At 38.5% G+C, this 288,358-nt stretch overlaps 9 protein-coding genes and 1 long non-coding RNA gene across 23 annotated transcripts in view; 5 read left to right on the top strand and 5 right to left on the bottom strand.

Annotated features, from left to right (window-relative positions):
* Nucleotides 1-45,944, top strand: part of dlgap4a (discs, large (Drosophila) homolog-associated protein 4a) — a 110,169-nt gene extending 64,225 nt beyond the window's left edge. Inside the window, exons 1-13 of one of the 4 annotated variants that reach the window (XM_026920928.3) lie at nt 10,300-11,554; nt 11,760-12,115; nt 12,902-13,753; nt 14,241-14,482; nt 15,931-16,017; nt 17,539-17,689; nt 20,713-20,908; nt 31,848-32,233; nt 33,656-33,744; nt 36,300-36,691; nt 39,386-39,477; nt 40,941-41,093; nt 42,141-45,944. In XM_026920928.3, the coding sequence (XP_026776729.3) occupies nt 11,822-12,115; nt 12,902-13,753; nt 14,241-14,482; nt 15,931-16,017; nt 17,539-17,689; nt 20,713-20,908; nt 31,848-32,233; nt 33,656-33,744; nt 36,300-36,691; nt 39,386-39,477; nt 40,941-41,093; nt 42,141-42,368 (3,162 nt within the window). In that variant the 5' untranslated portion in view covers nt 10,300-11,554; nt 11,760-11,821 and the 3' untranslated portion in view covers nt 42,369-45,944. Of the gene's footprint in view, nt 1-10,299; nt 11,555-11,759; nt 12,116-12,901; nt 13,754-14,240; nt 14,483-15,930; nt 16,018-17,538; nt 17,690-20,712; nt 20,909-31,847; nt 32,234-33,655; nt 33,745-36,299; nt 36,692-39,385; nt 39,478-40,940; nt 41,094-42,140 lie in introns of those variants that run through there. The other 3 variants (XM_053240572.1, XM_026920930.3, XM_053240573.1) reach the window with 3 other exon arrangements.
* Nucleotides 45,945-51,658: 5,714 nt separating this feature from the next.
* On the bottom strand, nt 51,659-56,568 carry myl9a (myosin, light chain 9a, regulatory). Its single transcript, XM_026920419.3, has 4 exons — nt 56,415-56,568; nt 53,027-53,233; nt 52,761-52,922; nt 51,659-52,270 (listed from the first exon to the last, which is right to left on the bottom strand). The coding sequence occupies exons 2-4, from the start codon at nt 53,211-53,213 to the stop codon at nt 52,095-52,097; spliced, it is 525 nt and encodes a 174-aa protein (XP_026776220.1). The 5' UTR covers nt 53,214-53,233; nt 56,415-56,568; the 3' UTR covers nt 51,659-52,094.
* Nucleotides 56,569-58,572: 2,004 nt separating this feature from the next.
* pfkfb2a (6-phosphofructo-2-kinase/fructose-2,6-biphosphatase 2a) lies at nt 58,573-77,845 on the top strand. Of its 2 annotated transcripts, none has more exons than XM_053240671.1 (16): nt 58,573-58,659; nt 60,155-60,292; nt 61,246-61,371; nt 61,489-61,585; nt 62,314-62,380; nt 62,842-62,916; nt 63,896-63,952; nt 65,006-65,130; nt 66,144-66,351; nt 67,404-67,550; nt 69,031-69,135; nt 69,437-69,566; nt 69,875-69,937; nt 70,835-70,899; nt 74,760-74,942; nt 75,915-77,845. In XM_053240671.1, exons 2-16 carry the CDS (start codon nt 60,160-60,162, stop codon nt 75,945-75,947), a joined length of 1,614 nt encoding a protein of 537 aa, XP_053096646.1. In that variant the 5' UTR covers nt 58,573-58,659; nt 60,155-60,159; the 3' UTR covers nt 75,948-77,845. The 2 variants fall into 2 exon arrangements, with proteins under 2 accessions (XP_053096646.1, XP_034168141.2); XM_034312250.2 differs by having other exon boundaries at nt 58,579-58,775.
* A 4,243-nt stretch (nt 77,846-82,088) lies between these two features.
* Nucleotides 82,089-101,512, top strand: si:ch73-217n20.1 (complement receptor type 1). Its single transcript, XM_053240712.1, has 23 exons — nt 82,089-82,249; nt 82,398-82,598; nt 83,802-83,898; nt 85,950-86,023; nt 87,770-87,982; nt 88,427-88,600; nt 88,677-88,874; nt 88,987-89,166; nt 89,766-89,862; nt 90,209-90,282; nt 91,229-91,408; nt 91,883-92,066; nt 92,204-92,209; nt 92,375-92,415; nt 95,339-95,533; nt 96,203-96,376; nt 96,453-96,650; nt 96,763-96,942; nt 97,647-97,743; nt 98,136-98,209; nt 99,024-99,203; nt 100,215-100,398; nt 100,832-101,512. Coding segments are annotated over exons 1-23 (3,057 nt in total). The 5' UTR covers nt 82,089-82,194; the 3' UTR covers nt 100,833-101,512.
* Nucleotides 101,513-110,747: 9,235 nt separating this feature from the next.
* On the bottom strand, nt 110,748-203,180 carry scube3 (signal peptide, CUB domain, EGF-like 3). 3 transcript variants are annotated; one of them, XM_026920077.3, is made up of 23 exons: nt 202,729-203,179; nt 174,381-174,503; nt 170,535-170,660; nt 159,338-159,472; nt 149,875-150,021; nt 148,194-148,310; nt 142,264-142,314; nt 134,961-135,077; nt 133,797-133,919; nt 127,546-127,662; nt 120,420-120,542; nt 119,822-119,938; nt 119,334-119,420; nt 117,517-117,633; nt 117,175-117,333; nt 116,290-116,493; nt 115,749-115,910; nt 115,179-115,346; nt 113,732-113,893; nt 113,382-113,579; nt 112,915-113,067; nt 112,443-112,522; nt 110,748-112,226 (listed from the first exon to the last, which is right to left on the bottom strand). In XM_026920077.3, exons 1-23 carry the CDS (start codon nt 202,832-202,834, stop codon nt 112,074-112,076), a joined length of 3,045 nt encoding a protein of 1,014 aa, XP_026775878.2. In that variant the 5' UTR covers nt 202,835-203,179; the 3' UTR covers nt 110,748-112,073. The 3 variants fall into 3 exon arrangements, with proteins under 3 accessions (XP_026775878.2, XP_053096714.1, XP_026775879.2); XM_053240739.1 differs by lacking the exon at nt 115,749-115,910 and having other exon boundaries at nt 202,729-203,180; XM_026920078.3 differs by lacking the exon at nt 142,264-142,314.
* A 7,653-nt stretch (nt 203,181-210,833) lies between these two features.
* Nucleotides 210,834-225,679, bottom strand: LOC113530963 (specifically androgen-regulated gene protein). Of its 8 annotated transcripts, none has more exons than XM_026921401.3 (5): nt 225,525-225,664; nt 224,055-224,157; nt 216,829-216,990; nt 213,811-213,997; nt 210,834-213,419 (listed from the first exon to the last, which is right to left on the bottom strand). In XM_026921401.3, exons 3-5 carry the CDS (start codon nt 216,931-216,933, stop codon nt 211,735-211,737), a joined length of 1,977 nt encoding a protein of 658 aa, XP_026777202.3. In that variant the 5' UTR covers nt 216,934-216,990; nt 224,055-224,157; nt 225,525-225,664; the 3' UTR covers nt 210,834-211,734. The 8 variants fall into 8 exon arrangements, with proteins under 8 accessions (XP_026777202.3, XP_026777203.3, XP_034168070.2 ...); XM_026921402.3 differs by having other exon boundaries at nt 224,099-224,157; XM_034312179.2 differs by lacking the exon at nt 225,525-225,664 and adding an exon at nt 224,279-224,538 and having other exon boundaries at nt 224,099-224,157.
* A 1,054-nt stretch (nt 225,680-226,733) lies between these two features.
* On the bottom strand, nt 226,734-267,933 carry LOC128320695 (uncharacterized). Its single transcript, XR_008304268.1, has 3 exons — nt 267,859-267,933; nt 265,522-265,756; nt 226,734-227,193 (listed from the first exon to the last, which is right to left on the bottom strand). It is a non-coding gene; the product is annotated as an uncharacterized LOC128320695 (long non-coding RNA).
* Nucleotides 237,938-247,509, top strand: LOC113530928 (peptidase inhibitor 16). The gene is made up of 7 exons (XM_026921336.3): nt 237,938-238,107; nt 242,470-242,643; nt 244,564-244,709; nt 244,820-244,895; nt 245,260-245,369; nt 245,892-245,983; nt 246,588-247,509. The coding sequence occupies exons 2-7, from the start codon at nt 242,488-242,490 to the stop codon at nt 246,749-246,751; spliced, it is 744 nt and encodes a 247-aa protein (XP_026777137.1). The 5' UTR covers nt 237,938-238,107; nt 242,470-242,487; the 3' UTR covers nt 246,752-247,509.
* LOC113530929 (peptidase inhibitor 16) lies at nt 250,318-259,647 on the top strand. Its single transcript, XM_053240898.1, has 6 exons — nt 250,318-251,414; nt 254,801-254,946; nt 255,089-255,161; nt 256,176-256,285; nt 256,710-256,801; nt 257,857-259,647. The coding sequence occupies exons 1-6, from the start codon at nt 251,259-251,261 to the stop codon at nt 258,003-258,005; spliced, it is 726 nt and encodes a 241-aa protein (XP_053096873.1). The 5' UTR covers nt 250,318-251,258; the 3' UTR covers nt 258,006-259,647.
* Nucleotides 267,934-274,201: 6,268 nt separating the features above from the next.
* Nucleotides 274,202-285,913, bottom strand: stk35 (serine/threonine kinase 35). Its single transcript, XM_026921253.3, has 3 exons — nt 285,157-285,913; nt 281,621-282,369; nt 274,202-278,353 (listed from the first exon to the last, which is right to left on the bottom strand). The coding sequence occupies exons 1-2, from the start codon at nt 285,665-285,667 to the stop codon at nt 281,654-281,656; spliced, it is 1,227 nt and encodes a 408-aa protein (XP_026777054.3). The 5' UTR covers nt 285,668-285,913; the 3' UTR covers nt 274,202-278,353; nt 281,621-281,653.
* Between the last annotated feature and the right edge of the window lie 2,445 nt (nt 285,914-288,358).

Here is a 288,358-nt window from a genome sequence, read left to right as displayed (position 1 = left end):
GTAAAAACATCTAAAACCAGCCGGAATAATGTGAAATTTGATTTATAATTGTCTCATGATGAAAAACATTACATATTACATTAAATATTCAAGATATTTTCATGTGCTAAGACATTATTTTTGCAGTGTAACATTTCCAAATCATGTTGGTAAAAATATATTTATGTTTTCTATAAAGTAAAGTTGTCATGATTGTTCTAGTGACTTCCGATGGCTCACGCTGTTGGTGTAATCGCTGGCAATAAAACACCTCAGGACATTTTATTGGAAAATAATCAACTTTGGGGTGGAAACAGTCTCTCTGCTTCATCTCACCACCTCATTGTTGATTATTTTCTTATAACAGCACAACATGGAGTGTTTTATTCCTTATGGAAATGTCTACCTAACCACATAATTCAGCATTCACACTGTGACTGCAGTGCTATACGCCATTTCCTGGTAAAGCTGTGAGTAAACACCATGATCCAGGCCTTATGGAAAGTGTAATATTGGGTTGTAGGTGTATGTGTGTGTTTTCAAACCCGTCATTGATGTTCTTGAAATCAACAGATGAACAAAAAACTGAATCGAAGCTGTATAAGAGCCCAAGTGGTGGTGGATTGCTGCTCTGAAAAGCAGTTGATGCTTTTACAGAAAGCTAATTTACGGCTAAAGAGAGCCACTTGCCAAAGGTAATTTTTTGTCAAAGGTAATTTTTTTTTCTCAGCGAGATGATAAAAAGCCTGCTTGGCTCGGTGACTAATGATGGACGCAGCACTTGTCTGTGTGAGCACTATGGCCCAGGAATATCATCAAAGGCTGCGGCGTGCTTAAATTTCCATTTCTCAGCCCTATGTGTTATAGTCATTAGACAGGAAGATGCTGCTTTAATCAACAGAGGACTTCAAAGGTACACATTTCCATGACTAATGTTAGCCTTGTGCTTTTTAGTGAGCTTTAGAAGGCGTGTGATAACAGAGTACACCACAAAGGACACTACTGCACTTTTTCACAAGCTTCATAGACCTCCTGCTTAGTTCTGGTACGTTTATAATAAGTGTGATTATTACTGTCCCTACACAGCTTTTTGAAGAAAAAAACCTGTGTGTAACTTTGCATTATATAAGAAATAAAACACTTGGGGACATTCCGTTATTGAAAAATAATTAATGACGGTGTGGTGTGATGGAGCAGAGTAACTCTTACCACCACAAAGTTGATTATTTTCTAGAACAGCACATCATGAAGTGATTTATTCCTCTTATACCACAGCAATTTCCTAACTCTAAAAAGGTTTCATTTATTAAAAAATGACGCATTGCACTTTTTATCCATTTACAGTTACATTTAATGTTGTGGAATGTCTGCAAAACAAGTTAGTTCCTGTTCTCATGTACGTTATAGCAGCTATAAACAGTCTTTCCCTCACCAGCCTCATAGCTTGCCATGTAAGCAAGAAACAGTAAAGTGTAAAATCCTCTGTCCTGACGATTTTGTCAGAAAAATTAACGTTACAGCTTTACTCTGACACTGGAGACTCATTCCATGAATACTATTGAGAATTCAACAGTGCTCTGGTTTTTTTTGCACTGGGTTCTCTGTTAAGTGGTAGTTTCATTTATTACGTTAATGAATTACAGGTAATTACAGTGACAGTGTTCATAGAAATAAGTAACTTGGGAATGTACCACTTGTGCATCGGTACTGCTAATTAAGCTAATGATCCTCTAATTAAGCTAATGGTCTACATTTTTGCTCCACTGTGCAAATCTTGAGCCCATCATCACATATAAAGCTGTCTTGCAGTTCGAAATGTAGACACACATTAATGTAACAACAAAGTTTGTACTTGATAGTAACTAAGGCTGCAGGAATAACATGAGTTATGGGTAAATAACTAGTGTAATGAATAAGCACAATGTGACTCTTCCTCTGAAAAAAATCTCATGTTTGTTAAAAATAATTCTGCTTCTGCTGTTTTCAGACCCGGAGCCTAGAATCACACTGTAGAGAACAATCGTGCAGAAAACCTGCAATGACAAGCACAAAGTTTCAGCATTTCGCTCCCAGTGCAACACTTTCTTACCCATAAACAACCACTTCTCACACATCCTGTGCATAAACATGCACACACACACACACACACACAGACAACACAACACCTCGAGTCATCACTCTGTGGGGACGTGTGACATAACTTTTTCACACTCTTCGTCGTCCCCCTCCTTGGTTCCCCTGCTGTGAACAGGCGTGTGTGTGTGTGTGTGTGTGTGTGTGTGTGTGTGTGTGTGTGTATGTGGAGGCAGAGCTGCTATCGCTCTTTAAACCTCCTCTGAGGCCGAGGAGCAGGACCGAGCCACAGCAACAACAAAGCCAACATGGCACCACGTCTCCGTTTGCTCTCTGGAGATTTCACGCCACAGTAAAAGTAATTATAACTACAGGGAAGTTTCATATTCACCAGATCTGTAGTTTTCAGTGGAACTGTGTGTCAGTTTTTCCAAGATGAAATCCTGAGCCTCTTGATTCAACAAATTTAGGAAAAATACATTTTTAAAGCATTTTAATGTGATACAATTTAGAGCTGTTTAGATGCATTGTGCATTGTGACACCTCCTTCACTAGGACTGACAGACAGAGGCCACACCTCTTTCTCTAAAACAAACAGGTATTAAGGCTACACTTCCTTGACAGGGACTGAAAGGTACAGAAACCACACCTCCTTATGAGAGGCACAATGGCCACTCCTACTTTATTTGAAATGAAAAATAAAAGTCTAGAGTCTAGCCAGCATCCTTTATTAGAATAGGTACAGTGACCACGCCTCCTTTATTTAGATTGATAGGCACAAAAGCCATGCCTTGTTTATTGTGACTAACAGACACAGAGGCCATGCCTTCTTCACTGAGACTGCCACGCCTCCACTATATCAAACAGTCATAAAGGCCACGCCTCCTTCACTGAGACTGACAGATACAGAGGCCACGCCTCCTTCACTGAGACTGACAGATACAGAGGACACGCCTCCTTCACTGTGACTGAACAAGGCATCACGAAAACCATAAAATTCCTTTTCACTAATGCTGAACCTGGAACATCCAGAGAGATTTATAAGCCATTTTATTAAAACATCACTAAATTGAGGTATCACAATATGATGTGTCACTGCAGGATACTTTGTCTCCATCGACAGCCAGCTGCCTTCATAACCTTTATTTCAGTTCAGTGTTGCTGAGACAGAGAGGTGTTATTACGCTGGGTGATAAATGAGCACGTCTCCTGCTTATGCCATCTCGTCCTTGAGGCCACCAACAGTTCATGACACTCATAACTCTGGTTAAGTGGCTCAGCACGGTACATGGCTGGTTCTGAAAGGCCTAAACTGCAGGACAGAGGATGACTGACCCTGAGTTTCATTTCAGGAGTTGAGCCACTGGTTAATCCTGTAATCAGCAGGTTGTCAAGTACCTAATTTAGGAGTATGAGAACCTGCAGTCTGGTGTTTGATATTTCTTTTCTGCAAGGCAAATAAATTTATTTGCGGAAATAATCGAGGAAGAGCTGTAGGCACTCGTCGAGTCTCGTCGAGGGTGAGTTGTGGATGTGTTCCGGCAGCCAGCTTGCTATAAATTCACAGATGTTACCGTTGTGGATTACGTGTGGGTCAGACAGTGTGGTCCATCGCTCCTTTACTCACGCCTAAAGATCTATCTCCAGTCCTGTAGCTCAATCCTCAGCTTGGGCAAGAAGCTCCAGGTGGGAAGGAAGTGTGAGCAAATGCCTTGATATACAAAGTTTAAGGTCCCTTGTAGCATATGGTGATGTTTTCTCCGCTCTCCAGACATTTTTGCCTGAGGCTTTGCTGCAGGGTGGCAGCGGTGTCCAAATACCCAGAATCCTGTTGGCCTGCAGCTCTTGTTTTGTGAAGCAGTGATTATAAAGATCAGTCTATTACTGCAAGATCTCTAGTCACAGAGGAATTTAGTGCTCCCTGTAAAGGTTCTCACAAATGTGATGGGAATGATGAAGAGAGAACAATAAGGAGGGTTGGATATGATGGTGGAGAAAGAAAAGATTGTCTAGTCAATATCAGATTATGTCCCAAAACCTTGATGTGTGTCCAGCTATGGCCTGAATACTCCTCCTTATGTGCCTATTTTTAACCCCTTAGACTTTGGGTTATGATTCCCAAACTGTCCTAAAGCCAGGGGTATACTTCAAATGGCAAAGATGTTTTGAAGCAAAAAGAAAAAACAGTGGTTTGAGATCATTTCAAACAGTCTTCAAACAGAATTCCTAATCACTACAGCCCTCGCATAAAAAACAGCCATAAGAGACAACCTGTTACCACAAATCGTCTTAAAATCATGCTGTCATGAATTCTCACTCTCATGTCACAGTTCCCAACATAAAAAGCGCTACTTGCTGTTGTTCTCAGTCCTCGCCATGTTTTTTTGTTTGTTTGTTTGTTTGTTTGTTTGTTTTGTGCCTTTGTTTTGGTTTTGGTCCTGTCTCTGCCCCTGTCCTGTCACTGGTTAATTACCCCATTTTGTTCACCTGTTCTGTGTTTCACCTGTGCTGACTAGATTGGTTATTTATTCCCTGTCGTTTGCGAAGTCTTGCCACTAATATCATGCAGTTCTGAGAGTTTCTCATTCCTGTGTTATGATTTTTGAATATGGATGTCCCTATGATGATATTGCCAGTATGTGTATTAACTCCTGCGACAGACATTGACGATGATTCTTGGATTTTCTAAAATAAATGCCAGTAAAATAACATGAGATAACATGAATGCAGACATCGACTCCACCTAGAGAACACCCGAAATAAAATATCCTTTTATGTGGGACACAACCACAGATGAGCAGGAAGAGCAGGAAGAAAAAAATCTTTTGTAAATGAAATGCATAATATGCTATTGATGACATCCAAAAACAACTTTATTTATTCATTCAGTCATTCTCACTTATGTAACACCGTCATGACTCTACGTCTCGCCAGGAAAAGGGGGTGTGCCCTAGCATACTGGCGCAAAAAAAAAGTTCATACACACACTTTTCAGTCGTCTGTGTATGTATGAAACAATTTCATGACAGTTTCAGGCTTTGTAAATCATGATTTGCACATCACTTAACGTTAGAAATAAATGCCGTCTTGCGAATGAACATCTTGCGAATGTTTTACAAATGAGGCCTCACATCTTTTATTCTGACCCCTCCCCCCGACTCTGATTGGTCCAAATATTACATAGTTGTTTCCATCACTATATGCAGCAGCAGATCAGTTTCTCTGTCCTTTCTTGGCTTGTTTTCACCCAGATGTTGACGCTGCTTCATGGTTTGAGGGAAGACATCAAAGTGTCTCGTTCGCCACTTTGTATTTTACAAAATAATCCAAAACTATAGCCAACTCTTTTCTCCATTTCGTCTCTGTTTGGTGTCATGATGCGGGTTTAGCTCATAGCTGTAGCGGTGTGGAGCGTGTTCAGCATTTTAAAAAGGCTTTGCAATTACATCCAGTTGCCTCTGGCATGTCAAGAGCCTTGCCTGAAATTAAGTTTATGGCTTACTGACTTAGTTAATCCTTAATTTGCAAAGGATTTCAACCCATGTGCTAATCATGACGGTTTTATTTGTCAGGTAGGTCTGATACGGATCCGATGCAGAGAACTGAGACTGATATTGTGCTAATACAACAGCTGCGTATCAGATTACTTTTGATATTTTTTGATCTGATCTACTGACAGCACATTTGTTATACACGGTTCTTACCACAAAAAGGTGCATCTTTCATCTATGGTTATGTTGATTTCTCCAACTGCTTATGATCCAGTTGATCTTTAACTAAACTCCTCCCCTAAACAACGATTGACAAATCGTAGCTTAGCAGTTGTAACTAGGCTATTGTAAATACGCTGTGCTGTGTGTGTGGGGTATTTGTACATCGAAAGGCTGCTATCCCAAAGGTTTAGAGTTAGGAGTGAAATTTTATCTGTTTTCCAAAATAGAAGTGTAGGATCTGGAACGCCAGGCCTGTTAAAAATAGCAGTATAAGTCCAGTGAATGAAACCCTTCTTCATTATTGTTAACACACTGAATTAAGCAAAATTTAAGAAGAACCAATAGTGTGATCCTTAATTTGCATACCCTAAAAAGGCATTATTCTTTTATTTCCATGTGATCTACATAGAGCTGATAGAACTGCTGACATTCTGACAGGGAGTTTGTCACTGGCAATAAACAAAGACATATCTTTAATATCTTTGTACTAAGCTTTGAGAATTAACATTTGGGTTTTGATGTTAGGTTTGGTGAAGGGGATATTCAGAACGAGTTGAATATTTGCTGTGAGAAAAGGTTATGAATCTGACGTCTCCTTCTTGCTGGTGTGCTGAGGGGATTAAATCCGACCGTGTCAGCATGAAAGTTGAGCATTTAATAAGACTACTTGAAGTCTGATCAGGGCCATGAGCAGAAGCTGTGTGTGTAAGAATGGCAGTGTGGATAAAGATCTCACTATTAGAGAGGAAGTTTTGGAGTCTTTTCAGTGACTCGATTCATTTGAGTCTGTTAATTGATTCGTTGAGCTGAATGGTTTGTTCAAATGTGCAGCCTGATCTGATCACACAGCAGCCTAAGGCAGACAACAAACAGCTTTTAGTAAAATAGCTAATAATCAATGCAATTTTGTGTTATTTTGTAATATGCTTGTATGTCTGTGTTTAGAAGAATTATTTTCACACCCAGCTAAACACACACTGCTAATGTATGCACTGAAACACTGGAATCTCCAACTCAGACAGAATGAGCCTGAATGGGATTCATTTAACACACGGAGTGAACTGATTCTCTGAATGAGACTGGGGTTTGGCACACACATGCAGTTGCGAATATGACTTATTTTAAATATTCATGAATTATATAACACAGACAGATAAAACAAACAACTTTTAAAAAGTAACAACCTGAAAGATTTGCTGATTCACACACTGACGTGTCTCGCTGAATGAGAAAGGAGCGAATCTCTGTCATGACTGAAAGATTCATTGACTCATACATTGAATCCCTGAACAAGAAAGATATGAATCTTAGTCTTGTCCGAAATATTCACTGACTCAATAACCGACTCGCTGAATGAGAGAGGAACGAATCTCTGTCATGGTTGAAAGGTTCAGTGACTCAAACACTGTCCTGGGGAAAGAGCGAGGCGCACATTTCAGCCATGACCAAAAGATTCACTGACTCAATAACTGACTCGCTGAATGAGAGAGGAACGAAATTCAGTCTTGACCAAAAGGATTCACTGATTCAATAACTGACTCATTCTATGAGAGGAGTGAATCTTAGTCATGACAGATAAATGTATAACGTAAATCTATTTTAAATTTGTATTTTATGGATATTTATAGAAATGTAGTGCTTTGGTGTTAACATTTCGATTTTTTGCAGTTGTGAAGCCCATCAGAACGAAAAGAATGACTCAGTAGTGACTGATACCGATTCATTCACCCTGCTGACTCGTTCAGAAAGACTGAATCATTTGCAAATGACTCATGTCTACTCAGTATGAATGACTTATAAAAGAGATCAATACTAGAGCTATTTTTTGTTTGCGTAATTGTGTATTCTTACTGTCAATGCTCAACCCTCTATTATCTCCTTCCTCTCCTTTATGAGAAGTGCTGATCATGACTCTTAATCCTCATTACGATAAGCTAAAGATCCCCGCTCATCCAAAACCAGCTATTAATGAACCGATTTGACTCAGTGCCCTATTTGGATGCATATTTGTGTTAAACTGCATCATGCCATGAAAGCTTTGTAGTTAAAATGTAAAATACTGCAAGTACCTACTAGTTATGTCATGGCAGTGTGTTATTAACAGAAGGTTATGAGCTGCAAGTGTACACTCTGTGAGGCTGTGCAATTTACAGCACCACCAAATGCTAATTTGCTCTCGCCCTCCCTTATATTTGCTTAGTTAAACAGAGGCCTCGGACTCATCTTAATGACTTTTTAAGTCAGTTACGTTCATGTGGAGATTTTTAGGTTCCTCCAGGGAGGGATAGGATCTGTATAAAGCGGCGCTGCAGATGGTGCGCTTCGCTTCTTGCTGCTTTCATTTGCTGTCATAGCCGTGGTGTTTTAATGAGCTGTGGTACAGTTAAGACCATCATTCTGGGGTGGTTGAGGCATTAATCCCGCTTAGTGATGACCTTGGTAAATGGTTTGTGATTGGATCTTCCAAGAAGGTGATAGACAGCTAGCATTGCGTGTCTGATCTCAAGGACTTAAGAGGCTGCCAGATGTGGCATTCCTGACACTACGTTTACACTAGCAAGCGACACAGAGCTGCGATTTCAGCGACAGTTTGACGAGCTTGACATTCACATTGAAATTTTCTCCATTCTATGCAAATTATGTATATCACAATACAGTGACAAATCCGAATGTTCTATATAGTTGCTCAAATGATTCCTCAGCACATAATATGAAAATCAAACAACCAATTTTCACACTGATTAGCACATTGTGTAATTTCTGTTTAACTAGTTAGAGTTAGAAATTTGATTTCATTTAAGCTACTATTGTTTCTCATTGGCCACACCCACAAAGATAGCAGAAACAAACTTCAAGTTCAATGAGCAACTTGTCAATTAGTAGTGTGAATTAGTGTGAAGATTTGGCAACCCATTTCCTGAGATTATTTACCTAAATGGCTTACCTGTACATGTTTCGCCAGTAGAAGTATGGCGAATTTGTGAACTTGGGTCTCAATTTAAGATTTCATTTAAGGTTTCATTTAACTATGACTGTTCACTATGACCTCCTCAGTTTCAACAATAGTTTTGGTTTTTTTTTCACAAAATCCCTAGGCAGGATTTTTTTTTGTAGCAAGTAATTATCTCTTTTCAGAGTCATTTGCATGATTACAAAATGATTAGATGGAAGCTGCTTGTTCAAGTATCACCTTTTGGTAATTTTTAGGTATAAATAAAGGTTAAAGTGAATTTGAATTTAAAACTAATCAAAGCATTGTTCTGGATTGGGCAGGGCTTTTCCAAAAAGTAGGTTTGATGAAAGTTAGGAAGGAAACATATTCCATCCACTGGATGCAAACGTTGTGAAGCATTAAGAGTTAGCTGGCTGTAGATAAGTGAAAAGAAGCTGGAATTTTCTGCTATTTTATGTTATGATCATAAACTTCTTTAAAAAAGCATTGTGTCGCAGGCTTATAATCAAGTATGAAGATTCAGAGTGAAACATCTCCATGATCTGAGCAGTAATAAACACAAGTGTTGAGACAATGCAGGTTTACTGCAATGTGACTCAGAGCTTCATTCTCAGTTGTGTCTAGTTTAACTGAGAGAATAATAAAGAGGGGGTTTTATATAAGTGTTCCCCGTGTTGTCTGGACCAATAAAGCTTGGTTTAATACCTGCTTTTAAGGGAACTTTCACACCTATTAGTCTGTTTGTCGAGTCCAAATCTGAGCAAATTGATATTTTAGGTTTGTTTGCTTTTTGGTTTGGTTTAGAACATAATTATTAAAACCATAAAGCAATAAATTGGTCTGAGTGGCATGTAGGAATTAAAATGCCCTTTCTCTTTCATTCATTGGTCACCAATGATAAACAAACCTTGGGTTAAGCTTAGTAACCCTAGTGAAAATCAAGTGAACGTAGAAACAACAAGAATGGAGAACACAAGAGCCGTTCTAATTAATGGTTAGATAATTATATAAATAATCCGATTAAAACAATTTATGTGTCACATCCAGTGTTTATTTCTCTTTCTGTCTTTCCACTGGATCAAATCTCCACTTGGAACACTTGGCAATTCTGCAGCGCTAAGTTTTGCGTCTCACAGCTCAGTTTAGCAGCTAGCATCGACAGAACAAATGCTGCAACCCAAAACACATGGCATGTTTGATTCATTTTCTGCAGTCGAGGTGATTCGAGTTCGCTTGATGGCTTCTCAAGAACCACACCAAGGATGGAAAACACACCAGGGTTCCGTTCAAACACATTAAACACTGGGTATTTGAAAGCACCCTAAATAAATGTAATTGTCTGCAGTCTGCAGTCATCCATCTTTACTGTCATGAAAGTGTTGGTGTGTTTACAGGCCATTTTCTCTCTCTCTCTCTCTCTCTGGCTCCTTCTCCCTCTCTCTCCCTGGTTTATGTTTTCATCCTCTCATCCTTTAATGGTAGAATGCTGTCTATTCCTGATAAACAGGAGAAGGTTTGGAGGTTTTGCTCGTACCCCACACAAAGCGTCATGGAAAAAATCATGGCTATGAATTAAAAGTAGTGCAACTGGTAAGCAGTATAACTATTTTTACAAGTATAATCAGGCTGCCAAGTCATCAACGTAAAGAGGCTCTTCTGAAAGGCAAATTGGACAGCTAGCAGTTGTGAGATTCTTCTGCATGTGAACAATTTGCCACGGCTTCCATTAATTTCAATTAAACTAAACACTCTATTCTGTTCAAGCAGCTTTATTTGTCATTATCATTCAGCAATGGTGTGGAAATCTTTAGGTATTACTGGAGTGTTCAGATTGTTGGTGAGATAGAATTTCATTCCACAAGTTGTTACTTGTTACGTGTACATTTGCTTTGTAATCATAATTCAAAACTAAACAAGAAAACGTTTGAATATGTCATAGCTTATCGACTGGAAAACTGGAAAATATTGTATAAATTTCATTTTGATTTCGTTTCATTTGATTTTATAGTAAGAGGTAAAGAATTGGATACTGATTACTGAGAATACAATCTTTTATAGTGTTGTTATGTTGCACAGAAATGTTTGATTTTTTTATAAGCTGAATTTTATTGAATGTTAGATTAATATATTTGCATTGAAATAGCCACTGAAACCGATATGGCAATAAACTGAAATACATATATCAATTAACAAATTTACGACTAGTCAGTGTTCTGGTGCAGAGCTCATTTTATCCTCCATTATCCAAGGTCACACTGACCTAACTTAAATCTTGCTGTTTCCTTCATGCCGTGAGGCCTTGACACATTTTAAATGAGCGTTGGTATCAGTCAGCACTCAGATAGCCTGCTTGATGTCACGTGCTAAGCTGTGGTGTTTGTGGAGATTGATCTGGAGGTTAGGCAGATGCTAGCTGAATGTTAACGAGTCTCTGAGCCTCTTTGACGGCCTTGTGAGTCATCTGGATTGTGAAGCTGCACCGCTCCAGCCCCATTGAGGCAGCACAGTGCAGCCACGGCTGAGCGCTAGCTGTGCTTGGCATGCTAATGGGGTGCTTTGTGACTAGCTCTGATGGTGTGAGAGAGAATGCCACTGATTTTGTGAATGGGGCTTTGCGAGACTGCAGCTGGGAACGGGTGTTGATGATTCTGTCAGCGTCACCGGCAATTCAGGCTTCAAGATAAACGTCCCTTGTGCATGAATTACAGCTGGCTGAATGGGTAGCAAAAGATGGAGGAGGGGAGGAAGCGAGGCAAGCTGTGAATGACATTCGGAAATATTGTAGGCCGAGACGGCACACTGAGGGAACTGTGCGATGCCAGTATGAAAGTGTAATGTAAGTATTAAGAGTCTCTGACTGGTTGAAGAACATCGCATGCAGCAAACACGCTCACTTTTAGTGTGTCAAAAGCTTGCTTAGTCACAGAATCTTTTCTGCTCTAGCATACAGATCATCAAAATATGGTTCACATTTCCTTCTGTGCTTCCCAAATGTTCTGGAAATACCACTCTAAGAAATAGTTTGTTTGTTTCTCCACCAGGTGGCGCCCTCAAGGCCTGTAGACTCACTCGAGCAGGGATCATGTTTTAAAGCGGACCAACCATGAAAAGCTTAGGGGCCAGCCACGCTCGTCACTTGTCAGACTCCTGCATGCCTGTGGCAGGTCCCCAGGAGCCGATATGCCCCTTGACCCCAGACCCCCATGCAACATACCTCCTAAACCCCACCATCAGCCATTATGGCACTCTGGATCCCCACATGCACCACTTCCCTCCAGCAAGCCCCATTGCGCTGCAGTCCGACTGCCTGCTGCCGCTCAACAACCAGCTGACCACCAGCAACACCTTCCCTCGCTTCCAGTTCCCCTCCCAGGTCGATCAGACTGAGTACACTCAGGTAGGAAATTAAAGAGACTGGAATTGTGATATAAACTTTTCTTACCTGCAAATACTTCCTCTAACTTTGTTAATAAACATACACATATCTATATATATCTATATCTATATCTACATCTATATATATATATATATATATATATATATATATATATATATATATATATATATGTATATATATGTAACACACACACACACACACACACACACAGTGGATATGCACAGGAAGCTTATGGTAGTTAAATATGAGTAGTTAAAATTGAAGGTGCCCTATGAACCTTTCTGGCAAGCTTTTAAAAAAAAAAAACTAGTGTACCTTCTATTCATATCTGTATTTTCATCTGTTTAGAACATATCTATTTGTTCATTCTGAATATTGTTTTCATATTCGGTTCCATCACTAGAATATAAAGTTTAACAGACGTTTAAATAGAGCATGTATACAGTGAAAATATGGTTGATGATTACCATGAATGAAGTATTCACAGGTAGGACTCACAAAGGAAATAAAATATATATAATGTCTTTATCTTGACCTTAATTCTAATACAGTATGCATATACAGTAAAGAAGCTGTTCCTAGCCCAGTCATGTGGGACTACACATTCTGTGTTTATTTCCTTCTCCCACTACATTTGACCAGGTTAATTTGCAGTTTATTACCTGGCTCGGAAGCAGAAATAGAACAGAAATGTGGACTTGCAGTTCCCCAAAGACTGGGTTAAGATCATCTGAAATAGTGTGTATTGCTGAATCCAGCAGGTCTAAAATTTCTGCCTCATTGCAGCAGGGTTGCGTGTCTCAGACGGCTTCTCGCACAGGCACCCTCACCACCTCCGCATCTATGGGAATGGGCTTAGGTCTTGGACTCACGGTTCCACCGATGATCAGCAGCGGCACGGCAACGATCTCCTCAGCCGCAGCAGCCAAGATGAACCGCATCCCGACTGGCTTGCTGGACCAGCTAGAGCACCACGTCCCACTACAACGTGACGGCTTCAGCACGCTTCAATTCCATAGGCGGAGTCGTGGTGCCAAGCAGCGCAGTGAGAGCCCTGGTCGCATCCGCAACCTGGTGCACTCTGTCCAAAAACTTTTCTCCAAGACTCAGTCTGTGGAGGGCTCGGGTGTTAAGGGGACTGTGCAGGGAGCCGATGGCACCAAGGCCACACGCCGGTCCAAGAGTAAGGACCGTGCCAAGACAGAGGGTGCCAAGAGACGGGGACGGCCCAACCTCTCCGGGTTCTGGAGCTCAGATGATGCTCTGGAGGATGAAGCAACGACTCAAGAAGCAACTGGTCCAGTGGCCGTAGCTTACCGTAACCCACTGAGCATGATGACACTGGGCAGGGCAGTGTCAGACAGCCAGGCACCTCCCAGAACCCACGCACAGGGCTACAATACCATCGCTGCTCACCGTTCTCTCAAACCCTCCAAGAGCAGTGGAGAGCTGAAAACCCAGACAGTGTCCTCGACTATTGGACCAGCAGGAGATGGCACACTGGCAAAAAGAGGTTCATGGTCAACGCTAACTCTTAGCCAGGCTCGGCAGGTGCTGCAGAAAGGCACAGCCACAGTGAACCGGACACTGCTCAAGTCTAAGTCCTACCACCAGGAGCTGACCTCCAACTTCCTACAGGTAAAACAGGATTTGGGGTGGGAAATCCTTCCAGCTGTTTCGAATTTGTGGCAGAAAAAAACTGAATGAGCATGGCAGAAATGAAAATATTAAGCTTAAAATGGTAAAGTTGACATATTGATGCAGAGGAGATGCGTTAAAGTGATGTAATCATGTTCTGTACCTAAAGGTTTGCTAACTTTTCAGAAATTCACAACTTTGCAAAACATCTTAATACTTCAAACATGCTTTGTGCCACAAAATGTTGAACCAAAAGAGGTTTAAAGGAAATCATTTGGAAAATGTCCTGTCTGAATCCCAGTCGGTAATCACATTTCATACAGAGTTAAACGTTCACCCACAGAATTAAATTGCACTCAGTTGCACTCAGATCTGCAGGAATTCATTGAACATTGAACATTAGCTATTTTAATCTGAAGCCCTTTGGGGATTGGAGCAATACTGAGGTGAGCGGCTTGGATGTTACTCTGTTCTCTAATTATCCCAGGTTCCTGTTGGGGATTGGAGCGGGACACTAGGTAAGGGAACAGGAGCAGGAGGGGAGATCCCATGCAGGAGAATGCGCAGTGGCAGCTATGTCAAAGCCATGGGCGATCCCGAGGACAGCGACCAGTCTGACAGCCCTCCCTCACCAAAACCCTCGCCAAAAACAGCCGCTCGGCGCCAGAGCTACCTAAAGGCCACACAACAGTCACTCAGCGAACAACAACCGCCTCTGCCACCTCGCAAGTGAGTGAGATGCACACACACATTCATTTTTAAAAAAAGCTACATGATCTTTGCGGGATATATATGGTGTTTCTTTATAAAGACAGTAAAGAAAGACACAGAAAGAAATCTTTTTGCACTAAACAACCAGAAAAACTTTTTTTTCTGTTTCTGAGCTCCAGGATGTTGAAGTGCTGCTTCATATCATATTCATATTCATATCTTCTTCTAGCTAATGTATGAACACTGAAGTTCCAGTGCTTAATTAGATTTAAAAAAAATAATAAAAAATCTAGCCAATGACTCTTATACTAGTCAACTTTTTAAATTTGCAAAATTACATTCTGTCTTAATTTTTAACTTGTCACAGAGCAAACGATTTGCAGAGATGTTTATCTTCTAATTCAGCATCCGAAGCAAAGTTAGCTGCTAGTCAGGCTCACTGTATGCTAACACTATTGGCAAGAAACACATGGTAACAGCAGATGGCACTATCTTAGTGTAAAAGCATCGGAATGCTTTCTTCCTTCTTTTGGCATTGCTGTAGTGAGATTTTAGAGCAGCTATTCCTTTATTTTCACTTGGGGCCAACTACTAGAAGATTGCAAAAAAAAAATCTCCCTTTAGGATTTTTTGATCATGTTATGAAACCTGGATTGGATACTTCTAAACTTTGTTAAAAAGAAACAAAAAATACAAGGGCTTAGAATTATACATTTGATTTTCCCACTTCACCGAACATCATCTAGCAGTACCGTGGTACAAAAATGAGACCAAGTCATCCTCAATATCCTCTTATACCCTCATGCTGTAAGTGTTGATAGTGATGATAGTGATGATAGTTTTATCCACCACATGAGTACATGAGAATGCTTTAACAGAGTCGAACTGACTGGAAAATGGAAAAGGGGAAGTGACTGAATTGAGAAAAGCAGCAGGAAGAACAAACCAAGCAAAATTCAAATAGGAAACCAGCATCTTTGAGCCAGAACCTCAGAGAGGATTTAGTTAGAGCTCTGCAATTTTCAGTCCTTGGTCTCTTTTTGAAATATTAATGTGATTTGGTCATTCTGGATATTATAGTGCATCTAATATATATATATAAGAATTTTATTTTGTATTTTTGCTACTCCATGGGCCTTCCATGACCAAATTCTGGGTCAAAAATTCCAGTCTCCTCTAAAACCAAGTATGCTCTCAATTTATTTATAAAAAGTTACATAGAGAACATTTTTGGTCATGCTGCTGGCATTATTTTCAGCCCTCAATCTTACGGGTCAAAATTCCAACAGTCCTCAACTTGTTTATCACAGCAACCAGAGAAGTATTTAAAAGTTAGGACCAGGTCCAAAGCACGGTACCTTAATCAAAGCTCTAAGCAGTATACATCTCTATGAACGTGGAAGTGTTGTTTTCTATAATGCTCCACCTCCCCCTTCCAACGCCATCCCCACCCGACTCGCTGACAGACACCGCTCATGCCCATTCATGTGGGAGCAGTACAGGGTGGCATGGGCTCCTCTACAGAACGCCTACTCCATGCAGCATCTGGCAAGGTCAGTGGCACAGAACCACCCGAGAACCACCCGAGCACCACCTGAGCAAGACCATAGATCCTCCCTGATTCCACCTAACCACTCTAGAGGCCATGGCTTTATCCTGATTCCCCACAATACTCACTTGCTTCATCATCGAACTCTTCTTTTCCTTCAGCCACTCTACGTGGAATGAAATAGAAGAAAATGGCTGCACTAATATGTGGTCACCAATCAGTGTTTGGATTTTTTTTAAAGGAAGTGACCATTTAGTTAAAATTCCCAAGTACACTGAGATGCTCATAATTGTTAATATCTTCATTTAGCTCCTCTATATTGGTCAAAGTTCAGTATTGAGAAAAAAGGAGAGAATCAGAATGACTTAGGTCAGTGTTTAGCAACCCTGGTCCAGGAAACCCCACTATTATATCTACACTAGCCCACCTGATCCAGCTAATCTGAGTCCTTTCTGAGTTGACTTGGGTTTTAGACTCTACAATTTCATGTTTAATACTTGTGACACTGTGATCCTAATAAAATCTTGGATGAATTTACAGCTATATGATTCTATAACTGGTTATTAACAGCTATATATTTTCTGTCATAAAAATGCACTTCTAGGGCTTGCAGAAGTAAAGCCACCTTTAGAAGATCTTACTGTCCTTCTTATCACAGCACACCCCACCAAATTCCTGACCAATCACATGCAAATAGTACATTGCAATGTAAAACTTTCTGCACAAATTGGCTCAAAAAAATGTTCTGGTCCTCACATTAGTAAAGCAAACTAGGCATGGAAATGACGAGATGTAAAAGCAGAGGTACTGTTGGACCAGTGTTGGGAACCACTGACTATTATCACACTTTAATCACAACTATATGCCTTTTTCCTCTCAATAAATGTGCACACCTTGCTAACCAACTGGTTTCCTGAGACCTTCCTTTCCAACCCAGAGCAGACACGGTTTGGTCCACTTACTTCCTGACTTCACTCCTGAAACACAGCTATTAATCACTCACCCCATGCACAGGGCAGAGGAAACATCGCGCGTGACCAAGAATGGACTAATGCTAAAACCTAGAACCCTGTAGAATTTACTTGGTCAGACAGATAGCGAAGATCTCCTCTGTGCTGTGGCTCTTACTCATTTGTGCATGTGTATCAGAGTAAAAGCCCAATCAGGAATTGCTGCCTGTGGTCCACCTCTGTGGTAGTCAGGTATATTTTGGCAATTCCTGGTCAAGGCTTTAATTAATCCAGCTGAACATTTATGACCTGATTTCTTTCTCTGTTCCTGTTTGGTAAAGCTGGACCAAATCTCTTTGTACAATTCTCACTGTCCTTCTTCTCTTTCTCCTGGCCTCTCTATCTATCGTCATCCCTCTTCCTCTTCTCCACCTGCCTTCCTTCCCCCTTCCATCCTATCCATCTCTCTTATCTTTTCATGTCCTGCTTTATCCTCTCTTTGTCATCTTTCCTCTTCTTCATCTCTGCTTGGCTCTATTCCTTCTTATTTCCTGTCCCAATTTCTTGTCTCTCAGCTGCTTGCCATCTCTGCGAGAACTCACCACCAACCGCAGCCTGGATAACCTGGACTGTCTGGTGGGGCAGAGTGATTCTCAGCACTGGGACAGAGAAGGGAACTTCAGTCACGGCTCGTCCACACTCGGACGGGGTTCTGGCATTAGCCAGGTCAGCTCTCTTAATCTTTCTCCCTCCCTAGTTTGCTTTTTTCACACACTGCCTTGCCTGCTTGACTTCACAGTCCTTCCTTGGTTATGATGTTCCTGTCATATTTGAGTTTAATGATTGAAATTTAACTGAATTTCAGATTGTCTGAAATATTTTTTTAAATATCCTTAACTTCCCTAAGCTGTTAGCTTTAACATATACATGAATAAATATGAAGACAGCATGACTTGAAGGTTGCAAGGGCTATTTTCCAGCTTATGATACTGCAATGGCAGACAGATGGCAGATCCTCAAGAATATAGTATATACATCTGGATCCTCTCAAGATAGAGGAGAATGAACAGAAAGAAGGGCTCAAATTCTTAGCTCATCTTATATCTTATCACATACTTCAGGGATTTTTTCAGGAGAAGCAACTGGTGATTAAGTTTTGGAAGCCCTTGATCTGTTTTATCTATGTATTTATGTATCCATCCATTTTCTGTACTGCTTATCCTACACAGGGTTGCAGGGAGCCTGGAGCCTATCCCAGGGGACTTGTGGCACAAGGCAGGGTTCACCCTGGGCAGCACAGTCTCACACACACACACACACACACACACACACACACACACACAAAATGGACAATTTAGGCCCCCTATAGCTGCCTGTATATTTTCCTTATCCTTAGGAATAGAAGGACATGCTTAACAGCATGCTTAGACAATGTGAAATTCGAATGCATTTTTCATCGTATTTCTGAGTGAAATGTCCCGTGACTTCGGTGTTAACCAATCAGGTTTGATCGGCTCGTCAAGTGGGCATTCCAAAGCAAACATGGAGTCAGATGTAGATCTTTAAAGCATCTCTGCTTCTCTGTACTTTGAGTGTGAAAGATAGAAACATCAGGTTAACAAGTAAATGTCAGTGTGGGTGTTTTTATTTCTGTCAACAAACTGCCATACAAATTTAATATAAATTTATATTTTAAAAAAATGGTCTGTCTTGCTGCCTGGTGTATTGCTCTCACAACGCGTTGGTATATAGATCAGTCTTTGTCCACCATCTTTGCTAGTGATATAGATAAGTTCAGGTACACGTATGTCACATTACACCCAATCAGAGAGTCTTGTTAGGAAGCATGAAAACCGAAGCTGTGTATTAATACTCTTCAGACCATTCCTGTGACCATTGCGGTGTTTTAGCTTTATGGTAGCCGGGAGTGGTGGAGGTGGAGATGCAGGTGAAATATGACATGAAATGATTGGTTAAAATTTTTTTTGTCCCAGCCATGGTTCTACAGTGACGTAGCCGAAAGTCAGAAGGCACTTAGACTTAAAAACCTGCTGCACCGTAGTGGATGAATGCATACGAGGAAGTATTTTTGTCTTTTGAAGTGTCTCTAAATAAACACTGCCATACGAGTTTTGCATCGTTTTAGATCTGTGATGGCTTCATGTCTTTTATGTGGGTTATTGATGTGGTCTGTAGTATACTCATTTTGAGTGGAGTATCCTGGTTTGCATACAATTGATGGAAAGATTTCTTTCTTCCTTTGTATTCGTTTCTATGTTTACCTTTAATAACATCCCTTCACACACAGAGCAGCATTCCCATCTTCTCTCAGTGCAGTGGGAAATGTCACCTGCTGGTTGGACAAACAGAAACGTCTCTCTCTTTTCCCACATCAGAAAGGTTGAATCATTTCTGCAGAGCAGCTGCTGTACCCGTTCTCGCAGCAGGCTGCATGGCTGAGTGAATAGCACGGTTGCCTTTTGTGCTCAGGTAGAGACAGGAATGGGTGAAGATGAGCTCGATTCACTGATGAGCAGTGCTCTGAATTGGCCTTAATTAGATTTGATTTTTCGTTTCCACCTTCTTTAACAGTTTTTTTAGGTTCATCGTGTGATTTCTGAAATGACGACCTTGACACTGAAATGTTTTGTGACCTCTGTTTAGGCTTCAGTGGAAAGATCAGAGTCATTTTTGTGTCCGTCAAAGACACAGCTGTGTGACCGTTCTTCGTCAGTTGCACCAAACCATTAAAAAGACAGTTGCGAAATGTTTTATTCCTCTTATACCACAGCAATACGCCAATATTTTTTAATACTATTTTTTTTATTTATCAGAGACTGATACATTGTACTTTTTATCTATTTTTGGTTACATTTAATTATAGTAATTATACTAGAGTAGTAATTATCATTATATTTAACGTTGTGGAACATCTGTGAAACAAGTTCATTCCTGTCATCGCTTACTTTATAGCAGCTATAAACAGTTATTCCCTCACCAGCCTCTCTTTTTTCTCTTAAGACAATTAGACAAAAATAAGACCAAAAAAATGCTCTGTCCTAGAGTCGATGAACTTAAAATACAGCTTTGCTTCTGATTGTTACAAAGTGCTGACACTGGAGTCTCCTTCCTTAAATGTTTAATAAACATCTCCTAACAGAAAACTTCACCATTTCAATGATTCAGCGATTACACACATCCATTAAAGCCGTTTATGTGGAGCGTTTGCTGTACAAGTCCCTGTGAATGAGCTGTGACTGTAGAAACAATAACACATTAGAACCAGCATGTTAATATAAACCTGTGATTTGCAGCTGAGCTACTGTCAGAGCTGCTGTTATAAAAAATTAATAAACACCTTCTGACCAATCAGATTTCAGAATTTAACAATGCTGTGGTATAATAATTAACTCCTTACATTTTAATGATGCTACATATTTTATAGGTAGCTAAATGGAAGTATTTCAAGCCCCTTATGCAAAAAAAGACAAGTCAGGGAGTTATATATATCAGTAGTTTTTATATCATGGAGAATTTAATGTCCTATTCTTTTTTCTCACCAAGCAATTAAAAAAAGAATCAGATTACTGATTACGTAGACCCAAGTTCAGTGCATGTAAATGTATTTTTATAAATGATTGCCCGAAAACCTTTTTTTTTTTTTTTTCTCATGGGGAAATTCCCCCACCTGGTGTCCACCTCAGATTCTCCTCGGATTTTTCATCTCATCCTGCTTTTTTCCCCTCCAGATGGATCAGAGCTGTCTGTGCTCAGCGGCTTACGGCCACATGGACTCGCAGGCGGTGGAGGCTCTGGATCTGACGGCACCGACCTGCTTCCGCTCGCGCAGCCACAGCTACCTGCGTGCCATCCAGGCCGGCTGCTCTCAGGATGACGACTCGGACTCAGACGAGCCTCCGCTGAACACCAGCAGCAACATGAGCAGTGAGTCTCACAACCTCATTCTCCTAATGTATACAGAACTCTCCAAAAGTCTTAGACACATGTAGAGAAATGCCGTAAAGCAAAGATGGCTTGAAAACTAATCCAATATCCAATGTTTTCTATATTAATAAACATTGATAAAGAGCAGTATAGAGTAATCAACTAAACAAAGTCTATATTTGGTGTGACAACCTTTTGCCTTTAAAAACACATCAGTAGTCTCATTTTATACAATTTTCTGAGAATACTGGCTGGTAGGTTTTTCTGAGTTTCGTGCAGAATCTGCTGCAGTTCTTCTGGAGACTTTGACTGTCACACTCGCTTCTAATTTTTCAGCTAATCATGTGACACTTTATCTATAAAACTATGTGAACGTCTGATCCTTGGGTGTTAAGTCCAGAATAAAGTTAGCTGAAAAAATGCTAAAAAATACACATTATTGCATATTTAACGATCTGTTGCCTCATCTGCATATTGTAATAAACAAAACGTTTTATTGAGATAAGAGTAAAAGGAAAGAAATATGCGTGTTACGCTGTGTGGAGACGTCTGTTACTGAGCCGAGGAAAATGTGCTATATTTAACTGTCGAGAACAAACAAGTGCCTGCTGAGTGACACCAGATGTTTGCTGGAAGACAATTTAAATAAATCACGCAGGACGTTTTAATCCTGTCGCTGTCTCATCACCACTGATTATTATCCTCATTAAACTGTTAAATAAGAATAACTGTCACTAAAAAAATGCTGAATTACCTGAGAATGTGTAGAAAATCTTCTGTACTACTCTAACATGTTGTGCAATTACCATCAATATTTATTTTCATTGCTAATTAAAGCTACTGTTCTCTTCTACCGAGCCTTGCATAACTACTCACCCCGTCGAAGTTTCTTCACATGTTGTTCTGGGACAGATTATAAATCACGAATCTACACAAAATAGCTTGTAATATTGAAGCGAACTGTAAAAACTTTTACAGTTTGCAAAATTCTTTAAACCTTAAAATTGTGACTGTATAAATAGTCATGCTTGTTTCTCTGAAACCCCTTAATTAGTCCAGAAGTCACATAATTAGTTGAACGGAGTTGTTCTGATCTCGATGTTACTACAGGGTTTGGTTATTTAAAAAATCCCAAATTTTGAATATCATGCAGAGTGACACTAAATCTGTTAGTAAAAAGTGAAAAGAGAATGACACAACAGAGACTCGGCCTACAGGCGGCTGTCCACTGACCTGTACAGAGGACATTATCCAGAGAAGCAACCAAGAGTCCAAGTGTAACTCTTAAGCAGCTGGAGACATTTTACATTACATTTACGGCATTTGACAGACACCCTTATCCAGAGCAACTTACATTTTATCTCATTTATGCAACTGAGCAGTTGAGAGTTAAGGGCTCAAAGGCCCAGCAGTGGCAGCTTGGCAGGGATTGACCTCTTGACCTTCCGATCAGTAGTCCACCGTCTTAACCGCTGAGCTGCCACTGCCGCTGGCTGGAGAGATCACTGGATCAGACTTTACCGTCAGACACCATAGCTTAGCCGCTCTGAGTTTGCCAAAACGCATGTCGGAGATTCAGCAAACATGTGGAAAAGGTTCTCTGGTTTCATAAGAACCAGAACTTTTGGGCCTTGGCACAAAGCTCTACATTGTGCTGAAACCCAGCACTGCTCATCACCCTGAGGATCCCCATTCCAGCTGTGAAGCATGGTGGTGGTAGTATCATGGAGAGGGTTACCTGTGGCATGTTGGTTGCTTCTCTACTTAATCCCCCCTTTACCCAGCATCCTCTAGGCAGAGTCATGGTTGTGTCCTTTATATTCTTTTAAATAATGGATTTAATGTTGCAAGGTTTGGGATATTTTTTTTATAACCAAATCCTGACTGAAACTTTTCCAGATCTTTGTCCTGGACTTTGGATAACTGCCTGGGTTTCATTATGCTGTTTGTTTAAGTATGTTCTCTAATAAACTCTGGGTTCTTCCGGTAACATGTGTATGAATACTGAGATCTTGTGACACTCTACTTGCACACAGGTCAACTCCATTCAACTAATCATGTGACTTCTGAACTACTTTATGGGTTTCACAGCAATCTGAGGTTATTTGTAAATAATTTTGCAAACACTATTGCTTTTTTAATGTAAATTCATGACCTATAGTTCCAATGTGGAAGAGTTCAAGGGGTGAATACTTATGCACAGCACTGTATCTTGATGCTGTTATATCAACTGCTTATTTGATCTTAGCCGCTTATGTTTATGCGACCTTTACACGTTGGCCAGGCTGCAGTTTTTACAACCAAAGCAACCTCATGATAAGTAGTTCAGACGTCCTGCTTCCTGCGCTGATCCCTCTACCCTGGTGAGGCCTGTTTGGCCAGCCTTTCTAAAACCAGATTAGAGTAACACACACATCACCGTTCTTTACACACTCCAGCGGTGCTGTCAGAGAGAAATGTACAGTCGTATATGATGTAAATGTAAAGCTATAAGGTGCAGATGAAGCTGAATTGAAAAGACAGCTCTATTTATCTGCATTAATATGTTTGCCATCTGTAATATTTCTTCGTGGAGTGTCTCTCTCGCTCTCTCTCGCTCTCTCTCTCTCTCTCTCTCTCACACACACACACACACACACACACGCTGGCCTACATTCTTGGGGACAGTGACAAGCTGAGATGGGACTCTCTTGGAGCTTAAAGGCTAATGTTTCCAAATCACACTCTCTCTGTCTCTGTCTCTCTCTGTAGCCTAGCAGCAAGCTTGGATCTTTACATAGCTGAGTTTAATACAAACTAAATAACATCAGAATCAGAATCGTTTATGAGCCAAGTACGTTTTCACATCTGTTGTGAACTAATGAACAGATACACAAAATGTAATATAAGTATTAAATGAACTAGCTAACCAAATAAAGAGGGGGTGCAAACTTTTGCATGCAATTAAAACTCTCTCACTCTCTTTTTCTCGCTTTTTCTATTAATCAATCAACTGATTAATTAATTAATTGACAGAAAGAAAGGGAATGAACCGAGTGCAAAAGTTTGCACACCCCTAGGGAAAAATGCAGACAAAGAATGTATTTTACACAAAAAAATATCTAAAGGGTTTGATTTCACGGATATTCAAAAAATAATTACTGGAGATTACTGGAGGCTGGGAGGGTTATGGCAGAACTTTGTAGATAAATTGTAATATACGGTTACATTTTCTTTTTTTCACCCAGACACTATACTTCTATATGCAGGGGATGATTCAATAACAGCTGGCCCGAGAGTAAAATATGCACAAAATACAGCTATAAAATGATTAAAATAATCCATTGAAATTATTTGCAGTGTTTCTATGTAGTTATTTATGAGCGAGTGCAATTTTAACATTATTTAAAATTGACCTGAAACATTTGAAACTTGTGGTATTACTGAAACGACGATTCCAAGGCCCCTGAAGATAGAAAGATTTATTTTTATTTTTTTAAATCTTGCGCTAGTGTTAGTGTTCATTCAGCTACAAGAGCATTAGTGAGATCAGGTACTGATGTTGGTGAGGAGGTCTGGGGTGCAGTCGGTGTTCCAGTTCATCCCAGAGGTGTTCAGTGGGGTTGAGGTCAGGGCTCTGTGCAGGACACTCGAGTTCTTCCACTCCAACCTTCACACACCATGTCTTCATGGAGCTCGCTTTGTGCACAGGGGCATTGTCGTGCTGGAACAGGTTTGGGCCTCTTAGTTCCAGTGAAGGGAAACTGTAATGCTACAGCACACAGAGACTCAATATACAATTCTGTGTTTGGGGAAGAACCACATATGAGTCAGGGGTGCACATAGTTTTGACCATATAGTGTAGCTGAGTTGTTAATATATCACCTGAGCTATATCACCTGCAGATACAAAAAAAAAAAAAAAAACGTTAAGATTAAATAGTTGGCAAAACAAATTTAAAATATTAAAATCTGGCATGAACAAATAGTATGGGTCAAACATATGACAAATTTTACACTCCAGTTAACCTTCTGTAATAATAATAATAACAATAATAATAATAATAATAATAATAATATGTTCTGTTAATTCAGTATTAACAATAACAACAACAACAATAATAATAATAATAATAATAATAATAATAATATATTCTATTCTTCTTCTTCTTCTTCTTCTTCTTCTTCTTATTATTATTATTAATTATGCCAGCGTGGCGTGTTTTATCCATTTATGCCCTTTTACTGCTCCCTTCCCATCCGCTCGCTTCCCTATCACGTGACCAAACCACGTGTCCATTTCCATGCGTTTCTATTGGCGGAGACGAACAGACCGAAAACGGGCGAGACTCTGTGGCCGAATTCCAAATGTGCTCCTCCCCCCTGTCCTGAGTGCACTACATAGCGCGCGACGTAATGGCTCACCCACTAGACCTAGTGCACTTACGAGTTGAACAGGGCGCGATTTGTAGTTCCGCCCTGTGTGATTGTGTCGCAGGTCCGAAAGCGTGAAGAATCCGCTTTGTTTTTAATTGTGCTCCAGCGCGGTGCTCGGGGAAGCTTCAGTGATGGTGTGGAAGTGTGTGAATGTGGAGAAAGCGGCGTGTTGCGACTCGGACTGTGGTGAAATGAGTGACTCTAAGAGAGGCGTTTTCTTCTGGTGAGCGACGTGGACGCGGTGAACAGAGCGGCTCTCGGGTCGCCTTGAACAATAACAACACAACAGACAAACGGGTTTTTACGGTAAAGTTCAGTGTTTGGGATGTTTGTGCTACAACATGATGGAGTTTCTTCTTCGACATTAATCTCAGATAAATAAGAAGAGGAATCTTTTCACGGTAAAATCCTAACTGCTGGAAAGTCTTCCACTTATGCAGTGTGTTGTGGTGCCTTAATAATAATTGTAATTATAATTATAATAATAACAATAATAATAATAATAATAATAATAATAATACACATTTCCTTGTTATAATGTGTAATAAATAACAGCAGAAAGATGCTATCTTTCATTATTGGGTTTCTTCCTGTAAGTTAACCTTAGGAACATGGTTGCCAGATTGTTAAGAAACTCCGTCTAAAATTTGACTTTTTCAAAAATTAAACTAAACAATCCGGACAAATAGACGCACTGAAGTCGGATATGTATATATGTGTAACTCCTGTAGTGTTTATTATTTATTTATCTTATTTCGTGTATGAATTAGTAAAGCGGGAAAGCGTTAAAATGAGAAACAACCTGTTTTGCGGACTTGAACCCAACCTGGCAACCTTGTCTGTGGTCACTGGTTGTTAGCCGCTCCGTTGCTAGACAGCTAACAATACATTAAAAAAGAGTCATACATTATAACAGACTTGTTGGCATTTAAGCATTGTTTCTTAACAAAATAAATAATTAAAATGTTCTCAAAGACATGTGACTAGCTATCTAAGAAGTTTAAAGGATGTTATTAGCTGAAATTGCTAGCTAACTTCCTGTGTTTTCTGAATGAGTCACTATAACAACACAATCTGTTGATGTGTAGCTAATTTAACTTTAATTTAACTGTGTGTGTGTGTGTGTGTGTGTGTGTGTGCTTTATTTTTCTCTCCTTATTAACTTTGATTTGAATCAAAACCTGTCAAAGCTTTAGGTCCAGCAGTGTTCAGTAAGAAATAAAACACTTCAGGGCATGCTGTTATAGGAAAATAATCAGTGACGGGTGGTGTGATGAAGTGATCACCCTGAACATGACTGTTTTTCTGATCAAGTGAAGTGTTTTATTCCTCTTACACCACAGCAATTTGACACAATAACGATTTCTAATTTATTTAAGAAAGCCATGTGCTTTTTAACCGTTTATAGTTACATCTAATGTTGTAGAACGTCTGCAAAAGCAAGTTAGTCTCTGTTCTTACTTACATTAAACAGTCGTTCCCTCACCAGCCTTTATTTTTCTCTCTCTTGAAGTTAATAAAGTTACTAAAGTTAGTAAGTTAATAAAAAAAAAATAACACAGCTTGTGACGTTACATAGACACCTGCACCGAGTAAAATAAATGTTTAAATATATGACATGTTTATTAGTAGATTAGTAAATTAGTTATCTGTTGTGTGTGGCTGCTCATTGGTGGATTGGTGAAGAGTGTGTGTGTGTGTGTGTGTGTGTGTGTTTAAGTGATGGCGTTGTGAGTATTGTTCTCACATGAAGGGCTTAATGAAGCAGAAGGGAGCTAGTGGGATTAGTTTTCAACAAACGTATGAACACTCATTGACTTCTCTTAAAAATGCAGGTAAGTGACTCAGAGAAGGGTTTTTTAGTTGCGAGTGCACGTCGTGTGAATCTGTGAGTCGAGCAAACGCTGATTTGTTAAACAGGGAAGGGCATTGGGAGTTTGGCGTGAGACACATAACTTCATGATATTACAAAAGACAGTGAAATGATGATGAATTGTTGGAGGTGTGTGTGTGTGTGTGTGTGTGTGTGGAGGGGGGACCTTGAGTGGACCTCCAGAGATGAGCGTGGAAAGGAAGAAGAGACGCCATTGAAGTACAGAATAGCTCTTTCTGCACAGGACTGAATGGACATGGGGTCCTGGGGACATTTCCTGTTTTACTGGAGCTACTCTGTTATTTTATTACTGTGTGGATCGGCCATGTCTCCTCTGAGAAAATTACAGGCTGAATTATCTTCTGTTGTTCTCCAAACTCGGCAGATGCAGATGTCACCTCGCGCTGAATAAAAACGTTGTTTGACTGCTGCTGCTTGCCGTATTCAGTCTCGTAGCACGCGTAAGATTGTCTCTTCCGCAGATATTAAACCCTTCCCAAAATCTCAAAACGAAAAATGCATGCTTTAGACCAGGCACTTAACCGTATTACTCGGTCTGAGTGTTAAAACCTCGACTCTTCTCTACTCCAGTGCCTCTTCAACCACTTGGACGCCATGTTGTGAATGGAGCGTGACCACATGACCACGTGACGCAAACGTCCGGGTTCGTAGACAATACAACCCGCTGGAACCTCGCTCCTCCTGTGGTCTTTTTATTGCTGTCCGGATGCGAGAGTTTTAGCACTGAGGAGACGTGTGAAAAAATGTATTACAGACGTCCCGCTGATAAGCTAATCCGATCCGAATAAAGCCACAGACAAGAAGATGACGAGGATGAAGAAGGCGAAGAAAAAAAACGACAGCGAAGAAGGCAAAGAAGAGAAAGAAGACGATGACCATGACAAAGAAGACAACAGCCAGAAGAAAAAACAGCCACGGAGAAGAAGGAAGCCACGAAGACGACGATGACGGACGCGAAGAAGACAGCGACTGATACGAAGACGACGACGGACCACAGAGAAGACGACACGAAGAATAAGACTAGATGGAACACCACAATTATGACAACGACCACGAAGATGACGATGATGACTACTAAGAAAATCTTATATATGTTTATATATAAGAAATATTTTGGCAACATTACCCTGAAACATATCTCACACTTCTGCCTCCTAGAGAGTGCTCAGTGTAGAACTAGTGAACGAGTGAGTCAATAGACTGTCAATAAAAAAATCACAAAACCAAAATGTCTGACAAAATTCGAGTTTATCAGGCTTGATTTATTTATTTTTGTTCACCTTAATCTTTGTATGTATTGCTCTAGCATTGATATTAACCAGTATGATGATTATTATTATTATTAGTTATTCTGTGTTGGTTTTTTTTTTCATCATGCTCCGTCTCCGCCTTTTTCTTATGTCGCTTCCGTGTTGTTGCTGTCTCTCCAACCACCATGTGGTTTCTGTCTCTCGCTCTCCCTCTCTCTCTCTCTCGCTCTCTCTCTCTCCCTCTCTCCCTCTGGGCTCAATCTCTCGCTCGTTGTCCCTGCACTGACTTCCTGTTGGCCTTTTTAGCACACAATCCTCTGGCCTTGACACAGCAGGGGAGCAACCACACTGTTTCTCTCTCTCTCACTCTCTCTCTCTCTCTCTCTCTCTCTCTCTCTCTCTCTCTCTCTCTCTCTCTCTCTCTCTCTCTGACTGTCCAACACACACACACACAGAGCAGGCTGATCATAATCCAGTAGGAGGCTTTATCAGTCCTCACAGCGATAGCCTATGGAGATGAAATTGCACTTTTCTCCTGCTGTAACTGTGGAGCTTCTTAGCTGAGGGTTTTTTTTTTTTTTTTTTAAACCCACAGACGTTTTCAGTAAACCACCTCCTGACGTGTGCCTGAAATTTCTCATACTGAGCTCTGTGCAATTTTATTCAGGTTAATTACGGCGCCGTGGCTCTGAGACTCCGGCCTAAACGAGTTTCTTAATTAAATCGTTTAAGTTCCCCCAGAAGCGAAAGTGGAGGCAGAGGAACTGAACGTGGAGGTTTCTCATTAGCATGTCTCTTCCATCCATTCATGCAAATCTCCACCTGACTCGGACTTCCTGTTTTAATTCTGACTTTAATTCTGACTCTCGCCTAGAGGCGGGGCTTCACCAATCCGGTACGTCTCCTCAGTTTGGATATCGGGGGAATTATTTATAACGGCACTATCCGGTGTCCCCCAGATGAAGATGGGTTCCCTTTAGAGTCTGGTTCCTCTCAAGGTTTCTTCCTCATGTTCTCTCAGGGAGTTTTCCTCACCACCGTCGCCTCTGGCTCGCTCATTAGGGATAAATTCATAGATTTAGAATTTATTTTGAGTTAATTTAATTTGAATCTATTTATTTCTGTAAAGCTGCTTTGTGATAATATCCATTGTTAAAAGTGCTATAGAAATAAAATTGAATTGAATTGAATATCACACACCTGGAATATTTTCTATATGTGATTCAGTGAACAGCTAAATGTTAGCTACCAAACCAACATGTAAGAAAATACTTAATACTTAATTAAGGAATAGTAATTAACAATTCCTCTTGTTTTCTTTCGAAACAAATAAACCACAGGGCTGCCTTCCTGATTTTTATTTTATTTTATTTTTATGTGTGGAAACAAGCTACTTGTTCACATTCCCTCGTAGGGGCGAGGCGAAAACTATCATCTTTCTACGATACACGATATCAGTCACAGTAGCAAAGTGCTGCAAAGAATACGTTTAGTTTTTATATTAAAAAAAATTTAAGAAATATTGAAAACGATTAAAAACATATACAGATTAACTTTTGAAAAATTTTAAAGATTTAGTTAAAAAATTTTAAAGTCATATCAGTTGCTTCCAGACAGTGTGTGTTTAGTTAAAATATATATTTTAACTTTTTATATTTAAAAAATATTTTAATCATAATGAACAGATAACACTGAAAAGGCAAACGGTATAAAAAAAGTACATAAAACATTTTCAGCATTTTTCAGTTTCAAACATAAAGTACAATTTTTAAAAATAATAATAAAAATACAAAAATTACATCAAAAAGGTGTATCTCCAAGCCCTATTCTCGTGTCCTTTCCTGTTTAAGCTTTTTTTAATTTCGTTTTAATTATTGTTTTATTTTATTTTTAAAGACAGGATGCTGAAAACTTTTTTTCCTCTTCAGTGATTACATCTTTTATCTCTGAAGTTCATTATGTCACATCCAAAAGTTTGATTTCCTGTTGGAAATGAGGACACGTGAAGTGCCGAGAACCAGACTGAAGATTCTGAAGCTTGTTGCCAGAAAAGTGTACAAAAGAAAAGTTGCCTAAAGGGAGAGACTCTACAGCATGAAAGATGTGTGTAAATAATCTGAAGCACATTATAAGATGGAAGAAAACCAGAACTCAGCTTTAAGCAGCTTTTCTGATTATTATTAATAGTAATTTTTTTTTTTTTTGTGCTGGTAATGATTTTTAAAACATGCAGGAATGACACGTTTGAGTAATGAAGCAGGCGTGTCTAAGATTGTGTGTTGTGGCATGAAGATTTCATCATCGCTTCACGGTTTTTTCATCTTGATGTGTCACAAATTTCACGTCCAGAGGGTTTGCCAACAAGAACTACAAATCCCAACTAGCATGCTAATAATCCATTCATCAACATCATTAGCATCGTAAAGCATTAACTCCGTGATCCGCGACCAGCCGAGTCACGCTCATCCACTTTCCCATAACGCATCTGCACCAGGCGTGCGAGCTGTTCTGAGGCTCACACGGGGTTTAAAGGGCCGCTTTTGTTCCCACATTGGCCTCGAGCCTGAGTGTCTCCACTGTAGCACTGTGTGTGTGTGTGTGTGTGTGTGTGTGTGTGTGTGTGTGTGTGTGTCTCCATATGCTGTTAATGATGTGCGGTCTCGTAGTAGTGAGTCAGATAATAGACTTTTATATAAAAAAAAAAAAAAGTTTATTTATATTGGAAATTAAATAGAAATGGAAAAAAATCATTAAAATATTAATAAAGTTGGGGAAAGCATGGAATTGTAACTTAAAAAAAACATTAAATATTTAACATAAATACTACTAATAATATTAAACGTTCATTTATATTCAATTATAATAGAAAAATGTAATTGAAATTCTGAAAGTAATAATAAACAAAGTATAAAGTAAATAAGTAATTAAGATAAAATGGCAGTTGTAAATTGGATACAGCAGGAAACTGTAGCTCAAAAAAATTAATATTAATAATTTGTATACAGAATAATGCAATAGCAATTTAGAAATATTCCTTGCTGCTCAGGAAAAAATAAATAAATAAAATAAATAGTTAATACAAATAATAAGAACAGCAAAAATGTAATTAAAACAATATGTAATTAAGATAAAATAGTAATAGAACTTTGGGTAAAGCAGGAGCTTGTAGCCTACAAATTAAAATAAATAATAAATAATACTTTATAAAAATTTTAAATATTCTTTCGCCTTAATTTTTGTCTAGTTTTATATTTTATAAACTACTATTTATTATTATTTATTTTAATTTGTAGGATACAAGCCTCTGCTTTACCCAAAGTTTAATTATTAAAAACTGGCATGATTTTAATGGCTGATAAAACGTCTTATTTCTTCCCCAGCCCGTAATAAGACTCCGCCCCCGGTTCCTCCCCGCTCCGCCTCCAAGCCCTTCATCTCGGTGACGGTGCAGAGCAGCACGGAGTCGGCGCAGGACACCTACCTGGAGCAGCGCAGCGAGGCCAACAGCCAATCGGGACGCAGCAACTCCTCGGACAGCGCCACCAGCTCGAGGACGGGCAGCCTGGCCAAAGCTCCTCTCCCCCTGATACCCCACATCCCCATACCCGTCCCCCTGGTGCCCCCCATCCCCGTCCCGGTGCCCAGCGCCCGTGTGAGCAGCCCTCCTCCTCCTCCTGCCCGGGAAACCCAAACCGTGAGCGTCGGCTTCACGCAGGACGAACTGCGGGGCGCCGCCAGGAGGAAACTCTCCTCCATCGGCATCCAGGTGCGTCTGCCGGAGTGGCTTTCATTTACCGAATATATACACGATAGAGTTAACATGCAGGAAAGTAACGACAGAAAACAGAAGCACGGGGCAGTTTGGCAGTTTAGTCAGTTTTGATTTGGCGTAATTTTTTTTTTTTAAATCATATTTTGTACACATGAAGTTTTCATGTGCAAGGTGATTAAGTTTTAATCCTTTGAAAAATACAAAATCGCTACTCCTTTATATACACACACTGTCCACTTTATTAGGAACACCTGCACATTTATGTAGTTATGTAATCAGCCAATCATGTGGCAGCAGCACAATGCATAAAATCATGCAGATGCAGGTCAAGCGCTTCAGTTCATGTTCACATCAAACATCAGAATGAAGAAGAAGTGTGATCTCTGTGATTTTAACCGTGGCGTGAATGTTAGTGCCGGATGTGCGGGTTAGAGTGTTTCAGAAACTGCTGATCTCCTGGGATTTTCACACACAGCAGTCTCTAGAGTTTACACAGAAATGGTTTGAAAGGGGACAGTCCTGTGGGTTGATGAGAGGACTGAGGAAAATACTTCAAGCAGACAGGCAGTCTATAGTAACTCATATAATCACTCTTTACAACCGTGGTGAGCAGAAAAGCATGTCAACATGCACAAAATATTGAACCTTTAGGTGGATGGGCTACAACAGCAGAAGACCACATCAGGTTCCACTCCTGTCAGCCAAGAACAAGAATCTGAGGCTATCGTGGGCACAGACTCTCTAAAACTAGACAGCTGAAGAGGAGAAAAAATAATCGCCTGGTCTTTTTCCAGTCTTCAGCTGTCCAGTTTTTGCGAGTCTGTGCCCATGATAGCCGCAGATTCTTGCTCTTGGCTGACAGGAATCACGTATAATTTTGTAAGTCCAGGAAAATCTCAGTTTGTTCCTTTTTTAAAAAATTATTTTCATTAAATCCAGAGTTCACTTTGTGTTTGAAGATTTGTATTAATTGGGCGTAAGTTATCTGGAAGTCGTGGTGTGTGACTTCATGCATTAAAGTCCATCAGTAATGAGTTCCTGCTGCTCGGCTTCAGCTTTCAGACATGAAGTCAGTGCCGGTAACACTGACTGTGTGTGTGTGTGTGTGTGTGTGTGTGTGTGTGTGTGTGTGTGTGTGTGTAGTTCATTCCCTGGAGAAAAGGAGTACATCCTTAAAAAGGACAAAGTGTCAGGCGAGTTCGCTCAGCCGGTTTATTAGTGCTGTTAGTGTTGCATGAATATGGAAAATTAACTAAAAAAAAGCCTGATAGCGTTATTTTTGTACTCTGGACTGAATTATCGTTAGTGAGCCATGCCACATTCTAGTTGTGTGTGTGTGTGTGTGTGTGTGTGTGTGTGTGTGTGTGTGTGTGTGTGTGTGAGTTATTGACCGTATGGTACCGGTGTGTTGGACAGGTGGACTGCGTTCAGCCCGTGCTCCGAGAGGAACACACTCCCACCACGAAGTTCCAGTCCATCGGAGTTCAGGTGGAGGACGGCAGGCCGTGAGTTCACACTCCCTACTCCATTTCCACTTCATTTCCATTTCAACTGACACTTTTGTACAGAGATGGTACAGAGATCGTTGGGGTGTGGGGTGTGGCTGGGGATTTGAAACGGTTTTTAAAGTGACTTCCTCATGAGGACAATAGCATCAGCCATCATTTATTTCCTTTTTTTATCCAAAGCAGAATAATGATTCCTTTTCAGAATTGTTTGCACATTGTCAACTTCAGAAATCAGGATATCCACTATGTAATGGTGTCATTTAACAAAGAGTGCATTTTATTTATTTTATATATATGCAGTGACAAAAAAACATCAAATCCATCACTGTGGAAAAATTCAGAATGTAATTAAAAATGTAATTTTTTTTTTTTTTTTTTTTAAATCATGCACCATTTTGAGTACACGTGGCTGTGAGTTAACATCTAAACACATATTTGACGAACGTTCTGCTACCTTAAATGCAACTATAAACAGATAAAAAGTACTATGGGTATTTCTTTATAAATAAAACAGTGTATTTCTTGGTAATTTGCTGTGGTATAAAAAGAATAAAACACTTCAGGACGTGCTGTTATGGGAAAATAATCAGCTTAGGTGTGGTAAGAGTAGCTCAGCTCGATCACCACGTCGTTGATTATTTTCCTATGACAGCATGACGCAGAGTGTTTTATTCCTTATTAATCATTACCCTGTTTATCTCATTGTTCACATTCACAACTTTTCATAATCAGTGTTTTTGCAGCCCAACAATCGTTATGTTTGTTATTTATTTATTTATTTATTTAATACTGATGCATGAACAGAGCAGTCAGTACTCAGGGACTGAAGGGATTTTGTGCAGGATTTTTCTCCGACATCGTGTACAGACTCATTTATCACGCAGTGTGTATGCTGATGAATAGACAGTGTGTCCACACACCGCTCTGCGCTGACAGGAGGAAGAGCCGAGTGTAATGGAGATAATCAAATTCCGCAGGTCACATCATCCGCTCCTCATTCCCACCGTCACTCCGAATTTCCATACCTGTCCCTCTCTCACACATTTGCATTTATCCTCCTGACACACACTCCTGTTCTCTCACTCGCATATTCTCAAAGATAACAATTCATCTGCTCTGTGTGTGTGTGTGTGTGTGTGTGTGTGTGCGTGTTATTGGCTCTTCGTGTCGGACAAACACGATCGCTGTCAGCTTCGTTCTGTGTGCTGCTTTAAAATTCCCGACTGCTGAAACTGACAAATGAAAAGTGGGTCGTGAAACGATTAGGGACGATAGTGTTTTAACATAAACCTTCAAACCTTCACTCATTTTGCGTAGGAGCTCTGTGCTTTCTTATGTTAGTACCAATCAGTCAAAAATACACCAAAAGAGCAGTCTCCTTACTTTCCCCCCAAAAAAAGAGCAGATTGACCTGCAAATCTGGAATGACTGAAATACTACAGAGGTGTTTTAAACTCTAATAAAGACTTATTAATAATAACTAATTAATAAACTGATATTAATGCTGAAAGAAAAAAGAAAACACCCCTCAACTTGGAATTCCATCTCGGAGAGTCGGGAAGCTCTCCTCAACCCCGAGTTCAGCACAACATGGCCGCTCACACCATCACACTCAGTCGCTGCTGTAAATAAACTTATAGCAGTATTTACTTTCGATCAGTCAACACTGACACTCGAGCTGGTTAAATGTATAACACTTACTGTACAGTTCGCTGTTTAGAGAAAGTAAATACATCATAAACTCATGATTGCTAAACACACTTTCATGGAGGTGTCCATGTTTTTTTTTCTCCTCTGATGGAAATTGCATAATTTCGAGTTCCCACTTCTGCGTTATGACAGATACAGCATTACTGACGCCCTGTAAGCTCCGCCCCCTTCCCTCCATCTCACATTAGTAATGTTTAGATCCTCTCGATTTTGTCTCGTTAAGTCATGTTAAGACAGTTTAAGTCGTGGCCTTAGCAAAAGTGTTGGTCTTAGCAAAACCCATTTGGAAAACACACTTCTGGTCCAGAATGCTTGTTTGTGTTGGGATGCGCCTCCTGTCTATACGGCTATACAGACTATACGTGATACCGTAAAGCCTGGGGGCGGAGCTTCGCGAACATGGGCGGGAATCATTTCAATGTAGATCCTGCCTAACCGTTAGAAACCTAATCTTAAAAAAAAAACCAAAACATAGCACTAATCTTACATAGTGCACCTTTAAACATAGAATGTTTTGATTTATTTTTAATTTTAGTGAAAAGGAACCATTATGCAGTTTTTTAAAATTAGTATTGCTGATCATTTTCATGTCAGCCCCTTACATCGTTTTTTCCCATCATATTTTCATTAACAATTTATTGCAAATGATGTAATTGTTAATTATTTCTAACATGGCTTGAATTATTGTTGAGGAAATTTTAAAATCTTGTGATTAGTAGTTTATTGTTTGTGAACAGAGCTAGAAATTACAGTCAGCTCTTGATTTTACTTCTAAATTCCTTCATGCCGTGTGCGTGTCTGTGTGTGTGTGTGTCTGTGTGCGTGTGTGTGTGTGTCTCCAGGCTGAGCCGCTTCAGCAGCATGGCGTCCAGACAGGAGACGGCCGACGCCGAGACTCAGGACCGGACGGACAGTAAAGCTTTGGAGACCAGCTGCAGCGCTTGCAGCACTCAGACGCTCGACTCTCCCGGCAGCGCAGAGAGAGCGCAGAAATCCTCTTCCACCATGCCGGAGAGCGTCGAGGCGGCTCTGGACCCGTCCTCTCTACCGCCTCCTCCTCCGTCTCTGCAGAGCGTGAGCGTGAACGGAGCGTCAGAGCAGCCCGGTGCCCCGGCGGCGTGCCTCAGGGACGGACACTGCTTCCTCCGACTCCTACAGGCCGAGACGGGGCGCATGGACGCCTGGTGCCAGCAGATGGAGCAGGAAAGCAAAGATAAGCAGCTCTCAGAAGAAGGTGAGAAGAAATATTAGGCATGGGGTAGTGGGCGGGACAGGGGGCGTGTCTTAAAGCATTAATTAACCTGTTGGTTTTGTTCCTGCTAACGTTTTTTTTTTTTTTTTTTGAGGACCGTATGCACAGGGTTGCCCTGTGATGTACTCAGAATAACCGTTCTGATCCTGAAAATTTTTTTTTTTTTTTTGTGCTGCTGCATCAATTTCTCTGTATTTGTTATTTCTAACATTAACAAGTAGCATAAAAGTCAGCGAATCCAGCAGCACAAAACGCACGTTTCGTCATCAGTGAAAATGAGAGCTTGCTGGAGGATTTTCAGCAAATCAGGTTACCAGACTGAACACACTGTTTCCATGTAAACCACCTTTAAAAGGATTTTTAATAAATCACAACTCCCAGTGTCAAGCTGATTTAAAAATAGTGCACTTATGGGGGAATCCTGATTCATCTGGCAACCATAAATGGAATCACTACTTGGCAGCGTTGGAGTGCGTCAGAGGCGAGCTGTGTATGAGCACTGAGGAGTTCTCTACTCATGAACAGAGGGAATCCTAATAGATGTGATTTGTAAAGCATTTCACTTTGATGCATTTTGTGGTCAACATTTTTTTTTTTTTTTTTTAATTCTTAAATTCAAGATCTTTCAGAGGAGGAGAGCAGGGCTTAATTTCTCAAAACTCAAAGCTGTAAATGTACAACTCGGTGCTTTTGCAGCAGTGTCAGTTCCAATACCGAGCTAGAAAACTGATTCCGTAACTCTGGATTGTTTGAATGTTAGCTAGTTAGAAGTGACAGGCTAGTTTCTAGCTATAAACATTATAACATATCATAACAGACTGAAGGTTTTGTGGTGTGACGTGACGTGACGTTCTTTTACAACCTGTCCACAGTCGAAGGCTGCGTTCACACTTGGCATTTTCTACTTTTCGTGTTGGTGGGTTTTTTCGCTTTGTTGTTTGTTTTTAGATAATTCGAGTGCTCAAGCAGCACACGGACTGTAACCATAACAACGCTCTTATCATTCCTAGCTAGTATTCGCTAACCACATGGCCTAGCCTGTGGTGTAGATTAGATTTATTATTCTCAGTAAATAAACTTTGGTGTAACTCTGGTGATTAGGAGCTTGTTTGTCTTGGCTGTAGATTTTGAGGAAGAAAATCAAGACATTTTGAGCTGCTTGTGCGACTTCAATGAGACGTCACATCGTGTACGTCCGGTCAACATCCAAAAGATACACACTTTTATTTTCAGTCACACTGGAATATCGGAAATGTTTTCTATTTTGAAACATGACTTCTTTTTGTTCACCGCCACTTTGTCCTCCATGTTTTTTTTGTTTTTGTTTTTTTTTCTCACTTGTCCCCTGAGCTGCTTCCTGATTGGTCACGAGGTTATAAAGTGCTTTATGTCACCCAGTAAACTTTTTTCCAAACTTTTAAAGCTCTGCTGTGAGCAAAAAAAAATAATGCTGACAGAAGCACTTTTGAAAAGCGGCCACATTCCGCCCACCTTGCGGCCGCTTCCTGTCGGATTACGTGTCAAACGTGCTTAAGAGAAACGTGTGAAAGCAGCCTTAATGGGAACCTTAGGGTCGCCTCGGGATTGTTAGAACTGCTCTCAATGAAAATTTCACTCTATTTCATCACCGCTTCTAATCCGTGCTGGACTTAACACGATAAACACCAGATATTTCACAAATCCTCCAACATTTCACGATGTCACAAGTCCTTTCCCGTCTTCCTGCCTGCACACGGTGCTGAGTTTCATCAGCGGATCATCGCCACCTTCGGTTTTCCAGACAGAGCTGCTCTTTAACATTTCTTATTGATTTCTTATTGTTTTTATTTATTTATTTCTGTACATTCTCCCTCTTATCAGCTTTTATCCTCCTAAAGGAGCTACATGTGAGATTTTATGTTATTTTCTTTCAAGCATTTTCTTTACAATCCTCATGAATCACTCGCAAGACATTAACGATCACTCATGGCTCATCTAGTGTCTGGCCAAATTTGGTGTCCGATTGTGATGGATGGGAGCGGACAGGCCAGACGGGGAGGAACATCTGGAAAAGAACGCCTTCATCTTACATTTAGCTCCTTTAACGGATGTCACAGCTAAGACAGATGTGAAAGCTCTTTCTTTAATAACTGTACGAATTGATAGCAATTCCGGACGAGGCTTTCCTAGTTATTTCAGTAATGATGGCACGAAATTAAAGATATTAACTCCTCACAGAGACGTGTTTAATGAAACGGCGGCCCTTAACGATGAGCGATGGCCACCAGTCCGGAAGCCGTGGCGTGTGTGTGTATATACCTAGGCTATTCCGGTCGTTTCAGGGTGGAGGTTTAATCATGGCATGATAAACCAGGAATAAAGGATGAGATCTAACTCTGGCTTTAATTAGAACTGTCTCATTTTAAGCTGATATTTTTGGCTTTTAATTACACACAGTGTGGATTTTAGGGTTGAACCGGACATAACATCCCACTGGAAGAATATTAGTGTAGTTATGTGAGGAAAATTAGATTAAAATTAACACTGGGACATTTAGGATTTCCCATGAGGAGGATTAATATAGGACGTGGCAACCGGACGAGTGCAGTATCTCTTCCATAAAAGGCTAGTGTTTAAGCTTAAGTTTCTCTCATCCTGCGTGTGTGTGTGTGTGTGTGTGTGCGTGCGTGTGTGTAGTGCTGGGGAAGATCCGCAGTGCGGTAGGCAGCGCTCAGTTGCTCATGTCTCAGAAGTTCCAGCAGTTTCGAGGCCTGTGTGAGCAGAACCTGGTGAGTCCCAGAGCCTCGGCTTTTAACGCGGCTTCGCTCCGCGCTTCTTAAAGGAGCTACATGTGAGATCGTGCGCACTTTCAGTTTCTTTTACGCATCAAATCATCCTCATGAACCACTCACACACATGAGCGTGTCCACGTGAATCAGCCAGCTGCTTCTAAAGATCCTGTTTCTCTCCGATTGTTTACACCGATCGCGATGGATGAGCTTGTTCACGCCTGATGGGAAAGCAATGTATTTTAAAATCTATGGGAAAGCATTGACGTGTTTGTTTGTTTGTTTGTTTGTTTGTTTTGGAAAATTTATTGTATTTAAGCATGTATTGGAGTGTAAATGAAAGCAGTAAGCCGCTCAAGGGCCTACTGCTTTTCTAAAACGGCGACAAACGCAATAAAATATAGCCTTCAGTAATTAATTTAGCTTATTGTTAATAACATTCGTAATAAAGCAATTCTCCACCAAGCAATGTAGTCTGATAACAGTAAGCGTTGGTTGCTAAGCAACCTAACAGAAGATTAGAGCAATGAAGAACGATGGTTTAAGTGTAGTGGCTTTATTGTTTTGTTTATTAATCTGATGCATGAAGACAGAATTCAGTCGTGACGCACTCATAAGTGTGTGTCGAGGACTTTACAACGTCTTCCATCAGATTTTGGAACCGAAAAGATCCGTTTTATGAAATGTACTGGATTATGATCGACATATGTTTTACAGTGAAGGAAATAGATCACAATCATAACCGAATATATTATAATATATGCGTATGTGTTCAAAGAAAATAAAATATCCTTGAGTATGATTGACGTATATTTTACTATAAGGCAAATATATATATTCACAATCATAACTGAACTATTATTATTATATATTATTACATTATTATATATTTGCAAATATCCTAAATATATATATATTTTGAAATATATTGCTTTTCCATATGGGATTCGAATATTAAACCTACTAAAAGGTTTTAATTTGCATCAAGTGGCTCTAATTTTACATTTAGCTCCTTTAACAGCTAATGCAGACGTCTGAACATCCGCAAAACAAGTTAGTTCCAGTTCTCACTTACGTTATAGCAGCTACAAACCGTCGTTCCCTCACCAGCCTCTCTTTTATTCTTTCTCTTGAAGTTAATACGGGAAAAAAAGGCAGCTTGTCAAACCGCAAAGCGTAAACCCCCTCTGTCCTGAAGACTAACGTAAGAGATAACAGGAACTAACTTGTTTCACGGGCATTGCACAGCGTTAAATGTAACTATAAATGAATAAGAAGTATGATGAGTCAATTTGCCGTGGTGTAAGAGGAATAAAACGCTCCGTGACGTGCTGCAGGGTGGTAACCATGGTAACTCGCTGAATATTTTCCCGTAACAGCACGCACCCGAGTATTTTATTCCTCACACAACACTCTCCGTGTGTGTGCACACTACACAACCTGTGCATTCTTGTGCACACCAGGACGTGAACGCTCATCCGCGGCCCACTGCTCAGGACCTGGCGGGTTTCTGGGATCTTCTGCAGCTCTCCATCGAGGACATCAGCATGAAGTTCGACGAGCTCCACCTGCTCAAGGCCAACGACTGGAAACTGCCAGAGAGCAGCAGCAAAAAGGTGCCACGCTTCAGACGTTTCTCTGAAAACGTTTCTAAAGACTGTGTGTGTGTGTGTGTGTGTGTGTGTGTGTGTGTGTGTGTGTGTGTGTGTCTGTCATTATCTGACGTGTACATGATGTTCATATGACAGCATGTAATAGTTAGATAGTTAGTGACAGGACACCAGATGGATGTTAAACTCAGTGAAAAATGCTACGTTCACATTACAAGGTTCAGTGTTTAAGCAAGGATTAAATCACTTCAGGGCATGCTGTTATCGGAAAATAATCCACAACAGGGTGGTGTGATGTGGCCAGAGGCGAAGTGGAGTAACTCTTACAACCTCTCCGTCAATTATTTTCAAATAACAGCACATCTGGAAATGTTTTTTCCTTCTTATGCCACAGCAATTTGCCAACATTTATTAATGAGCAGCATTTGTGATTATTATCCATTTATAGTTACAGTTAATGTTATGGAACGTCCGCAAGACAAGTTAGAGCCGTTCTCACTTATGTTATAGCAGCTATAAACAGACTTTCCCTCACCAGCATCTCTTTTTTTTCTCTCTCTTGAAGTTAAAAAGACTAAGTTAAAAGTAGCAGCTTGTTGGTTTTTGTTAACGAGAAACCAGAAAGCGTAAGCTCGTCTCTCCTGAAGATTTCGGAAAAGTTGTGAACGGCTTTTTTTTCTGACTATTACAAAGCGCTGACGCTGGAGACTCCTTCCATAAACGTCTCCTCACAGAAATCTTCACATCGGTTTATATGAATAAGTCGTACGAGTCCCTGTGAATGAGCTGTTACTATAGAAACCATAACGTATCAGAACAAGCGCATTACTATAACCCTAATATAAACCTAATATAAACCTACACCACTGTCAGAGCTGCTGTTATAGAAAATCAGTCACCTCCTTCTGACCAATCGCAATCTAGAGTTCAACAGCACTGTGGTATAACGATGATATTTCCACTTAATCCAAAAAAAAAAAAAAAGAGTGGATTTTTTTTCACTCTGTTTTATTTTTAAAGTCCAGCTGTTCACACACCTGTCTGTTCCTACAGGAGGAGAGGAAGCCGGTGAGCGTAACGACGCCGAAGAAAGCACCGAAGCCCAAAGCGGCAGGGCCGAAGGAGAAGAGCAGCGGAGACTCGGCCGCTGATAAACAGAGACAGGAAGCGCGGAAGCGGCTGATGGCTGCCAAACGAGCCGCATCCGAGCGCCAGAACTCTGCCACAGAGAGCGCTGACAGCATCGAGATCTACGTCCCTGAGGCTCAGACTCGTCTCTGAGAGAAACCTCACACACTCACACACACACACACACACACACACACACACTCACATGCTTCTGAAGCGTATGGAGACACAGAACTACGAACAACACGAACTTGGGAAATAAATAAATAAATAAACTGTGTGTCAGCGCGGAGATTCGCGGTGCTGCTGAAGAAGTTTATTACTGTTCTTCTTGTTATAATAAGAATTATTATACAGAGCTGTAATTATCTCACGGAATATATCAAACACCCGCCTGTAAATTGTCCTCATATCGCAGACGCAACGTCGCGTGTGTTCATGTGGGAGTGTGTTCTAAAGAATCCTACGCCCTTCGGTCACTCCGCCCACCCCGAGCCAAGCTGACACGCCCCCAAGCACGCACTCAGGATTCTGCACGTGTGCACTTGTTTTACAGCAATGTGGTCTTCCTCTCCTCGCCTTCATCATCATCACTATTATTATTATTATTATTATTATTATTATTATTACTGTCAATGGTTTATCATCTTTTAGGGCATTTGAATCATACGAATGTGAGATATGTAGGTTTTTTTTTTTTTTTTTTTTTTGGGTGCTAATCCGCTTCAACCTTCACACATTTGAAAATTCATTAATTAGACTTCACAACAGTGGCGTTCACCCTGCGTTCACACTAGCAAGCAACACACGAGATCCATTTCCTGTTAATCTTCCCATTTCATTTGATTTTCTCCATTTTGTAACTTGCCATATTAGGAATAAAAAACTTCAGGGCATGCAGTAATAGGAAAATAGTCAACAATAAAGTGTCCTGTTTCAGCAGTTTGCCAACGATTACAATTATTTATTTATTAAAGAATGACGCATACTTGTTATCCGTTTATAGTTATGCGTAACATCCATGAAACAGGTTCGTTTCTGTTACGGCGTTAGCTGTAAACCGTCATTCCGTCACCAGTCTCTCTTTTTTCCTTCTATTCAGTTTAATAAAACAAAAACGCAGCTTGTCACGTTACAAGCGTAAAGTCCTCTGTCCTGAAAACATGGCAGAAAACTTACTGACTGTTACAAAGCGCTGACACTGGAGACTCCTTCCAAATATATTAAATAAAAGTCTCCTTACAGGAAACGTCACCATATCAAATAACAACACATTTTAAAAATATTATTATTGTTATTATTATTTTTGGGCTTAGATGACGTGGAGCGTCCACATACACGTCCCAGTGTAAGTTGTTATTGATGATAGAAACGATAGCGTGTTAGAGCGAGCGCATTAATATAAACCTGTGATTTGCACAGATCTGCTGTTAGAAAATGAATCAGCCAATCAGATGTGAGAATTCAGCAGCGCTGTGGTGTAAAGGGTTCCACATCAAACGAAAGGTTTTAGACTGAGCTTTTTTTTTTTTTTTCTTTCTGATTCTAGATAGAGGTTAGGTTGAAAAAGTTCTACTCGTGTTTTCCATCATATGTGTGATGTGTTACATTTTTGGACACAGTTAAAAATTTTGGCTCGCGGATCTAAAAAGCACTCGGACAGAACACACACACACACACACACGCACGTGACAAACCAGCAGGTGTGAACTCAGGGTCAGGATGCAGATCACAAAAAAATAAGAGCGAGAGAACCTTTAATTCCTCCATATTTATTGTTTATTATTCGGATTTGCTGGAGATCAGCATTTCAGCTGCAAAATGTCCGACTAATAGTTTATTAATCCTGCATTTGACTGAATTTACCCACCATCCGTGTTTTGCAATTCCTGTTTGTAATCGTTTTTTTATATTTAAGTAACTTTGTCTTTGTGATCGTTGTCATTCCATGTGTAATATGAGCTCTGAGTTTTAAATCTTCTGCTTTATGAATGTAGAGGGGAATCACTCTTCAGCTGTGTGTTTTCACACACTTTGACTCATTTGAAGCACTCACAGATTGGAAGATTTCATCAAGGGTTGTTTCATTGCTTAAGGCTTATTAGCTTCCTGAAGTTCATCCACCATCTACAGATTCATTTTTTCCCTGCGAATGTAAGGATGTCTGATACTGACTATCAGATTTGCTGGTTTTTTTTCCTGCGTATAATATTTTCCGTCACAATCCTTTGCCATACTTCTTTTTTTTCTTTTTTTTTTAATGCAATGCAGCTCATTGAGTGTCATTATTTCCATCTCGCACACGTCATTAGCTGAAGAATATTAACATTCCCCACAGCAGCACTTTAAATTAAAAAAAAAAATTAAAGTCAGTGCCAGATCAACGATCAATAATCAATAATTGGAGCACGGATATTGCCGTGGCAACAGGACCGTGCTTAGCTCACACTGAAATAGTCTTCTTCTCTTGTTCCTCTGTCGTGTGTGCATCTCACGAAGAGTGTTTGAAAATCTGTCCAGAAATAGTGTGTTCACTCTATTAAAAAAAAAAATCAAGGGTTACAGGATACTAGAGAATATATTGCTTTTTTTTAGAAAATTTAGAACACTTGGGTTCTTTAGTTGGATGAGATCTTTATTTCATTAGAAGTCATTTCCAGAGTATCTATGCATCACTTTAGTGTACAACCATTATCTTGGGAACAGACTCCAGCTTCGGGGCAAATCCTGTGAAATAGTCACGTAGAGTTCACGATTCTGAGTCACATGATTGAATATAGCCGTTTAGGACCAATTTTGCCCTTCATAATGTATCTGTCACCGCTTTCCTCACCACACCTCACCCCACGTTCACACAAGCGAGCGGCAAGCGGCCGTTTATTTTCTACATACGTGCTCGACACAGAGCCACGATTTCAGCAACACTTGAAATTTGAATTGAAATTTTCTCAATTCTATGCAAATTAGGCGTGACGCTGTAAAATCCATTCATGATTCCTGGCTCGAATGATTCCTCGGACCAATCTTTTAGTGCATGTGGACCGACATTTCATTAGTTCCCCACTCACAACTTTAACTGAAATTATTTCCAAAGATGGACGTGTATAGAGACATCAGGAAGAAGAATGAAGCTTGGAAGGAAGTAGTAAATCAAACAACTAATTTTCACACTGGTTAGTGTTTTTCTAGTTAGCTTTAGAAGATGTTTATAGCTTAAAAAAAAAAAAAAAAAAAAAAAAACGCTGTAGAAGCCACGCCCACAAGTGAAACAAGATACTTGTCACTCGCTAGTATGAACGTAGATTGATCCAACCCATACACAGAGCTCGTGGAAACACAACATGGCTGTCCATCCCCGAATACCACCAAGATACCAGTCTCTCAAACGCTGCTTAATGAGTGTGTGTGTGTGTGTGTGAGAGATATACGGCATATCTGTGAGCTCCATCGTGCAACACACTCCGATGTCACACTGTGTTTTGAACCTTGCTAGCAAACATCACATAACCCATAAAACACACACAATATGAGCGTTCAAGGTCCATGTACATTTCATGATTTCATGACGCCGCTACAATCCCGCCTTCTTTTTTCCTGTACCGTAGACTGAAATGTACGCTAGCGTTAGCTTTAGAATCCGCGGAATGTGCATATTTTGCATTATTTTTGAGAGAAGCTGTACATTTTCATTGTCCAGAGAAATATTAAACTTCCTTTTCTTCTTTTTTAGACACCGTGTTTGTTATCATTCATCTCTCAGCTTCCTTTTTTGTTTAATCCGCACGACAATAGCATCACATGATCCCAATGCAACACCATTTCATATTTTGCAAAAAAAAAAACAATTTTTTTAATTTACTTTTTACTTTCATGTTTTAATATAATTTTAACGTTATGTGCGGCAGTGAGGTGTGTGTCAGCGTGTAGGGATCCTGCTCACTGTCTTGTTTGGAGGTTTTTATTGATTTTTGTGAATAATGAAGCTGAAATGTGTCATAACCTTTCATTTAACTGTCAGGTGTGAACTCTGTTTTATGAACCACCCACTGATCTCTGCAATAAGATGAGGGTTTATTAAAGCGTGGTCCCACTCGGCTTTATCTCACCCTCCGTTCTTAAATTTCTGGTTTCAGGTAGAAAGCATGAACTTCAGTGCATAATATTTTCATCATCATTAAGTTGTAATGGCTGAATTATGGGGAAAATGGGGTTGTTTTGTCTTCAGGCCAAAGCATCAACATTCCTACAGTCATAACAGATATATTATGTAGTCATAACACATAACACCATTTCCTGTAAACAGTAGCTGTTAAATTTGAGAGTTTGAATTCGTTCAGTAGTGTCCACGAGTCACGGTTTGGACTCTTAAAGCTAAACTCCACCCTGAGCGACCTGCATATATAGACTAAAACATGATCTTCAGCAGCATCCAACATTTATTTTACAATCAAATTCTATATATATATGTATATTTTTTAACTTTGTTCATCGACATGGTTTATTTTCACTTCCTATATTACCCACAATGCCTTTGGACTACCTGTTGATAACGGTGCAGTGGGATATAGCCCTCGCTTCATCTCTTCCTAAAGAGAGTGATGCAGCGGTGCTTTAATCTTTCAGTCTGTCCAGCTAATCAGTACACTCTTCTCGAACAGATCAGCTTCCAAAGTTAAAATCATCTGTTTGAAATGAGATTAATAATCTTATCCTACACTAAAAGCGTAATCTCAGATATTAGAAATATTATATATAATATTCGGCTGTATTCAAGATATTTTCTTACCATTTTGATATTTTTTGCAGTCATTTTTCCGTACTTTTTTGCACTGGAGTTACGCAGCTAATGTACAGTTGCTACAGGTAATGAGTAAGGTTATAGCTACCAGTTTATCGTTGTACCTCCTTAAAAGCATCTGTTGGCTCAGTGATTCCATGTGTACATGATTTTTTTTTTTAAATATATATAAAGAATAAGAACAAACCCACTTTATCATCACTTGTACAATCGCACCTTCAAGCCACGCCCCCTTTCTGAGTCTGTAATGTGGATCGACACCAAACTGCGTGCTGAGGAAGAAAGTGACCGAGCCACGACGGTTTTTAGCCTCTGTGACGTCCTTTTGTCCATTTGTATAGATAACCATGTGTGTTAGAAACCACATCAACACTTCTGATTGAGGAGCGTGTGATGACTTGCACAACGCTGAACTGGTAGCTATTAGCTTGCCTTACTCTTTTGCCTACTTACATTAGCCTGGTAGCCCTCATCCTGGCTGATCATCTACATTTAATTCACGTTTAATTTTTTTTTTTTTTTTTGGCCAAAGTGTTGCTTTGATAAAAGCCAACCTGTAAATTTGTAGGAAGTAACAAGGATGACACTTCATTTTTATTTAACAATCATAAATAGCTTCTTTTTTTTACCCGTATGTTTCCATCTTTACTTGCAAGAGGATGTCACGTCCGTGTGAATACAGATTTCTGTCATAAAAGCTAGCCTTGGGTTACTGAGAATTCATTTTGATATCAACACTGTGGGGTTGAAATTGTTCATTTTATCTTAGTTTCAATGACTTTGTGTCCTTTACTCTGTTTGGTTTTTTTTTTTTAATACTTTCACCTTGTATAAGGTGTGTGTTTATGTGTGTTATATTGTGTCTAATACTGTTCTGGAGATAACCAACAGGTTTTATATTTTAACCCAAACCTAGCACAAAAGTTTAAAGATCTCTGCATGGTATAGCAATATCTCCCGGTCTTTTTCAGTCCCTTTCTGTGGATTATTTGCCTCAACCTGGTTCATGATGGAGCGTCCGCCATCGGCTCATCAAACGTTAATAGGGCTACAGCTTGCGTCGACTCAGTGATGGAGGAACGACTCCAGCAGACTTTCAGCAGACAATTGAGGCTGCTTTTTATAGCTCCTTCCCTCTGTTTTAGAGGAACGATGTAGAGGACCTTGTACATTCGAAATACTGTTGGACAAAGGACAATATCAAATACGTCTTGTGTAAATCTTAACTGGACATTAAGTATTAACAATATTTCCAATGTAGGCTCGCAAGAGTCTGATGATTTTTAGCACTGGAGCGTCACTTTGGGACTTCTGGTTTGTATTCTGCTTTAATTATCAGACACTCATGCCATCAACTGACCTTATGTCCACTGTAATCTGCACCGCCACACCACTTTCAAAATCAGTAGTACATCTCAAATGCTAGAAGAGTTCTTAGTAGAATTCACTGGACAAGTCATAGTCGATGAGAAAAATATCCAAATTTAGTAGCACGCTAATACCCTGCTATTAGGCTGACAAGCTAGCAAGATATCACTTCTTATAAAGCAAAACAATGACTTTAAGTCTGACCAAAGGCACAGGAACCAGCAACAAATATGACGTCTAGCTATGTTAGCTATGACAACTTCGAAAATCCTGTTTCATTACACAAACGTCTAAATCAAGAGCTCAGTCTGAAATCATAACCTCGCTCACTCATTCACTATTTACTATAAATAGTGTGAAGGTGTCGTAAAGGTAACATTGTGACCTGCCGTCACGCACAAAAATAAACAAGCAACATTAACAGTGCTGAGAAGGTTAGCAGTACTATCTTGAGTAATATCAAAGAATGATGGTGCTCTTATGTTCTGTAGTGATTTTTAATAGTCGATATGGCCACAGCTAATGGTTTAGTCTTAAACAACATTTTCCTTTCGGTTTATATCCAGAGTTGGCTGTTCCGATGCTGTCTATTTGTCAAGCTAAAAAAATTCATTATGAATTGTGGTACTTTAGTGCAGAAGTTTTCTGGATTTCTGGTGCACTCTGGGTAATATAATAATGTAGTGAACTATCCAGGGTACTATGATTTTCCACTGCGAAGTCAGACAGCGCTACACTACAAAGTGGCTAGTGCACTGTATGTATGTACATGTAAATAGGGAATGATTTCAGACACGGCTCATGGTTCCCACGTCCCTGCTTTCACAACAGGTTCTTTTGCGTTAATGAGTTGATGCTAAAACATGAAGGTCAGGACTACTCCAGGACCAGCGCTGGGACTACATGTTCCAAATGTACATTTGTTAACGCTCGTTAAAATTTGACAATGTTAAAACGTACGCATGATCACAGTTCATTAGAGGCTCCTCGGCCATTGAGAGTACACCGTATGAGTACTCCATATCCTTCGGAAATAACGATTATAAACAAAATTCTATGCGTTCTAGCATTGTTTCTACAAATGTCAAATGATGTTTTAGTAAAGACTCTTCAGTAACTTGACATGAATTCTGGCATTTGAGATGAGTGTAAAAAAAAAAAAGACTGGTGCGTTGTTCCTCCGGAAATGGAAACCGCAAAACATCACAGCTAGTGCTGAATTCAAGTCAGAAACTGGGAAGTACCAAATTTCATGCTTGAAAATTTCACTTGAACAACTGATAAAGTTGTATTTACAAGTGGGAAATTTGGGATAAACACAAGTTTATTATGAGAAAATTACCAAATTTGCAGGTATGTGGATATGATAATAGAGTCAAAACGAAGTCTAAACATGAAAAATATATACCTTGTGCATTTCAGTTCTTGCTCCTACATAATGCAAACACTTTCTCCTTCCCTTCTTTTCAGTTTTTTTTTTAAATCTTTGGTGTATTTTCCAACATATCTGAATGGAGCCTTGGATCTCTAGTATGTTTGACTTTCTGATGAGCACCTGAATGCAGCATTTGTTATACAAAATGTGCATCCTCAGAGGTGTCTGGTCCGAGATCAGGTCTTTATTACCCCCTGAATCAGAACCCATGCTACTCTCATTGTCATGTTTCACTCAAGAAAGGGCAACATTGTTATTGTAAATGGTTATTTTACACATAAAGTAAATGAGGAATAGGTGATGAAATGTTATACTGTGTAGACTATAGGGGTGTTGTGGGAATATTTCTTTTACAACAGCAAAAAATAAAGTTTTATTTAAGATGTAATGAGATACATTTAAAAAAAAAAAAAAAAGTGTTTATTCCTTATCAGAGGAGTGGCTGGTCCACCGCTGGCATGGGGTGAATTACTCATATTGAGCCGGTCTCATTCTTTCCCAAACAGGGTGGTACAGGAAGGCATGCGCTGCTTATCTTGGCCAACATCATAGATTTGTTTGCTTTAAGAGTCCTAGCTGAGTATCGGAAAGCAGCAGAGGAGGGCCAGAGGTCTACGAAACGGTAATTAAAGTAGGCTCATATACACAGACTTAAAGGGAGAATGGATTGTCCTGAATGGGGAGTTATGCAGGACAGAAAAATATCGAGCTACATTTTCAAGTAATGCTTTAAGAATTTATGAAATGTACAAACCACAGCTAGCATTGAGACTCCTTCTCATGACAAGCGATAGCATTCTCAGGGCTTGGTTTACCTTATCATATGCCAAGGTTGTTTTTTTTTTAATGTTATGCATATTCAATAACTTAACCTGTGAAACTTGAAAAGAGATATAGTCTGGTTAAACATGATTGATTTCTTGGTTTACAGTTGAACATATTTTATTGTGAATTTTGGGCTTCCTGATCTCATTAAAAAGAAAAACACTTTACAGAAAAATTACCCCAAATTATACCAGTCAAGAGGTGACCATCAAATACAACAGCATGTAGGATATTGTACTTATATAGAGAGCAGTGGTGCACTCTTAGGGAAAAAAAGGGTTCCACCCATCTGACAGAGAACATTATTAGAACGTTGAGTATTTGACAGGCTCTAAGAAAGTTAGGGGGTGACGTTCCAAAAATAACAACGTTCCTTAAACAACTGCCGTAATAATGGTTTGCTACAAGATGTTATTTGAGCATGGCTCACACACAGTTCCCCAACAATAAGGAGTGATAATGTTCCTCTGAGTGATAATGTTCCTAGAGTTCGAAATGTTACAGTGACTTTTTAGGAGTGTTTGTAAAGTTGAAACATTGGACATTTTTGGAAACGTACTATGTTAGCTGGTATTATTAGCTGGTATTCTTAAGATTTGTTTTGACTCTATGCAAGAACTCTATAACAAATGTCTAACCTTTCAGAAAGGAGTGTAGTGTAGTGTAGTTGTTTTCATTTTCTGTACTAATTGACCTGAGGTTTGTGAATTGAAATCCTTGGATTTCTAGAGAGCTATGTCAGGCCCTTGAGCGAGGCCCTAAACCCTCAACTGCTCAGCTCTATTCTTGGATTAGATTCTGCCTCACTTTGGATAAAAGAGTCTGCCAATTAATTTCTCTACCATTATCCTAGATGGACCATCACCATTGGTAACCAACATTCTCTGTAAATCACCGGGTTGATCAGAAACCTGATCTCCATCCTACTAGCCAAATCTTGCCAAGTCTTGTGGTGCTTTTGATAAAATTCCATATCAGTCACAAGATGTTTATCTTATTCTCAACAACAATGGGAGATTGTGGAAACCAAAACAATGTTATTTTATTCGGCATTAATCTTTGTTATGCTGTTCAACAAAGAGAGAGACTTAGAAAGAGATTGGTTTCATGGCCAAATTTAAAACAATACTTATTCCACAGCTGTTGGTGGATCAATTTTTGCCTTTAGGCACATAATGATATCGATATACAGTAAAAATGATGAAATGAAGCTGGTCAGGGGATGGTTTTGCAGACAGACATTAAGCCTGACTAAATAGACTAAATGATGTTGTGAATAAGATTCTTCTATGTAAATGTCTCTCTAGTCCAGCATTAGGCTTAATCCATGTGTGCAAAAGAATCCCCAGAGTACTTATTCAGACACAGTAAGGTCATCAGCATATAATCAGCATTTTGAGAATAGTCCTGATTTCAGATGAATGCTCAATAAATCTTGTTTCCTGGTTTTTTTTTATATGTCATCCTTGTCTTTGGCACCATGTTTGAGGATGCGAGTGAACTCTGTGTAATTGAAGTTTCCTTTTTTGTCAATCGGTGCCTCGCGGAAAAGCTCGTCAACCTCCTCGTCTGTGAAACGGTCGCCCATGGTGGTCAGGAGCTCGCGAAGATGGTCCTCATGGATAAAGCCTTCAGGATGAGACAGGTAAGATCAGGAGACTATAACAGACAATTTGAGTGATTGGAGTTTATACTGGGTGGAAAACTCAGGTGGGGATTTAGGATTGAACCATAAATAACCCAGGAACCATTTTTGACGAAAAGATGGCAGTTTTAGACAGAAGTTCACTCCAAAATAATGGGTTTCTACAATCTACTTAAGGCACTATATGTTCAGTGGGAAGCCATTTGGGATTGGACCATTGTTCGTCCCATTTTCAGTTAGACATTATCTAAATGAAGCTTTGAAACAACTAGTGGATATATGTGGTAAAGAATGATGGGAAGACATCTTGATGGAAAATAACCATTCACATTCACTAACTTTCTGCTTGGTATCTGAGAAATAATTGGTTGGAAATGTACCTAGTGTAAGTCATGCTGGATGATGCCATGAATGGTTACACCATGGTTGTATCACAATGGTATCAGTGTACATCATAAAAAACCTGAAAACTACCTGAGCCATCCTCATCGAAGCAGGTGAAGGCGTTCCTTATGACGTCCTCGGGATCAGTGCCATTGAGTCGCTCTCCAAACATGGTGAGGAACATGGTGAAGTTGATCGGACCTGGAGCCTCGCTCATCATGCCCTCCAAGTACTCATCTGAGGGGTTCTTTCCTGAAAAACAGGAAGACAGGATGAAGCAGTATGGCACACGTTTAAAGCTCTGGTTTGGTGATATTATCTCACATCCTGCATGTACTGCTTTTCTGAACAATTACCAAGAGAAGCGAGCATGTCGTGAAGATCCTCCTTATCAATGAAGCCATCACGGTTCTGGTCGATCATGTTGAATGCCTCTTTGAACTCTTGGATCTGGGACTGGTCGAACATGGCAAAGACGTTGGAAGTCGCCCTCTGGGGGCGCTTCTTCGTCGTCTTCCCCTTGGCACGCTTGGCAGCAGACATTTTGGCTGAAGAGTTTTGACCTTTAAAGGAAAGTTGTGGTTCATAAATGTCTAGTACACTCTAAAAGATGTTCCTCAAGAGTTTTTTGGATGGTTAAAAGGATTCTAGATACAACCTTAACCGAAAGAATGCCCTCCAATACCCAGTGATGAATCCTACTGAATTCACTGAAGATCTACAGACTAACTGAAGATCGCTTTGGGATGTTTAATAGTGCCTTTTGTTCTAAGATTGCAGGAATAAGTCCAGGGAGCTGGATTCATGTGGATTTTGAATACATTTGCACACATCTGATAAGCTTCTTCAGGTCTATTGTTGTTGAGGATTGGTGCCGATTTACTATCTGGCTGGGTTTGTATGCTTTTGGGTCAAATCTTGCTGTCGCAGACTAAAGAATTCTTTGATTGTGCATAGACCTCAGTGGTCTTGAGCATTGCTACGACACACATCTAAAAGCCACCAATATGAGGATGGCATTGGATGAGGATGGCCAAACTACAAATATGTTAGTGGCGATGGCAATTCATAAGCGAAACATGCGAATGGACAGAAAAAAAATTCTCATTACACAAAGTTCACGTTGAAGACATTTTGTGTTTACGTAAGCCTGTTTTTTGAGCTGATTTCTGGATCATGCTGATTGATGACATAAAGAGATAATCACAGGTCTATCATTAGAGGATTTTCACGGATATGATTCTGACATGGAGAAAGTTATCACTTAGTCTGCTATTGAATTGAGCCGAGATTTTATTGGGATCATGTTGTACAGTGCAAAAAGTAATAATCTTAAAAGACAGCTGTAATTGCACAGTCCAAAACTGACTTAAAGGAGGGAAGCATGTACACTAATGCAATCTCCAGTTACTGGAACATTTGCAACATTTTTGTCAGCTGATAACAAGATAACAAAGTCAAGTGGCTTAAAATTCCTTGCTTGTTAATTATTTATCCAGTACTGAACAGCACCAAACCTCAAAAATTGGGAAGTGGAAAGATTAAATAAGAATATCGGATTATTGGATTTGGCTGAATTCCGAAAGGCTCCATATGAAAGATTGGTTTCTACGTCCCACATAATGTGCTCTAACAGGAAGCCACTTGGGATTGAACTTTAGACATTACCAGGAAGGGCTGTAGGAAGGACTAGAGACATTTTCTGTATTGACTTGGACTTGTCTCAGAGTTACTGCCATTTGTACTTGGATTGTCTTGGAATTATTGATGTTTTTGCTTGGACTTGTCTCATACTTTAGCATTGGTCTTACTAAATATGGACTTGGCCTTGTTGTAAAAATAGCATTCATGCTGTCTTTTCTTTCCTCATGCACAAAGTTTGACAGGAAGTAATTCCTTCTTCTGTACGGCGTCGTAATAATTTATGCAATTCACGAGAAAAAGCCAACTAGCTACAGATTTGATTGTTTTTGGTCTTGATCTTGACTAGGTCTCACTTTTATCTGGACTTGATCTTGAATCTCCTTGACTCCCTTAAGACTCACTAAAATTCACTAAAAACAGCCCTGACTGAGACACTTATACCAAGACGCTTGATAAGTCGATAACATTCTGAAAAACCTCAGTGAGGGAATCACCTAATTGCCAAACGTCAAACAAGTTATGGCATTCATACAGTGCATTCAGAGCATTCAGCCGTCTACGACACACCCCGATTGCAAATGAATGATGGCCCATACTAACCACTTACATCTGGCCCACATCCCTCTGTGGAATGACAGCAATGAAGTCATCTGTGTCTGACTGCTGGAACGCAGCCACAACTCAAGCTCATATCGAAAATACACTATCTTAGATGCGATATGGACGGGAAATAAAATGGAAATAGAGTACAAGAGTATTAGCATAGCTCCATGATTGTCAAAGTGGGGTTTGTGAAGGGATTTCCTCCAGTGTACATTTTGTTACAATGTTGGAAATCGTTATCAACCTTTTTAATATTGAGTTCTTATAGATATTAGCTTGTCTGACTGGCCGATTCACAATAACTCCAATAAATATTCAAAATATCATTGTAAACATTTAAATAATAGGCCTAATATGTGAATTGTTTGATTGTGTGCATAAATTCAGCCTGTACTGAGCGTATCTATGACATTATTTACAGTTAAAGATCCCTGGCTGCAAAAAAGTTTGCTATGACTGACTCTTATTGGCTAAACCTCAACCACATTTGTCCCGAAATTGCATTGCTGCTATGTCCGAGTATCACCACTGTCTGTCATTTGTGACCATTACTGTTTATTTCACTGTGAAGCTGAAGTCCCCCCCTCCCATGTCACCTCGCATAACCCTAGAGGAAAGTAGAAGAATGTTATCAGATGTTTATTTCTGCTTCAATTACTTCATAGCCACATTCTTCTGAGTTACAACCTGTGCAGATCAGTAGTGCAGGAAAAACTTAAAAATAGACATGCTTTTTTGTGTGCATTTGAAATAGACATGCTTTTTGTGTATTTGAACACCACACTAGTTATAACATGTTATAGTGTTTAATAGTGGTATTAAATACATTATTATACAAGTCAATATTGTGATCTGTGTTACTTGCACTGTTCATTTGTTTAGCATTTGTGCTTGTCGCAAAAAATGTGTCTAGCTGCACAGCCAAATTCCTGATAAGTGAGGTCTTAGAAAAGTAAATCAGATTCTGTGTGCTCTCATGCTCTTTTTTGGACAATGTTTCTTGTTTATTGAAAAAGCTTTAGTGTAGAAATAAGAGAAAACACAAGTAAATAAAATTATGGTACGAATACATACAGACCCAAAAAGATTAAATTAGCTGCACAGAAAATAGAAAGGTACGTATAAAGTTGCAGTGTAACCACACATTGAAGATCAGAGAAATAAATGTAAAGAAGTGAAGAAAAAATAGTAAAGAAATTGTCAGTAGACCCTTGCAGTATAAACGTAATTTTCTCCAGGAAACATATTGTACTTGTTTTTTGTTTTTCCAGTGCAGGACGTTTAAACATCTGGCAAGCACTCATGTTTTAATAACGGTCTTCAGCTCACGAATGCATCCGAACACACAGCTGAGACACTTTTCTTAATCATGATGCATTACTACTATATTACATACTACTTTATTCCAGAAAAATAACACAAACGAAGCACTTTCAGAGACTGAGAGCAACATAAACAGCATTGCTATGAACGCTGAGTGTGATGTGTTAAGCTCACCTCGGTGTTGAGTGGCAGCAGGTTCAGCGTGAGCCTCGGTCTCGCTCCTGCTTCTCCCACAGCATGGGCCGTTTGTTTAACGTTTCAGCGTTTTCACCACACCTCCCCGTTCGTGACTCAGCCAATAAGGTCAACATCGTGCCTCAGGCAGCCACACAGGCCTTTAGCCTTACAAGGCAAAGGAATCTGGGAGCTCCTGCCGTCCCACATCCTGATGTTTTCTCGCAAAAGAAACACTCTCTGATGCCTGGAGGAGTCGCAAGGCTGAGGCCTTATTTAGCAAGCAAATGAATACTTATGCTACAGCAGGGCGATGTTTCCTTTACAACAGTGTCATGGAAAACAAAGAACAGAGGTCTGGTTGAGTTTGTGTGACTCTGATTACAATTCCTTATAGAGATTATAGGGGAGTGGAGCTCACCATCAGGGTTAGTTCCACATTTCTCTCCAGAACATGAAAATAATGGCTGCATTAATAATAGTGAAGTTTACATAATGTATTCTCTGCAATGTACAGTGCTGTGCATAAGTATTCACCCCCTTGAACTTTTCCACACTATATAGAGCTACAACCTTTGGGATTAATTCGAATCATAGGTTATGAATATACACATAATATTTAATAACAAGTGAGGAGGAAAATCTACATACCTGCCAAAATTAGCATTTTACAAATAGAAAAGTTGTGATTGCATAACTCGTGATAGAGGCATATTCCAGAAGATTTGAAGCTATAATTGCAACCAGAGGTGGTTCTACAAAGTATTGACCCAGGGAGTGAATATTAATGCATCCAACATGTGTCTATTTTTTTGTTGTTGTTGTTTATTTAAATGTGTGTCACACTGAAAATGTTTTGCACCTTCAAATAATGAACATATTGTGTAAATCATATAGTAAACATTAGTGCATTTGAGCTCCAGGTTGTAACACTACAAAATGTGGAAAAGTTAAAGGGGGTGAATACTTATGCAATTCACCATAAATAACGCATCTTGTGGCTCCCAAGTGACTCAACAGAAAAGTGTTCGCCCTATCGTCCATATCGCCCTATCGTCATGGGACTCCATGAGAGCGAAACTGAGTGGGCGGGGCATACTCTCACTCCCTGTCAATCACAGTGACACTAGCCAATCGTGGGTGTCTGTGAGCTCATGTATGTGGAAGAGGGCAGATAGTGCTTTCCTCCGAGTGTGTTACGCTGCCCTGTGTGCAGCATGAGCAGCAGTCTCTTGGGGGAAAAATTCAAAATAAAATAAAATAATAACATGTATGCTGTGTATCAGGGAGCTATATTAACGGATGGGCCATGCAACTTTACGACTAATTCAGCTGATTAAAATCAGGAGGGTCCTGATAACGAGCTGTTCCATAAGTTCATTAGAAAAGTGTAAACTGTTATAAAGGGCAAAGTTAAAAATATCCAGCATTAAAGCATTAAAAGAATATTTTGACACTCATTCAGTTGTGGAGAATTACCCTGTGATCTAAAGTAGTATTTTAAAGAATAATTCAATCAAAATGATCATCAATCTGTAGAAATGTGCTAAAGAAACAAACTTCAGCCAAATTAAAAATAGATTTAATTCTTCTTAAGAATAGATTTGTTCAAATCTATTAAATCGATTTCATTTTAATCTAAACTTTAAAAAATAACCACATAACAATTTAATTGGTTAATTATTGTTAATTGGTTAATTATTGTTCATTTTTATTTGAATATTTAAATATATTCAATAGTATGAAGTATACGTATAAATAAAAGTATAAATGAACACTGTTATAAAGATTACAATAAATTAAATTTTGATATCATGATTTTTTAAAATTATATTTAATATTTTTTAAATGAAAGCAGCCCAGAAAATAACAATATTTAATTAAATAAATAACACAAAATAAGCGGGAAGCAGTACAGCCTGTACTAAGAAAGGCACCAAAAAAAAAAAAAAAAAAAAAAAAAAAAAAAAGATTTGATTGACGTCCTTGACAGCCAATCATCAGAGCTCGCATAAGCACGCGCGTAAACTCTCCAGTCCTAGAGCGCGAGGTGGGGTATTACAATGGTTACCATGGCGATGTGAGCACCTTCCCCACTGTCCAGCCAATCATAGCGCAGGAGGCGGGACTTGTCAGAGGCATGCATGAATTCCTTGAGGTACTTCCTGAAACAAAAACGACAAGCTGTAGCGAAGTCGCGCGCATCTCAACACGCCTTAGCTTTGCTTATAGTGAAGTTAAGAAAGTGAGAGCACACTGACCCGCCTGTGTGTGTGTGTGTGTGTGTGTGTGTGTGTGTGTGTGTTTTATTCGGAATAAAGTTACGGAGATAATTCGGTTTATTTCTTTCCTGCATGCAGGGTAAGTCAGTATTTTTAATGTAATCATATGGGACATCCGTTAGACATGGAGGCAAACCGGCAGGATATAAAATGTCCTCTGTTTGACCCAGCAGTGTGGAAGGGTGTTATTTTATTATAGTGTTTATTAGTGCACCTATACAGGGAGTGAAGGGGTGATTGAGATTGAGCCAGGAGTGTGTCATCACTCATTATTTATAGCAATATGTATAATTATAGGAGATACAGCTGCAGGATATTTTCTTTTTATGGAGATATCAGTTCTTAATTAATAATAATAATAATAATAATAATAATAATAATAATAATGTGTGGTCACGACTAACAGCAGGGAACGAGATAAAGTCATGATGACTTTGTAACATGAGGGGCGAGATAATAAAGCCATGGCCATGACTTAATAACACGAGTAAACGAGATAGTCAAGTCATGGCCACGAGTTAATAACAGTAAATGAAATAGTTTAGTCATGGGCACAACTTAATAACACGAGTAAAAGAGGTAATTAAGTCATGGCCATGACACAGTAACGCGTTGCAACGAGATAATTAAGTGGTGATGATTTAATAATGTGCGGGTACGAGATAATTAATTCATGGTGATGATTTAATAATGCGTGGGTACGAGATAATTAAGTCATGGTGCTGATTTAATAATGTGTAGGTATGAGATATTTAAGTCATGGTGATGATTTAATAACACACGAGTATGAGATATTTAAGTCATGGTGATGATTTAATAATGCACACGTATGAGATAATTAAGTCATGGTGCTGATTTAATAATGTGTAGGTACGAGATAATTAAGTCATGGCTGCAACTTAATAACATGTGGGAACGAGATAATTAAGTCGTGGTGATGATTTAATAATGCACAAGTATGAGATAATTAAGTCATGGTGATGATTTAACAATGTGCTGGAATGAGATAATTAAGTCATGGCTGCAACTTAGTAACATGCGGGAACGAGATAATTAAGTCATGGTGATGATTTAATAACACACAGGTACGAGATAATTAAGTCATGGTGCTGATTTAACAGTGTGCTGGAATGAGATAATTAAGTCATGGCTGCAACTTAGTAACATGTGGGAACGAGATAATTAAATAAATATTGCGTTAAGAATGAACTGGCTTCACTCTCTGTAGTTTCAATGCTGTGTAGTTCCTAATGCTGATTGTGAATCAGGTTTTTGGTGAAACCACCTACAGCACTACAGTGATGTAAATCAGCGTGAGCTGGATTCTGTGTGCTTCATCGATTCTGCATGAACTTAGTGACACAGGAGTAATAAACCAGACAGATGTGATTTGAGGTCAAATTCAGGAGTGACCCATGTGACTACACCCCTGAATTCAGCTGCTGTAACTGTTCTCAGGGTGAATGACTTCACGGAGTGCCGGAGTCGCCTCGGGACGCGAGGACACGCCCCACGGCGGCGCAGCAGGAACTATGCAAAGAGCCATGGAGAGGAACAACCTGAAGAGCGAGCCAAGAACCAGCGAGAAGAAATGCTGTAAGTGATGTATAGTGGACGCTCCACATAGACGGATTAAAAACGTGTGGAATTGGTGATATGGTAAAGCTTTCTGTGAGGACACGTTTGTTTAACATTTATGGAAGGAGTCTCCAGTGTCAGCCCTTTGATAAACCTTTACCACAGTTGTTATACAGCTGTCATAGCACCGTTTAGCCATATGCAGTACTATTTCTGTGGATTCCAGTGTTGGTAAAATACCTCTTTTCGTTTCTTCGGTTAAAGATGCAGCAGCGAAGTTAAGAAAATTAAGGAGGAAGGAACTCTGTATTGTACACTTGTGTTATAAAAGCGTTTTGCCGTGCGCAGGGCCTCCAGCTTGAAAAGACCTTGCTGTAAGCTGATAGCTGCATGAGAGGAAGTCAGACAGTGAGGAAATATTGTGAAACAGAAGACCTTCAGAACCTTCAGAAGAATTTGCTTTCACCATTTAATTACTCCCAAACCTCACATTTCAATCGAATAAGCCGTCTAAGCAATCTAATTTGAAAGCAAACACGGATGCCTCGTTGCTGGGTAGCAGCATAGTGGACTTTTGTCACGCGCATATTGAGTGTGTGGGATGGAAAAACACACTTTCCGCTTTCATGCCTCAGAATGAAACATTAACACTGATAGGAAAGCTGAATGCTCAGTGACCCTGACTTTAAGGAGATGATTAAGCATTTTGTAGTAAAAGATTTGATTTTTGAACCAGTTTTAAGAGAGAACAGGAAACGATGACCATATAAGGAAGGTGGCTATAGAAAGTATACAGACACAGGATGGACTGTTAGACGAATGAAACCAAAGTTCTGCCCACAGAAATATCCGTTTAAGGCAGAAATATGTCACGTTGCGGAAAATACATGCGAATTTCCATTTCGTGACTTAAAGAAAAGAGAAAGATTACGTGTGTGTGTGTGTGTGTGTTTATGGCTTATTTTCTTCAGCGTGGGCGTCCTACATGACCAACTCGTCCACTCTGATCGTCATGATCGGCCTCCCCGCCAGAGGCAAGACCTACATGTCCAAGAAGCTGACTCGCTACCTCAACTGGATCGGAGTGCCCACGAAAGGTGCTTGAAAAAAATTATTTATAAAATGTTCAAGTTAAATAAATCAATCGTAGTGTTGCATTTGCATGAGCTTCTGACCGCTGTGTGTGTGTGTGTGTGTGTGTGTGTTCTGTGCAGTGTTTAACCTGGGCGAGTACAGGCGTGAGGCCGTCCGCTCGTATAAATCCTACGACTTCTTCAGACACGACAACACCGAGGCCATGAGGATCAGGAAGTGAGGGAGTGATCTTTTAATATTCCACATTATAACTGTACGTCTGATAGCAATAGTATTGGCACCCGCATTAAGAGATCACATCCATCCATGCTTATAAACGTCTATAAAGCAAACTCGAATTATTATGTGTTGTGCTGTTTTAGGAAAATAACGAACTACAGAGTGGTGCAATGAAACAGTGTTTGTGTTACCATCCTGAAGTTGATTATTTTCCAACCAAAACATGTCCTGAAGTGTTTTATTCCTCTTATACTACAGCAGTTTACCAACGATTAGAAATTTTTTTTATTTATGAAAGAACGACACGTCATACTTTTTATCTGTTTATAGTTGCAATTAATGTTGTGAAACGAGTTAGTTCATGTTATTACTGGCATTATAGCAGGTATAAACAGTCGTTCTGTCACCAGCAACTCTTTTTTTCTCTGTTTTGAAGTTAATGAGACCAAAAATACACAGCTTTTCATGTCACAGAGAAACCGTAAAGTGTAAGCGCTTCTGTCCTGAAGATGTCGGAACACCTGAAGTGCACTGGACAAGTCTCTGTGAATGAGTTGTTACTCGTATAGTAACGATAACATACTGTATCAGAGTGAGTGTAGCTTTTGAGTCCTGACTGTGCTGCAGGTGTGTGTGTGTGTGTGTGTGTGATAGAGAAAAGGCAGTATTGATTATTTTAGTGTAAAGGCTACATGCTGACCGTGTCTCCTGACGTTTCTCCTCAGACAGTGCGCTCTCGAGGCTCTGCAGGACGTGAAGAGTTACCTAAACGAGGAGGGAGGACAGATCGCTGTGAGCTTCCCTTTTACTTTCACCTTCTCTTTCACTACTAGTTCTGGTTATTATCTCTCCATATCACATCTGTCAAACATATAAACATGTAAACATAATGAAAATGATAACTGATTACAGGATATTAAATACTTTTGCTCCTTTAGAGTTCAAATGAGTATCTGTTCATTAACTTTTATAGACATTTGGATAATAAAATTGAGTAGAAGGAACAGCCCTGTAATATTGCTTCACTTGTTCATATTATTAATCTCTCAATTCAACAAAATCTCTGAACATAATCTCAGAAATAAATGAGTTTTGCTATTTTTTTTAAAAACTTTATTTAAGAGTTAACCAGAGCAAAAATAATATTTAGTCTTGTTCCTCTTTTATTTGTATCCAAATGCATCAGATCTCCACTGAGGTTTTTTTTTTTTTAAACAGCATTTTGAAGTGATCTCTTGTGTTTAAACCTCAAGGTGTTTGATGCCACGAACACGACTCGAGAGAGGCGAGATCTCATCCTGGATTTCGCCCAGGAGAACGCGTACAAGGTCAGAGTCTTGCTGTGTGTTTTTACAGTCAGCTTCAAAATTATTAGCGCCCTTGGTTTAAAAAAAAAAAAAAGTTACAGAAGAAATGTCTTTGTGGTTAATTAGCAAAAAATTGATTTAAAAACTTCAATTTAGATCAATTCTTTCTAAGACAAAAAAAAACTTATGAAAAAATATTCTTTATTAGCAGCAAGCAAAAGAAAATGGCTACAGCTCGAATCACTGAAACTCAAGGAGTTTTTGGAGGCGGTTAAGACAATATGTGGCATGGAAAGAATGACATTTTCCCTAAAATTACAAGCAGAAAGATTTCAATGATATTTGCGCAAATTGGATTGAGTTCGCAACTCAAATTTGGTCATAATTAGATCGCATGTGTCACAATTATTGGCACCCCCTGCATTTAGTAATCTGAGACCACTTCTTAATTCAGAATCACTCCAGATCCTCCAGGGGTGCCAATAATTCTGGAGCTGTGAATTCATAACTAATAAGAATGCTTCCTAATACAGCATTTTAAATACAAGCCTAATGATTACAACTTAAAATGACGATATGATATAAAGTAATTGATTTGATAGATTTTATGTTTAGTTAAAAATGCATGTATTACAATAATGCAAAGAACCTCCACATTCCCTGCTGTTATATACTATAGATTATAATGTATAATAATACGTTATTGTTTTTTACACCTTATAATGTATAATTATATGTATATAACACATGCACTTATTATGTTGTGGTTGTTTCTATAGAGAATCAGTAAGTACAAAAAAATAAACTGACTTTTAACATGCATGTGATTGTGTTAAGTGCTTAAAAAGGATTTACTGTGATATAGGAATTACTACGTTAATATGGTGGTTTATTGCTTGAGAATGGTGTCAAGAAAGCAGGGAATTATGAAAGAACAGGCAGTGAAATGACAACATCAAACTGTTATTTGTGTTCTTGGTATGAAAATCTTGCTTTCCAGGTGTTTTTCGTGGAGTCGATCTGCGACGATCCAGATGTCATCGCTGAAAATATAATGGTATGTTTACTGCAACTGAGCAAGTAGATAGATAGATAGATAGATAGATAGATAGATATTAAAGCTGCTCTGAATATTCATCCTCAAATACACCCTTAGAAACAATGTTTACGTTTCATAATTATACATAATTAAAAATATATTCATTACTGCAGTTCAGAAGATATCCAGTAGGTGGCGATGAATGAATAGTCTATACTGATGAAGCCACAAATAAACTGAAATCAGATATGCATATGAAACAACATATAAAACATTTTTAAAAATGTTATTTTTGTTAGCATGCAAACAGAAAAAAACAGATTTATGTTTATATTTATTTTATTTTATTTATATTATTTATTTATGTACATATATATAGAGTTAAAAAAAACATATTTGCCTTAAAAAATTGAAAGTCTGAACTGTTTCAGTAGCTGTTAAAACAGTAACAGAAGTACAGTAAAGTAAAAATTATTTAAAAATGTAACAATTTCTAAAGGATTGTAGGTGTTTACCTTGTGTGTCCTACTTCAGTGCTCCCACTTTATCTATCTATCTATCTATCTATCTATCTATCTATCTATCTATCTATCTATCTATCAGTCTGTCTAGTTTAGTTGGTTAGTTAGTAGTAAGCAATAATACATTTGATATTTTTGTAAAAATATTTCATACAGTGTATTTTATTTTGTATCAGATTGATAAAGATTCAGGGATCCATATTGGCAGAGTCATATATGATGATGTCTTTGATTAATTGATGTCGTTATAAAGTAGCTTTGGTCACGTGACTGTGTCTGTATTTGGATGACTCCCAAATGACTCACAGGTTGAACAAATAGTGCACTAGATAGGGTGGAGAAGCCGTTATTTCATTGCCTTGTATGGGGAGAAAGACGGTAAAGACTAAGCATCAGAATACTAAATAGAGAAATGAATACCAGTGAAGCAAATGATGGCTGGATGGATGGATGAAAGGAAGTAATATGTTGTTAACAAATAGAATTTATAGTAAGTTCTGTAAAAAAAGATCATGTAATAAACAATAAAATCTACTTTACTGTGCACCAGGACGTGAAGGTGTCGAGTCCGGACTATCCCGAGAGAGACCGCGAGAGCGTCATGGAGGACTTTCTGAAGAGAATCGAGTGCTACAAAGTCACATATCAACCATTAGACCCAGACAACCATGACAAGTAAGAATGTCTGTTTGTTGTGTTACGCTGAGATTTGACCAGCAGGTGGAGATGAAGATCGCGTGTCCACGTGTACAAGATGCGATTCGTGTTTTAGTGTCAGGACTCAGGCCAGTGTGTTTTTCAAGTCAGATCTGGTTACTGACAAACACACGCTCTGCTATGTAACAGTTGGTTCATCCAGTTCTACTCATTTTCCTGAATATTTATTTGTGGGAATAGGGATGATTCTTCACCATGTGTCACTCCTCTTCTCAAAACTAAATTCAGGAACAGGAAACAGGCAGATATGATCAGAATTCCAGAGAAGAGATTCCTGTGCCTTTGGCGACATATTTTTATTTTTATGGGCTTTGATTTATCACACAACCATACACACACACACACACACACACAGTGATAACCACATGCACAGACAAGCCAGATTCATTACACTATTATATATTAATATTCAAATTGATTGAAATTTGTAACTTTCAGCTCAACCACTAATAAAACTGTGTTTATCCTCTTCGGAGATGATACTCTGTGCATCTTCATACATGGTCCAGCAATTAGTTTAATATGATATGATATGTTATGGAGGGGGGCACGGTGGCTTAATAGTTAGCACTGTTGCCTCTCACCACCAGGGCTGGGGGTTTGATTCCTGCCTCCGCCCTCTGTGCGCAGAGTTTGCATGTTTTCCCCGTGCTTCGGGGGTTTCCTCTGGGTTCTCAGGTTTCCTCTCCAGTCCGAAGACATGCATTGTAGGCTGATTGGCATTTCCAAATTGTCCGTAGTGTGTGAATGGGTGTGTGTGTGCGTGTGTGTGTGATTGTGCCCTGCAGTGGGTTGGCACCCCGTCCAGGGTGTCGCCTTGTGCCCCGAGTCTCCTGGGATACGCTCCAGGCTCCCCGTGACCCTGTGTAGGATAAACAGTATGGAAAATGAATGGATGGATATGTAATGGAAAATATTGAAAAGAAATCAATGGTGTGTGTGTGTGTGTGTCTGTGTGTGCTTGTTCGCAGAGAGCGCTCCTTCATCCAGGTGATCAACGTAGGCCAGCGTTTCCTGGTGAACCGCGTGCAGGATTACATCCAGAGCAAGATCGTGTACTACCTAATGAACATCCACATGCACAAACACACCATCTACCTCTGCCGTCACGGAGAGAGCGAACACAACGTGCAGGGTCTGATCGGGGGCGACGCGGGCCTGTCCGCTCACGGGAAAGAGGTGGACGTTTGCGTTCAAAAAAAACACACACCATCATAGTGTTCTTCAACACACTGCTAGTGTTGTATTTATTATTATTACTATTTTATAATTTTATAAGGAGCTAAATGGGCCACAGTTTTCATTTTTCTGAGTGGCTGAAGTACAGAGTGAGAGTGTTAGCAGGAAAAGTTTTGAGCAAGAAAAGGACTTCCTGCAACTTGACAAAAACAAAAATAAGATCAGGAATAATTACACAACATAATTCTTATCATGCTACCAATGATATAATCATGTAATGCAGTTCAGTGGTAATAATAGTTTCGTTGTTGTGCTTTTGGTAGATATTTTTGATAGATTTTAGTCCTCACGTTTAATATTGCCACCAGCTGTCACTGGTATTACCTCACCTCCGCTTGCAAAGATAATCTCATCAGAATAAGGCTTGAATCATCAGCAAAACAAATTAAAATCCTTCTAGTTCAGTCAGATCCACAGTAAAGCAGGATTACATCCTTCCTTCATAGTCAGAGTGACATCAGCTAATCCCTACAGTGCAACTACCAAAGCCTGACATTGTTACTCAACTCAGCGAGGCTTAGGAAACTGTGCCGCATGTATAATAAGACTTCTCGTGCGACATTTCAGATGTACTGTGAATCACTTTTACTGCTGAGATAAGGAATTTAAACACATGATGTCTGCATTTTGTGTATATTACTGCGTATATGCAAGTCATTTACACGTCAAACAGATATCATTTATATCACTGAATAAGCAGAAATGGATACAACATCACAGTTTTTGTGTCAATCCTGAATTCAGGACATCAGGAAGTGATGTCATCGTATTTGGCATTCATGTTACTACACAGATTTGAGTCGTCTGCGGCTGAACATTCCAGTTTAACCGCAGTGTTTTTACTCCACTAATAAGCTTAATGCGAGCACAGATGTGGGCGTAGTGTGTAGCTGTTGTGTCTGAACAGAATCCAAGCATCTGGGTGTGTTGGTGTGTGTGTTTAGTGTGCTTATTGTGTGTGTGTGTGTGTGTGTGTGTGTGTGTGTGTGCAGTTTGCTATGGCGTTGCGGGATTTCATAGTGGACCACCGGCTGGTGGATCTGAAGGTGTGGACGAGCCAGCTGAAGCGCACCATCCAGACGGCCGAGGCTCTGGGCGTACCGTATGAGCAGTGGAAAATCCTCAATGAGATTGACGCTGTGAGCCAAAACGCCTCCGCATGCCACCTGCTACAGCCATTACACACCCTCTGCAGGGCGAGGGCTCTTTAACAATGCCTCTGTGTTTAACAAAAGTTTAACAAGCGTTCTAGCTTTACCAAAAGTTCTGTGTTAATAAGGATATTACATTTATTATGTGTGAACCAGGGTTTTATTCTCTCCAGGAGTTTACTAAAACTTTAAAAAGGGTTTTAAGTTTAAAAGTGGATAGCTAAGATTTTTGCATTTACTAAAGTTTTTTTAAAGGTTTTGCTAAGAGTTTTACATTTATCATTACAGCAGGTTTACAGCGAGTTTGCATCGAGTTTGCAGTGAGTTTGCATCGAGTTTGCAGCGAGTTTGCAGCGAGTTTGCAGCGAGTTTGCATCGAGTTTGCGGCGAGTTTGCAGAGTTTGCATCGAGTTTGCGTCGAGTTTGCAGCGAGTTTGCAGCGAGTTTGCAGAGTTTGCATCGAGTTTGCAGAGTTTGCATCGAGTTTGCAGAGTTTGCATCGAGTTTGCAGCGAGTTTGCATCGAGTTTGCATCGAGTTTGCATCGAGTTTGCATCGAGTTTGCAGAGTTTGCATCGAGTTTGCAGCGAGTTTGCAGCGAGTTTGCAGCGAGTTTGCAGCGAGTTGACAGCAGGTTTATAGTGCGTTTATGGTGAGTTTACAGCTGGTTTACAGTGACTTTAAAGTGAGTTTACAGCACGTCTACAGCGGGTTTATAGTGTGTTTGGTGCACGTTTATAGCGGGTTTATAATGTGTTTATAGTGAGTTTACAGCAGGTTTATAGTGGGTTTATAGTGAGTTTCCAGTGAGTTTACACTGACTTTACAGTGAGTTACAACAGGTTTATATTGAGTTTACAGTGAGTTTATCAGTGAGTTTACAGCAAGTTACTTCACAGTGAGTTACAGCAGGTTTAAAGTGAGTTTATCAGCGAGTTTACAGCACGTTTAACGTGACTTTACAGTGACTTTAAAGTGAGTTTACAGCACGTCTGCAGCAGGTTTATAGTGAGTTTGGTGCACGTTTCCAATGAGTTTACACCGAGTTTACAGTAAGTTACAGCAGGTTTAAAGTGAGTTTATCAGCGAGTTTACAGCACGTTTAACGTGACTTTACAGTGACTTTAAAGTGAGTTTACAGCACGTTTAACGTGACTTTACAGTGACTTTAAAGTGAGTTTACAGCACGTCTGCAGCAGGTTTATAGTGAGTTTGGTGCACGTTTATAGCGGTTTTCCAATGAGTTTACACCGAGTTTACAGTAAGTTGCAGCAGTTTACAGTAAGTTTACAGTGGGTCTATAACATGTTTATAGCAGATTTATAGTACAATTTCACTTTATCACTTCCTGTTTAGAATAACAGCATCAATACATATTTTATTTTTCTGAAAAATTGTCAATTTCAGAATTTAAGAATATCAAACTTTCAGATCAAAAAAAAAAACGTGGTCTTGTTTGTTGCTTTAAGGGCATCTGTGAGGAAATGTCCTATGACATGATCAAGGAGAAGTATCCTGATGAATTCGCTATGAGGGATCAGGACAAATATCATTACCGGTACCCAGGAGGGGAGGTGAGCATCACCAGCACTGTGCTCCCGCTTTATTACTGCAGACACAGAAATAAACACGTTTTCAGCTCGGGGTGTTAAGGAAAGAGCTGAGGAATTTTCTTTGAAGGACAAGGACAGTTCTGCTCCTGTTATGTCTAAAACATATCTGTACAGGAGACACAGTTATCTTTTGTTCACACTAGGCTTACACAATGTTATATAGATAATATAAATACATTTTTAGATAAACAGAAAAATGTTCAACAATCTTACTGTTTGTTAAGAGGCTGATGGCTGCTTTTTCTCCACACGGTTGCTGTAGTCATACCAGGATCTGGTGCAGAGACTCGAGCCGGTGATAATGGAGCTGGAGAGGCAGGGCAGTGTGCTGGTTATCAGTCACCAGGCCGTCATGAGATGCCTGCTCGCATACTTCTTGGACGTTAGCGCTGGTCAGGATCTGTCTTAATAATAAACACACAAAACTGATTATTATTATTATTGTTATTATTCACAGTTATTCACACTCATGTATGCGCATTCACCTCTCTGTTTTACGACATTTGCATAGACGTTTGCCATGAGGGCTCTTCAGCAAGGGTTCTGTGTTTACTAACAGTTTCTTTGAGAAAAGCTCTGAGCCATCAGAGACCTTCAGGAGGATGGTAGCTGATATTTGCCATGTGGCCGTGTCCTTCCTGCACCCCACTGTCTCTGCCTCCTGTTGGGGTTCTAATGTAGACTGTGGTATGTGTTACAGATGACTTGACTTATCTGAGGTGTCCCCTCCATGTGGTGCTGAAACTCACGCCTGTGGCTTACGGTAAATCATTTTTGTTATTTTAGGAAGGCTGAATCACTTGCTGTTTAATGCATTCCCTGCAGATTCACCATCCGTGAATAACGCTTTTGGATATTTGTAAAGAATAATTAAGTATGGAATAAAGTCAGGGATAAAAAAACAACAACAGTGTGATAAAGAAAATATTGCATTTTTAACCACACTGGAAAAAGAGAGATGTTTTAAAATCTTTCTTAAGAGAGAATCATTTTATTATCTGATTTTGTTATTAGTTGTAATAATAAAAAAGAATAAGAATAAGAATCAGACAAAGCATTTGTATCTAACCTTTCATTTGGATTGCAGCCACTTTCACTTCCACATTTCAGTCGCTCTGAGATGTTTGCTTCCATCAGCAGGATGTCTTGCGTTCTGTTCCATAAATACATCAGATAGCTGGACAGTGGGTCAGGTGCAGTGACGACCTGAGATGGTTGAGACAGTGTTGTGGTTCATTTAACCTTTGCTCTTCGTGCTCTTTTGTCTTTGCAATATCTGGGATTTACGTCGTTTGTGGTGTACGTTCTCTTGCAATCATTTCACAATCACAATCACAGTTTTTGTTGTTCCAGTGTAGGGAAATTGTAATTCTTAGTTCCAGTGAAGGGAAATTGTAATGTTACAGCATACAAAGAAATTCTATACAATTGTCTGATTCCAACTTTGTGGTAACAGTTTGGGGAAGAACCACATGTGGGTGTGATGGTCAGGGGTGCACATACTTTTGGCCATGCACTGTAATTTTCAGAATAGACCATGTTCAAATGCTGACCCACTTCATAAAAAAATACATAATGAAATGTACTGCCTCTGCTGCCTGTGAGTGTTCATCATATTATGTTTATTAGCACTGAATGTAATCTTCATTAATATTTGCAGGTTGTAAAGTGGACATGTTCGACCTGAATGTTGAAGCCGTGAACACACACCGAAACAGACCACTCGTAAGAACTGTTTTTTTTTTTTTGAGCTTTTTTTAAGAGGTTGATGAAAGAATGGATGTTTATAGCTGCTTGTTTCCTGGATGTTCCACAACTTTAACTGTAACTATAACCAGATAAAAAGTAGTCATTGTGTAATAAATATAATCTTGGTGTTGGAAAATTGTTAGAAGACGTATAAAACATTTCAGGACATGCTGGTAACAGAACCTCCGCTTTGTCACATTGATTATTTTCCTATAACAGCATGACACAGAGTGTTTTATTCCATACACATGTAAACTGTATATGTGCTTTTATATTGGCAGTGAATTAGAGATACAAAGTTCTCTCCGCTTTAACGAGGAATCTGAGTGTCCTGTCATGCAGATAGCAATGATTCAGCTGATTGTTGTGTTTAGGAAATTCCTGTTTGCGTGCCATTCCAAGAATAATTCGATGCTATAATTCGATAGGAAGTGGGTGTGTTAGCTAATTACAGCATTTTTTACATTATAACTGTCCAAAGTACACTTAGTCCTGTCAGGTGTTTACGCTACTTATCATCATGATCTTATATGATTAATTTTAGAATCATACAATATTATATGATAACATTTTGATACAATAATATCATAATTATATGAGATCCTTGTATAAGATCTGTGTTTTTGTATAATGATGTCATGTTTTAAGCATACCAGAGTAATCCCTGGTCTAATTTAGAGCTGAAGTGGAAGGCTTAGAACAAATCCTGTAACAATCAAAATGAAAAACAGTTTGTATCTGCCTGCTGTACTGCATGTACTAGTTACCTCAGAGATTCCCAAACTATACTTTTAAATAAAAACAGGCAAAATGTGTGAATCTTACCTAGCTAGCCAGGGAACAGCAATGCAGAGTGCACACTACATGACTTTCAAAGTCTTGGAATTGCTGACTTTTTGACACTACCCAGCTTTAATTGCTTGCGATCAGATGTGTTGTGGTGTTGTGTTGTGTTGTGAGGATATGCACAGTACATCATCGCTTGCAGACGAGTCTTACACACTACACCATCTTTCATCTGGAGAGATCCTTGCTGAAGTGCACCTCATCCCCAAATTCTGCTGTATAACATTATCACAATTTTCTAACGAAACAAGAAGTAAGAGAAAAGGTGGATGGAATGTGTGTGAAGAGAATTGACTGTTCTGCAAAGAGAACTGGAGGTGTAGTGAAAAGAAACGCAGCTATTTTTTAATAATGTGGGCCTCCAGGAATCATGTCATGTTTGTTTTTATTTTTTCTGTGCTACAACATGCCAAATAATTTCTAATAGAAGCATTATTATTGTGCTTCCATTTTGTACGCACCCTCCCACACACAGAGATGAACAGTAAACTAGATTCAGGGATCTGCTGCGCATTACAGCATATGGATTTGGTTTCCTCTTGGGCTGTCACTGGCTGTTTCTCAGCATTGTTCTTGCAACTAGTCGCAAAGGGATTCACATTACGCATTCGAAAAAATCATATGCTTGAAAATATTGGAACCTCAGTAAATCGCCCTGAGAGCACCAAAATTATTCAGCGACTGGGAAATCGGGGGCAAGAACTGTGTAGCGTGCACTAAGCTTAAGTTAACTAACGTCTCTTGAGGACGTTGTGAAATTGCTGTTTTAAACCTTGTGTTCTGTTTGAGTCGAACTTAAAGTTGAAGCATGCTAAAAAAATTTCAACTTGAAACCTGCTCTTTTTCTCTATTTAGGAATTGTAGAGTCATTTTCTGTATTTAGGAGTGTGTGTGTGTGTGTGTGTGTGTGTGTTAGCTTGTTCAACAGGTTTTTTTTTTTTTTTTTTGGTTAACACATTCCTCATATTTTTACCAATCACATAATGAGATGTTCTGGCCAGGATATGGCTCTGAGTCATTTACCGAGTCATGATGAATACTTCGCTCGAATAGTGCTTTCCCACTGGACGGTGGTTTGGCAGATTATCCATAATCCTCCACACTGTTGCTATTTCCAAATTGTCTAGTTAGGGAAAATCTCAAATGGCATCCTGTTCACTCTGCTTACAACCTAAATAGGAAGTAACAAAGGTTTTAGCCAGTTTCTCTTAGCGTTTGTTGTTTTTGCAGTGTGGGCATATAGGCTTGAGGACCACAGTGACTTTTAAAGGCACACGACACTCGTTTGTGAGTAAGCTCCCACAGTGACCCCTTAAAAACACAAACCACAAAAAACAAAGTGATAGCCACAGAAACTGGAGGTTTAAACAGCTGATGTTCATCAGTGCAACTTAAATAACACACATAAAACTCTCTCTCCTCTCTCTCACTTCTCCAGTGTAGAGTGGTTCAGCACTAGATTTATTAGCTAACCCGGAAAATTCACTGTAATAAAGGTGGCTGTGTTAATGTAATAACGAGACGAGACGAGAAAGCTAGCTAGTTAAGTCCATTAATACAGACTCAATAAAAAAAATCCAGCAAGTCGTTGGTCAACGTCTCAGCTACGTTTCAGATGTAGTATTCTGTCCTCGCACTGTAAACTATCGTAAAAGATACTCAAATCTGGCTAGCGTTGTAGTTTTCTCTTGATATGTTGCTTCTTACACATTTTATTTGGCTCGTAATCGTCAGTGTTTCACCCAACATGACTTTTCCCTCAGACAGTTGCTTTAGACATCAAGGTCCTTTAAATAGAGCTGTTGCAATTTCTAACCGCTGTTGTGTCTTCTGTGCTAAAACAAAGGGCACACAGACAACTGTTAACTGTACAGATGTAACCTTCATGAATCATGTGCTCTGTGCCTCTAAACACTTCGTTTCAGACTCGTTTAATGTAGTAAAACTGATGCCACATTGAAAAACCAATGTGAAAGCTAAAGCTTCTTGTAGACAACTAGAACGTAAAACAAAAAAATGGCTTAAGGATACTCCAAAAGCATCAGTCATGGATAAAGCCAACAGTGCAAAAGCATCCAGTAGGTATTTAGTTATTTTTTTTCCCAGAGTAACTTCAATTATAATAAAATTTTAATTATAATAAAACTAGAGATAGCACCAATGCGATACCCAGGATGGATATTGTGCCATATAATATCGATATATGATCAATTTTGTTATAATACTCTTTTCTGAGATCTCATGTATATTGTGCTATTTATAATTCATTTAAATTCATATATTTTCTTCACTGAATAAAAAAAGCAGTGGTTTTGTGTAAGTTGTGTTTTTAGCTATGCATTTTTTCTCCTGTTTTTTAAGTGCTTCAGTTAAAAAGATAATTTTAAAGCTTAGCAGTTTTAAAAGAAAATATATCAAATGGGTATCGATATCATCTGATAGTCAAGGATTCGCTATCAGTCATCTCTAAATAAAATTAATAAAAGATGTATCAGTCTGAATAACCTATAGTAACTTTAATAAAATAAGGTAATAAAAGTAATAGTAAAAACTGAATAAAGAATGAATGTAAGTCTGGAAAAGTACAACACAAGAGAGTTCAGATGGATGGATGGATGGATGGATAGATAGGATCTTAAATATATAATAGTACTAATACTACTACTAATAATATAAATCAAGAAACATGAGAAAAAGTAAATAAGTAAATATAAATGAAGTAAAAACAGAATAAATCGTGTAATCATGTAAAAGAAAAACAAGATTGAGAACGGCCTCTTTTATGTTTTCTCATGTAGTTGTAATGTTGATACTGGTGTCCTGCCAACGCTTCTTTCTGCCAAGTTTTCTTTCAGTCCTTTTTTTCTCTGTTTGTTCCAGACATAGAGAACATTGTTTTGTTGCCAACATGTGCTGTTGACGTTTTCCTTGCGTATGTCACTGAGCATCGGCGTCTCCTTCTCCTCACCCTGGCTGTTCTCTGTGTGCAGGCCAACAGCAAACACGAAGCTGTGATGAGGAGGAACAGCTTCACTCCCATGTCCAGTCAGGACCAGGTGAAGCGGCCGCGAGTCTTCAGCGTCGGAAACCCACCCTGCACCCCTCTGCCTCCATCGCTGAGCTCCACAGATGTCCCTGAGGCGCAGGAGGCCGATGAACTCGACGAGAAACAAGTTTGATTTCTTACTCTGTATACCTACACCTAGATGTGTATACATGACAGAATGACGAACACACGCAGACAGAACATCATTTTTAAAAAAAGCATCAAAAGAAAGCATTAAAGCACATCTTGCTGCTTTGTTAAATTGTATTTTTACTCCATTTTCTCCCAATTTGGAAACATTTTAATTACTCACCTTGACACGTCCAGTGGTTAAGTCTATAAACAACTTGGAAAAAGACTTGGCGATGTTTTGGGCGAGCCGATGTTTTGAGAGCAGATGCTTTTCTGCTCACCACCATTGCAAAGAGTGGTTATTTGAGTTACCATATCCTTCCTGTCAGCTCAAACCAGTCTGGCCTTTCAGCTCTGACCTCTTTCTTTGTGTGTGTAGAGCTCCTGGACCTGCTATCTGCACTGGTCAGCTTCAAGAAAACATCTGCATCTGATATACATCTAATACTTTCATCCAAACTGTTCAGCCAAAAATGAAGTGTACACAATTTTTCCCCTCTGTATCCCAAATGTAAACAGTCTTGTGTCTAGAGTTAGTCTGTTAGTTTTGCATTTAACCTGCAAGGCTAATCTTGCTAATAAGTAAAGGAAGCTGACAGTTAAGCATCGTACTATCTGCCTGAATCATTACACAATTGATTCGTGATTCGTTTGAGTTATTCAGTGTTTCAACCAGACTTGCTGATGTGGTTTCTGACTCTGTATGACACGCTTCTATCTACACAATGCACAAAAAGACATCACAGACGTAACGTAGCTCCATCACTTTGCGTCTCAGCACAGTTCGGTGATGATCCAAAGGGAAGATGGAAATTTTTGTTGGAAGTGACTCAGATGATAATACATTTCCACTCTTTCAACATGGACTTATTGAGATATATTTTGACACTGTTTATGTTCTGATAGTGCTTGTTGAGCGAGATATGGTCTTTGAAGGTGAGAGTGAACTTTCTGTTGTGGTTCACAGGAAGCACCGAACTGCTGGAGTCCTGGAGTTTGAGACAATGGACAGAAGTGAAGACACTCAAGCACTTAAATCTCCACCTGGATGAGTCAGACTCACACCTTCTTGCGTCCACAGCCAAGCCCAGAAACTCTGTGTGTGTGTATGTGTGTGTTGTGCGTGTGTCTGTCTGTCTGTCTGCCTTTATGGTTGGCTCATTTAAAGAAATAGTTCAGCAAAACAATCAAATGTACGCACTGCTCTCATTAGCATAAATGTAGTCAGTCAGCTGACGCATGTTTGGTGTCTGAGGTTTGCTACGAGGCTAACATAGCTAACAATTCATGGACGACTATGAGACATAAATACGTCCACAAATCTTCATATTCTTGCTTCAAACAACGATGTAAGGTACGTAATCTTGTTACAATAGCTGAGGAAGTCCACATTTACAAATTTAAGTTTAAATTTGAGCTAATATATCCCAATTATTTGATATTATCTTACAGTGCTCTTGAAATATCGCTTGTGATTGGTCGTTTATAGTCTCCAGTGTCAGTGCTTTGTAAAAGTCAGAAGTAAAGCCATAAATTTTCCAAAGTGCTTTACAGTTTCTCGGTAACATGACAAGCTGCGTTTTTGTCTTATTAAGTTCAAGCAATCCTGAGTGATAACAGGAGCTAACTTGTTTTGTGAATGTTTCACACCATTAATGTGACTATAAACGGATAAAAAGTATGACGTGTAGTTCTTTAATAAATAATTTTAATCGTTGGCAAATTGCTGAGAATAAAATACTTCAGTATGTGCTGTCATAGGAAAAGAATCAACTTTTATCCATATCAGCTCCATATCATTACACTTCCCCTGTGTTGATTATTTTCCTACAACAGCATGCTCCAGAAAGTGCTTTATTCTTTACTTAGGCTCCACCCCTATGGTGAAAAGTGGAAGTGATGTATTATTGAATATTGTTCCATTTTAAACTTACGTTTGTTAATATGCACTTATTAATATCTGAAGAAAGAATATGAAAGTTTTGGCTTGTATTCAGCTCCAGTGCAAATCTGAAGATGGACACCAGACTTGGATAATCGATTATTTTTGGGGTAACAGTTAGCCTTTTCATTCGTAAGTCTCTTTGGAAAAGTATTTGCCAAGAAATTACACCTAAATGTCGCCTTTCTGCCCAGCGCCAAGTGGATTGTGTGGCATTGCTTGCTTTATGAAGTTATTTAATTCCCAAATTGAATGATTTATGTGTCATTAGGTCATCTAAGAGCTACTCCACCCCACTATTGAATCCTCAGTCTGCAACTGTGCGTGTTCACTTGATGCTGTAGTGGGATAATGAGTCAATCAGGAAGCATGTGAGCTGCATTACCAGGCGTGTAATCCTTTTGGCCACTAATCCCAGAAACTCAGACAAGATTGTGTCTTACACAAGCAGAATGACACAACAGAGATGCAGATGTACCTTCCTTCCCTTTCCTTTAAACGGAAACACCATGGTCTCCATGCCTGTAATGCTTCATCTAACTTACTTCGGAAAGCAGAAATCCAGCTAACTGTGATGGCTGATGTGTATGTTCCTCCTCCTCAGCATAAATCTCAGTAAAAGGGGTGTGGCCTCTGTGCCTCATTGTCAATTAAAGTAATAATATTTATGGGATAAAGTTAGCATAAAAACTGCTGGGATTCACATGTTCTGTTATAGTCCGAGATCTCCTCGAAGGGCTAATCAGGGTAGCGCTACAGGAGTTATTTGTACACTTTGTTTTTCGTGCCACAGCTGCTGATTACCTCGCACAGAATACCAATGGCTGGTATCACCAGTCGAGTATTTAGTAAAGATCTTGAGAAAACTTCTGAACGTTTTAAGGAATGTCATGAGTAAAATAAGAAGGCAATACGTACAAGCAACGAGCAAAAAATACGCAAAATGAGCTTTTAAAGTGTGAAAAAAAAACTAAAAAGGGAATGGAAATCTTTTATGATCGCAATTACTGACTCTTTGGACACAGTGAAAATAATTAACACCCTCACCACTGTATTTTTGAGGCACTTTTTTTCAATTTCCATTCATCAATCTCTTGTTCACCAGTTTCTCCATTCTTTTCTTCGTCGTCTGTTAGGCTTGTGCGATACTGATGTAATAACTGGTGTCTGGTAATATAATATAAAGTGCGATAAGCGTCGCTGGATATCGTGGCAATGTAATATCGTGTAGGGGCGATAATAAGGTTGTATCGCCCAAGCCTATTGTCTGTGTGGTGATGGGACATTGAGGTAACATTATATCATGACATATTTTACTTTCCCAGTTCTGTTCTGATCTCTATAAACAATGGATTTTGTATATCAGTCATTTACAACCACCAGTAACACCGTCCTCACTCAGGGGAAGTGTAGATGTCAGTGGGAATTAACTTTTTCTTTCCATCTTGTTAATTTAAATGCCTTACTGAAAGACCAACCAGAAACACCTCACGCCGTAATTTTATTGAATATTTTAATTTTATTGTTTTTATTTGAAATGTTTTTATTTTACAGGTTGACTGTAATTTCTTTATCAGTTGTTTTGCTGCTTGATCTTTCCATTCAGTGAATTCAGTGTTTAAGTGGTGATGGTTCTGTCTTGTGTTATTTATAGCTATAAATGTGATTAAATTCTTGGGATTTAAAATCAGTGTGCTTTTTTATACAACACAGTTTATGTTTAATGCTTATTTGAAGATGTAATATAACTTTAATATAACAAACTTAATTACACCCTGTATAATAGTTTCTTTTTAAAAGAAAATCAAGTTATATGATTTTTAATGGGTATTAAAAATCATAAATCACAAATTATAAAGCGTAAACTCCTGAAAAGAAACTGTCCTGAAAATGTCAAAAAAAAAAAAAAAAAAAAAAAAAAAAAAAAAAAAAAAAACATCAAGTGATGGGTTTATTTCAGACTGTTACAAAGCTCTGACACTGGAGACTCCTTCCATAAATGTTAAATAAACGTCTCCTCACAGAAAACTTCACCATATCAACAACAAAAAAGTTACTATAGAAGTGATAACATTAGAACAAGCACTTTATAAACCTGTGATTTGCAGCTGCACTATTGTCAGAGCTGCTTGTGAAACAAAATCAAACCAGACGAAGCAAAAATGTCCATTTCTCACTGATTTGGACTAATGAAGGGACTAATGGGAGTGAAGGTGTCCACAATCACAGGGTTTCCAGAGAGTCACTCCACCAAATGGAATACATGTAATGTACACCACTAACGCCACACACAAGAAATTTGAGATTTTTTCAAGCTTTAGGACGATGATTAACACTTACGTTTTCACGTATGATAAACTCAGCACTTTACCATGGTGCTAGTATGTTTTAATCACTATGCTAGATTGGCTCAAATGACCAATAAAGTCCAGCAAACATTTCCATCATTTATAAACCTTTCATAAGAGAAGGTCAAGACAGGGTCAAAACCAGGTCTGTTTGTGAAAAGCTGAAGAAAACAACTACAGTTGCTCACACATAGCTACTGGAGCCAGTAGAAGCAAACAAGGTCTGGCTCTGAACTGTGCTTTTCCATCTTGAAGCCAACTTCCTTTCAGTGTCAAAACAACACAGCCTAATTATTTAGGACCTTGTTTTCTTCAGACAGACAGACACGTGGGCATTGGGCAGACAGAGTCCGTCATGAGCTCAGGAGTGGCTTCTGAGGCCCATTTCCTGCCATCTTAGTCCCAGCCTATTTTCTCATGAACTTCTTTAAAATGAAAACAGGCTGGAAGTCAACAAGGCCACTGAGGCACAAAGCAGCATGTGTTTTGGTGTCAAACATAGCATTCACTGATATTTATGATGGTCAACCACAACATTTACATGAAGCAGAAAGAAAAACAGGAACATGCAGGCGCAGGAAATATGTGGTACCTGTTAATGTGTTCGGTTTTGTGATGTATTCCAACAGCACAACATGAATGATATTCAATTTAATAGTGTGTAGGCTAAAAAGTGACAGTATGTGCATTCAAATGGGCGTTACAGTAATTACCACATGAAGGTGGAGCGTGATGTGATTTTTTTTTTACTGGGCACAGAATGAGTCATTTTATTGTGCTGGCTATCTTCCTAATGCACTTGGGCATTTTTTGTGCCCAAACAGGATAATCTTGATGTTATAAAAATTACAGTGAAAATGAAGCTTATCCAGTCAGACAGGAAACCCTACAAGTAAGAACATTCTAGTAAATTGAAGTGTGAATATATTTATATTTCCATACAGGCAACTGCCACACAGAGCCGAGGATCTTTATCATACAAGACTAAGCATGCTCCAGAAAAACACTCTTAACCTATAATTTTTGAGTATATAATGACAGAGCAGTGTTTCAACTTACGCTGCTGAGAGTCATCTGGAATCACTGTTTCCAGCATCTGTAGTGTTTTTTCCATTTACAGCCATATTATTATGCTGGGAGGTATCATAAGACCTTTATATTATGAGTACATTGCCTTTGTATGGCAGTCTGGGAAGACCCATTGTATGTGGCTGCAGAAGAATTCAGCCACATACAATGAAATTTTGAGTTTTGACCAAAATTTTGTCCCTAAAACATGCCTTGACATCTCAAATTTAAGAACGTCTAAATATATTTCACCAAAATGATGTTGAAATATTTTTATAAACTCTCATTGGTCAGTAGGTGTTGATAAATTTTCCATAACAGCATGGCCTGGTCCCATGCAAATGTTATATCAAAGTGCTCATTCTAACAGATTATATATACTGTTTATGAGGAATTGTAACAGATTATACAAAAGGGTAATTATTGAAAATAATTAGGTTTTCTGTGAGGAGATATTTGTGTAATATTTATGGAAGGAGTCTCCAGTTTCAGTACTTCGTAATACTCAGAGGTAAAGCTGTAACTTTAACTTTCTTTAAGGCCTCTTAACTTTGCAGTTTTTCAGTAACATGACAATCTGCGCTTTTTTTTTTTACGATGATGTATCAGCTCGCATCTACCCAGTCCATTAGTGAACAGAGGTGACCACCAGACCACCACTGAGGACATAATATTTAGGTCATGGTCCATTCTTAGTACAGCTGTAACACTGACATGGGAGTGATTAAGTGCTAGATGATGATTAATGACAATTTTGTATGGAAAAATATGAGCTCCAGTCTCCAAATAACCACCAGCATTTAGCCAGTAAGTGTATACCACAAGTGTTATCCTCCTCCCAGTTTAATGCAGTGTTTTCGCTTTTCCCAAGATTACACACTTGTGGTATGAGATTGATGATATCATTCCTGGCATCCTGGAATGGAGACACACTTCCACAGCTCCATGTGCTTATGTCACCAACACGCCAATCTCTCTCTTTCTGCTTTCACTCCCTGCTATTTCTCTAGCTTCCATTTTGTATGAATGTTATCGTTACTTATAATAGGCAACTCTGTTTTCTCCTCCTTATTTATCACCAGGATGTCTGTTTGTTTTGCTGTTACTTTTTTAAGCGTATCTGTCCATATAAGCATACAAATCAGGATCTCCTGTCTGTTTTTTGTTTTTTTCCACTACTGCAGCATTGGTTTGGCCTCTCAGTCTATGCTTTTCCTGCTTGTTATGATTAGTGCCTGTGTTTTGTCCTTCAGTATGATTTTCCCTTTCCATCAGCTTACAGTATGCAGAAGGTCCCATTACCAGAAACTCTTTTCATTAATTTTATTGTAATATTTATCCAAGACTAGTACAAATTACTACAAAGTTGATTGATACAGAAGCTTCAGAATTAAACTCAGTGACTGTGTGCGGAACCTGATGAATTATTATTATCATTATTTTTTGAGATTTATGTATTTGAGATAAGCTAATCACCTGAAGCTTTACAAATGTTTGTTTAATTTGTGTTTTTGTGGTGGTTCATGTCTTTAAAAGGAGTATTAATTTTGAATATACAGTATTATACGTGAATTAGAAAACAGTGTGGGTAGGTTCACTGAACATGACTAAAAGATGTAGAAATAAAAAAAATTTCAACATGTTTTCCAGAGAAAGGGGATATTTTGACAGAAAATGTCGATAAAAAATGATGAAACTATCTGATTCAGTAAGCGGTGAAACCGTTATCACCATGGCGACGTTAACGGATCACCTGAGGGCTATAGTATAATAAGCGCGTGCCTCTATTTAATCTAGTGTGTGGGTGTGTGTAAAACGGAGGCATGTACTTTGTGTTACTTCTCAAATTTCTTTAACGGGCTCCAAAGTGCTCAGTTAGAGCTCTGGATATGGCGGTTATGTTGTGGACCTGGGTGTTTTTGGCGTTCTCTGCGCACTTAGTGGGTGAGTAAAAGCGTTAGCATGGATGCTAAAATAAAAAAAAGGGGGCGCGCGACCTTCCTCAAGCCCTGAGGTGATTTTTTAAATCGCGTCTCCTCGGGATTTGATTGTTTACTTCATGTTTGTTCGCTTGTCTGTTTGTTTGTTTCAGTTTCGTATACAGGTAGGAAGTGTGGCTCTCCGACTGTGTATCCGGGTAAACAGCTGGAGGAAAGGTATGAAGGGAAGCAGGAGTTTAGTAACAGAGACAGAGTGGTGTATAAATGCGCGCTCGGCTACACATACAGCTACGGCTCGCGCTTCTCCTTCTGCCAGAACGGACAGTGGAGTCTTCTGGGGATGGAGTGCAGGAGTAAGTGTTTATTTTGTAAACAACAACAACAACAATCTACCTTAGACTGCTAAATATATAAACACCAACTCTGTACCTTTATCATAACTGTACCTAGTCTTCTCCTCAAATCACAGTGCACTGTACGAGTCCAAATACAAGGCTATTTGTGGTAACCATGGTAACAGTAGGCGCCATGCATGTTATCTTGACATAACCAACTATTTTGGCTTTACAAAGAGGTCACAAAGATCATCATTGCATTTCTAGAGATTAAATATTTCCCCTATACATCAGAGGAACCCTTTTAACTCAGGACAGTTTTATTTCATTAACGCTATTGAAATGTGCACAGTAGTGTTTTTTCTATTTATTGGAGCTTTTTATTTCTGAACTTTCCAGTTTTTTTTTTTTTTAGATTCAATTTCTCAAAGATTTACTTATTTTTAAGTTATTAACATTTGTGTTAAACCCAAGTGACCAGTCAAACAGGATACAATCTATAAAACTCAATAATGAACATAATAATTAAAAAATTACCACTTTTAGAACTACTAAATCCTACTTCAGGAATAACAAATGAGTGAAAAGTGCTGTTTTACTGAATGCTAAGACTCATAATCAGCATCTTATCTATTCAACTTGACACAAATAAACACTGCTTAAATGGTTATTCAGCACTGCAGGTGGTAAAGCAGTGATGTGGGGAAGCGGACATTCATTCAGTCGTCTTCAGTAAGAGCTTTATCCTAGTCGGGGTTGAACTGATTGGACGCCGGTACTACCCAGGGCACCACACACACACACACACACACACACACACACACATTCACACCTGGGGCAAGTTAGAGTTACCAAATCACTCTCTACAAAAGTGTGTATTTGGACACGTGTTGCTGTGTTTGCGTGTCACAGAAAGCTTGTTTTACTTGATGGACTAACTTGCATGACTAATGAAATGTTGTATATTTTCTGTTAGTATGCGACAGTCCTTCCCTTTTGTTCCAATGTTTCCTGATTACATTGCTGAGAATCTGCAGCTCTTTTGAACATAAATATTAGTACAAATATTGTTAGAAACAACTCTGACATGAATTGAGCATGCAGTTTGCGGGATAATGGTCCTAAACATCTGTTACTTGTTAGCTAGAACTGCCAGGTAGCTCCAGTGCCAAAACAAAGAAGGAAATACTCACCTCACAATACTTTTACTCCCTTTGTCAGGGAAAAGGTGCGGTTCTGCTGGAGAGATACCGAACGGGCGATTCAGACAGATGGGCAACGCCTTCGGGGACAAAGCCTATGCATTCTGCAATGAAGGGTAATGGAAAGAGCTAGCTTACATAAATTAATCAGGGAAATTATATCATGCAGGTCTGCAGTTAAATTATGCAGTGAAATTCTACAAGGCCTCTGACAGACAACTTCTGGGTACTCAGATTTGCAGACTTGTCAGACATTCACTGATTTCTCTTCTTCCCGTCCAACCCGGCTGATAGATAAAGTTATCAGAATGTTATCAGAATTTGACTGACTCTGCGAAGGTTAGGTCGTATTGTTCTTGAAAACATGTAGAGTGATCATTTCTTTAATGCCGTCCTGACATTGTGCCTCATTCATCAGTCATTTAGTAAAGTTGTGTGTAAATGTTTCATAGGCTAAACTGAACAAAAAAGTGCTCCCACATTTACAAAAGTTTCTCTAATGTTCGTTGTCCTTATGTGCGTATGATGATAAATGTCAATTAGCTGTAAATTACCAGCACAGCTGATTTACATTTAGTGACGCCCACAAAACTCCAATAAAGGCAAAACTCACAAAGACTAAACGGTGAAAAAGTGCCTCCTAAGCACGGCATGATATCTAAACAAATTTTCCACTAATGGAGCTCAGCCATTTTAATACGTCGGCTACCATATTTTTATAGTGCGCAATTACGTTTGTCCTAAATGATTGGCTAGGTTTATTATGGATTTGTTTATATTTCATGATAAGTCAAATTATAAAACAACTAAGTTTCACAAAATGTTAATTAAAATGGAGTGTATTTGAAATAAATAACTGACTTAAACCTAACAGCGTAATCCATTTATAAAAATCGCAGAAGCTCATTGTCAGTCACATGATTCGAATCCGATCAGTCGAGGTTCACGTTAGTTACAAATTTATTTACAATTACATTTTTTTGTATCTAGCTGGAGAAATGAGGCATCTTGTTTCCAGGTCGACAAAAACTAACATTGTCCACACAGCAGCTTTCGACAAAAGCTAAGATTGTTCATACAACAAAAATATACTGATCAGCCATTACATTAAAACCACCTGCCTAATATTGTGTAGGTCCCATTTAGTCCCATCCTGGTGCCATCTCTTCCCCAGGTAAGTGACGCACACGCACTCGGCCATCCACATGATGTAAAAGAAAGCGTGATTCATCAGACCAGGCCACCTTCTGGTCCAGTTCTGATGCTCATGTGTCCATTTTAGGTGCTTTCGGTGGTGGACAAGGTCAGCATGGGCGCTCTGATTGGTCTGTGGCTACGCAGCTCCATAAGCAGCAAGCTGCGATGCACTGTGTGTTCTGACACCTTTCTATCAGAACCAGCATTAACTTTTTCAGCAGTTTGTGCTACAGTAGCTCTTCTGACCAGACGGGATCGGACCTTCACTCCCCATGTGCATCAGTGAGCCTTGGGCTCCAATGACCCTGTCTTTGGTTCACTAGTTGTCCTTCCTTGGACCACGTTTGGTAGGTACTAACCACTGCATACCGGGAACACCCCACAAGACCTGCCGTTTTGGAGATGCTCTGACCCAGTCGTCTAGCCATCACAATCTGGCCCTTTATCAAAGTCTCTCAGATCCTTATGCTTGCCCATTTTTCCTGCTTCCAAAACATCAACTTCAAGAACTGACTGTTCACTTGCTGCCTAATGTATCCCACCCCTTGACAGGTGCCATTGTAATGAGATAATCAATATTATTCTCTTCACCTGTCACCTTTAATGTTATGGCTGATCGGTGTATATCGCAGCAGTATTGCAGCATCATTTATAAAGCATTACACAAATGGTTCTTCAACCACACAGAAAACTTAGGAATGTTAAATTTGTAGTGTTCAGAAAATATTCCCTCCTGCGGCTTTCTAAAGCAAGCTGGCTAAGACAACTCTTACTGACAGAGTGCGCACTTCCCAGTTCCATTCTACAATCTAATGCACTTCTTTAGCAGTTAAAACCTAGTACAAGTAGTGTATTTTCTAACTCTCCTCAAGATCTGAGTTTTAATCTCTCTGATTAATGCTCATGCCATTTTTAATCTGAAATATGTTTGCTTACAACTTTTCGAAACTGTTCAATGTTATTTTTTTAGCTACGTTCTACAAGGAGAGCCCGTTAGGGAATGCCTGGTTAACGGATGGCGTGGAACGGTTCCTACTTGTGTAGGTAAGAATCACTTTTAATACTCAATTAAGATTTTTAGACTACTTTTATACTCTTTCATCCATCATATATACAACATGCAGAGACCAAGGATTAGGTAATCTCTAAATTCTTTTATCGTTAGGTAATCTCTAAGTTATTTTATCATTCTTAGTTTTTCTAAATTTCAGTTGTTTAATAAAGTTAACTATGAAGTGCTGTTTCAGTATTTATGTTAATTTAAACATTTGATATTAAAATTGTAATGTGGACCATGTTATCATTTTTATCTTTCCTCTAAACAGCGAGGTAAGAGTTGATTTCTATATTGTGAATATGCATCATATTCATCTTATGATATGATTGATGACGCCATTAAATGCAAAAAAAGAGCCTTTGTATCTTTGACCCACATTCCATAACAACAATATCTTTAACAGTATGTTTATATTAATGTAAATCTCATATATTTATGTTTTCTGGAAAGATCTTTGTGTTTTTGTAGTTTACCCAAAAATCTCTCCAAGAGATGCACATCCATAACGCTGATAAACTGTAACGTATAGAGTATGTATATAGTAGTCAGTATGATTTCAAACATCACATCCACAGTGCATTTTGAATTACTAAGCTCACTCCATTTAGGCCATTTGAGGCTTTTTATTTCAGGATATCATCCACTGAAAGAATACAAAAACTAATTTCATTATCTGACTGAATAGCCAAGAAATGTTTATGGAACATCCACATCAGCACATTTTTTGTATGAATAATGAGAAATAAATTCTTGTATCTAATGTGTTCAGTAGCTGGTAAATGCTTTCATCCAAAAAAAAATTACAGGAACTGGAACTGTGCCAAAGGAGATTTCCCACTGGCCACTCGTTCAGTAAGGTTACTGCTGCATGATTTTTCCAGCAAGACCACCAGCTGGATTTAGGATTAGGGCCATTAACACTGTGTTTATAACTGTGTACAGTACATTCCTGGGCAAAAAAAATTTTTGGTAAAGAAGAAAGACAGGCACAGAGATTTTATTTTATTGTATTTTATTTTTTATATATTCCCCCATTTTCTAATACATTAGGAAGTGTCAACTGTTTTTTTAATCAGCTATTTTGTGCAGCTAATTTAATTATTCAGATGGTTCAGACAAAAGAACTATTTTATTTTATCATTTCTCATGTTTAATTATCACCAATTCCCACCAGTTTTCCTATTTGGGAGGTTTCAAAGACCCGTGTCTTTCTCGAACTGTTGCGCCACACTTGGAGGAGAGCACTGCCCTTTGCTGAATACATGACCTAACAAATGGCTAGTGTCAGTGCACTTGAAAAGAGGCATGTTGGCATCGTTGCTGAGTGCTGTAATGGTGATGCAGTTGCTTTTACTGTGTCGAAACGTAAACTTGACCTAAAACAACTTCCGTTGAATTCTGCATTGGCCAATTCTTGTTTTTTTAATGTGCGGTGAATAAAACACTTAAAGAGTACAGAACTGAGTCATCCATGTGTGATCTTGTGAATTCCCGAATTCCACGGAAAACCGTGATAGACCTTTTGCCAATTACAAATAGTCACTTGGTCCAGTTCTTAGTGACTGTCAGGAAAAAACAGGGACAAAGTGTCATTTCCCAGAATCACTCAGCACTAAAAGGGTTCAGTAACATGGAGATCTTTATTTTCTTCAAAAGAAAATGCTTATGGGATGAAGTTCTCAGTCATTCACAGTATGAATATTTGTGTCTCTCTTTCCCTCCTTCTTGCTCAGCTCTTGTGGCTGATTCTGCCTCTGACAGACCAGTAACATGTCCACTACTCCACAAAAATAAAAATGCTACGTTTCATGGAACAAAGGCCACATACGAACCCAGAGAGATCTTATCCTACTCCTGCAATGCCGGATTCCGGCAGATTGGCAATAAGAACTATCTGCTGTGTGAGGGAACTGGAAAGTGGAACCCTAGTCATGCAAATTGTGAAAGTAAGTCAAGAGGAATCCTCAGATGAATTCAATATTGGAGTAACATCTGGTTAAATATACTCTGTATGTAGGATGCATGGAATATTTAGTGTGATGACCGTGTGTCCATCTGAAAGATGCTCCTAGGTTGCTTGTAGCATGGGGATTGATCATTACCACAGAAGTCCTCCCACAGCATTAGTTAACAGATATACTGCATGTCTGAAAATCCAGTCCTGTCTGAATAGTACTTTAGTTTTATCCAGTCTAAACTAAAAACAGATCCCCAGAAGCCCTTCGCATGCCTGGAGTTCATCCTCATTGGAGTATGAAAGAGATGGAGGAATTTAGCTTAGGACTAACAGTTGAATTTTCTAGTATTTTTCCAATTTTTATTCTTCAAAATTAATTGGATTGACTCAGAAAGAGGTTACAAAATGTCTTACTGTATGTTTCTGTTCCTAGTGATCAAATGTGAGAATTTTACCATAGCCAATGGTAAACTACAATTTGGTAATCTAACCTTTAACACGAAAGTAAACATCAGCTGCAAAGATGGGTTCCGCCTCAGAGGGCCGAGTGTCGTCACCTGTGGAGCAGACAGCTCCTGGACTCCAGATCTTCCCACCTGTGAAGAGGGTAAGACTCCTTCACATTCACTGTATAATAATTGTACAGTCCAGTATTATGATTTTCCTTTTGTTCTGTGTGCTAGTGTTACCTGTACAGGTCACATGCCCGCCCCCCGCCGTGCCTAACAGCAGCGGACAGGACGGATACAAGATGGAGTATGAAGTTGGAGAACATGCCACTATCTCCTGTCAGGAAGACTTCGAGCTGATTGGCTCATCACAGGTCACATGTGGAGCAGACGGCCAATGGCAGGAAATGCCAGAATGTCGTCTTGCTAGAGGTAATTCTGCTCATCAAGACCATTTAGAGTTGATTTTAACTCAAGTGGTAATTTATGAAATGTAAAAACAGTGGAATGTGTATGTGAGAAGTCCATTGGAATTGTCCTCCAGGAAATTGCCAGCCTCTGCCGTACTTCCCTAATGCCCACACCGAGCACCGTGACCAGAGACACTATGAGCCCAATACTGCCGTGCGTTTCAAATGTAATCATGGCTACCGCATGGTCCGAGGACCGAGCACCATATACTGCAGGAACGGCCAGTGGACTGCCTTGCGTTTGAAATGTGACAGTATGTGGCATTTTTCCTCTATTTTCCTTGTTCTTGTAATTTTGCAATTTATTTATTTGGTGTACGTTTGTAATTCTGTCATTTCAGGGTTTCATAAAGGCACTTGATACTACAAAGTTGATTATTTGCCACTAACAGCATGTCCCAAAGTGTTTTATTCCTTTTATACTACAGCAGTTTTGTGTTAACTAACGAATTACACATCATCCTTTTTTTCAGTTTATAGATGTATTTAATGTTATAAAGCTATAAAAAGTCGTTCCCTCACCAGCCTCTTTTTTTTTTCTCTCTTGACGTTAAAACAAACATCTGTTTGAAGATTTTCCACTCCTTCTATATATGTTGAAAAAACAAGTTAGAACAAGTGCATTAATATAAACCTGTGTTTAGCAGCTGCACTATTGTCAGAGCTGCTGTTATAGGAAATTAATCAACACCTACTGACCAATCAGAATCGAGAAGTTGTAAACTTTACGGTCATATGAGGGATTACAGGTACAGCATGCTGTATTACCAGAGCGATATTACAAACAGGAAGTAGTTGTGTAACATATTTATGTTTATGGTTTAACACATCACTATGTCTTTCTGTTTTAAAGAGAAGAAATGCGGCTCGGCCGGGGAGATTGAAAACGGACGTTATCAGTACACAGGCTCTTTGTTCGGGGACACAGCTACAGCCACGTGCAACGAAGGGTAAGACTTGATGCACGATGACACGTTATTTTATGACTAAAAACACTTTTTAAACATCTCAATCTAATAAAAGTAATAGTAGCTGTACTTATATTTTTCAGCTCAGGATTAAACTAAACATTTGTTTATACAGAACAAGCATTTCTGTAGTCTTTTGACTTTTAGCAGTTTTTTTATTGGACTGTTCATATGTTGCCTCTAACATATTTTTTTCGTTGGTTCTTTAACATGCTGGCTTTTAATTGCCATAATTTGTACCATGTACTAACATTGTCATCACATGCCCTGTCTCAATCTCAGTCCCCATCTCACAGTGAATTTTGTTGACGTGTGTGTGTGTGTGTAGCTACCACCTGGTCGGCGTGGGTGTGAGACACTGCAGAGCACATGGATGGGAAGGCAGAGTACCAGTGTGTGAGGGTAGGCATGTCGTTTTCTATCTTAATTCTAATTATGGTTCTCAGTGATCATCGATTTCCACTTCCAATCCACCGGCTAGTGTTTTCTCGCATCAGAAAGCAATAAGACATCCTCCAGGGAAAGCATTGTTCTGCTATATGGTGTTTTGATATAAATGGTAAGAAATTGAAGTAGCCAATATGTAAAGGCTGTGGTGTCATTTTGAAATGTTACCATATTGTATGTAAGGGATAATCCACGCCTAGGTGTACATTACATGATTTTAATGCATGGCGTGGAGGCAAAGTGGCCCACGGAGTGCATTAAAATCACTCGGTGTAATGCACACTTAGCTGTGGATTATTAAGCTAAAGCTGTCACTGATGTTTGCAGTGCAATATTTGACTGAAAGGATAAAAATAACGCTTAATTTTGGTTAGTTATTTTATATATGGGTCGTTAGATCTATAATACTGCCTGCTTTAAATCATACACAGAGATAAAGTGGTGCAATAAGATTACATTTATTTGAACAAATTATAATAAATAGTTATTAGAGAGAGAGAGAGAGAATGTGCGTGTGTGAATTACCTGCGTCTGTGCCACGTCTCTACTAATAATGAAGCTGTGAGTTTAACTACTGTAACTTGTTTATAGGCAGCGCATTAATTTAGAGCGGTGATTAAACTACCTGTACATTCAACGGTGTGAACCACACCTTCCAGCCAATCAGAATCAAGCATTCAGACAGACCATGGTATAATTTAATATTTTCGTACATTTCTGTTACCGTGTCGTGAACAATCTGTCTATTTATACAGGAACCACCATAAATGTAAAAGTGCTTTTCTGCAGCAGTAGTCATATCCAGGGTTATATCTACTCAGGAGTACATTTCAAGGTTAATAAACTAAATGTTCAGTGAGTGTATTTACTGCTGAAATACTTGTGTGTGTATCTTTTACAGCTATCCAGTGCCCTGAGCCTCCACTGGTGCCAGATGCAGACTTGTTTTTCGACACAAGTGGAATAATAAAACATGGTTTCGTGGCATCATACAGATGTCGATACGGCACATTGATCGGCGCTTCAGACATCTTCTGCACTGAAGATGGCACATGGAGCGCTCCGGCTCCTCGGTGTGAAGGTCAGCACAAGGCCAAACGCATCACGCTTCCACTGCTCTACCATGAGACAGACCTTTACAGTCCGCTGTATTTGTTTTTTTTGTTTGTTTGTTTGTTTTGTTTTATATTTTGAGCTTTTGCTTTTGAGCTTTTGCTGTTTAATGTCCCAACTCATAATGAATTTAGATTTTTTTATATGCTGTATATGTCTGATTCAGGTTGCTAAAGAGTACATGCTAAAGATTTTATATAGACATAACAGGTTTGTTAATGTAATTACAGTTTCATCGTAATTTACACACCATAAGCAGTATTTTTTTACAACACTAAACTGAGTTAGAAAGCATAAAAGGGTTATATTGCAAGTCATTTAGCTCTAGATTAATAAGTAATAGATGATAATGGCTCTTTTATGTTTTTATATTTAGCATTGTTTAAGAGTACTTTTAGATTTGGCCTGTCCTATAAAATATCTTTTTCCTGATGCCTTTCAGTTGTTACCTGCCCTACCCCCAGTGTGAAGCATGGGGTAATAGTTTCTGGCACGAGGCCTCGATACCAATCTGGGAGCTCGGTGATATTCAGGTGCAGCCCAGGAAAAAGATTATTGGGCCCTGATATCATCATATGTGGGGGAGATGGATCCTGGATGCCAAGACTCCCTCAATGTGTATTCTGGTATGCTGTCATCTTATTACTGACATAATAATTAAATTAAGAGTAATCAATTTTTACAATCACTTACTCTGCTTCTGTGAGAGGACACTTTGTCTGTCTCGTGTGAGAAATATCCTCCATTTTATTTTCTCCTCTAGCCTAATGTATATTCAACCCCTTCTTTTGCCATATCTTCATCTCTAAACTGTTTTACTTAAATCTAATTAAATTTAATTCTTAAATTTAAATCTAATTATATTTACCCTCAAGGTTTAAATATCTTTCATTTCATTTTTTTCATTGTTTTGTCTTTTACGCATATTTTCCAGATATCCTTCGCTGAGGGAGTTGGCTGAACAAGAACACAGCTGTAACTAAACATTTGGGATACATAATTCATAAGTGTTCTCCATGAATTTTCTGTGATACTTTGCTAAGAAGCACTTGTCATATAGTGATACCATTAAATCTAATATTTAATCAAATGATTTTAATATTATAATAATGAGCAGTTAAACTGCTGTCTTGCTGCACTTTTCCTACTCGTCTTTAAAAAATTTTACTAAATATATTCAGTTCTGTGTATGAACGTGTGATATACTCTTTCTGAAACCATATTACATTTTCATTTATCGATCTCTTATACCTGTTTTTAAATTGCTAAAATGACTGTGTGTTGCACTTGTACCTGGAGCAGGATTTCTTTCGTTCCTGAAAATCTTATTTTGGAAAACAGTTTTAAAGGATGTTTAAAAATTACACATTCCACCTTCAAATGGGTCCAAAACTATGGACAGAAGACAGCATCCTTATGCTTATGTACATTGGGATTTATGGTGTAACCAATTGTCACATTTTTCCTACATATAAGTAACATAAGTGTCTCAATGTTGTCACTTTGAATGTTAATCCAAATTTTAATGTTTTAATCTGTTATCTTACATTATACGTCACTGTATTGGTGTCTGTTTTATTTTTGAGGGCAAGCAAGTCTGCTGTTTGCATGAACACAAATTCCTTTCATTTAAAAAGAAAATTCAAAATCCAGACACTTTTCTGAACATTCAATAAAGTTCAATAATTTGCCATAACATTATTCATGTGTTTTTAGCTTATTTTTATTTTATTTTTGGAAAAAAAAAATCCAATGTTACTACAGATCCAGCTGCATTGTGACAAAATGCAGGACACCTTTAGCAGGAAGGCTATAAAACTGATCTAACTAAAGAAAAAGCCTACAACTGTTTTTAAAAGGAGGGCAAAACACAATGAAAATATTTCTGGGGTCCAAAGTTTTACCCTAATGTTGGGTGGTCATGAGGGTAAAAATGGTTTATACAGTACCTTCCTTCACAAATAAAGACATTATACACTGAATTACTAGCTTATTCAATACAACAATCTAGTAACTGAGAGCAAACTGTATATTATATATAACTGGTGTTTTTTTTTAAATTCTGTACACTCAGACGTGTTAGTTTGCGTTTTACATCGAACGTTTTAATCATTATCATGATTTTACCTTTGCATACAAGAAGACTATATAAGTGAATTTCCCTGTTTCTAGCTTTTCCCCAAACATAAACGAGCAAATGGAGGCACAGGAGCTCTCACGAGTGCATTTGTTTAATTCTTGCTCATTTCCTGACCAATGATTTGTTGTTAAGAGCATTAAAAGCTTAATATTTTAATATTTTGCCGTTTTGGGCTTGCCCCATTTTTTTGTGTTTAAGCATGTGTATATAAAGTACATTCTCAAAAAGAACAAATGTTTATTTTATTTGTGTTTTTGTGGTGGTGTTTAAATTAAATGGAGTATTAATATATTGTAGTGGATAGGAATTATTAAACAGTGCAGGTTACTTCACTGAAAATAACTAAAAGATGTAGAAATAATAATACAAAAAAATGCACCATGTTTTCCAGAGAAACAGGATATTTTCTTTGACAAAAACTGTTGTGAAAATAATTGTGAAACTAACTGATTCAGTAAGGCGGTTAATTGCTATCAAAATGGCGGCGGTAACGGATCATCTGAGCACTATAGTATAATAATAATAATAATAAGCGCCTCTCTCTCGCCCTCTGTGTGTGTGTGTGTGTGTGTGTGTGTAACAGAGGGTTGGACTTTGTGTTAACGCCTCCGTCCAACTTCACCGCCTCAAGTCTCTTTAATGGGCTCCAAACCCGACTTTCGCAGTTAAAACTCTGAATATGGCGGTTATGTTGTGGACGTTGGTGTTTGTGGCGTTCTCTGCGCACTTAGTGGGTGAGTAAAAACATTAGCATGGATGCTAAAGAAAAAGCGCGCGCGACCTTCCTCAAGCCCTGAGGTGATTTTTGAAATCGAGTCTCCTCAGGTTTTGGTGTCTTTTCTGTTTATTTTGACATTATAAATTTTTGTCTGTGGATAAATCTACTTTTATTTGAGTAAGATTTTTATATTATATTATCTGTACATTCACGTAATCCTCGTTAAGACTTTTGTTAACAGCAAATAATGTGATGTTGATGCCAAAAAAAATTTGATATTTCATTTTGACTGTAAACATCTAACATCACCTAAATTCACCCTGAAACAAATAAACGCGCCTTTAAGAAGTTATTTTACAGTGTGGGTGTTGATTTACTTGAATAAGTACACACTTCTTCAGTGTCCTCTAATGCTGTATGATGGGGGTATATTTGCTCCTCAGTCTTATTAATCAGGGCAACAGAGGGGTATCTTCCTGGGGCTATACACAGCTTTACTGTCTTAGTATCTAGTGTTAAGCAATCCAGTTTAAAGTCAAGTAGCACTCTCTGCTGGTCTGTTTGAAAAATAAGCCATAAATAGCCCATATTCAATAATCTCAGCATGAGAAGACCATTTGACACCTTTCATTCTTCCATGTTCTTGGATAGATCTACTGACTGATTCGATTGGATCTACTGACTGATACGATTGGATCTACTGACTGATATGATTGGATAGATCTACTGCCAATTACAAATAGAAACGTCACTTAGTCCAGTTCTTAGTAAAAACAGAGATTGCTTAACGTTGGAGCAAAGTGTCATTTTTCCAGAATCACTCAGACCTGAATGTTTTTCCTTATGCTGCCTTCAGTAACACAGACATCTTCATTTTTTGACTTGTGCGACAATGCTGTGATCCTTTGTGTCTCTCTCTTTCACTGGCAGATTCTGCATCTTCAGTCTCTCGCTCTCTCTGTCTCTTGACTCTTTCTCTACAGTCTCATAACCTTTAACTCCAACCTCTCATTTTGCCTTCTCTCGCTCTACCTCTGCAGCCCCTAGCAGAGGAGAAACATGTCCACTACTCAAGAATAATAACAAAGCTACGTTTCACGGAACAAAGGACACATATAACCCCAGAGAGACCTTATCCTACTCCTGCAATGTTGGATTCCGGCTAAAGGGCAGTAGCAGCATACTCCGGTGTGAGAAAACTGGAAAGTGGAAACCTTCTAATGCGACTTGCCAAAGTAAATCAAGAAGAATCCTCAACTAAATTCTGTTTTAAAGTAATATCCGCTTAAATATACTGGCAACTCCTCATCATTTCAGAGTACTATTATTACTGACCCACTCATTTTAGAGCAGTACAGTAATGACATTCATTTCAAAATACCCAATGCATCATCTCACTTATGTTACGCCCTATTCAAACTGGATTAGTTTCACATGTGGAGGTGGGGTAATTATTATTGATGTAATTATTACCTCAGGGATTTTAGTCTTGTCTGAATCCGTCATGTCAGTAATTATTTACTGATGCGTGTGTGTACACATTTGAAAATATTACGCCATATTTTAGCTTCTATAAAATATGTAGAAATAAGAGTAGAAAGTAGAAATAAGCCCCAGTAATGTATACTCTGTCTGAATCGAGATCATTACTACAGATGTCATTACAACATTAACAGCTATACTATATTTCCAGTAATCCAGTCCTATCTGAAAAATCCTTTAGTTCTATTCAGTATAAACAACATTTACCAAAACATTGGAGTATACAGTCTAAGAGATGAAGAAATTTAGCTGAGAACTAACAGTTGAATTTTCTTATATTGTTCCACTTTTTAATCTTTGAAATTAATTAGTTTGAAAGAGGTTACAACATGTCTTACTGTATGTTTCTTAACTGTTTGTAGTGATCAAATGTGAGAATTTTACCATAGCCAATGGTAAAGTAAAATTTGGTCATCTAAAGTTCAACACAAAAGTAAACATCAGATGCAAAGATGGGTTCCGCCTCAGAGGGCCGAGTGTCGTCACCTGTGGAGCAGACAGCTCCTGGACTCCAGATCTTCCCACCTGTGAAGAGGGTAAGACTCCTTCACATTCACTGTATAATAATTGTACAGTCCAGTATTATGATTTTCCTTTTGTTCTGTGTGCTAGTGTTACCTGTACAGGTCACATGCCCGCCCCCCGCCGTGCCTAACAGCAGCGGACAGGACGGATACAAGATGGAGTATGAAGTCGGAGAACACGCCACTATCTCCTGTCAGGAAGACTTCGAGCTGATTGGCTCATCACAGGTCACATGTGGAGCAGACGGCCAATGGCAGGAAATGCCAGAATGTCGTCTTGCTAGAGGTAATTCTGCTCATCAAGACCATTTAGAGTTGATTTTAACTCAAGTGGTAATTTATGAAATGTAAAAACAGTGGAATGTGTATGTGAGAAGTCCATTGGAATTGTCCTCCAGGAAATTGCCAGCCTCCGCCGTACTTCCCTAATGCCCACACCGAGCACCGTGACCAGAGACACTATGAGCCCAATACTGCCGTGCGTTTCAAATGTAATCATGGCTACCGCATGGTCCGAGGACCGAGCACCATATACTGCAGGAACGGCCAGTGGACTGCCTTAGATATGATATGTGAAAGTATGTGGCATTTTTTCCTCTATTTTCCTTGTTCTTGTAATTTTGCGATTTATTTATTTGGTGTACGTTTGTAATTCTGTCATTTCAGGGTTTCATAAAGGCACTTGATACTACAAAGTTGATTATTTGCCACTAACAGCATGTCCCAAAGTGTTTTATTCCTTTTATACTACAGCAGTTTTGTGTTAATTAATGAATTACACATCATCCTTTTTTTCAGTTTATAGTTACTTTTAATGTTGGAAGGTCCGATATAAGTTAGTTCCTATAATCACTTACATTACAGCAGGTATATTAAAAAAAACCTCTGTCTTGAAGACTTTCCATTGTTGGAAAACTTAAAGTTATAGTTACCTCTGACTGTTACAAAGTTCTGACACTGGAGGCTCGTTCCATAAATGTTACATTAACACCTCTTTAAAGAATAGAAACTATAGTGTATTTGAATAAGCACATTAATGTAAACCTGTGATTAGCAGCTGCATGACCAATCAGAATTGAGAATTCAACAGTGCGACTGTACTGTGTAATAAGTTGTAAACTATATGACCATATGACGGATTACAGATACAGCATACTGTGTTACCAGAGTAATATTACAAACAGCAAGTAGTTGTGTTCCATATTTATGTATATGGTCTCAAGGGGTTTATCCTAAAGAATAAACTTGCATCAACACATCACTATGTCTTTCGGTTTTAAAGAGAAGAAATGCGGCTCGGCCGGGGAGATTCAAAACGGACGTTATCAATACACAGGCTCTTTGTTCGGAGACACAGCTACAGCCATTTGCAACGAAGGGTAAGACTTGATGCACGATGACACGTTATTTTATGACTAAAAACACTTTTTAAACATGTTAATAATAACAATAAAATATGTTATTATATTATTAACTTCTTAATCTAATAATAATAAATATAGCTATGTATAACATTTTTGCAAGGGAGATGGTGGGTTTCTTTGTTAGGGGGCGTGTCTTTTGCTTTAACTGTAGCTGTACTTACTGTACGTTTGTTTGTACTTGACTTTTGTTGCCTTGTTATATTATTTTTAGCTGGTTCTTAAGCATACTTGCTTTTAATTGATATATATATATTTTTGTACCCTGTACTAAAACTGCCATTACACGCATCAATTTTTTTTTTCTTGATCTCACAGTGAATTTCGTTGACGTGTTTGTGTGTGTGTAGCTATCACCTGGTCGGCGTGGGTGTGAGACACTGCAGAGCACATGGATGGGAAGGCAGAGTACCTGTGTGTGAGGGTAGGCATGTCGTTTTCTGTCTTAATTCTAATTATGGTTCTCAGTGATCATCGATTTCCAATTCCAATCCACCATCTAGTGTTTTCTCTTGCATCAGAAAGTGAAAGACTGCGCCTAGGGATTGCACTTTTTGGGGTTTTGATTTTTAAAAAATGGTAAGAAATGAGAGAAGCCAAAATGTAAAGGCTGTGGTATCATTTTAAAATGTTACCGTATTATTATAATTTAATATTTTCTTACATTTCTGTTACTGAGTAGGAGAATTCGGTCTATTTATACAGGAACCACCATAAATGTTACAGTGGTACATCCCAGCAATGTAGGTGCTGTGCTGTAGATCTAATTAATCAGTCTCATTAGATAAACAGTCTCATAAACTCTACCCCTTTTATAATTAGTCATTTCTATCATTAGCAATGTATTGATTGTTGCTTTATTGATTAAAAATAGACGTGTGTAAATTAGTGAAAATCTCAGCTCACTGGTTGTTTGTCACTTTTTCACGTGCTTGTGTGATTGTAGGATAATGGCCCAAGCTGCAAGCTCCAAATGACAGAAAAGTAAACTATAAGTAAACTTGTATTGTATGTGTGCATCCAGAAGTTGCACTTGTGCAGTTTATTATTTTTCTCAAAACTAAAAATGTTAGTATTCAATATTAATACTTAATAATTCTAAATATTGAATGTGTTTTCTGGAGCAGTAGTTATATCCAGGGTTATATCTACTCAGGGGTAATAAACTAAATGTTCATCTCCTCCATGTGTGTGTGTTTCATTTACTGCTGAAATACTTGTGTGTGTATCTTTTACAGCTATCCAGTGCCCTGAGCCTCCACTGGTGCCAGATGCAGACTTGTTTTTCGACACAGATGGAATAATAAAACATGGTAGCATGGCGTCATACAGATGTCGATACGGCACATTGATCGGCGCTTCAGACATCTTCTGCACTGAAGATGGCACATGGAGCGCTCCGGCTCCTCGGTGTGAAGGTCAGCACAAGGCCAAACGCATCACGCTTCCACTGCTCTACCATGAGACAGACCTTTACAGTCCGCCGTATTTGTGTTTTTTTTTTTTTTTTTTAGTTAAAGTTTTCTATTTTGAGCTTTTGTGTTTTATTTTGCTAATGTCCCAACTCCTTATGAATGTAGATGTTTTTATATGCTGTATATGTTAAGATTACATATACACATGACATGTCTTTCAATGTAATTACAGTTTAATACAATTTACACACGACAGTATGAATTAGAAAGCATAAGCAGGTCATACTGCAGCTCATATAGTTCTAGATTAATAAAAATAGACAATAATGAATCTTTACTGTTTATTCAACGTTAACATTATTATGTTTATTAAACACATTTATATATTATGCATTTTAAAATGCTCACACTCATATTTTACCAATATTTAAAAGATTTTTTTATTTGACGATTTAGTAAACATTTTGGTAGATTGTATTGGAAACTATATATTTGATCAGTTATACTGTAAAAAAGTACATTTTATATGCCTTTTTGTTACTTGATAAGTTATCTATCTATCTATCTATCTATCTATCTATCTATCTATCTAGTCATTCATTCATTTATTTATTTATGGTTCGTAACCCAAAATATCACTGATTAAGAAATACTGAAATATGATTTCAGGAATATCATTCACAGTTTAAATCAATCTTTAAAGATTTGGTGTTGTTATAGTGGTTTAAAAAAAAAAAGAAAGAAATTAGAGTATAGAGGAGATTTTTGAAATGAGTTCTTTAAATGAGTAATGCCACTGACACCAAAAAAAAGACATATAAAACTGTAAGGTTGCTAAATTTAAGAAGGTTACCTTATTGCACAGCAGCAAGCCTTGTTTTATGAAGAACAGTATTGATGTCATTCATAATTGCACAGTCCCACATGTGTTCAAATGCTTACATGTATTCTTCTAAAAGCAATACTTTCAGATTTGTATGTCATATAAAATCTCTTGTCCTTTGTGTCTTTCAGCTGCTACCTGCCCTGCCCCCAGGGTGAAGTCTGGGGTAATAGTTTCTGGTAAAAGGCCTCGATACCAATCTGGGAACCCGGTGATGTTCAAGTGCAGACCAAGATGGAGATTATTGGGCCCTGATGTCATCACATGTGGGACAGATGGACACTGGAATCCAAGACTCCCTCAATGTGTACTCTGGTACGCGTTCATTTTATTACAGAAGTAATTATTACATTTAGGAGTAATCAGTTTTATTCATCAGTATATCAGTGGTGTCATACACATGGTCCGTGATGAAGGTCGACCCAACACACGAATTTAGAATCCATGTTATAAATTAAATTGATCTTGTGAACTGTAACTGAGTTAAATTTGTTTGTAAATACTTCTACAGGAATATTCTAAATGCAGCAACACACAGGTATTGGTGTAGGACTGTTTAATAAGAAACAGGACCTGTATTTTTGTGTCTTTTATTCTATACTCTGGAGTAATATCCTCCGTTTTATTTTCCCCACTAGTCTAACTCATACTCAATCGCTTCTTCAACTCTGATTCATTTAGCTTATCTTTTGAGTTTTAAATACCTTTCATTTCATTTTTATTGTTTCACTTTTTATGTAATTTTCAGATTCCCTTCACAGAGGGGCTGAGAACAAGACCACAGCAGTAACTTCTCATCTGGGATACGTAATACATAAACTTTCTTCATCAATTTTCTGTGACACTTTGCTAAGAAGCTCATGTAATATGGTGATACCATTAAATACAATATCTGATATAGTAATTTTAATATTGATTAAACTGCCATCTTGCTGCACTTTTATTACTTTAAACATATAATATTGCTAAATATATTCAGTTGTGTGTAAGTACATGAGATTTCTTGGTTCAGGAAACCATATTACATTTTCCTATCTCTTATATCTGTTTTTAAATTGTTAAAATGACTGTGTGTTGCACTTGTACCTGGAGCAGGATTTCTTTCATTGATGGAAATCTTATTCTGGAAAGCAGATTTAATGGATGTTCAAAAATTACACATTCCACTTTCAAATTTGTCCAAAACTATGGACAGAAGCCAGCATACTTATGCTTATGTACATTGGGATTTAATGGACTTACCCATTGCTGGATTTTCCCTATACATAAGTAACATAAGTGTCTGAATTTTATTACTTTGAATGTTAATCTGAATGTTATTTTTTTAATGGATTCGCTTACATTATATGTTGACTGTTGTTTGTACTGTTGTGAGCACAAATTATTTTCATTTAAAAAGAAAAATACAATATCCAGATTTTTTTTTTTACATTTACAGTTTGCTAATTTGCCATAACACATTTCATGTTTCAGCTTATTTATTTAGGTAATTATTTAGTTAGTTAGTTACTTAGTTTACAAATAACCCTTTTGAAAGAAAAAAAATCCCTTTTCCTCCAGATCTAGCTGCACTGTGATGAAAATGGTGACAAAGAAAAGCCTATGCCTCTCTAACATGGAGGGCAAAACTTGTTAGATTTCTGGGGTCCTAGGTGGTGCAAGTGTGCAAAGTTTCACCCTAATGTTGGGTGGTCATGAGGGAAGAAAATGGTTTATACAGTACCTTCCTTCACAAACAAATACAATATATAATGAATATAATCTAGTAACTGATAAAATACTTTAATTTACTTTAATTACCTTTTTAATGTTTAACATTTAAGAATGTGTATATATTCATAGCCACTTTAATAGGAACAAATGTTTATTTTTATTTGTGTTTTTGTGGTGGTCTTTAAATGGAGTATTGGTGTACAGGAATTAATACACAGTGCAGGTTACTTTTCCTTGATAACAAGAAAAGATGTAGAATTTTTTTTTTTTTTTTTTTAGAGAAATGGGGTGTTTTTTTTGACAAAAATTGTGGATAAAATAATTGTGAAACTAACTGAGTCAGTAAGGGGGTAATCTGATAAAAATGGTGGCGGTAACGGATCACCTGAGGCCTGTAGAATAATAATAAGCGCGCACGGGCAAGTGTGTAACTTGCTGGCTTTTCTTCGCCAAATTTTACCACCTCAGATCACTGTAATTTGGAATAAATAATTTCCAAAATGTACAAATAACCTTGAAAATATGCAGAACATTATAAAAAAATTGTTTAAGCCTTGGCCTCAGCATAAGTGTATTATGTGGCTGAAAATATTTTTTGAAAGACTGGAATTGAACTCCACTCTGGACTGTAATTGTTTGGATGGTCCTTGTGTCAGTCATTTTATAGACACTGCCCAACGCCCCTTCAGGCCGCCCCCAATCCCCCTCAGGAATGATGGAAAAGAAACATGGCTGAATCCTGTAAGCTCCCAGTGCTGCCAGATAATTCGTGTTAACGAAAGTCATGCTGTTCTTCTGAAAAAAAAAAAAAAAAAAGCATGAAACAGCATGAAATACAATAACACCAGGAAAAATACTGGCAGTACTTTTTTCAGAAGCTGAAAAAGCACTGCGCATACTCCAGAGAGACAAAGTGTGAGAAACAACATGGCAGCTCTCTGCTGCTAGTTTTCCAGCCATAACAACAATACCAAGCAACAGAAAATACACACTTTACTGTACATCGTCAAAAGGCTGACCTGTCCTCTCTGACAACCTGGAATCACTGGAGGAATACATCAACCACTATTACTTCACCTACGTCAATATGAACAAAGAAAAAGTGGATGACAAAGCCAAAGGCAAACACGCCACAACACCTACCTACAAGCGTCTACGTCCATCCATCTCACTGAGAGAAACCAAAGATCATCAAATTTCACCATGCTGCACAGAGGTTAGTGACATTTTACGCTCCACCAACAGTAAACTCTGAAGACTTGATGCAAGACTTTCTCTAGTCGAAGCAAAGAGAATTCCAGGCAATACACGAAAGCCTGGAGTGGTACTATAACTTGTAGGGCTGAATGGCAGAGAGGGCGAAAGCTAAATGCTTTAATGCTAACGGCAGCCACCCGGCACACCGGCGACACAGAGCTCTGATTAGAGCTGCTAGAGTACCTGTGGAACATAAGTCATCCAGGATATGGAAATCTAATCGTCATTAATAGTAATGAGCCAAATGTACATCAGAGTTCTCTCCTACAATAAGATACGATCAGATGTAAGATATATACAATCTAGTACCCTGACTTAGCAGTTTAAACCTGAGATTAGTAGCTGCTCAAGATGTGAGTTTTAATCTCTCTGATTAATGCTTTTGGGTTTTTTAATTTGAAATATGTTTGCTTACGACTTCTCAAAACTGTTTAGTGTCATTTTTTGAGCTATTTTCTACAAGGAGAGCCTGTTAGGGAATGCCTGGTTAATGAATGTAGGTAAGAATGAGGTTCAATACTCAATAAAGAATTTGTAAGAATTTCAGTTCTTTCACACAGTTAACCATGCAGTCGCCTGTGAAATGCTGTTTCAGGCATGTCACATCAAAAACCCTAGATTTTGTTTAATACCTTTCCTTCTTTCATGTTGGATAATAGCATCGTTGCAGAGCACTTTAATGGCGATGCAGTTGCTTTTACTGTTGTCTTTCAGTGTGCTGGAAAATGAACTAGAACTAAAAGTTCTAAAAGGTTCTGCATTAGCCACTACTTACTTTTGAGTATGCAGTGAATAAAACACTCATCCATGAATTCCCCAAATCCTCTGTTTTTTTTCTACCTCTCCTCCAAATTTTGTCCAATCTTCACCAAATTTGGGTCACATCATCTTTACACCTGACTAAACAATGCTGCAGCAATGCCACCCTGCTGCCCATTTGTTCATCTAGACCTTTCCTCCTACAGTCAGAGAATTCCACCACTGTCCGTGGTCACAACATAAACATCATGAGCGAAACACAAATCACTCTGGAATTCCTTTGCCTAAAGTTATGGCTCTGCTTTCCTGTGATTGCTTAGGCAACGATTGTAGCGTGTCTGTGAATGTGTTGAAAATTGGTAGGCGTCTTCTTTGGTGAACCTCAAAGCAGCTAGTAACGTCAAATCAAATTGTCCGACTCTTACAAAAATTGACACGATCGTACACACTGTCAAAACGAGGCTGTGTACCAAATCTTTTAAGAATCGGCCACAAGGTGGCACTATAATAAGAAAATATGCATTTTTGCTAATAACTCTGCATCTGTGCATGCTAGCATACAATTCTTGCTTCCTATGAATCCTTGCATCAAGCGCTACAAAATATGTATCTCGTTTTTATTTTTATATATAAAATGTATCTGCGATTCTAATTTTCTGAAAAACCTACTTTTTTGAACTCTTTTTTTGTCTGATTCACATAAAATGAGGTATGCACCATCTCGAGATACTCAAAAGTTAACAAAGGAGCTTTGATTCATATAATCGTTGTGGAGGTGTAGGCCCATACATTTGTGGGTATGGCAAATAATAACTAATTGGCTTATAACTTGTGAACACAATGTCCAAACTTCATGAAATTTGGTACACCTGGACAACAGGACAGTCTGAGAAAACCTGCCAAATTTCATGAATTTCTGATGTTTGGGGGACTAACAGCAAATTCTAAATGATCAGCCATTTACCTCAATGTGAGTGAAGGACGTTGGCTGTAATACTAATGTTGCCCACAAGAGGGAGCCACAGGATAATAAATCTTTTTAAGTCTAATCTTTTTCCATCTGTTTCCATCAATTTGAATGGCTGAATAATTCAACATATAATAGAAAAATGCATAGAAATTAGATTAAATGCATAGAACCATATATCGAACAATATCTCCTGAGTTTTATAAAATAAGTTAGCAGTCATGATTAAATAAAAGTAGGCATCAAGACAGTATTGAAAAGACAATATTATTGTACCTTTAATATAATATATAGATAAATATTTGTGTAGACACATTTATTTATTGTGTTAATAGCAATAATAAAATGAACACTTATGTGCTGAGGTACAAGCATAAAAGTGTTCATACAGAGACACCATTTTCACATAACCCATGTAATTCTTGTCACACCTCCACCAGACCTTCAGCATCCTCCCACTTTCTGCTCCCTCTCTCTGGACTACTAACCATACACACCTGCCATCAGTTATCCTGTTCATCAAGACCTCCAAAAATAATCACCTCGCACTCACCTCTTTGTCTAGTTGTTATTATTGTTATTGTTATTATTATTAGTTATAGTAGTAGTAGTAGTAGTATTCTGCCCTAAAAACTGACATGACCACATCACCCCTTATCACATCTCTGTCAGGTTAGTGCATAAAGGGCGCTGAACTACAGTACCCATCAGCCACTGCATGTCACATGACCACACCACATGGTCCACTCTTCATTCACACTTGTTTCTTGTTTCACCCAAATGAGCACCACTATTTAAGATCAAGTTGTTCTGCGTCTGTTTGTCAAGCTTCTGTTGCTGTTGTGACCTTGCCTGCATTAGTCTTGCTCACAGTCTATATGTTTTGTTGTTTTGTTGTTTTGTGTTTGCTCACCACTGTAGTTGCTTATTTTACACTGTGCACAATAAAATCTGCACTTGCATCCACCTTTGCCTCCTTTACATGGCAAGAAGCAACAAACAGAAAAGATGAAAATACTTATTTTAAAACAAACTAATACCACTCCACACACAGTTGCCTGCTGTCACTATTTTTATTATAATTAATTTATGATGTATGATGACTTTTAACCATTTTACAATATATTCAAATGGTTTTTAACAATTTTTAATAATTTCCCTGCAAGAAAATCCAACTAAAAAAACTAATAGGGAGACCTTATAAGTAGGCCTACACTAGTGAGCCATGCATGCACAGGATATAACTATCTCAAAGCTTTGTCAACCAGTGGCATGACTTTGGGGCAGGACTACCTGTAATAAACTGAGATTTTAGTGGTGTGCAATAAAGACTATATAGTAAATGTTACATATTTAATTATATAAGTAATTATATAAATAATTATATAAATAAAAATAATATATATTTGTAATTATATAAGAAATTTATCTATCTATCTATCCCGCGTGAACATTTACTGAACAGCGACCGATGATCCGGTGAAATCACAACAGAAATGCAAACAAATGCTGATACACATCCACTGTCGTACAGCTCTAATTGTGCTTTAATTTAAAAAAAAAAAAACACTGAGAAGAACATAAAATTACGGATGTTATTAAAGCAAGATATGTAATTAGATATATAGTTATATAGTATATAAATTAAAACACAGAGGTACTATGACCAGGGATTTGGTGGCTCTGTGGTAAACGCCTTGACTTTTGGCTTGCAGTTGCTGGTTTGAATCCAGCTCATGCCTGCACTTGATACGTTGAGTTGAAATTATAGGCTTTTGTGACGCAAAACATAGAAACCAAGATGGTGTGTGACATCACTCTTTCAATTCTGTGCCATTTACTTAGTTATATAAAGGTGAAAAGGTCTATAAAAGAGGCTGTGTGTATGAGTTCCTGTGGCTCATGTGGATGTGCGTCACCTCTGGGTGGAGAGGTTGCTGGTTCGAATCCCAGCCAGGACTCCAGGATTTGAATGTGACTGGTTCAGGAATCAGTAGAAGGTGCAGGATGGCTGGAGGGTGTGTACTGGTGGTGGTAACATCCGGGCAGCTGCCCCCCCCTAGGTCAAGGCTGGAGTAGGAAGGGGTTATACCGCTTGCAGAGTGAGTGTCAACTTAGTTTTTACAGGGATCCTAGATTATGCAAAACTAAGTCGACACTCACTCTGCAAGCGGTATAACCCCTTCCTACTCCAGCCTTGACCTAGGGGGGGCAGCTGCCCGGATGTTACCCCCCCACCAGTACACACCCTGCACCTGCTCCATCTCTCATCCTGCCATTGATTCCCGAACCATTTACATTCACATCCTGGAGTCCTGGCTGGGATTCGAACCAGCAACCTCCCCACCCAGAGGTGATGCTCATCCACATGAGCCACAGGATCTCACACACCCAGCCTCTTTTATAGACCTTTTCACCTTCATATAAGTCACCGTCAAATAGCTAAGTAAACGGCACAAAAAACTGCCCATTTAACTCCACCCAGCAAACCAAGAAGAGGGACAAGTGGGATTTGAACTAGAAATCTTTAATACCTAAGGCAAGGTTTTTACCACAAAGCCACCAAATCCCAACACAGACACAGTGGTGTCATAGCGCCTTTATGTTTTAAAAATGACACACATGAAAAACCCCACAAAACATTTTTGTCTCTTGCTTCATCCATATATCCATTGTATATACAATATATATGTTCATCTCCATCAGTAAACAGCTGATAACAAAATAGACTTCATGCATAAACTGTAATGAATTTCCTAGTTACACAATCGCACTATTTGACCATGTAATGAACAGTCATAGAAGGGATTTATTTATAATGGCACTATCCGGTGTCACTCAGATGAGGATGGGTTCCCTTTTGAGACTGGTTCCTCTCAAGGTTTCTTCCTCATGTCTTCTCAGCGAGTTTTTCCTCACCACTGTCACCTCTGGTTCGCTCATTAGGGATAAATTCACATATTTAAAATTTATATCCTGAGTTTATATATTTCTGTAAAGCTGCTTTGTGACAATGTCCACTGTTAAATGCACTATACAGATTGAACTGAATTGAACTGAATATATATAGTGTTTGTTTTATATTTTAAATAAAAGTCTTATGTGAGTATTATGTGTATTATCTAAATAAGGCCTAGAAACAAAGATGCTACAGAAGAAAGATGCTATAAAAATGACAGAAAAATTGAAAATTAAGTTTTGAGTTTTGTTTCATACTTATTTATTTTTAAATTAAGCATTACGTTGGTAGCTGAAGGATTACAGTAATTGTAAAATGGCAGCTATGAGATCAGCCTTATAAACTCTGCAGTTTGACTGGAGCAAAGAGAAGCATATTTTAATTTTGTGAAATATTATTACTTTATGTTATTATCAGGTATCAAACAACTTCTGTATCATTTTCAACAGAATCATGGACCTAGTTCACTTATAAATGTTAAATGTCATAACCATTTATGATTGCACCAAGTTACTGAACTTTATCAGAATAGAAATGTAGCGACACCATGAACAGTCACCTGTAATATCTTCTCCTTCTCTCCTTTTTTTTGGAAATTCCTGCTCTGGAAGATTAAATTCCCATATCTCACAAGTCTGAGTTTAATGATTGACCTGAGTGTAGGTTGTGTTTAATAAGCAGAGAGAATGTCCAGGTAAAGCTGGGGTTATTTAATGACTGATGTATAGGAAAGAATGTCAGGGATCTCAGCAGTAAAGATGGAGAGAACCGTGTTGTGCTTGCTCGTCATGCTTCTGCTGAGCTTGTAACCCACACACAGGTCCTGTAATTAACACACACCTGCAGATCATTACAACTAACACTCAGTTAATAGCCTATTAATTATAAGATTTCACAGCTTACATTTTGTATACATCTATTCTCTTTGTATTTTGAGTGCTACACAAATAGGTTTCTCATTATCAGGGGACCAAGCACCAAAGTTGCATAGGTACCCTATTCTTCTTCTTCTTCTGGCTAGGGTGTCTATGGCAGGCCATAGAACTGTCTGCTAAAAAGTTGTGAAATTTGGCACACTGATTGGGGAGGATCTAAGCGACATTCTGACCAAATTTGGGCCAAGTGCTATCAACACTCTAGCGCCACCATCGGGTCAAATTTGGGCCTAATTTGGAAGTACATTTATGGTCATAACTTTTGAAACATGTGTCCAAAATTTAAAAGCCAGGCATCCCGGGAACTTTGCTTTTTATCATCATCTTTCAATGTTTTAGCTTTTACACTTTTTTCTTAAGATATCCTTCACAGAGGAAGTTGGCTGAAAGAGACCACAGCAGTAAGGACTCATCTGGGAAACAACTTTAAACAAAAATAATATTACTAAAATACTTATTCAACTATTCGAGAATTACTTATTCACGTCTTTGCAGGAACGTAAGATTTCTTGTTTCTGAAATCATATTTTCATATCAAATCTCTTATCCCTGTTTTTATATTGTTACAGTAACTGCGTGTTGGACTCGGAGCAGCACAACCTTATTTGGTAAATAGGCTTGGAGGATTTCCATGTTCAAAAACAGCGTCCTCATGCTTGGGTATTATGACATAACCAATTATCAGAGTCACGTAAGTGCACTTTTAAGATATTCGTTTACATTATACATTCTTATAATTGTGTCCGTTTTATTTCTGAGGTTATTTGCCAAAAGAAGACAAAGACTGTTTGTACGAACACCAATTCCTTTCATTTAAAAAGACAATACAAAATCCAGACATTTTTACATGAGCATAAACAATTTCAAGTGCAAATACCATTACCCACTCCATGCAACACCGTGGCCAAGTCGTTTCTCAAAGGAAATTAACCAAAAATAAAATAAAATAAAAATAATTCTTCAGAAAGCCAGTAAAAAAAAGAAAATTCTCACAGAGGGTAAATTATAATAATGACAGTTTTGCATTTACTTTTCTGAACATTCAATAAAGCTGGCTAATTTGCCATAACATTTTTTCATTTTTATTTATTTTAACAAATGACCTTTTTCCCTTTTCCTCCAGATCCAGCTGCACTGAGACGAACCTTTCGCAGGAAGGCTATATAAACACATCTAACTTTACATTTTGTACCAGGGAGAAGAATAAGAAGCCTACACCTGCTTTAAAAAGGTGAGCACAACAAAAAAGATTTCTGGGTTCCTAAGTGGTGCGTCTAACATTTCACTCTAATATTGGGTAGTTATGAGGGGGGGAAAAAGGTTTTGTTATATACCTTCCTTCTCAAATAAAGGCTCGAGAAAGATACACTGAATTGGTAGTTTATTTGGTATAATGAATAAACTGCAAACTCGGTGCAATTTTTTTTAAAACTAATTTTGGCAGAATTAATGTATTAAGTAATAATTCATTGCACGTCTGGGCTGGTCTTTGGAAGAGAAACTGGGGCAAAAAATAATTTTCTTTGTAATATAAACATTATAAAAAAGTATTTTATAAAAACAAACAAAAAATTCTAAAATCTTTTCTCTTTACACACCAGTTCAAACTAAAAGATCAATCCTTTTGGAGGTTTTTAACGGCTGGATCGAGTTTCTATTCAGGAGGGCGCAATAAAAGATTCATCCCTTAACACATTAAGGGATGTTATTAATACAAGACTGTTATTTGGGATCGGCTTTAGCTCTTAGACTTGACATTAGTCTACGTTCATTTAATATTTACAATATACATTAAAACAAACTAAAAAAAATCCTACCATGGAGAGACGTGACCTGGTGTTATCAAGTGTGTTCGGCTTTCTTTCCCCCTCTCTCCATTTAACCGACGGGAACATTACACATTCGTAAGGCACACACAATGTGTTTGGAGTTTGTGTATGATAAGTGTAGGCAGCCACAGGCATACACTAAACTGCGTCATACATTATGATGATGTGTATGTGTCATAACCACACTGTGAGTATTGAGCATTTGAGTGGGCAATCTGACACACAAGCTTTGTGTTTATATTGTAAAAAAAAAAAAAAAAAAGTAGTGTGCACTACATCTTCACAGTGGAGCTTTTCAGATTCGGAAATCAACAAGCATGACTATGCCCTACTCCCTGTGAAGGCCACACCCTCCAGTGAGAACTCTTAAGGGGTCAAAAGTAACGGCCAGCGAGAATGCACTTCCAATCATCTGTAGCCTAATGGTAGCTAAATTATGTACAGGTCTGTGGAAAAAAAAAAATTTACAGGTGGAATTTCCCTTTGAGGGCTTTCGGGGAGGAAAGGTCGAAAGGCTTGAATTTAGTGTAGCAGGTTTAAAGTGACTTTTTTTTTAATCGAAGAAGCAGCAATCGCATGTCCTGCAAAAAAAAAAAAAAAAAAAAAAAAAAAAAACGCATCTCAGCCTCGTTCTCTGCAGAACTGCTCACTAAACACTGTTTCTCACCGCAACTCTTCCGTTTCAGTCTCGTAATAATGCACTACGTGTTCTACGCCTCGTTAAATTAACTCCAATATATGGTCGTAAACGAATATGAAACCGAAAACTAGTAATACAACGTCGACAGACAGGAATGTACTGTTTTAACAGCGTGGCAGGAAGACTAAAGATGCTCTAAGAGCTGAACTATGATGACACGGAACGTATGATATGAAGTAAAGGGGGATGAGAGCATGGAAAAGACAGAAATACAATGGATATACAAACGCTATAGCGAGGTGCTACAGAAAACTGCGAAGTAAATCAGAAGCTCACATCTTGCTTATTGACAAAATGACGCACCTTCTGTCAACTTTGCAACTCTACCCAAATGTGCGATATCCCAGTGAGCGCACAGATGCTTAAACTGCATGAGACAGACATTCAGAATGCATTTTAGGGATTGTTCTGGTCACATACAAGATGTCAAACTTCATGTGGACCAAAAAAAAGGCCTTATTTAGGGGCCAGATCAAGGCATGACACTTAAAATCAGCCCACAGGAAAAAAAACTGTCCCAATAATTATGGTGCTCACTGGAATATTACACCTTCTACATTGTATATTCTGATATATTCCAGACAAACATCAACACAATACAGAATGGTGATGAAGACAGGACCTAAAAGCGCAAAAAACCCTCATATGCTGCAAATGTATGATGCAATTATTCACCTAATCGCCCTCTTCTTATCAGAAAGGATTGATAAAAATAAACAGCACAGAAATTCAAAACCAAATGTGCATAGTGAAGCGAGTAAAAGTCAAAAGCCTGGTTGGATTTTTTTAAACAAAGCGTGTGCTGAATCCTTTAGACTGAAGCCTGCTGTCAGAGTCGGCCGGAGTGCGTAAAGCCTCTGAGCGTTAGCGGCTACTTGTACGGTCGAAGGAAGGCCGAGACTTTGCTGCTGATAAGCCGGATGAAGGAGCGCGGCAGCATCTCGTTGGAATCCCGAGCCGTGTACTTGTAGTAGTTATTCGGGTGCGCCAGGACGTCAAAGAGCGTCTTGATTAATTTTTTGTCCTGATGAGAGACACAGTGTGGAGATGATTTAATGTATAAAAAGTTAGGCCACGTGAACCATGTGATCCGTTAGGACAAGAATAAAATACCAATAATCTTCATTGTAACTATGTTGTTTGCAAATGCGAATTACATCATGAGCTATTCAAACTATGGACAATGAAATCTGGATATAATGCTACTTAAAGTTACTGTTTTTGTTTATCTTTATCTAACCTTCAGGATTTCTTGATGGTTTTCTGAAGCGTAAAGTCTTCCGTCTCTCACGATGTCTTCCACCAGCTGCTCATAGTCCTCTGAAAAACACAATATCTCTAATTAGAAAATGAGAAATTTCAGAATAACACATTTTTAGCACATTATTATTTAAATAATTTTGGAAAAAATGTGATCTAATGCACTAAGCATTATTATACTTATATATATATATATAAAATTACACAACCTGCAAAAAAAAAACACCCCATAAAAGCCAAGTTCTTATCCAAGTAATGTAAAGGTTAAATTAATTTAATAAGTAATTATAATAATAAAAACACAACATACATAATAGTTAAAGTTACTACAGCCAACAAACCCTCGAAAAAACATTTACTTTGTACAAAACAATAAACAATATGGAAGAGGATACAATAAGGCCCCAAAAGCTAAAGTTGAACAGTATTAGTAATACAATCAGATTGTTTACCATCATATGTGACGTAAGGGATGTGGAAGCCGCGTGCACTGTTCACGTCGTTGGATTTGAAATTGATCCAGAGGCGCCGTGATCGAGCCGTGAAGGCGATGGGCCGCTCGTATGTCTGACACGTCTCATACGTGGTTATGGAGGTCACTGACCCTGTGGTGGGGGAGAGTTATATACAAAAATTATATACTTAATAATTATATACAGTACAGTCTTATGCACCCTATTTTTTTTTTGTTAGTCCTGCACTAACAATACTACAAACTTGTTTCATAGATAACATTAAATGTAAGTATAAATGGATAAAAAGTATGATGTATTGCTCCTTGATAAATAAAACATTTCACTGTTGGCAAATTGCTGTGCTATAAGTGGGATAAAATATTTCAGGATGTGTCTCCTGAGTTATCTCTGTTATTGTTGATGTTGATTCAGTTTCACTTTTCTAGCCATGCTTTGCCACTTACAGTTCTTTCTCATCACCAGCACGTCTCCACAGTCATCTTCAGAAGGGAGGAAGATCTCTGGAACGACGATGAGGATTTTGCGCTTGCTGGGGGGGTTGATGGTCCAGGTGCAGTCCACGTTAGCAGGATAATCTCCTGGGTAGTTCGGAGACTCAATGTAGCCAATATATTCTCCGATTTCACCGCCGCATTCCCTGTCTGTACAAACACACATGCAGAAGATCCAGTCAGGGGCTTAAATGACCAGCCATTAGCTTGGTTATTAACCTATTACTTTTAACAGTTTAACAGCTCAGATGAGGGTTGGAACTAAACTCCCTGGTGGAGAGGATAAGACAGAATCTGCTCACTCTTGCACTGAGACACACTGGTTGCACCATCAAAGTCTGTGGTGGTGTTTCCAGGACATGAGATGCAGTAATTCTGTTTGAAGTCTGTTTGATATGTTCCCACGGGACAGCGGATACACCGATGCACGGAGGTGTTGTAGTAATGGCCTGGAGGACAAGACACTGCAGAAAACAGACACAGATCACGTTGTTAGAAAGATAACAGTGAAATAGCCACAATATGACCTGAGCTTTCTAACACAGTGCATGGAAAACGTAGATTATGTACATTCTAACACAGATATTATTACAAGATAAAGACAGACATCATTGTGCAAATCAGTGTTATAAAATAGTAACGGTAAGCAAAGATATTGTTAAATATTATTACTGTATAGTTGGAATTGTTACATGCTGTTACAAGGCACATGTAAGTATTGTTACATAGCTACGTGTTACTTACATGGTAAGTGAAGATGTTGCTTATTGTTACAGTGTAGAGGTTACACTGCTACATACTAGGGCTGCACAATATATCAAAATTATCAAAATATCGCAATAAGCATATCGCAAGGGTATATCTTAGCACTTAGATCTTAACACTTCAAAAAGTTATGAAATGTCAAAGTTATAAAGGGAGGCAGATAGCAGAGAATGCTTTCTTTTCCTCAAAAGAACATGTTATGTCATTTTCAGTTTTTAAACAGAAATATATGAATATAATTTAAATTGATTTTACATACTTATAGCATTATCGTAACACGTATCGCATTATTTATCACATTCTTCTTCAATATCGTGCAGCCCTTCTACATACTGTTACATGGTAAGTGTAGGGATTGTTACATACCGTAAACATAAGTGTAGTTATTGTTACATATGTACATTGTAATGAGTTTTTTAATCTTATATTGTAAGTGTAGTTATTATTATATATCTACAATATGTTATATCGTTACACTGTAAGTGTAGTTATTGTTACATATCTACACTTTTATAAGTTGTACTGTTACATGGTAAGTGTAGTCATGGTTATATATTGTTACATGGCAAATGTTGATGTAGATATTGTTGTATATTGTTACATGGTAAGTATAAATATTAAATATCTACATTGTTACATGGTATGTGATTCACATGGTAAGTGCAGATGTTACATATTTTTACAGTGTAGACAGGGTTGTTAATTTTTATATGGTAAATATAGACATATGTTTTGCTGTGTTTTGTTGCATATGGTTAAAAGGTAAGTGTAGATATTGTTACATTATTACAGGCATGCATATTATCAAAAATTGTTGCAGTGCTTAAACTGATCTGAGATGTATGCACTTTTTGACTGGACGCATTACTGCATTACACATACTGGAAGCTACAGCAACTCAAATACACTAACTCTGGACTCTTTTTGTGTCATTTTCCAAGGTGCAGCTTTAAATGTGCAACAAACTCAAAAGTCAAGGCTGACCTTTGACCTCACAGTCATGGAAGGAGCTGGATCCCTCTCTCTTTGTTTCGAGGCCACCTCCACAAGGGAAGCAAAGTGTTCTTCCGTGGTCAGGCTGGTATGTGCCCCGAGGGCACAGTTGGCACGGTTTAAAGCCGTCACTGGAGTAATATCCTGGTGCACACTGACCTTAAATCACAACAGCACAAGAATGAGCCTGAGTTTTAGCTTAGTTTTAGCAATTTTATAATGACCCATGTGTGGTTGCCTGTTAGACTGTAGCTCATGTCTTATGCTGTATTGTAGAACTAACACTAGAACTATTCCGGCTCAGATCCCACAGGGAGCCTTCACAGTTTTCACATCTGGCCCAAATAATACTGGACGTAAAAACCCATACACATATTAACACTTCGTTGGAACTCATGACTAACTCTTAAATTGATTACTTATTTAATGTAAGTAATATGTAGGATATGACTGATGTTGCTTTAAAATGAAGGATATGGAACATTACTTGGAAAAAAAAAATTTAACACACCTTAACAGGCTCCTCAAGCTTTTGACTGCTGATTGGTTGACCATGCTTACCTGAGCAGGAAGTGATGTTACGGGCGCCTGGCAAGCCATGGCGATCTTCTCCAGGGCAAAGGTCACAGGCCAGTTGACCCTCACGCTCCTGGAAGGTTCCGGGTGGACACTGCACACAGCGCTCCATCTCGCCGTGATAATAAGAACCAGGCAAACATCTGACTGAGAGAGCAGTCAGGAGGGGGAGACAGTGAGACTACGACATCATTGATTACATCACTCATTATTATACGAATGCTTTTTTCTGTTTTTAATGTAAAGCTTCTGAAATGGATTACATAGAGTTTCACCGTCTCCCCGTTTTGACTGCTCAGTGTGTGTGTATATTTCACCTCTGACAGCTTTGCTTGCACAGATGCAAAATGTCTTTTGTCCAATGCATCCTGTTTCCTTGAAAGCTGTGTATACACACACACTGAGTTGCCAGTTTATTAGACACACCTACCTTGTACATACAGTATATTGTAGCCCCTTTGTCCTCCGTATATTATTTTCACCAGTTAAAGTTATTCATAATCCAACTTCAGGTTGATGCTCTTACCACATCGGCCACTGTCCCTCTCTCTCCCGGGGCCGCAGTGTTCCTGTTTATCAGCGGATTGTGTAACCTTCTGAGCGACCTCATATTCAAGACCAGCCACACGGATGAGGAACCTCTCCTGGTTGATGGACTTCTTCAGTGCCTTGATGGAAGACTTCATCTTCTGCTCCATTTGTTTCCTCACACAGCTCAGGTCACAGCTCCCTACACAAGCACAACCCGACAGAGAGAAATTCTGAACCAGACGTGAGACATTTTTAAAAGATATTAGTGTAGCAGCCCTGCTTTCATGAAAGTAAAAAAAAAAAAAAAAAAAAAAAGAAAGAAATTCCTGGCTTGTACAGTAGATGTCGCTATTACACAAGAGCTAAAACAAGTCAGTTCCTCACTGCCTTCTCTGTCTCCTCTTCAGAAAGCTAACAGGTGTACAGTAACCTTTGGGTAGACATGGTGGCAGCAAAGAAATGAAAAATAGAGAGCAGTTTCAGAAATACTGCATAGTATTTGTGGATATGGAGAAGTTTGCTGTGAGGAGACTTATTGAAGTTATATGGAAGGAGTCTCCAGTGTCAGTGCTTTTTAACAGTAAGGGGTAAAGCTTCTCCTGTGTCAGAAAACAGAGGGTGAATATAAAGTAAGCTCATAGCTCTTATAAAGTAAGTGATAACAGGAATGAACTTGTTTCATGGACATTTCACAACATTAAATGTGACTACAAACAAATAAAAGTATGATATTTCTTAATAAATAAAATAGTTGTTAAAACACTTTGGGATGTACTGCTGTGGGAAAACATTCAGTTAGGGGTGGTAACATCATCACATCACCCTGTTGTTGGTAATTTTCCTATTATTCCTACTTCCTATTAATTTTTTACACACTTACCGGTAGTGTCTCCAGGCTTTATCTCTGCTTCTAGTTCCAGCGTGATGCGTGTGACCTCTTTATTAGACGGGTTACGTGTGTGGCGAATTTTGGTCTTCTTGGAGGACTCGCACTTCAGATTGACGAAGGTGACTTGGCAGTTGTTGCAGAGCTGACCACCTGCAGTCCACACACTCGTGTTACACACTAACACTAAACGGAGGCAACAAACTGAGCAACAATTAATAAGCCATTGTCTATGTAACACTAGGACTGCCCAAAATGGACAACTCAACATTTTGCTGTTACATTACACATATTGTCACTGTGAAATGTCCTAGTTTATGACCTATGACTTTTCACCTGGACCAATCTGCTTGCCTCCATCTTCTGCTCGTCCCTTGAGTTTGGGGTGCAGGTGGCATTTGGCGTTCTTGATTCGGAACGATGCCGTCTGCTTCACTGGAGAAGCCAAAGTCTCTACAGACAAACCAAAGCAGCGTTGGCACAACCAATCACGTTCATCACTACCACACGTCCAATCACGTTCATCACTACCACACATCCAATCACCTTCATCACTACCAAACATCCAATCACCTTCATCACTACCACACATCCAATCACGTTCATCACTACCACACATCCAATCACCTTCATCACTACCACACGTCCAATCACCTTCATCACTACCACACAACCAATCACGTTCATCACTACCACACATCCAATCACGTTCATCACTACCACACATCCAATCACCTTCATCACTACCACACAACCAATCACCTTCATCACTACCACACGTCCAATCACCTTCATCACTACCACACAACCAATCACGTTCATCACTACCACACGTCCAATCACGTTCATCACTACCACACATCCAATCACCTTCATCACTACCACACAACCAATCACGTTCAACAATACCACACATCCAATCACCTTCATCACTACCACACATCCAATCACGTACATCACTACCACACATCCAATCACCTTCATCACTACCAAACATCCAATCACGTTCATCACTACCAAACATCCAATCACGTTCATCACTACCAAACATCCAATTACGTTCATCACTACCACACATCCAGTCACGTTCATCACTACCAAACATCCAATCACGTTCATCACTACCACACATCCAATCACCTTCATCACTACCACACGTCCAATCACCTTCATCACTACCAAACATCCAATCACGTTCATCACTACCAAACATCCAATCACGTTCATCACTACCACACATCCAATCACGTTCATCACTACCACACATCCAATCACGTTCATCACTACCACACATCCAATCACCTTCATCACTACCACACATCCAATCACGTTCATCACTACCACACATCCAATCACCTTCATCACTACCACACATCCAGTCACCTTCATCACTACCACACATCCAATCACGTTCATCACATCCAAACATCCAAACACGTTCATCACTACCACACATCCAATCACGTACATCACTACCACACATCCAATCACGTACATCACTACCACACATCCAATCACGTACATCACTACCACACATCCAATCACGTTCATCACTACCACACATCCAATCACCTTCATCACTACCACACATCCAATCACGTTCATCACTACCACACATCCAATCACCTTCATCACTACCACACATCCAATCACGTTCATCACTACCACACATCCAATCACGTTCATCACTACCACACATCCAATCACCTTCATCACTACCACACAACCAATCACGTTCAACAATACCACACATCCAATCACCTTCATCACTACCACACATCCAATCACCTTCATCACTACCAAACATCCAATCACGTTCATCACATGCAAATATCCAGTCACGTTCATCACTACCACACATTGCATTAAGGACTATGCATATTGATCTATTCATGTATCTGTCCATCCATCTCTCTATCTATCCACCCACCCACTATCCATCTATTCAATCATCTGTCCATTCAATTTGCATCCATCTATTCATCTGTCCACTAGACTGGATGGACCATCTACCCATTCATCCATCCTTCTATTCATCCAATCAGACTCCATCCATCCATCTAATCAGGCTCCATCAATCCATGCATTCAGTCCATCTATCCCTCCATCCAACCATCCTATCAGGCTGTGCTGTATTGCTATATTGCTCTTACCTATGCAGCTCTGGCTGTTGCTGGAGTTCAGTCTACTTTGGCTTTTTCCTCGGACGCCGCAGCTGACTGTGTAACTGTTGTCGGACTCTACAGAGAGGACAAGTCAGATGTATGTAATACCACGTCCTGTTAAACCTAACAGCACATCTCAGTGACTGCAAAACTGTACAATTATGTTGTTTTTACATATGTACAAGGCATTCCCAAATATAAATAGTTTTATGTTTACACTGTTGTTGTCTAAGCCAGTTTGTACCTTTGTTTGTAACTTTGTTGAGGTGATCTTCTTTGAACTGTTATTGAGTTAAGAAATGTCATCCATAGTTGTGATATTGTAGTTGTAACCAACAAGTTACACAAAATAACACAAGCACATCAGATCTTAAGGTAAGTGCTTGCCTCATTTGTTACTACCATTGTTAACACGATCTATTTTCCTCATTCCATGCACACAGACAAAAAAAGAAATGTGTTCCTGCAGCATGTACCTGCCAGATAGTGTGCCTTGGATGCACAGGTCAGTGAACAACTCTCCTTTTTGCCTGTCTTGCTGCAAGAGAGCGTTGCTTTTGGCGCCACCAGGCTGGATGGACACTTAATGACCTCTGTGACAACAAATACTTCATTTAAATCTATCAGTGAACAAGAAATCATTTTATAAGCATCCAGTTAGGCTAAGTGATTTAGTAAAGCTGAAAGGCCTTCACCTATTCACCCTTGCCTAAGAGTGACCTTTAGGTAATTATTCTATATTTTCCTTCAACCATCAATCTGTATACTCAAACCAGAGTTGTTTCTTTGGAAAAGCATGCACAGAGTTAAAACCCAACATTACGCTTTCAACTAGACTTCAAACATGTCAAATTGGTACTTTTGAAATAAATAGTGTAGCCAGCTGGTAGTTACATGTTCATCAAATATATGAGTACTTTTTGAAGTCAGAGGTTTGAAAAAAAAAAAATATTTACATTTTTTACCCAAATTATTATTTACACAAAAGTAACCAGCAAAACATTGAAATCTTCACTGTGTATTTGGTGTAATGTGTGTATTGGCCAGTAGGTGTGAGTGTTGCTGTACACGTACCGACACAGTCCTTCTTGTTCCAGTGCAGTTTGTATCCAGGTGGGCATGTACACTCGTAGCTGCCCAACGTGTTCACACAGCCATACTTACAGCCGCCACGGTTTATACTGCACTCATCGATGTCTGAAAATCAAAACAAAGGACCCTTTACAACACTCTGATATAGTGACTGCGTATCAGTGCTCTTTGCAATGTTGCAAATGATTTGGAAAGCTCCATTATGTAAGACTGTGGAGCTCTGCAACATTCTCAAAGGAGGAGAAAAAATGGGCAATAAATTAAAGTTCTTTATAGTCAACAAGTCAGAAAAACTCATAGGAGGAAAAAAAACCTTTTTTTTAGGCTGAACTGTTCCTTCTGTGCTTAGATTTGTGCCCTCAAGCAGGAGGCAGTGAGTTGCAGGGGTTAAAGTTCCAGTGGTGCCGAACAGGCTGACCCCTGCTTACTTTCATATGTGAGAAGGGCAGTAATTGCATGCAAAAAGAAAAAAAAACACTCTGTACCAATAAAATGGCAAATATATTCTGGAGTTTTCCTAAAACACACACAGCATGTAAGTGAACACTTCAGCATTTCCCCATCAGGACTCACGCTCCTTGTAAACATTGAAACTCTCGTTGATCTGAAACACATTTTAGAGTGCTAAATGCTAAACCATGTTGCATCAACCAGACCAACCTTGTGCAAGTTTATAAAGGCTTGCACAGGTTGTGTGAAGGAGTGTGTTAGGAGTCAAAACTATTGTCTATTTTTACTCCATACCAGTCTATGACAAGCTCTGAGCTTACACACTGAAGCTGTTTCCAAATATTCTGTTTCTAAATACAGTTGTGAGCTTTGATTCAACATTAATCATAATTTCAAAGGCAAGTTCACCTTTTATTATAGACAATATAGATGTTGTATGAGCAATAAGAGGTTTAAAAGATATGCAAAAGATGTGTTTGCCAAGCATGAATGGAACAATTGCTGGAACTTCTCAGAACATAAATAAGATGAATATTGTGGCCTACAAACCTAATGTGCACCACAAAAATCCAGATCAACACAGAACAGGACTGACTTTAAATGGACCAATATGAACATCATCTTATGGGCCAATTTAAGTCAGGCCATGCTGGCCCAATAATGGGCATCCTTAGATATCGCTGTCATTCATGGGCATCTCTGTCCAGTACATCTTTGCCGTTCATGGACCTCTTTGTCAGCCTGTAGTTACAATTACAGATCTTACATGTGAGAAGAAGAATGTTTAAGCAAAGCTGTAAAGTACACTTAGAGAAAAGGCTTCTTCGAGGGTTCTTTCAGGGTTCATTGGTCTCCTGAAAAGGTTCTACTTGGATCCTCTTTGTGATAAGGACAATTTCAGCAACTGAAAAGGCAACTGAAGAACCCTTCAGTTTTCTACGAGTGTAGGCTGTTTCATGTAAATTAATCAAACAAACATCTGAGAAAAAGATACAGTGAGGGGGTTGGCAGCAGCTTCTCCAGCATAATTTGACAGTGTCAGTAATTGTTTTTCCACCTTGACCTGATTGGACTTTCACAGAACCCAGGCCAAAGGTTTGTGTGCTTTCACTGGCTTGCATTTGCTCATCTATGCCTCTAAGCACGTTTTTTCCCCCAAAAAGGAAAAAGTAAAACCACAATCACTCTCTAAAACACAGCAAACCAGATGGGAGCTGAATAAAAAACAAAGAGAGAAAGAGACGGAGAGCGCTGAGTTTGACTAAGTGGTTTTGAAGTAGAGGCAGACCGAGAAGAAGACATAAAGAGTCTTTAGGCATATCAAAGGCTTTGCTCTTAGTTAAAGCCAGAGAGGAACAGAATAGCAATGAATCTGAATTTTGTTAATGAATAAAGCTCTCGCTTGCTAGGCTTGTCTGGTTTCCCTTTTCTTTGGGTCAATCGCCCCTCTCCCCCCTCCCCAACCCCCAGATTCGAGCGTCTCCAAACTAGAACCTTTGACTTTGCATTTCCTCTTTTGGCCATCTGCATTGAAGGGGCTCATTAATCTCAGTGAACAGAGAAGCAGAAAGGAGAGAAAAAGGAGAGAAAGAAAAAACTCTTGTTTGATTGACACCTTCATTGACCTTTTGTGTCAACAATTGTTCATGCCCCTGAGACCCCCGGAACATGCCTCTTAGGCTGAACTGATTCATGCAGACAGGGAACGGGGTGTTTGCGGGGATCAATTATTCTTTTCCTTTACTTAGTTAACATTAATTATCTCGCAGAGACACTGAGCCAGACGCAGATTGAGTGGCTAAGTGATGTAATATTGTGACAGTGTATTGTAATACTACAGATTTACTGTGTCTGGGTTATCTAAATTAAAGTTAAAGTTTTGCCTGCTGTGTTACTGAAGGAGAAAAAAAGGTCGCATATAGAAAACATGGGAAATAGAAATTAAATTTAATCAATTAAATGTCAGCCCTTGAAGACTTTAAAATTTACTTGAATACTTGAAAAAATTTACTTAGTCAACTGATGCCAACATTTAAGAGACAATTATGCTCTATTTATGTTTGGCCATTTGCTAGAATGAAGATAGAGGAAATGATCTGGTTTTATTTACATTAATAAGGCAGGTGTTTTTTCAATCCAATCCCATCCCGTCCCATCCAATCCTATCCTTTCCCATCCCATCCAATCCTATCCTATCCTATCCAATCCTATCCTATCCTATCCTATCCTATCCTATCCTATCCCATCCCATCCCATCCCATCCCATCCCATCCCATCCCATCCTATCCTTTCAAATCTGATGTAATCCAATCCAATCCTATTCTACCTTTCCTATCTTATCTTATCCCATCCCATCCCATCCCATCCATCCCACCCATTCCAATCTAATCCAAGCCGAATCCATTAAATCCATCCAATTCCAACCCAATCAAAGCAAAGAGCTGAGCTGTTGTAGGTTAACAGCTTGGCTTTCTGACAGATGCTCAGAATTTAACATGACCACATTTCAGTAATTATTGCATTGGGGCAGTAGTGGCTCAACAGTTGGTGCAGTATTGAATCAGTGGTTAAGGTTTTGGGCTACTGATTATAAAGTTATGATCTCAAATCCCAGCACTGCCAAGCTGCCATGCTTTGCGCCTTGAGAAATACTCTCTTCTCCAGGTTCTCCATTTCATGTCTGACCCTGCACCCTGAGCTCAGCTTACTACCAAGCTAAGATATGCACAAAAAAAAACAAAAAAAAAACATGTACTTGTACATGTGACAATAAATGCTGTCTCTAGTACAGAACCTTAACTACTCCATGTTGATGAGGCTTTCAGACTTTCTTTGACTTCAGCAGCACACAATCAACAGATCAGCTGCAAACTCCTGAGCACTAGTACTTACTTCAACCATTGTGGTAAGATGCAGCTCTCTCTGTTCTTTCTACAAGTATCCAGAACTTGCTTCTGGTCAGTTGGTGCAACCCTGCAACAGCCTTAAATGTGAACTCTGCATTCCAGATATTTGCTATGTCTGCATCCCTTTCACAAGTGAACAGCTTCCTATAGGAAAGCAGAACCCATTCCTCTAGTGTTCCATAATGCTGCCTCTTATCTAAAAGCTTGTCGAGTGTGAACAGAAAAGCAGAAAGCCTCATTCATCACACTAGGGTCTCTTAACATCTTAACAATGCCTGGGCAGCCCTGTCTCGGTGCCAGGCCTCCTCTCTGCCTTCCTGTACCCGCTCTACACGCAATTAGAGACCATCACCATCGAAATACTCTTAATCCACCCATAAACACGTGTTTCTCTAGTGACGCCTCCATCAGCGCCTCGCCACCCTTCCTCTGAACCGCAGGAACGCATTCCTCCTCTCAAGAGTTACATCACCCAGTAAGACTGTGGTTAGGTGGTTACTTCCGAATGGCACGAACAGGTTGATTTCAGAATTTCTATGTTATTACATCTACTCTCCTCCGAAAATGTTGTAATGGAAAGGCCAAATTGGAATCGGAAGGACAGATATAAATAGAAATACAAAGATGAGACGCAAATGTTCTGGAACCAAGATTACACTCTACCAAAGTGAAGGAAAGGCCAAAGTGTGTCGAATGCAAGGATCTGGTCATATCCCGGAACATATGAGCTCATCGGTCGAGCACGGTTCGAATTAGTGTCATGGCTTGGGCTTGCATGGCTGCTTCTGGAACGGCTCACTAATCTTTATTGATGATGTAACTCATGATGGTAGCAGCAGAATGAATTCAGAAGTCCACAGAAACATTCTGTCTGCCAATTTACAGAGAAAGGCATCCAATCTAATTGGGAAGAACTTCATCATGCAGCAAGACAATGACCTAAAAAAAAAACCCCCACACACTGGCAACACAACAAGCAGGGAGTAGCAGCCATTTTAAAGGTGGGGGGACACAGACGTCAGTCGACGTGACCCTCAAGGGCCAAACAAAGTATGTACATTTATAAATCAGGTGAGAAAAACTACAGCACTGGGAAATCTACCCATGGTACGAGAAATCTAGGGCTTAATTTGTATTTTCCAGAGAGTTCTAAGAGAGGGGGGAAGATACTTGTTTTTTAAAAGCTTTACTACAATAAAAACACAAAACACTGAAATGGAGCCATTGAAATGTGATGTACCACTGTGCCTGAAATGAAGGAGTACGGTCTGGCAGTGTCTGCTTTATAATGAATTTGGGATCTGGGTGGTTTGGTTTTGTTGCTGAGTAATGTTGATCAGAGTCTACATCATGTCTGTTGCAGTTTTCTCCTCTCTTGTGCTCTCCCACTCTTCTTTCTCTTTCTTTTCCTCATCTCCCTCTCTCTCTTCCTCCTCTTTCTCCCTCCCTTCCTGACCTCTTACTGATCCTCCCTCACAAAAATCCTAAAAATGTCAAAGCACCATTAATTGGACAGTATAACCAATTGTAATCAAATAAGAATGTGTAAGAATCAGGTGAACTTTTTTTTAAACTGCAGTTCCTTTTTTCCAGTTTATCAGAATTTCAGCTGATTTTATGGTATTCTTATTTAATCCCATTGGGATCTTTTAGGACTGGTTCCAAATTATGACAGAAATACATCAGAAACTTGTTAGCATACCCACAGTTTTTTTTTTTTTTTTAGGGAAATCTCACCTGTGTACATGCCACAGAGGCCGAGGACGAGCAATCGCCCTCCTCTCTCTCTGTCAGAGATGCAACAGCCTTTCCTGTACACCAGTTAAAGACCATAGCAGCAATGAACTAAAAGCTGATACAAAATTAAAGTATTCAGTGCAAAACAAGATTTTTTGCTTTAATGGGTAAGGATAATTACCTGTGTTACCTCAAATCATAACGTAGAAATCAATCGTGAATAATACACTAAAATAATTACACTGTGTTTGAAAGAAGGATGCTATTGTCCTCTATTTTTTTCTGCAGTGCATTTAACATAAAGTTCCCAGCCTGCCAAATAAAAATGACAATACATATGAGAACGAACAGATCCACACTGATAACACGAAAAAGTGTGGGGGACAGAATCACCTTTATTTAAAAGTCAACAAGTGACAACAAAGGACTTCATTAGGGGAAAAATGTGGAAGGTTTTAGACTGGTCAGTCACCAGACCTTAAGCCATTTGAGCAGCATTTCACCTCCTGAAGAGGAGACTGAAGGGAGAAACCCCCCAAAACAAACAACAACTAAAAGAAGCTGTGCTTCTAACCTGGAAAAGCATCACAAAAGAAGAATGCAACAGTTTGGCGATGTCACTGGATCGCCAGGTTGGTGTAGTAATTGCAAACAAGGAATATGCAATCACATATTAAGTGGTTAATTATCTGCTTTAAAACTATCTGTTCCAATAATTTTGCTCACCTAAAAAATGGGTGTACCATTTTGTACCATTTGCAGTTTCCAACATACAGCCATGACCTTACAGCATTAGATTATCACCTACTCTGGTCTCTTCTCAGCAGAGCTTCAACAACAACAACACTGAGCTCAAATACTGGCAAGGTGGCTCAATACTAAATTGGCTCATTTTTTCATGAAGGAATTAAAAAAAAAAAAAAGGTGGAACGATTGTTAATGTAACTAGAAATCAGAGAGATTATGTTGTTGACAGACTTGCATTATTATCCCAGAACTTTCAGAACTTGCTGGATGACTCAATATATAACTAGTCTTGTGCATAAAATTGTTTTTATAAACCAAGTGATAATAGTTACCACTGGCCCAACCAACACCTCATGAACATCCAAAGTGCAAACTTAAAGCAGTTTTTGCTTACCATGTCTTAATTAATAATTTGCAATGGCAGCTCTGTGTTCTGACCAGGGTCGGGAGTTGTTGGGCTCTTACCCTTAACCCTCTGTTTCACTGGAGTCATGTGCTGTGACCCCAACTTCCTCTTAAGTTAGGGTACATGGAAAAAAACCATAATACATTTGTACTCCATACATAACAATATGTATAACAATAGCTACTCATTTCTTTTTATTTTTCCAAAATTTACTCATGGAGCACTTGGATGCTCTTAGACTCCTGGTCATGGTGTGGCATCACTGGGATTCAAACTAGCAATCTCCTAAACTCTTGGACATTTGCCTCACTCAGAAGCCTTCCACAACTTATAATTTACTTGGATCACCCTGAAACACTTTCCCTGATATCCTGCCACACCCTAGGTGTAGGATCAGCAAGTTCTGCACTGCAGGAATGTGTGTCTGCCCTGAAGCAGTCACACTCTCCAACACATCTTTCTGTCGAGACGGCAAAACACCGACATGAACAACTCTTTATTCGTACTGTTACTAGGTATGTCTTTCCTTTCCCTTGTCTTGTCACACTCAGATTCAGACTAGCCATAAAGGTTCAACTCAAGTCATCCTCATGGCAAGAGCAAATCTCCAGCCACAACTACACTACTCTAAATTAAAGACTGTTGGGTCAGGTGTGTTAGAGAAGAAAAAAACAGTACTGAAGTTTTTTCTTGTGCACTAACAGCTGATAGGACAGAACAGGATAAGATGGGGTGGGATGGGATGGGACTGAACAGGATGAGATGGTGTGGGATGGGACAAAATGAGATAGGACTGGATTTGATGGGATTGGATTAATATAACACCTGCCTTATGAAAAAAATGTAATGTAATATGTGTTACCTCCACAGTGAGCGACTCCATACAGGACATAGCCTTTGTGACACTGACACTCAAAACTGCCTGGAGAGTTCACACAGGTGTGGTCACACGCGCGGTCAAACGAGCACTCATCTATGTCTGTTGAGAGAGAGAGAGACAGATAGATTTGTAATTTATTTTTAAAAATCACAATTAAACATATTTCAAATTCATCCAGATCAAGGTCTTACCCACATGTTAAGATTTTCATCGCTAATTTGTTAACCCATGTTAATGTTAATTTGTTAATTCATGTTTAAAATGTGAATAAAATAAATCAATAAATCCTTGATTAGAATTTGATACTTGTATTGGTATAATACATTAAAAAATCTGTCATCTATAAATCATCTGTAAATAATTTCTATGATTTCCAGATTAACAATAATCTACCACGCTTACCGCTCATATTTTTTTTTGCCAAAACGTCCATTATGCTAATTTGATTATAATTACTGTATAATAATTTTTTAATAAAACAGCTCAATATCTTTGCAGGCACTTTCAGCTAAGCCAAATAGGTGACTTGTCCTTTTTTCCTCAGGACATATGGAAAAGATTTACCTGCTTGGGAAATGAATGTGCAATAAAAGCCCCTGAGCAAGAAAAGCTCTTAACCCTCCACTTGATTGTACTCTGCCTCACTTCTAAGTCACTTTGGTGCTTGATGCCCTCCACAGTGGCTGTGCTGATAATTGGTTAGCCGATCTAAAATATCTTTGTCATGGGCACCATCACTACCCTTGATCTATTTGGGAGGAGCTCACCTAGATAGACAGCATGGGCAGAACTGGCATTCTCCAATACAAGAGATAACCCTATTTGTGGGTCAGCTACTTGTCCAGTTGTGTTTTCATCATGCTAGACATGTTTTTGATTGGATGAAGGTAATTGTAGACTGAAAAACTGCCAAGTAATAAATTAAGCTCATCTCATTTGGAAGACTCAGGTAAAACATTAGTGTATTTTTGGGCACTGGCTTGGGGCAAGTATTGTAGGCTTATTAAACAATACTTTCAACAAGCCATTCATTAGCCATTCAACAAGCAGACTTGGTTATAAGCCATGAGCCATCATAGTTTGGGAAAGAAAATCTGTGACCCTCAAATATTTTGTGTATACAAGCATCTCTAAACATGTCTGTTCCTTGCAGCCTGATTCAGAGTTTACAAATAGCAACCTATTAGCAAAGCTATGGTTTCTGATTTATTGAAAGCTCAAATACGCAAACAACAAGCCCAACAAACCCAACCTGTAACTAGCAAGCAGTTAGCTTTAGACAACCAATACTATAGCATTCAGGTACTGGTGCTTATAAAAGTTGAGTTGAATTGGGACAATTATACAACACTATACAGTTAATTCTTACTGCTCTTCAGCCGTCTAGACCAAACTGCCTGTTATATAACACCATTTTTCCGTTTTTCCCCAGCCCAGATCTCTCAAGCTTCATCAGAAATGCTTTACGAGCTGTTGGCAGATTCATTAAGTGAGCCTGGTCTTTGTTTCCCCCACAGAGATCGGCACGGGTTCAGAAGGACAGCAGGGTACCACTGACAGGTTTCCACACCCAGTGGACCCAGCTGCTCGCTTTCTGACCCTCAAGATACATCAATCATCCTCAACTACTCCTCCAAAATCCTGTAACCCAGCAGGCCAAATGTTCACTTGATTTCAATGCTTCCAAACCACATTCCATTCCTTTCCAGTGAATTTGTTAATTGTGTGGGTCGTGTCTATGCAGCACGGCAATCTCCACAACCTGGGAAAAATAAAAAAAGAAAAGAAAAAAAAGAAAATTTTTGCGAAGATCTTGCATAGTTATGAAGGGCCTCTTGTTTTGGGAAAGGGAGAGTGGAAAAATGTGGGTGTATGCGGGGTAGGTGGCAGTAGGCCTGTGTACGTGCTAGCACAGGGAAGTTTGAGAAGATAGATACAAGATTTGGCACCAAACTGAGTGGGTCCTAGGAATCTATCATCAAAAATGACAAGAGACGGAGGGTGAGGAAGAAAGATACCACAGAAAAAGAATTTCATCATGGTACCTTAGCAACCATGATGCTAACTCTGTTAGCTGCTAATCTTAGCCACTGGCAATTCGAAACAATAGCCAACTGAGGGAAAAAAACTAACAACTAGTCTGTTTACAGAGCAGAGATATGGGCTCTATCAGCCTCTCCTAAAGGATATGAGGGCACAATCAGATAAGGGGCAAGTCTGAATAGCCTGCTAAGGACAGTGTGGGGGAGGTTTAGCAATGGCTATGGAATGTGTCCAGATGCTCAGTAAGGTGGTGAAGGACAAGCCCCATCCTGATTGATTGAAGCTGAGGGTTGATGATGGCCACGAAACCAGGGGGACAGTCAACACCAGATAAAGCAAAAATTCTGTTTACATGTTCCACCCGGAGCATTTAGAGAGCAGTCAGAGCTCAAAAGCCGCCTCTGTTTAGGCTGAGGCATTCACCTTGCTCTCAGAGGATTAGAAAAAGGTCAAGTGTGTGACACGGAGTTCAGGTAGCTCTTCTAAAGGAAAGAATGACCTTTCTACAAGTACTTGACTGGAACACCTTTCTCCTCTTCCTCTGATATAAATCTTGGCTTATAGCAGTGTTAATCCAAGCAAGATAGTTACCTACATTAGCAAAACTCTTACTGTACGAGTTAGTTGCTTATTATTGGAATGCACTCAAAAAATTCCTCAGGGAATCGTAGCATCCTGAAGGAGTTATACTTTGAACCCTCTCTAATAGATTTTCCCCACAGGTCAAACCAAATCTATGCTATTTATCATTTTCAGTGCATAAACTGAGCCTTCAGACATGGTTATTAACAAGTATTACAATTATTTCTGACAACAACAGACCCTGATCAGTAAAGCAGTGGGCATCAATTCCTATAATGGTACAAGATTGGTAAAAAAAACAAATGATAAATGAAAGGAAGTCCAACATAGTGTCTTCATAAGGCATTAGGCCACGACGAGGCACCAGAGCAACTTTAGTGTGCCTTGGCCTTGATTCTGAAACTGTACTGGAAGAGATGAGCACCGCTCTTCCAAAACATATTCCCTCAGTTGCTGTTTTGATGTTGGTGGTGGCGAGCACTGTCAAACACTTATGGGAGATTTTGGAACAGTGTTAAATTAGGAAGATCTGTTGACTGTGAAGGCCATAGCATCAATGATCACAATTTACAACATTTTCATCCTAAACAGTCTATTAAGGGAGATGTCGTGCCCTGTAGATGGGGATGGGATCATCCTGGAAGAGACCATGACTATCTGGATAGAATTGTTCAATCATAGTATAAAGATGATCAGTCAGAAGAACGTTGAACTGATCTGCAGTGATGTTTCCATACAAGGGGACAAGAGAAGTGGACCCAAACCAGCAAAATAAATGCCTCCCACAGCAGAACCACCAGGTTTTCCTTTAATTTATCAGCCTACTGTAGTTTTTATGGGTTCCTCCAAAGAGAAAACCAAAGAATCTTTCAGGGAGCTTTTATTAAGATACCTGATACAAATATAGGCTTAATAAAATCAGGGCCAGATGAATTGAATTAGGTGTGTGAGAGCAGGGAAATCACCAACAGTGCAGCACTATAGATGAAAACCACTGAGCTAAGCGATTTGTTTGACCTCTCACCTTGGGGTGCACTTAAGCAGCATTGTGTGGAGAACAGGATAAAGATAAGAGTTTTTCCCTGACAGCCCACACCTACCGCTTCCCTATGATAACAACGGCATACAAATCTTTGCACACCCCCACTCCTAAGACCCCTCGCCAAAAACTTACACACTGCCATGCCATACCATGAACTGTAGCTTTGCTTAGGTGATGCTTGCCATACAATCTTAGAAAACAAAGCTCCCATCAACCACTCTAAAGGTTTCTTTGAGTTTGTCCCTTAATCATTACATTTATCCTAGATCAGTTTCGCTGTTTTTCTTAAAATGGATCAGGGTATGGTAATATGCATCTTTCACCTGGAAACTTGGATGTAGTGTAAGATTTAAGGTACATAATTGGACTGTAATTGCCTTTTACAATAAAGCTTTAAAGGAATATGATATACATCGTTCTGGGTAAAAGACACATACTAAAGGTACAAAAGGTGTGTGCTTGAGTGTACCACCCAATGACAAGGAAATATACAGTTTAGTACCCTTATTTTTCTGAGACTGCTTTCTGGGATGGCTTAAAGGTTCTATGTATAACCCTTTCAGGAAAAAAGTAGTAAATACTCAGTAAGATAGAACCATTATGAATCCAAAGAACCCCTGTGGAACCCTTTTTTCTAAATCATACACTTCCATTTGAAAAAAAAAACAGCAGGTCTCAGATAAGTATAACAAGGTAATATCCAGCAGCTTGGTTAAAGTGCTGACAATGTTCCCACAATCTCACCCGTGGCCTGGTGGGGAGTGGGGAAAGAAAACAACCACAGGTCATGGAGCAAGTCTGGGTGGAGCACAGATGCTGGGTCTAAATGATAGGTCTGATATGGGGAAAAGGATGTCGGGGTTTTGCAGTCACTACTTCTGGAGATCATAAACGCATAGTCACAAATGACTGTAAATAAAGTAAGCCAACTTTCAATCTGAGACTGCAACTTCTGGTGAAATTAATTCTCTTAAATCTTCCACAATGTCACCAAGTTCTGTCCAAAAGTATATACAAGAAGACAGGAAGGGAAAACAGGAAGGGTTTGTGGCTAGGTTTCTCTACGGTTTGACAGGAATATTCCACACAGCAGTTAGATGGCTCAGTTTTAAAGAAGTGTGTGGTTGCTGTGATTGGCAGCTTGGTTTTAGCTGAGCTCTGAACACTCTGTAGGAAGGCATCAACGCTTCAGCTCCAAAACTGATGTCTGAAAATGAATCAAACCCAACAAAAATCCATGCCACGATATACGGGTAGCATTCGAGGGAAAGCAAACGAGGAAATTGAACAACAAAGGAAAGACAGACAGAACGAGTGAAAGAAAATAGACAGCTTGGAACTCCAAGCCTGACAATACCAAAGTTCTTGTTTATCTCAGTATGCCTACTGATGACCACACCAAAGGACGAAACTAAAGGCAATACATGTCCTCTGCTCGGTTCTCCCCTTTTGCCTTTCCTTCTGCCTCCTCCTTTTATTTCCATTCGTTCTTCTCACTCTGAAGCCTTTCTATTTGCTTTTTGCTCTCTTGGGGCCTCCAGATGTGTGTGCTGGGGGGAGGTGGAGAAGATTGCTCGCTCTAATTTCCAACACCTGCAGCTCAGCTCGGCTCAGCATGACCCAGCGTGATCCTCTGTTTGCTCAGTGGCTGAGTTCCTGCTCTCCTACCGAGCATTTATTCCATCACTCTCATGGCACCAAGCCAGGGAAAGATTCTCACTTCTGAAGTACCTCAATTTGTATGTACGGCAGGAGGAATGGGGCAACGGCGTGTGCTGACTATGCCATAAACTCTGTTTTAATTTACTGATGTGTGAGCTGAACTGAGTCACGAGATGCTTTATATAGCCACACCTAGGCTTAACGAATAATGAGGATAACTCTATAAGGTGAACAATGTAGGAGAGGATCCTGACCATCCGTTTACACTAACTGCTTGCAGTCTGTCTCTTGTTGGTGTGTAGCAACTGCTACTATAGAATACTTAGCTACTATAGTAGCTACATGTCTTCTAAAGCTAACTAGTTAAAGACAAATTAAATAACACACTACTCAGTGTGAAAATTAGTTGTTTGATTTATATGACTTTGCCTGGTTTCATACTAGCTTTGCTGGCAAGCTAAATGTATTTCATACATACACTCAAGAGGCACCAACAATCTCTGCTACCTCCTTCCAAGCTCCTACATATGATATATCCATTTAATGAGAGGTCTTGACAGGATAAAATGAAAGCATGTTTAGAAGTTTTTCTTCCATTTTTAGCATTACACAGTAATTGCTGGTAGGAACTAAAGTTGGGAGTGGGGAACTGAAGAACCATTGGACCACACGCGCCTTAGGATTGGTCCGAGGTATCATCCAAGCCAGTTGTTTAGATTTGTCATGTTACTGTGTCGCACTTAATTTGCATAGAATTGAGAAAATTGAGAAAAGTCACTGAAATTGCTCCTTACTGTGCACAGAAAATGAATGGTCACCTGTTGCTTTGTCGCTTGCGAATGTAAACATACGTTGAGGACTACATGGAAAACTACCAGAATCCCACAGCAAAGTGTGTTCCTACCTTGACAGGTCCTCTCATTGGTGAGCAGCTTGTAACCCTTCCTGCAGCTACACTCGAAGCTTCCCACTGTGTTCCGGCAAATCTGATCACAGCTGCCATTACTCATGCGGCACTCATCGATATCTGGAATGGAAAAGATTCAAGAACATTGGAAATGTGAAGGAGAAAAGCAACACAGAAAACCCTGAAGTAGAACTACACAGTTCTACGATTTCTAGAAAGAAATGGAGATACATATTAATACTCCAGTGCAACTTGAAAGGGAGTTATTTATCTTGTATATCCTCACCAGTGGAAAAACTGGTTAAAATTAAGGGTTAGATAAGTAAGAGAAGCTTTAACGGTATAGTTAGCTGCACATTCGTGAGTTGAGACACTACTGACATTTCACAAAATGGCAGAATCCAAGAACTGTCAGTGTAATTACAGTGTAATTCTAGTCGTAAGGAATTGTTTCTTACTATGTCACCAACACATCTGAGGAAAATGTTCATATATTCTTGAAGGTTCTGTCTTTACACTGTCTTGTGTATACAATACATAATGGCTTTGTGCTACCTAACTAAATTTCTATTAAAACGAAACAAGTCTTTCAGTGTCATGTCTCCCAGTTGCTTAGCAACAATGATCTCACAACTTTAGCCACTTGAATGGTAATCTTTAATCTGAAAAGCATCATGTTCAGATTAAAATAAGATACCGATACCGCAATCTTGCCTTTTTTGAACACACAGTACATGTTTCCTTTGATTTGAATCTGCCTCATGACCACCAGGGCCAGGGCTCTGGAACATTTCAGAACAGGACGTTTTAATACCAGTAGGCGCCTGAAAGTTTGTGGTTCATCTGGAATAAGCCTTCTCACAAGAAAAGATTGATATATCATCTGCCTCTTCCGATTGGCTTTGAATCTGCAAAGATGGCTCTGATTAAGAGTTAACCATGTCTCTAAATGAGGCATCCATCTCCAAAAGGGATTGTCATCATCTGGACAAAATAAGTCCCTTTCTCTCCCTCAGGCATGAAGCAGAGCTCCTGTCTTGTTCTGCCAGGGTTAGAAGCGATTTGTTTCCTTTTGTTCCTTCTTAAACCATATTTTAAAAAAAAAGAAATGCGAAATTGGTTGCATGACTGTGTAGAAGTGTGTGTATGTGTGTGTGTTACCTTTGCAGGTCTTGCGGTCAGGCTGAAGAGTGAATCCGACCGGACAGCTGCAGCGCACCCCTGTTAGAGCATCGTGACACGTGCTGTCACATCCTCCATTATTCACCGCACACGTCTCTGAAGACACAAACGCATACGATAGTTAGAGTCGTCACAAAAAACTCAGAAATCCTGGTAATGACATTACGACATTAGGTTTAGCAAGGAAAAATCCAACATGAAATGCGTTAACAATAATTATATTCAAATATACACACACACATTATTGTTTTTAACTTATTTAGTGATTCTGGTGCTAATTTGTTGGTTGGTTCTGTATTTTTATTATTCTTGTGAGATGTTGTGTGCTCTGCTGACATCACAGGGGAATTGCTGTTATTATTATTATTACAATGGTGTTTAATAGTAGAAAAAAATTCAACTATCAGAAAAATAAGTGGTAAGTTTTTTTGTTAGCTCCGAAAAACAGCAGAGCAAAACTTCTATTCTCACTCGCCATTTTCCAGCAAGTCACATTAATGAGAAATCCTGCGTAAAAAGCAAGCAGTGGAGACATTGGTACAAACGCTAGACTCAAGGTCCCAGAATGCAATGCAGCTATAGAGACAGAGTTACAGCAGAGATTAGTTCAGTTAGCGATCTACATGATGGTGTTGATGCTGGTACTAGCATGAAAGTTGAAGCTTTGGAAGCTGATTTGTTTGAGCAGAGTGTACAGACGAGGAGGCGAGATAGCTACTAAAGGGACTAAAGGACTAAAGTGCCGCTGCATAGCTCTCTTTAGGTACTGATGAATCCTACTGACACCACTATCACCAGGTAGTCAAATGGCACTGTGGGTAATGTAGGAAACTGGTAACCAAAGAGAAAATAAACCATGATGAAAGAATTAAGCTAAAGCCAAGCCAACTTATTTTTTATTATAAAATAAATCCTGGATGCTATTGAAGGTCACATGTTAATTATAAAGATTAATATGCAAGTCATTCAGAGTGGATTCTTTCCTTTAAGGTTTGGTTTTAGTGACCAGAAGGTCATGACTTCAAATCCCGAAAGAGCTGCTGTTAGGAACATGAGCAAGACCCTAAAGCCTGCTTTTTAGATTTTGTCTCCGTTGTAAATCACGTAGCTGAAAGTGAGTCCTAAATGTGACGTAAGCTGTAACACTCACTGATTAGAAATAATAGAAACACCATGTGGATGGATCAGTTGGGATCATATTTTTTTTTTGTCCTCAAGCTGGATTTATTTCTCTTTTGACTGCAATAGTATCTATTTTAAACAACTCCTAATGGAGAGGCTTCAAGAAAATCAGAACCAAGCAGCCAGTGTGGGTCGAAGACCTTTTTTGGCTTCCTCAGAAGGCAAAACCATCCAGATGGAGAGAAAGGACACCTCATCGGATCAGAGTACATTGCCCAGGGCACTGTGTTTTTACGATTATTACATAATAACATCCGAATGAATAAATATACATTCTGTGAGTTCTGTACAGTACCATTCTCCTCTAAGAGGTTTAAACTGAATCCATCTAGAGAACTCTTTTTTTCTGGTCTGAAAACTTATCTGCAGTTAAAAATGTGGATTATAGCAAAAACACACTGGCACTAATATTAACATGAATAATGGAAAGTCTACACTGCTTTCAAATCAGATTTTGGTCAGACGTATCAAAGTAGCCCATATACAATCCCTTCTTTTCCTGGTCTTTCCATTATTTGGTACTCTGGCTGTTATTTTGCATATTACACTAGACACCACATGACCGCAATGTCAAGCCAATCACAACGGAGATGAGAGAGGAGGAGACCTTTCCCCAAAATCAGCTTGTTAGGTAATGGCTCCTTAATAGTATCTTTTCTATACACTAATTCTCTGAGACGCAATGACTGAAAGTGAAATTTTAGAAGCACAGGAACTGAGTTAACAGAAGAACTAGAAGAAGTGCTTTTACTGGCTGCATTGAAATTACTGAAGGGCTTTAAATTTTATTCAGCAATAAAAAGACAAAAAATTTGTCCCATGACTATTTACTTTCAACTGCTCTCAAAAATACGAGAGAGAAACCTCTATAGGTTTCAGCCCATATGATATTTCTGTTCGTTCATGCTGTAAAAAGAATGTTTGTGCTGGTATGATTTTTGAGAAATTAAACTTTTGTGCAGGTTGAGAAAATAAACAGCACAATATTGCGTTTGACAACAATAACACAGCATCAACGAAACAGAATATTCTGGGGGAAAAACTGCTTGCTAGGAAAACAAATGCAACTGAAATCATAATACTTTTTTTTTCGTTCCGAGTAGCTCATTTGGTTAATATTTAATCCCAGATGGTTCTGGATCAACATCACATCTCGTGTGTCTATTTTCATTCCATCATCACACACACTGAACCTCATTTATAACTTTTAGTAAAGTTGTGTGCAAATGCTTGCGCAAGCCAAACCGAACAAAAATTTTCTGCTGGATTTACAAACATTTCAGATAGGATTTTCTTCGTTCTTGCGTGCATGTTGATCACCCATAAAGTGCAAAGCACATTCCTGACACAGCTCACTTGCATGTAGTGACACCCACAAAACTCCATAAACGTTCAATGCACAGACAGCTGCTAGCACAAAATGAACGATAAGGATACAGGCTGAAAAGCAGGAGTGGGAAGTTATGTTGATTCGAGATGAATGATAAGAGTAAAGGCTGAAAGCCAAAAGTGTCCTCTAAATGCTGTACACATAATAAAAATAAGTAATTTAATCTTGGCTGTATAATCCATATATAAAATTGCAGTAATCCATTATATGATTTGAAGTTGATCAAGTTGAAGTTTACATTAGTTAGTCTTCTTATATGTAAATTTACACACACAAGTAGGAGCACAAGTAGGAGATGAACATTTTATGAATACATCTGTTCATATCCAGCATCATAAATGAGGTCCACTGTATATGTCCTTAACAGAATCCTCATATTGCTAAAGTTTGCATTAGACAGAAAAAAACTCACCTAAAAAGCTTGCCTATCCACACCAGAATAGCGATGAACCTTTACCCAGCCAGCGTGTCTTAGTTAGTCATTTGCAAACTTGAAACATTGAATTTGGAAGCATTAAATGTTGGTGTTAAATGTCTGCTCAGAGCAAACTGTGTAATTTTTTTAAATTAAGTTCTTTAACACAGTAAATAGTACCAATAAACGACAAACACTGAGTTCTATTCATTCCTGTTTGTTTCAGTTTTGAGCTGCAAAAATCTACATGATTAGAAAGTTTGGTACTGGACCAGTGGGCAAGCACAGTTCCACATTTCTGGTGCCAGATGATCTCGTATTTTGTGGCCTAGAGTGACCTACAGTGTCATTTTTAAATAGGTGGAAATGTTGGAATTTTATCAGACTGATTAAGCTGCAACCCTCTAAAAACACGAGAAAGCAAATGTTTCTCTAAAACGATAAACTCTGAGTCAGAGAGAGAGAGAGAGAGAGAGAGAGAGAGAGAGAGAGAGAGAGACAGACTGAAGGATGTTGGCAGTCTGTAGCAGAGTAAAGAACGTGCTGCTAGTGGGTGTCATGGCATGCCTCAAAAACGCTTAGCAAGCCAGTAACTGCACCAGACTGTAATGATCAATTGGGCAGAGCGCATCAAAATATTTACAGTACATTGATTATTTCTCTGGCACAGGCGTGTGCATAACCTTTTTTTTTTTTTTTTTTAAATCAGACTTACAATTGCATAACCACATCTATGAGTGAGAAAAATCCAAATGACGCTTGACGCATTTTGTAAGGCTTCAGTTTAGAGGAACTTCATGAACATTCCAGGAAAAACTACTTAGATGGACTACTAAAGTTTAAACAAATATTAGATATCATGTTTATCCTTGTTATAAACCAGGAACAAGAACTCTGTCTGTTTAAATTTAGTCATTTATTTACTTCCTCTATTGGTTCTCCATTAACTTCTGCCCTTTTGCTTTTGGTTTTCAATGTAATTGGTGAAAAATAGCCACCTGGATGCTTATATCACCACAAATCTGACTGGATTCCCAAGCATATCAACACTGTCTTCTAATTATCCAGTAATCCTTATGCTTACTAAACAGAACTGAATAAAGAGTTCCCAAGGTAAGATCTACTGATGAAAACACCAGTGTAGTGAGGAACATTAACATGTATATGTATAGGCTATTAACAGGAACAAAACACTGGCCTACTAGCACACTTAGCTATGTTACCTTCATACGATTCCCCAACCGGCATCAGACAGCATGACAGTGCAGAATGTCAGAGTAGGGATATGAGTACATTATACAGATTACCAAATATGAGTACATTATATAGATTGAACAAGTAACAAAATGTTCTATTTGGATACAAATATATATATGAATAGGTTGAGCACTATTCTTTTTTGGGTCTTAGAGTTGCAGAAAAAGTTTACAGGGCATCTGGTTGAGATTAGAGATGTGCATCAGGACTGGGCTCCCACAGGACTCAACAAACATGACGAAGAGAGACCGCGTTCATTAACAGGAACGTGCGAAGATTTTCAGTAACTGCCTGGTCATTGTTGCGGTGGTTTACATTAAGCTACTAGTTTGTTTATATTTTGGAAAATATAAACAATTTTTGCTATATTTCGCTAGGAAATGTCACAGGAAGGTTCAAACCAAAATGATCACTATATGAGCGGGATTAAATAAACACTCCCCCACACATCTCTATGTCAGGGCCAGAACTCTCACATCACACTGACAGTCCTGACATCTGAGTGTTTTCTGAGTGTTTTCCAATGTTTCCAGGTGGTTACAATATTCACTTAACAATAATTAGTTTCGTTCTACTTGTTTAGTGATGGATTTACCCTTTTTATATACTACATTTCATAAAAATTGCATGTAAGTCAGAATTTTGCTAGATATAATTTTGCTGATTGAGACAAAAAAAAAAATTAAGATTGAGGTTGAAAAGATGAAGTTTATGAAACTTGTGAAAGTGCTTCTGAAAAATAAAAACAGAAACTGACAAAACCTTGAACAATTAAAAAAATACAGTAAAAGAAACCATGAAGATTGGTTCATGACAGTTAGCATTCCTGAGTTTTTTTCTATAGGATAAATCCCTTGGTTCCTCAACTAAATTTCCACAGTAAAAATTTGGGTAATTATTGACTGAAACTAAAGCAAGGCCAAGACCAACTGACTAGCCTAAAGCAACAAATATGTAGAAAAAGAAATAAAAAGGGTGTAACAGAAACTTCTCATTTGTTTCATGTTTGCTGTGCCAAAATCCATATAAAAGCAGAGCCTCAGTGTTTGTCTAAATCACCACTGTGATTGGAAAAGTTAGAGCGTTTGAAATAAACTCTCCACTGAGCCCAGCTCCACTTCAGGTATTTGCTCACAGTTGCAGAAAGTTGGCACTAATGCTTAATGAATCTCTCAAAACAAGTCCAGAACATGCATCCCGAGGTAAAGCTATTTGGTAAATATGACAAGCCCTTGGCACGAGGCTTAAAGAGGCGCGACCCAATCCGGCAGCCTGCACTAAGCCTGCTGTGATGTTAAAAGGCTGCTGTGCAAACATTCTTGTTCCTTTTGAAAGTGGCGAAAGTCTTCTGAATGAGGGGAAAAAAGGACGAGTTGACAGAAACATGCTGACAAATTGTGGAGAGACTTTGAGTAGTTAGACAAAGGTTGTCTTCATGTAAAGGTCAGAGTGAGGAAATGGAAACATGCCAGCAAACAAGCACTGGAAGAGTCAACATGCTAACACGGCACAAATAGTGTGTTAAATAATATTAGCATTTTTTTTTTTTTTTAAAAGTTAACTGCTTAGATTAATCAAGTGACTCCATCTAAAGAAAAATCCACCATGAAACACGTTAAATATGATTATACTGAAATATTTCTGACAGGCTTAGCGATTCTGGTGATGATTTGTTGTTACTCTTGTGAGAAGTTAGCAGTTGTGTGCCATGTTGATGTCACAGGTGGACATTGTTATTGCTCAGACAGTTTAATAGGAGAAACATTTTCCAGGGATATTCAACTTTTTATTAATGAGAACTCCAGCACAGAATTAGTGAAGACATCAGTGCAAACGCTGGACTCAGTCCCAGAATGCAATGCAGCTACACGACGCAGGTGAGACTCATCTCAGCTAGTTAGCGATCTACAAGATGACGGCGGTGAGAGAGCTGGACGGACTAAACAACTAAAGCACCGGTTCATCGCTCTCTTTAAACTAAAGCTGAAGCTAGGGCTAAATCCCATTGCACCACTATCAGCAGGTTGTCAAACTGCATTGTGGGTACTGTAGGAAACTGTTAACAAGAGTGAAAATTGACCTCAATGAAAGAAGTTTATAGCAAAAAAGTCAACTCAGAATTTAATTACAAAAATAAATCTACATTACTGAAGATCACGTGTTAATCGTAAAGACTAATATGCAAGTTGTTTAGGGTGGGGTTTTCCTTTAACATGTGTCTATTAAATCTGTTATTTATTGGTTTATTTCCATTGCTGTAAATTTGATGAGCAGAAGAATCTGCCATAGCCTGGATCACTGATACGGTGACTCGTACTGTAGGGTGAGGGCAGCCATGTTTGTTCTCAGAGTAATATTTTGAAAGGTGGAAAGAAAAGGTGCTCTCATGCAGGGTTAGGCTTGTATTGCTCAAAACAGAAGCTGCGGTCCACTCTGAAGTGATCATGACTATCGCTTACTCACTATTAAGGCCACGTCCACCATGCTGAGAACATGCTGTAGATCCATCTATTTAAAATGTTAGGCTCATTAGTTAAATGTGTACAATAATATTTTGGCTATTTATTAGAGCCTGTTGATTCCTGAAAATTGAGCAGAAACAACACTGTTTATTATAAATGTATCATTGGGATGATTTGTATTTGACCTTTCACTCCCAGCAACAAAACTGCAAAGAACCTTGGGAGCAAAGTGTCCATCAGTTGGTTCTTTGAACAATGATCATTTAGAAGAGCCACTGGACATAATTATTTTCCAACACTCCTATATGGAATGATTCTACAATTCTGCCATGTATGTCACTTCAGAATGGGCCGCCCCGAGAATGTACCAACTGAAGTAAATATTGCCACTCATAAGGTTTTTTTTCCCCCCTACGTACTAAAGGGATGACGTCTTCTAAATTGGTAAAGTTGCACCTGGAGATGTGCAGGTAAGTTATTAAGCACTGCCGCTTGGTTAGTCAGAGTTCCAGCATCACCAATAGGAGTAGAGCCAAATAGGATTGGAACTAAAGAGACAGATTTACAGATATTTACCATTGGGTAACAGCTGTGGCTGATGTGGCTGCGGCGGTATACTCCTTTCCTCTGCACATACACACACACAGACATACACAGATCGTAATGAAAAACATGGATTTAGTGCTTTAATTCACCCATATGCCAAAGTGTGAGGAGACATTTATTATTGTGACCAGGACTAACCAATCTGCTCTTTGGTTTCCCTTAACACAGTAACACATCTAGCTTGACGTATCCCAATTCTCACCCGCTCAGTTAGACATTTAATTCATGACCTTCATTTCAGTTAAATGAGACTGTTTACAATAATGACCTGACTCTTTTCCAATCTGAATCCTTGACCTGATTAACCTGCTCGAAATTACAGCATCACCCTAATGATAGCAATAAAGGGCCTTGAGGTTGCACTTGCCACAGTTGGGAGCAAATGAGTTGCAGGCGGGCGCGAGTCAGATTTGTGTTAGTGAGAGCTGCACTTACGAGAGCAATCATGCAGTTAGCATGCGACATTTAAAGCAAGCCTCCGAGCAAGAGCAGGCCTCACACAGTGTGCTTAGCGCAAAAAAGCAGCAGGCTGAGGAAAACCACCACATGGCAAATTAGTCATCAGTTAGAACTTCAACAGATTTTCAACACTGTGATACTGATTTCATCAATCACACTTCACGAAATAAACAGCTAACCAGGCTAACCAGTTGCAGAATGTTTGTAGCTAGCAAGAGTGCTAGCATAAATGTAACTGACAATGAGTGGCTTTTATTCATTATTAGCAATGTTAGTTTGTATTTTTGATAAGCTAATCCTTAACTCAATAAAATAATAAGCAGTTCTGTGAACTGTTATCCAAAGTGAAAACAGACCTTGATGAAAGAAGTTTAAAATAAAAAGCTAATTTCATTACAAAATAAATCTTGGAGGCCATTGAAATCACATTAATTACAAAGATTAATATTTCATATTTCATAGTGGAATTTTGCTTTGAGATCAAGACTGATTAAAAAAACACACTGGAAAAAAAAAAAGAGAGAATTTCCTAATCTCAGAAATTCATATGAAACATATCGGGAACTGATCGCCTGGTAAACATATTTTGTCTGGCTAAAAACACTTTCCAACATATCTTCTCACCAAAAGCTTTACTGAAAAAAAGAGTGTGGTTAACACGCCCATTCTTGCTAAGCTGAGTCATCTGTGCTGGCTTTCAGTGATCAGAGTGCTACGAGACATCCGATGGCACCCAGACGTGCAGCTAGCAGCTTCAGTTTTAGCCAGGACAGGCAATTTTACCAGTGGAACATCATCCTGAGGCATGTCAAAAATATAAGTAGATTATTATCAGTAGCCAGGCATGCTATTCGATCACACAGCTTTACAGATAGTAATAATAAAAAACATTCTTTGCACTGCAATTTTGAGATGCAGACATTTGAGAACTAAATATAGAAAGGTTCTTGATTTATCATCTATAGCACTGCTGCCACACGATCATGCCAGAGTACTGGCACGATGGCATCTCTACTGAGGTGGAGATCAATCATGAAACAGTGTATTCTAACTAACAATTTAATTTAGAGTTTTGTCTCAATCTGCTGGCTAGACAATGTCACTCTATGGCTAGGTTTGCTAATGGTGTAGTGTTTCCAAATTTTGTTCTCATTTTACGGAAATGCATTTGCAAATCCACGGGGCGCCGAATGAAGCAGACGACTTCAGAGAAAACTGGTCTGCAGGATTTCTCATTTGTCTGGGCTTACGGAGGGAAAATGTTTTCATGCTGCTGTAATTGTTTTCCTATTCTGTCTTGGTATATTAAATGGTGATCTGTTGGTGTGGGTGATTGTGTGGACGAGTGCTGATGTTTTTACACTCGTTTCTAAGAATCTGGTTGATTTTTTTTAAACAAATCTGTTGGAAACTGTGTTCTGCAAGGACTACAGAGGCTTAAGCAGTCTGAAAGAGGCAGACTGATATTGACCACTGCTGGAAAATAGGAGAACAAGGGCAAAGGAGGAGAGAGGACAAAGAATAAAGGATGAAAGAAGTGCAAACCATCCAAAATGAGTATGGTAATGAATCCATGACCCTACATTTTGTTGTCATTTCTATTGCCATGCGAAACATACTGTAATTACCTGTTCTGAATTTGATTGCCATATTGTTAGAATCTTGCTAGAATCTGCTCATGATTTTTTAACAAATCTGTTGGAAACTGTGTCCTGCAAGAAATATGAAGTCTTAAGCTGTCTAAATAAGACAGGATTATACCCATCACTGCTGGAACCAAAAGTACTAAATGTACCAAACAAACATATGGGTGAAGCTTGAAATAGTGTGTTAATTTTTACCCCATTTTACCCCAGTTCCCACCCACTAGCAAGCGCTCCCCTGTTATACAACAGCTACAAACTGAGGAGGGTTACTGCTTTCTTCTGAGACACGTGAAGCTGCTGCTCATGCTATGTCACAGGGCAGCATAACATACTCAGAGGAAATCGATAGCTGTACTCTTCTTCATACATGATCTCACAGATGTTGCTGCGTTGCTGTGATAGACAGGAGACAGAGAGAGACTAATGCCATCCCTCTCACCCAAAGAGCACGACCAATTTTGCTCCTTTGGACATCATTGGGATTCAGACTTATTATCTCCTGGTGATAGGGCAAATTCTCTTCTGTTGCACTACTCGGAAGCCCCCAGGAATTACTTTCTTTCCCCCAAGAAAGTACAGGATAGCAGTCTTCAGTAGTAATGTGTGAAAACATTACCGCTGTATATAATGGAAAACCTGGAAGGTATTGATTGGTCGGCTGTTTTATGTCCCTTTATGGCGAATAAAATGCATTAGATAATGAGGCTCCTTTATAGGCTCCATTACTCCTCAAGTTGGTAACATTAGTCTTGCATGGAATGTCATCATCCCACAGAGAACTCCTAGTACTATCATGGGTACCGTTATGCAATAATAAACAGATACATTTACTTGACCAGGGTATTGATGGTTCTGGGTATGGATTAACAGTTGTATTGTGGCATACCGCACTGTCCAGTGGAAAAGTGCTACAAAAGCCTCTGTTCCACAAAGTAATCTAAATATCATACTGATTTTATGAACTGAGATGGTTTTTGGATGTGGTCTCATCAAAAATCCATCAAGTTAAGACATTTCTAAGCCAAAAGAAACACTGCTTGTCTGACTGAATAACTCAGATATATAACGAACAAATAAAATTAGTGACCGCACTGTGGAAACACTGTACCGAGAGACTGATTTGTGGACAGATAGATGGACTGAGTGAAACGGCTGGTGAACAAAACGACAGAAATACAAGCTGAATGACAGAAATACTGGCTGGCTCTTTCCAAACCCACAAACAGCTGACCAGCAAAAACAGATTTAGGGTCTGCCATCTTTATAGTGATTGAGGTTACATTTATAGAACACAATGAAATGTTTTCCAGATCTTTAAAAACCATTCTTCCGAGTGTCTTTCCTCTTCTGACACTGTCTCACTATCACTCCCACGCTCAGAGTAGAATCCCATTAATAAGTTCTGCTTGTTTTATTTTGGTTTTCTAGCTAACAGATTCCTGTGGAGGCTGAGTGACCCTGCTGCCCTGCATGTTGTCTCATTTGTGGAGTGGCTGATGGCTTGAATGAGACTGGGGGCTAATTGTAGGGTGTCTGGCTCAATCCATTCAGAAACAGAGAGAATGGAAAAGGAAGAAGCCAGCCAAACCATTGTTCAATCAAGGAGAGCTACAAAATACCATACAAATGTATAAGTGTGTGTATTATTTTGCTGCTTTCAGATCGTGTGTGTCAAACAATGATTGGTTAGGAGGTACATAGGACTGCTGTATTTGGCAAAAGAAGAAATGACTGGCTCAAAAGCTCACCATCCTGTAGAAAGTGAATGTTTTCAGTGCAGCATGTTAAGCAAACTAGATGGAAAAAAACCACCATGCATATTTGTATAAACAACAAACTTGGCTTGAATGACCAAAGAGTCCAAAGCCTTGTTAAGTCCCTAGGTTTTATAAATCCATCACCGAGCAGTGATTTTGTGTTTAAGAACTTGGCTCCTATCATACCAGCATCAGGAATAAATAAGGAGAAAGGCAATGTAAAGTCAGGAGGAAGCAAATCAAACAAGCAAGATTGAGCAGAAAAGCCTCATGCTGGGTGACTGGGTTAGAGCAAGCAGAGGCATGGCTCCTGCACTGGCTGAGTTTCTGCGCATATGTCTGACATACTACCGTGTACATTTAACTCAAATGTGGTGAGTAAGTGATTGTGTAGTCAGCTTTCATTTTATGGCTCCCTGGATTCCAGTAAATTAGTTTTTGTGACTAGACTAATGGTAACTGGAACGTATGGATCGAAATGGAGCATTACAATAGGACAATGAGCACATTGTGGAACACTTAAAGTGGCTTTGCAGAACAACCCATCGCTCATCAGGTACGCAAGGACTCTAAGGCACAGAGTGAACCCAGTCGAAGGGTCATTCTTATAAGCCAATGTTGATTTGGGATCAGATTTTACTTTTAAAATCATAATTAAAAGCAGCTATAGACCACATTGGCATACATAGACACTTCACAAACATTAGAATGCTAGAAAGACTGGTAAAATAAGTTTTACTGAATAGAAGCCTTTCAACATACGTACCAGAGCATTAGGTTTAATCTGGGGTTAGACAGTGGTTAATCCTTGGACTTGTTCAGTGGTAACTCTCCATTGACAGAATGGCTAATTCAGGTGAGCTAAACATTTCTATTTCAATTTTCTATATACCAATATTTGCTACTGTATGAAAGTCAAAAACTGATCAATGATCGAGGTTCTTACTTGAATTAAACAGTAGTGCACAAGGTCACGTTTGATTGATGGCTACAAAATGTTTCGCTAAAAATTGAAAAGGCACAGAAACCAGTTTGCACCTTTGCTAAAAAGCTCCAAAATGTTCAGTTATCTCATCGGTAAATTATTAATATTAAGGAGGTTTAAGCAACCTGAGCTAGACTTTGAGAGGGTGAAGGTTCAGGCCATATGAGAAAAGGTGAAAACTGTGTACGCTCCTTATTTATACATACTTATTCGTGCGGACCAATCAATCTCTTATTTTAGCATTGTAGAAAGGCCTTAAAATTCAGTCCTTTATAAACAAACATAACTGACCAGGACGTGGCTACCAAACTAGCAATCTGTTCTCTCAATATCAAGCACATGTCACTTATTCCTCCTTTAAAAGAACACTTCAATTTAGCCAGATAAAATTGGACGGAAACAGAACTGAATCTTACCTGGCCAGGTAAGGTTGGGGGTAGGAGATGAGAGAGAAGAACCAGGCCCTACTTGGCAAACTGGAAACAGGTTTTACCTGGTCAGGTCAAGCTGACGTCATGGATGTCACCTGGCCAGGCACAATCAGGATGAGGCAAGTCTAAGACTTACCCCTGTAGGGTCAGGGAAAATGACAGGAGATGGGGAGAAAGAACCAGGTCCTAACTGGATTGGTAGAGTCAAGTATCAAGTGGAGAGGAAGAACAACTAGATCTGACCTGGCCAGAGGGGGGGTTGATGAGTTTGTGGTTCTGGACCACAACTGGGTCTTACCTGACCAGGTACAATTAGGGGAAGGAGATATAAAGGATGAATCAGGGCTTGGACAGAACAGAAGAGACAGGAACCAGAACTGAGTGTCGGGTGTCCTACCTGGCCAGTAGGATCAGGGGGTGGGATACTTGTAAGTCAGGGGGCAGACAGGTTTTAGATTTCGGGCTTACCTGACCAGGTAAAAGTGGGGGAGGAAACAGAACCTGGTCCTAACTGGCTAAGTACTAGGCAAAGTAGAACAAGGGAAAAGAGTCAGGGGAAAAAGACAGAACCAGGCCTTACTTGGCAAGGTAGACCCACAGGGAGAAGACAGCCATGACTTACCTACACATGTCTTGCTATCAGAGTGCAGGGCGAACTTTATGTGGCAAGAACAGCGCGGCCCATGGTCTGTCTCCTCACAGATGTGCTGACAGCCGCCATTACCATAGTTACAGGTCACTGAGGGAGCCACAGATGAGAGTGAAAAGAAATGAGAAATCAAACCAGAACAAGCACAAACTATTCTAACTGATGCCCAACATGAGCCATGGGCAGGGTCCAGTCATAGAGGACCATGCCACTGCATACGATGCTAGTGCTTCCAGTGACATTTATTTATGTGGCCAAAGCATTTATACAAAGACTTACATTTTAGTCTTTATACAATCCAAGCATGCAGCTAAGTAGTTCAGGGGTCTTGCTCATGATGCCAACAGTGGCTCTCTGGTAGTCCTGTGATTAAATCTTCCGATCATGACCTTCCAATCACTAGCTCAGAATTTTAAACACCAATAAATGGAATAGGGAGTGAAAGTACCCATCTTTCCATTTATATGTATATATATATATATATATATATATATATATATATATATATAACCCATATGAACTGCACTATATCAAATGATATTTGGGCACGCTATGCAAACTATCTCCTTAAATTTTTAAGTGTTACATGTACTCCTTAGTGCATAACATGTAACAGGCAATATGCAGAGTATTAAAAAGTCTCCATGGAACATTTTTTCAGTCTACTGAGGTGAGATTGAAAAGTGTGTCGACTGGCGCAGGCAGCTGATGACAGAAGGAGAGCAGGGTCTTGTCTCCGCACACAACACACCATGGCTTTGTCTACACATGCCTTTTTACTGTTCCATCTCTCCTCTCGTGCTCTTTTTCAGGGAGTAGAATAACACTTCTGCTTTAGTGTTCTCCAGCTAGTCCATCTAGCAGACCCAGACAGGATTGACAGCATGAACTCCATGACACAGAAAGTACTAAAAAGTTCTACCTCAGAGGCATACTATCTCCAGAGATTACCAACAATACATCATGCATAAGTTTAGGTCTAGCAAGGAGATGTTTTGAGATGTATTAATGGCCAGGAACAGTGTGTTCGGAGGGTAAAATTCTATTTTTAAAAGTGGCATCTCATACAAAAATTAACCAGTAGAAATACAGAACTGGAATGGAACAGAAATACTTTGGTGCATTGGAGCTTCTGGGAATCTTTGGGAATCTTGCAGTCCTTTTCAAAATACCGAAAAAACCAAAATTGCACAGTGTTGCAAATCTCACCCAACTGGCGATGTCAAAGCTGGTAAATACTGCTTCATCCACTATACAGTCCCAACTTTGCGCTTTCTGGTTATCACTTACTCTGCCTTTTCCAGAATTAGCTCAGTAAATGACACCAAGCTAAAAAAAACAGTCAATGACTTACTCAATGCTAAACCAGTCAATTTTGGAGGTGTGGAATTGAACAAATGGTGAAATGGTGCAAAAGCATTACTCGGGTTTGTGAATCACCCTGTAATCTTTGATCTAAATCTCTTACTGTATTGCTATACTCTTGTATACTGTCCTGCAATATAATACCCATATTTCCTGCTAGATTTCACAATTATGTTTGCAGTAAAAAGAAAACTTCACTCTACAAAACTACAAAACAACTACAATAGACAAGATGTCAATGTATAGCTCTGGGGAGTGAAGTTTTCAGGACAGTGACAGATCTACTCACACTTGCAGTCACGGTTGTTCTTGGTGAGTTGGAAGCCCGGTCTGCACTCGCAGGCGATGCCTCCTTTTGGAGTTTCCCTGCAGATATGTGCACAGCCGTGGTTTTTGTCCATACAAGTGGGGCCTTCCTTTGTCCCATTCATACGCACTGCAGAAACAAACAAACAAACATTTGAAACAGATATTTGAGGTGATGTGTTTATTAAAAGTAAATGTCATTTCATCATGATAGGAATGAGGATTAGCATCCATTAAAACACTCTAGGAGGAATAACCTTGACTGCTTTAATTTGCCCAGCTGTTAAAAACCTCTACCACATGCATGTTATATATAATTTGAAGAAAATTTCTATGTGAGGTGCAACATTTGGTGTCAGAAGTTATCAAGTAGCTAGCATTCATTCAGCCAGGGTTTAGACAAATTTATTTATTTATTTATTTTGGTACCATGTTTTTGGATATCCAATCTTTTAGTTTATTTCATCACTGGACCATTTTTTTTTGTGGTCACACACACATCATAACCCAAACACACAGTCTCAGAACCTACACAAAGATTATGATAATGTGAAAGCACCCAATTAAACTTCTTTTTAGCAGATTATTTAATGGACCATCCACCTTTCAAGCAGAAATAAATTGATTTAGTCTATTTGGATTCTTACTGAGCCATCAGTTGGATTATTAATAGATTAGTGCTCGCTATGTAACCGAAAATATTGAAAGGAAATTAAGAGTAAAATTAAAGAGCCATCTTCACAAATTCCTTATTTCCAATAGCACTCATTAATCTACACTAAACATATGAACCCACACCATACTCAGATATGTGCACAGGGACTGATTCTGCACGGCTTTATAAAGTGGAACTTCTTACCATGGCATTTTACATTCCATTGCATAACACCAATGTGGTATTAACAGCAGTCTGGTCTACAGATCTAAAATGACTTTCTTTCCTACCCATTAGCATGTCAGGGTACGGGGACAGCTTATAAATCGAGGCAGGCACTTTTGCTCTGGTTCAGTGGGAAAATCACCAGCAGAGAGTGGCATGAGGGTGAATGTCAAGCCGTGCTTTTCTTTGACTGACCCCAGTGCGCGCTCCTGCTCAGCCGTGTTTGGACAGTAAAAGGAGAACCGTGGCACCTGGCCGACTCCAGATCCCATGGTGCATCTGTGTCAATAGCATGTGTCCACAGCATGGGAAACTAGCCGAGCTCGCTTGAATTGCTCAGCACTGAGGCATGAAGCAAGAGATTTGGAATACATTTTTCGAGATGCAGATCCAGGTTCAGGATAGATTAGTAGAGCGTCTGGAGTTTTTGCTAAACTTTAAATAGAATTTCAGACAAAGGGCTTTGCAGATTTAGCACTACTACTGTTAATTAAAACATGCACCACAGCACTGTTGAATTGTCAGATTTGATTGGTCAGAAGGTTTTGATTAATTTTCTATAACAGCAGCTCTGACAGTAGTGCAGCTGCAAATCATAGGTTCATATTAATGCACCCAATACATCTAATACATTATCATTTCTGTGAATTTTAGTAATTGCTAATTCATCCGGACTTGTATGGTGGACACTTCACATAATCTAACAAGTCTAACAATATATGGATTAAAAAATGTGTCATTGTCATTAAAACATCATCATCAACAAAAAATATATAATCACTGATATGATGCAGCTTTGTTTAAGAAAATGTTTATTTAGTATTTATGCAATGAATCTCCAGTGCCAGAGGTAAAGCTGGTTCTTTAATTTTTCCTCCGCGGGAAACACTAAGGACGTTTTGTGGTTTCTTAGCATCAAGCTGCAATTTTTTTTGTCTTATTAAGGTCAGGAGGAAGTGAAGGAACTACCATTTATAGCTGCTATAATGTAAGCAGTAACTTGGAGCTGTGAGGTGGCAATGCTATTCAACTGCACAATGAATTTTTAACAAAAATTCTCCCTCTTGCAAGACTTTTGTTGTATCCCCCAGTCCCGATGCACGCCTCACGTGAATAGAAAAGAATAGTGCACCTCATATCCATATCTGTATTTGTATTTGATTAGAACATATTATCTGAACGTATTCGTATCATACTGTACATGTACTGATACTAAACAATGGCATGGTGCAGATTTATTCATAATCAGTAAAAAGCTGAGCTTGAGGAAAAATAGGATCTAAAACCCACATGCCCTTATTCCTTCCATCTCAAAAAAGTAAAACACCTCATTTGATGAGTTCTGCATCAAATCGCTTTCTGCCCCCCCGAGGTCACCCTTCTTCCTGCAGACCCATTCATCAGGCCTGGCTTGGGTTTGAGACTCTCTGAAGAGTCATAAAGGGCTAAAGTGCTGATGCGATGGCTCTTTTTTATGCTCTGTACTGTGGTGTAGCACGCACTCTGTGGTCGCCTCTTTAAAAAAAAAAAAAAGAAAAAAAAAAAGAAAAAAAAAAAGGCTGCCAAATTCTTCCCGGTTTGAACTTCCCGGTAGTTATTGTAGGGACTCCTGAGACCCTGCCTTAAAGAAAAATGTAGTTAATTGATTGAAAACAGAGGTGAAGAAAAAGGAGCTGACAGAAGGAGTCAGAAACGAGAGCTACAGTGGGAATGGAAAAGGATGAGGAAATGATTAAAGGGTCTTACAGTGAACTGGTGGTTACAATTCAATTCATTTCATCTTCAGTAAACGCTTTATCCTGGTCACAGTGGAGTTATTTTATAATTTGGAAATATGAAGCCCTTTCTAGCCAATAGTATGCTATTGTGCTAACTAAGTAATGCTAGTTTAAACTAGCATGCTCAATAACTGTTTAGTTTGCTAACTACCCTGGTGAAAAACATTAGGGACCATTAGAGACTTTTACTAGTTGTGTTTCTGGTGGTCTGTAATGGTAATTTGATGGGATGTATTGTTCCTAATGGTTCCTAGTGGAATATCTATCTAATCTAGTATTATTCTGATGGTAATCATCTGCCCATGAAAGAATGTTCTACTGGGTTCTGGTAGTATTTAATAGTGGAATAGTGGAAACCTAGAGGAACATGACATAAACCACTAAATCAATTTCCACTGAGGTCCATCATACGTGATGGAATCCACTAGAGATTTTTCTAACGGATTGTAATGTTTTTTGTAGGGTACCTAGAAAGAATGAAATGAATGAAACCCAAATTTACACAGAACGTCAAGTGTTATATCTCATATTTTGAAATGTTAAGTGTTTTAACTCTCCACAATTCTTTGGGGAAAGTCTGCAGTCACATTGACTAAACTTTACTGCAGTTAATAAAGCGTTGGCTGTCATCAGCTCTGTCAGTACTGGAACGCAGAGTCTGTGTTATGACCATGACCGTGCACTCTGCATATTTTTCATCAGGCCGAGATAAGCCCAGACACAAAAGTAATATAATATCGCAGGTATCAAAGCTCTACCTGCTGGAATTTCAGGGGCCCGTGTTCGGATCTCTTTGCCAACCATAACACAGGTCTGACGTGCGAGCGGCTATCTGACGCAAAAACCTCCACTTTTCAGCAACACCTTTTTGCAACGGTGAAGAAACTGAAAAGCCTCGCTGATTGGCACGAGCCTGGTGTGTGACGAATGCTTTGCTTATCGTCTGTGAACCGTAGCGGCGTAGCATACAGCTGTCTTTTTTCCCCTGTCTCAGCAGATCCGTGGCTAAAGATGTAGCTGACACAGGGAACGTAACACAAACCATTTATAAAGAAAACAAGCGACACCTATTCATCCTCTTTCAGAAGCATTTGCATGGTGTACGCAAACTGTTCAGTAGTTCACTGCCGTTACTGTGTATGGTTATGACACAGTACAATATAAGCAAACGAAAATGAAATCTAGTCAGTTTAGTGGCGCTAACGGTTAGTGGTAACAGTCCCGATGTTTTTTTCCCTCCTGTGTTAAATTACATTAAATTAGGTCTGCTCATTGCTGTGCTATCTTCTTGTTTATCGTCATTTCACCATGTCTTATGTAAGGAATAAAACCTTTGGGGGCGTGCAGTTATAGGAAAATAATCAAAAACAGACTTACTGTTACCACCCTGAAGTGGGTTATTTTCCCGTAACAGGACATTCAGAAGTGTTTTATTTCTCTTACACCACAGCAATTTTCCAACTGAAACATTTTTTTATTCATTAGACAGATATTTTTTATCCATTTAAAGTTGCAAAACACCAGTCTCTCTTTCTTTCTCTCTCTCGAGGTTAATAAGACAAAAAAAAAAATGCAGCTTGTTACAGAGAAATTGCAAAACACAAACTCCTCTGTCCTGGAGACTCCTTCTCTAAATGTTCCAAAAACAGAAACATTTTCTTCACCATATCATCAATTATATGTTTTTCTTTGTTAAATAAATTTGTTTAATATGCTCAAGTCCCTGTGAATGAGTCGTTACTACAGAAACGATAACGAGCGCATTAATATAAACCTGTGATTTGTAGCTGCACTACTGTCAGAGCTGCTGTTATAGAAAATCTATCCACACCTTCTGACCAATCAGATTCAAGAATTCAACAGCGCTGTGGTGTAAACTGTCGTACGTTCTGGGGACCACAATGGCTTTATGGTGTATTTGTCCTCAATGATTTTGTTGGGTGAACTGGTTGTTGTTCACATTCACTCAGCAGTAGCAAAATGATTTCATATACATCTCTACAATGATGACCAGACGATGCTGCAGATCCCGATACAGCCACTCTCCACTCAATTATCAGTTAGTTAGACAGAAGTAGTCATTAAAGCTACCTGTAAACTGTTAAGGTCTTACACCTTCCAACAGCACTAATGAGTGCCTATCATCCCACAGACCCATAAACTGGGATTTATGGAGTAGTTTTACACTTCTGCACTGGGGATGGAGAGGAAAAACTGCAGACACATCTGAACAGCAGGTTTCAGCCAATGAGTATGCAGATACCTTAAATAGAAAAGCTTGCTTGTTGCTGTGTAAGGAATAAAACATGACAGGACATGCTGTTAAAGGAAAACAATCAACAACAGGGTTAAATTTTGATTATTTGAAGCAAACTTGAATATTTTCCAGTATTAGCACTTTCCAAAGTGTTTTATTCTTCTTAAAACAGCACTTTAGCATACAGCTGTTATAGAAAACTAATCAACACCTTCTGACCAATCAGATTGTGCTGATGGTATAATAGTAACATAAGTGTTAGAGGTGTTGGACCTATTAACGCTGCAATTTCAAAGCGAGAGCTCAAGTTAAAATACATCTTTATCTTTTTTTCCATAAGCTACAACCTTTTTTAGTATTTGCATAGAATACTTTCAAGTCACATTCAGAAAAAAAAGGACACTCTGTAAGCACTACAGCTGCTTTTTAAAAACTTATGACATAATTATTTCCCTGTGTATAGATACACCGAGTTGCCTGTTGATGAGTTACATGTATATTAGCGATTGAAATTTTGCATTAAAAAAAATTTTATCACAAAAAAATTAGTACAATAATTGTTGGCTCAAAAAAATTTGCCACAAAACCCTTTCATTAAAAGTAATACAATAAATTGAGTTAATTGGTGTAGGAATATATTCTGGATGAACATAGCTTTAAAAAAAAAAGTCTCATAATTCAGGCTCTAACTGTATAAAGAATCCAATATCATAGTTTTCAGTAGATTTTAGCACAACGTAGTGCTTTTAAACAAGCTGTATAAGACTTCAGGGCATATGAGGACTCAGATATTTTATTAAGGAAACGTTTTAAAAAAAGAAGGCTACCATAATTAATTGAATCATTGAAGTAACAGTCAGAAATTCTCAGTGATTACTTTAAGAAGAAAAGCGATATTTTTAGGTTTCTTCATCCTTCTATGGTAAACTTCATGAATAACATTCCAAATGGAAAAAAAAATCTCTCCAATTTCTTACATTTGTTCCCACTAATCCGTCCAGGTCCTGCTTATCGCTAACTCTGCCACGTTGGTGCCACAGCACATACGGCGACCGAGCCAGCAGATGATTATACGAGCATTCCTCCTGTTTCCCCTCAAATAATGAAGCATTAAAACGTTTAACGAGCTGATATAAAAGCCAGAGAGTGAGCGGAAACATGGAACAGGAGCAGCCAAGGGAAAAATGTCACGGTACTAAATGACATCAAAATATTGTTTTTTCCTCCATGCTGCACAAAAAAATGCACTAAACCGTATGTTTCATGGTACAAACGCTGTAAAGAGTGGTTCACTCCCTAGTCTCTCTGAAGGTTAATAAGACAAAAAAAACCCACAACTTGTCATTTTGCTAAGAAACCGGAAAGTTCTTCTTTCTGAAGACTTTCCCTCCCGTTGCAGAAAACTTATTGACTGTTACAAAGTGCTGACACTGGAGACTCCTTGAATACTAAATGTTAAACAAATATCTCCTTATAGAAACATCATTATATCATCGATTACACATTTTTCTTTGTTATTTTTAAAAAAAAAAATCAGTTTATTATTAGACATTCCAGCCATATGAGTCAAACGGTGCATTACGGCCACCACTGATATCAGAGCTGCTGTTCATTAAAATGAATCAGTGCTTTCTGACCAATCAGAATAGAGAATTCATCAGCGCTGTGGTGTAATACACCATAATGACGTAATGATGTAAACGAGAAATGTTGTAGAAACATCTACGTTACTATTAACATTAATATACATTAATATACATTCTGTCCATGACTTAAAGCAAGTCCACAATGATGAATCAACACAATACTGTAACTTAATTACGATGAACATTATTTACTGCTTTAGTTGACATTCACTTTAACAAACCACAGGCAATGTTAACATAGTTACTACTAATATTGAACGAATCTTGTCTCAGTGTTAATTAGTAATGAAAGAATTCCATTCATGCCTAAAAATAGGTTTGTATAAATTAGTATAAAGCTAATTACATTATCATTAACGGGTGATAATCAGTTGAACTCGGGTCAGTGAGTGTAAGATGAAAGCAACAGCCTCACTTTCTGCCTCAGTTTCTGAGCTTCCATTCCACCAATTAACCAGGAAAAACATATTAAATAAGAAATTAATCAAACATTACACACTTGCATGTTACAAACCTGCATCAGACACTTTTTATTTATGGAACTTGTTTTGCTGCCAATGTTGCTGCTATAATTATTGCTGTTTACAGTAATTTACAGTTTACAGCCCATGTTCTGTGTATTTATTGTCATGTGTATTGATTGTTTTGCGTATATTCGTATACTGTTCTGTGTATTTTTTATCCTGCACTCATCTCACACTGTAGTGTGTTTGCATCTTATGTAGTCTTGCATACTGTTATGTGCTCCTGGAGAAACAAAACTTCACTCAAACCCACGTGATTTGATTTTTTGACTTTGGGTATTATGGAATTGGTTTAAGATTTTACCTTTTACCTTTTTGCATTTGTTTTTCAATACGTGCTGTCCATCATGCCATGACACACACAGCTCTGAAAGTTTTCTTTCTGATGCCAATAATTCATGACATGATATCACTGCATGCTTCTGGTTCAGCTCCTGATTATTTGGAACAGTAGTAAAAGAGTGGTCTTTCCAGTGATCTTTCTTTCGTTATACTCATGTCATATTCCTGAACTGTACTTCTGTATTTAGGAAACATACCCCGGTCTCGTCTCTAAAGGTGGGACAGAGTTCAAGCGGTTGGCCAGTTATGAGAGAACGTGACGGAGAAGGAACATATCAGGCAAACTGACAGCGCATCAACTCACACTGCCACAGTCGGCACAACAAAAACTCCAGCTCCCACAGCGGCCCGCTTCAGCATTATAGATGACATTTTCGATATAGTCCTTTCACAAATCACTTGCATAAGGTAGAAGCACTAGTGCACGTATATACAGGGTTTTACAGTAACCACGGGGAAACTGGTGAGTGGTGGTGGGGGGCTGCTGCTGGACTGGTGCTTACTGTAAAACCCAGTATGAATGTGGCTACGCTGTTCAGCGCCGGAGAGCAAGCAATGCTTTTAATCACTTTCTAATCATCATTGCCATTAAAAATGATTTGTAAAGTGTTAGATTTGACACTTCATTGTAGGCCTATTCAAGTTTTTTTCTTTTATTTTCTCTTTCATCTGAAAAAAGTGCCATTTTTGACTATTAAATATATAGTTTAACTTGTCTAATAACTTGTCTAATGTTAGCTAAGTTAAACACGCACTGATAGATTTTATTTCACATTATTGAACTCAAGTCATTCTCTATTTACCTTGACAGAATGCAAGAGAGAAAATTGAAGTGAGAAAATTCAAGAGAGAAAATGCAAGAGAGAAAACTGAAGAGGGAAAATTGAAGAGAGCTTCCAGGGTGTCAGTTAACAGCAGAGATTTCAAAACACCTACGGGACTGTCGATCATTCCAGATATCGTCTGGCTCATCTACCATTTTCTACTGAGAAAAAAAAACCTAGAAAAGATGCTGGTTTTGTGTATTTTTAAATGCTTACTTGTAGCAATGGGGGGTAAATTCCCATAATTCCATCTGATTTCTATTTATATTTTGGGAAATTGAACCAACTAAATTCATTAGAACAAAAATAACTGCATAAGCATGAGGGATTAGTCAGAATTCCTTTGGGAGACTTCGGGAGAAGGAAAGACTTAAAAATTAAGGATTAAAAAAAATACAGTCACGTCAAAATTTAGTGTAAATAAGTGATTCCCTTGCAGAGATATCAAGCAGTACCTTTTTGTACTGGGATATGATGACGGTTTTTATTCTATTTCAGATTCGTAATCACATTATACTGTTATACTGGTGTCCATAAACATAAGCGTTCAATTTCAAAAGCACCAGACGTCGACCTGACGTTCTCCTCTGCTGCAGATTGGTTCTGGGAGAGAAATAATGCTGAGCAGACGAGTGTGATCTCTGCTCTCTCTTCCTCCACCAGGGACCTGGGAACGAGGGAACTGCAGTACAACAATGTGGTGTTGGTGGATTTACTGCTATTCTGACCTCACTGTCCAAGAGGTTTTAATTTGGGAGCAATAAAACCAACATTAAGATGAAATATGGGAGATTAGCGCAGGGATTTATCAAGCCCGGTCCAACAGAACAGGAGGAAAAAAAAAGAGCTAAGTAAACATGATAAAGGTCTTGCTTCTTTCAGCGTTTGAAACGCATGATCCAGCTATTCAACAGGCTCGAATAACACAGCGCTTATGAAAGGCAAACACAGGCGGTTCAGCGGGCCAGACGGATCTCTGGAGGTGAAACTTGGCCGCTGCGTGTTTTCTCTAACGTGATTAAAAAACAGGCAAAGACACAGTTTATCACAGAAGCCACTAAACGTGCTACATAGTGTCTGCATGAAGTCATGAGAAAGAGCAGCATTCGAATTAAGTATACATAGAGCACCTGATTAATTGTGTGTGGGCGTGGTGTTTGTGAATGGGGCGGGGCATCAGGGCGGGGTCACTCACCTTTGGGCCGCTGGATGCAGGTGTGCTGGTTGTCAGACAGAAAGAAGCCCTCTTTACAGCGACACTCATAACTTCCCATCATGTTCACACACACCTGCTGACAGCCACCATTACCCTCCGAACACTCGTCTACATCTGGAGAGAGAGAGAGAGAGAGAGAGAGAGAGAGAGAGAGAGAAAGAGTGAAACAGACAGACACAGAGCAGAAGGGGGAGAAAGAGATGGAGCCAGAGGGAGGAAGAGACAGAGTGAGACAGACCCAGAGAGGATTGAGACAGATGGAGAAAAACAGTGATGGAGAGAGACAGAAAGAAAAATTGCGACAGAGACCGAGAGAAAGACATATAGACAGAGACAGACAGAGAGAGAGAGAGAGAGAGAGAGAGAGATTTCATCATTTAAAACCATAGCTCATGATTCAAAATAAAAGTGCAGCTGCTTTTCGAGCATTTACTTAAAATATGGATGTTCAGATTATCATCATTTTCTTTTTTATCCCTGAACTTGAGATAAGAAATTGCTTTCTAAAATGAGCAAAAGTTGTTTTATCCCCAACATCACAATTATGAAAGTCCTGCTAAATAATTCGTGTATTTCAATAGCTAGCATAGTTTCTGGGTGGTTTCTTCCACAAGGAGCTAACTGCTAGATGAAATGTGTTTTCTTGCTTTTCTGAAGTAAGTATTAAATTTTAAATAATGACCCAATATTCAGAGAAGAGCTGCTAAAGTATTGTCAGCTACCTGTTAAAAGGATAGCCATAGTAACAGTCAGGAAATGTTTGTCGATCTGTTGTATCTTGAATATGTACCTTTCACCTGGAAACACGGATACTGTTTACATATTGAGCTGTAAAGCGTTAAATGATCACTACATGCACATTTCTAGCTTAAAGATGCATACTTAAGGTACAAAAGCTGATCCCTTGAGCGTACCCTTTTATTTCCCGAGTGTGTGAAGTTGTGTGCCTGTGTGATCTCCAGAAAGAAACTTTTACTGTCTTGTGAAAACTTGTTTTCTGGAGATGAAGAAAAATAATAATTCATGGCCTGCCTGGACTTCGACATAAACCCTTTTATGACACTAATATGTAAATTCATGCCTGTAAACGCTGCTCAGCTGCCATAAATCTCGTGACACAGGCGTATAGTCTAGCTAATACTCAGTAAAATTGACATTAAAAGAACCCCTGCTGAGTTAATGGCACTCGTAAAAGGTCAGATTTGCTTCAGAGGAGTGGCTCTGGCACAGCTGGTGTTACTGCACGCCTCACGAGGACCCGAGTTTGAGTTTAGAGTTGAAGACATTCCCGTAAGCTCCTGGCATGATGCTCGATCCCTGACAGATGTTAAAATGCTCCCAAGGAGAAGCCACTTGCTCCAGATTGGTCACAGTGAGGCCAGAGCCTGAAGACAGACGCTTTTATTGGGATTTCAGCAACATCAGGCTGACTCCGCATCCCCATTTAAACTGAATATACGAATCGCCAGAGAGAGGAATTCATGCCAATACTTTAAACATGAATCTGAGAAAAACAGTAAGGAAAATATTAAAGTGGGCCATCACCTAGTCCCTTTATAGCTCTCTGGCTTCTGTCTGGAGCGTCGAGAACTGGATGAAATATCGTATTGGGATCGTATTACGAAATGGCTTGCGAACACTTGTGTACTCTAGAACAGTAGTTCTCAAACGTATACTTCCCAGACGTATATCCAGGGGGGTTGCGTTCTGAACGTCTTGCTACACCATTATCAAATTTATTACATTTATTTATTGAGTTCTTATATTCCTTAAGTTATGGTTATTAGCCATCTTGACTGGTCAATTGAATCGACTGTTTAATCCAAACCTCAATAACTCAAAAACTGTATAAATAATGTCAGCTTGGACCCAGTGTGTTCTGTGGGTGGAAAGTTCAGGAATTAGAAGCTCTCTGTTTCTAATAAACAGCCAAAATTTCACTGTACACACATAAATTTAGGCTAATATTTCAACAGCTGGATTACGTTCATAAAATAAATCTGTACTGGAGTCAGTGAAGTGTATTTTCAGTTAAAGGTGTACCTGGCTCCAAATGTTTGAGAACCCCTGGTCTAGAAGGTCATAATTAAATATTAAATATTTTGGACAACTTTATTGAATGTCATAATTCTCAGGCATTACAACACAATAAAAGCATGACTTCTAAATCCCAGTCAAATGCAAATATATGTTTTTACATTAACGCAAGCCTTCTTCAACACCTGGCATATTTTCTCAAACTCCAGCGCACGCTTTTAGGTAGCCAATGGGAAGTGAGTCTGCTTCCTCTAAGGTTTCTTCCTCATGTCTTCTCAGGGAGGTTCTCCTCACCACCGTCGCCTCTGGCTTGCCCACTAGGGACAAATTTAAATGCAAAGCTGCTCTGTGACAGTGTTCATTGTTAAGAGTACTATGTAAATATATTGAAAAACTGAACTGAATTGAACCTTCCAAAGTTTAAAAAGGTTTATCTTGGGCTCCTAGCTGGCACAACAGAAAAGCGTTTGCTCTATCCTTGTGAGATTGTGTGTTTGAAATCCAGTGATGCCACAGCCATCAGTGGCCAGGAGCCAAGACAGAAAAGCTGGAGACAGTGACACTAGCCAATCGTGGGCAACTGTGAGCTCATGTATGTGGAAGAGGGCAGACAGCACTTTCTTCTGAGAAGGTTTTCATATGTTTCAGAGGAAGCACGTGTTAGCCTTCACCCTCCCCAGTTGGTAGCTGTTGTATGACAGGGAGGAAAGCTGGCTGGTGGGTAGAAATTCAAAGAAAAAAAAATTCTCTTGATTTTCTGCCTCTAAAGCTACAGCGAAGATAACGTCACACACTCATCAATGGTCACAACTAAGAACCCTGACAATAATATCTCCTATGTTCATGCATGTCATTAGCAATATCACTGCAAACCCGTCCCCAAGGTAGCCTCATGTCGTCAATAAGAGACAACATGTGCAAGTTTGTTCTCAATAAGCCATCATATGAAACTAATTTGTTGTCTATTTGTCCAGGCTGGGAAACACACAAGCCTCAGATGTCTGCTTTCCTCCTCCGATTACTTAATCACTACTTCTCTTCTTTATCTCTGTTTCACACACAAACATCCTGGAGATGTTCCATAAAGATCCATTGCTGGATTGGGATATATATTTTGTTTCATCACAAAAAAATCTATCCATCCATCTGTCTTTTCATTTAACACACATTTGAGGTGATTTTCCAATAATAGCACACCCTTAAGTGTACTATTTGGCAACAATAACCTTTTTTTAAATTAATTAAAGAATTAATTGTACTTTTTATCTGTTTAGAGTTACACTAATGATGTAGAACATCCATGAAACACATTATTACTCATCAGCTCTAAACAGTCATTCTCGCATCAAAAAATGTAGCTTGTCATGTTACTGAACAACCAGAAAGTGTAAGCTCCTCCTTCTTCCCATGCTGTAAAACTTAAAGCTACAGCTTTACCTCTGACTCTTACAAAGCGCTGACACTGGAGACTCCTTCCATAAATGTTACATAAACGTCTCCTTACAGAAAACTTCACCATGTCAACAACTAAACAAGAACGATAAGTGGCATAAAAGTAAATCCATCAGGAACCATCACAAACGACACTACCATTCCATTAACTCCCATTACAGATCACTAGAAACATGATCAAATCCAGTAGAAACCAGTAAAAATCTTTAATTGGTTCTAAATCTAATTTTTTAAAAAATATTTTTTTTTAAAGTGTCCCTTATGAATTAAGTTAACAAATTAAATTAAGTAAACATCCCAAAGTTGATTGGCTACATTTGGGGGGAAAGGGGAAATTGTATAAAGTTCATTTTTTATTCCTTTAATCCACACACACACACACACACACACACACAGGTCAGTAACCTCATCCAATCAAAACCAGGTCAAAAAAGACCCCCAGGCTTCTGACAATAATTTGATTTATTGTCCACATGTCAGTCCAAGTCTGCGGCCCTCAAACTGCCTCTCCAATCATTTAATAACGGTTTAATCCTAAACAATCTGATCTGTTGAAATAACCCCTCTTTCTCAATTACACTAGAAAATCAGCGTATCAAAGAATAACCGAGAACCGTAACGTGAGACAAAGAGAATAAATTTTACGAAGCGAGAACCATCTGGAGAACAAGGATCATTCATTTCCTCATAAGCAGATGAAAGTAATCGATGAAAAATGACCCGTGTTAGAAGAGTCACGGACACAAAACACAGAGGAGCAGAGTGCAGAGATCAATGACTTAACGAGCAGCTGTTAAACTCTAGCCTGGACATCGGCACATATGCCGACTCTCCCTCTCACACACTTCTAAATGAGCCGTCGCCTCGGCGGATCACGTCTCCTCGTCACTCGGCTCCTACAGAGGCCTGCGCTATGTGATGGAGACGGCCGGTGTCCAAAGCAAATATTTTGAAAAGGAAAGGGATTCTGGCGAGCGCTCAGGTTATTTGCACTTAAAAGTTTTTCTTTTTGCAAAAACTCTCCGGAGAGGAACGAAAATGTAATCAAGTTAAAAAGACTGCCTCAGAGCTGAAAAATGACACATCGTTCTGTCTGTTTTTTACACACTCTCGCTCTCTCTCTCTCTCTCACACACACACACACACACACACACACACAACACAATTATGTGGATTATTTTTCAATGTGAATGATGTTTCTGGATCAGTGTGATGTTATAGTGCAGCTGTTCAGTAATCAGTTGTGATAGAGGAAAACTGATCTCTAATCAGAGCTTTCACGCGTGCAGTTAGACGTTAGACGAAAAAAATTATTTGAGTTCACAATTAAGGTTTATATTGAAATTGGTTTAAAAGTATCAACACTATTATATTCATCGAATTCTACTGGAAAGCTGGAAGTATTTCTTTTCTTTTAAACTAATTTAAAATGAATTAATTAAATATAACAATAATCTCATGTAAAAGAATAACCCAGACCATGACCTCTAAGCTGTTGTCAGTCACGGTAGACATGGTGGTCGTTAATAACACTAGCTAACACTAGCTAAACAGTACACTCGGGCAGAATTAGCTTTCTGTCTCGGCACTGCTCCTTGTCTTGGAGGTGGTGACAGCTCTCTGCATCTCACTTACAGGCTTACTTTCACAGTAATAAATCTTAGAACGCTTCATTCCAACAGCTATCAAATCAAGCTGGTTAATCCACTTACCCTGTGCTGTTCTCGCGTTACGTTCTGCAGGTTTCATGAGTCACACGAGCGCTCACTGGGCTATATTTGGAATTTGGGATGTGCAAAGCAGGTGTTACACATGAGCCTGGATTCCCAAAACACTGAAGATGCTCCATAACCCAGATGAACCATTGTACTTTGCCAAGAGAATAAATCAATATCCGAGTATAGCTTTCATGTGACGTTAATTACAACCACCCTCAGTCATTTAGAAGCCGATCACTTCTGAGCCAGATGTCTGCGGCCAAAAGTCATTATTACTGATTACATTTTTAAACTGTCTGCATATTGCCTTTCAGATATGGTGTGGATAAATCCAGCTAATAAATTTAATATATTTATTCATCTACAGTAAGCACTTTATCCTAGTCGGAGGTTTGGATGAGTCTATCCCAGGATCACTGTGTGTTAGCTTGGGAATGAGCGGCGTAACACAATGCCACTATCTGCATCTAGAGCTCCAAAAATTTGTATCTGTATATGTATTCAGATTTAAACTCAAAGTTGTCATGGTCTAAATGTTATGAATTTTTTTTTTATTTTAATTTTTAAATTAAAAAATAAACCCTGAATTCCAGCTCTGACTGTTCCTCAACCTCAGCTGCATCACTCCAGTTTATAACTGGTCTCAACTGGAGATGCGAACAGAACTGTTTTATGTTTGTCTGTACCTTCTTGCGATATTTTCTAATGAATTTAGCTGATTCTCTTCCTAAAATATAAACAATTTAAACCACCGTGACCCCTGATCAAGCAGTTACTAAGGATGGATGAATGAACACTCTAAAATCTGACCACTCACTTGCATGAAAGTAAAAAACAAACAAACTTCTGTCCCATGGCATCCCAGTCCAGATGCACACCACTAGCCTCAACAAGATGCGCTGTGAACCCTTCTGCCAAACTTTCTTAAAAAAAAAAAAAAAAAACAACCCACACACACAACAACTCAGTAGTGTGCCACCTATATATATATATATATATATCTGTATTTGTATCTGTTTAGAACACATTATCTGTTCACTGCGAATGATGCATTTGTATTTGGTTACATCCCTGTTGGGAATACACACTGGATGGGACGCCAGTCCATTGCAGGACACCATTCAGACACATATGTGCACATTTATTCACATCTAGGGGAAACTACTGCAGCCAATCCAATTATGGGGATGTTTTTACTGGGTGGGAAGAAACTGAAGAACCCAGAGGAAACCCGGATGGACATGAAGAGATCATGTGAACTCAGGATTGCACTGGGGAACCTTGAGCTGTGAGGTGGCACGCTAACTACAGTGTTGCCCTGTCGACTCAATTCACAATGAATTTGTAGCAAATCCATGTGGGTTTGTCATGACCACTGCCATCACCCCAATCACCAATCAGAAAGCCTTTCCTTTCAGTATTGTACTGAAACAATCAATGTCCTGTAGCCAAAAGGTAAGGGAACCAACCACTATTTTATGTGGTTAGTGTGTGTGTGTGTGTGTGTGTGTGTGTAGCTTAAAACAAGGAGGCCTTGTCCAAAACGTGCCTTGTCCATAAAGATCGAGTGAATCAAAGTGATATCCAGACCCCATTCCTATAAGAGGAGCAAGCCCTCCCATTAAGATGTTTGTACTTTTAATTTGTAGGCTTTTAGAAACTACACGGTTTTCGACGCGCCAGCAAACGAAGCGCTGGTCCACAAATATTTAGCCACACACCTCTGCAAGGAAGGCAAGCAGAAATAATGACATGCATAAACACCGTGCTGGCTTCAACCTGGCTTTCAACGAGGAAAGCAGAAAAGCTCCAGAGGAGACAGAACCTCCAAAAGAGCTGACCAAAGGCTTAGCTGTCTCAACACTAATCCAAAGATTCACCCTTAAAAACAGGACTTGTTCTTTCACCGGCTGGAGGGAAGGGCACGGGTAAAGCCAAATCCAAACAAACAGAATAAAGTCTTTCCTGACAAGATTAAAGGATTTTTCACTTTTCCTCTCTCCACTGAAAAAAAAGAGCCCATGGAAACGAGGAGTCAGCCGAGTCGGGTATTTTTAGCCGTGCTTTAGAGCTTGAGATGGCCAGATCTTCACAAAAAGTCAGTTTAAACCAGCATGGGGCCTAATGCCACAGCTTGTAGCTTTCTACATCACATCTAAATTGCTGTGTATATAACAGAAATAGGTTTACTGATGGGGGAGATAGGGGGGGAGCAAAACAACCAATGAATATGTAACACATTCATCACACATTTATCAAAGATGACACTGTTTATGCCATGTGCTTATCCAATACGCTGAGACAGACAGGAACAGCTTCAGGTCTATCTTATAGTAACCTGTACATTAAACTAATATCACATGTTCGAAAATTGAGTTATTGCCCATTTGCAACAATTTGTACAACTCAATTATTATGAAAAGTTATGAACATTATGGTTAGGGGTAAAATTCACAGGTGCAAACTTATGAAATTCATTGAAGGTAATCATAACAGCCTACAAATTCATGACATCATAAGTGCATAACGACCACATCGCATTCCTCGCATTACCTTTCAACAAAAAATATTTCTACTCACAGCACTCCTTAGGGAATCTGGCTTTCAGGTTTGACCATATTTTAGAACAAATAATTGTTCAATGAAATCTTGTAATTCAAATATGCAACTCAGATAGACTAACTGGGAAACAACAACACACCATTCTGCTGCGTGGATGCTTTCTGAAACATTCCTAATCTTATTTAAAAAAGCGTAATAGGTCTCATAAAATATCGGACCTGTAAAACTCTCTTGCCTGCTCCTATTTGCACGGATAATGTTTTTAAAGGTTGCCTCTTGTCGCTGGCTGCATCCCAAACCACATACCACACAAAATTGAATGTCAAAATTGTACACTGCTGTAGGTTACTTATTACCACAATGTAAGGTTTGGGACATAGCTTTAAAGCCAACTCTTCTTAAAAATAATGAATTACTTTCTGCAGTCTAAAATGAACACTACAACAGACAATACCACTGGTATTATACACCATATTATACACCATAACAAATTTATGCGCTTATGTTTAGAGTGTTTTTATCTGAAAAACTGAATGTGCTTGAGTTCTAGAGCAGCCACGGACCTGGTGCCTACAGTGGGGTTAGCGTTCATACCTTTTCTTCTGATTTCATCCATACTGTATGAAATCCAAACAATTTGTCCTTGTTTGTATTGTGCTTGTTCGTATTAAGGGTGTAATGTAATGCCACTATCTGCTTAATGCTCCAAATATCTGCATTCAGATTTATACCCAAAGTGGGCAGGGCCTAAACCAGAAAGGTTTTTTTCTTTCTTATCTCCAATATTTTGCAAACATACAATTGTAGAGAATGTCTTTGTATGGTATAACATTACAATTTCCCTTCACTGGAACCAAAAGACCCAAACTGGTTCCAGCATAACGTTGTGCACAAAGCGAGCTCCATGAAGACATGGTGTGTGAAGGTTGGAGTGGAAGAACTCGAGAGTCCTGCACAGAGCCCTGACCTCAACCCCACTGAACACCTCTGGGATGAACTGGAACACCGACTGCACCCCAGACCTCCTCACAAATCCCCACAGCCACGCTCCAAAATCTAGTGAAAAACCTTCCCAGAAGAGTGGAGCTTATTATAACAGCAAAGGGGGAATAAATCTGGAGTGAGATGTTCAACAAGCACATATGGCTGTGATGGGTAGGTGTCCACAATCTTTTGGCCACAGTGTACCTGAGTGCTCGTTGCACCACCCGCCCACTTTAAAGTAAAAACCACCGGACTGAGTGGCATTTTTCTTGCATTCCACAGGATCCCAGTCCCAATGGAGATGTTTAATCCCAACCAGATGCCCTGTGAACCTTTGTGGTGAGCTTTCTGAAAAGAAAAACAAAAAGGAATAGTGCCTATTCGTATCTGTATTTGTATCTGTTTAGAACGCATTAGTTGTTGAAATGTATACATTTTTATGAGATCAGGTTCATTTAGCACTTTTGAAAATCAGCCCAAACCTTATGTTTAGTATTGACCAAAACATAAAGGACCTAAAGATAAGGGTTGACCTAAGCACAAGATCCTTGATGTTTGCCTTGATGCTTGCCAGACTAAGCATCAGGTCTTTCCCCCACCTACAGGGTCTATGTTTCACTCGACTGTTACAACCTGTGAATAAAAGGTGATACCTGTAGTCTAAAACCAGAGTCTTCTCACTTCCATGATAGTGGAATGAATCACCCAGATTCCCTCAGAACCTTCAAGAAACACCCAACACCCTGCTTTTCTGAGTATTTAAACAGTGAGAATGGTCCACCCCCCAAATAATATCTGGTCATTGGGTCATCCGTTTGCACTAGATCAGTGGGGTAGACGGGGGGTGAAACATGGAGCAACAAATGGACTCCAGTCAGTAACTGTACACCTACAGTTTAGCTGATAAAAAAAGCAGTGCTGGTATAAGCTTTAGGTATGTAAATATTGTCATGGTTTAAATCCTGCATTGGATTGGAGTCCCATCCCTCAGACCTAGTGTTCCTGGCATAGGATCCACTGTGACCCTAAGATAAGGTGCTAACAGAAGATGATTTAACGATCATTAAACTGAACATTTCCTCTAACCCTTGCTACACCGCTGTGGTCAACTGGAAGAATATTTATAAAAGGAAACTTTTATAATTTCCGATGCATTAGCAGCTCTGTGCATGGATTTGAACCTGCCTAATGAATCAATTTAAATGTAAATCTTAAACAGGAACAAGATTCAGAGTTCCTGCATGATCCCAAATCAAAGTAAACTGATCTTTGTGTTGTGACATATTTTGGGCAAGAATAAGAATCTTAGACAAGTGAGAGCGTGGATTCCAGATGGCACGGAGATAAGAGAAATCAATTTGCGAACCTGCTTATTTACTCTGCCTTGTTGCCGTCAGCTCAGATGTGACGAGCACAAAACGCTTCGATTGAGTGCCGACAAGAGGGACATAAAATAAACAAGCCACACTCGCAGATATCAAAGGAGGCCTGTAGGTGGGCCGGAGAAGCAGAGATAACAAATTATACGCCTGCCCAACACGGTCACAAATGATCTCCACCAGGGCCAGTCAGGCTAAATGAACTGAAACGAAGCACTGTGTTTGCAAGCGAGTACCGAGCACAAACAGGAGATCAAATGATTGCAGAAGAGAGCTCTTTACAAGTGCGTATTAGATTACTTTGTGTTCCTGGTGATAAAGATCAGTTAGAAAAGGCTTTAAGAGGGACTGTGTGTTCTACAAGCCTGTGCCTGCAATCTAAAAGTCAGAGAGCAACCCCATTCAATTATATTATTGTATATAAAGAGCTCATTAAAGGCAAAATAAGTACGATTTAGATAAAACAGACTGGAACACACTGAGCAGAAGTGACTAAAGGTTTGTGATGATGTGTGAGATTAAGAAATGATTCACTTATGCAGACCACACCAGAGGTGTATACACAGTTACACACTGATGTCTCTAATGTTATTGCTTCAAGGGAATTTATCCACATTATCCATGTGAGAGAGAGAGAAAGAGAGAGAGAGGGGGGGGGGGGAATAATAAAACAACACGATTACCCATAAAACATTCAATTTTGTTTGGTTATTTGCATATGCTCGTTCTGCTTTCAGTTAAAGATCTGAAGTCACTTACTCAGTTACATAACCCAAATCTGAATCGCACATGGAAGCTTTGTTTAGATTGACATTGCTGATCTGGAACATTCGGTTAGTAAATGTAGCAGAAATGCACTTGCAGAGTCCAAACACACACTCAGCGACACAGTGCCGTGCGCTTATCTGCTCATAGGGGCACCAGGAAAGGATGAAAGATTATTATTAGAGACTGCAGGGGATTTTTTTTCAGCACATGTCCACAAAACAAGGTCCAGAGACAAGACAAACACACACAGACGTATACACAGACACACAGACTAACCCAGGCAGTTATGGCCGTCGTGTGCTAGGCGGAAGCCGTCGTAGCACGTGCACCGGTAGTTTCCTGGGATGTTGATGCACTCGTGGACGCATCCTCCGTTATATTCGCTTGCACACTCGTCGATGTCTGCAGTGAGACACGAAAAGAGGGATAGAGAGAAAAGAAAGAATAAACATGATTAGCATAAAGACAACATAAAGATGATATAATATCTTTATACACCTTTATCTTTTACACCTGTATACTGTAACGATTAATAATCCCACTATCTGGTACCACGCAGAAGAGAACGAGTTTGGATCGTCTCACGGTTTCTTCCACATGTCATCTCAGGGAGTTTTTCCTCACCACTGGTGCTTCTGGCTTTTTCATTAAGGATTTCTGTAAAGTGGCTTTGCGATTGAACAACTTGACAAATTCGATTCATTTTTATCTAAAGAGAACCAAGATACACGTGCTGCAGGGTGGCTTTATTTCCTTTCCCAAGAGACACAATCCCAACACGAGCATAACTTAAACCACAAACAGCAACGGAAAACACTTCAACGAGAGATATATGAGAACTTAAGAATGAGAAAACACTGCTGAGTAATGAGAATAAACACTAACAAGCAAAGCAAAGGAAAAACAGGGCCGATATATACACAGCCGGGAACAGAAGAAGAAAACACATGGGATTCCATGATGGTTTTTTAATGATATATAAATGACCTTTGTAAATGTTTTCCCCAGTATCCTGTACTGACCTGAATGAAACAGTTAGAAAATGAAGAGGGTAGTTGCTAATTTGAATCACAGAGGGCATTCCTGATTAATGACTGGGCTCTGAACTGCATTCTAGGTTTTTTTGTTTTTTACACTACTTGTCCTTCTCCAGATGTCTGTCTGGGGTTAGACGTGGTAGGTGGTAGGTGGATTAGCTACACTAAATTACTCTAACTGTGAATGACTGTGTGCATGGTGCCCTGCCATGGCCTGGCTTTCCATCCAGGATGTATTCCCTTGTATTCAGGATGTGTACCTTTCCAAACCGCTGCTAATTTAACATATTGATGAACACAAGTCTGCTTTGGTTAACATTGTGCTGAGCGACAGGTGAGATTAGGCCATTATTTTCATCAAGAGAGCAGTTGCACACCTCTGGAATCCTCCCATAGTCATCCAAGGACCGTTCTTTACATTCATTACATCAACCCAAGTGAAGTTTGTTAGATGACCAGTGGATGAATGATTGGGTCAACATCACTGAAGCGCCAAAGAGCAGAACTTGCCTAAAAGACACTGCAATCTGACAGGTTCCTTTAAAAAAAGCTGAAGTTGCTGTAAAATTCAGCATGATCTGACCAGCTACCAGCTCCCAAAACACAGGTCATGCTGGTCAAACTGCCAGATCACTTTTGCTTTTTTTTTTTTTTTTTTTATAATAAGTGTTGGTTGATGGAAACAGTTTCTGAATTACTACTACTAAGGCAACTAAGGCAAGCCATGTTACACCAAAAGAAGTTCCTTCTCATAAACCATATTGACATTGACTTGATGACTCATCTAACAATCAAACTTCAAACTAACTTGAGTTCAATCTAACTTGAACAAACTTCAGTTGAGTAAAGGAACCACAAATTGATGGCAAATGGATGACTATAAAGTAGCACAATTGTCTAAATTCTTAATATATCACCGGGGTGCCGAAGTTCCAATGTCAAATTTGCCACAGCCATCTGTCGCCGCAAAATCCAAGAGAACATAACTGGACCTGCTATCTGCTCTCTCTCACCACTCATGTAGAGTAGGCAGAATCTAGACATGGCCAGTCTGTCATTGTGTCTTTGGCACAAAATGGCTGTTGCTGTGGACCACCGCAGTATCATCAACGGTCATGAAGTGAAGAACAGTTCCCGGCAAAAGGAGGTAGACTTCAGTCGAGCTGCTAAGGAGAAACCCAACAGTTGAAATAACACAAGAGCTCTTTAAGTGTTCTGCTCTACTAGGTTGAAAATCTTTCTTCTTTACTGGGTCAAGAACATGCAGGCCAACCCCTCTCGTTTGCTACCCAATTGAGCACTAATTATCCAGACTCCCCTGGTGCCCTTTGCTGAGTTTGCCTGTAAAGGAGGAATGTCCAACTCATGTTTGCAGTTCCTGGACAAATTCCTTCTCCTCCTCCTGCTTCTTCTTCTTCTTCTAGGTCTTTTTGCCTCAGCTGACAAGAAAAAGACCCCTAAACCTCAGTCTAGGTTTGTAAAAACCACAACAATTTAGTTTTTGTGACTTTTCAGCACAGCTTACATCCTAAAATGGAACTGATCCTCAAGATGATTAACTATGTCCAGGAAACCACCCCGGACGCAAACATTTCTGGAAAATCAGCATTGTCCACTCACTTAAAAGGCATTTTGTTCAGTCATTCGGAAACTCAGGTCACACCATAAATCAAAAGATAACATCGGCACTCTAACACCGGGTCAGAGCGGTCAAGGGCAGAGGGCTTCAGTCACCACTCTCTCAGCTCTCATTCATTACAATCACACTGTTTACATGCCATTACTCAGAAACAGACAGATGCAGCTGTTGAAATTTATTGTTTTTCATCCAAGAAAAATGCTTTTAATGAAAGGAACCTTTGCAGTGCTGCAGTGTCTTTAGTGGATATCATCGCTCCATTTATGCTACTTCTTTGTATTTGTTATCGATCTTTTCTTGGTTGAGTTCAGCAAAGGCTCTGGAAGGATAAGGATTCACTGATTTCTCTTCCTTAGAGTGCTGAAATGCAGTTCAAACAGCACATCCAGCACATCCAAGTCAAGGCATTCAGACACTGATCCTAGGTCAGCAAGGAGTGCAGTCCATCTGATGCACAAACAGTCCCGAGCACGCTGGCCCTTTGAGGTTTCGCCTGGGGCGTTTGTAGCCAGAGAGGGTTATTTGGAGAGCCGAGGCAGCCAGACAAACACAGCGGCCTCTTATACCGCACGCGCCCTCTCTCCTTTCCTCAAATCTCGGCGGACGTCCTCTCATAACTGGCAGTCCGCCCACAACATTTTACTCAACATCCAAGCCTTTTTCTGCTTTTATGACTTAGTTCATGTCCTCATTTATAATGCTTATAACATTCATGGCAGGCAGCCACAGGCAACCGAAGGCCAGGAAGCACGAGAACAGGAGTGAATGCAGGAATGTTGATGGGACAAGGTGAAAATTGTCTGAGCGATAAAAGGATAGATGGATGAGCATTCTGAAGAGCTTCAGATCCAGAGAAAAAAACAGCCTGTGGCTCCCAGCATCCCCCTGCTGAGTATCATATCGCCGCCTGCTTGGCAGCACTAACAGATGCTCGCTTTCAAATCCTAAATAATCACTAAACATGTGTAAGAAATTTCCTTCTCTATCACATGAGCAGTGGATAGATCTAAATAAAATCTTTTCTTAAGTGCTCACTTGATCCTGCGACTCCGTTCCCCAATGCGAGTCGGAAAGTGCAGCCAAGGAACTGAAGGAGTGCAAAGTTACTGTACGCACAGATACACATATACACAACACTAACACTGGGTAGTTAAAGGTAATGAATGCTCTAACAAATCATACAAACTTCTTAGTTGGCTACAGAAAGCTTTACAGGTTTGCTATACAGCAGGTTCCAAAAGTCTATGTCCACTGCCAAGAACTCATAAAAAACTAATGCAAATTTGTCAAATTGCATTTCTCAAACACCTTTACCCTTTAACCAGAGTGTACTGAACACAGACGATTGGTCAAATGCAAGCATCCCAGAATCTCCAACACACTGGTGAATTCTGATTGGTCCGAAGGTGATTCATCAGCTAAAAGTCATGCTTCTGTGAGCCGTACCTTCACAGTGCTTTCCGTCTCCTTTATAACCGGACTTGCAGATGCATTTGTACGATCTGAATGTGTTCTGGCAGATAGCGTCAATGCTGCAGTTGTCCGTCGTCTCCACGCACTCGTCCACATCTGGAGAGAGAGAGCACACAAGATATGAAGTTAGAGGACATTGGGTAGAAAGGAAGAATTTACTATACAGTTTTGATTTATCGATGATACCAGGGTGTAGTAGGTTCTATAATTTGGTGTAAGTGTCTTTGTGTTACAGGAGTATAGATGATACCCACAACACTTTCAAGAAAGCATATCACGACATTATGACAAGTGACTGCTACTGTTGTCACTTTTGGGGGCGTGGGCTCTTTTTTGTTCCAATGAGAAATGGTAGAAGCCAAAAAAGAAGCCAAAAGCTAATTAGCTAAATTAAATAATACACTAACCTGTGCTAAATTTGGTTGTTTGATTTACAGGTTATGTGCTAGCTTTCGTACTAGCTTCGTTCTCAGATTAGATTAGCAAAGCAAGCTAACTGTACTATCTCTGGCACTTCCTTCCACGCTTTAATTTTCTTCATAATGCCTCTATACACATTTAATAAGAGGTTGTATATTACAGTATTAAAGATGAAACCATGGTTATAAGTTTTCTTCCAGTAAATGCGAACTAACTGCAGGTAGGTAAAGTTGTGAGCAGGGAACTGAAGAAACGTTGGACCACATGCACCATAGGATTGGTTTGAGAAATCATTCCAGCCAATAGTTTGGATTTGCTGCTTTACCTTTACTAATTCGCACAGAACTGAGAAAATCTGAGTGCGATTATCGCTTGGTGCTGCTGCTGAATTCTGAATGCTCATCTGTTGCTTTGCCACTTGTTAGTGTGAACCTAGGGTTTCAATATCACTAACTAATTGCAAAATGCAGATCAGCGTACAGATATTTTTTTTATGCTTTGTATCACTTCAACAAGTGCGTAAGAATAGCCCTTTCATACTTACAGTGCGTGAAACTTCAAAGTGCATGGCAAGAACTATTTTCTCCCTAAGTAACAACCAATGTTGTATCTTCTTTCTTTATCATTTCCTGTTAAGACCTTCCCTCTCATCTCTGTATCTTCCCGTGAAGGCTAGTTCCCGTCACAGCAGAGCGACTGAGTAAACTCAACAGTATTACCGCTGCCTCCAGCTGCACCATTTAAAACCAGCACATCAAGCCCAAGCCAATATCTGCCTCAGATCTCTTCAGGCCTGGATGCGCTAAGCTGATTGCCCTGGCGTGATGATCTGGCATTGATTTGGGGGTTAAAAAGAAAACCCCACTGTTGCTTCATACCTGAAAGCACGTGCAAAGACGCAGCCGCATGATGAACAAGTTAGCAGGAGATTCGCGTCTCTGTCTTTACTTAAACGCAACAACAAACAATTCTACTATTAGCTGTAATAGAAACAGACGTGGCTCTAATCTGGCAGGCTAATCAGAAAGGAATGTAGATTGCAAATTACGGCTCTTTTTTTGTATCACGTTTGTTGCGTCGCATTAAGAGAGTCGTTGCCAGTTCAGGCACATACAGACAGACGAACAGAAGAAAATGTTTAATCTGAGTAATTACTGCTGAATGTTTATCATTACAGGAGCAGCTGCCTGTCACTTTTAATACCACCCTCTCTTTTTTGTACAAAAACACTCAAAAGTTTTGCCCCTGAAACTCCATAATCTCTTCACAAGCGCATCCAAGGAATTTCGGACAAAGACATGAGGAAAGGAAAAGTGGAACTGACCTGGAATGGAATGTTTATTTTGGTCTCTAATTTAATACCTTGAGCTAATTAGAGTCATAAATAAGCTAATACTGGTGCACCAAATTGGTTGAGAGACTAAAGTTTCCATCCATAAAACATACCGAAGGCCCTTTCGGGGGCTTATCCCCCTGTCTGGTTCAGTGGCACACATAGCTTTATTGTTTAACCGAGGCTTGTAGTGTAGAGCTCTAAAAAGTAGACATTTCTGTTTATAAAATTAAACAGAAAACAGAAGAAACCAAAAAAATGAGGGAGAGAGAGCAACAAGCTATTCTCTTTCATTTAAAAAGCTGAAATCACTAATGCCAAGAACAGTTTAAGCTAGTTTTGGAAACTGTTTACACGAGGTTGCCTGAGTGGCTTATTAACACACAGAGGAGAAAAAAGTCTAAAATATGGTTGTTTGAATTAAAGAGATAAGAATAAGAGTGAGAAGATTAAACTACAGGCAGATTGTACACTGTATACTTTATGATAATCCTGTTTAAAAGACAGCTTAGACTAGCATAAGATGGTTTACTGGTCTTATTTTTTTCAGGCTGGTTTGGCTACTCTCCCACCCTGGTCTAGGTGGTGTTACACTGGTCTAGCTGATTGGCCAATTTGACTCCCAGCCTGACAGGCATTAGTTGGTCCCAGCCTGATCAAATCAAACAAGTCGAGCTACCAACCTGACGAGCTAGACCAAGCCTGACCGGCTAGAACCGGCTTGCAAGTGTCCAAAACCCCTCTAATACCATAAAACCAAACCGGCCTAACCATCATAACAAACAGACCTGACAAAGCCAGAACCAGTCTGGACAGCTAGAAGTAGCCTGACCAGCCAGAACCAACCTGACCATCCAGGCTAGTCAACCCATCCAGCTAGAACCAGCCTGTAAGTGTCCAAAACCCCTCTAATTCCATCAAACCAAACAAGCCTAACTAGCCAGAACCAGCATGCCAACTAGAACCTGTAGGTATCCAAAAAACCCTCTAACGCCACCAAACCAAACAAGCCTGACCAGCTACAGCCAGCCTGCAAGTGTCCAAAACCCCTCTAATACCATAAAACCAAACTGGCCTAACCAGGTAAAACCAGCCTGACCAACCAGGCTTGTCAAGCCAACCAGCTTGAACCAGCTTGTAAGTATCCAAAACCTCTCTAATACCATCAAAACAAACAGACCTGACAAACTAAAACCAGCCTGGTCAGTTAGAACCAGGCTGTAAGTGTTTAAAACTCTTCTAAAACCACCCAAAACAACCAGCTAACTGTTCCAGACTGTTTTTTTCAGCAGGGAACAGCCAGCTGCTTCAAGATAATGTGATAGCCTAGCTTAACCTAGCTTAAACTTAACAGCCCTCAGATTCGCAAACAACCACATTACAGCTGATCTTAATAATCCAGACAGATTTGTATGGATTTGTCTTTTTTTCATTACGTGGGCCCACAGATTTTTTTCACACAACTACAAAGATGAGTATCTGGACAAGAGTCGTGTAGGGTAAACGTAGTGGCTCTGTGGACTTATATATTACTCAAATGTAAAGTGCATTTGATGAGAAACTGTTTACATTAGGGGGCTTTTAGAGCTGCTGTACTGTATCTACAGAGCACTTGAGCCCAGCAGACGTGTCAGAGAAAGACTTAAATTGAAAGGGTAATGCATCATCATTTGGTGGTGTGGTGATACATAGCAGAGGAAAAAAAAAACAACTCTGGTTTACAGCAAGCTAACTCACACATTTGCTCAGATATAGACTCCACTTAGTTTTCTAGCTGGTTAGTTTCTCAAACTGACTAAAAATCCTAGAACTTTCTATCAGTGAAATGTACTGAAAGACACAAATGTTTCAGTCCTACCTAGCTTTATCGTTTAAACATGGCTAATCACGATTGATTCAGGAGCTCTAACCACATCGGATGCTTCCAAAAGAACTCAGCAGGTAATTTTTGGAAGATCTGAGGGTCTATTTCATATCTTTGGCCAATAGGAGATGCCAAATTAATCAACTTTAAAAGAAATACTGAAAGCAAAAGATCAAGCAGATTGAGTCGCCTGGCTAATGAGGGCTAATCTGCTCAGCTTTGGCCAAGGGCAGAAATTCTGCTCCCAGATGACCAACAGGGAAAACTGAATGATTACATGCTCAGATCATACCCAGAATATGCATCTAGTCTGTCCTTCAACCAGCAGAAAGCACCTAATAACGTTTTAATGATCAACTGAAAATTGAATCTGAAGACAAATAATTACTGGTAAAAGAAAGTGATTCCAAGTGTCAAGCATCCAAGGCAAAAAGCCACAAAAAAAAGTGCTGGTTCAAAACACAAATGCTTTTTTCACAGAGCAAATAAACATGTCAGCGTTAATCTGTCTGAAAGTGGGCTTTTAAGAACATTCCTCTGACATTTAAAAAGAAAAAAAATACGCTTGGGCTAAGTAACGCATGCCTAGAAATTGACTCACGCTGCTTCTTTTTGCTCTCCCTCCTTTGCACTCTATAAACTGCATACATTATTTCTGCACAATATCAATATCAATATCAATATCACGGCCTGTTCAGACTCAGTTTTCCATTTCAAAGAATCAATAAAGTACAATGCTATACATGCAGAGGGTGTCGAATTAGCAATATACATCAGGGAAAATGGCCAGTTGTTTGCTTTCTATGACTTCAGAGAGATCGCTCCTGCTCATGTTTAGTCACTATATGTAGAGTGGATATGTAGAGTGGAGAGAAGCTCCTCACCGAACTGCAACACACCTCGCTCATCCAGCCATCCTGGCTACACAATGCTACTATTCTTAATCAGGAAATGTGGAACTCGAAGCACAAAGGAACACGTAGCCTTTTGATTACAAAATGATTAACCCTTTAATGGGAAAGAATATAAAAACACTTACAATGAATTATTACTACTTACTTTCTTTTTTTTCTCCAGAATATATTTATTTAAATTTGTACGGTTTGTGTCTCCCAGGATACACTGCCTGTCTGGGTGTGTCTATGTGTATGTACTGTATATGTGTATGTATGTGTGTGTGTGTGTGTGTGTGTGTGTGTGTGTACATATACATTGCTGGTTAAAAGTTTAGAATCTGCTTTAAACCAAAAAAATTTTCTCCTCTTTCTTTGTTTGTTTCTTTCTTTCTCTTATCTCCAAACCTCCTGCCTTTCTTTTTCTTTCTTTCTTTCTTTCTTTCTCTCCACTCTTTTCTTTCTTTTTTATCTCCTAACTTTCTGCTCTTTTTCTTTCTTTCTTTTTCTCTACTCTTCCCCCACCCCTTTTCTTTCTTATCTCCAAACTTCCTGCTTTTCTTTTTCTTTCTTTCTTTCTTTCTTTCTTTCTTTCTTTCTTTCTTTCTTTCTCTTTCTTATCCCCACAATTCCCCTACCCCTTTGTTTCTTTCTCATCCCCAAATTTCCTGCTCCTGTTTGTTCTTTCTTTCTTTCTCTTTCTTTCTTTCTTTCTCTTTCCTTCCCCTCTGTTTTCAATAAAAAAAAACATTGTTGTGATCAAATCACATTTTTTTTTTAAATTAAAGTTGAAAATAGAGATTTTGCCCCTCAACAATGTTTTGCAATGTTTTCAACAGCTTCAAAGGGAACAATTTGTGTGGAAACACTGATTTAACTCTTTCTGAACGCCTTACTGGCAGTGAAGGTTCAGGAAGCAGTTCCAAGCCTTTGGAGCAGCAGCACTGCAGTGGTTAGAGTGAGGGGTGGAATTAGAAATCACAGCTTTATCGTATGACTTCATTTGTATAAATTCCATTGGAATTGCTCTCATGTCTATGAATTTTGAGTCAGATCATGTTGTTTAAAGCAAGATCACTGAACCTAGCTGCTAAATGAGCCCACAAGCTAAATAACATTACAGCTAGAAGCTTCCGTTTCTCTGAGACTGGCACTAGGAAAGCTTTAAAACATCTTATCACACCCTCATCACCATCTACAACATGGCTTTATTAATAATTAATTATTGTGCGAGAAGACAACTTGAAGATTCTTGGAAACTGGCTTGACCTTTGAATAGAACATTTGTTGTTAGGAAATTCCTCAACAAAATGATCAGATGATGTTCAGATAATTCCTATAAATCTTATTATATACTTGTTTGTAGTTACATTTAATGATGTGAATGTCCAGACAACAGCTCACTTCCTGTTCTCACTTACGCAGTCGTTCCCTCAGCAGCCTCTCTTTTTTCTCTCTCTTCTCCTCTGTCCTGAAGACTGTCCCATGTTGGGAAACTTACTGACTGTTACAAAGCACTGACACTGGAGACTCCTTCCATAAACATTTAATACACAGAAAGCGTCACAATACCAATGATCATATGCTTTTCATTTTTAAATCCATTTATGAACAGTCATAGATTACATGAAGCGTCTGCCATACAAGTATGTATTGTACTGAAGTTGTTACTATAGAAATGATAACGTATTAGAAGAAGTGCATTAATATATATATTTAACTGATATAATTGATTTGTAAAATAATATAACTGATGTATGATTTGCAGCTGCACTTCCGTCAGAGGTGCTGTTAGAGAAAATTAATCAACACCTTCTGACCGATCAGAGTCAAGAAATATATATACGTATATATATATATATATATATATATATATATATATATATATATATATATATATATTACACACACAATAAGAAAATGGATGCACTGACAATATACTTTAACTTTGTTTAACTGCAATATAAAGCTAAAATGTCCTTTTTTATAATATAATTATAGTTAATATAAACCCATTTCTAGAAAATTGCTTTAACCTCTAGACTATAGTGTTATAAACTATAACTATAGAGTTGAATTTAATTAAATCCTGACATTATCCTGACACTAACTACTTAACCGGGAAGGATGTGGCCATTTCTTTTCCATCATTTGTTAAGAATATAAAGTTACAAGTGTCAAATCAGACATCTATCACAAAATGTTCCAAGTGGTGCTTTAAAATGACTAGTTTGCAGCTGGTAATTATGTGTTTCATGAAGACATTAGTGGAAACTTGTAATTACTGTAATCTCAGCACAATGTGAACGCACTGTTACTGCCAGAAGCATTGAATCAGTCTGACATCTGCGTATAAATCTATTACTCCACAAGGAGCGTTTATGGAGTACAGTATCAGTCTGACATTTAAAAGGTGTCCGACATCAAGACGCTTTTTAAAATTAACTCTGAAAACCAACATGTATCACAATATCTAAGTTTGCTAACAAAATTCCAACAAACCAGTAGTGCTGTATGTAAAAAAAAAATTTTTAAACTGAGTGTAATGATACTTTTAGAGAAAAGAGAGGTTAGTAAATTCTAATGAAATGGCATTTGGCAAGAGTAAATTGAATAAATAGACCAAATTAAAAATGACTGAGTACAGATACGACTTCGGAGATATTAATTCGCTCCTCTCAAAGCCACAATCTTTACAAACTGTTCTAAACTAACAGAACTTCAAAATTCTGCTTTCAGTCAGTTATAATAAATAATGAGCTAGCGCTGACATTTGTTTCTTTAGTTTTGTTCTTGACCTACGACGGCAATGTAGCGGAAATGTAGCTAAGAGTATGGACGTCTGTGTAAAAATACATTCCGAAATTTTCATATATCTGAAACAAATAACATTTTAGTTATGCAATGTAACCTCATTTTATGATATAAATAAAATGAAAGATTTTGTAAAACAGCTATATAATTATCCACACAACCACTTGCTTTTCACTACAGTTTTAGGAAGCAGGTCTTACACCTCAAAATGATACCAAACTGTAAAAAAGGAGAGTTTCTTCAAGACGTGTGCTACTGCATGTGTGTGTGTGTGTGTGTAGTTGTGAGGAGGTGCGGGCAGATGATGAGGTGCCAGGGTGCTTTTCCTGCCCTCCGTATTGCCCCACTCGGGTATATTTAGGCGCCAACTACGTTAAAAAGGTGTGCAGTTCAAACACGGGGCAGTGTTTACTCAGAGCGCAGAGACCCTCAGTGTTTACATACATACACACACACACACACACACACACACACACACCTCTTCTCCTTTAGCTCAAGATACCAGAAATAGTGCACTTCAGAGACAGAGAGTATGAGAGAGAGAGAGATAAAACAGACAGACAGACAGAAACAGAGCGAGAGAGAGTAATAACGATAGAGAGGGAAACTTTTTCTCTCTCTCTCTCTCTCTCTCAGAGAGAGAGAGAAGTAAAACAGACAGATAATTAGAAAGAGAGAGGGTGTGAGAGAGACAGAAGGAGAGAGGGAGACAGAGAAACAGAGAGAAAGACAGAGAGACAGAGAAGGAGACAGAAACATAGAGAGCGTGAGAAAGACTGACAGACAGAAGAAAAGAGACACATGGAGAGAAACAGAGAGGGTGTGAGAAAGACTGACAGACAGGAGCAGGACAGAGGGAGACAGAGATAGAAACACAAAGGAAGAAAAAGAAAAAGAAGAGAGAAAGAGACAAGACAGACAGAGAGAACACTACACTGAAAGATAGAGTGCGAAAGATATATTGAGGATATTGTGTGTGTGTGTGTGTGTGTGTGTGTGTAAGTGTGCAGGGTGTGAACACTGACAGCTCGTCACACTGGGTTATTAGGCGACGTGCAGACTGGCCGGCTGAAAAAAAGTGTGTCGATGAAACGCAGACGTCAACATGGGAGCAGAATTTAGCATCCCCCCCCCCCCCCTGCCCCCCCACCAGCCCTTTTCCTGAAACTAATGAAGGAGTGCACTGTGTGTGGACGGAGCAGCTCGTAAAAGTAATATGGTCAGCTCACACATGTCCTCTCAGCGCTGCACACACTCGCCACTCCGGACTCTTTCCTGCCTTCAAACAACAATCAACTTACAGGAACTCAGAATGATGATCAACTCGGAGCTCTCAGACACGGAGACGGTCAGGGCGATGAGGAACTTGGAGCTCTCCGAGACGGAGACGGTCAGGGTGATGAACTCGGAGCTCTCCGAGACGGAGACGGTCAGGGTGATGAACTCAGAGCTCTCAGAGACGGAGACGGTCAGGTGATAATGAACTCGGAGCTCTCAGAGATGGAGACGGTCAGGTGATAATGAACTCGGAGCTCTCAGAGATGGAGACGGTCAGGGCGATAATGAACTCGGAGCTCTCAGAGACGGAGACGGTCAGGGCGATGAGGAACTTGGAGCTTTCCTAGACGGAGACGGTCAGGATGATGAGGAACTCGGAGCTCTCAGAGACGGAGACGGTCAGGGCGATGAGGAACTCGGAGCTCTCCGACACGGAGACGGTCAGGGCGATGAGGAACTCGGAGCTCTCAGAGATGGAGATGGTCAGGGTTGTGATGAACTCGGAGCTCTCAGAGACGGAGACGGTCAGGATGATGATGAACTCGGAGCTCTCAGAGACGGAGATGGTCAGGGTGATGAGGAACTCGGAGCTTTCAAAGCACACAGTTAACAGCAGAGAGATATTACACATCTGTATAAGCTCTCTGTTCTAGCGCTTGACATAGAAACTCCAGCAGAGGGACAAGCTGGAGAAACCTTAATGGTCCAAGACTGAACCATTTTTCCCTTAAGAGTGACATATTCTGATTTTCCAAAAAGTTGAAAAAGTTTGCACCTTCATTTAGGCATATATTCTTTTTTTCTTCCTGTCATCTCCCTCTTTGGAAGACAAAGACTGGTAACAATATATAAAGTTATGTTGTTGTTTTTTTTGGACTATTACAGTCACTCCAAAGAGAGGGAGACAAAGACAAAAAGGAAATGAATAAAAAGGAAAAGAAAAAAATAACAGTGAAAAAAATGAACATCAAAAGAAATGTTACAAGTAAAAATAAAAAAAAAAAATAAGAAAGGAGAGAGAAAAGAGATGGAAAATATTATGCACATGCGCATGTGCCCGTCAACAAAAATGCAATTTTTAGTAAAACAGGAATGGAAAAAAAATGTAAATAAGTAAATTTAAAAAATAAATTAAAGGAGAGAATGCAATGGGGAGGAAAACTCTAAAAAAGTAGAGTCTTTTTTCTCTCTTGAAGTTAAAAGACAAAAAAACAAACGCAGCTTGTCATGTTACTGAGAGAACACAAAAACGTCGACACGTCTGTCCTGAAGACGTCGGAAAAGTTACACTTCTGACTGTTACAAAGCGCTGACACTGGAGACTCCTTCCACACATATTACATCAACATCTCCTTACAAAAAACTTCACTATGTCAACAGTTACAGACATTTTTAATCAGATTATGTGAAGCGATCACTCACAAGTCCATGAACAAGTACAACAATATTATTAACGTTATTATTAATATAATGCCTGTGATTTACAGCTGCACTACTGCTGGTACAGAAAATGAATCAGCATCTCGAGAACTGAACTGTATAAATTATTTTAACTATTATTAGACCGATTTATTTGGAAGCCAGTGAAGAAGAACGCTGATGATGACAGTACTCAAGTGAGCAGGGAATGACTACAGAAAGTGTGTTGAAAGAAACCGGAGGGCAGAACGCATTTGTAGAGCTTTTATAGGCCTCCTGATTGAGCTTAATGACACGAAGGGAAAGCCACAGAGGCTCTGAAGGAAAGAGGCAGTCTGCTGTGAAACCGAGAGAGGGTGTTGAAATGAAAGCGTTCTGCTAACAGATGAATCACCGGACCGTTCTCTCTCTCTCTGTGTGTGTGTGTGTGTGTGTGTGTGTGCGTGCAGAGACATGGCAGAACATCAACACAAGGACCTCTCTCTTTTCACCACCTTATAAAACTGCTCACAGCAGTAACAGATCCAGATGAAGCTCTTAACCTCCAACATGGGAGAGAAAACACCACAAAAACGTCTGCTTTATAACAAGGACAATAAGGACGGGCTTTATTTATCACTACGCTGTCATGTGTGTGACGTTCAGTGATTGTTCCTAATAAAGGCTCGAGTATAACGGCACAATAACTAGGCTTGTGCAACACTGATTTTTCCCCCGATTGTCATTTTGCATTTTAAAATATCGCAATAAGAGGAACATGCTTTTATCCAGAACTGTTAACAAAAAAGATAAGAAAACGAGTATTTCCAACATTTCAGGTTTATGGAGAGTCAGGAGTGTGTACGTGTGTAATAATATGACCAGCTGTGCAGTCAGATACTGTGGCTGGTAGTACAATATAACCAGCGATAAACATCACTGGATATCGTGACAACGTAATATCGGGTAGGTGAAGATATCATCATTATATTGCACAAGCCTAAGCCTGACTAATCCTAAAAGAAATTATAATCAACATGTTTTCTGTGCTTGATGCTTTTTTCTGACTTTCGACATAAGCAAGTCAACATTACATTTCAAAACGTAGCTTTTTTGTTTAAACCACAGCACTGCTGAATTCTCGATTCTGATTAATTATATTAGGTTTACATTACTGCACGTGATCTAATATGTTATTTCTACAGTAACACAGCCAACACAGCTACACAATCTAATATTAATACTAATACTAATCCAAATAAAAACACGTTCTTTAACAAACTAACACGTGTGTAATTGCTGATATGGGGAAGTTTATTTAATAGTTTTTTGGAAGGAGTCTCCAGTGTCTGCGTTTTGTAACACTAAGTTTTCCACCACAGTAAAGTCTTCTGGTTTCTCCGTAACATGACGAGCTGCTTTTTCTGTTTCTGAGAGAGACAAATAGAGAGGCTGGTTATAAGTGATAACATGAACTAACTTTTTTGTAATCATTCCACAACATTAAACTGCAACGTATAAAAGTGTAACATGTTCTTTCATTAATAGAATATGTAATCTTTAGCAAATGTCTGTAGTATAAGAGGAATAAAACACTTCAGGATGTGCTTCAGGGTGGTAAAAGTAATTCCCAGCTCCGTTGTTGATTATTTTTCCTATAAAAGCATGTTTCTAAATGTTTTATTCCTTACTTAACATAGAAGCAGATGTGATGGATGGGGTTTTAAATGCAATACTGATTTCGCAATTTGTTTTCAGACGTTGGCTATTGCTAGCAACAGATAAAATAATGGAAACATAATCGTCGACTTTAAGTCTCAAGAACAACAATAAGACAAGTGTTCAATTCGATCAAAATGTTATTTATTTAAGAAATATATAGCGAATGCTTTTGAAACTACTTAAGATGCCATTTGTTCACAGTAGTATCGAAACATACCTCACATAAAGAGCTGCTAAATCTCCAACTATCCAACGGCAAACTTAAAAAAAAAAGAAAAGGCAGACGATAGGTGCCTTGATGTGAGGTTTAATACAAGCTCAGGCAAAGGAAGGTCTTTAATGAAAAGTAGGATTCCTTTCGACAACCTCCAAGTGTATGAAGGCTGATATCCTCGACAAAATCACCAATTGTTGTCTGCGTTCCCAGAGGCATTTTCAGCAGACGACAGTTCTGGAAATATTGCCAAAGCCCTAACTTGAAAACACCACGTGTGAAAAAAAAAAAGCTTCAGAGGATTTAATGGGAAACGATGCGTCAAGTTCAAAACATGAGACTGTTGTATTAGCATGAAGAACAGGACATGAATCATCTCATGTAAGGCTTTGGGAGGATTACCAGACGCTTTTTAACCAAGGAAGCCCCACTCATCACTATTTGGAGCTGGAATGTTACCAGTATGCCATTGGAGGTCTTTAACAGAACCAGCCAGCAGAGATGACAGGAAAATGCGCAACCACGTCTCCGTGTCTGTCGCCATAAGCTACCCTGAAATCCCCAAACAATAGAGCTTCAGAATATCAATCCGACAGCTTCAGATCTACAAAGAACAGAGGAAACGCCCGTGTTTACTTTTCTAATTGAGTAATTGGTCAAAGCTCTGATCAAAGTTTAATAAAAATGTTTCAGGTTTCAAAGCTGGAAGGTTTTATTGCTGATGCACACAAACAGACATTCAAAACACATCGGGCCAAAATCATTCAACGACAAACCAAAGCGCTACTTTTCTTTTGTACTACTGCATAAAATAAAACTTTTAAAATGTTTTTGTTGAATGAAATTTTATTCATGTTAAATGAAATATTAAATAAATCTTGAAAAACTACAAGGTAACGGAAATCACCATCACAAAAGTAGTATCTTTTGTACCATTAGCATCTTTTTTTTTTAATTTTTTTTTTATACCAACAGTTGAAGTGTGTACCTTTAATATCTTGTGCCAGTACTACTAGTTTGTGCAATGAGCATCTTTTGTACTATTAGTATGTTGGTATGATATATGGTATATATAGTACATGGTATTAATATTTTTAGTTTGTAACATTAGTATGTTTTGTTCCAGTAGTATTAGTCTGTACCATTAGTACCACTAGTTTGTAATATTAGTATGATTTGTGTCATTAGTACTAGTTTGTACCTTTAGTATCTTTTGTACTACTAGCACTAGTTTGTGCCATTAAGTATCACTGGTACTATTTGTACTAGTTTGTACCATTAGTACTAGATGGCACCATTAGTATCAGTTTATGCCATGAGTATATTTTGTATTAATATATTTTGTATCATTAGTAGTAGCTAGTTTGTACCATTAGTATCTTTTATACTTTTGGTATGTTTCGTACCACTAGTACTAGCTTGTTCCATTAGTATATTTTGTACCACTAATTTGTATAATTAGTAACTTTTATATCATTATTAATTGTTTGCACTGTTATTAATAGTATCTCTGAAAACTAGACTATAAAAAAGCTGACTTGGCTGTATTTCCTTAAATCTTTGCACCGTCTTCTTCAATAAATGAATAAAACTGCGATCAGCTAACGTGAGGTTCGCTCAGTGTAGCAATGGCAGCTGCTCGGAGGCATACGCTGTGAAAATGCAACAATGCTAAATCCCTGGCTAAGGTTAACCGTTTTCAAATGTCAAGAAAAGCTTTCTGTCTTAAATGAAAGCTGCCCGACTCTTTCAGCAGAGTTTGATGCTGCGACTTTTATGACACGCTCGGGGGAACTGAGGCTAACGGGCGCTCGCTCTCTCTCCTCTCCGCAGGTGCCAATTAGCCTCCCGCTCTGCTGCTTTCTGCTAGTCACTAAAGCGACTTTAAGAGGGGCCAACATGGCAATTACAGCAAGAGTGTTAGCCTGATATTTTTAGGCGTTTCCTGTAGGACCAAACCATAAAATGACTGGGTCTGTGTGATCAAGGCTGCTAGCTGTACAGAAGCAGGGTTCAAATGCCACACACTGCACTATATTATATGCTAAAAATTAGCATTTCAGAAATAACTGGCTCCATTCCGGATGTTTTATAGCAAACAGGTAGATTCAGAAGTCTTAACATGAAAGATGTGATGTATAACGGTGGCTGCAGAAACCACACGCTTACGAAAGAGACCTTTATAGGCTATATTGGCTTTAGAGGAGTTCTCCACCACAAAACACTAACACTGTTAATAGTGAATGAACAAGGTCAGCTAGCATTACATAAACGCTAATAAATTCCCTGTTCGCCTTCACAGCACACTGGAACGGGAAGGAAAAGTACAGGCATCATGTGCGTGCGATTCAGGACATATTTGGGGTCATGGTGTTCACAGTTCATACTCATTTCAAACTGCTGTGTGACATCAGGCCTATCATGAAAAGGTTAGTGGGTCAGGTTAAGATTCACACAGCTCCTCTGCTTTTGACATCGCTCCTCTAAATGTCATCATCACCGTGTCATCTCCGTGCGCTTAGCCGTCACGAAGCGCCGTTTAGTTCTGCTGCAGTTGAATACTCCGAGTGTTTTCTGCTCTTTACTAAGCAGATTAAAGCATTTCCTTTCATTCATGTACTACAGCGCCTCGGAATGTAAACACTCGCAGTCTGTAAACACACACATTAAACCACGTAGCAACACACATCCATCCTCGATGGCCTGCGAAGTCATGTGATGTTTCTCTTTAACCCGTAAACCCAGTCCTATAAAGTCATGCAATAAAGATGTCAGAAAATAATCAGATTTAAACAAAAAGGAATCAAAAAATAGAATCAAATCAACACTTACAGAAAAGTCACTTCACATGTGAAATTTATGAAATTTATGAATTTACATGAAAAAAATATTCATAATTTTCATGCATATCTTTTCATGTGTCTTTACAGGATTCATTCATTTTAATGTGATTTTCCACGACTCATTTTTATCACATGATTTTTAATTCACATTTTGATTCACATTTCATATCAATTTTTTCCCTGATTCACTTTCGGCGTGATTCATATTTTCATGTTTCTTTTTAAACATGACTTGTTTTCACCTGATCCATTTATTACTACATGTAATTTGTCACTTGATTAATTTATTTTCACTTGTGATTTTTCCACATGATGCATTTTTCAATCACACGTGGAATACTTATGATCAAGTTGGCAGTGGTGAACTCTAATACTGTATGCTTTCCTATCATATAGCAATCACGTTGTTTTAATAAAAATGTGATTAGCATGCTAATCGGGTACTGATCGAGACCTGAGGTGGGCAGGATGATGAGTGAGCACCCATGTTGGGGATTGGATTAGGGCTCGTCAGAGTTTTCCCTCTAGATACGAAAACCATCAGAACACCCACCACGTACCTCGTAGAGTTAATGGGAAGCGAGTGAGTCAGATGCTCAGCCTAGAAACCAAAAGCGATGCTCATGACTCCTAATATGTGGTCTACCAACAAGAAGCTCTCAGCACTTGTTTGCCTGTAGAAATGCTGCTTTTTTGGAGCTAATTTTTTTCAGAGCAGGCCAGAACATGAGTATTACAGGCATCTTTCAGAGGGTCTAATGAGGAACAGGCTGAGGATGAGGTGAACAATGAACTCCTCACATGCAGATGTTGAGAAAGTGACCGAAACCTTCACGAACGTTTACTCGGTTGACAAATCAGGCTGTCCATGCATGTGCATGTGCGTGTTTTTGTGTATATCTGGGATCCTTTCAGGGATTTGTTTGTCAAGCTGCCCTGAAAGAAAAATGCAAGTCAATAAGTTTAACCCAAATTATTCCAAGAATTCCGTTTAAAGCACCACAACAGACAGAAGGAGGCTGAGAAAATTAAAAAAGCCCATCCCTCAGGCAGGTACTGCACACGCTCAAAGTGAATCCCAGTGTTCAGCACAGCTTTCTAATTACGCAGAAATCACGAGTCAACGTGTTCCATGTTTACTGATCAGTATTTTCGCTAGCCAAAACATTTCCAGTTTTGAATTCGCTCCACTACAACTACAAACGGCGTCTTTTTTACCAGTCTTGACAAAACGTTAGCTTGTGAGCTTGTCATATCTTAACCGAGCCTGTCTGCCATTTTACATTATTATACAACATATTATTACTCATCTGGTCAAGCAATGTTTACAATGGGATTTCACGCTGCAACCTTCCAATCATTAGCTCAGAACCTAAACCTCTGGCATTCCCTGGCCTTCCTTCACATTAATATGAGAAGCCGCTCCAGAAATAACCCTTGACCACAATCCCAAATAATCCAAACTCACATTATTGGGGTTTGATGGTTAAATTGTTATTTGTGTAAGGAATAAAACAAAAGAGTGTGCTGTTACAGGGAAAAATAATCAATGATGTGAAGTGGAGTTACTGTTACCAGTTTCCAACAACAGCAGTGTTTTATTCCTCTTACACCACAGCAAGTCTGACGTTTTTATTTAAAGAAAGAGCAACAGGTAATACTTTTTATTTATTTATAGTTGCATTTAAGGTTGTGGAACGTCCATGAAACAAGTTCGTTCACTTACGTTCTAGCAGCTATAAACATTCACTTCTCTCTTTCCTCTCATAACGTAAACGCCTCTGTCCTGAAGATGTCGGAAAACTTAAAGCTATAGCTTTACCGCTGACACTGGAGACTCCTTCCATAAATGTTATATAACATGCCCTCACAGAAAACTTCACCATATCACCATTTTAAATCTGATTATGTGGAGCGTTTGCTGTACAAGTTCCTGTGAATGAGCTGTTGCTATAGAAACGATAACATATTAGAACATGGGCATTGATATAAACATGTGCATCTAAACGAGCTGCTGTTCTAGAAAATTAAACACTGTCTAAACAATCAGATCAAGAATTCAACAGCGCTGTGGAATAAACAGAGTTAATCAGTGCTGAGTGGCTCATACGAAAATGTGTTGAGAAATTTTTAAGTGTATAGTTAATTTACTTATAGCTATATACTCTTAGTGTATAGTTATATAGCAGTAGGTCCAGCAGGATGAACACACTCGGTCTCTGAAGGCAGAGTGTAACGTAGAGCAGTTTTCTCTGGCAGCGTCGAGAGTGTGACTGTAACAGGAGTCAGGTTATCAGCACAACCTCAGAGTTCACAGGAGAGCCTGTGTTTTTCTTGAGCTTGGTACAACAGCTCTAAACATTGCCCCATGAGCCGTAGTGATAACACACACACTCCTGCCTCAGCGTGAATACCCTGGCTTAAGGAAATCAGCAGCTGAGGCAGGTAAAGGATGAAGCAGGTGCTGCGACATAGACAACATTTTGCATTTTTAAAAGATTTGTTAGTGCTCTTGGCGTATCATCATAGCTATTTCACCAGTTACGATAATGTAACAGGAAAGAAAACTGATTATCATTATTCTAGCAGAAATCCTATTTTAGCATTATCAGATCGCCAAACAGAAGCTACTATTAAAATAAATTGCACAGTCTCAGCATTAAACATTGCTGTTTGGTCAGAAGGTGTTAATTTTCTATAAGGTTTACGTTAATCTGCTCGCTCTAATAAGTTGTTTCTATAGTAGCAACTAACACAGGGACTTGTATTTGACATTTCATTTGACATGAAATGGTCAAAAAAGTGTAACTGTTAATAAGAAGATGTTTTCTATCAGGAGACATTGTTTAAGATTTGTTGGAAGGAGTCTCCAGTGTGAGTAACATGACACGAAGCATTTCACTTAAAGAAAGTGTGAAACAGAGAGGCTGGTGAGGGAGCGATTATTTACAGCTGCTATAAGGTAAGTGATAACAGGATATTGCAAATGTTTCACAACATTAAATGTAACTAAAACCAGACAAAAAATACAAGAAGATATTCCTTAATTAAAAATGAAAAATGTAATCAGTGGCAAACTGCTGTGGTATAAGCAGAATAAAACACTTAGGGACATGCAACATCAACATGTCATTGATTATTTTCCCATAACAGCACATCCTGAAGTGTTTTATTCCTTACTAAATAAAACAGATAAGATATTTTTCAGGACTGTAGCTTAAGAAACAATATAATGGTTCTCTAAAGGCATCACAAAGATTGAATTTTCTGGTACATTAATTTAACATTACATGTGTGTGTGTGTGTGTGTTTTTTCAGAGCAGATCACGGAACAGGGTAGATCTTACACCCATGAAATTTCCAAAAATAACTTACCATGGTGCTTATTTTTAGTGTGAATGTTTATGGATACAGTTTCGGGGTCGTGGAGGAAGCTGGACACGAAATGCAGTAAAAGAGCGAAATAAGAGGCTCATCTAGCAGACCTTGACGAGGGACTGAAAATAGCAGGCTGTCGGACACACTCAGGATTTTACAGCCACACGCGAACGTCCGTGGCCACATGAGGAATGAAGGGAAACTATAACACGTATGAGTTTCTCCTGCAGTGGCTAACATAGCATGCAAGCCATAACTTGTCTGGAAAAAACGGGCTTTTTTTTTCGTGCAGTGTAACAGTTGCACACAAACAGTGTTTGTCAATTTTTTTTTTGCAAAAAAACTGTTAAAACAAAAAGAAATAACTGATTTATTTTAGTAACAGAATTCCTTTATGAACTATGGAAATTAGATTTTGGCTTTTTATTGAAGCCATAGTGTTTCCACTCATACAACTCATTTTTATTAAACTTGTCATTACAATTTTACAAGCTGACATTATTTACCAGTTCATTTGTTTTTGAATTGAAGTTTAGATTAAACCCATTCAACTCCAGTCAAACAGGCTGATATAACTGCTCAATTATAAATATAATCACTTAATAATAATAATAATAATAATAATAATAATGGGTGGGTTGTGATTTCCACCACTGTAAATAAATATATATTTTTTAATCACAGACCCCCTGGTTATACATCACGTCATGGACACTTTGACAACTGTGTGTATATAATATGAGTTATATTGTGTGACTTGCTCAGAAAAGTTCATCAACAAAAAAGTGCCTCCTAGTGTCAAATGGACAAAATGCATACAAAGATGAGACGATCTAAATCCATGTTTATCAAACGAAACCCCAGTTTGTGTCATTGATTCAGTTCATTAGTATCTGATCGTAACCAAACCTGAAACCTCGAGCCTACTAACTGCACATCACACCATAAAGTGTGCACGTATACGTGTATATATCTACAGCACTGTCGAGTTAACATTAACTGTATCTACCTTCACCAGTCATTGCTCCATTTTGTTTCTGTATTATACTCAGAAGACTAAAACGAGCATCCTTTATAGATTCATAAAAACGTCTAACATCAGCAGCAGCAACACAAGTGACAATGTACGCTTGTAACAAACTAAAATGTAGCTGTATCATACAACCTACTTGCACTCTTTTTTCCATTTTATTAAAATATTAAAACACATTTTATATACAATTTTTTAAAAAACTAACTCATATACTGCAGTAAAGCGTGTGTCACTCGCTAATGTGAACACAGGGTGAAAGACTACACAATGTATTTGCTTGTCTAATCCCCTCTTTCCCTGGTCACTAACCTTTGGTAGATGATGTCCTTTAGCCACAGTCAATACTGTGCTGTAGTCTTTCCATTTTTAAAATAATGGATTCAGTGTCACTCTGTAGGACGTTTAAAATTTGAGGTATTTTTACCTGATTTTTTCATTTTAGAAACATTTTCATTTTACAAACAGGTCTTTAGGTTCTTTATCAAACTCTGTGTTCTTCTACATGGCTTGCTCACACAAACACAAACACACACACAAACACACACACACAGGTGAACTCCATTCAACTAATTATGAGATGTCAGAACTAATTTAGTACTTTCACAGCAATGGCGGTGAACACTCATACCATCAAACTTTACATTTTTAAATTGTAAATTAATTGTAAAATTTAAGATAAGAATTAAGATAAATTATAGATAAGTTAAGATACAAGGACATGAACAGGAGCTGAGTGAGAAAGACAGTTTTGAGGGTTAGAAAAGATGGGATTGAAGCTCCCTCTATAAGGCCATTGGAATGCTTTTGTCTGATTTGAGACAGTTTTTCATTTGCTTTGCAGTTTCGTCTCTTTAGCCGAGCTGGACAGTTTACCACGTGGTCAACCATAAACTTTATAACTGCCACCTCAAAAATGCACACCAGCTTTAAGCCGGAGACAGAAGTTAAAGTGCTCAGAGACTTTTCTTGAGTTCTGGGGATTTAAACTGGGACGGGAATTGTGAGTAACTTAACACAGACAACATGTATTTATATTTCCTCATGTAGCAGATCATTTTCTCCAAGTGAGACAGAAATCCTGGGACTGGATCTCATAACCTTCTGATCACATTAACCTCACGCCCACATCTCACTCTGGCTTCGGTGTTTAATCTCGCCTGGATACTGCAGAGCTGCTGCTCCAATCAGAAAGACTGGCCTGGATTTCTCTAAGCTTCGTCACAATGTCTATGTTAAAAATGTCATACAAATAAAATTGAATTCATGAAATCTATGAAATCACTGTGCCACCTTGGAATTCTACCTTTATTTTGTGATTTTAAGATTCAAATTTATATTTCTTTTATACATTTAAGCATCTTCTATTTTGGTGTAGAACTTCTCATGTATATTCAGCGGCTCTTAAATAACAGCTCATTTTAGCAAAAAATAAAATTACAATTTAAAGATTTAACCTTTAGACTTCTTGATGGACTTGTTCTAGATGACATTTATACAAAACGTCTATAAATCACACCCCCATTTGTGGTCTAAATTGCTAACGTTCGAAAATCTTATCATCTTACTATCTTAGCATAAGGGATGTACTGTTAATCAGGTTCAACTTTTTCATCCATCTGTCTCTAAACCCCGCACTCCTACGATGGCGTTTTAAGGCGACTGTTTAAAAAAATAAAAACACAAGATTTTGAGATAGTTGTAAAATGTAATGTATTTTTATTTTTTTTAAAACAATGGCTCTAAAATGCCATCATCCAAATTATGACGATATTCTCCGAGTGCCAAGTAAATGCTAGTTTTAATCAGTTAGCATATTTGTTTTTCTTAGTAAAAGTTACAAAAGATAGCGTCGCATAACACAACTCGTTTTCTCTAATTTTACCCACATGTCCTTCCTGGTTGGTCTTAGTGTGAAGATATTTGAAGAAGGTGGTATCTGGACTTAGCAGAGAAAACCAAGAGTCTAATTTCTGACTAATTTCTAAGTCCTGGTTGCATTTCTGGTTCAAAAATTGGATTTTTTTTTTTTAATTTTTTTTTACCCGAGACAACATGGACTAGTGCTACATGCCGAGCTCTAACCCAACCCTGGTATTAATAACGAAAATGCACAGAAACAGGAAGTATGTGGGGTCAAATATAAAGGTGGACCGGCTCTTGCAGCTGCAGCAGAGCTTCTCAGCGAAGGACAAGCTTTGAGTTCAAAGTACTACCACAACCCAGAGGACGAGGAAAAAAAAGCTGGTTGCAATTGCCGTTAGCCTTGAACCAATCGAGTGTTTATTTTACTATCACTGTCTCCTAGTAATGCACATGTTTTTGTGTGAGGGTAGTTTAGCAGCAGTTTGGATGTTGGATAATCTTCAGTCGTGATGCCAGGTCATTTAACAAAATCAGAAAAATCAGTCAGCAAGTGTATCATGTCCAATCTGTTAGGCTTCTAAAAGCTCTCAAAATGGTACATGAAGCATAATCAGGAAGTCTGTGATTTTTTTTTTATTTAATTTTGTTACAGCAATGGAAATAACAACCCAGCGCCATCTATATTTATTATTGAGTTTCTATAGTTATTATCTGGTTTGATTGGCCACGGCAATTAAATAGGTTTAATCCAAAGCCCAATCACTGAAAACAAATGCAATTAAATCATTTCATGAAATAAATCTGTGCTGAGAAGTCTGTGGAATTTATTCTACAGTTAAAGAGTACATTTAAGTACCCAGGCTTTTAGATGAAGTATTTTTTTATAGTAAAAAAAAAAACAAAACATAGTTAGGCTAATATCCTGTTAGCAAAGCCTCAGGTTCTGGTTTTTGGTACCTGCCTCATAACCATAACTGTAATAAAAATACCGAACAAAATGGACACCAAAAGCAGCACATTGCGAGCTAGCAGACGTTCAAAAGAAGCTGCAGTGCGAGATCTCCGCTGCGTACAAGGCCATTGCTCATGCCGACAAAAGAACAGGGCAACTTCATCGAGTGAAAGGCAAGACAAAGCAAACAAACCCCCAGGCGGAATAAAGAGGGAGTGAGGTTGTATTCGGCCGTCCCCTCCCCTCTCCGTGGGAGTCTGCAGTACCAGTTTGGCCTTTTCTGTGCTCTCTGGCACGCCTGAATCAGGCCACTGGGTTCGCTTCCCACACAGAAAGCATCCTGTAGAGGCTCAACTACGACGCTCTCTGTGTTTCTGCATCTGTCTCTGTCTCCAAGCCTTTCTAGCACTTTCTGTGCAGTCTCTGACTCTCTGTCTCTTGCGGCTCTTGGTCTCAGGGTAGGCGGGGAGATGGAGCAGAGGTTACACCAACACACCGCTGCAGCGTGACACATCGTCACCAGCGGTTGCCGTGGTGTTGAGGTAGTGCACTGCTTCCTCGCTCAGTTAATTCCTCCTGTATCTAATCTGCCTCTCCAGCCTTCTCTCTGCTAGACAACTACTTTATAAACATCTTTTTACCACATTATCAGTGTATTTCCCCTCAACTGAGTAATCAGGAAGCACTGAGAAACTGTCTACAGCTGGACGTCAGAAAAACATTCCCGCTCACATGTTTCTAATCGGGCTTATTTCCAGGTGGAAAAAAATAGCCAGGTTAATAAGTCCTAAAATACACAAAACACTTTAAAACGTGCTGTAAGTGGAAAACAATCGACGACGAGATGGTGTGATGAAGCAGAATTACTGTTACCACCTTCAATTTTATTCCTTTCCACTAACAACATGTCAGTATGTGTTTTATTCCTCTTATATCACTGCAATATGCCAAATATTAACATTTTCTAAGTCTTAAAGAACAGCAAGTACTTTTTATCCGTTTATAGTTACATATAATGTTGTGGACCGTCCACAAAACAAGTCCGTTCCTGATATCATTTTGTTATCGCAGCTATAAACAGTCGCTCCCTCACCAGCCTCTCTTCCTTCTTTAAGCTAAAAATACAAAAAAAATGCATCCACAAAGTGCAAAGTTCCATAGACTCCTTCCATAAACAATAAATAAACATCTACTTACAGAAGACTTCACCATATCAATGATTACATGTTCCTGCATTTGTTTATTATTAGGCTTAGATTATGTGGAGCATCCTCCATACGAGTCCCTGCGTACGCTGTTACTATAGAAACGATAACGTATTCGAACCTGTGATTTGCAGCTGCACTACTGTCAGAGCTGCTGTCATAGAAAACTAATCAACACCTTCTGTTTCTACACCTGTAGAAATCAATAAATCAATTTCAAAGATACATGATTACATGATATTGGCATGCAGTGGAGCTGGCTAGTTTCTTCTTATCCAAGTCTTCTGTTTATGTTTTTCTGGCCCTGAAAGTTGCTCCGCCCCTTTTTGCTTATAAGTCAGAATGTTTTGGCAGAAGTCGTGCAGTTATTTGGGGGAAACAGAGGGCTTGTTATGTTTTCACTACAATTTCACTTCATCTCACGGACAGCAGGTGGTGCTAAAACTGGCTAATTGCTCCTTTAACATAATCGCTATATGCTATTTTACAGTATCGACACCAGCTCTCCTTCTCCTCCATCTGTTAAAACCACATGGCGAGTCTGCATCAGAGGTGTATAAACAACCAAGAGGTTTCTTCGAGAGTTGTTTATCAGCCTCCACATTTTGAAATGACTCACTTCAAACATTTTTGGATGTTAGGTCAAACCTTGGCATTCAGTTAAAGACAAAAGTACGAGATAAGGTACAACAGAAAAGACCACTGAAACACACACACACACACACACACACACACACACAGATCAGCACAGCATGGCTAAACAGGTGCAGCCCATGTCAGCCAAACACCACAGCGCGGCTAACATCACCGCTCGGCCTTGTACTCCGCTCGGTGGATGTTGTGGAAAACGAAAAAGAGGAAAAGTGGTTCAAATTGCAAAATGTAAATATTGAGTTTTCCCACAATGGGAAGTAGACCACCCAAGATGCAAACATCCCCCCCTACACACACACACACACACACACACACTCCGTCCATGTCAACGGCTGAGGGGACAGCTTTTTTTGCTTTTTTGTGTGTCTGAGTGTGAACCTTCACCATGTACCACACACACACACACACACACACACACACACACAGATGAATATGCTTAATCCTCATCCATAATTTACACCTTACTCCAAAGAAGAGATGGGAAGTTGAGTGCAGGACAATGAAGTGTTGAGGACAATCTTTTTTTTGCAGAAGAAGCGTATACTTTTATTAAAAAAGAAAGAAAAAGAAAAAAAGCACACGCAGGTAACTCACACTGTTTCCGAAAGTCTCTGCTGAAACTCTGCTGATGAGCGTTAACTGCTTGGCATTATGACGCTAAATGGGGTCTTAACTGTAAATATATATGCTCAAAGTCAGTGTGTGTGTGTGTGTGTGTGTGTGTGTGTGTGTGTGTTTGTGTGTCATGCCTCTCCCTGAGTAAAATCTTCATTCTTTGATATTAATGCAACAGTGAATCATATCAAGCTAACAACAGCAAGAAAAACACACTTTCCCAATGTGCATATTCATTTAAAATATATAAAACCGATCATTATGCAGTAAAACGTGGTGTTAGAGCTGGGTGATGTTAGAGCTGGGTGATATGATGATACAATATCCTGAAAAATTCTATCAAAATACACTTTTCTAAGCAAATGTGTATATCGCAATATGTTTTTATTAAGTATTTTAATGTTTAAATATATAGTATATATCTATGAGGAACTCTGATTGGACAGAGCTGATTTGATGTTAAAATGTTGTAAATTTTTACAGAATTGTCATTTGCCGTCTTTTCAGTGTTAAATAATTGAGTTTTGTAGACTTGAAATAAAAGTATCCTTAAATGCAACATTACTGTTATACCGTGATGCATATCGTGTGTGTATCGTCGAAATATCTTCAAGTATCGTGCAAAGATTTTTGACTTTTGTCACTTCATTCTAAACATTCTAAACATTCGTACACATCACTCATCACGTAATCTATTTCCTGTAATTATTATCAATAAAGTAACAACAAGCCGCATTGTGAAAGAGAATTCACCTAGAGTTACTTTGAGCTCTTTTAACCCTTTCATTCTCAGTGTCCTCACTTATAGAGTGTCAGTTTGAGGCTGCTTTTTTTTTATGAAAATAAGATTTAAATCCCCACTTTAATTCAACACAAATCATTTTCCTGATTTCTGTTTCTCTCTAGAATATTTCTCTGGTATATCTGTACCAACGTTCTACACGAAATCTTTAAAATTTTATAATTTTGTGCCAAACTCCAAGGAACAATTTGTTTTAAAAATATAGCAGTAAATATAGCCATCTTAGCAAGTGAAAATATCAAAAGTATTTTGTATTTTCTTTTATAAGATTACCACAGGTAAAATTATATGATTATTAAATCCATTCTAGATGATTTTTACTAAGTGCAAACTTGAACTAGTTGTCTTGTTTTATCGGAAGATCATTTTGGTTCTTTCTAGAAATAGGCTAAAGTCTTAAAATTTGAAAATTTATCTGCCAATAAATAAAATAAGGAAATTCCAAGCTTGAAATGAGTAAAAGCATCTAAAGGCTGAATAATCTTATATTTGATTTAAAGCAGACTCAAAATAACTATTAAAAAATAAATTTACCAATATTCAAGACATTTTCATTTGCTAAAATATCTTTTTTTTGCTCTAATTTTGGTCATCAACATTAAATAGTTTAGACCTGAATGTTAACACCCTAATATTTTTTTTTATTTCAGGTATAAAGTTTTTTTAATTTATTTTTTTTAATCATTTTATACTCATGGGATTCCAACACATAGACAATCCACGTTAGCAACAAAAAGCCAATTGAAAATTTCATCTGGATTTCTAAAAGAGAATTTATTCATGAAAGGCATGAGCAGGCTGACAAAATGATGTCAAGGCGCAGAAAGTGTTCAATGCACTTAACCACACTTTTAAGAAATACTCGAAGAAATACGCAGACCTGCCAACTCTGAAGAGGAACAATGTGAAGAGGGGGAGGGCGTAAAAATGTGAGCAGTAAACAGTAAGAAAAACAACGCTTTCACACATCGGTTGTCTAACGTCTCTCGTAGAAATCATGAAGTGTTTCCACACAGCCGACATTTTCACTCTTGATCTGCTTCTTTTCTGACAGAACAAACAGCGTTTTAATCACTTTCTAATTATCATTAGCATTACAGTTATATAGAAAGTGTTAGATTTGACACTTCGCTGTAAACTTTTTCTGGCCAAAATTTTCAGCCAATTTTCTCTTTTGAAAAGCTGCCAATTTGACCCTTTTTTTTTTTTTTTTTTTGCTTGTGACATCGCTAATAAATACAGTTCACTGACATTAACTATGTACTTGTGCAACGTTAGCTAAGTTATATATAGATAGATTTTATTTCACATTAATGAACCTTAAAAGACCTCTGTTTAGAAAAGCTAGGGCTGAGAAAAGCATCTTTCAAACGAGAAAATCGAGTCGAGACGAGAGAACCAGAGACCAAAATTTATTATTAATGTGAGATGAATGAAAGGGGGCGGGGCTTCCAGGGGGTCAGAGAGTTCAAAACACCTATGCAGCTGTCAATCATTCCAGATTCATAAGTCGATCTGGTGTTTTTATTGGGGAAAAAAACAGAAGACAGCTCTTGTGGGGTATTTTTGAGTGATGTTAAAATGCGGCGGTCCTACACAATATGAGTGAAGCTCTGAACACAGTAACGTGGAGGTTTGTATGTTTAGGAGGAACGTTCACCATGTGCATATGTGCCTAATTAGTAAAATAATTGGAAAATAACTTGTTAAAGAAAGACTTTCACATGAAGCACACTGCAAATCCATCTTTTCTGTAGCAGACTCTCCTATCAGCTTCATATTTGTGTCATCCTGAGAAGCATCAAAGAGCAAATGTGCATGTTATTCAGCCTTATGGAGACGAGATGCCTTCACAGTTAGTCTTTTGAAACATGTGCTGAAATAAACTGGCTTCTAGTTAAGTAATGAAAGTGCTGTAAAGTGCAACAGTGCAAGTTTTCTAGATGAGAGAGAGACATCAGAAAAGACAGTCCATACTTGTGCCATCATCGAAAGGATCAAATCTACAACACAAATGATTGTTATTTAGACTTACATGCTTAGAAGCACTTTTACCTTTAAAACAGATACTGAAATGATACTCACAGCTTTTCTGTGAGAAAAACGAAACATGATACAGGCATGACCTGACAACTGCGCTTTTAAAAATGTTATATCAGAGAGCACAAAAAAAAAAATAAATAAACAAATAAATAAAAATTCAAAATGCAATTTGCAAGTCCATCCTGTAATTAAAGGCTGCAACACTTAAATACACTTTAATGCTTTAACGTCACTAATAGCTGCTCTAAAACGTTTAATATGTGAGAAGTGGACATTGGGAAATGCATCAACTTTCACAGACCTGCTCATTGCACCCTCTTTAACTCTGACTGATGTATGCATGGAGACTCACATATAAAAACTCGTACACTGAAGGCACCCGCTGTTTCAGAATGTTTTCCAAGACAACAAGGATTACAAGGTAAAATTCAGCTAACTCCACAAATGCATCTGGATTTAATCTTTCAGACAGATGCTTAAATGAACAGGCTTCTTGTAATCAGCACAGGAATTAAATCGTGAGAGCTGTCAGAGGAAACACGCACGATTTTTCACTTACGGCTGCTTTAAAAAGCGTGCCAGTGGAAAACACAGGGACTTTTTCCAAAATGCTGAGTGGATTGCACAATGCAAGTCCATCCTGTAATTAAGGCTGACTGCAACAATCCATGCAAGACATTTCACTAATAGCTGCTTTAAAAAGTTTTCTAAAGGAGAAGTGGACATTTGGAAATGCATCAGCTCTCTCAGGTGCACTTTCTGATTTTATTAAGAAACGGGATTGATGTATGTATATGGAGGATGAACATAAGACAAGACTTTTGTTTCAAAATGCGCACCGCAAATCCATCTTCTCCTGAAGCCTGCAAGGTGTACCGAGCGCGTGCCAGTCGTTAATTCATTCTCAGACACTAAAACGCGGGCGCACAGAAGAGAGGATGGGAGGGAGAGAAGGACAGAGAGAGGGAAAGAAAGAGAGAGTGGAAAAAACTTTCACCGTGTGCAGATCGGCTGAGGGATGCGGTGGCCGGCTGCGGGACAAAGGCGAGCAGGGTGCAGGCCACCAATCCGGCGCAGGCGCGCGCTACCGCCTGGAGGAACATCTCAGCGCGCGCGGAGAACCAGGAGACCGATGAAGAGGAAGAGGAAGAGGAAGAAGGACCAGACTTTTATCCCGGGTCTGAGTTTGGAGTTCAGGCTCAGGGACGCTCGTGCGTGCAAGCGTGGCCGTTATTCCCTGCGCGTGGATCCTCTCCGTTATAGCGTCCGGCTCGCGAAAGAGGAGCGACCACCGCGTTCAGCGCGAGCACAGGAGCGCGCGTCACTGCTCATGATCGCCTCCGAGCCGTTTGTATGGGAGAGAGGGAGCGGAGAGAGAGAGAGAGAGAGAGAGAGAGAGAGAGAAACACCGAGGAAGGGGGAGGAGAGAGGAAAAATCATGCACTGATCCCGTCTCTCTCTCTCTCTCTCTCTCTCTCTCTCCCTCCTTTTTCCCGGGAGGAATTCACAATCGCCCCAAGTGGGGGTTGCCATGGACACGGCTTCCGTGGGCGCGAGAGGTCAGACTCTCCGAGACCGCGCGCGATCAATGGACCTGACTCTGGAAGACCAAAAGGCTCAAAAACATCCCTAAATTTATCACCACAGTCTCACGTTGATGTCAAGTTGATTTTCAAATGTGCAATAGTTTATTTTTCCCTCTTTTCTAGGTACAGGTTACCTGGAAGATATACAGACCATGATTTAAAAACAAATAAACGAACAATGGATTAAGTCGTAAGCATTAATTTGGTGAGAAACCCCGTTTGGAAAACCGACTCCCGTCCGGAACGCTTGTTTGGGTTTGGATTAAACTCCTGTCACTCAGATTATGGACATTTTATGGGCCACTATAGATTCTGTGGGCGGAGCTGAATGAACATGGGCGGGAATTATTCAAATGTCGAACCAACCTAACCCTTAGAGACGGTTAAAAAAAAAAAATTAATTAATTAAATTTTACCTAATGCACCTTTAAAGACAAGGGGTAAAATTAGGGTAAGGAGCAGGGGGTTAGTGTTTGTACATTTGTACCTTTTAATGCACAATTAAACAAAATCTTGTTTGAATGTCTATAAAATTCTCTGTGAAGTTTTTTTGGTGTTTATCCCAAATCTGAAGCACGCTACAAAGTTCATTTTGTGCAAAATTACAAGAACCACAAATGTACACAAGCGTATTACAAGAACCACAAGTGTTATTAATAGCACTCGGGTACCCTGGGATGGATCGGCATCCTTTCCTTTGTTTTTGCGTTAACACATTCTACCACAGATATAAGAAGACGTGCTGTAAAGAGAAGGGAAAGATGAGTTCAAGGGTTCTGAGGAGACAGTGTGTCCATGGGGAACCTATGGAATGAACATGGTTTGAGGACGGGGGCCCAAGAAGGCCTTAAATATTTGGAGTAATAAAAAAACATCTGACTCTGAGTGACACTTCCTCTATGAACTGTGAAATGTAGTCAAACATGGTGGAACAAACTCGGTGGTGAGCAGCTAACCTGGAATTGCAGGTAACTGCCTAAAGGGTTCTTCAAGAGTTCTTTGGCTAGTTAAAGAGGATTTCTACTTGGAATCTTTCCTGAAAAGGAATTTCCTTGGCATAGGGATTTAAGAGGAAACTTTACGTGACCAAGATTCCCAGATATCTGTTTAATTTAGCTTATTAAATGACTATTTGTTTGAACTGTTAGCTGACTGAATGGGTTAAAAACACCTGTGTGACTAGTTAATTTGTAGATAATTTGTAAGTAGCTCCAAATAAGGAGGTAACTAATTACAGAAAAACAAAAAATTAATTTGCTGTATTTATGGACTGGTTGGCGTTCCACATCAGGGCCCACTTTACAAATCAAGGGCCTTTTGTTTTTGTTTCAGTTGCCTCACCTACAACCCCAGTGTGTCCCCCAAACATTTTAGACTAGATTAATATACATTTTAGAAATACACACTTTTTTAAAATTTTATTTTTCATCCCACATACACACATGGATCTGCAGTCTCTGTGAGCTCACTTCTTATCTCTTGAGAAGGCAAACTTTTGAGTTCAGTCCTGAGTCTTGTCTCAGGCATCAAACACAAACTTCAGGTAGATCTCATAATGTGGTAAAACATTCATTCATTCATTCATTCATTCATTCACCTTTAGTAAGCACTTTATCCTGGTCAGGATCATGGCGGATCTTAGTGCCTATCCCGATAACACACAGCATGAGGCTGGAATATACCGCGTACACACACACACTCCCACCTAGGGGCAATGTAGTGTAGCCAGTTACTTTTTTTTTTAATTTGTGTGATTTTTTTTATCACCTCAGACTTTATAAAGTCTTCTTGATTAGTCTATCTCACTAAAAGAACATTTTCTACAATGTGTTCCCAGGAGGAACCATCTACTTACATTCATTGTCCAGTTTCTCAGGTAAGGGTTTTGTGTTTGCTCGCTTGCAGTTACCCGGACATCATTTTGGAAGTGAATCTAAAAAAAACATGCATTAATAGACAGAAAGATTTTTTTGTTTTTGGTAAAAATTGATTAAAAACATACTTGATTTCTGAATTTCAAATGTTCAATCTTACACCGTTAAGCATGACATTTAAACCAAAAAATACAGTTTCAGATCATTTGGAAACCATGAAATACAGTATTAGATTATCATTTGGAAACCACAAAATTCACTTTCAGTTCAAAATTCAGTTTCAGATTGTATAATTCAAATTCCATTGTTTTTAAACTGAATTGAAATTTAAATAGAAAATTGTAAAAGTATGATTCTATACACATCTCTGTACAGGTTCTACCCTGTCCATCACTAGAAACAACCATGACCAAATATTATTTGAGTTGTGGTCCATCAGTCCTCCAGTGTATCAGGCACACAGTAGGTTGAGAATCTGCTAACCAAAACTTTTGAGTCAAGTGTAAATCATAGTGACCCCTAGAGGTGATCATGATCTCATGATGCAGTGATTGATTAAAGCATGATGTCATTTCTACAGAGTTTAACCTTTAATTGATGTGGGTGTAACATTTATATATATACACAAACTTTTTTTTTTTTTTTTAAGTTCCTTCATTATCTCCAGCTGGGTCAGCAGTCCTACTTTGCTGATTACATGCTGGTGCTGAATCACAGAGCAAGGCTTTAATCTCTAGCTTTCATCATTGACAGAAAGAAGAGGCCTGTAAACGTCTGATGATATGAAATTACATGCAGAAGTAATCAGTGTAGGTAATCTGCTGAGGATCGGTAGTCATCCAGATGATCTGTCTGAGAGTGTGTGTGGGTGTGTTGGAGGTCAAGAAAGAGGATGAAGAACTACGACAAGGATAAGAACAGACGTTAAAATTCACTGTGAACAAGCCTGAATACAAGATGGCTTGCTGTTGTTATTTGGAACGTAGCTAAGAGCTGAGTAAGAGCAAAACAGACACGGGCTCCAGAACATGAACCAGAACTGTGAAAAAAGTATGTTCATTTATTTTTACCCATCATAGAGCTGGCATGACACTGGCACCGAAAGAAATTTATCCAGATAACAGAGATACAGAAAAAGCAAACAAAAATGCAGCTAATCTGTCATGTAAATGTTTAAGTATTTAAAAAATACTTAATTAAATGACTTTATTACATTTAACAGGTTGCTTTCACAGTAACAATAGTTGTTAGCTAGCTAAACAGACTACAGCCAGACAAGGTGAGATTTCATGTTCTTAGCCTGCTAATAAACCGAGCAGGTTTGCTAGTTAGCAAAAATCTTGAACCTTTTTAGCCTTCTCCAAACATTAACTATAATAACTAGATAACTAGCTAGCTACCTCATACCCTGTATGTTGTCATGAGTGGTTCCACAACTGTGGTGCCATTTAACCCTTTGTAACCCTTTGTAACTCAACTTTTAACTCAAGTTAAAAATCAACTTTTCCAACAAACAGATATAAAATGCAGCTACATGAATTATTCTCTCATGTAAAGTTTTGCTAAGTATTTTTAAAAATCAGAAAGCTAGGAAGTGTCTTAACAGTAAGCTTATTATTAGCTTGTATTAGCTTGTTAGTTAACCAAGTTGAGCATGAGAGTTAGCTACCTAAACAGACTAAACCTGGATAAAGTGAGATTTCAAGTTCTTAGCTAGCTAATAAACCCGGTATGTTTGCTAGCTAGCAAACATCTTTGAATTGTTATAGTGGTTTCTAAACATTAGCTAGATAACTAGCTAGCTACCAAATGCCCGAACACAGATGCCATGCCATTTACCCCTTGTAACTCTTGAAAATGTAATTTTATCTTGATTATTTTCCAACTATTTTCAGAATCTAAGAAAAAATTAAATTAATCATTTAGAAAAGCCCGGGTAACAAGCTCACATATTTACAAAGTTTCTTTACTGCATTTTTGCTCTTAAATGAATCAGAATCAGAATCGGAAAGAGCTTTTGTTGCCAAGTGTGCTCACATGTACAAGGAATTCGACTTGGTACGAAGCTCCCAGAACACACATACCAATAAGACAGCGAGACATATAATAATAAAAATTACAAATAATAATTTTACACACACTGTACAGTAGACACAATAGGCTTAAATGGAATAGATATATGTACAGATGTGATATAATACAGCTATGTGCAAGGTGAAGGCAATGGCAGAAGCATTGAGGATATGTGTACAGGTAATATAATAAAAGAATGAATTTACATATTGCACAAAAAATTGTATCCACAGAGAGGTATTACACTAAGAAGGACCTAGAAGTCAGTTAACTGTTCATGAGGGAAATGGCTTGTGGGAAAAAGCTGTTCTTGTGCCTGGTTGTTCTAGTGGTCAGTGCTCTGAGGCGCCGGCCTGCAGGGCAACAGTTTGCAGAGACAGTGACCTGAAATGATTTTACCTGCCCGTTACCTCACTCTGGATGAGTATAGGTCCTGTAGGGTGGGCAGGGGAGCACCAATAATCCTCTCAGCAGTTCGGACTGTGCGTCTGTAAATGAGTAACAGGGTTGAGTTTTTGGCATAGAATTATTAAAAACACAAAATGTTAACTAGCATCCATGCTAAGGGCATGAGGATTTAAGGTCAGTCAATAGCACCATATCACTGCAAATAAATACAAATACATGAGAGAACTTACTTTCTTCTTCCAGTGACCTTCAGGAAATTCAGATGATCACTTTCTGTCATTTTTCTGTTGAATATGTGACTTGTGGAATGTTCTAAATATTTCATAAGGGTGAATGTGTTCAGGTAACAGTATCGACTGAATTAACTGAAACGTATTTTTCATAACCTATAATGATTGACTTGTGGAAAAGGATGTTTCAGGCATGAGATGTTAAATGGATTCACACAATAATGCAAAATAATCAGATTTTAATATAACATAATAATAAATATAATTATATTTCAAGGTAATAGGAACCACTAGCACTGATAAGCTAGCCTGCAAAGTTAGCTTTTTTGCCACATCAAGGGAAGCGAGTTAAATCAGGAGAAGTAGGATTAGGATGGAAAATTCCTCATTTAACAGATATTATATTGTTAATTTCCTAATTTGACTTTTTTTTGTTAAATTTTACAACACAACTGATTTTCCAACTTTTACCATCAAAACAAAAGGATTTACAAGTAAAAGTATGTATGATGTACTGAATTAGATTAGATTCAACTTTATTGTCACTGTGCGGAGTACGAGTACAGAGCCAATATAATGAAGTCTTGACAGTGCTGGGGCTGGAACCCCTGGCCTTCTGATCAGTAACCCAGAGCCTTAACTGTTCAGCCACCACTGTCCGCTATTCCAAATTATTCCAAACCATCTTGCACAAAATGAGTAAGAATTCTAATAAACAAGAATGATTTCAATGAATTTCATGTTTTAGGAGTCGTAGGAAAAAAGCTACAGCTGCTAACACTTCCTCACCACCAACCTTCACCATCATTTCATGACAGACTGCATGCTACTCACTGAAATTTTCATCTATGATGAAGTGTGTTGGACATTTTTTTTTCTGAAATGAGTAATATTTCAGATTGTCCAACACACTTATTCATCATAGGTGAAGGTTTCAGTGAGTTGCATGCAGTCTCTCATGTCAGCTCAGAAGTTGGTCAAACTCAAACCTATGAGCAAACTAAAGCTTTTATGTCCTAAAATGGTAAAAAATTTCCCTCCTCAAATCAACAAAGGAAATACAATAATGAAATAAGTATCAGAACTGTCTCCAGCCGCAGTATGATGGCCGCAAATATCCGACCCGCTGTTTGGCCATTAGTGCAGACCCCAGCAGGAGTTATTAAGGAGATTGCTGGTCAACCACAAGCGTTATTGTGGTTATTGTTTGTGCACAAGAGGCCTCACGCTGAGGAGCTGGAAGGAGCAGCTGTGAGACATAAACCAAATCAACAGGCCACTGGCATTACTCATCATCCCAATCCTCTTGTGTGGGCTCAGAGCATGCTGGAGTGTTGTAATGAAACCTCACGGCCAAACTTGTCACTTCCTTTTCCTAAAGGGATGACAAAGAGCAGCAACAAACGCTAATGCTCAGAGTCATGATTGGCTTTAATACAACGCTGTTTTGCCAGAGGTGGAGGTATGATGGGAAGAAAATGTCAAATGTGCACACATTCTTGCTTCATGTTATGGCATAATTTTTGGCACCCTTGGTAAAGATGGGCAAACAAGCATATTTACCCATAAATGAAAAAAAAAAAAAGAAAAAAGATGTTTGTTTGTGTTTAATTAGTATAATCTAAAAAAAATATGGAAATATGAGAGAAATCTAACCTCAATAAATTGAAATAAATTTGTTGTAAGAAATTTTTTTTAACAAAACCATGTGTCAATTATTGGCCTCTGTGATTTAATCCTTTGTAAAATCTTTGTCAACATAACAGCATTTATTCTTCCGAGAATACAGAGTGAGGAAACAGAGTCCTTGGTACAGAATCTGTCCAGATCCTTCAGGGTTCTAGGTTTTTTCAGAGCCTAGATTATTGGTGTTAATCAAAAGAACATGTTAAATACATAAAGTAGTATATACAGTGTATATAAATATATAAATGTGGCCCTTCAGGGACTCCAAAAAATGCTGATGCGGCCCAGACAGAATTTTAGTTTGACACCCCTGCACTAGATGACCAATTAAAAAGTAGACTCACTAGTGTTGCACTTACACATCCACTAGAGGACACTACAACTCTGTGGAAGTACAAGTCCTCATGTTTTTGTGCCTGTGTAGCACTGAACAGGTCTCACAGTACAGCTTCTTTTAAATAACTTGAACTGGGTGCAATGAGGCTTACGACACTGTTTTACAGGAATCCTACGACCAGTCAATAGTTACTCGACTTGTAGTGCAAAATAACAAAAACCTCATGTTAAAGTACGTAAGGAAATTTTAAGTGTTGTTTGAATTTGTAAATGTTGTTTAAATTTGTAAAAACGCAAAAACTTGTAGACCAGGAAGGTGTGAGCAAGAAAACAATTACCTTTATACCAAAGAAAAGCACAAGGATAACTTTAAATGGGAAGTTTTATGTGTCAAGTTTACAGATTAAGTGTGACATCATTGTAAATTTCCAAAATGAATGAGGTCTTTAGAAGGTCAGACGTCTTGAATGTGTGGTAAAACATGAATTAAAGGTAAGACGGGGTAATGTTACAGAATACTGACTTAAAGCCATAAAGACCTGGTGCCTCGAAGCAGGTCTGACTGGTTTCTCCAGGATTGCAACCTGCTGAAACCATGAAAAGAACCTTGAGTATGTCGGAGCTGTGCTGAAATGAAAATATGGATCAGCGCTTTTTTGGAGGACATAACAAAGGCTTTGAGTGTGAGTCAGTGCCTTAACAGCCCAGAGATTCTTGCGCAAAAATATCACACCCTGATTATGCCCTTGTCTGTGCTGGCACTCCTGGGTGATTTCAAATTAGGTTCCTCTTGTGTTTATGGCAACAAACTAATCCTAGATCAGCACTCCTACTGATGGTGGTATGTGAACAGACACCATGATGATTCCAAGTTCCTGACATTTTACGTCTAATGACAATGACAGGTAATGCAATCAAGAATGAGAAGTTTATTAATAAAGATTGTATTAATAGTTTTTTTTATACATGCATAATAAAGTGCTGTTCAAAAGAGAATAACTGTATACTTGAAACAAGGTTTGTAGGACAATTAGGAACAGTTTGAATATCATTGCTAAGCAATGTTCAAACAGAGCTTTGGTGTCAAATGCATTCTAGCACTTATTTTCAATGACGAGGACCTCCCTAATTAAAAAGAAACAGTAGGGTAATTGCTCGCTATGACTGCAAGGGCTGTCTGCTAATGGCAACACTTACTACTAAGCATTTTAGTAAAGACATTTGTAATTATCCTTCACTTATCCAAACAGATCCTTCAGCTAGAAACAATGTAGCAGCAGGCACACTAGTAGAATCACAATTTATCCACAATTAATGTCTTAACATTAACAATTAATGTCTTCGTGCTAAATATTACACTTATCCACTAAAGTAAAAAAAAGTTCCAGCACGTCCAGAACGTCCAAGAATTCAAAGAATGTCCTTGGCACTGTTTTCATACAGCACCTTTCTTAAACGTCCAGTGTACATACAGAGACCCATTTGTAACTACATCTTACAGGACAGGCTCCCAACCCTTATCCTGGAGAGCTCCCTGTTCTAACACATTCTAGTGTTTTCTCTGCTGTAACACACCCACTTCAACTCAGGAAGGGATGTTAATTAGCTGATTAGCAGGTCAGGGGGTTCTCCAGGACCAGGGTTGGAAATCTGTGTCTAGAGTAAAAGTGCTACACCACAGTCTCCCCATTCCAGTCTAATGATTAGAAAGTAAAAGATATACACTGATCCTAAATCAGGATTCCTGCTTTTAGAAGTAATATTGATCAGGAGGTCCAATATACCGTTTGTTGGTAAACCATTTTGAAGCTTAGTCTTTGATCAGTCCCAGTCTCCTCAGAGCCTGCTTGCGATCCTCGCCGTTGTTGCTCTGTGGGGAGATGACCACGCTGATGCCATGTGACCGAAGAGACTTCTGGGGCTCAACCTTCAGCTGTGCCAGTGATGGAGCAGGGTTGGGCAGAGATCTCCTGAGCTCTGGTTCTCTGTTTGATTCAGAAGGTATCTGGTCAATACTGAAGTCCTTCCAGCTTCCCACAGAAGCAGGTTGAGATCGGTTATTTCGCAGATGTCCAAGCGGAACTGCCACATTCCCGGGACTCTCTTCCTGGCCTGTTAACTGTGAGGGATTCTCGAGTGTAAGGCTTTTCAGACCTACGCCCGATCGCTCCAAGGACGCCGATTTCATTTCAAAGGGTTTTGGACTTGGCGCCCTTGTGATCAACAGATTTTCTCTTTCTCCTTTTTCAGGGTGTACGGGTAAAAATGAAAAATCTGTTTTTCCTTGTGCCTCAGTTACTGCATGGTGCTCAGCATGCACAAGCACAGAATTAGCAGTAGGTTCTGCAGAATGTGACATTGCAGAAGTGCTCGTGTTAAAGGAAGTCTGTGGAGAGGCCTTGTGTGGTGGACTGGGGCAGAGGCCTGGGTCGGACTCACCACTCTTCAGCAAGCCTAGTTTCTTCAGAGCTTCCTGGTGAACCTTCTGTTGGTTTATCATCATACGATCACCTGGTGAAACGAGGGAATGACCTGGTGTTGCATCTTTGTGGCTTTTTAGGACAATGCTGGAAGGCAGTTTTTTGGGTTTGGGTGCCACAATGGGTGGGCTTTTAGGTTCTCCATATTCCACTACAGTGAATGCACTGGTATCTGGACCAAAGGTTGGAGAATTTGTCTGGTCTGACACATTATGGCCAGATTTTGCTGGAACTACTGGTACTTTTTCTGGGGCTTTCTTCATTGACGCTTTTTTACGCAACTTGTCTAGGTCATTTGGCGACAGCTGTCCTCTTGAGGATGTAGACAGTGGTGTTAGAGGCTTGTTTGTTTCGAAGTGTCCATCAAAACCTGGAGGAGGGGCGATTGGCATGCTTTCACTTTGACATGGCTGTGATGGGAATTGGGATGCAAGCTGTGAGGAAAGTTGAGTTGAGGTTTGGGGTTGGTTTTGTGCTGCTGGCAGAGTGTGTACTGGTGGGAGTACTGGTGGGAGTACTGGTGGAAGTACTGGTGGGAGTACTGGCTCATCCATAAAGTCTGAAGGAGGAGGAAGCAGCTCCATTGGCATATCGGATGAAATACTCTTGTGCTTCTGATCTGACCTTGGATCGATATTACTCTTAGGAGCGTTGTCTTTGGCTATAGCACCACTTGAAGAGTCAGGTTTGACTGGAGGCTCAGGTATAAAAGAAGGAGGCAAGTCAGTCACATCGCTGGGTGGGTGAGCATTTGGTTTGTGTTTCCCAGGATTTGGAGCTGATATAGCAGTTCCATCTGCAGAAGTCAGGAACTCTGGAGACTGGCGAGAGTTTACTGCAGCGGTTTTAGGTGTGTTAACCAGTACAGCTGGTTTTTGTTCAGTAGTGGAGAAATCAGTTTTTTTCAGCAATTTGGCATTGCCGTTGGCTAAAACTAGTGGAGTTGGAACAAGCAATTTGTGGGGTTTATGGTCTTTCCCCAAAACTTTATTGGGATCGTCATGGACTGATAGCTCTGAAAGACAAACAAGTGGAGAGAAAATAGAGAGAAATTTGATAAACATGAACAAAATACCAGGTTTCCACCAGGTTTTTTTGTGTAATTATCATTTTACCCATAGACCAATTTAGAAGATCTGTTTTTTTTTTTAAATCTTATAAGAAAAATACTGGTCTCCTACAGCCTCAGAAAGACTTTTCTTGCACATCTGATGAAGGACTTTTGTCTGAAATGTCCTGTTTCTCTGGAAACTTAATTAATTTTATTTAATTTTTACTACAGCCAGTTACTTCCTGGATTGTTCTTCACAGATTCTGCTTTATGGCCTTTAATAACTCATTCAGGAAAAGTTTATGAAGTTTTAGCAGACACTGAAATGTGTGCTCATGTGGCCCTTCATACTCACCCTCTCGATTAACTTGGCTACTAGAGCTAAGGTGAGCCATCTTATTTGTCAGATTGCGAGACGGATGGTCTGGTTCACCATTTGACACGCCACTGTTGTCCTCCGCCTCCAGAGACTCAATGGTTTCCTCCAGAAACATGAGACATGCGCGCTCCTCAGCAGAGAGATGCTCCATACTGTTGTCACTCTGCCACAAATGGACAGGAAAGTAAAGTATGCTTTACTTCAGATTGGTTGAATAGATGACTGATAAATTCACTAGTCACTGTTGTGGGGACATTGTCTAGTCAGAGCAGTGGAAAAAAACAGCAGACGGTAAGGAGATGTAGGCAGACGGTAAGGAGATGTAGGCAGGCGGTAAGGAGATGTAGGCAGACGGTAAGGTGATGTAGGCAGACGGTAAGGAGATGTAGGCAGACGGTAAGGAGATGTAGGCAGACGGTAAGGAGATGTAGGCAGGCAGTAAGGAGATGTAGGCAGGCAGTAAGGAGATGTAGGCAGACGGTAAGGAGATGTAGGCAGACGGTAAGGAGATGTAGGCAGGCGGTAAGGAGATGTAAGGCAGACGGTAAGGAGATGTAGGCAGGCAGTAAGGAGATGTAGGCAGACGGTAAGGAGATGTAGGCAGACGGTAAGGAGATGTAGGCAGACGGTAAGGAGATGTAGGCAGACGGTAAGGAGATGTAGGCAGACGGTAAGGAGATGTAGGCAGGCAGTAAGGAGATGTAGGCAGACGGTAAAGTAATTTTGCTAGTTTGACAGTATTGACTAGATTTTGTCGTTAGCAGTGTAGCCAAAAAAGCACTGAAACTGGAAATGTACTTTGTATCCTGTGTACAGCTGGTAATTGAATTAAGGTTTGATGTGTCCTTTGTTGTAATAAATAAAACAGACTAAAAAAAGCAATATCCTGAAATCAGAAAATTTATTTAATTATTTATTTATTTTTTTAATTCCTGCTACTAGTGAAGTTAGTACTTGTACAACCCCTAGCGTGATGTCAAAAACCTGAAGCTGAATAATTTACCCACTGCGCAGTATCATATCATAGAAACAGCCACTGAAGGTCAAAGTTAAGACCTCTTAACAGTAAAATTGTAATACCTTTGAGAAAGCTACAAAGGTCTAAAACCAGTCTAACATTTGTCAAACATTCTTCTTTCTGATCTGCTGCTCTCTTTTTGCTACCTTGCTGTAGGCCCTTACAGCCTGCAGTCATATGTCGTGATGTCTAACTCCAAGCAATTATTTTAAAAGTACTTTTCTAGAAACATTATACAGTATGTGCTAAGACTTGGAGCTTTGGATACCTCACTGCATCCTTGTTCTGCAACAAGGCAGTAAAAATGAGCAGTGGATCAGAAAGACTGATATTTGCCTTTCTTATCTCCCCGATGAATAGACAAACTAGCCCAGTGTTTGTAACACCACCATGTAACTTCCTTTTCGAGTGCAAACCAAAGTGTGTTGGACTGTTACTGCTCTCAGTAATGATATTATACAAGTCTGTTCTGACTATCGTCCCCCTGAGCGATGTATTTTCCAGGACTCAAGGTGCCTGTCATTAGTTAAAGCAAGTTATTTTAGGCAAAAGTGTCATTATATTGATATTTGGAAGTAGAGAATTCAGTGGTGCAAATTTTGGAGAGCGTTCTGGATGCGGTTCTCTGTATAGTTACAGTGTTTGTACTTTTTAGGGGAAATTACTTACTTACTTAGTCAGTATATTAGTTCATAATTAATATTTGAGGTTTGGGTAATCTCATACGACTATTTTTTTGAGATGAGCTCTCAGGAGCCGCACAGAGAGCCGTCATCCTCCTCCTCCTCCTCCTCTTTCTCAGCTGGAAACTTGAGCTGTTGATCAAAATCTCACTAGCCAATGAGAGTGAATCGCTGTTAAGCCCCGCCCACACGAGAGGTTTGTGCCAGAATGGCAAACGTAAACTTGCGGAGTGTAAACGAAAACTCTGGCAGCGCATTCATAAACCATGATTAGCGAAAAGGAAGCTTAGAAAACTGTTAACAAAGAACGCTGTTTATTAGAAGACCATGTTAAATTTTTGCCACTGAGTTCACTGTTTTCAGTTTCAGAGTGTTTTTTTTTCCTTTTCTCATTGTATAATTTTGTTTGTTTCTTAAAAAGTTACATTCAATACTTTTGACACAAATGCAGTTCCATACAGAGGCGCCATTCTCTGCCACTGAAATACTGTAGGCATATTTGGCCTGAGCTCTACTTAAACTGTCATTCCAGGGCTAGTTTCAGAGCACAAGCTGTCAGCAGTGCAACCAGATTTTGTCTAATTTTGTGCTCTGAAAGAAAAGAAAAATACGGGAACTTAAAACACCAATCAGCCATAAACTACCAAGCACGGTCACAGCACAGCTGGTTTAGTGACGCACACAAAACTCCATAATAAGCAAAGATTACAGAGAGCTGAAACAACTAAAGTAAATTCTCCAGTAATGGAGCCATTGCAGCACGTCGGCTACCATAGAAACACTAACGCTTCCTCTGTTTATAGGGCACCATTACTTTTGTCCTAATTCAGTGGCTAGTCTTATTTCTCTTAATTTGTTTTGGATCGCTTTCTTTCAAGTCATTAATATGAAACAACAGAGTTTTTCTCCTTAATTTTACATGCATTTACATTTACGGCATTTGGCAGACGCCCTTATCCAGAGCGACTTACATTTATCTCATTTTTTATACAACTGAGCAGTTGAGGGCCTTGCTCAAGGGCCCAGCAGTGGCAGCTTGGTGGTGCTGGGGATTGAACTCATAACCTACTGATCAGTAGCCCAACATCTTAACCACTGAGCTACCACTGCCCTAACATTTACATTACATATAGATTTATTAACGAACTGCCTGGCATTTACGCAAAAATGAACACAAGCTTAAGAGCTCCAGTAGGATGCTAACATTTTCCCCATTTTCTTGAACAGTTATATAAAATCCAGTTCATTGACTTTTACTCACACACATGAGACTTCACTATAATTCATACTCACATAGCCCGAGTTGATGCTGATCATGCTGTCACAGCTGCCTGCACTGTTCATGCTGAGTGACGATCCTGACGCAGAGTCGCATGGCCAGGAGTCATGCATCCGCATTGCACGTGAGAAGCGATGAAGAATCGAGCGACCCCTTCCCGGAGCAAAGGTGCCACACTGGGGGGTGAAGCACAGAGAGACACTGATACTGAAGCCCTCATTTTCTTCCTTTGCTATGTGATACAAGCATTTCAGAGCGCATGCAGATGGTGATCAGAGTGTGAGAAATCTGTCACACTCTTATGCGAAAGTGAGTCACACCCTACACCTTCCAAGTTGACAGAAGGGTGTTTTCATACTTGGTCCATTTTAGCGTTAGCATGGCTGCACCTTTTTTAATTGTACAATTAAAATTTCTAGGACTCAGGGAGCTGGATATCTCATTGCAGACTACGCCCTATAACAAGGTGGAAAAACATAAGCTGTATAACTGCCATTGTACGTTTGCTCTTTGTAATGGTTTTGAGCTGTGATTAAGCAAGAAAGGTTTCTAAACTCTCAGCAGTTTCTGTTCTGTGGATTGGAAGGTTGTGAGTTCAAACCCCACAAATGCCAGGAATGTGCCATTGAGCCCTAAGTATCATTAACTTTAACTACTCATCTATATGCTTGACTTAAATTCTTACTTAACATATAATTATGACTTATCAGGGATGCATCGATAACATGAGTATGAGTTCATGTTTTTTGGTTCTGACCAATACTGATACTGACACAAAAAGTGAGTAACCTGTTTAATATTACACAATCAGGGAATTCACAGAATATTTTTTTTAGCTCCGTTTATGTAGGTTGCTGTTATGTGCTGCTAGTAATGAACTCCTTGTGCTCCTCGCCAGGGTTTGCATTTTCCTCGTGAGTTTTATGTTTAAGATGGTCATTACAAATAAGTGCACTTGCTCCTTGACTCATGAGGAAAGTGTAAACCTGTGAAAGTGTGAACGGAAGCGTGAGTATCTCAGTGCTCAGTGCTCGCTGAAGTGAAGTGCTCGCTCTCACCTGAGACAGTCTCTCTGCACGCCTGCTTCACTGCTTTACTTATATCACGTGTTGGTATTGGACCCTTCCTTACGAATATGAGTATGAGTAAACGAGCACGGTAATCAGACTGATACCTGATACCAATATCAGCACCGGTGTATCCCTATGCACGATAACATAATGCATTTAAGATGACACAACATATGACGTATAAAGGATCAGACTGCATGTTTGATTTGTTGTGACTCGAACTCATACTGACTTGACTGAGACACTGAGACACTGAGACATATCATAGACACTTTTATGGACATTGCGTTTATTGGTATTATGACAGTGTAAATGTTTAAGAATCATATATATATATAAATGTAAATAAACATGGAATAGACTTGAATGATACAAGAACTAGAAGTTTTCAACAGAATCTCGTGCAGTCTCAGGAACAATAGTACTAACCTGTACCTTTCGTTGTCATGGGTGCATATACTGTACCTTTAATATGTATCTTTCTCCTGGAAACGTGGATATGGCTTACCTTCAGAAATGATTAAACGTGCTTCCTTTTAAAGCTTTAAAGGTACGCTACACACACCTTTCTAGGTAAAAGATACCCACTAAAGGTACAAAAGGTGTATGCTTGATTAAGGGTACCACCCTAGCAACAAGACTGGTTGCTAAGAGTGTGTTATAAATGTCTGAAACAGTCCTTCACAGACAGCAGAGATCACATGAGTGCACTATTAAGTGAAACCGAAGAAAGTATGAATGAAATGAGAATGCCTTATAGATAAAAAACATCTCTCTGGATGATCATGCTGTTAAAACAATTATTACAATTTCCTTAAATGTTCTTAAACACAGACTTATATGATCAGAATCCTGTTGGATGTTTGAATGTAATTGTCCTAAAGCTACAAAACTGGCCTTTCAAACAAATGATAACAATAACGCTGCGAAACATCAAAACATTAACAAAACAATGGACAATCCCAGTCTGCAAACAAAGAGTAACTAGTGTGTATAGCAAACTATTCCGTTTTCTTTAAAATGAAATGTTTCATATAACTTTAAAACGTAAATTATATTACACTGAAAATGTAGTAGTAGTGAGTAGGCACCTTTATTGTCAATCTAATTCAACACAAGGCTGAGGATCGAAAGAAAAACGAAATAAATATTACTGAAGTTCATATCCAAGGCTTCTGAGCAGCTCGAACAGGAAGAGTGCAGCTTCGAGGATTACAAAACACACATGAATAGCAATCATTGTTCATGCAGGGAAGCTTTTCAAGTTGTTCAGCATACCAAAGGCTTCAATCTCGCCTTGGTAAACCATGCTAAATGAAAGCATGAACACACACACACACGTCACTGGGCCTGGTCCTCCCTGTAAACCTGAAGAGCGAGTAGGTAGAGCTCCACTCCGAGCCTACACCCGCGTTCACACTATCATATCTGTTTCAGAAGGATTGCGTGCTAGTCCTCTTACTCTAGAGCTACGGGTGAGTGAGGAGAACTCTGATTCACAGAAGGAACAATAGCATGAAAAAGCTGGATGGAGAAGTTTGACTAAAGAATATGGTGATGATGTCATGAAGGAGATTTCAGATAATGCAACGTCTGGCTGCTTTAAAGGTCTTCCCTGCATTCTAGAACAACTTCAAACAGTCTTCCCTGCATTCTAGAACAACTTCAAACAGTCTCCCGTGCATTCTAGAACAACTTCAAACAGTCTCCCGTGCATTCTAGAACAACTTCATACAGTCTTCCCTGCATTCTAGAACAACTTCAAACAGTCTTGCCTGCATTCTAGAACAACTTTACACAGTGTTTTGTGCATTCTAGAACAACTTCAAACAGTCTCCCGTGCATTCTAGAACAACTTCAAACAGTCTCCCGTGCATTCTAGAACAACTTCAAACAGTCTTCCCTGAATTCTAGAACAACTTCAAACAGTCTTCCCTGCATTCTAGAACAACTTCATACAGTCTTCCCTGCATTCTAGAACAACTTCAAACAGTCTTCCCTGCATTCTAGAACAACTTCAAACAGTCTTCCCTGCATTCTAGAACAACTTCAAACAGTCTCCCGTGCATTCTAGAACAACTTCAAACAGTCTTCCCTGCATTCTAGAACAACTTCAAACAGTCTTCCCTGCATTCTAGAACAACTTCAAACAGTCTTCCCTGCATTCTAGAACAACTTCAAACAGTCTCCCGTGCATTCTAGAACAACTTCAAACAGTCTTCCCTGAATTCTAGAACAACTTCAAACAGTCTTCCCTGCATTCTAGAACAACTTCATACAGTCTTCCCTGCATTCTAGAACAACTTCAAACAGTCTTCCCTGCATTCTAGAACAACTTCAAACAGTCTTCCCTGCATTCTAGAACAACTTCAAACAGTCTTCCCTGCATTCTAGAACAACTTCAAACAGTCTCCCGTGCATTCTAGAACAACTTCAAACAGTCTTGCCTGCATTCTAGAACAACTTCAAACAGTCTTGCCTGCATTCTAGAACAACTTTACACAGTGTTTTGTGCATTCTAGAACAACTTCAAACAGTCTTCCCTGCATTCTAGAACAACTTAAAAACAGTCTCCCGTGCATTCTAGAACAACTTCAAACAGTCTTCCCTGCATTCTAGAACAACTTCAAACAGTCTCCCGTGCATTCTAGAACAACTTCAAACAGTCTTGCCTGCATTCTAGAACAACTTTACACAGTGTTTTGTGCATTCTAGAACAACTTCAAACAGTCTCTCGTGCCTGGAATGAGAAATGTGCCACTACAATCTGAAATTCAAATGGAAAAATCTGAATTTTTATTTGAATTTGGAAGTGAAATTTTGTAGTTAAATTAGATCAAATTGAAATTGAAATTGTATTCCATGGCTTGAATGCCAGGTTTGAAATCAAAACACGACATCTGGGGAATCAGGAAAAACAAACGAGCACAGATTCGATTGCTGCCATTTTAACCAATGAGCCAGTGATGCAGTGTTATGATTCTGAATTTGAACTGGATTGTCCCATTGGATTTGAAGTTTGTTACTGAATTTGAAATCTGAATGTGAAATTTCTACATCTGATTCAAAATGAAATTGAACCCTTGCGTACAGATTCAAGTCAACTACAATTTTGATCTAATTCAACTACGAGACATTACTAATAAAATGCACATTATTATTGAAATTCAGATTGTAGTGGCAGATTTCTCATTCCATATTCAGCGCATACTTGAATGCTATCAAATATAATTTCTTCTGCATTCCAGACTTCATTAGAAAATGGCAATTAGCTGTTAGCTAGATGTGCTAATACATATTAGTTACTTGTGAATTTTAAAAGGCGAACACGCGATACGCAGCTGTTTAAGTGGGTAAGGTCACAACAATGCTGGAAAATATGGACATTAAGCTAGCTAATGAGCGAGGATAATGACTTAACGACCCAGTATGCAGCTGTCAAGTGTTTTATGTTGAAGTGCAGAGTGACAGAAAATCAGGAATGTCAACATTTCCATCAGACGTTGATCCTGTAATTGCACCTTATTACGCTTAGCATCAACTGCTAACCAACCCTCTACGAAATTATTATGAAACCTTAAAATACTGAACCCTTAAGTAAGAAAGTATAATAAAGTGTAATTACCCGTAAACTTACGCATGTTTTCCTTAAATTCAGTGAGCAGTTTGAGAAAAAAACAATCTCTTCGGATTTTTCAGGACTCACAAACCAGACACAGTGTCTGAAATGAAAAGCTGCTAGTCTAAATCGTCAGTGTAAAACGCTCTTACCAACACAGATGGTGGATAAATTCTGTCTACAGAGCTTTGCTCTTTCTCAACATGGAACAATGTAGAATTTCATTCTCCTGGTCCTGGATTTTTCCTCCGAACACTGATTCAGTGAACGATTGTTAATCAAATCTGAGTGGATTAGGGTTATGAGGGTTACGAGTCTTCTAAAGGTCCCAACAGCGGCTCTCGAGCAATCCTAGGACTTACTGAACTTTAATCGATAAGGTCCTGTTACAGGATTTTACTATAGTGTAATATCTTAAGATACAATACAATACAATGTGATATTTTGATTCATAAAGGCAGTACGATATCTAAATCTAGAATTTTCTGATCAATATGTGAGGCTATCGCTAATTTGCCACTGATGATGACGTGGAGAAGGACCATTTTAAACATATCAGAGTGAAATCATCTTGTTTACACATCAGTTTACAAATATGAATTCTTTCTTACACACCGGCAGTTTGTCCTTTTTCAATGCTAATTGATTTATAATCGATTATAATCAATTTACGGTTGCTGCATTGATCATTTAAATTGTTACACATGTAGTAATATCGTAACTATGGATATACATACGAGCAGAAAATTGTGTGTTATAAAGTGTTATGCTGATATTCTGATATTGTTTCCAGCCTTTTCACATCATTTTCCAACAACAGCTAATCTAACGTGGTCACGACAGTAAAGCTATTTTAAAGCTAGTTGATGATATCGATTGATCACAACTGAAATTAATTTCCTGAACATGAAAACATTATGGATTTCTGTATGTCATCAAGCCTTGGACTAAATCATTGGCTCCCAGATATTTTGGGCAAAAGACCCCAAATGGAGTTAGAAATTTTCTGAGAACTCAAACCCGACATTTTTAAAAGTCCAGATTCATAATTCACAACTTCGAAAAACGTTCGATTTCTTGACTTCTGTTCAGAGTCACTCGACGTCATCGAGGAACTAGTGGAGGCAGATGGAAGAAGAAATTTGTTCATTCGTACCACTGAACTCCTTCACTAGTGCGATAAAAGCTAAAATAGCACATACGCTCTTAACTTGAACGTGAATGCTAGTGACATTTCAAAATAGTAACATAAAAATGTAACTTTGTTATAGCGATATCTGTAATATTAAACTGTAAAATAAGCAACTAAAATAAAAGAGGAGACTGTGTTTCTCTCATAACCTCATTTGTAAACCAAAGTGTCGTGATCCCTAGTTTGAGCCTAAAGGTACGTTGCGTTCATTTGTTTTTTCGTTCCAATGTGAAAATGGGAAAAAACAGGAAACACACTCAAATAAGAAATTAATTCATAAAAATATTTTTTAAAAATAATAAAATATTGACTTGTGTATAATTGATTCTAGAAATCAAATATTTATGAATCCAAATATGAAAAAATCACATTTCAGCTCACATTTCAGTGTGAACAGAGTCGACCTGGAAGTACAAACATTTTCTTTCTTTCTTTCTTTCTTTTAAATAAAAGAAAAGAAATGGAAAAAAAAACTGCCCCAAAAGAACAGTTTTGCGTCTTACTTCATTTGGTTGTTCATCGTTCTACAGACTATCCTCTGGTTAAAATGCGTACTCAGGAATTCTGCTTTTATAAAACGTGATAAAAATGTGAGCAGTTTATGAAGAAATAAATTTACGGTGATTAATATATTCTTATATTGCAGAATCTGGAAAATTTTGCTATTTATTTATTTATTTATTTAGCCATCATGCCTTCCTCCTTTACCATCACCCACTTCCTATTTTTAAAAATGCACGTAGTGATCCGCACGAGCAAACAGGAACTAACAGCGCTTATTAATTTTAGAAATTATAAAAAGCAAACAAACGAGAAATACGAGAGCGCGTTTTGTAATTTGTTATTTATTGTTTTAAAGCCAAAAACTGTTTTCAACATCTCGTTCGCACAGATTCTTTCCCTTTCATTTCAAAACAAAAAACGAATGAAGTGAATGATGAATTTTCAGAATCAGAACTTAATCTAGACGTGAGAAAACAAAACATCGTCGCTTGATCTCTGTGTACCTTCACACCACAAAAAGCACAAAGAATGTCAAGCATGCACCCTTTGATATCGTGGCAGGTCTTCAAGCTTAGTCAATCATTTACAGTAAACACACACACGCACACCCACGCACACACACACGCACGCACACACACAGGGTAATGGGTGACAGCAGAGGCACATCTACAGCCTCTGTGGCTGGATTAAAACTTCATTCCTCAGTGATAAACACACACACACACACACACACACAAACACGCAGGTGAAGAGAAATAAATGACTACACCACATTCTTGGTATCTCTAACATCATGCTCCGATCTTTATCGCAGCACACAGGACATGGTTAAACACACATCAAACATGTCCTCACCCTGTAAAAGTGGAGCTAGTGCAAAGATTTCGCTCTTATTTCACCTCTTTAAACGCCAGACGAGGTGCAGGAACAGAACGAGCTCCTCCTTCTTCTGTTTACACTGTAAAGAAAAATGTAGTCGCTCACAGATCTGTGCTGTGGTTTACAAACAGCTAGTGCTTACATCGTTTTCAAGTGTCCAAGTTCGAGTTAAAAACATCATTTTAGGCTGAAATCCAAACCTTTCCATGTTCCCTCTGTAGACGCACTACATTAAGTATGCTAGAACATCCGCGTGGACGCTACGTAGTGATACACGTCTAATAGAAAGGTGACCACAAACACAAGCTAGCAGACAAATGTTGCATCAACAGATACTCAGGCTCTCTCTCTGTGTGTGTGTGTGTGTGTGTGTGTGTGTGTGTGTGTATATGTGTGTGTGCGCTTTTATGTCTTGGTGTGGTCAAATGTCCTCACAAGAATAGGAATATCTGACAGTTTTAACATTTTATTTTCCTTTTTTTTAGTGAGTAAGTAAATTTTGCTTATAAAGCACATTTAAAATAACAAAAGGTGAACAAAATGCTGTTCATATAGAAAAGTAAGAATATAAAAATATAATAATATAATATAATATATAATAAAATATAATAATATAATAAATAAAACAACTCTAGACGTTGTCAATTTGGTCAAAAATGAAAAAAGGAAAACTGCTTTTTTACTTCTTACTTACATGTTTATTACTTACTTTACTTGTTTATCTATCTATCTATCTATCTATCTCTTTATTTATTTATTTTAAATCTATATTTTTTTATAAAACAAATTAAAACACACTGAGGCAATCAATGTCTTAAAAAAGAAGACTGTCCGCACAAGGAAACCTGCTTTTTGTCTTTCTTTCTTTCTTTCTTTCTTTATTCACTCACTCACCGACTTACTTATTTTACAAAATCTACATGTTTTATTTACAAACCACACAGTGGCAATCAACGACATTGTAGATTTTGTGGGAAAAAAAACAACAACAAATAAATAAAAACAAAAAAGGAAAAAAGAAATCTGCTTACAGAAGGAAAACTAATATTTCTTCTTAATTATTTTATTTATTTATTTACTTTATATTATATATTCACTTAAACAATTAAGAGCCAAAGGTTTCCTTTAGGTTACTGAGATTAAGGTTAGGGTTAAGGGTAAAGGGTTAAAGGTTAAAGGTTAGAGTTAGGGAAAGCATTGATTAGCTGCATTATTATTTGTCAGTGGAAGGTGCTCATAGGTGAGCAGGCAAACGTGTGTGTGTGTGTGTGTGTGTGTGTGTGTGTAACCCGACTCCGTTTCAGTCACTTGACTTCTTGACTTCATGTTTTACAGATTTCTTTTCAACACACACTACAGAGCTAACTGTAGTAAACTACCAGCGCGAGCTGCACAATAACTCCTTCTTCTCTGTAATTTACTGTAAAATTCCGAATAAAAACTCACCTGTTGGGGAAGAAGCGAGTCCTCAGAGCAGAGCCTGTACTTCCACCTGCTCCAGCTGCGTGTAAAGACACACACTCACACACTAGAGAGCACTTCATAAACTCCTCACACACATAACACACACATAACACACCCACACACCCCCACACGCGCTCCGTGTAGTGCCAAAGCGTGCAGAGGTATGGCTATAAACCCCGCCCCCTGACCTTTCAGCCAATCAGATGCAGGATACAAGGCGTTGCCAGGTGAGCCAGCAGGTCGCAGCTCGCAGTTAACGCCCTCAGTGATGAGAATTCCGGCTCTTCTCAGTGACTCGACTCATTTGACTCATTCGGCTCACCAGTAAGAGTCGACTCCCAAATGACTCATTGTCATTTCTGCAGTATTATGACCAGTGATTGTTCTGAAACTAACAGCAAACTCTGTTTATATCACAGAGCTGTTAATTCTCCATTCTGATTGTTGATTCATTTTCTATAATAGCAACCCTGACAATAATGTCAACTATCATTCAAATCACAGGTTTATATTAATGCTGATACATTATCGTTTCTATAGTAATAACTTATTCACTTTCTGTAAGGTGAGTGATGTTTATTTAACATTTATGGAAGGAGTCTCCAGTGAGAGCGCAACTGGAATGTTAACATATCAGTTGTGTTATTCCAAAAAGTTCACAATATTGATATCATGAAAATGTGTCTAATGTGTCTAAGGTGTCTCTGCAATTTACTGGCCAGACTTTATTCATTTTTTCCCAGACCATACTCATACCTTACTCAAATATTCATTTCAAAATACTGTCAAAATATCTTCAATTTTTTCCAAGATGCATCTAAAGTAAAGCCGTTAACATAAAAAAATTAACATGTTTGCTTAATTGATCAAATGTATAATACACAGACGTTAACAACTGCCTGAAGTAAAGTGAAATACTTTTTTACAATTTTAAAATAAAAGAATTTCTGGAAAGAGCAGTGTGAAACTGTATTACATTATTATTTTCATCATTATGTCCTGTTATCATCTACATTTTCATCATTTTCATCAGATTAGCTCCAGACTAGAGGTCTGGGAGGGAATGGAAGGTGGTGAAGTCAGTGAAACACACACCTCACCATACACACTAACGAACACCTCTGATTCATTTAGGTCACTTTTATTTATATAACACACATATAACACACTTTTATTTATATAACACACATCATGTGTCAGCCGAAGTGCTGTACAACAAAATCAAGTCAAGAGCAATGAAATAAAATGCAAATAAAAATTAAACAAAGCAATAAATGTATAAAACAGCAAGAAGCATTAACTCAATTCTACACACCTCAAAAAGATTCAGATGTCTGAGAGAATAAATACTTTTTTAAATTAAAATGCCTACTGTGGTGGATTCCTTTAATAAAAAAAAAAATTATGCTGCTCCACAAAGGAAGTATGTAATATGAGTTATGTGAGTTGGATCTCAGCCATCACTTAAAAATCACAGATTCAAGGAACAGACTCGTTCACAAACAACCCATCACTCGTGGAAAGAAGCTTCCAGCCAAAGAAGCAAAAGAAATGCACACACCAGCTTCTCTAAGTCCAGCATTAGATATTCCAGTGTCAGTCGTCTCTTCTAATCCGGTCTCTAATTTACTGCTGTTGTTCTGTACAGTTTCTTTAAGAGACAGAGAGAGAGAGAAAGAAAGACAGAGAGAGTGAGAGAGAGAGAGAGAGAGAGACTGGTGAGGGAACAATAAACATAAATATAAACTGCTATAACGTAAGTGTGAACAGGAATTATATTTCACCAACATTACATGTAACTAGAAATAGTTAAAAACGTGACATGTCATTCCTTAATAAATACAAAACTGTATTAGTTGGAAAACTGCTGTGTTATAAGAGGAATAAAACACTTTGCGACATGCTGTTTCAGGAAACTAATCCACTTCGGGGTGATAACAGTAACTCGATTCATCACACCACACCACTGTTGATTATTTTCCTATAACAGCACAACATGGAGTGTTTTATTCCTTACTAAGGATTCAGTTCTTCTCTTAATCCTAGTTAGTTTATAGAGATGGAAGATATTCAAGAATCAATTTATCAAATCTTAGCATGGAAGCTAAATTTGGTTGTTTTGGTAGATTTAATGCAAAAAAGGGCTTGTGACTAATCACTAATCCCACTAATCACTAATCAGGTCTCGTTTGCAGGTGAGTTCTAACCTAGTGAAGCTAATGTAGTGCTAGCTTACAAAGTCTCTCAGTCTTCCCTTTCTCCAGTTTATTTACAAGCAGAGAATCATGGGGGAAAGGCCGCAGTTTCTGCTAATACAGAGCCGATCACCAGTGAAGATGTCTTGTCTTTCTATCTGCTGTACATTAATGCATCATCTCTTATCAGTGTTATTAGCTCCACAAGGCCTTTGCACTTTTCCTTGCATGATGAATCGCTTTATCCTGTCTGGAATTTATGGAAATTTCCATTTTGCATGTTGCAAATTGATGTTTATTCACAGGATGGTTTCTGTTTATGTAACATTTTTGGACGGAGTCTCCAGCGTCAGCGCTTTGTAACAGTCAGAGGTAAACTCGTAACTTTAGGTTTTCCGACAGAGGACTTCAGACTTGCTGGTTTCTCTAAAACATTACAATGTACATTTTTTCAACTTCAAGAAAGAGAAAAACATTAAATGTAGCTATAAACAGACAAAAAAACTATAACATATTGTTCTTTAATAAATAAAAATTCCAGTCGTTAGCTAATTGCTGTGGCATAAGGGGAATAAAACACATTCAGGGTGTGCTGTTATTGAAAAATAATCAACTTTATTATAACTTACCAACTTCGCTTCATCACACCACCCTGTCATTAATTATTTTCCTATAACCGCATACCAGAAAGTGCTTCATTCCTTACGTAATAGCTCAGCTCTGCTTTAAAGTGTCCTATAACATACCTCATAAGATTTTATTCAAGGAATTAGCTTGCTTGTTTTTTATTTTTTTTTAACATAAAGGTCATCAAATGTTTATGGGCTTTTTGTTCATATCTTTTGTAAAGGCTCATTGTAAATTTTTCGACCCTTAGAACACTTTATAACAGAATTTCGAAATGAAACTTGCTAGCTAACTAGCATACTAACTAGCATACCAGTCAAATGTTTTATTTTTTGTAATATTATTTTTTTCTGGTTACTTTTATTATGTTCTTCCGCCATATTTCTGGTGGCTTGAAAAGGAAATTAAAAGTATTATTTATTTATTTGTTTGTTAGAGCAAATCGCTTCTGTTACGTATGCTTTGTTTGATGCTGATTAATAATCTATTAATTTGTCATTATTTGTTTGTCTGTATTTATTGTTTGTTTGTTTGTCTATGCAGTTGATCAAATAGCTCTGTTAGATGTGCTGTGCCATTAGATTAGCAATTAGCAATACCTTCTAAGTGCTTTCTGTTGCTTAATTTGAATCTCCATGCAGTCACCTAACAAATTTCACTTGAACTATTAAGTTTATGTTAGAACGAGTTTTTATAAAATGGCTGATTGGCGTAGCTCATCAGTGATCATCCTTCGACAAAAAAAAATCGAGTGTCCTTTTCACTTCTAGAAAGCAAACAAAGTCAAATCCAGGTTGCTAATATTAGCAAGGCTCAAGTGTTTAGAGCCCAAATATGCTCCAGCAAACAAAACTCAGATTCAGAGACTGGCGCATGGCAACGTTGACATTTCACCAAGTTATTCTTTAACTTTCAACTTCCTCTTTTATATTTACGCAACATATCGCTAAAAAACTACATCTGGCTTTCTCAAACTTACAGACGAGTGTGGAACACTGTAAGCCTGTAATGTAAAGCCACATATTTGCAAGAACATGCTGTTATTCCAAACGGTGACGTCATGTTTTAGGTCAGATGGTGTAGGTGTCCTGCGTGTGTTTGTGTTCAACTGTCAGCGAGGGGACCAGTCAAACCGGCCCATGATGGCCACCAGCCACACGCGTTATTTCAAGACCGAAGCCTGAATGGCTTCCCCGTACACGGCGCAGGAGGATATCTGCTACAAGCAAAACATGCTTTAAATACGTGTTATTATAGTAGTCAGCTTTTGCATTAGCGTGCTGATGGATCTGTCAAACCTCAAGAGTAGGCAACCATCCAGGTAGCAATGCCTTTTATTAAAAATGCAAAAACAAAAAAAACAACTACGTAAAGATGATTATAGTTACCAAAAACAAAGACTGTTAAGATATTTTTGTGAAATAAAATAATATAATAATAAAAACAATCATAATCTAAATGAAAGTTAAACAAAGTTATTATTGAAATATTGTGGAAAAGTAGAAAATGGTGGCTGGCAGGGCGAGACTAAGTTCTGAATCTTTAAATTGTTTAACATTTTAAAGATTTTTTAAAAAAAAAGGTCCATACTTGATATTTAATAATAACATATCATGTGTTAGGCCTGTGTGCAGGTTGTGTTCATTTTGCTAAAGGCAATTTTATTAACATTCTTGAAACATTAACTTATTTAGTGGGCTGTTATGAAAAAGTCGCATAGACAAGATAAACACACAAGATATATTATTGGAGTTAAATATTTTAATTATCTGCTAGCATTAAAGGATGAAGAAGATTCATTGCCTGGTATTTTGGTATTTTAGCGATGTTCAGAGGTTTCTGAGTGAAAATCTTAATGTATACGTGCCCTGCAGAGTGACTAAAAATTTAAACAAAAATAATGAACCTAAAAATAACTGAAACAAACAAACAAAAAATCTAAAAATAACGATGGACTAAAACTACAACAAAAGTGATTTACAAATGAAATGAACTCAAAGCTATCACAACACTGCTAGAGAATAAATTTAAACGCTTAAGTGAGATCTGTTTCTGTATTTCACTCTACGCTTTTATGTAGCATTTAAGCCTATTATATTAAGCACATGAGCTCCTCAGTCACTGTGTCAGCTTTTCATCCTCAGGGTTTTAAATATAGGCTTGTAGGTGATAAGCCGTCACACACCCTGCTCTCTGTATGGAAATGATTTATTAGGTGATTTGTTGACGAAGGGCGGATTTGACAAAATCCTATTACCATCAAGCCATGGAAGCACATCTTCTTTTTCTGGCCTACAGAGTCCTCTAGAGGACAATATCTGAAATGAGTTCTGTGAAATTCCCCTCCTGAAGATCTGACGCAAGCACAGACTTTAACCAGGAGTGTCAGAGATGAGAAAATGCAACAACATGCAAAATGTGTGACTTCCCCAGGCTGAGGATTGACCCTAATCCCAGCAATAAAGTCGCTACATTAATTATGTTAAACAAAGTGTATAAGCAAAACCAGACAATCAGCCACAAAATCATTACACAGAGCATTGCCTTGATGAATTCACCCAAGCGATTCACGTCTCGACTTGCCAACGTTGTCTCTATAACCAGGTTGGTCTGGTGAAAGCATTCAGTAATAATTTTCAGTAATAAATATCTCCAGTAAATCTAGACAACATACATTGCTTCACACTGTTCTTTTAGGACAGTAAGTTTTGGGAAACCGGTTTTGGGATGGATAGCGAGCAGGCCAAACGCAGAGAATGTGTGGAGGGATGGTGATCAGATAGAGGTATAGTGAGGAGGCTGAGGAGAAAGGTGGGTAAAGGGGTAAAGAGCAGGTAGGTAGATGAGGATGGATGGATGGATGGATGGATGGATGAAGAGATGGAGGGGAGGTAGAGGTGGTTGGATGGGGGAATAGTAAGAAAGGTTGAGGAGAATGTATGCAGGGATAGATGGACAGTGAGGCAGAGCTGGTAAGAGATGGATGGATAAAAGAATAAAGAACAGGTAGATAGAATACGATGGATGGATGGATGGATAGAAGAAGGGTTGGAGAGATGGAAGAGAGGTAGAGGTGGCTGGATGGAGGGAGTAGTAATCAGAGGAGAATGTAAGAAGGGATAGATGGATGGTGAGGATGAGTGCATGGAGAGAATAAGTGGCTGAAGAGGAGAATGAACAGATAGTGAGCCGATAGAGGAGAATGGATGGAAGGATAAGAAGCAAGTAGTCATGTTTTGCAGTGTTTCCAGAAGCATAGTGGTAAGATTCATATTTAATAATAAAAATAAGCCACGCCCACTTTGCGTATAAATCCGAATACAGATGGGAAGATTTGGAGCATTAAACAGGTATAGATAGTGTCATTGTGTTACACCTCTATCATACATTAGTTTATTATGTCTGACGCTGTCAGGACAGAGTCATGTGATCGTTTTGGGACAAAACATTTCATTTCCCCAGCCCTGCTCTCTCTTTGTAAATCACTCTAAACAATCGTACACTTAGAAAACACTGTGCATATGAAAGTCCTGTATTGTGGAACTACACAAATGTTTTTCATAACTGATCCAACCACAAAGGGAACGTCAAAGAAAAAAAAAAAAAAAAAGAATATTTTCATCCAGAGTCTTGAGCTAATGATCTGGATCTGTGGATCTGAGCTGCTTTGTTGCCTTGGAAACAAAACTAATATCAATACAGCTGAAGGGTGGAGAGTAGACACAACGACAGAATCAGTGGAAAGGGTGACGGCTCGTGGATTCCCCTGGACGAGGAGTCCACACATCTGGAGAAGATCATAGTGTTGTTATGTGTCTTGAATTTCAGCCTGGGTGGAAAATATTTAAAAAATATATACTGTATATATACACATGTGGACATGTCACTAGATTTAAGTCATTATACGCTCTCCTGAATGAGGTCTTTCCTGAATACCATGGTATCTTGGTGCAGATGTTTGACTCAGACATTACTGTATGTTTTGTGCAATGTTGGAAAGATTTCCAAGTACACGAGTGACACGCTGTGTCAGACAATTCAGACAATTATTTTATCTATTTGGTATTTTATGGAGCCATTTTAACCACATTTAATCATGTTTGTTATTTGAAATCCACTACAATCCGTTCAGCTGGCAGACTTGCAATAGCAGTTGTGCAATAGCAAACTCTCCAGAGGTTTTATACAAACATTTAGAAAAGTAAACCAGCTGTGGAGGGAAGGACAACAAAAATGACTACGTCCATAACAGCAATACAAGCACTTTTCCAGAGGTTTAGGGATTCCACCTTAATCCTATATGTGTAAAAGAACATACACGGTACTTTATCTTACACACAGACCAGTAATAAAAAAAATCAATTGAATTCTGATGAAAAATTATACTTTCAGTGCTTTCAAGTGGTTAAGTGGACAGCTGTAAGAAATCTTGTTTGGACCAAAAAAAAAAAAAAGGACCAAAAAAGTCTAATCTCTAAAAAAAATCTCTAAAAGTCAGATTTATTTGTAGAATTCAAATTTGATGCAAATTTATTTATTTAATTAAGCAAATTTGATGCTTAAAGGAAGGGAAATAATGGGAAAGTTGGGAAAATGAAAAATAAAGAAAAATGATAGCTACAGAATCATGCATGAAATAAAATAAAATAAAATGAAATGAAATGAAATGAAATGAAATGAAATAAAATAAAATAAAATCAGTATCTTCAACCCACATTCTAATTCCAGGGATGGTAATCTGTATTTCATTTTATTTTATTTCAAGTTATTTCAGGCTTCCTAAAAGAATTTTTTTATTTGCAGCAACCTTAAACACAAGCACCTCGAACTTAGCTTCATGAACTAGAAATTCATTTTCATCCTTCGGATAATTGAAGTCTGAGGAATGTTTTCCTTTTATTTCTCACTAGATCAGATAAGGGTGGGTTTAATGTAAATTAGACGTGTGAGCGTAAATTGGGGCGTGTCTTATGCGTATGACGTAAATAAAAGACAAATGGGCGGGACCTTGTGTCCACACAGCTGGAGCTGATTCGTGATTGTCAGTTTCACAGTATCATGAATCAGACATCATTATAGAGATGTATTTATATCATTTATATCATTTGTATCATTTTTCATACTGAGTGCGAGTGTTTTGGTACTTGTCAATACCGATACTGATACTGAAATGAGTAATCTAGTTAATATTAATGAACCAGGTGTCATGGAACATTTTATTTAGCTCTGTTTATGTTGGTTGCAGTCATGTGCTGATGGCAATAAACTCCTTATGCTGAGTTTTATGTTTAAGATGTTATGATGTTTAATCAGTATCTGTAATAGACAGCACAAGGCTGGTGCGGTCTTTAAAAATGCAGCTTGACTCTACAGTAAAGTGTAAACCCTGGTGTCCTAGTGCTCAGTGCTCGCTGAATTGAAGTGCTCTCTCTTACAGCGACAGTTTCTCTGCACGCTCGTTTCACTGCTCCATGATACTGCTCTTCGTGCTCTCTATTGAAGGTCCTGTATCCCTTAACCATAACACCATAACAATGTTTAATCAGGTTATTTGTATTGTAGGAAGATGCTGTAGTTCCTCCTTTTTTGATATTTTCACAGAGCCCAGTTTATAGTCTACTTTCTTTGCTTGCTTCTGAATTAATCCTGGATGAAATACATCCAGATCAATGTTGTTTTTTCATTAGCTTGACAACTTATACTAGGCTTAGTATCATGTTGTATCGGATATGTGATACAGTATATGTGAGTAAAAGAGCACGGAATTGGACCTATACCTGATACCATATACTGTACGTCATTCTGTGTGCACAAATCTGCACTCTTTTCTATGCATCTTTGATGGATAAGGACCATTATTATGTCTTCTGCACATTGTAGCCTATTCTTTGCCATCCTTAATTTGGCTTATGGTCCATCATATCAAACTGTAAATCCATTATCGAGCCTTAATCTCTATGGAAAAATCTCCAGTTATTAATATCTAAATTATATGATGACCATTACAGTGATTCCAGCCTCTGAAAAACCTGAAATTATATTTACAATAAATTAGATTGTGTTTAAAGTCCCACAGCACATATTTTCTGTTCTTATTTCCTGAAAGATGAGACTTTATAGGTCCCTTTAAAAATCTGTAATGGGCTCTGACATCATAATTATGACATCATCATGGGCTTGTCATGATCACAAACTTCCAATCATATACAAAGCATTGAGAAGTTTTGCACAATTTTCCGTCGTCTGTTGAGTCTTGCACACGCCTTCCATTCACTGACATTTTAAAAACATCATATTAGAAGCATGTTATTAGTGTTAATTTGCGCACATGTTTTTATTCCAGTTGATGAGCGCTTAATGGCACACCTTAGCAAATCAACATGCCAGTTTAGACTGTTGAACCACACCTTCATATATAACTCATCAGAATGATGTGAATCATATGTTCACAATTTGTTTCCATTTTTCCCCCATGAATGATGGAATAAATGAATTAGCCTAACACTGACTGACCACAACAATCCATTCATTAGCCATGAAACATTCGTGCCAGGAGAAAGCTAAGCAATGGTGTGTAGTAGACACTTTATTACAAGAAGATGTTTATTTTTAATTCCGAACAAACTTGTATTCTGGGTTTTATCACATGATGCATTTGTTAAACAACAATAAAAGCAATAAACTGACCAGAAACAGCACATTATTCTGAAAATAGAGCCTATATAATTTTCAAAGATTCTGTGCATTGAAGCAAAAATAATGTAGAAATGTTGACATGTAAGGCAATGGTTATATTTCTCCACATCCTATTTTTTTTCACATATAAGACATTTATAGTTATTGTTATTTTCCACTTGTGGCATTTATTTATTTTTACATTTTATTTTTTTCATGTATAAACATCATGCATGTTTTATTTTTCCACTTGTGATTTTTTTCATTTATTTGCAATTGTGATTTTTTTTTCATACTATTCATTTACTTTCATTTCATTTTTCATTCATTATTTAATTTATTTTATTTTAATTTTTTTACATTGAAGGTATATGATTTTATTTTTCCATGTTTTATTTTTCCATTTTTTAAAAATATTTTCATATTATTCATTTATTTTTACATTAGATAATTTTTTTTACATATACTGCACATGCTATTATTTTCCACATGCTGCTTGATTAATTTATTTTTATGTTCATTTTCCCCCACATAAGGCAGGTGGTTTTATTTTTCCACATAAATTTTTTCACATTATTCATTTATTTTCATGTTCATTTGTCAAATGTAAGGTATGTGTTTTTATTTTTTACGTTATTCACTCGAAGTCACGCGTTTACTTGTGTTCACATGTGTACAGTCACATGTTTATCACATTTGACTCCGTATTACTGTGAAATGTATGTGATTTTTTTCCCCCCTAACAATGTTAGAGAAAGTTGGACTTTTCTTCAGAGATCGTCAGTGTTTGGTCTCAGAGCTCCGCCTGGGTTAGGAGTGTAACAGAAGTGTAAGTATATGTGAGAGTTAAAAGACACAACAGGTGTTTTAGTAATTCAAGCTGAAGCAGAATATCATCTTGACCCTGAACCTGTGCTACTGGTATGAGAGGGTGTCTCCGTTTTTATCAAGAGGACTAAAAGCCAGATGTACAGGCGTGTCACTGAGGCATGATGGGTGGAGACAGCTGAGGTTGGGCCATCTGTAATTATAACACAAGTGACTATACAATGGAAAGGAGGCAGTGCAGCAGTGCAGAAACAACCTATTTATTTTTCACTCCTGAGTCTAAGTGAAGCCAAACTTTCTATTTCTTTGCATGATGAACTTTATTTAATCTATAAAGAAGTTATGATTGTGGAACCTGTAGTTTCATAGAGAAGTGTTTGCACAGTAACGATGGAAAACTCATGGACATCCAGCACCTCTCACTGTGCTGGTCTGATGGCATGAAGAAGCAACCCAGATACCACATACTCCTGCAGTACCTCCTAACAACTCACACGATCCACAACCCCATGTGTAGACTGAGCTACCATACTCCATGACCAGTGCTTAACTTGATCCAGCAAGTGGACAAGGAGGGAAAATATCCCAGAACTTAGACACAACAGTGCTCCAAGCACTTCACGTAACACAGTAGTGTAATACAGCTTTGCTCACTGCTAATGTCGGCGCACTGTAAGAATTTTAAGCCTCTAACTGCCAGGTTGAAGCAGTGCTGTCATCAAGAAGCATTCTCAAAGTGAGCTCATACTGAAAGTTTCTAAATCCAGTTTACATGTGGATTTCAAGTTTTCTGGATTTGGTTGTCTTTTAGAGAAGACTGGAGAAAACACAAGTCCTTGCTATGTCACATACAATGGCTCAGCTTATTGGTTGCGCTTTGAAAAGGTCAGTGTAAAAGTCGAAAGTTTGCGTCAAATCCAATGTTCGATTACATCTGTGTGACTGCTGTTATTAACAGCCATGAAAAGGTCACAGTCTTGAAGAGTTAATAATGACAAGGTTGTGAGTCAGGTTTTTCCTCTACTGACTTATCTCAGTGCTAGCTATTTATGAAAAGAGCACTATTTTACTGCACGTCACAGTAATTAACGTGCAGCACTTCCCCCAGTAATTAACTGTTTATTCACTGTAGGTCTATTCAAAGACTATATAACTTATAAATATATATGATTTAAAAATCTTTAGAGTATTTATAAATACACCCAATATGTCACATTCCTGTTATAAATACATTATAAATTCACCCGATATGTCACATTCCTATTCCTCACCTTCCTGCTAATGAAAAAAACACACCAAAATATGTAGATACAGTTAGGATCTCAGTGACTTTGACCGTGGCATGGTTGTTGCTGGTTTAAGTATTTCAGAACCTGCTGATCTCCTGGGATGTTCACACACAACAGTCTCTAGAGTTTACACAGAATAGTGTGAAAATCAAAACACATCATCCAGCAGTTCTGTAGGCAGAAATAAGAGAGGCCAGAGGAGAATGGCCGGACTGGTTCGAGCTGACGGGAAGGCTACTGTAACTCAAATAACCACTCTTTACAACCATGGTGAGCAGAAAAGCATCGCAGAACACACAACACGCCAAACCTTGAGACGAGTGGTACCATCCTGGTAGCCAAGAACAGGAATCTGAGGCTACAGACTCACTGAAACTGGACAGATGAAGAGTGGAAAAATGTCGGTAGGCTTTTACAGTGTTTCACTGCCCAGGTTTGGTGAACTTCTGCAGATTCCTGTTCTTGGTTAGACGACAAACACCTGTTGCTTAGGTGTGTGCCTTTTATGTCCGATTTGGATCCTACTCAGGCTACACACAGGTATCAGGAGCCACATTACGTCATTAAGGTATTGATATGGATATGGATTAGTATTTTGCCACCGCAGTGAAGTCACCAGGTCTAACCATCCCACTGAGTCTAACCATCCCACTGAGTCTAACCATCCCACCTGCTGCTCTGCACACACCCAACTCTCTCTCTCTCTGCGCTGGAAGATTTGCATTCTGAATTAGACCACACCCAATAAGCAAGACGGGCCTCATTCTTTTCTGGGTCATATCAATTTATTAAGAACAAAGCTGTTTTGAAATGGTGGTTAAGATTCTGAGCTAATGATAGGAAGGTGTTGAGTTTAAAGCTGAAGACTGACAGAGAGCCACTGCTGGGAAATTAGGCAACGTCTTTACACGCAACTGCTCAGCTCTGTGCTTGGATTGGATCCTGTACCATGTAAGTCACTTTGGATTAATGCGTCTGCCATTTTAATTAATTTATTTTTTTTATATGGAAATGTAAATATGTGTATTCACAAGAATTTAACTGTGGACTACAGATGGACTACTTGCAGTATTGTGTTTTAGCCAAGAAGAGCAATAAGGCATTAATTTTTATGATCTACATCATTAGGAACACACACACACACACACACATATATTTATATCCTTATATATACTTATCTTATACGAACTTCTATAAACTATACGTTTTCTTGAACTGAAATATGTTTCTCTTTTGCACACATCTCAATCACACCTAAAGTTGTAGCAGTTTCAGTAAAAAGAAAAAATCACATTTAATGATTCTACACCAGTTCCACTGACAGACACCAGCACATTGTCTAAAAGCATCTACTATTTTTTGATTCAATGTGCATGTAATATGTGTAATAAATGAAATTTTGTATGATGGAATGATCTAACAATCACTGATACAAGCGTTATCTACACACCCGTCTCTCTAGTCTTATCTCCTGCAGTAAATATCAATCACATGAGCCTGATCATCGCTCTTGACTTGACTGATCTCTGTTCAGAAATAATAGCTTATTAATTCTGAGTTTTAGTTTGTTGGCTAAGTTTCTGATCTTTTTTTCCCCGCAGTCGTCCCTACGGTGTAAGCCGCAGGGTGAGTGCATCACTTTTCATAATTTGACAGCTAGTATTTAAACAAACGATGAGGCTTATATCCGTTTCACTATGGCACATATCCAAAACGTGACACTCACTGCATTAGGAGAGCTACACTTAGCTAGCAAGTTAGCATTTGAAACATTAAAACATTTTTTTCACAGATTTGTTTGTTAAAATGGTTCTTTATTTTTTCACCGTGATCTTTGCAGGAGGAAAGCCTAGACAACGGACAAGGTTCTCAAGTACATAAAAACATTTGCATGATGAAAATGAAACATATCAATGGTTTCTTAAAGTTGGGATGTTAAAACATGTTATAGGCAGAAAAGCACAGTTTTGGTCAAATGCAGATTTCTTTTTTTAACATTTATTTCTCATTTTTAGAATTCTTTTCTGTCATTTTTGTTGTCTGTTCGTTCTGGCATTTTTTTTTTTTTGTTGTCATTTTTGGCTTTTCTTTTTAATTTTTGGATTTTATTAATCATTTTTTACGTTTTTCCCATCACTTTTGATTTTTGTTCTTGGTGATTTTTAAATTTTTTTTTTCCCCCATCCTACCTCATTTTTGGCTTTTTCCCCCTTGATTTGTTTCGTATTTTCACATCATTTTTGGCATTTTTTACCCAAATATTTGAATTTTTTTCATCATTTTTGGCATGTTTTTTGGCATCATTTTTGGCATGAAATCCGATAAAAGACCACGCTGTTAACATGACACCACAAATAACCTGATAAGCACTGAAACCTTGCGAATGTTTTCCCAAAAATCAGTGTGATTTGAATTTCTATGAATTCTACAATTATGAATTGTGCTTATACTTTAAGTTTCATACTTGTAGCAATTTTAATCGTTATATTTTTCGACTTTAACTTGTGTGAAGAGTTCAAAATTGTATTTCAACTTTAATAAGACTTTTATTTTAGATTTAGACAAGGAATTGAACGTTTACTTTTATCAAAATTCTGTACGAAACTATATATGATCCATAATGTTCCACACTACATAAGTCGCATCCTTTCACTTTTCTTTTAAGGTCAGTGTTTGCTTTTCTTAAATAAGCTTTGTCTACACAAATCTTCTGTTTTTTTTTTTCTCTCTAAGCTCTAAGATGAGTTGCTTAGTGCATTCGTTTTCTAGTGAATACGTCTTGTGTGTTTATTTTATGCCCACTCCTATGCTATATTATTAAGTATTCAATTCAGACCACTTTACACACGAGTTATAGCACACTGACAAACAGTTTACAGTGCTAGTTGGATGCTGGTGATATTTTGTAGGGGTGGTTAGGGCAATGCTATCAGAGGTTTCCATGGGAGAGAACATGCATGGAGTTCCTCGCATGCCTCTCGGGTCCTCCCACAGACTGCACTGCCTTGGTCAGGTAGCAGCATTACACTCTCTGGGTGTTTCTTGAAAGTAGACCATTCAGCTGGACTGGCTTAACATAGGTGTAGATAAATGTACTGAGTGGCTGCAGGTTTGAACATGGAAAAATAATGTAATGATGGCTAATTTGTAGTAAGGTGTGGCCATGAATTAATGTCTTTGCGTTTCATGTGACGTTGCTGCCATTTCAAGGAATGAATAGAGGACAGATGGCATCAATATTATTGTGTCTGTGTTTCTATGAATCATTTTCATTTATATTCATAATCGACTGCTCTTATACGCTTACAGTTTCAATACACAGCTTTCACGCTACCTCGTAGCTGTCTATGTTAGCTAGCTACAATAAGAGATAAATGTTGACTCACTTTCTGTTGCAGTCGCCATTTTGTGGGATCGGCTTTGCTGCAGAACTGGAAATAATTACCGCACTCGCAGTGTTAGCTAGCTATCTACTGTATGTTAGCTAGCTAGCTATACTATGGGACAAATGGTGAGGTTATCTCAGCAGCAAGTATTGCTAACATTAGTAAAAGTCAGTTAGTTATCTGATATTGGCTTACCATTCATATAATGACAGAATTATTTCTCTACCCCGGGATCTGAAGATGTGAAGATCTGCCAATTTAAGTGGAATCAGCAATTTGGGGGACGTTCATCAGGATCACAGTCCATTTTATCAACTTTCTTGAAGTACCATAGAAGTAAAGCTGGAAATTCAGTGCTACATATGCAACAGAAAAACCACGTGACTCAAATGCTAGAAGGTCAGAAGTTAATATATCAAGGCCGTGAGTTAAGTTTCTCAATCTATGTTAATGACTGAGTCAAAGATGTCATCAGATTTTCACCATTGTGGCCACACGAACCTAAGTATGCAGATGATTATTAATATTACACTTTACGTCAATCTTGCAATGACACATAAAGACATACTAGAGTTCCTGGAGCTGCGATATTGATAAACCAACAGCCTGAGTCACTGTAAGCAAATTCTCACAGACGTTTACCACCCATTCCTACCAAATAATTAACTAGAGGCCACATATGAAGTATGGTGGTTTTGACATCTGAGTTGCACTCAGGACAGATTTCTCAGGTTTGCGTTCACATAGAAGCCTTCTTTCCAAACTCTGGATAAGTTGTGCCATTCCTTTAAGCACACATGTTTGCAAGATGGTAGCCACTAGCTTCACCTGTTTGCTGTTTTTTTTAAAAAATTATTTTCTTGGGTTCCAACAGTCAAGTGGCAAAGAACAGCATTTTTGGATGCAAGGCATATCGTAGTGCAGGAATCCCTGCAACCAGGGCCAGGGATTAGTTCTCTTGACTGTGTTCAAAAAACAGATTTCACACTCCACTAAAAGTACTAAATGAACTTTTGTGGAAAAAACCCTCAGAATTAATTTGTGGCCATTAGTTATTTAGTTTGTGGCTATGAAATATTAACCTGTGGCCTTAATATAATAATTCATGGCCACACCTTGAAAAAATTAACCACTGTGTCACCTTAAAAGCTTGTAGTAATTACATTAAAGGTCAAATTAGGACTCGTGTACTGACTAGCAGTAACTGTAAGTACTTTATAAAAGCTTTATATGGATTATAATTAAATTAAAGCTTTATATGGATTATATTATAGATTGTATGGGTAATATTTCCATAGTTTCATGGAAATCTAAATCAAAGCATGGCATAACTGCAAATCCCCTCAGGATCAATAAAGTATCTATCTATCTATCTATCTATCTATCTATCTATAAGAGTGATAGTTATAACAGTTTCACATTGATTTTATAGAGAAATGATTTCATTTCAAAAGTTTTCCTCTGAGTAAGAAAATTATTGACCAGTGTGAGTATACATTTATAGTTTTCTCCATCATATATCTTTGTCAGAAAAGGATCCGAACAGATATATTTTTGATGCCAAAACTAACAAACAATGAATACCAAAATGCACCACAAGTTGTATTTATCCAAATTAAATCCATATGCAGAGTTGCCAACATTGCTAACAAGAAAATCTTATTAGCATGTTACGTTACATCATTTGCTTTATTGACAACAGAGAGGCACGGGTACACACGTACATGTTTGAGCTAGCTTGTGAAGAAAACCTGACCCAATGAGGGTTGAGTATGTGTATCAGTATCACAGGGTCCAAAACCATTTTCTCTCTCCTAAACACACTTAGAAATGCTTCCGCAGTCTCAGTTATACACAAAACATATAGACATTTCAACACATGCTAACCACAGATGCTAACATTTGGAGGTACTCTGTTTTTCTCCAGCCTCCCTGTTGCTCCAGGATGATTTGGAGAACAGCCCTGCACTACGCCCAATTCTGGCTTGTCCTGGCTTTAGCATCCGGGCAGCTCACTAATGAGCAGAAGGTCCGGATCGTGGATTTGCACAACCAGTATCGCTCCTTGGTCAATCCCCAGGCTGCTAATATGCAACGCATGGTGAGCACGAGCGTACCTCCAACATGTCCGCTGATGGAATGTTAGCAGTTTGGTGTGTGGTGGATTTTTGAGTAAAATGGTACTATCAAGAGCTCATGTGTAACAATATAAGAATTACTGCATTCTGTTGAAATTTAAAGAGTTAAATGTTTTGTAATAGATGGTGAACGTCTTACATTTTACAATGAACCAACCAAAAAACCAATCAGGACAAGAAGGCATGTCCAGTCACCTGTCAATCATTTCCTTATTGGTACTAGCATTTGTGTTCTACCCTAGGTAGCATGACTGGATGTGTTTTGGATGGAACAAACTTGAATTTCAAAACTAATTTTAGCTAAGTTCTGCGAGAATGGACAGCCTGGACTACACCTTTAAACCACTGGCACAGATGGAGCATAGGTGATTAGTGTTTCTCTCTTGGGAAAACTGTATCGTGACCACTGACCACTCTAACCTGTATCATTAGACTTGCACCTCTGATGATGCCTCCATGCAGAAAAAAAATAAAATCCATGCAGATTCCTGACACAAAAATATATATAGAAAGTTATGAAAAAGTTATAAAAGTCAATGGACCGTTTTTACATTTCAGTGTTACAAATGTGGAAGAGTAAGTATTAGCATTTCAAAAATTATGGTGAGATACTGAGCAATGGCAGCAAATACGGCTCGTAATCACTGCAGCATCCATAAACGCATAAATATATAAAATTATGTCAATTACATCAGAAGGTCCTCACAAAGGAAAATAAGACAAACATCTGTGTGTGTGTGTGTGTGTGTGTGTGTGTGTGTGTGTAAACTCCATGTGGTCATCCTGTCTGGTTTGTTTTTTGGGGTGAGATTCAGTGCAGAAGTTTAGCGGAAAGATTCAGTTCTGCTTATTCAGCAATAGTTTGTGCAGAAACGTGCCAAGAGTCAGAGACATGAGCGACGTGTGATTTCCATGTTTTACAGCTCGAAAATGAACAAATCTAACACATGCTACTAGCGAAAAACGAAACTAGGTACATCGCGATAACAAACTAGTAATGTCTTTCATATTTAATACAACTGAGGTTTTTTTTTTAAATAGATACTTTATTATTTTTTAATTCATGTTATTTTCTTATCATCAAATAAACAAAAAACAAACAAACACAAAAGAAACAAATAAATACAGACAGACAAACAAATAAATAAATAGATACAGACAGACAAATGAATAAATGAATGAATAAATAAGTAAATAAATAAATACACAAATAAAGGCAAACAAATAAATAGTTTGTAATTTGTACATTTTCCCCACAAATGAAATTAATGCGATTGTTATTCCTTTAAATTCTAACATTCTTGCTCCAAACACTGAATTCAGAAAGTATTCAGTCTCCTTCACTTTTTCCTCATTTTGTAACAGTACAGTGTTACTCTAAAATAGATTAAAAGATTTAGTTATCCAGAGTTAAAAAACAAAGAGGTTTATGAAAAAAACAAACAAACTGAAATATCACATTTACTAAATCGTTTCACAGATGTTGGATAACATTAAATGTAACTATAAACGGATAAAACATATGATGTGTCGTTCTTGAATAAATCAAAAATCAGGAACGAGTCGTGTGTAAGGTAAGTGAGAACAGGAACTAACTCGTACTGTAAGTGTTGGTAAATTGCTGTGGAATAAGAGGAATAAAACACTCTTAACATTAACACCACTTCCTGAAGTGTTTTATTCAGTGTTTCAATTGCAAACAAACTAAGACAACACAATTTTTAAATTTTTTTAAATTTTAAGTTGTGTTAAAATTAATTAGGATTAGAACTAAACTCTTAAGTTTGGAGATTTTTAGGAGCGCTTAGACACCTCACTGGCTTATTCTGCAGTTATAGTAATGACACCTACACATGCTTGACCCTTGTGTTGTGTTTGTGTAGCTTTGGGATAATGCGATAAGTCAGGTGGCTGGCAATTACTCCGCTCAGTGCAGATGGGACCACAACCCTAAAGTCTTCGGCATACTTGGAGAAAACCTCTTTATGACACTCGGACCCCTAACCATCGATCTACCAGTCAGTTTATGGTATGGATGAAGCTTTAATCACGACTCGACATTTTTTTTGTAAAATAAAAACGAACGTTGCTCCAGTGTGTTGTGGATCGTCCGTGACTGTCTCTGTTCTCCTTCACCAGGTTTAATGAGCGTGACAATTACAACTTTAACACCAACAGCTGTACTGAAGGGAAACTGTGTGGACATTACACTCAGGTGAGAGAGAGAAAAGAGAGAGAGAAAAGCAGATCATACCATCGTAACTGCTTTACTTCCACATGTGATTGTTTTTAACGTTTACTTTCACAAATTTTTCACAGTTCCTCGTTTGAATTGTCACAATTCACACGCTTTTTGTTACAGCAACTCTTATTCTTTTTAAGTACTAAAAAAATACCTACTCAACAGCATGCTGACTTAAAATCATCGCGCCCTGGAACTGCACTTTCACATTTAAATAATATTTAAAAATAAAAAATAAAATAATTGATAGCAATTGATACTGTATTCACCTTAAATACACACTTCTACTGTTCTTTGATCACGGAAGTGAAAGACGAGCTGTGTGTGGTTGTTTCAGTTGGTGTGGGCGAACACCACCTTCATCGGCTGTGCTGCACACTTTTGCTCTGATGTTCCTAACTTTAACGTTCAAAACGCCACAATACTGGTCTGCAACTATTACCCTCCGTGAGTCTGTGCTTAATTATAACTTATCAGATTATCAAACTGGTGACAAATTAAAGGAAAAACCAACATAAAGTGTGTTAGTAAGGCGTCGGGCCACCATGAGCCTCCAGAACATCCTGGCAGCGAATCTACACATCTCTGTACCAAACCGTTCAGTGAGCTGTTTGCATGGGGGGCGGAGTCATCCTGGAAGAGACCACGCCCATGTTGATAGAAATGTTTCATCATAGGATAAAGGTGATCAGTCAGAAGAACTATGTATTGATTTACAATCATGCTTCTCTCTAAGAGGACGAGAGAAGTCAAAGCAAGATTTTAGCACAAATAAATGCCCCCCCACAGCATAACAGCAATACCTTTAACTTGTCACCATTCTGTATATTCTGTATATAACTTTTTTTAATTAAGTGTGCTATAGAAGAAGAATACTTTCATCCACTAACATATTATTTTACAGTGTATTAGCATGCTAAAGATACTCATTTCCAATAAAAACAAAACCCAATGTAATATGCTCTACAGAGGTAATATAATGGGACAATCACCATATCAAGAAGGACAGGCATGCTCCGCATGTTCAAAGGGGACGATAGGATGCGTGAACAATACCTGTGGTAAGGTCACAATCTGTAAACGCTTCTTTTACACCACATACAGTGACGTTCTGTTGTTGATAATGTTGATAATGAGCTCATTCAAAGACTATTTTGTTTCTATAGTAACAACACACACATGTATGGCAGATGTTCTACATAAACAGATTAAAAAAAAAAAAACGTCTGATCATTAATATGGTGAAACTTTCTGTAAGGAGATGTTTATTTTACATTTATGGAATGAGTCTCCACTATCAGTGCTTTGTATCAGTACGTTTTCTGACACGGGAAGGTCTTGAGGTCAGAACGTGGTTGGTTTTTGCGCTTTCCAGTTTCACAGTAACCCAATATGCTGTCGATCATCCGCCATAGACATCCCTGTGTAAGCTGTTACTATAGAAACGATAACATATTTGAATGAGCACATTAATATAAACCTGTGATTGTTATATTTAATACCTAACATGGATCGATGCACAAATACTTCCATGCATAATTAATTAGGGATTGTGTTTTTTTTTTTTTGATAACATTTTCTAAATGTTCATCATAATGCTAGTAAAGTTCCCATTTTGCTTATATGTTCAGCAAAATCTTAAAATCCATTGTATATTTGCTACAGATCGAGGTACCAATATAACCACAGGAATTTCACCCTCCGCTATAGCAAGTTTGACTAGCACAGGCAACAGTGGGAGCACAGGAAGTTCAGCAGGATTTACAAAACCCTCGGCAGCTACGCTACTGCTCGCTGGTCTGACGGCTTTTTATATTCGAATGACATGAACATGATCTCAAATGCTGACGTTTGTCTAGTAGTAATAAGTCAAGGTCAAGTCAAGGTTACTGATGGCTGATTTATACATGTAATAAATTTATACATTTAATTTAATTGCAGTACTTTATATATGTTATGTATGTAATGCCAGAAATAGCACTTAGTGAATCCCTGAACTGCTGTTGCCTTGATTTATTACTGTCAGTGACTTGGATTACTACAAACTCTCACCACAAATGTTGAATGTAGACTCATAATGTTTAGAACTACATTTATTTTAAATACTATAACCTCATATTGGTAACACTGGGTATTTCACTTTAAGCTCTTTACATTATTGTTCAAACTCTTGCACACACATGATCACTAAAATTATTTATTCTTCAACTTCATGTTATAATATATAAAATATGAAATATTTATTTTTTGATTGATTCTATTATATGTTAAAGTTAAACGAGAGGGAATTAGTGTTGTTTTACTGTAATACACTGATTGATGATGTCTTTTCTTAACTGAAAAATAATCCTGAAAAATAAATCCAAATGGAACTCCATGAAATAAAGTAACTGGAAAAGCCAGACTATAGAAAGTTAATTACGTTCTTATGTTATTCCACGGCTTTATAATTTATGATTGAATTTTATTTTCCATTATCACTATGCACTTCCCCACTGTGTTATTTCGTTTTATTACATGAAGTAAATGCTGGAGTTATTGGGATGTACTATTTATGTACTACACTATAATAAATTATAAAACATTATGCTCACTGTGTGTTTTAAAGTGATTGAACAATTAGTACATTGACAGGCACCCAAGTATTTTTTTTGTCTTATTTCAATATTTCAAATGTTTCCACACCGGGATTCTGTAGATTTGTACCTAAGTGCTGCAGCTGTAATAATAAAGACTGTCCTGTGCTCATCACAGGACCCCGATCTCCTCCCACGACCTCCATGATTAATAGCAGTCGGCACCAGTACTACTCTTGTCACTCATGTTTTCTATATAATTTGCCACAAATGGCTAGGGAGAATAAAGAGTCCAAGCAACTCCAGTCGTGGTTCCGTTTTGGCCCATTACTCTTGGCCCAATCCACATTGCTCCAATCATGGTCCCTTCAATGACGTGTAATGCCCCAGTAACATTTTTCAGCCCCATATCATAATGCTACCACCTCCATGCTTCACTGTAGATGTGGTGTTTGTGCGATAATACACACAACCCTTCTTTCTTCAAACATGACACGCTGTATTATTGCTAACGAGCGCTTTGTTTGTTTTGCATCTCTGCATTTCTTTTATTTTTAGCAGAGGAGTGCAATGAGAAGTAGAATCATTGCTAGAGATCATTGCGATGCACTTCACTGCTTATCGTTCTCTGCGTAACTGTTGATCCTGCTGCTTTCAAGTCAAGTCAAGTCAAGTGGAGTTTATTGTCATTTCAACCATATACAGCCAGTTAGTACATAGTGAAACGAAACAACGTTTCTCCAGGACCAAGGTGCTACATACGACAAACACAGAACAACACAGAACTACAAGGGACTACATAAATTTATACATAAAGTATATACATTTCAGGTCGTCCTGCAACTCTTTTCAAGAGACTATTGATTCTCTCTTATCTTACTTAGCATTAATTGAAATCTTGCATGGCACATCTGTCTATGTTGATTAGTCGTGCTTCCATGATCTTTCCTCCTGCATATTAACAACCCAGTTGTACCGACGGCAATGTTTAAGGTCCTTGCTATGGCTCTGTAGCTTTTTCCATTGGTGTGTTTTTAATAATGGTGTCCCTGTGAACTTTAGGAAGCTGAAGTGGATATATGCACTGGAAGTATATTAAATAACAGAAATAAAAATGTGTGAATTCTTATTGCCCCTCACTGTATAATTGCACTATGTCATTCCTCATGTTATCTCAGAGAATTCCTCGCCACTGTCACCTGTGGCTTTTTCATTAGAGATCTAAATCTACATTCAGATTTACATTCAGTAAAACTGCTTCATGATGATGTCTATTATTAAAAAGCACTATACAAAGTGAATTTAATTTAATTTTGTTTTCTGAGTCATTCATTTTTTTAAGTCAGTGCACTTTTTATAATATTTGACAGAATTCCCCTCACATTCTAGCAGCTTCAATAAAATTTACTCAGCAAACAGGAAAGCCTTAGAATCTGTAAGCAAAACCAACATCCAGCCAATCAAAACAAAGATATGTCTCTACTTACTTGTCAACTCAGAACTTAGAAAGCTCCTCGTCTTGTGCTAGCATTTGGACATTCTAGCAGAAGCAGAGCGTGTACATGTGATTTGAGGGTGTGGCTTTGGAAAGAAAAACTATTTTCTGTTTGGATTTTGAATTTGAGTACAGCTAACTTTTGCCAGAATCCTTGATTACACCTTTAACTGTACACAACTGATGCTTGTAATAAAAAGCATTACTACACAGCACTTAGATCTCTTCGATTCACTGTGCTTTGTGATTTAAAAAAAAAGGGCTCTGCTAAAAGAACAAGCCTCGGGCTATTTCTCAATTCCACAAATCCTGCAGCTTCATAGCGAGGAAATTACGAAAGTAACTCTAGTACAGCAAAACCCTGAGGAAAAACAAGAGTGGTTTGGATCTGACTGTGCCCTTTGTTATCTGCTGCATTCCTTTTCTTATGAAATGCACAGACAGAAGGAAACAGGGCCAGGATGTTAGGACACACATTGCTAACTAAAAAAGTGACGTTTATGCCCCAGATGTAAGCTCTCGTTTGGTCTAATACTTCCGATAGGGAAGAAGATTCATGGAGCAGATGTCAGTGGCTAACAACTGACAACTGGGAGGCAGCCAAGCGTACATGTGTGAGCTGACTTGTGTATGTGTGTGAAGAAAATATGTAATCTGACCTTGTGAGGGTTGAGCAAGTGTAACATGGGTGGGAGTTACAGTCAAAGGAGTTGAGAACCTCCTCTCTCTCTCTGCTACACACTCTCACGGAACCATATACACTTTCTCAGACATGTTTAGGTGCTCACATCTGGACTGAAGAGAAGAGGAGTACACTTGCTCAGTGAGGATGATTTGGAAAACAGCTTTGAACTACGCCCGATTCTGGCTCGTCCTGGCTTTAGTGTCTGGCCAGCTCACTGCAGAACAGAAGGAGCAGATCTTGGATTTGCATAACCGGTACCGCTCTATGGTCAGTCCTGAGGCTGCCAATATGCTACACATGGTGAGGAACGAGTGGACCTGATCCAACTTGTCTACTAACGTTACCAGCGTGGCGTATAATGTATTATGACTTTTATGTGCATGACGATATATGAATTATAGCGACCTAATGAAATGTTCAGCTTTGAAACCTTAACGCTTTAAAGGTGTCGTCAAACATTTTTTGTAATATTCGATGAAGTTCCTCCTCACATGAACAAAATGTCTGCTCATGCCCGAAACTCTGGTCTCTGTGCCATCTCAAGCTCTGAAAATAGAACAAAAAAAAAATACAAATGATTTGCACCACCAACATCCAACCAATCAGAAAAATGAGGCATCTCTACTTAATAATTTTGTTCAATTTTTGCTTTTCTGAAAACCTCTGAAATTCTAGCATTCTCGCATTCTAGCTTAGACAGAGTGTGTCCACGTGTTTTAGGGGAAGATTCAGTATAATCATAAGATTTCATAGAAGGTATAATGAAAGGATTATACCTTTAAAATAAACCCAGCTGAATATTTGATGTACCCTTAAGGGTTCTTCGGATGTTCCTCTGGGAGAACTCTTAAAGATTCTATGTAAAGGATTCCAAGTAGAAAATATTTAATTAAAGAACTCTTAATTATACAATGAACCCTTAAAGAAGGTTCTTTTTTCTAAGAATGTAGTTAGTTTGGTACTCTTCGTCACGAAACATGGGCAAGAACCACCAACGGGAAATGACTATTGACTGAACAGGAAATCATAACCTTTTTCAATCCGGTGACAGTATCGTCCTTCAAAAAAGCTTACACTTTGTATGCACACACGGAGGTAGAAAAAGGTTCTTCAACAGTTCAGTGGATAATTAAGAGTTCTTGGCTAACCCTTGAACCATTGAAGCACAAAAAGCCGGTTCTTGGATGCAAAATTTGGTTTGGTTCCATCACCTAAATTCTGCTGATCTGGAACCAAGAGCTGATGACTTTAGGAGCTTGGTTGGGTGGGTGACATTTTTGTAACCATAACAACAACTATAAAACACAAGTAATTTACACGAACGACATTCTCAATGTTAAAAAGGTGGTTTGTAAATGCAGCAGGTATCGTTGCTGTCTCACAGCTCCAGGGTTCTCGATTCAATTCTGAGCTTAGATTACGCTCTGTGGAGCTTCACTTGTGTAGGTAAGTTTCCTTTGGGTTCTCTGGTTTCCTCCAAACTTTCGAAAACATCCCAGTAAGCGGACTGGCTATGATAAATTGCCCCTAGGTGTGACTGAGTGTGTGAATGTCTATGAGCGGTGCCCTGCTCAGTGAGGATGATTTGGAAAACAGCTTTGAACTACGCCCGATTCTGGCTCGTCCTGGCTTTAGTGTCCGGCCAGCTCACTGCAGAACAGAAGGAGCAGATCTTGGATTTGCATAACCGGTACCGCTCTATGGTCAGTCCTGAGGCTGCCAATATGCTACACATGGTGAGGAACGAGTGGACCTGATCCAACTTGTCTACTAACGTTACCAGCGTGGCGTATAATGTATTATGACTTTTATGTGCATGACGATATATGAATTATAGCGACCTAATGAAATGTTCAGCTTTGAAACCTTAATGCTTTAAAGGTGTCGTCAAACATTTTTTGTAATATTCGATGAAGTTCCTCCTCACATGAACAAAATGTCTGCTCATGCCCGAAACTCTGGTCTCTGTGCCATCTCAAGCTCTGAAAATAGAACAAAAAAAATAAAAATACAAATGATTTGGACCACCAACATCCAACCAATCAGAAAACTGAGGCATCTCTACTTAATAATTTTGTTCAATTTTTGCTTTTCTGAAAACCTCTGAAATTCTAGCATTCTCGCATTCTAGCTTAGACAGTGTGTGTCCACGTGTTTTAGGGGAAGATTCAGTATAATCATAAGATTTCATAGAAGGTATAATGAAAGGATTATACCTTTAAAATAAACCCAGCTGAATATTTGATGTACCCTTAAGGGTTCTTCGGATGTTCCTCTGGGAGAACTCTTAAAGATTCTATGTAAAGGATTCCAAATAGAAAATATTTAATTAAAGAACTCTTAATTATACAATGAACCCTTAAAGAAGGTTCTTTTTTCTAAGAATGTAGTTAGTTTGGTACTCTTCGTCACGAAACATGGGCAAGAACCACCAACGGGAAATGACTATTGACTGAACAGGAAATCATAACCTTTTTCAATCCGGTGACAGTATCGTCCTTCAAAAAAGCTTACACTTTGTATGCACACACGGAGGTAGAAAAAGGTTCTTCAACAGTTCAGTGGATAATTAAGAGTTCTTGGCTAACCCTTGAACCATTGAAGCACAAAAAGCCGGTTCTTGGATGCAAAATTTGGTTTGGTTCCATCACCTAAATTCTGCTGATCTGGAACCAAGAGCTGATGACTTTAGGAGCTTGGTTGGGTGGGTGACATTTTTGTAACCATAACAACAACTATAAAACACAAGTAATTTACACGATCGACATTCTCAATGTTAAAAAGGTGGTTTGTAAATGCAGCAGGTATCGTTGCTGTCTCACAGCTCCAGGGTTCTCGATCCAATTCTGAGCTTAGATTACGCTCTGTGGAGCTTCACTTGTGTATGTAAGTTTCCTTTGGGTTCTCTGGTTTCCTCCAAACTTTCGAAAACATCCCAGTAAGCGGACTGGCTATGATAAATTGCCCCTAGGTGTGACTGAGTGTGTGAATGTCTATGAGCGGTGCCCTGCGCTGGACTGGCATCCCATCCAGGGCGTATTCCCACCTTATGCCCATTGTTCCTGGGATCGACTCCAGATCCACCACAAAGTTGAGCAGTTGAGGGTTAAGGCGTGGTCCTGAGATTTGACCTCCAAAACTAGCACAGAACACTGTCCAGGCTTGGCAGTGCTTAGCGTTGTCTCTACTATGTGTTAAAGTTGTCTATAATACCAAGCAAATCTTGCAAAATCGGCACACACTGGTAAGTAACAGGCATTTTTGGGTTAGCTGAGTCGTTACCATCACAGTACGTTTATGCATAGCTCTGCTGTAGGTGTTGAAATTTCATGTACGTTGAACAAGCAGCAGAACCCCTACAACACCCACATCTGGATTACATTAGCTACGTTATTATTCCTTAGTGCCTAGTGCTTCATGTAAGTCCTCTGTACATTTGTGTACTTTATTTTAACCACGTTCCTAAATTCGCTTTGACTTCATTCCACATGCATGAGGTGTACAATTTTTCTATCCATCCTTTTTTATAAACAAAGGGTGCACATCCAGTTTGGTTGGACGATGTCTCCAGACTGTGTGAAATCACAGATTCAGCAGTTTTAATAATTAATCATGCTTCAAATCCAGCTTCTCGAAAGAAAGCACAAACTATTCAGTTCCAAGGACACTGATACGGTCTGACGATTGATAAAAGGTTGTTAAAATGGCAGGTTTGTACATGTGTTTGGATTAAATATGTCCTTTTGAATGTGTTTCAGCACATAATGTGTTGGATGATGATAGAGGATCATTTTGTTTTTTTTAAGATATAGCTGTGCCAGCATTCTTTGTTGATTGTGAGTAGATAAATGTGTGTGTGTGTGTGAAAGAGTGCCCTGATTCTGGGAACATTCCTGCGAAAAAAGCACACTGATTAATGTTTTACGTTTTTCTCTCTGAGTGTGTGTGCATGTGTGAGTGTGTGTGAGTGTGTGTGCATGTGTGTGTGCATGTGTAAAAATCCCCATGTGGTCACCCTGTATCCTTAGTACAAGCGAGATTCAGTGCATGACTCGTACAGGAGTAATGCTAGAATAACATTATTTACTGCATTAGTTAACATTATATCACAGTGCTGTGATTGGTCAGGAGGTGTTGATTAATTTTAAAGGAATTAAAGAACATATAGTTGTTGATATGGTAACGTTTTCTGCGAGGAGACATTTACTTAACATTCATGGAAGGAGTCTCTAGTGTTAGCGCTTTGTAACAGTCACATCTACAACTATAAACGCTAATTAACTATCAATGGATAAAAAATTATGACGTCATTCTTTAATGAATAATATAGTGTAAATGTGTGTGGTGCAGGATGAATAATTATTGGAAAATAATCAACTTTGGAGTTGTAACTGTAACTTCATTGCACCACCACTTCCAGGATTATTTTCCTATAACAGAACAACATGGAGGGTTTTATTGGAATATAGTAATTAGTGTTCAGGACCTTTACATCTGACACATCTGGCTCTAATATCCAGATCAGGTGTGTTTGAGTTTGGATAGGGAGTACACTTCAGAGCACAGCTGGACACGCCTGCTGTATGTTAGTGTACAAGATATATAAAACTGAAGGTTCCTCCACCGTAACAAAATCCTCTTTGCTGTGAATCCCAGAGATGAAAGAATTTTCCATGGCGGAAAACTTAAAGTTACAGCTTTACCTCTGGTCCAAAATGCTCACACTGGAGACTCCTTCCATAAATGTTAAATAAACGTCTCCTTACAGAAAAATTCACCAATATCAACGATTTTATTCCATTTATGTGGCTCATCCACCATACAACATGATGATGTTATAGGAAAATAATCCAGGATGGAGTGTTACGCCCCAACATGAAGCACCACCCCTAAGTGGATTATTTTCCAAAAACTGCACATCCTGAAATGTTTTATTCCTCTTATACTGCAGTTTTTAATTTATTAATGAATGGCATGTTGCACTTTTTAACCACTTTGCTGCTGCAGTATTGTCAGCTGCTGTTATATGACATTAACTGACACTTTCTGACCAATCAGATTTGAGAATTAAACAGCAAATATAATAATGCCATGTTTGATTCCTGTGTTTGTTGTCATGTAGAGATGGGATGAAGGGCTAAGTCTGGTGGCTCAACATTATGCTGCTCAGTGCATTTGGGAGCACAACTACGATGTGTTAAACCAGCTGGGAGAAAACCTCTTCCTCACCACCGGTCTTCTAAGCATCAACAAATCCATTGCTAGATGGTACAGATGAAGCCATGACTCACTTAATTATGATACATAAGATAAGATTTCCCTGCATCTCTTGTGCTTCTTGGCAGTGGATCAAATAATGTTGCTAATGTAAATGCAATCTGGTTCTCCAATGATTGTCTTCCATTGACAGGTTTGAGGAACGCAAATATTACAACTATGCTAACAACACATGCAGCTTAGTTATGTGTGGACATTACACACAGGTGAGTGGTAAAGTGAGTCCTGAGGGGATTTTCGTATCGTTATATACTGTACATATAGTATGTATGTGTGTGTGTGTGTGTGTATTTTATAATAGAACAATTACAGATTTAGTTAAAAATACAAATACCCCCAAATTCCATTAGAACTTTAACACACACTTAATGGGCCTCATTGGTGAAGCAGGATATGAACAAAATTATTCGTAAATCATTTGCAGGCGCATTTACGCAAAAATTTCATGTGCTATTCAGAAAAAGTTTAGAAAAATGTTCATATCCTATATTTCACTCCTGTATATTTACGTATAATGAGACTCACTAATGTGAACCTTGAGCGATTGACTTTAACTCATGTAACTGTCGATGAGTTACTGCAGTTTTATATACGGATTTATTTCAATTACACACCACTTTAATGAAAATTTTGTGAAATACTGTTGCTTCCTATTAACAACTTGAAAGAAAATGATCCCAACCAAATCCATAAATTAAGCTGAATTAGACGAGCCATTCAATTCCAACAAAAGTAATGGCACCCTATAAAAGGAGGAAGAGTTCGTGTGTGTCTATGGTACCTGAGGCGCTCTAATGGCTGAGCTGCATTGCTGGAAGATTTAGCTCACACATCGCTGAGGAGGCTCTTTTTTCACCATGTAGTCATCATTGTGTCCTTTTTAGCTCTCTATATGGAGTTTTGTGTGCTTCGAATGCACTTGGTAATTTGCAATTGATAATTATCAACCTACAGCATGTGCATGTGGGTATGAAGAAAGTCAGACACATTTCATAACTCTAATGTGAAGTTTTAGCTCGGTTTGACATATGGCAACATTTCCACTTCACTAAATGATTGATAAATGAGGCCCATTGCCCTTAATAGTAATTGCCCTCATTGGTAACTAGCAAAAAATGCAGATAAAAGGCATGTTTACTTAATAAACGTGTACCTTGGTGTACAATGCTTTAAATTGACTGCAGGTGTGTTGTACTTTGTGTGCTTTGTGGCTGTTCCAGTTAGTGTGGGCGAAGAGCAACACCGTCGGCTGCGCCTCACACTTCTGCAAGACGGTTCAGAATCGAGACGATGAGAACGCTACAATTCTTGCCTGCAACTATTTCCCACAGTATGTCTATGCTTAATTACACTACTTTAATTCTGACATAGTCTTCCCCATATCAGGGCAAAAGCACTGTACACTTTAATTCTGTTGAAAAGCTAAGATTAAAAAACTTTTTTTTTCCTTCATGAAAATGAAACAGTGACTAAATATTATTTTTTAAAAACAAAATTCTCAAAATTGGGCTCAAAATCTATAAAGAAATATAATTTTCCTCAACAAATAAAAACAATTCAATTCAAAAGTCAATTGGATAGAGGTTATGTTTTTTGTGTTTTGTTTCCAAATGAGTCCTACCTCAATTCTACATTGGAAAGAATATTAATCTATGCACTCTGTGCTGTTTGTACACAGGTTTTTTTCACTTTTCATCTCAGCTACAAAATAGTATCATGCTAAAACTAAGTGTAATCTCTTGTCTCAATTCTAGAGGGAATATAGAAGGAGAACTACCATATGAAGCAGGAGAGCCATGCTCTAAATGTCCACAGGAGATGGTTGAATGTTTAGAAAATAGCTGTGGTAAGATCAAAACCTCCAAATGCTTCTTTATTTTAGCATAAAGTCCACTTAACACTCCACTCTGAAAAACATGTTTATATTGAAATATTTGTCATGTTCAGTGATTCTGATGCTAATTTTTTGGCTGTTGTTGTTGTATTTTTTTCATTATTTCTGTGAGAACAGGGGCACATTGTTATTGCTAGTGCAGTTAGAATGGAGTTTAATAGGACAAATCATTTCAATGATCCCAAACCTAAGAAATATCAGTGAAGTTTCGCTGTGTGATGGCCGTGATGGCGGAATTAGCATGAAATTTGAATTTATGACAGCTGATCTGTTTGAGCAGAATGTACAGATGAGGAGGTGAAAGAGCTGGACAGAATAAAGGACTAAAGCGCTGCTGCATCACTCTCTTTACGTATTCAGGTTCTTGTAGCTACATTAACTCCAGTCCAAACCCTAAGACACAAAAACTGGACAACAAACATGTTTTGGCATGTATGGACAAAAGGGGAACATTGTGTTAAACATCAGATCCATCCAGCTGAGTGGAAACGTTTGCTTCCTTTATTATTAGCAACACGATAGTATTTTGATTTTTTTTCATAAGCTATTCTATTTTTTTTTTAAATTTGTAATAATAATAATGAATATAACAAGTTTATTTGAAGTGCTTGTAGTCTAAGACTCAGTTTATACATGTAACTATATACAGGCCCTCCTAACACACTGGAATTGTCTGGCATAGATGTAAAATCCTGATTACATCCCTCGTGCTCTGCATTCCACTCTAACTGTGTAGGAATTTTAACAAACAACAGGCTAGTGTGATACTCCTGAAGGCCTCAGAAAACATGCTAACTGAAAGACTGCGAGATAAAGAACCACCTAGCTGGAAATTATTTACTAACTTGTGTATGTTCTTTCTGGATGTAACTTTCTGTGCTGTAAAATCAACAGCTTAGTCATTATCACGTTAATAATGTTAGCGTTACTAATATACTAATGTTAGCTGTAACGTATTGCTTCTCTGGACGGTAAAGTCTCAAAGGCTTTTTTTATGTTTCCTTCAGCTCAAATTGAAAGAACAACAGAGGAGTCCAGTACAGACACGTGGGCAACAGACACACCTCAGATGGAGCCCGTGGATTCAGCAGGATTTATAAAACTCTCAGTGGCTACACTACTGCTCGCTGGTCTGATGGCTTCTTTTATATTCTAATGACTTGAACACGTTCGCACAGTAAATGCCACCAATGCTGACATCTAATCCCAGGAAATTTCAATGCATCATGGATGATGTTCCTCGGATGAGTTCCTCCTGTTGACTTGATTCATTACCACTAGATCTTCACAAATGACAGCGCTCGTATCAAATGTTAGCGGCTGTTTTAGAGCCGCTTCCGATTATGTTTAGTAATCATATGGAACGGATACATTTGTGTGTGGCGAAAAGGGCACCACAGGGTCATGTGTAAAAGCTACAGTATGTGAGATTTCTTTTTTTTTCTTAAATATCATAATTATTACCGTTATTATCAGTCAAGAAAAATACTCTAAAGCACTTACAATCCTGTAATAGTAAAATCACATCAATAGACAGACAGAGCTCTCGGGTTCAAACCTCAAAAGACACTTCAAATGCACGCAGAGCTGATGGAGGCTAGTTAGCTAACAGGGAACACAGATGAAAAAAATACACAGAGAACAAATTATTCAAACGTAGTAGAAATACACACACCAACAGCGAACCGAAGTCAGAGTTCGCTTTTTCTCCACATTGTCTTTTATCTAGCTAGCTATAAATTTAGCTCACTGCTGTCGGCCTCGGAGCCACACAAAGTCCCGTCGAGAGCTTGTTTCTATGTTTCATATTTATGTTATGTTTCATATTAGCCAGCTAGCTTGCACTGTATACGCTGTCTTGTCTTCAGAGTTACACACATCTTTCAGATTAGCAGTGCATGAACAGACCTCTGTACAATCTGCAGCAGTCTCACAGGTGACATAGCGAGCTAGCCGGCTAACGCTAAATCACTTAATCCAAAGCTCATGCTAAAGGAAAGAAGTTTTGCTCATTTATTTAGAAATCAGAAAATGCGACGGTTGTGCACAGTATTCTCGTAATGTTTCTGTACGTTTTAATTCTCATAATATTTCTGTAATATTTACAGCAGCAGATAATTACATCTTCAACAGTGTCAGAAATGCATACTATTAGTGTTGCCTTTACTATTTAGGCCTAGTACTTGAATAAATAGGCATTGAGTGTGTATTAATTGCCTCACTCAGTTGTCCAACCACGTTACATAACGGACAAAAACATTACGATTAGCTTGCAATACCATTTTAGACAACAGAGAGACATTTTCAGCTCCAGCTGCTCGTACTGAATTTAATGCGTAAGGTACTTGGGCTCACGTTGTAATGAATAAAGTTTAGATTATTTAATTTGAAGTGTACAGCAAAATGTATGAGTGAAAACATTGTATGACTCACTGAATTGAACATTATAATGAATATTTTTTATATACAGTCGAATGTCATGTGTTGTTTTACTATATCAGTAATGCACTGATTTGTGATGAAACACAGTCTGGAAAAAGAAATCAACCTGGAATTGAGTGAAATAACTGGAGTTTCATAAGCAACAGAAAGTCTGGACATATTGTGTGTTATTAGACCTCAGCATTTATTTTTATTAAACTTTATTAAAAAAAAAAAAAAAACATCGACACTTAACTATAGATGTGTGAATCTGTTTGTGTGTGTTGTATTTCATTAAATTTTATTTTTTTAAAATCACTGTATAAAAAAAAACTAAACATTTGATTTTCCTAATAAACAAGCTTTTCTAACCCTAAGCCTTTTTTTTTTTTCATACACTCAGGCGTATTACTTAAAAATGAAGACATTTACAAGGATGATCTGTTTGTGTACTACACTGTAATACATTTTGTGTACTACACTGTACAATTTTGTGTACTACACTGTAATAAATGCTCCAATAATAAATAATACATTTTCTCTGAATATGAAATTAAATTGTTCTAACTGAAGCTCTGCATGTATTTGATATTGTACGTTGCATCCACCAGGGGGCGACAGAACCTTAATAATGGCTCATATAAATGACTTGAAGCGTTCAAGTGAAGTTTGGAGGCCAGATGCATGGTTTCTAACATGGTTCATCTGCTACCTGAAGATCTCACTCCACACACACTCACACACACACACAAATGAGAGAAAGAATGAGAGAAATCAGATATCTGAGCATTGCCATCCATCTCAACCCTAATTGTTTGACAGGAATGCAAAATAATGTCCATGCAGGACAATTAAATGGATTACGAATGTACAAGTCAGTGGATGACGTGTCTTTAAGCATGTCTTTAAGCCACCGCCTCATCTCCTCAGTTTTTCCCAAAGGGCCTTACAATCCGATGCAATTTAATTTTCCAAACAGCAAAGGAATGGTAGGTGAAGATGTTCATAAATGTTGTCAGGAATAATAAACTACTTATTGTTTTTTTCTCAGGATGGTTGCAAGCATTTCACTGTCAATTTAAACATATCTTTGTTTATGCTTAAGAATCCATACTTTTTTGGTTCATATTTATAAGTACAAAGTCAAAAGATATGTGTGCAAATTTGAAGTGGATATATGCATTGGACGGACGGAAAAAAAGGACGGAATATTATTACCCCTCACTGTGTATGATGTGTTCACCTGGCCTACACACCAGGAAGTCATATCTACATGTTTAAAACCTAAAACTGACCTGGACGCATTTGAGAGATTCTGTATCTGTTTATTAGCCCGACTGAGAACAGCAGTAACGTTGTTAACTTCGAACTGGAAGCTCTCAGTGCAAGCGTGGCCTGAACGTCCATCTATCACAATCTGGGTTTTCTTTTATTAATCAAATTGCTGTGATCAGGCTTGCTTGTTTCCACTTTCAAGGCTGCTTTAAAATGAGATTAGACCTAATTCATTGTTAATTGCTGTGGGTAGGACTGTACAGTCATTGTAGCAAAACAAACAACTCCTACGATCTCTGGCAAATGAGGAAATTGGGAAAACTAAAATGATCCTAATGGAATAAAGACAAGCATCTTCCCTGACTTCACTCAAACGTATACCTTGAACATGGCTATGCTACATAAATAGGAATATTTAGCCTGTTTTTTTTTTTTTTTTTTTTTTTGTCTAATATCTCACAAACTTTGAACAAGGATAGGTGATAATTTGATGAACTGCCAGTTAAAGGTCAAACTAATTTAAAATAGCTCTGACTGCATCAGGCGTCAAAGGTGCAGAGGCGTATTGACAATGACTCTTTTGAGTAAATCTTAGCCCCCAATCTTAGTCATGTCAAGTCAAATAATAATAATTCATCTTGATGCCTAGACTCTAGATGCCGAGTCTAATTAGTTTCTCAAATAACTGCATACGCTCGGGACAAATGAATATTAGTTAACCTTTGTTTTACCTCCCAAAAGACACTTCAGTGAAATCAATATTATATACGTATGAATTAGGATGTGAATCTCCACAGCTTAACCAGAGCTCTTACATTTGTTCAGCATCCTTAATGAAAAGGGGGAAAAAAATTGTTCTGACATGGTCTTTTGGCTGATCTGATTAAAGTTGGCCCTTAACAAAAGCCAAATCACCAGCCTTATTCAGTCCAAATTACAGAAATAAAGAATCGTGAGATGATAAACACTCGAGCTGAGAACCTAGAGCGAGACATGATGCCCCGTTGTCATATTCTGGCAGTGTTAAGCAGGTCCTACAAGGCTAATTAACATTTAGCCTGACTACACACCCAGTGGAAATGTCACTGTTTCCCGGGCTATTCTCTGAAGGCTGTGTTTCATCCACACAAATGAGAATATCAGCTGGATTACTCACACCACTTGAACTTTAGATTTTGTGTTATTTGCAATGAGAAGACGACAATGACAATAAAGTGAAAAAAAAAAAAATCAAGAAAGCAGCTAAAGCAAATAATCCTGCTGTGAGCCGCCAACAGGGTTTGAATGCAAATGCAGGGTTTTGTTGAACCAAGCAGACAAATCCACAAAGGCAAACAGAAATCAAATGGATAGAAAGGCAAAGAATCCAGTAATTCGACAGATTTAACTAGGCTAAGCAGAAGTCAATAAAAGAAAAGCGTGTACACAAACAAAAGGTTCAGTAATGTCACTAGTGGGAAGCTACGAGCAATACTTCACAAAAATTCACTAAATGTCTGAGTTAGTTATGGGATGAGAGTGGATTGGGAAAAGATTGAAGTGATTAGAAGTCCAGGGAACTAAAACAATGATCAGGTGACAGCTTATATGGTTTGGATAAGAATTCTGGGAAAAATAAAAGATGTGACACTCACAATGAGAAGCAAACATTTACACTAAATTACACATTACTATCAGTAAACATTGACTACAGACTGCATGTATATAGAGAGAGGTCTCTAAAGGTTAAACAGGTGTAGTTGAATAAGATTTGAATGATTTTTTTTAATTCCTTGAGCCCACCCCTCACATCCCTGCCTATGTACACAAAGCTCCGCCTACGGTGGTTCAGCGAGAGTTATCATGCTAAGTAGAGTTAGCAGTAGCAAGGACAGTCATGACGTCACTTTCAAGCGGACGTGGTGATTCAACTGCTTGACAGCCAAGTTATAACATCCTAAAGATTTTATAAAGAAATTCTAGGCATTTCAGACAGAGATGTGGGCGGAAACACAAACTGGCCCTCTGGACCAGAAGACAGTTTTCTCATCCACATAATACACTTATGCTAATGCCAGGGCTTAAACATTTATTTTTTATCATGACATATGTATTTTTCTAGTTTATTTGTACTAGTAAGAAATTTAAAAAATCGTCTATAGCACCTTTAAAGTGAGCTGTAAGCGTAGCAGATGAGCGCTTGGCCAGCTGATCCTTTATTTTCTTCAGAAATTCAGCTTTGGTCCTTTATTTTCTTCAGAAATTCAGCTTTGGTCCTTTATTTTCTTCAGAAATTCAGCTTTGGTCCTTTATTTCCTTCAGAAATTCAGCTTAAGCATGTGAGTAACCCGTCTCTGAATAAGAGTAGCTTAGTCTGAGAGCAGACGTGTTTTGGCAGATTGACTACATTTGGGCAAAATGGCGTCGAATTCATTTTATTTTTTTGGCCACACTACTCCTTTAAGTCCATTTTACACAGCAGCTACCAATCTAAACCCCGAGGCTGCAACTGCTGGATCTTACGCTTCACCGAGTTCTCCATCATAATTCCTCTTTGTTTCATAAGCGCTGAGTGTTTCGACACCTCTGGGTTGTTGTGTTGCGGTGCGTGGGTGTGTTGGTGTCTCAGGATACACACACGACTGATGTTCTGGCATTTACAGAGCAGTGGGACAGATCCGAGTCAATCTCACAGAGGGAGAACTCGCCTCAAAGAGAATCATAGATCAGATCTCGTAATCTATAGTGAATAGTGAATGAGTTTCTTGTGAATGAGCTGTTACTATAGAAACGAATACGTATTAGAACCAGCGCATTAATATAAACCTTTCTCAACACCTTCTGACCAATCAGCACTGTGATGTAAACGTTAATATCCAGTTCAGTCAATTTAATGTTCTACTAACAGTCATGTACAGCAGGCTGACAGGCTAATGCAGCTGTCAAAATAAAACCTTGTTTTATAGCATGTAGTTACTGAAATAGAAACGTTCCTGACATTAGGTGTCATTCCCCTTCATCCCTCACTCCTTAATGACGCTCAGTGGATTCTGCCATACGTTAATTAACAGCTCTCAGCTTCACAGTTGTGCATAATCCATCATAAAGCATAATCTTTTCTTCTTATTATTCTCTCTCTCTCTCTCTCACTCTCTCTCTCTCACTTTCTCTCTTTCTCTCTCAAAGTCAAAAGATTGCTTCATTGGCCTGACAGATATTACCATTTGTATTGCCAAAGCTTGGATACAGACTTTGGGTACAATACAAGTTAGAACATAACTACAGAAATAAATAAATAGAAAAATATGTACATACATTCAACAATACAGTGAAAGAGAAATATACATATATATGCAAATACACACGTACACATGCATATATGTATACATATGTATGTATGTATGGATATATATATATATATAAATCGATATATATATACACACACATACACACAAATAAATAGAATTAAAAAAAACCATCAGAATATAAAGTATAATAGTGTGGGTGTGCACGTGCGCACGTGTGCGTGTGTGTACCCGTGTTCTCTCTCTGATGTCTCTCACCCACACATTTTCACAATTCAGATCCTTTGCTATGATTCTCAAACCTGGACTCAGGTGCCTCCTTCAAACGTTTAAAAATTACAATTAAAATGAAACTTTGCATGTGATAAATGCAGTTGTTGTGTATATTTAATATTTAACCCCCAACAGCTGATGATGCTGTAAAAAAACAAACAATGAGGACAAAAGAATCACAGCAGAAAAACCTCACATGTAATACAATGACATTATTTCATGGATTTATACTAGATATTGGGAAGTTTGCTGTACAATATCATTACTGTGATTGAAGAATGATGTCAAAAATAGTTATTAAAAAGAATTTTCTCATTTGAATAACAGATGCTGTAAATATATATTTAAAAAATGATATAAGGCATATATATTACACATAATTTCTACCCAAATGAGATACCATGCCTTCAAATATTTTAAAATATTTTGCTGTGATAGTTATAAGTTTGTGTAAGAGGTTTTTGAATGGAAATTTTATTTAAAATGACTATTCTTTTGTTTCAATTTCTCCTTTTTGTTCATTTTTAATGTTAAAATCAAAACATATACAAAAACAAAGCTTGGCTATACAACCAGGCAGTAAAACCTAACCTCATATAAAGTAGAAATATTTTCTGCTGTGAAAAAAAAAAAAATCCTCATTTTATTTATGAAATAAATAAATTTGCTCAATACAAAAAAACATTCTTCCCAGATGATGAATCTTCCTGTGCTCAAGGCCAAAGGGAAAAAACCTCCACAGTCAGGCAGCAGATATACTCACGAGAAACAGCTCCTCTGTGTAAACGCAGCTCACAGAACGGATCAGACGGCAGTATGAACAGATAAAACATGTTTATTCAGTCATAAAGATGACTGCAGTGCATTTCCACATGGAGAAATACCCTGATCCCACATCGTAAACATGCCACAGACTTAATTCTGCTGCAGGGGGAAAGATATAGCTCCTGCTGGACGGAGGGAAAAAAACACAGGAGGTGTGGATGAAATGTTGCTGATGGTGTGGTATGATAAGAGAATCTGAACTAAAAGATAATCGTAACGAAATAAATGTCATTGACTGAAATGCTTGAAATATGGGGTGAGAATTTGATTACAGGGAGGCTTATACAGAACAAAGCAAATGAGAGAAATCATGTTTTAGGGTTTATTTTTATGAATTACTCTGAGCTAAGAGCTTTATTTATTTATTTATTTATTTACCTACCTATCTATCTATCTATCTATCTATCTAAACCAAGACGGTTTTATCAAAAATGAGCCAAAGTCCAATCCAAAAGAGGGTTTTTTTCTCAGCTGTGCATTTTGACAGTGCTGAGATTTGAACTGACAACCTTCTGCTCACGATAAAGCAATTTTTATGCCAGTAAATGAACTATTTATGACTTTAAACCCCAGTGAAGGACCAGTAAGCCTCACCTCCATCTCCAAAAGGTACTGCACTGCAAAGAAACTCTCTCTCTTCCTTTCAGTAAGTGCTTTATCCTGGTCAGGGTTGAGCTGAATCCCGGGAACGCTGGGTGTGAGGTGGGAATACATCCTGGATGAGATGCAGTTTCATCGCAGGCCGTCATAAACATTCACACCTAGAAGCCAGTAAAACCTCCGGCATGTTTTTGGGAGGTGGGAGGAAACCAGAGAACCCGGAAGAAACCTACAGGGACACGGGGAGACACAACTCGAGGTCAGGATCGAACTTGGGGCAAAGAAACTGTTGTAATGAACAGTGTGATTAACAAGTGTCAAAATTCCTTTGCAATACATGCAATATTTTTCATTATCTAAATACTGTATATTAGCTTTTTTTTAATTGAAATGCTCAGACAGTGTGACAGACAATAGTGATGAGCCACAAAAGAGAAAGCAGTTCAGTAGATAGTTAAATAGAAAATAAGAAAATAGATAAAACTAGTAAATATGGTGTGTATCCTCTGCAGCAGCTCTCTAAGCGCAAACTCGTGGTCTTGAGATGAGTCTTTGAGCCCCTAGGGGGCGCTGTTGCACTCGTCCTGCTTGCTTTCATACTCAGGGACGAATCGTGCTCAGGTCCTCAGATGGTCATGTGAGGTAAGTTCACCAGTCAAGACATCACGACTTTCTTTGCTTGGAGAGTTTTATTTTTTTTTTTCTTTCACAACAACAGCGTCACCTTGGAATCAGCGTCTAATCCTCCCACGAGCTGGAGTTCCTTAAAGCCAAGTCAGAGTCATGGCTCAGAGAGATGGAGAGATGAAGAGATGAAGAGATGCCCCGGGTCTGTTTGGAGCAGAGAGCAGAGAGCAGAGAAGAGAAGAGCAGAGGAGAAGAGAGGAGAGGAGAGGAGAAGTGGGTGGTAAAGGTGATAAAGATGGTAAAGATGGAGCCACGGGGCAGATGTGGAACTGCAGGGGTGGGGGCATGAAGCCTCCTACAAGTGTGAAAGTGCTGAAGGGTTCAACAACACAGTGGAGTGACCATCATCAGCCCCCTACATACTACATACAACATACAGCCTCAGTGTCAAAGCAACCGCTAACACAAACACACAACAATATACTGTACTGTTACTATAAAAACATACGCATAGCTGGAGTGTACAACTATAAAAGTAACAATAATAAGATAAAAAATATATTACTATACTGTATGGGGAGAAATGTGTGCTTCAGTAGGTTGATAGATGTATTTATATAATATCTAATTACATATAAATGTGTTCAACAATTTTTTTCAATTTAAATTTTGAGATAATATTTGCATATTTGTAAATACAACAATAAATAAATGTAAAAAAAAATCTTTTAAAGGTTTAACATACATAACTGTTAGTAATATAGTACATGTTTTTATATAATGCTAAATGATTAATTTAGCTACTAATTTGCAAATCATGTCCATTAATTTATTTATTGCACCCTTATTTCTTTATTTATTAATATATATTTTCAAATAAATATATATCTATACTGTATATTTGCATTTTTGTTCAAAATGAATATAATAAATATAAAATTAAGTAGATAAGATAAATTTAGAATATGTTTATTAATGTAATGTTTGTTTACTTAATATTTGTAAAAACATTATCAGTATTGTTATATTTTTATAAATTAGCTTTCCTGCTTTGACATGTTCATCGTGGTCTGGGTGGTACAGAGAAATTTATATTACTCTCTAAAAATTTCATAACTGGAGGTTAAATTTGATGAGTCATTAATGGATCTGGATATGACATCACCAAAATAGTCACCTAACATTATTTGGCTTGTAGGGAAATATGCTTTAATTGACCTTTAAGATTGTTTACCTTAATGTTAGCTAGCTTGCTAGAAAACTTCGCAAACTGGTTTGCCGTACAAACATTATAATAATACCTCATCTAACGTCATTTATGTTGGTAGAAGGTTTGGCTAGCAAAGTAACATCAGATAGCTACTGGTAAGCTAACTAGTTAAATAGCATTTGGTAAGCTAACTAGTTAGCTAGCACAGTACTGTATGTAGGTATCTGGCTAGTTTATATTGCAGAAGTATTTAGTTACACCTACAAGCCCGAATGCTGGTAGTTAAACCTGAATCTGCACTTGTGGATTAGCCAGATTTAACTCAAAACACTTTTTATAATGTTTGGCCAAGTTTCTCCTCATAGTCTGTGAGAAAAACAAAACAACCAACACCAAAAACAAGTGACGTGGATCACCTGCATTCATCCAATCGGCACAGGGTGGCGTCTGTACTTACCTGTCAATCATATTTCCTATTAATTCAGAAAGCTCACCTTGTTGTGCTGACATTCAGGAACAATAGCTTTGGTTTGTGTGTTTGGGGTTTGGGGCGTGGCTTTGGGAGGAACAATGAAGGAATGGGCAATGTTATTTGTTTTGGATTTTGAGGTTCAAACCAGCTAGCTTTAGCAAACCTGTGCTAAAATCGCTGACTGCACCTTTAATATTGTTGAAGGTTATGTTTGTGTAGGTAAAGTGGTTATTTTGGTGGCATTATTTGGTGCTTTATTAGTCTGAATATCAGAATACTATGAGGATGTATGATACAATCTCTAAACCTGGTGTGAAAAATGAAAAGCTCAGGCGCACGCTCTTGTTCTTCACACTCTCATGGATGTTCTGGAAGTGTGTATGAGGATTGTATGAGTGGGTGAGCACCAGGACATACGCTGCCATGTGCCTGCTGAAACACACACACACACACACACACACAGCTGGACTCTATGTTCTGGGACGTCCTGTTCCTGCACTACACTCACTGCATTAATGAAGCCGTGCCCAAGTCCAAGCCACGTCTGTACATCTGTTTCATCTTTCTGGAATTATTATTTTGATTTATGGCTTTTTTTAAATTAGTGCTAATGACAGTGTGACATGTTCCTGTAGATTCTGTCTTGATTTGATTAAAATGTAGAAATATAAACTAATCTTTGCCATTCCTACTGATAAAGATGTACTGGTGTGACAGTTTCTGCCCATCTGTCTGTCTATAACTCTTCAGAGACTTTTTCTGTAAAGTAAAAAAACTGTACAGTCTGGTTTATTCCTCTGATATTTAAACAAGAGAGTATAAAGTAAGGAATAAAACACTTGGGCTTGAGCTGTTACAGGAAAATAATCCACGATGTGCAGCATCCGCTGTACAAGTCCCTGTGAATGAGCTGTTACTATAGAAACGATCCTTTATTCGAACGAGTACATTAATATAAACCTGTGATTTACAGCTGCACTACTGTCAGAGCTGCTGTTGTAGAAAATTAATCAACACCTTCTGACCAATCAGAATCCAGAATTCAACAGCGCTGTGATATTAATATCAATAACAATTTCAGTTCCTATGGTCCAGGTCCTGTTAATGGACAGTTCCTATGTTCTAGCTTGAGCCTTTCTTCTTATCAAGCCACATCACACCACGCTGTCATTGATTATTTTCCTATAACTTCACACCCCCATGTGTTTTATTCCTTACTTACTGACTTCTTAGAGGTTACCATTAAAATATGGCTCATTATCTGCTTTGAGGTTCTGTCAGGATCCAGACAGAAAGTTCGACACACGGCTCTCTGACCTCTTTTTTAATCTCCGTGTGTTTTAGACGGTGTCGTTTCTTCCCCCTTGTGTTACCACGGTGTGTGATTGAGAACACGACGGCTCTGTATAATACACATGTTCCATTAGATTTGCACCTTTTCATTTCGACGCACTTCTCATCTCTTTCAGAAAGCGTCTCTTTTCGTCATTCACTCTGACTTTGATAAGATTCAACCTGAAATACAGGTTTTATTTAATGGATTAATGAGAAAGAGAGAGAGAGAGAGAGTATGAGCTACACCTTTCACACCTTTTCTTCTTTTCACAACTTGTGAGAGCTCGCTGTTTTTTTTTTTACTTGCCTTGAAAGAGATATCCATTAAGAACACAATGTCCTGAAGGGTGTATGTAACTGGCCCTTATTCTGTCTTTTTTTGGAGGATGCAGATTGAACAAATCTTTCCATCCTGCCCTAATTGATACCATGATTAGGTAAGACAACGTGGACATAACGGAGGCACGGTGACAGCGACATCTAAACCAAATCCATTACCGTCCAATTATTAGCATTTCCATTTCCACTTATTCACCCGGCAGAAGCCTTTATCCAAAGGTGAGGCAAAATGTGAACTGAATGCGGATTTAAAATAAGTAAAAGGTTTAGAAAGAATGAAGAGAGTCACGGCTAAAGGCAAATGCTGGAGTGGGACCTGATTTCAGTCGAGAAGCTAACATGTAACACTCTAACACTGGAAAAAGTTGCTATAAATTTACAAGTCTTTTCAGGAATAGTACTGTTGTATCTCTTTTAAAAGTATTTTGATATTTCAGTCATTACTGAAAAATATTTAGCACAGAAAGTAGGACTGTAGGACTCCAGTTCAGTCGTGAGACATTTTCTGCACTGACGCGCCCCGGTCTTGGTCATTGATAAATCGCTAAATATGGTCTTTACCTGTGAGTTTCATTAACAATAATGTTTGTGTTGTATTTTCTTTTTTGCATGCACAAAGTTTGGAAACAGCCAAATCATTGGCGCAATGAACGAATAAAGCCACTTAGTTGAAGTAAACTCTTTGTTGGTTTTTGGTCTCGGGCTCGACTCGATCTTGACTTGGCCTCAACCCCATTAATGCTGCGTTCAACTTAACTCAGAAGTAGGAAGTCAGAATTACGTCATTTTTGACCTCTGTGTGTTCGAGCTATAAAGATGGAAACAAACATGGACTCCTCTGTATTTGTCTTTTGTTAGCAACAAGCTAGCCAGCTAACTGTGATGAGTGCTGTATATTATATATATCCTCAAAACTGTGAACTGTAGAGTCAGTGTTACAGAGTTAACAAGCAGATATGTCACCTTTATGTTGATCGAGCTAAAGAATACATAGTATAACTCATTTAAAGGTAAGACGTGCTGCTGTGTTTACTGTTGATGCTGTGAGCGGCCATGTTGATTTGATGTCACTTGCTGAACTCGAGTTTGAGGAGATCTCCCTGAGTTAATAAGGAGGAATTCTAAATTTTGAAGTGCTTTCTTTGATTTTTCCTAACCGGAGGTTGAAATTCCATATTACAAGTGTTAAGTGAACGCAGCATCAGACTCTTGACTCAATCAAGGCTAGTCCTGGTCTTGGCCTTGTCTTGGGCTTGCCATTGGTGGTCTTGATTACAACCCTGTGTGAGATTGAGCTCAGCCAGTCCACCTACTGGTATGTTTTTGGGAGGAAACTATATGGACATGGCACAGGGAGAACCTGGGAAACCACGAATGGCAAACCCTGGAGTTGTGAGACGTTGTGCTGCACTTTTATTAAAATATATAATAATGTTCAGCAATATAAATGTGCCGAATCTGTCACGTGTATCACACATATGAGCGTAGTCTCTGATGAGACTGGTGTTTTTATGGAACTTGTTTTTCTTTTCTGTGTGTGTGTGTGTGTGTGTGTGTGTGTGTGTGTTCTGTATGCTAGGGTCTCTATATGCTAAAGAACACTCTGTACTCAGGGATGTTCAGCTGCTAAGCACCGCCCCTCCTCTATAGGCTGTGTTTCCTGTTGACACAAAGACACACACTCTCCCTCCCTCTCTCCCTCCCTCTATCCCTGTCTCTATCCCCTCTCTCTCTCTCTCCCTCAGACACACATTGAGAAAATTCCTAGTGCCTACACAGTGACTGAACCAACGTAGCCTCATTCTGTGTTCAACAATATCTCTAATGAATCATATACACATCAAAGGTGAGGGATTTCTTTTTAAAGCTGTTCATCTTGCCAAAAATAAAGTAATAAGCCTAAAAATGACATGAACTCATTCCATTCTGACTGCGCTGCTGTCTTATAAAGACGTTTACAAAGGAAACTGACATATTAAGTGAGAAATGAAGTACTAAAGTGCAAATGTGTCATTCAGGATAATTGCTTGCAATTTATTTAATTCAAATTATATTTAATTAAATATTTTAAAATCATTAAATGTACAAATTAAAACTAGCTGAAAATCTTTTAAAAATCCACTAAACAGTCACGATGAAAGTACAAAGCAGAAAATTACTTTTTACCTAATTTAAAAAAAGATATTTATGCTATTCCTCATTTTTTATTCCTTTCCTTGTGACACAGTTGTTTTTCTTCTCCAGCAGAAATAAAAAAATCATTCAATTATTTTTATTGAAAGCTCCACAGCTTCATTTTTTAATGTTTTATATATTTCATTGTTACAATACTGTTTGGTATTGTAAGTGTATAAGTTGTGTATAATGTTTATATGAATACATGAGGGAACTTTTCTATGATACATTTAATGACATGAAGGAACTTTAATACTTACTTAGTTACTATTTAATACTAATACTATAATAAAAAATGACATAAAGGGACTTTAAACTTTAAAAGATTACATGAAGGAATTCAAAAGTAATTAGAAAAAGACGAAGGAATTCAGTTTAAAGCTAAAGATACACTCCTGTGTTGATGTTGAGTGTCTGTAGTGGCTGTGTGAGTGTGTAATGAGGTCCTGTATAGTGTCGTTGGTGTAGTTTACTCTCCCTGCCTCTCCCTCAGACACACACACACACACACACACACACACAAACCATACATTCTGTTCCTAAGGAGAAGAGTACGTTCTGTACTCCATGCCCTCCCACTTTGTCTCTGTCAGTCACACACACAGCAGCTGAAACAGCACTTTACATCGTACGTGTGTAGATATATCCGCTGTGTCGAGACTCAGTAAGCATCAGTCTCTCAGACTGCTCTGTTTAGCTTTTTTTATTCCAATAAAACTGATAGAAGCCAAAATGTGCATTGTTTACTTATTCATTTTTAATTTATTGATTCACTTTTTAAAATTTTTTGTATATATATATATATATATATATATATATATATATACTGTATAGGTATATATTTATTTTATTTTCTTCTTTCTTTCTTTCTTTCTTTCTTTCTTGAGAGCAACTGTAACACGGCAAAGCAATTTCCCCCTGGGATTAATAAAGTTCTTTGAATCTTGAATCTTTGAATGTATAAAGTTGGCTGTGTAATGGTCCAAGCACTGAAACACATTTCTTTTCATAATTTAGAATCACAATACTATAAAATTTATTATGTCGTTTGAACACACTTTTTGCATGGCAATCAATCAATCAATCAATCAATCAATCAATCAGTGTGTGGGTGGGGTTTGTGTTACAGACTTAAATTCAAAGGTTTAATGGTGTCAAAAGCAAGAATTCGTTAGGTTAAACAATATTGTTTTTCCAAATTGTACTGTTATATAAAAAAATTTAAATCTAAATTTTTGTTTATATAAATTTATTTAATAACCAGCGACAAATGAGTGCTTGGACCCCTGGTGATTGCTGCCCTTCGCTTTACAGTTTCTGATTGCTATAACGCTAATTAGTTATTTTTACTTTCAATGTCCTTTACTATACGTTTGCCTTCACATAATCCTATATGTCTTTATGTTTTTGCCATTTATTAATGTTTGTGTAACATTAATATTCTTCCTGTTTACTGCACTCTGAGCTCCAATTTAAAAAAAAAAAAAATGCCTGGAACTATAGAAATAACAGTTCTTCGCATTATAATGAAGTTCAGTGCGTCTCTTCAGTCCAAGGACGGATAATCTCATTACGATCCTGACACGTCGTGACCTCGCCGATTCTCTTCCCGCTGGTGTTTACAGGGCTGTTGACCTCCTGAACACGGTGACTGAACATGAAGGTCACGCTGATTTAGCGCTGACACTGTCGCGGTGTTCAAGCATGAAACAGCAAATCTCAGCTTCAGAGAATAAAGAGGTGCAACTGTGGAGTGTTACCATGGCAACAGGTCACTGACAAATTAGCAAATAATAATAATAATAATAATAATAATAATAATAATAATAATAATAATGATGCACATAACTAATTTACTCAAAGCTGTGTGTGGATCATTAGAGTCATAACAATTAAATCAATGATTCATTTAAATTAGAACTTTTATGTAATTTTAATTTGCTTTTGCTGGTTCATTTTAAATTGTATAAATAATAATAATAATAATAATAATAATAATAATAATAATAATGATGTGCTATATTATATCATACTATATTATTATATTATTAATATTGATATTAATATTATTGTTTTTATTGTTGTATGTTTGTCAATATTATTATTTAGATTTTTAAACCTAAATGTTTGTTTTATCTTGATTTCAAATCTGCCATTTATTCATTTAAATCTATCAACTTTTAATACTACTTCTGTACTTCTATACTAGTGCATGTACAGTCCAGGGCAAAAGTTTTGACACCCCTAAGAAAATATTTAATTTACACCAAGCTATTTAGCATGTCAAAATTTTTATTGCATATTATGACAACAATTAAGATTAAATAAATAAATAAGTAAATATGTGGGAAAAAAATAGACTTAAAGACACCAGTTCAAACTCTTAAGTAAACTTTCAGTATACGTAAATTGTTAAATTCATTAAAAGAGAGATGTTTAGTGTGAGGTGGGCTAACTGGGGAAAAAAAAAAAGCTCTGAGGTATGAATTTAAGAATTAAAGCACGTACAAAAAGAGTTTTATTTAATTGTTCATTTATTTAGAAAAAATATGTACATGATGGAACAAATACTTCACAAAAACCTTGAGTGTTTAATAGCATTAATACTAAATCAACTTATTTTGACATGAAAATCTCGATAAAGTACGTTATGCCATGATTTTATGAACAGAAATATCTGTAGATGAAGTGCCAAGTCCTCTGTGCACAACAGTTAGTAAAAAAATGTCCTGAAATTTCCACCTTTTCCTTTTAACGCACTGAATAGCTGTGCCAGAGAGTTGTGTTTGACCTGCAAACCTTTTATCAGAGGAATTTCCATCCTGGCATAAAGAAAAGGCAGAGTAGAGTGCGATGTTCTGTTGGGATGAGGTATTTTCAGCATCGGTTGCTGATGCAGTAAAAGACTAAAGATGATGAAACACACAAGGACGTCCCAGTAACCGTGAACTGTAGTGAACTCGTCCTTACTGCAGGAGTCAGGAAGAGCAGTAGGAGGCATTCGTTTAAAAAATAAAACAAACAAACAAAAAAACCTTCACAACGTCAAATCATTGGTTTCTGTTAAAGTAACATAAAAAATTGAATTTTCCAAAATACACTTTCCAGAGCTATTGATCATCCAAGTCATGTGTGGTGTCATATAGCTCAAATCTGCCGTGCTGTTATAGCAAAATAATCATGTCGTTGATTATTTTCCTAAAACAGCATGACCCTGAGTGTGTTGTTCCTTACATACTCCACACAATCCATGTGTTTGACTGAAGAGGAGGCAGACTAGATGAGTTTTTGCACCTGATATAAAGGCTTTTCCACTGAGACAGACACCTTTTAAGCGAACAATTTGAAGAAATGTTTGTTATTCTTCTGCATACTTCAGTTCATCAGATGAAAGAGCAACAGATGTTGTGTAACACTAACTCAGAATGAGCGGAAATCTAGAAAAATGGGGAATTGTAGTATTATAACCCTGGAAACTAGGATATTGTTCCTAAATACGGCTTTAAAAAACGCTGTTTCGAGATCACATTGAAATGCACAATTGTGCCAAAATCCTTTAATAACCTTTAAGAGACAAATGACACTGTGTAATGAAAAGCAACATCAGGAACATCGTGGAAAAAATGAGGTAGAACCATCGAGCAAGTAAACCAGGAAAATAAACACGATCTCAAAATGAGTCGGAAACCAAATCTTTTAGGAAGATTGCTGTGAAAAGTGTATCGCTGAGGAAAGAGTTCCACAATCTGCATGGTCTCAGAAACGCTATAAACCGTGAGCAGATTTAAAACGGCGTCTGGCACGTTCAGGGCAGTAGCGTGGTCACGTAGAGCTTCTAATCAAGCTATAAACTTCTCCTTTGATATGTACAATCTCTATTGACTCCATTTCCCATGAATCCTCACTGTTTAAACTTTTAACAGAATTTTAACAGAAAATTTCAGCTCGCTGTTTACTTCAACAACAGCGTTTTAGTGTGTGTTTTTCTCAAACCAAAGGTTAGGTTTGTTTAAGTGACAGAAAATAAACCAAATCCCCAAAGTGGTGGTCGTTTTGTTCCCTCTTCACACTTTATACAACCGAAGAGTCAACGTTTAAACTATTTAAAGTCAGTAAAAGCCAATAAAGATGGATGTTTGTGTCATATATACACTGTTTTCAATAGCACTATAAACAGTTTTTATACACTACATGGCCAAAAGTTTGTGCACCCCTGACCATCACACTCATATGTGCTTGTTGAACATCTCATTCCAGATTTATTTCCCCTTTGCTGTTATAATAAGCTCCACTCTTCTGCGAAGTCTTTCCACTAGATGTTGGAGCGTGGCTGTGGGGATTTGTGTTCATTCAGCTACAAGAGCATTAGTGAGATCAGGCGCTGATGTTGGGATGTCGAGGAGGTCTGGAGTGCAGTCGGTGTTCCAGTTCATCCCAAAGGTGTTCAGTGGGGTTGAGGTCAGGGCTCTGTGCAGGACACTCGAGTTCTTCCACTCCAACCTTCACACACCATGTCTTCATGGAGCTCGCTTTGTGCACAGGGGCATTGTCATGCTGGAACAGGTTTGGGTCTCTTAGTTCCAGTGAAGGGAAATTGTAAAGTTACAGCACACAGAGACATTCTATACAATTGTGTGTTTCAGACTTTGTGGTAACAGTTTGAGGAAGAACCACATATGGGTGTGATGGTCAGGGGTGCACATACTTTTGGTCATATAGTGCATCTTGATCTACGGCTGGTCAACATGACATGATATGGATATCATGATAAATTATAACCATACATTCATTTTATGGAAGCCTTTGCAACACCAATGGACTAACTCCATTAACACGTAGCTGATTGGACATTAAAGTCCACACGTATACAGATATTTTTGAATATATAGTTTTTACTCCTCCGTTTTTAAAAACAGTCCCATCCACAAGAACAGCTTTTTCCATAATAAACTACAAAACCCGAGCAGTGGATGATGTTATGCCATAAAGTCTTGTATTAAAAACACCTCTAGAATAGCGTAAAGAGCTGCGTAGAGAAAACGAAACGCAGAAAACAACATGGCTGACAGTTCTAAAAGGAAATATATGTGTGAACTGACCATGAGTTGGATTAAATGTTACACCTAAATGAGTGTAAAGTGTCCAACGTCTCCGTTCGCAGTGCGGCTTGTCGTGCCAGAGCAACGGGTTCAGATTCGCCGCATCCGTATGAAGCTGAAGTTGAAACAATGCGGAAATAAATTACGAACAAGTTATAAGAAATTGCAGAGCGCAAAGTAAGAAACTGATCAGCAGGAGTCCTGGGACGTTTACGCAAAACAACGAGCATGTGTGGGCTCACGCTGTGACGTCAACGGTTTCGAAAACAAGTGTTTTCCCCGACATTTTTAACAAATCGTCTGTTTTCAAAAAGCTTCGTTTTCAGTGACTCAAAGTTTTCAAGTGGAGCAAAAATGTAGAAAAAAAACCTACATTTTCAAAAATTTCTGTACACATGAGGACTGTTTGTTTGTTTCTTCCTTTTTTTTTGACAGTTTGGTTATTTTCCTCACTGTTACACAGAAATATACCTTACTTCTGAAGGTTTGGAAATTCAGTGCTAATGTTTTTCTTGCACTTTTTTAGCAAATTTAAATATACATCATATATTTTTGCCATCTTGCTCACTCCTATATATGCAGGCGTACATAATGTCTGGGACAATCCCATGTTTCTGACCAAATACATCTTCTGGGTTTTGAACCCAGAACTTTGAACGTCTTACCTGGATCATTATCGTGGACAATGAACACATAATTAATGCATGCATATTTTACAATATGCAAATTTTTACACATGTGGGAAAAAAACTAAAATATTACACAAAAATAAAACGTTCTCAAGTATTGAAACCTGGCCCTGTTTTTAAAGTGTCCTCTTTTTGTTGTTGTTGTTGAATGTGAGGACGAAAGATAAGTGAGGATTCGTTCAAAATGTGTCAGATCGCCAAATCTGTCATTAATTAAAAAAAAAAAAAAAATTAAATAAGGCACAGGAGTGAGATCGTGAACCAGGAGGCTGTTGCTCGGCCACACACACACACACACACACAAACACACACACACACACACACACACACACACACACACACCGGATTGAGTGTTCACATTACTTAGTTCACAGTACGTCTTTCAGTGACTACTGTTACTCCTGTCCTGACTCCGGAACATTCCTCAGCATCCCAAAGAACACTCCGGAAAATTCTAGAATCCGGAACGTCGTCTACGGACGCTCTTTAAGGTTGTGAGAAGTGCAGAGGTGACGAGTACAAAGTGCAACATGTCGTCTTTTCTCCTGTCTGTGGCCCCGAACAACAGCACGATTGATAAGACAGAGAAACAAAAGATAATAAAAAAAAAATCAAATAAAAACAAAACAACAAAACAAAAAAAAAAACAGTTTTGATGAGACTTAAAAGAAAACCGGGAAAAAAAAACAACGGAAGACCAGACATGCAGAAATGGCAGGCACGATGGCTTATGGGCTTTGCGTGACCCGGTCTGATTTCCATCACATCCTGAAGAGTTTAATTTCCTGTCCTTACTCCGACACGCTCTTCACAGTACTGAGATTCGTCGCTCCTGTTCTCCGTCCCGCTGAGCGATCGGACGCTCGCGCTGCTCTCAAACCTGAGGAGACACAAAACAACGCTGATCACTGAGACAGAATGAAATAAATCTGATATCTCAGTGGGGTAAAGGCCTGAGAGCTGAGCACAGGGCTGGAAAAACATCGATTATAATATCAGTATCATGATAAGTTAGGTCATAATACACGATAATAATCTAATAATAGACCATTCATCATCTGAATCAGAGCTGGAATGAGAATCAGAATCAATAATAGGAATCAGAACCTTTTATTAGACGAGTACATTTTTACTTCTGAGGAATTATGTAAGTATAATTTATATATTCACTCATGAGATAATAAAGAAATATAAAATGTGTTGAAACTTAATCTATTTTACATCCATTTAACTTCATCTATTTAATCTATTTAGTAATAATAATAATAATAATAATAATAATAATAATAATAGACTGACAGAAAAAACAGAATTGGTTTGCTTGAAGTAATTAATTAACAGGATAATTATGTACATTATTTTTAATACTCAATTTCTCTAATTAATAATAATAATAATAATAATAATAATAATAACACACAGTGGGCTGAGGCAGAAAAAATTAGGTATACATTAATTAATTAATTAATTGATTGATTCCGTGTGCCATTTTTTTTTAAATGCTCCAAGGCTGATCAATTATTTTTTCCTACAAGTTTCCTGACTAATAAAATTGAGCATATTAATGAAGAAATAAATAAATGAAGAAATAATTCATAGTGCATTTTTATAGTCCAAAATCCTAAAGTACAGATAACAGATATAAATAAAATCTACAATCAATAACGCGATTATAAATTTATAATAAATGTATTAAAATGGTTATAAATACAGAAATAAAATGTAACACTCTTGCTTAAACGCATTGGATTTATGTATTCTGCGTATCGTTTTTAACTGTAGAGAAATGGCCTAAATACGCCCAGATACAGTCCAGAGCTCGGGCGTGTGGCGCGGCCTATACGGCTACGTGAGGACAGAATGTTCCAGGCGCGAGTGCTCGGTGTTCAGTGGCGTCTAACGGCGCTGGAGGAGCAGCAGCGGTGTTGAGAAAAGGGGGAGGGGCTTTCTATAGGCTATCTCCCTTTGACTCGTAATCCTATCCTATTATCTGAGGCCTGGGAGAAAGAACACTAGTCAAAATCTCCTGTCTCGGGAACTCTCTTTCTCTCTCTCTCACACACACACACACACACACCAGCTCGTCCTGGCTGATGACTGCCTCTATGTTAGTACAGAGGGGCATGAAGGTGAGGGAGTAGTGGGGCAGTATTGTTGTATAACTGCTCTATACACACCAGAGTGTGAGTGAAAGAACTCGGTCGTGTAAACACACTGTCGTGTTCGACATCCAGAGTGAAACAGGTTTAGTCGACATGCTACTGATGATAAATACAAGCAAATAACTCGCGCGACTATTTTGCGATTTCGCAGACAAACATTGTAAGAGATCTTTCATCGTGAGCTGCAGACGAATTAGTGCCACTGAGAACAATGACAGCTGACAAAGTTCTGCAATTGCTATGACGCTCACCTAAAATCCACCAATAGGAGGACGGCACAGGATGACGGAAAACTCATGGACAGGTACGAACAGTAGCAGCAATGACAAAACTGAAATGAAACATTTTAACGAGCAGAAAAATATCCTTATTATCATAAAAACTAATACTGGCTTAATTATTCTAAAACTGACTTAAGAAAACACGGCCTCAACCCGAAACAGATTGAACTATGTTTAAAGCGGCAATAAGCAAAATTGGAGCTTGTTTGTTGAAAAATTGAAGAATGTTTACTCATTGACCACCATGTACCGTCCCATGCCCATGTAAGTAAAACCCAATCTATGAAGGAGGTACATTCAAAAGTAATGCTTTTTAGGGTTAGCTAGCATTCAAAGAGCCAGCCAGTCAAACAAAAACAATTTACCCCTTTGTACTAATCATGCTAATCCAGATGGAAGCTAACTCAACGTTCAGTAAACATCCTCCATCTTGGAAATGTACATCCAAGATTTTCAGTATCAGGTACATCTGGAAGCTCGCTAGTTGATTCCACCATGTTTGCTATTCTGATGATCAAGAAGTCCGTCCAAGACCTCATCTTTTCCTGAAGGTTATTTGTAACACTCAAGATGTAACGAATTCTTACTCATGTTAAAGGTGCGATACATGCTAACACTTACTGTAAAGAGGGTGAAAGCCAGTCTGTCCTGATCAAGTGTGATATTATTGTTAGAAACAGCAGCATACTTGAGCAATGAAGTTGCTGAATGACTTCACACTGTACACCTTGTTCTTCCATAAAATAAAACACCCGCAACATTTTCCTGCGTCACATGTAGGCTAGTAATGCTAATTTAGCTCTCAAGTATGTATCTTCGTGATAAGTTATCTGGGAGAGTCTGTTCTTCTGTGCAAAAGATCCTGTCCGATCCTGTTTATCTATTTACATGTGAAATGCCTTCAGGTTCAAACAAACAAGGGAGCTGGGCAAAGGCTGGGAAACACAATCTGCCCCTGCAGCCATAAGCGTTCTGGATTTAATTAAGGCGATACATAACAGAGGGCGGCACCAGAATTTCCTGAATAGGTAAAGAATAAAAGATGTAGGACGCACATGTCAAAATGAAGTCAGGCGGTAAATCTCGGGCAAACGTGTACAGCCTGGCACAGATTAAAGTTATTCTACTGTTGTAGAAATGTGACTCGTCAAGTCCCAGCCATGCCCTTGGGTGGCTAACCTTACAGGAACTGTACAGTTAGTGAAGTGTTGTAGCATAACTTACTCTGGAACTAGTCTGACCTTCAACAAGACTTTTAACAGGGTGGCACGTGTCACTAAAGTGTGTAGAAGACTAAAAGTTATGGTAGTACAAACATTCTCAGGGGTCCAAGCACTACACAGTTTAGCACTTTATTTTGTTCACAATAACTGACAGACATATAATGACATTCCTCAATGGGGAATAATCAGAACAGTGCTTTCACTGCTCTGAGATCAAATCTTGGTGATGCTGGGAGTCCAGCTGAACATAACTGGCCCTGATCTCTGAGTAGAAATCTCCATTATTCTGAAAAGTTTAATGAGATATTTAAGGAGGTTCCAGTAAACTGTGTAATACTATGTCTCAAATCTGATCAACCTTGCTTGAATAGAACCTTTAGAAACTAAGTTAAGGACTGTGTCCCACCCACCAAGCACCTCAAACACTTCAGAAGTCTATCCAGTACCTGATAATCACATGCCAGAGTCTTTGAAAACCCACCTGAAATTCAGCTTGAAATTCATCTGGTCTGGTTCATGTAGCACACGTAACTTGGTCCATCCTGTGCTCAAGCTGGAAGGCGTCCGGTCGGTCCTCCGGATTAACGGCCAACATGTCGTGCAGGAGCGTCCGGATGGCGTTGGACATTGAGCTCCGTGCCTTCTGTGGGATGTGCAGGACCATCCTGGGGTTCTCAAGCAGCGCCTCGCCCACTGGCACGATCTCGTTGCCTTGACGGATGTACGTGCCCAAGAGCTCGCGCTTCGACTCGCCATCAATAAACGTGATCCGTTCGAGCATAGCCCAAATGATGATGCCAAGCGCAAAGATGTCCGCCTTGGCCGTGTAGTGGCCTTCCCATACCTCGGGCGCCATGTAGAAGTCCGAACCGCATGCCGACGACAACCAGAACTTGTTGACGTTGATGTTCTTTTCGACATGTCCTTCAGACCCACGTTCTATGCATCCAAGACCGGCGCACACCTTGCTCAGACCGAAGTCGGCCACCTTGATGATGGGCATGCCGAACTTCTGTGAGATCAGGATGTTGTCAGGTTTGAGGTCACGGTGGACGATGTTGTTCTTGTGGAGGAAGGCCACGGCGCTGGTCAGCTGCTTCATGAAGCTCCTGTTGGTTCGTGGGTCGGGCCGTCGTGACAGGATGTACTGGTTCAGGTCACCACCTTCGCAGAACTCCATTACGAACCAGAGGTAGCATGGTTCCTCGGGATAACCGGGGATACGCTCACCTACAAATGGCAAAAAAAATTAAATGAATAATGGCACCTTTTAGACAGCAATTAAAAATTAGTTGATCTCTATGCTACAGAATACATTCTTGCTTCATGATACTGTTGGTCTGGAGGTGTGTATCTAAATTCCTTCCAAATGAGCTGTTAATTACCTAACTTAGAAAATGATTACAACTGTAACTTCAGCTGGAAATAGTTGGAACGTTGGAATCAAAATCATTCGGTCGTGCTGACATTCCAAGTTTTATTTTGCTGTTTTGAAAAGGAAATTGCATCTGATCTGGCTTCTGCATCTGATCTGGCTTCTGCATCTGATCTCCAAGGAGTCATGGAATAAAATTTCACTTGAACAAATAAGGTACTGGAACAGGTCTTTAACATGGTGACAGGGATTCATACTCTGGGAAGTGGCATGGGAACACTGGGAAGGGCGGAGGAACACTTTGGACTGAACTACCAGGTTTGGTAAACAATCCAGTTGTATCTAGTCGGCCTGGCTGTGTGATCTGCTAAGCTGTGTTTTGCCGAGTCAGGAAAAGCCTTGAGCATTCTTCTGAGGAGAGCTGGTGTGAAACTGATAAGCCACTATTTTAGGAACTCCTGTGTGAATGAACCTGAAGAACACTCTGAAGATCTGCTGCTAAGCAAGCTTTTAAACAATGTCACACATTAATGGTCTCTCTCTTTTTTTTTTGACAAAAATCCATCTTTAATGAATGCTTTAGCATTGAAATAATATAGAAGAGAAGTTTGCGGTGCTTGTTTGGTTCTTGAGCTCGAAAGATAGTCCAGTTTGACTTCTCTGGAGTGACTGTAGTCATTCTTCAGTGTGTATCTGCTTGTTTATTTATATCCCTTTCTTTTACGTCAGTAACTACAGTGTCAATCTGACAAAACATTACTAAGCCAACAACCATGAAGTGATACTGGCACAAGGTGTTTGGACTTCTTCCACAGAATACTGTACCCACACTGGTTATCTGTCACGGCCTCGTAAAAGCTTACAAAGCTTCACTTCTGGATTTTAAAGTGGAATGGCCGCAGCGAACCAGGCATGGGGAGGAAGACACATTTCTGATTTTCAAACTAACAAATAAGAAATATTTGGAAAAAGAAATTGATTTTATCCTCAGTCATAAAATGCCATCTCCAGCTTAAACATCTAACACAGGAATCATTACCTGTGTTCTGTAATTCATTTCTCTAATAAATCCTCCATCTCTAATTACTGCCTCTTTCTCAAGTATTATGTTAATACATACGCATATCTCTTTATTTATACAGCTGTATATAGAGTAAATAATGCACAAATCTGTACATAACTGGATTCATACACATTATTATTATTAATGTATTTATTTTGTTAAATTTTATTTTCTTGTTAAGTCTTACTATTTAAATGTTTTCTGTTCTCGTGTCAGATATGTACGTATGCGCATACACTTGGCGAATAAAGCTAATTCTGACTCTGATTCTGAAAATAACAGATAAATTTGGTATGTGGCTGAAATTTTACCAATACGTTATAAGTATTCTCTATTTCGCGACCGATCAAATGCTGAATTTATTCAAGCTGTGTTTGTCACTACCTGATTTTTAAAGTGTTAAATTTTAGACCAGGTCTGTAAAAATCTGTTTACATAACTCCATATAAATAGGATCTACAGCTACTAGTGCAAAAACACACACTTACAGAACAAAAAAAAAAAAAAAAAAAGAGAGAGAAAACCTGGAAAGAAAAATGGGGCAAATGTAAAAATATCTCCCTCAATAATTTGATGAAGAGGATGAAAATCTAAAATCTGATTAAATCAATCCAAAAATAAGACATTATTATTATCAACGCTGTTTTAATTCTGAGGGCAGAGAGGGGACTGAACAGACAGCAAAACAAGCTCAAAAGAAGAAAAGGGGGCAGGGGATGGGAGGGTTAATGGGTGCGAGCTGGGAAGGAAAGGGTTAATGTGAGAAAGCTGGAACACGATGTTCCCTTACAGGCTGCAAGCTCAGTTTAGGAAGCTTACACAACACTACAACACAACACTACAACACAACAATGCCTCAAGTGTTAATGAATTACTGTGCAATAATATTTAACACTTTTAACAGCACATGCATGAGGCTTACAGGAGAGAAACATGGGGCAGGTTATTTGGATTGAGTTACTTCATCACATCCAGGAAGTGAAAACACAGGAAGCTGGTTCACTGTTTTTAAACACATTAAGCGAATAATAACTAATAACATCTACATGCATGTACTAATGCAGATCATGTAGCTGATGCTTTATGGCTACTGATTACAGAGACCATGTTTATAGGTGTTTGTAGGTGTTTATAGATGTTTATAGGTGTTTGTAGGTGTTTGTTAGTGTTTATGAGTATTTGTGTTTAGGTGTATAGGTGTGTGTATTGAGTGTTTATAAGTGTTTGTATTTGTGAGTGTGTATAGGTGTGTGTGTTTGTGAGTGTTTATAGGAGTGTGTTTGTGTTTGTGAGTGTTTATAGGTGTCTGTGTGTGTGTGTGTGTGTTTATAGGTGTCTGTGTGTGTGTGTGTGTGTTTATAGGTGTTTGTGAGTGTGTTTATAAGTGTGTGTGTTTATAGGTGTTTGTGTGTGTGTGTTTATAGGTGTGTGTGTTTGTGAGTGTGTTTATAGGTGTTTGTGTGTGTGTTTATAAGTGTGTGTGTTTATAGGTGTGGGTGTGTGTTTGTGGGTGTGTGAGCAGGGTAGCTGCTATCAGCTGGTTGCATAACAGTTACACAAGTTACACAAATGATCTCACCTTTTAATGAAGTTTCCACTAATCGTAAATACTGTTTGGATCTTTTGTTGCCGTGGCTCATTTTCTGCGCCATGCCATTCCTCTCCAGCACACACTCCTCCAACTGGACGATGTTTTCGTGTTTCTTCTCCAAGCTCGCCAAGGCCCAGAACTCAGCCAGGGCCAGCTCGACCTTCTCCGGCGCGTCGCAGCGGAGCTTCTTCACCGCCACGCGGGCGCCGGATTTTCGGGCCACGGCCTCGTAGACGATCCCGTAGCTTCCCCGTCCCACCTCCCGGAGCAGGCTGTACCGCGGTGCCATGACCACGCTGGCGTTCTCGAGGCCGGCCTGCTTGGACAAGCCCAGGGTAAAGCAGGCCTCTTCGATGGTCGCGTCTCCGGGGTCGTTGCCCTGCAGCGGGAGCGACCTCAAAACTTTCCCCGCGTCCCGCTTCATGGTGGCGGATCTTTTGCAGCTTCGCCTCCCGCTCCTTAACACTAACTGCCTCCGTGTCGCGTTGCGTAACTCCATGAGTTTCCGAACATATATATGTCTAAGTGCCAGTTTTCATCACTCTCCTGACTCGGAGCTACTTATTGCTACTCTATTATTTTTTCTTTCGCTTTTACTGGCCATTACGTCGCTCAAGCCTCACGGACGTAAACAATAATAGAACCATTCTCAACTATAGCGTTAGCAACCAGAAGTGGGCGTGGCTTACACCGAGACGTACCATTTCACCCAAAGATGGGGGGACAAACGAAAACACCGATTTCAAACTTCCACATGTGTTACGCTCATACAAAGAAGCCTAGATTAATATAATTAAAATAAGTAATTTGTAATAACAGTTTCTAATCATTACGAACTATTATAACACATATCAAAACTTCAGCGATATTTAAAAAGTCATATCTACCTAAAAATGGACGAAGTCCAATGAGGAAGGGTCAATTTTCTTTTCTTGGGGGGGCGCGCGGGGGGGGATTCAGTATTTAAAAACGTATTTTCAGTGCTAATTTTAAATGGGACCCGCGAAAATGTAGTATAGTTACGTTTTTATAAATTAATTAACAACATTATAATGACGAGGTTTCGTTTAAATGAGATGTATAACATGTTTAATCGAGGCTTGCGACAAACGTGAAACATACAAAATGGTCTGTCTTTTCGGCAACATGGAAGTTCACGTGAGGGAATGGCACGTGCGATTCAGCATGAAACCCCCAGCACCGTGTGTGTGTGTGTGTGTGTGCGCGCGCGTGTGTGGGTGTGTGTGTGTGTGCGCGCGCGCGCGTGTGTGTGCAAAGCAGTGAAAATAGTTATGGTGCAAAATTTCACAAAATAGTGACTTTTGGAAGGAAAACGCATACTCATGCAAAATTGCTCACATCTATATTTTGAATATTTTCTATAACACAGGTTATTAGATCTGTATTTTAGAAATTAAATGATTTTTGCTGCTTTGTTAATTAGAAAGTTATGAAAAAAAATGCATCAGTTAGAATAATGCTGAAAATTCTGGTTGTAATAAAACCTATAATTAGAGAAAAGCTTTCCATTTTGCTTCATCCTGTTTTGATTTCATAATTTGTGCAGGATTGGAAATTGTGCAGGATTGAATAATAATAAGAGTGCAGTATGTGCTACAGCAATGTAAAATAAAGCTATAACATATATATAACACTATAACTACAACATTTATAACAATCAGAGGTAAAGCTCTAAATTTAAGTTTACTGCCACAGAAAGTCTTCAGAACAGCGTTTCGTACAGTATAGTGCTGTAAGTGATAAGAGGAACTAACTTGTATCGTCAACAATAAATGTAACTATAAACAGATAAAACGTACAATGTTTCATTCTTTAATAAATAAACTTTGTAAAGGGTGGCACACTGTTGCGTTTTAAGTGGAATAAAACACTTCAGGACATGCTGTTATGGGAAAATAATCAACTGGTAACAGTAGCTCTGCTTCATCGTTGATTAGGTTTCTCCCTTAGTGTTTATTGACACTCTTATAAACATGTTTTCCATTTTCCAAGTTTAACCTTCTGCATACATTATGATCCTCTCATGGGAAAAAAATGTTTATTGCATTTTATCACTTCATGTGATTTTTCTATCGACTTCGTCTGCCATATTGGATAAATTATAAATTCCTTCTCATACAATGTTACTGTATATTCTACTAAACAAAAATACTAATACTATAATTTTCAAAAACATGTAAGCAATGCCAAAAAGATCTGTAATTATCAGATTTTTTGAGTGCAGAAAAAATATGCTGATTATTGTTGACTAACAGAAAAGTGCTGAGTTCTGATAACTGACATGTACTCATACATAAACAATTAATTTTTTTAACAAATGTATTCATCTCCTAAGGGTAATACATACTGTATGTCAACTCTGCTAAAGTAATTATTTAGCATATTTTGTTAAATGATTAAAATCTTCTCAACATGCTTTATGTCAGCAGAATCATAGTTGTGTTTCAATGTCAGTACCTCTTCTAAAAAATAATGTTCACACCCATTTACCATAACACTGGACTAAATATACTGCCCGGTATTGTGTATTAAATATCTTTAGACTCAAATCCACAGTTTCCACTTTCCCACAAACATGCAACTCTTCTGATTACAATTACGTACTACTCAGAAATGCCTTACTTTAACTTCACTCTGTACAAATTTTAAGAATCATTGGAATATCAAATAATCAAAAATATGGATCATTAATACCAGACTATGTTGGTGGCCGCATCCATAACAAAATTTTGGACGAGTCAGACTTCCATTACTTGCTCTAGCTGTGCCACAGCGTTGCTGAATTCTTGATTGTGATTGGTCAGAAGGTGTTGATTCATTTTCTATAACAGCAGCTACAAATCACAGGTTTATATGAACAGGCTTGTCCTAATATGTTATCATTTTTATAGTAACAACTTACAGAGGGATTAATATGCCAGATGCTCCATGTACATTTATTAGAAGTGAGTGTAATTGTTGATATGGTGAAGTTTTCTGTTTATTTAACACTTATGGAAGGAGTCTCCAGTCTCAGCGCTTTGTCGTCACAGTCAGAAACGAGGGAACGACTGTTTATAGCTGCTATAATGTAAGTAAAAACAGGAACGAATTTGTTTGTGGACGTTCCACAACATTAAATATACTGATAAATGCATAAAATGTATTGTTATAGAGTATTTTGTGGTAT

Source organism: Pangasianodon hypophthalmus, chromosome 16, assembly GCF_027358585.1.
Source record: "Pangasianodon hypophthalmus isolate fPanHyp1 chromosome 16, fPanHyp1.pri, whole genome shotgun sequence".
NCBI classification, from domain to species: Eukaryota; Metazoa; Chordata; class Actinopteri; order Siluriformes; family Pangasiidae; genus Pangasianodon; species Pangasianodon hypophthalmus.
This window is presented reverse-complemented; position numbering and strand designations above follow the sequence as displayed.

What these genes read in the sequence shown, in the direction of transcription:
- myl9a (XM_026920419.3), bottom strand. Translation starts at nt 53,213, where the DNA reads ATGTCTGCTGCCAAGCGTGCCAAGGGGAAGACGACGAAGAAGCGCCCC. An exon ending in CGACATGCTCGCTTCTCTTG is followed by an intron (nt 52,923 to 53,026) that starts GTAATTGTTCAG and finishes CCTGTTTTTCAG; the next exon opens with GAAAGAACCCCTCAGATGAG. An exon ending in CTTCGATGAGGATGGCTCAG is followed by an intron (nt 52,271 to 52,760) that starts GTAGTTTTCAGG and finishes CTCATCCTGAAG; the next exon opens with GCTTTATCCATGAGGACCAT.
- pfkfb2a (XM_053240671.1), top strand. Translation starts at nt 60,160, where the DNA reads ATGACTTCACGGAGTGCCGGAGTCGCCTCGGGACGCGAGGACACGCCC. An exon ending in GAGGCCATGAGGATCAGGAA is followed by an intron (nt 61,586 to 62,313) that starts GTGAGGGAGTGA and finishes GTTTCTCCTCAG; the next exon opens with ACAGTGCGCTCTCGAGGCTC. An exon ending in GACCCAGACAACCATGACAA is followed by an intron (nt 65,131 to 66,143) that starts GTAAGAATGTCT and finishes GCTTGTTCGCAG; the next exon opens with AGAGCGCTCCTTCATCCAGG.
- si:ch73-217n20.1 (XM_053240712.1), top strand. Translation starts at nt 82,195, where the DNA reads ATGGCGGTTATGTTGTGGACCTGGGTGTTTTTGGCGTTCTCTGCGCAC. An exon ending in CTTGCGTTTGAAATGTGACA is followed by an intron (nt 89,167 to 89,765) that starts GTATGTGGCATT and finishes TCTGTTTTAAAG; the next exon opens with AGAAGAAATGCGGCTCGGCC. An exon ending in ACAGCCATTTGCAACGAAGG is followed by an intron (nt 97,744 to 98,135) that starts GTAAGACTTGAT and finishes GTGTGTGTGTAG; the next exon opens with CTATCACCTGGTCGGCGTGG.
- scube3 (XM_026920077.3), bottom strand. Translation starts at nt 202,834, where the DNA reads ATGTTCCTCCAGGCGGTAGCGCGCGCCTGCGCCGGATTGGTGGCCTGC. An exon ending in CGACGGCCATAACTGCCTGG is followed by an intron (nt 159,473 to 170,534) that starts GTTAGTCTGTGT and finishes CTCTCTCTCCAG; the next exon opens with ATGTAGACGAGTGTTCGGAG. An exon ending in GAGGGACAGTGGCCGATGTG is followed by an intron (nt 115,911 to 116,289) that starts GTAAGAGCATCA and finishes CTGCTCTCTCAG; the next exon opens with TCAGATGTTTGCCTGGTTCT.
- LOC113530963 (XM_034312177.2), bottom strand. Translation starts at nt 224,286, where the DNA reads ATGGAAAGGTTTGGATTTCAGCCTAAAATGATGTTTTTAACTCGAACT. An exon ending in CTTGGACACTTGAAAACGAT is followed by an intron (nt 216,991 to 224,220) that starts GTAAGCACTAGC and finishes TTCACCCCCCAG; the next exon opens with TGTGGCACCTTTGCTCCGGG. An exon ending in TAGCCAAGTTAATCGAGAGG is followed by an intron (nt 213,420 to 213,810) that starts GTGAGTATGAAG and finishes TTTGTCTTTCAG; the next exon opens with AGCTATCAGTCCATGACGAT.
- LOC113530928 (XM_026921336.3), top strand. Translation starts at nt 242,488, where the DNA reads ATGATTTGGAGAACAGCCCTGCACTACGCCCAATTCTGGCTTGTCCTG. An exon ending in TGTGTGGACATTACACTCAG is followed by an intron (nt 244,896 to 245,259) that starts GTGAGAGAGAGA and finishes TGGTTGTTTCAG; the next exon opens with TTGGTGTGGGCGAACACCAC. An exon ending in ATGCGTGAACAATACCTGTG is followed by an intron (nt 245,984 to 246,587) that starts GTAAGGTCACAA and finishes TATTTGCTACAG; the next exon opens with ATCGAGGTACCAATATAACC.
- LOC113530929 (XM_053240898.1), top strand. Translation starts at nt 251,259, where the DNA reads ATGATTTGGAAAACAGCTTTGAACTACGCCCGATTCTGGCTCGTCCTG. An exon ending in TGTGTGGACATTACACACAG is followed by an intron (nt 255,162 to 256,175) that starts GTGAGTGGTAAA and finishes TGGCTGTTCCAG; the next exon opens with TTAGTGTGGGCGAAGAGCAA. An exon ending in ATGTTTAGAAAATAGCTGTG is followed by an intron (nt 256,802 to 257,856) that starts GTAAGATCAAAA and finishes TGTTTCCTTCAG; the next exon opens with CTCAAATTGAAAGAACAACA.
- stk35 (XM_026921253.3), bottom strand. Translation starts at nt 285,667, where the DNA reads ATGGAGTTACGCAACGCGACACGGAGGCAGTTAGTGTTAAGGAGCGGG. An exon ending in AGTGGAAACTTCATTAAAAG is followed by an intron (nt 282,370 to 285,156) that starts GTGAGATCATTT and finishes TGCCATTTGTAG; the next exon opens with GTGAGCGTATCCCCGGTTAT.